The sequence below is a fragment of the Sciurus vulgaris genome (assembly GCF_902686455.1).
Source record: "Sciurus vulgaris genome assembly, chromosome: 3".
In the NCBI taxonomy this organism is placed as follows: Eukaryota; Metazoa; Chordata; class Mammalia; order Rodentia; family Sciuridae; genus Sciurus; species Sciurus vulgaris.
In genome coordinates, this window is record NC_136463.1 from 78,643,573 (window position 1) to 78,931,930 (window position 288,358).

The following is a 288,358-nucleotide window of genomic DNA, read 5'->3' on the forward strand; positions in this document are numbered from 1 at the left end:
CTGATATTCTTATTGGTTTCCCCGTGAATGTAATTTGATTCTTTTCTCTCACGGCCTTTAAAATTCTGTCTTTATTTTGTATATTAGGTATTTTCATAATAATGTGCCTTGGTGCGGGTCTGTTGTAATTTTGTATATTTGGAGTCTTATAAGCCTCTTGTACCTGGTTTTCCATTTCATTCTTCAGATTTGGGAAATTTTCAGATATTTTTTCATTGAATAGTTTGTTCATTCTTTTGGTTTGTTTCTCTGTGCCTTCCTCAATCCCAATTATTCTTAATTTGGTCTTTTTATGATATCCCATAATTCTTGTAGATTCTGTTCATGATTTCTTAACCATCTTCTCTGTTGGTCAACTTTGTTTTCAAGATTAAATACTTTGTCTTCAATGTCTCAGGTTCTGTCTTCCAGGTGTTCTATCCTATTGGTTATGCTTTCTATGGAGTTTTTAACTTGGTTTATTATTTCCTTCATTTCAAGGATTTCTGAGTTTTTTTTGTTTTTTTGTTTTTCAGAATCTCTAACTCTTTATTGAAATGATCTTTTGCTTCCCGTATTTGTTCTTTTAACTGTTGATTGGTGTGATCATTTAATGCCTGCATTTGCTCTTTCATCTCCTCCTTCAATGCCTACATTTGCTCTTCCATCTTCTTGTTTGCTTCCCTGATTGTTTTACTTATGTGCATTCTGAACTTCCTTTCTGACATTTCTTTTGCTGTGCTGTTACTGGGTTTTATTGATATAGTATCTAGGTTTGTTTGGGACATTTTCTTCCCTTGTTTTTTCATATTGGTCAGCTATCATTTGGACTCTGAGATATTGCAGATTTCTTCTTTGGCTTATAGTGTCCCTGTAGATTTCCAGTATATCACCTCCCAGCCTTCAATAGCCTGACGTCTTGGAGCAAGTTGATAATGCATTGCTTTCAATCAAAGCTGCCTCTAGCCCACTACTGGTTCCAGGGCTTGGAATTGGCTCTGTGTGGAAAGGCTCTCACTGGGCGGCCTGCTCCAAGAAGCTGGCTGTGGAAGGAGTCCTGCCTCTGGAGGGAGCAGACTGCTTATGGAAGTCTCTGCCTGCCCTGCCCTGGTCCCAGAAGCCACCTGTGTGCCAGGGCCTGCTGCTGGGTCTGGGGATTGGAGCTGGCTCTGTGTGGAAAGACTCTCACTGGGTGGTCTGCTCCAAGAAGCTGGCTGTGGAAGGAGCCTCCCACTGGAGGGAGCAGGGCTGCTTGTAGAAGACTCTCGCTGCCCTGCCCTGCTCCAAGAAGCTGGCCCTGTTGGGCCTGCAGCCCAGGCCAAGCTTCACCTGGTGGGAGAGACTCACCCCGCAGCTCTATGTTAGTCCAAGTCTCTCATTGCCTCCCCTTCTTGATCCTGGGTTCTGGAGCGATGGGAGATGCAGTCACCCTCTAGTCTGCCACCTAAAAAATGTTTATTTTTTATTTATGCTCAGTTTTAAAGAATTTGCTATGTTTTCAACATATTCTATTGTTTATGCCTTGTATAAAAATGGCAATAAGATCTCATTTCCATAATCCATTCTAGTTATAGTCCATTTGAATAGCCTCTAAACCTAGACTTCTAAGGGCAGTTTTTTGAATGCTGGAAGTTATTTCTGTTTATCCCACCTTTACCACTAAACATCCTGTTAAAGGTACTCAGTAGTTCAGCATTTGCTTTAGAGTCTAGCGGGGTCACTAATCTGACAAAAACACCCTATTATCTTGGTACTGCCACACCTTAAAGAAAAGTGAACAACCTGGTTCCATGAGATCTGATCTTGCTCTCTAGATAAATTTTCTTACCAAAATTTGAAAAACCCTATTTATACTATGACTCCTACCAATGTTTTTAGTATCATATTGTGCTACTTTATGACTGTAGTAGATCTAATTTCCAAATATTTTAGCGAAGTGTTCCATAACAAATCTGACTATTGACCCTAATCCTGAAGAAAGAAAAGAAATCACAAACACCATAATCCTCTTGAATGTTGAAATTTGAATGACTAAAATCTCTAAATATAAACCTTAGACAATCAGAGTCACAGAAACCATATTCTGGGGAAAGAATCTCAAAAATTATTTAAGAACTTTTACCTTATATTTTAAAGGGTATTCACTTTAAAAAACCTAAAAATATGACAAAATACTTCATAATCCACTTATATAATAATAGGTAATATTATACATATTTTTGTAATAAAGCACTCAGGTATACGACTTCTAGTATTGGCCAATGATGCCAAGATGAAATATATATTACACTTAATTGTAAAAGCTAATGATGACAAGTTTAGAAATGTGGTACATTGAATATTTATAAAAATAATTCAAAATTATTTGTAAAATATTTATTCAAGGATTTATTCAAATTCTTGCTAGGAAATCAAGTATTGTTATTAGAAATACAATGAAAAAAAGTGAAGAAAACAACCATTCATTCTTCATGGAGATTGCAATTCAGAGAGAAGAAAATGAGTTTCAGGCTCAAACAGTCATAATAAATAAATTCACTGTTATATCATGTGAGGAACACTATAAAGAAGAAATTCAGGTTATGAAACTATTGTAAAATAAAAGAACTGACCTGAAGATTAATATTGTATTGGTAAAATGTTTTCATAAATTATTATCTTCATTTACTTAGTTTTTTATTCCAGTAAGTTGATATCACTATGCATAAGAGATACAAAAGTAGCTATTTAAGTCTCTAATGTCAGTTGGATAATATATTTGAACTGACTTCTTTTGCTAAGGTTTTATCTTTGTGAAAATATACAAAATAAATATTTGTTCAGATAAATTATGTGGGACCAATCATGAGCCCAAAAAGACACTATCTAGAATAAGGTCTTTTTTCCCAATGGAAATGCAGTTTTAAGGATTTCAGTTTTGAGGATTTCAAACATTTGAGATTTTAATCTATTGTAGTTGTGGTTTTGGGATTCTGAACTTTCGAGATTTTGAACCTTGGGGATTTCAACATGGAACTATAACATTTGGGATTGTGGCAATTCTCATATGGTACATTTCATTTAGAATTTCCTGGTTTTTTTTTTTTTTTTTTTTTTTTTTTTGTCTACCAGCATCGATTTCTCCAGGTAAAATGCACTTGCCCACAGAATTTCAGTTTTAAACTTCACGACTGAGTAGTCTTTATGGCGTTGCTCCACTACTACTAATCAGGTTGAGACAAAATTGACAATGAAATTTTATAATTTATATTACAATTGTGTATTTTTCTTTCTCTTCTATTAATAAGTGCACTATTTGAAGGGAGCAATGATCTAATCCCAGCAGGTAGGATTTGCAGTGCCTAAAATGGCAGATGCTCAGTAAGTGTCAGATAAATGGAAAACACATCCAAACATCCGTAGCTGAAGATGGTGACTGAGAGAGGTCCTCTTACAGTGGTTTGAGTATACTTAAATTGTGGGATTGGACTGGTGAAAATAGTGCGGAGGCTGCCAAGTGACCAGGAGTGAGGCTGCCGGTTATCACAGGATATCTGCTTGAGCTACTTCATTCTGATTATGTACCCGTTACGATGCCTAATCTTCTCTGGGATGAGCGCACTAACATATTCTCAGACATGTTGAAATTAAACCTTAGTGAAAGGCAAACATCCAGAAATCTTCTTTGGTTGACCTGTAGCTGGCAGATCATCCCAGAAGAAGAACCCAACCTGGCATAGAAATGAGAGGGCATCACCGTTTTCCCCTGCAAGTTAAAACAAAAAAATTTCAATTTCTCTTCCTCTTTAGATTTGGTCCTTTCTCTCTCTTTATAATGGAAAGTGGGTTAATATAAGCTCTTCCTGTTCTTTCCAGAAGGGACTGAAATCATCTCTTTTCCTTACCTTGTTAAGTTATTCAGTTCTGGTCAGAAATTCAAGCATGGTCCACTGGGGTGCACAATCTTTGTATGACTCTTCAGTCTAGCAGAAGCGATGATTTACCCCCTGTGAGTCTTCTGAGCTGGCCATGTTAGCCTGACTGTGCTCCCAACCCTGGGGTCATCAGCTTTCCATTAGCATCACCAGCCAACAAGAAGGGTCGTCCCCAGACATAAAATGCAGCCTCTACAGAGGCCTGACAATTCAAGCTGGGCACTTTTATTTTTATTTTATTTTTTTTTTTGTATGCTGGTTTTTCCACCCATTTAAAAAAGCTTTAAAAGATTAATTGCAAGGCATGCAATGCAGTCAGAATGAATGGCCAATCAGGGAACATTTTAATGGATTGTCACTAAGATGCCCAAAGTGATCTTTAGTAACAGGCCAGAGAAGCCAAATTGTTAATTTTGTCTTTGCAAATCAACAACTTTCTATAAAGTTCTAAAAATCATCAGGATATAAAACTAATAATCCTAACTTCTTCACTCTGTAGAATCACACCTGACATTGATTGAACACCAGGTGTCTGAATCTCACAATAAAGTAAAAAGGTAATCATATTATTCTTACTTTTAAAAAAAATTGCTGCCATAATTCTAGCCCTAGGACCTGTCTGACCTGTGTCTGACCTGCATACACACTACATAGAACATGCTGAATAAATGTTAGTTGAATTATTTCACAGATAAGAAATCTAAAACTCATTTCTCATGCTACTTCCTCATTTCCATCAAAAATGCCACCTCGGTTTTGTAATCCATCAAACTAAAGTAATGTACTTACCAACACAAATCAATCATGCATGTTCAGAACCTAGAAAAGAACCCTGGTCATATTTCTGATCAATAGATATCAGTTGCATTTCTCTTTTTCTTGACCTTTCCTTTGCTCTCACCAATTCCATGGATACTAAAAACCCTCAAAAACACTTTTTACTAAAAGATTATCAGATTGTTATTATTATAATCCACACATCACAATTATAGGCATTCACAGTTAAACCAACCTGAAACAGACATTATATATTGCCAAAGTAAACTATTATGTTTTGTAATTTTTTCTTTTTAATTCACACAAAATAAAATTAACTCATGGTTGAAAGGAACAAGGTTGTAACCATTTCTCCCCTGATTCTGCCCCCTCCCCACACACTATTTTTCAATCTACATTTTTAACTTCCTCGTTAGTCATTGGTCCAATTAGCCCGTGGGCTTCCACTACTTAAGGGTGGTTCCCCTGCTACTAGCGCTCTTTCTCTTTCTCTCGCCCTTAAGGATAGACACTGTTCATCTGCTTGCCACTTAGGTAAGTGGAATCCATCTGACACCCAGACACCTAGACTCTGGTCTCACCTTCCATTTGCCCATATGCTCTCCTCTACATCCAAACACCGGCCTCATTGGGTAAGTGACTCCTCCCCCAGCTTTTGGTTAAACGAACTGTAAGACCTTGGGAGGTGACTGTTGAGTGTCTGGCACCACTGGGGTTCTCTGCAGGGTCAGGGGAATGCCCAGCCACAGTTCTTGCAAATACAGTTGACTCCTTATACTGATTGCTGGGGGAGAGCTCCCAGCTGACAGGTGACTCTTTCCTGAGAGGCAGGCAATCTCCAGACTGATGGAGGATTCTTTCCTAAGAAGACTGCCTCTTGCGAGACCTAACTCCGGTCCTGAGTTTTCTCCATGACATTTTTGTCTGTATGAAAGCCCCAGTGCTGGGCACCCAGGCACCCTACAGGCTTAGCCTCAACACTTACCTAGCAGTGGTGATGACCCCCTTGGTAACCTGTTCTTCATTCAGGAGATTCCTTAGGGGCCAAGGGGCACCTCACCTCTATATTCACCAATTCCTCTCGCAATGGGCAGCTCATACTCAATCCCTACCCATAATCCCCTCAGTTGCCTCTTAGCTAATTTAGAGTCCCTTTGCCTCATCCCAGACCTCAAACCAAACAGCACTCTAGATCCCAACATTCTTAGGGATCTTTCTAACTTCTGAGAGCACTTGGGAAAATGGAAAAAGATTTCCCTACATTACAAGTTTTCTCTTTCTTGCTTACTAAACCTGATCTTTGCTCTTCCTGCAAACCCCAACACCTCCTGTTGGCTTGCTCTCCCACTGCTAATCCCTCCTCCTCCTCCGACTTGACCTGGATAATGAACGACCCCCATGTTGGTCTCCTGCTCCTCCATCTTCTTTGCCCTGCACTGTTTCTGCTTACCACCTCCCCCAACCAACCTACCTAGTCCTTCCATCACATGGTCTCAAGCACCTGTTCTAGTCCCCCTACAGGAGGTGACTGGTGTGGAGGGAGTGATCAGAGTCCGTGTTCCTTTTTCGCCTTCTGATCTTCCCCAGATAGAGAAGCAGCTATGCTCCTTCACTTCCAACTCCATGAAATTTATCTTACTCAGTCTTATGATTTTACTTGGCATGATATTTATATGATCATGTTCAACACCTTGGCCCCTGAGGAGTCTAGGAGAGTCTGGAAACAGGCATGCAGTTATGCAGATGAGGTTCATCAATCAACCCCAACCCATCCCATTGAGACTGAAGCAGTACCAGATAGGGAGCCTCAATGGGACTATAACACAGGTATCGGGCATCTGTAGAGGGATAAGTTCCAAACCTGCATGCTTGCAGTTCTCTGAAAGGCTGCCATTAAACCCATTAATTGTGATAAACTTCAGGAAGTAATACAGGATAAAACTGAAAACATATCCACCTTTCTGAGTTGCCTCACAGAGGACATGCTCAAATATACTAACCAGGACCCTGAAACTCCAGAGGGATGACAGTTATTCATGACTTTTGTTTCATTTTTTTCCTAAAGCTACAGGGGGCCCTTTACTTCACAGCCAGAGGTTCTAGTGGTGGCATTCAGGGAGTATAACAGAAGGGAAGAGAAAAAAAAAAAAAACCTAAAATACCTAATGCTAGCCAAAGCCTTTCACCCAGGTAGACCTACCTACCCAACCAGCCACTACTAGGAGCACCCTAGCTCCCAGAAGACCCAGGCCCATGCTTTAAGTGCAGAAAAGAGGGCCACTGGGCACGAGCTTGTCCCAACCCCCAGTAGCCCCTAGGTCTTTGTCCAAAATGCCATCAAGCATCAACCAGGACATTGGGCAATTGATTGTCCTGGTGCCCAGAGAAGTGCCAGATCACCGTATCCCCCTTCCCCCAGTGACTTACTGGGATTGGCAATGGATGACTGAAGGGGCCTGGGACTTCTACACCTGAAGACCATCACTGTTCAAGAGCCCCAGGTGACCCCTATGGTGGCAGGCAGTTCCCTTTCCTTATAGATACTGGCATAGCCTTTTCAGTGTCACAGGAGTTTTGGGGAGCCCCTTCCCCTGCCAAATCTTCTATTGTTAGGGTAGAGGAAAAACTATACTACCCCCTAAAAACCCCTTCAATATGTTGCAATATCAGACAAATCTGCTTCACTCATTCCCTTTTGGTAATTCCTATGTGTCCCATTTCCCTCCTGGGAAAGGACATCCTAACCAAATTGGGTGCCTCTATTTCCTTCTCACCCACCATGGCTCTCCACTAAGACTCCTCTGCTATTCCTCTCCTCATGAACTTGTAGGAACATACAACCTGAGTCTTCATATCCCCTTTCTCCCTCCTTTGTTGACCCAAGGTCTAGGACACTCACATACCCTCTGTAGCCACATGCTCTTCTGTACTCATTCACCTGAAAGACCCAATATCCTACCCAGTCCAGGCCCAATATCTCCTTCCCCAAGTAGCCTCTTAGGGCTTCAACCAATCATCCAGGATTTAATGCACAAAAGGCTTCCTGCACCACACCAATTCACTTTAAAACACTCCCATCCTGGCTGTTAAAAAGCCTAATGAATCTTACCATTTGGTACAAGACATTAACAACTTAGCAGCTGTTCCCATCTTCCCTATTGTGCCCATTCCCTACACCTTACTTTCCTCTATCCCCTCCCCCACCACATACTTTTTCTGTGTTGCATGTAAGGATGCCACTTTCATTGTCACTCTTCATCCTGACTTGTAGGATCTCTTTGCTTTCACCTGGACTGAACTTCTCACTCAAGTTTCTTCTCAGCTGACCTGGATGGTTCTCCTACAGGGATTTAGGGACAGCCTTCACCCCTTTGGGCAAACACTGTCTCATCATCTTGCCTCTCTTACTTTCATTTTCTCCCCTCTCTTAAAGTATGTTGATGATCTTCTATGTAGTCCCTCTCGAGGACTCCCAAGGGAACACTATTAAGCTTCTAAATTTTCTGGCTGACAGAGGTATAGGGTCTTTCCAGCAAAGGTACAGCTTTCCCAACCTCAGGTTATTTACTTAGGAGTCAGCCTCTCACCAGGATTTAAGGCCATCACTGTAGAGAGAAAAGCATTGCTGCAGAACATTCCCACTCCATCCACCAAGGAAGAAATCCTTTGTTTTCTAGGACTAGCAGAATATTTATGATCCTGGATCCCAAATTTTTCCATCCTGGCAGCTCCCTTATATGAGGCTTCAAAGGACATTCCCACGGAACCTCTCCTCAACCCAATGGAAGCCCCTTTCCAGACTCTAGGAAAGCCCTTCTTCAAGCCCCAGCCCTATACCTCCCTGACATCACCAGACCATTCTACCTGTTTGTCTCTGAGAAAAGTGGGTTCACTCTGGGGGTCTTAGGACACATGTTCAGTTCTACCTTTAGCCCAATGGCATATGTATCACAAAGGCTAGACCCCACCATAAGAGGCTGGGCACCATGTCTTCAGGTATTGGCCACAGCATTTGTTTAACCTAAGAATCAAAAAAACTTTCCTTTGGGACGCCCAAAGAAGTGTTCCCACCTCACAATCTGTCCAAGTTCTTTACGTATAAGAAGTAAACTCTACTTTTATGAAGCAAACTCTACTGCCCTGTTAGGTATTAGCTTTGCAAACTGCTCTTATTGAAAACTCTTCCATTTCCTTTAAGACAAGCCCTCCTTTAAATACAGCCACCCTCTTACACCCACCTTCCAACATACATGCTTCAGCAACACATAGCTACCTCGAGATTCTGGGATAGTTACTTCCCTGCCCCTCCAATGTTCGGGAGGGAACCTTACACAACTACTTTCATATGGTTCACTGATGAGACCCTTTTCTCCATGAAGGGATCCGACAGACTGGATATGCCATTGTCTCCCTGGAAAAGGTTGTAATCAGGACCATTACCTAACCACACCACCAACCAACAAGCAGAACTAATCACCCTCACTCATTCATTCACCCTTGCAAAGAGAGAATCCCTGGAAATTTACACTGACTCTAAATATGCTTTTTACATTATCCTTTCCCATGCCACTATTTGGAAAGAGAGGGCCTTCTTACTACAAAAGGGAACTCCATCACCAACTCTAGCTACATCCTAAAACTCCTTAAGGCTCTTCACCTGTCCAGTAATCATAGGCCTTATACATTGCAAAGCTCATCAGATAGACCAATCATTCACCTCTTCAGACAAAAACAAGGCAGATGAGGAGGCTAGAAGAGTATCCCTATCATCCACACCAGCCCCCATCATGACTTTCCATGATCCCTTACCTCCATTGCGCCCTAAAAGGGAGATACTTTTCTAACTCCACCGTCTATTCCACCCCAACCTTTCTTTACTCTCAAAATTCACTAAGACTCAACTATCCTGCAACTATCCTGCTCTGATATCTCATTTCTGAAAGAACTCTCCTCCACATGTGCAATTTGCTTATGAACCAATCCTACAGTCATCAGACCCCTACTTTTCCAACTCGCCAGGGCTGTGGTGCCATTCCAGGGGTAGACTGGCAACTTGACTTTACTCACATGCCCACGGTAAGTAAACCTAAATACCTTTTTTGGTCATGATTGACACCTTCTTGGGATGGGTTGAAACCATCTCCACTTCCAACAAAAGGGTACTAACTGTCTGTACCTTCATCCTTCATGAAATCATTCCTTACTTTGGAGTGTCTACCTCCTTCCAGTAAGATACTGGGCCTGAATTGATCTCTCAAGTTTCTCAACATGCCAAGATTCTTGAAGTCCCTTGGCATTTCAATATTCCCTTTCACCCAAAGTCATTGGGTAAAGTAGAATGAAAAACCAAACTCTTAAAAATGTCTTAACCAAACTTTCTTTAGAACTGCACATTGACTGGGTTAAACTCCTTCCTCTTGCACTTCTGTGTCTTTGCTCTTTCCCAAAGATACCTGTTAATATCTCCCCTTTTGAGCTAATGTACAGTTTTCCCATCCTTCCTTCTGGGATAACGCTTCTTCCTTCTTCTCTTCCTTCTCATATATTCATTCCTCTCCTAAACCACATTCGGGCATTCCTATGGGGTTATGCTGACTCCTCCCTGCCTAGACCCTTTTCTGACCCCCTGGCTCAACCTCTTCAAATAGGAGACCAACTTCTTATTTAACCTCCTCAGGAGGCTACAGCTCCTCTATCTCCCAAATGGTAGGGACCCCATACAGTGATCCTGTATGCCAATGGTTGTCATGGTACAAAGTATACCAGGATGGCTATACATTTTTTGGGTTAAGCTCTACTCTCAATCTGCAAACTCCTCTCTAGCTTCTAACCCTCAGCTTCTTCCAACCAATACTCAGCCACCCCAGTGGGACCTCTTCGCCTCAGTCTGAAGGACATCAAGCCCTCTACCCTTCTTCCCATTCTGGAAGCCAAGGACCAGAACACTGAAGCACCAGAGAACTATACCCAGCCATGAGGACTGGATTGCCAGCTACATTCTTGCCTCTCCTGCCATTTATCCTGTCTGCCATTTTCCTATCTGTCCAGTATATTACAGGACTATCAGGACCTTATAATGTCTGAATCAGAGCCTGGTTACAAGTTCACTCCTTAGGGAACTACCCAGTCCCCAACCCCCACCTACTGCAATGACATCTCCCTCCCCTGAATCAGTTCTACACCCATGTCCAGCAGGAAGCAGTCATTGAAGATAGATCTTCACTCATACTCCCAAAAGGGATCTTCTTATAAAAACAAAAGTGTGGGAATGAAAGGAACAAGTCTATAGCCATTTCTCCCCTGATTCTTCCCCCTCCCCACACACTTTTTTCAGTCTAGGTTGTTAACTTCCTCATTAGTCATTGGTCCAATTAACCCACGAGCTTCCACTACCTAAGGGTAGTTCCCCTGCTATTAGTGCTCTTTTTCTTTCTCTCACCCTTAAGGGCAGACACTCTGTTCATCTGCTTATTAAAATCTCTTGTGTGAGTTCTCACATGCGGAGTGGTTTTCTAGGTGTTTTCACTGGTGAACAACTCTACATGTCTTGATAAATGCAAAGTCATGTATATACTTTCACACATAACATACAGTACAGTTTCATCATCCCAAATTGTGTCCTCATGTTGCCTCTCTGTGGGTTGATGATTCCCAACCCCAAATCCTGGCCCACACTGCTCTGTTCTGTGTCCCCAGAAATTTGCCTATTGCAGATTATCATGTAAGTGTCTCATGAATATAAATTTTCATTTATCTTGGGTAAATAATTGGAGAAGCGTTGCTAGCTTATATGACCACTATCTATTTAACTTCATTTTTAAAAACTAATTATTTATCCAAGTGGATGTACGATCTTGTGGTTTTACCAGAAACTTATAAGAATTCTATTTCTTCTGCATGCTCATCAATACTGTAAAAATGTCAGATAGAAATATGTATGTTTGTGTGTCATTTTAACCATCCCAACAGGTTTCTTGTACAGTGTCTTTGCAGTTAAATTTTCACTTGACTAATTGTGTTGAACACCCTTTCATGTGTCCATTAGTTATCCATATGTCATTTTTGGTAAGGTCTCTTTTAAGTCCCCCCCCCCCTTTTTCTAATTAGATAAAATCATTGGTTTTATTGAATGCCCTTTAATTCTGGATATAAATCCTTTGCAAAATATAATTTACATATATTTTCTCCTAGTCTGTAGGTTGTCTTTTTATTCTTTGAACACTATTTTCTACATATCAAATGTTTTAAATTTTGATAAAATCCAATTTAACATTTTTTAAAGCTTTGTGTATTACACTTTGGAGTAATAAAGAAAAAAATTTCTAAACCAAATCCACAAATATTTAATCCTTTTCTTTCCTCTGGTACTTTGTAATTTTATAGTTTACTTGTAAGTTTATAAAGGTATATGATTTATTTTAGTTTAATTTTTACATAAGGTATGAGTGGTAGTGTTGTCACAGGAAAGCAAGGAGCTGAAGCATCAAACCTTGGTTCTTGTGTTCTAAGGAAAGAAAATTTGATATCAGACACCAAAAGCCAAGCAAGAAAACTTTATTATAAGCAACAGTAGAGTGAAAGTAAAGTGAGGCTCAAGCAAAGAGCATTCTCAAGAGAAAGTGTGTCATCTCTGAGCAGAGATCAACGAAGGAAACAGAACTGCTTCCACATTTATTACAACTTGATGTTTTTCCTTGAGAACTGGGGACCACCTTCTATACTCTTTGCCTATCAGGTGTTCAACTTCTCCTTCACATCAGGCCTCAGGTGGTGGAGTTTTTGATGTTAGTTGGTCCTCTCAGGAACTGTCATGTTGGACATCCTGTTCAGAGGGGCCTTCATCTACAAGTCAGTCCTATGTTAATTTGCGTACTGATGTCAGCCCTGGTCAGAGGGTCTCCTACTGAGACTGTGCCACTAAAGAATCCCCCTCTGAAATAATAGGAGACACTGGGGACAGGACACCTAGTTTTATCTTGACTTTAATGGGCCTCTTCAGGAGTTAGTCACATAAATTCTTCTTTCTTGATTATTTGTCCCCAATTAGCTCCTTTTACTTTGTTTATCCTCAGAGTTTGTGAACCAATGTTTTTCTACATGTTATTTGCTACAAGTTATTTGCTCCTCTGCCTTAGCAGTAACTTAAACATGTGATCTTGTTATGCATTCCAACAGTCACTACTAACTACTACAGTTACCTAACAGTCTGAAGTTGATTACTTTTTGTATTCTTTTCTTTTTTTGCAAAAGGATGTCTATTTTTCCAGCACTATTTATGAAAAAAACTATCATTTCTTCATTGAATACTTTCTGCACCTTTGACCATAAAGATTAGATGATAAAAATGGAGACACATTTCTAAACTTTTTTCCTTCAAACTTTGTGTCTACTCTTTCACCAATTCTGTACTTTCTTATTATAATTTTATAATAAAATTTAAAGTGAGATAGTATTAGTTTTTCAGTTTTGTATTTTCAATATAAATGTCTTCTCACATAAAGTTTAAAATAAGATTATTGATAAATGTCAAAAAAAAAAAAAAAAAGAGAGCCCACTGAAATTTGGATTGGGTTTGGTTGCATTAAATCTATAGATTAGTCCAGCTATACTGACCATGAAGTTTTTTATCACCCTACAACATAAACCACCAACAATAGGCTCTCTTGGACCCCTCTCCACTGTTTTTTATTTGCATCTTCCTGTGTTAGTTATAAAAAAAAACTGATTGAAAGATTTATGTAGCAGAGGGACACTTTGAAAGACAAAAATGAAGTGAAGTGAAACTCATAATCCTTACAGATAGCTAATCACTGACCCAACCAAAATAATTTCTAATATGCCAGCCTAAATCTACACAAATTCCAGTTGACTCCAACAATGTTCAACAGTAATAAACATCCTCTAATAAACATCATCCAGGAGATAGTTCTTTAGGATTAGCTAGTAATGGATCCAGAAAGGGACCATGCTGTCAGAGATAGGATATCACGACAAATTGTTACAGATTTGATATTTAGAATAGAAATGCTTTTACGTAGCCCCAGTTCTCCCCCTTGGGTTCATATTACTTGATCCCATCCATGATGAAATAAAACATCTAAAAGCAACTGAAAAATAACTTGTTCCAACATTAAAAAGGACCCTTAGAGGGGAAAAGTTCAAGAAAATACTTTTCATAAAGCAAAACAATAAGATGCAAACCACAGCAATTATAACAGAAGAACAATGTTTCCATTGTTTTTAAATCAGACCCTTTAGTCACTTTGCTAACAAAGCCCTACACAATAGAAAATTAACGTGGTAATGGTGAACTTTTGCAACTGTGGGCTGGGGCCCCACCTGTTATACCTTTCTGAAATGACTGTCCTTTCAGAAACTTGAGAAGTCACGTGCACTGGAGATTTGTTTCTTCTCACTGCTTACTGCTTACCCTACAAACAAGCCTTTTGAATTTGACTTAAGGAGCACTCATTGCCTTTAACATCGTATGAAGCAAGGAAGAGATGATGGAAACTATGAGTGATTATCCTGGAAAGTTATGTACCATAAGCAGTGAGGTATAGGAGGCCCAGGTGAAAGACTGTTGAGTAGGATACCAACAGGCATCAGTAGACGGTTGTGTTACTGAACACATACCTTCCACACAATTAAGGTAGTACAGAGACACCCCCACAAACACCCCGATTCTTGCAATCATGTCAGAAGGATTTCAAATGTGTCACTCAGAGTAACAGTCATGAGTTTATTAGAAGGGATGGAAGAAGAGAAAAGGGTACATTCTCAAGGGAGAAGTGAGAGGGGCAATGTACTCCTCCTGTCCTGTTTTATTGGGAGTCCAGGGTAAGCTTCCAGAGTCCCACCCAAGTCTACTGTTTTTTGTTTTCTGGAGTTTTTTTTTTCCTCATTCTTTATTGGTTCATATAAGTTATCATAACATTAGGATTCATTTTGACATAATTATAAATGCATGGAATGGAATATAATTTGCTCTAATTCAGTCCCTAGTACTTCCCTTACCCTCTTCTCCTCCTTACCTCTCTTCCCGTTCCTTTACTCTACAAACCTTTCTGTTGTTTACTTGCAGTTTTTTAAATTGGAGTCTTGTGGATGTGGATATACAAAATGATGAGATTCACTGTAGTATATTCACATATGTACATAGGACAGTGTGTTCAGATTAATTCCACCATTTTTCCTAATGATCAAGAAATAAATGAAAAAAAAAAAATGTTCAACATCTTCAACAATTAAGGAAATGCCTACCAAAGCCTTATTGAACTTGGGCACAGTGGTGCATGCCTGTAATCCCAGAGGCCCCGGAGGCTGAGGCAGGAGGATCTCAAGTACAAAACCAGCCTCACCAACTTCGTGAGGCCCTAAGCAACTCAGTGAGAACCTGTCTCTAAATAAAATTTAAAAGTGCTGGGGATGTGGCCGAATGGTTAAGTGCCTCTGGCTTCAATCTCTGGTACAAAAACAAAAACTGAAATTTTATTTTAATCCAGTCAGAATGGCAAAAAATCAAGAATACAAATAATAATAAGGGTTGGTGAAGATGTGAGAAAAAGGTACACTTTTACATTGTGGGTGGAACTGTAAATTAGTGCTACCACTCTAGGGATTTCTCCAAAAACAGGAATGGAACCACCACTATGACCCAGCTATCCCACTTCACAGTATATATCCCAAAGAACTAAGATCAGGGATGCAGCCAAATCAATGTTTATAGTAGCACAATTCACAATAGCCAAGTTATGGAACCATCCTAGCCACCCTTCTACAGATGAGTGGATAAAGAAAATGTGATACACAGTGGAGTTTATGATGACCCAAAATTTGTTTGACAAGAGAGAACCATAAGAAATGTTTTTGATATACAATTGAAACCAGATTCTCAGTCCCTTCTGCTGTAGTCCCTGACAGGGTTGCAACACTCGGAGCAGCAGCTATTCTCTGCAGGGTGTGCCCTTAGTGACTGGTCTCAGCTACAGGACCATAAAACTCTGAGCAAGATCTAACTGTGTGGCAGGATCCCACTGAAGACACATATCTACTTAGCATTCCAGCAAACCCCAGCTGCCTGCCAGTGCTTTCCAGGTTCTTTCTTCATGAATTTAAAGAATAAAACCCACACACGCAATGGAGGGTGAGAGTAAAAGAAAAGGATCTATTTATAAGAGAAGAAAAGAAACAGATCTCCGCAAGAGAGGACCTAATAGCAGGTTGCCATCTAAGAGTACTGAGCTAGGAGTTAATATAGTTACTGGATAGGGGCATTGATAACTATCCCTTTTAATCAGGATTGGAAAAAATGCCAAGGTCAATATTCATGCTAATCAGCTATTGGAAAAGTGCCCAGGCTATTGGTTCAGCCTGTGCCCTTCTGATTGGCTTTGCCCTTTTAGTCCTTTAGTCTGCAGTTTTCACTCAGGTCCATACCACATCCCTATTCCTGCTGCTCAGTAACAAAAGAGTAGTCTGGAATGTTTGGAATGTTTCCACAGGTTCATTTCATGGAGTGGCCTGTACATTTAAAAAAAAAAAAAAAAAAAAACCTTTATGGGGCACATGGCCCTAACTGCCTGTCTCTTTTACTAGATGTCTTTCTTATCTATTTCATAATCCTAATTAAGTTTATAGAAAGATGGACTTCTGTGTAGAAAACAGTATATTCAGAAAAAAATGTTAACAGAATATTCCAAAAGTCAAGGAGTTAGTATTTAAAATAAGATACTATCAATCATAATGGAAAGCATATAGGTAACATTGAGACAAATGCTAAGTTTTCCTCACTGAAAAAATAATTAATAGTCATTTAGACATTAATCACACCTCTGTCATTTCCTTCTCCAAAGAGTTTACATTTGAATGATTGTGGAGAAGAAAGGAGACCAAGGATCAAAGGATGATTCCTATATATGGGTGACTGAGACCATGGTACCTGAGTTGCAATTTTCTCATCATTGCCTGCACTAGAGAAATGAGGCACCAAAGAAGAATAAGTGATTTTCACACCATATATGGAAATACTATAGAATTCACATAACCAAATTTGACATGAAATATAAAGTTATTTCTACTTCAATATGCTACTAGAAAAATACATAAGAACCAAAGAGAATATAAGAAATTAACTTGAAGATATTTTTGGTAAGCAAACACATTTTGTGTCCTTGATAATGAGAGGAAATATATAAATTAAAGAATGAGAAAAATTAATGACTTAAAATGATAAAGCAGTTAACATCCAACCCTGGAATGGCCTATTCTAACTAATCATAAACACATTTGCAGTGAATTCGATAAGCATTATATATTCTGAAATTTCTATCCAATTTATTAGTAGGAATCTTAGCTAGACATAAACCAAATTTAAAGTTTCCTTAACTTCTCTCTCTGAAAGTCTAGAGTCAGTATATATATGTTACTCCTTGCTTCCTTTGTCCTAGCCATTCCCAAGCCCCCTCGTTACGATCAACCCAAAGCTGATTAGAAATATAAATATCCCCATTCTATTCTCTCCTTCACTGCCAAATTTTCCCCCAGTGATGCTAACCTCACATCCCCTAAATGAATGAGTTCTTCTGATCCTCAGTATAAGAACTTGTGAGACACTTGGTACAGAATAATAGTGTAATGCAATTTTATTACAAGATATTTTTCTGTTTTCTATTAATCTTTTCATACATTCCTGGTAGAGAACTAACTTGAACCTAAAATATTCAGTAACAACTGCAAATGTCTTGCAAACTAACCCTCCTCCCCATCCTTCCAATTAGAGATAGGCATAATGAAGATGGCTTCTGATTATTGCTCAATGAAGTTTTTCTGGTACCTAGATAAATGTCTATCTTAAAGCTATGCTCAATAAATTACTTATTGAATAAGTGAACTGACACAGTAGATCTATCAAAATTTTATTTTTGTAAGGATCCAAGAAGATCCCACGTGTCACAAATTTGAGAAAATTGTGACCTCTATCAAGAAAGGTGCATTTGTAACTAAGCTACTAAGGCCTCTGTACCATGTCTCCTCACTCCTGCTGGGGTGAAAAAGCAGCCAGATTCTGGCATTCTCAGTAACCATGTCAGAGGGAAGAGAGTTGTGGGGGAGATCTTCTACTGTTTGGCTATCAATTAAATACTCATGGTTAGAAGTGACACACATCAATTCCACTCACAAATCCTTGGCCATAATATTCATATTGACATACTCTACTGTATAAAACCAAGAAATTTTTTGGTAGAGTCAACCCCTATATCTCCAGGTGTTGCATCCATGGATTTAATCAATCATGTATCCTATGCTATGTAGTTTCTATTCTTGCCACACATCCCATGTGTGTGACGAAAAGGGTTCCTGTAGGGGAGATGGGATGGCTGTGAAATAAAAGCTATGAAATTCTTTTATTGGGAATAATGACAGAAGACGGAATTATCTTAAGAGCTGGGGCATGACCCATTGAGCTGTCCAGAAGGGTCTGGCTCTAACAAAGGAAGGAGCCCGTGCTTACCTTATTCGTACTGGTACAGATCAAAAGGGACCTATAGGAACTGCTTCTGCGAAAACCAGGATATAGGGGTGGAGATAAGCAAGTCATTTGGCTCTAGCAGAGCGCTTCCCACATCCAGTTCTTGTATTTGAACTTCTGTCATGAACCAATGCAGGATAACCACATGACTCAGGGGATCTCTAACAGTTATTAATAACAGTGAGTTCCTAAGGTCAGATCCTCCTGGTTAATGATCCAGCTACGGGTTCTCATACAAGCCATGGATGGCTCCTGGCAGTCTAGGATGATTGTGTCTATACAGGCCATATAAAGGGTTTTCTTGTCATTTCTCTCTAAACAGTATATAAAAAACTACCGATGTAGCACTTGCATTGTATTCACTATTATTAGTAATTTAGAAATGATTTAAAGTATATGAAAGAACATGCCTAGGTTATATGCAACTATTATTCCACTTTATATGAGGGACTATGAGTAGCGAGGATTTTGATATCCATAGAGGTTTTGGAAACCATCCTCAGTGGATACTGAGGGACAACTCTAGCATTTTTTTTGGTCATATTTTTTGACCATCATTATTGATGGTAAAGTCCCAAATAGTAGGCGCAATCAGCTTCACGTAGGAAGTAACTCTACTCACAGCACAGATGAATCTATTCCTCATGCCTTTTCTGCCTTGCAGATTTGGCAGCTCCACTCAATCCTGATTGAACTCACATGTAGACCTAGGCCCATGGTGACAACAGCAGGGAATGAAAATAAAAACTAATGAAACCCTTTTCAAAAAAAAAAAATCTGTAAGGCATAAATAGTTCCTATTTTTATATTTCTCTTTCAAAATTTCTCCCAAGTTGGGGAGAGGTAATCTTTTTTATTCCTAACAGGACCCATCACAGTTTCATCACCTCTAAGGCTCTAGGAACCTAGTGTTATTTTGTTGTCTTATGTTCTTTTTTCATAAAAGGGTGCCACAAATTTTATAAGCTTCATGGCCCACTAAACATGCATCTGTTCCTGTCAGTGGCATGCTCCCTCACCAAAGGAAGCATGCAGTTTGATCTGGTGACTTCAATCACTCCCTAAGGCAAGGAACCCTCTGCCAAATTAATCTTACTAACCAAATGCAGTAAGTCTGCAAGACTAGTCCACTTCAGGGCCAATTTCTCTTCTTTCAGAATATGTAAACACAGACCATGCGGAGTGAGACATTTCTAGTTGAAAATTTTATTCCAATGGTTTAATAATGGTAAATGCATGTAAACTGAATCTCAAGGCAAAAATTGCAGTTTAACTTTGTGCTACTAAATTTTTTACAATTAATTTTGTGAACCAAAGCTTCTCATCTTTATATCAATCCCTTCTGCATATAAGGTGGGTTATGTTTGGATATGACTGTCCCCCAAAAGCTCATGTGTGAAACAATGAAAACATGCAAGAATGGTCAGAAGTAAAATGATTAGATTACTAGAGCTTATAGTCATTTGATGTATTAATAATTTCAGTAGATTAATGGGTGGTAACTATAGACAGGTAGGGAAAGGCTGAAGGAAGCAAGGTCACTAGGGATACAATTTAGGGGTTTATATTTTCTCCCCTGGTGAGTGGAAACTGCCTTTCTCTCTGCTTTCTGGTTGTTATAAATTTGAGCAGTTTTCCTATACCATGCCTTTCTGTCATGATGTTCTTCCCTCACCTGGGACTCATAGCTGACCATTGGTTTAACATTGACTGAACTCTGAAACCATGAGCCCAAATAACTTTTTCCTCCTCTAAGTTATTCTTGTCAGGTATTTTGATAACACAGATTCAAAAGTTAACTATACAAATTTAATACTGAGAGTGGGGTTGTTGCTGTGGCTAACCTAACCACGTGATTCAGAAGTATTTTGAACTGACCTAATGGGAGAAACTTGTATGTACAGGCTGAAGAAGACTTAGTTGTCCTAAGTTCATATATGAATACATGAAAAGTGAAATTCCATAATCATGTATAACCACAAAAATGAGATTCTAATTAGAATAATTAATACTCCGTTTAAGCATAAAGTGTCAAAATGCACTCTGCTGTCATGTATACCTAAAAATAAAACCAACAAAGAAAAACTTGTAAGCAGAGCTCAGGAGTCATTCTAGTGGGAGTACAGAAGACCAAAATGATTATAAAGTTGTGGGCAGGCAGTAAATAGTGGGCTCATCATTAGGCTTCAGAGAAAAGAAAGAAGACTTAATTGGAAATTGAACCAAAGGCTACTTGTGCTACATTCTGGCAAAGAAGTAGTCTACATTTTCATCATATCCTGAGACTTTTTGTGCAACTAAATTTAAAGGTAGTATATGAATCTGACAGGAGAAATTTCAAGACATCACAGCTTTCAGAAAAGGGCATGGATGTTGCTAGCAGCTTTTAGTGAAATGTACTGTGAAAATCAGGGGCAGAAAGCAGAGCAGAAAAAAATTAAAATCTTAATATTTGGTTAGGAAAGTGGTTGTAAAACTAGAGCAAAGGAAGGTATGGGTATTGAAGAGATTACAACCATTAAAGTGATGCAAAGTACTTTACCCCGAGACTATAGGAATGATACAGGAATGAGAACTTGAGGGTACCTCAGGAACTGGCAAGACTACACCCATTTCAGGCTCAAGAGTGTAAAAGTAAAAATTATTTTGAGAAAAGAACATGGGGCATACTTTTTGCAATGGGGTACCTAGGAAATTGTTTCACTGTGCTCAGACACCAAAGCACTCACAGATCACAGGGGCCATAGTCCAAGGAGGCCTGGCTACTGTTCAGATTGCAGCAGACCTTGGTGTCAAACAGATGGTGCTGGTTCTGCAGAAATAGAGGATGCTGGAGTTAGGGGATCAGGAGGCTTCCACTATGAGGAAATAAGTGGAATGCCCTTAGGTTTTATCTTGACCCTTAATCTCTCTTTTCCTATTTCTTAGATACCTTGAACTGAGCAGCTTCTCTCCTCCAAGTCCTTCCATAGCAATGTTTCTGCCTCACTTCAGGCCAAGAGCAGTGGAATATGGTCAACCATGGAGTAAATTCTAAACCCTGAGCCCAAAATAAACTTTTCCTCATCTAAGTTGTTCTTGTCAGGTGTTTTGGTGACAGTGATGAGAAACTGACTAACAAGCAGAATTGTTCTACAATAGTTGCAAATAAATGTGAATCAGGATAGCGATTCATAGCCCAAACCTTGTTATAGGCACTTTGACTAATGACTAGTAGAGAGATAGAGAGGGTGTCTATTAAGTAGGGATATTTATGATTAGCATCAGAATAATGGAGAACTAACAATGCTCTTTCTCTTGATTCCCTTGTTTTTTGGTCACATTAAAGCTGAGTACAGTCTATAATAACTTCAAATGCAATGAAGATCCCAACACAAAGTTATTTGACACTGTCATCAAAATAAAAGTCTAAAGTACATTTAATTCTATTTACAACCCACTATACAAATAGTATACAAATAGTATTCTATACAAATAGTATACAAATAGTATACAAATACTATACAAATAGTATTCTATTTACTAATCCTTTCTAAAGTTATCATCATCATCGACATTGATTGCATGCTTTGTATGGTGTAGCAAATGACATATAAAATGGAATAATACTGAGTAAGTACAGCATATATGAATCACAAGACAAGGGTTATTTATTATTTTATATCAACTGATCCTTATTACAATATTTGAAGGTAACTTTTATTGGTCCCATTTTAGTGATAAGACTACTAAACCTTTGAAAAGTAAAAAGACTTACCTATATCACATGCAAGATTACAAACACATGCTCTTATCCTTGAAAAAAATAACATTCTTGGAATCTTTAAAAATATGTGGCATCTTGAAAAGGATCAGGTACTAAGAATAATAGACTCAGTGGGCAATAAAACAAACCATCATAATCTGTTGTCCAGAAGTACAAATAAGCCAGAGCTTAACAATTCTCCATATCCCTACAATGACATACACCCATACACCATATCCTTGAAGCAAGAATTCATGGATCAGGAGAAAATTTCATTCTAATATCTATTCTTCTCAGAGAGGTGATGCCCTGGTCCTTCAGTCTTATTCCTAAGATCTCCACATATCATCACTTAACAGAACTCTCCTTTAATTTCTCTCATCCCTTCGGTGTTCTTGTTTAGTGAGTGATATTTACTTGCTAGACTGAAATTCTAACATTCTTCTTATAACTTTCTGATTATAATTGTGAAATCTATCCTCTTCACACCATCGCTTCTCAGCTGCCTAGCATGCAACTTCAACTCCTACCATCACTTTCTAATCCCTTCACTGTGGTGACACTGGGCAGACTTCCTGCTAACCCCAAGTTGTTTTTGTTTTTGTTTTTTTTATATTAGACCATCCATACTCTCCCTTTACTTGGGAGACACTCCCTATGTCATCTGGCCTTTACCTCTGCACATCCCTTACCAAAATCTTGGATCTGACATCACCTAGTCCAGCAAGTCCCCAGACCCAGTTCATGGGGGTGGATGCTCTTCTTTTGTGCCTATAAAATATCCTGGTTTATATTCATTGCAAAATGCTGGCATCAGATCATAATGATCTGTTAATGTGTTTTTTCCCTCTTACTATATTCTTAATGATAGAAATTATATCTATTTATTTTTGTGTCCCTGATACAAAGCACAATGTATGGGATTAAGTCCTATTGACTTTAACTTAACCCAGTGCTTGAGAGGTGACTACAATGTATTAATAAATGATGAAGGGAAGAAAAAGATGGGTTTCTTAAACCATCAAAAAGTTCCATGGCTGAGATTCCTGTAATAGAAGACAGATTCAAATAAGAGAGAACCACACAAACTGAGACATAAAGACCCAAATAAATAGGGAAATCTGTGTATTTGTATGTTTTGATGTGAAAAAAATAGACAGTTATATAGAGGTCTGAGTGAAGGACACAAGGGTATGGTATGATGGCAATGAATTAGGGAAAATATATCAATGTATGTTCAGATTCTTCTTTGACTACAGATACAATGCAAGATCACCTCTGGAGTGAGAGTTTGATGACATATCTTCAAGAGAAAGTCTGCTAGGTGTATGACAGTTCAGTGGACAAGGACTGGGAAATATTTCTATAGTTTCCACAACTTGCTTCTGTTGATTTCTCAAATGCCAGTATGCCATATTTTGAAATTGTATATCCTGAACCCTTAAAATGGATATGATTTGGTTTAGTTGTCCTATTTCTTTTATATTTACTTAGAATAACAATATCTCCTACTGATATCACATTATACTTTTTAAATTGTTTTATTCAGAAGTGATAAGAAATTTTCTTTTTACTAAATACATTTAATTTTATTTTTAAAATTATAAGGCAGACTGTGGCTGGGGATATGGCTCAGTTGGTAGAGTGCCTGCCTCACAAGCACAAGGCCCTGGGTTCAATCCCTAGCACCACAAAAAAAAAAAAAAAAAAAAAAAAAAAAAAATTACAAGGCATACAAAATGATTCCTACAGATTAGTACAAGGGTCAAACATTGCGAGTACCCTACAGGAATGTGGATAGGTGTTGCTCCATTCAGCTTTCTAATGCAGAACTCTTGGTAGAATCAATAGGGTATATTTTAGAGCAAAGAGTTATTTTTAGAAATCCTAACATCCTATTTCAAGAGCTCATCTTTGCTCAGAAACACTAGTTTTAGCAATGATTAGAGTACATATGTGCCCTAATTCAAGAATCAGAATTTTTCAAAAACAAATTATGACAAAAACCTTTGAATTAGATTTGACTTGAGGTCTCATTGGCTTGGAGTAGAAGTAATAGTGCTGATGTGGACATGGTTACCTGGCTAGATGAGTCCTGAATCTGTACAATTTGACAGAATTTGACTAATAATAGACTTTCATTTTCTCATGAAGGGAATCTAAGGTGTTAGAGTCATTTAAAAATGCAAAACCCTTCAGGAGCAAAAGTAAAATCAAACCTGAGCCTCACAAACATTAGAACTGCATGTCCTGTGTCTTACATGCACTGATGCCCAGATACATTATAAGTATTAGACGAAAGAGCAGAGAATGTCACCAGGTATATGAGAGTAATGTCATGGGAGCAGGTTCAAGTATAATGACCTTCCTTTGCAGAACTCCAAGAACCCAGAAAACTGACCATCGAGGAAGAAACTGTGTGGTTGGTATTCCTGGAGACTCTACAATCAGGAGTGGGCAGGACAATTCACTCTTGAAAAAAGTTCACCCTTGGGGGGGCACCTGGCTCTCCTTGCAGTGCTTGACAGAGTTCCACTCAAGGATGATTGCAGAGACTCATCCAAAAAGGATTGTAGCCAGATGTATGCCTCCCTAGCTTGGATGTTATTCTGTGGAGTTTTCCTAATAATATATTACTCACTTCAGTCTGAGGATCTTGCTAGAGGTGATGGGAATAATTCTACAAATTTCCAGGAAAACATCATGGAGACAAAACACATGTTGAAACCCTGTGATGATTAACCTCACAACAGCAGAATGTTTTTATTATGTTAAAAACCAAACACTGCATTTACTGGCACAGCCAGAACCTGTTGGGGCACAGAAACTTATAGATAACAATGTTTCTCCAAGTTCTAAGCACAAAGCACCTCCCACAGTAGCTACTAGATATGGACCAGCTTATTTTATCAATGGCAAGCCCTGGTGATTAAGTAAGGATAATCTGTAAGGTTACCGTTTTCTCATAATCTTTCGGTACAAACAATTTCTGCCTATGTTTTGGAAACTTCTTTGATTTTATTAGTCACAAGCCTGTCATCAAAGCCTGAAGAAAAATGTATATAAACCCAGCCTTCCCCAGAATAAAGTGGGAATGATTGCACCAGAACTGTGTCTTTCATTCTCCATCCATCACCGACGCTGTCTCCCCACACCCCCTTAACAGTGTGGAACCCATGGACTCCTGCTGGGGCTGGACCCTGGCACACCCTGGATATAAAGTGAACAGCACCCTCTCTGTAGGCAATCTTTTCACATTATTTTTTTCTTTGCTGAGAAGAAGCTTTTTAGTTTGAATACAACCCATTTATTGATTCTTGCTTTTATTTCGTGTGCTTTGGGAGTCTGGTTAAGGAAGACTAATTCTAAGTCAACATGATGAAGATTTGGACCATTTTGTTTTCTATTTGGGGCAGGGTCGCTGGTCTAATTCCTTGGTTCTTGATCCATTTTGAGTTGAGTTTTGTGCAGGGTAACAGGGGTTTAATTTCACTTTGCTGAATACGGATTTCCAGTTTTCTCAGCAGCATTTGTTGAAGAGGCTATCTTTTCTTCATTGAATGTTTTCAGCACCTTTGTCTAGTATGAGAAAATTGTATTTATGTGGGTTTGTCTCTATGTCTTCTATTCTGTATCGTTGGTCTACCTGTCTATTTGGTGCAAATACCATGTTGTTTTGTTACTATTTCTCTGTAGTATAATTTAAGGTCTGGTATTGTGTTGCCTCCTACATCACTCTTCCTGCTCAGAATTGCTCTTATTCTTCCAGATGTGTTTCATGATTGCTTTCTCTATTTCTATGAGACATGTCATTGGAATTTTAATTGGAATTGCATTGAATCTATATAGCATCTGGCAGTATGGCCATTTTGAGAAAATGAATTCTGCCTATCCAAAAACATGAAAGATCTTTTCAGCTTCTAAGGTTTTCTTTAATTTTTTTCTTTAGTGTTCTGTAGTTTCCATTGTACAAGTCTTTCACCTCTTTCGTTAGATTGATTCTCAAGTATTTCTTGTTTTGAGTCTTTTGTAAATGGAGTGGTTTTCCTAATTTCTCTTTCAGAGGATTCATCACTTATGAATAGAAATGCATTAGATTTATGAGTGTTGATTTTATATCCTGATACTTTGTTGAATTAATTTATTAGTTCTAGAGGTTTTCTTGTGGAGATTTTTGGATCCACTAAATATAGAATTATGTCATCAGCAAAGAGTGATAGCTTGAGTTCTTCTATCCATATCCCTTTAATTTCTTTGGCCTGTCTAATTGCTCTGGCTAGTGTTTCAAGGATGATGTTGAATAGAAGAGGTAAAAGAGGGCACCTTAGTCTTGTTCCAATTTATAGAGGGAAAGCTTTCAGTTTTTCTCCATGTAGAATGATGTTGGCCATGGGCTTAGCATTGATAGCCTTTACAATGTTGAGGTATGTTCCTACTATTCCTATTTTTTCTAGTGTTTTGAGCATGAAGGGGTGCTGTATTTTTCAAATGCTTTTTCTGCATCTATTGAAATGATTATATGATTCTTAACTATAAGTCTATTGATATGGTGAATTACATTTATTTATTTCCAGATGTTGAACCAACCTTGCATCCCTGGGATGAACCCCAGTTGATTGGTTGATCATGGAGCACAATCTTTGTTATATATTTTTGTATGCAATTTGCCAGAATATTGTTAAGGATTTTTGCATCTATGTTCATCAGGGATATTGGTCTGAAGTTTTCTTTCCTTGATGTGTCTTTGTCTGGTTTTAGTATTAGGGTGATTCTAGCTTCATAGAATAAATGTGGAAGGGTTCCCTTCTTTTCTGTTTCCTGGAATACTTTGAGGAGTATTGGTATTAGTTCTTCTTTGAAGGCCTTGTAGAACTCAGCTGAGAATCTGGTCCCAGGCTTTTCTTGGTTGGTAGGCTTTTGATGGCTTCTTCTATTTCATTGCTCGAACATGATATGTTTAAATTGTGTGTGTCCTCCTGATTAAGTGTGGGAGGATCATATGTCTCTAGAAACCTGTCAATGCCTTTGAGATTTTCTATTTTGTTGGAGTACAGATTTTCAAAAATAGCTTCTAATTATGTTTTGTATTTCAGTGGTGTCTGTTGTAATAATTCCATTTTTATCATGACTTTTAGTAATTTTATTCTCTTAGTGTGGCTAAAGGTTTATCAATTTTGTTTACTTTTTCAAAGAACTAACTTTTTTGTCAATTTTTTAATTGTTTCTTTTGCTTAAATTTCATTGATTTCAGCTCTAATTCTAATTATTCCCTGACTTCTCTTACTTTTGGTTTTGATCTGTTCTTCTTTTTCTAGGACTTTGAGATTTAATGTTAGGTCATTTATTTGTTGACTTTTTGTTCTTTTTCTGAATACATTCCATGCAATGAATTTTCCTCTTAGTACTGCTTTCATAATGTCCCAGAGATTTTGATATATCAGTATTTTCATTTACCTTTAAGAATTTTTTTTATCTCCTCCCTGATTTCTTCTGCTATTTATGCATCATTCAATAATGTATTATTTAGTCTCCATGTGTTGGAGTAGTTTCTGTTTTTTATTTTATTACTTATTTCTTTTTTGATCTGATAGAATGCAAGGTAGTATCTCTATTTTTTGTATTTATTAAGAGTTGCTTTGTGGTATAACATATGGTTCATTTTGGATAAGAATCCATGTGCTGCTGAGAAGAAAGTGTATTTGCTCCTTGATGGATGGAATACACCTCACATACAACCATAGAAATGATAATTTGTACCCCATTTGTGTACAATGAATCAAAATGTTGTCTGTAAAAATAAAAACATAGAGATTTTTTTTAAAAAATGTATAACATAGTAAATACAGAAAACAAAACAAAAACAAAAAGGAAAGCACCCTCCTATCAAGGGATCTTCAGGTGTTACAGACTTTACTAAGAATGTGAAAGCCATTTCAGGAAAGTAGTAGTCGCTTGCTCCTATCTCTCTGAAGTCTACAGCCCAAAAGTTTCCTCACAGCCCACAAAATTCATTTAAGACAATACAGGAAATATTTACCAACAGGTTTGCTTGCTCTATGCTTGTAAGAACTCTGATTCAAGAGCTAAATCTAGTCTTCAGATTTACAAATATCACAGAAACTGATATGATTTAATCACTTATGTCATAATAAGTTTATTATTTTTTCTTTTCTTTTTCTGTGGAGAACCACTGACCAGCAGGGAGGGTCCTAGGTGTAAATGCTACCCTCTTTCATCTTTGCATACTGCGTCTAAGACACACAGCGTAGGGGCCCCTCAGATTAATTCAAGAACCCAGCAGCCAGGTTCCCAGAGCAAGAGGCAGCTCAATAGCATGTCATTGTGTGTGTTGTCCCTCCTTTCCTGTTTTTCTGCCCAGTCCTTTACTCTTGCTCCCTGGAACACACTTGTCCATAAGTAGAGTGACCCTAAGTTTCCCCAGGGTAGTGTCTGTTAACTGTTGTTGTACCATACTTATTAATACCTTCTCCTCTTACTCCCCAAATTGTCCCTACCGGATATCAGTTATATGGTTTATGTAATCATCTGCTCTATATTTGAACTTCAGACAATTTTAGGAAAGTGCAATCTACACAGGTATAATGGATCCAGATTGTGACTAATTACAAACACACGCAATGGAGAGAAGGTATTGAATGGGAGCCAGACAGGCACTACAGCATGATGATACACACTTGAGATGAAGTAGTGAACAATGCAAAGATACCTACCAAATGTTTACGTGATAGCAGGTGGAAACATGAAATAAATAAGTAACTACATTATATAGAATGTTTAAAGGCATTGGGATGAGGAAAACAGAGAGGGAAAAGAAATGGAAAAATAAAGAAGTGATTGCAATTTCAAACAGGAAGGTCAGAGTACATGTCATTGAGAAGTTGACATTTAAGCAAAGACTAGAAAAGAGGTGAGAGAATTAGTATTAGAACAAGGCAGAGGAATCACTTTAGGCAGGGGGAACAGCCAATAATACAAAGACTATCAGGACATGTTCCAGAAATAAGTATGATGCCAGTGTGACTGGACTTGGATGTGTGAGGATGATGTAGTGCACAAGTGGATTAAGAAACAATGTGAAAGAGTGAATTGCTGAACAATAAATTCCTTCCTAACAGACTAAGGTCTTTTGCTTATTGACGTGAGTATGTATTTCTTCCTTTTTTTTTTTCTTTTATTGTAAACAAATGGGATACATTTTGATTCTCTGTACATGGAGTAAGGGCATGCCATTTGTGTAATCATAAATTTACACAAGGCAATGTTGTTTGATTCATTCTGCCATTTTTCCACTTCCTCCCCTCCCCTCCACCCCTCTTTTCCCTCTATACAATCCTTCCTTCCTCCATTCTTGCCCCGCTCCCTAACCCTAACCCAAAACCTAACCCTAACCCTAACGCTAACCACTCCCACCCCCCATTATATGTCATCATCCGCTTATCAGCGAGATCATTTGTCCATTGGTTTTTTGAGATTGGCTTATCTCACTTAGCATGATATTTTCGAATTTCATCCATTTGCCTGCAAATGCCATAATTTTATCATTGTTCATGGCGGAATAATATTCCATTGTATATATATGCCACAGTTTCTTTCTCCATTAATCAACTGAAGGACATCTAGGTTGGTTCCACAATCTGGTTATGGTGAATTGAGCAGCTATGAACATTGATGTGGCTGTATCTCTGTACTATGCTGATTTTATGTACTTTGGGTATAGGCCAAGGAGTGGAATACCTGGATCAAATGGTGGTTCCATTCCAAGCTTTCTGAGGAATCTCCATACTGCTTTCCAGAATGGTTGCACTAATTTGCAACCCCATCAGCAATGTATGAGTGTACCTTTCTCCCCACATCCTCGCCAACACCTATTGTTGCTTATGTTCTTGATAATCGCCATTCTAATTGGGGTGAGATGGAATCCTCGAGTACTTTTGATTTGCATTTCTCTTATTACTAGAAATGTTAAACAGTTTTTCATATATCTGTTGATTGCTTGTGCATCTTCTTCTGTGAAGTGTCTGTTCATTTCCTTAGCCCATTTGTTGATTGGATTATTTGTATTCTTAGTGTAGAGTTTTTTGAGTTCTTTATAGATTCTGGAAATTAGCACTCTATCTGTAGTATGAGTCGCAAAGATTTTCTCCCTCTCTGTAGGTTGTCTCTTCACATTACTGATAGTTTCCTTTGCTGAGAGAAAGCTTTTTAGTTTGAAACTATCCCAGTTGTTGATTCTTGCTTTTATTTCTGGTGCTATGGGAGTCCTGTTAAGGAAGTCTGATCCTAAGTGGACATTTTGAAGATTTGGACTTACTTTTTCTTCTACAAGATGCAGGGTCTCTGGTCTGATTCCGAGGTCCTTGATCCATTTTGAGTTGAGTTTTGTGCAGGGTGAGAGTTAGAGGTTTAATTTCATGCTGTTGCATATGGTTTTCCAGTTTTCCCAGCACCATTTGTTGAAGAGGCTATCTTTTCTCCATTGCATGTGTTTGGCCCCTTTGTCTAGTATGAGAAAATTGGATTTATTTGGGTTTATGTCCATGTCCTCTATTCTGTACCATTGATCTACCTGTCTATTTGGGTACCAATACCATGCCGTTTTTGTTACTATTGCTTTGTAGTAGAGTAGAAGATCTGGTATTGGGATTTCCCCTACTTTGCTCTTTCTGCTGAGGATTGCTTTAGCTATTCTGGGTTTCTTATTCTTCCAGATGAATTTCATAATTACTTGCTCTATTTCTGTAAGGTACATCATTGGGATTTTAATTGGAATTGCATTGAATCTGTATAGCACTTTTGGTAGTATGGTCATTTTGACAATACTAATTCTGCCAATCCAAGAACATGGAAGATCTTTCCATCTTCTAAGGTTTTCTTTAATTTCTTTCTTTAGTGTTCTGTAGTTCTCATTGTAGAGGTCTTTCACCTCTTTTGTGAGATTGAGTCCCAAGTATTTTATTTTTTTTAAGGCTATTGTGAATGGGGTAGTTTTCCTAACTTCTCTTTCTCAGGATTCATCACTTATGTATAAAAATGCATTGGATTTATGAGCATTGATCTTGAAACCTGCTACTTTACTGAATTCACTTATGAGTTCTAAAAGTTTCCTGGTGGAATTTCCAGGTTCTTCTAAATATATAATCATGTCATCAGCGAACAGGGATGGTTTGAGTTGTTCTTTTCCTACTCATATCCCTTTAATTTCTTTGGTTTGTCTAATTGCTCTGGCTAGGGTTTCAAGGACGATGTTGAACAGGAGTGGTGAAGGAGGGCATCCCTGCCTTGTTCCAGTTTATAGGGGGAATGCTTTCAGTTTCTCACCATGTAGAATGATATTGGCCGTGGGCTTAGCATAAATGGCTTTTACAATGTTAAGGAATGTCCCCACTATCCCGATTTTTTCTAGAGTTTTGAGCATGAAGGAATGCTGTATTTTATTGAATGCTTTTTCTGCATCTATTGAAATAATCATGTGATTCTTAACTTTAAGTCTGTTGATATGGTTAATGATATTTATTGATTTCCAGATGTTGAACCACCTTTGCATCCCTGGGATAAAACCTACTTGATTGTGGTGCATTATCTTTTTACTATATTTTTGTATGTGATTTGCTAAAATTTTGTTGAGAATTTTTGCGTCAATGTTCATTAAGGATATTGGTCTGAAATTTTCTTTCCTCAATATTTCTCTGTCTGGTTTGGTATCAGGGTGATATTGGCTTCATAGATATTGGGAGGGTTCCCTCCTCTTCTACTTCATGGAATACTTTGAGGAGTATTGTAATGAGCTCTTCTTTAAAGGTTTTGTAGAACTCGCCTGAAAACCCATCTGGTCCTGGACATCTCTGTGTTGGTAGGCTTTTGATGACCTTTTCTATTTCATTGCTTGAAACTGATTCATTTAAGTTGTGTATGTCGTCCCGGTTCAGTTTAGGTAATTCATATGTCTCTAGAAACTTGTTGATGTCTTCGAGGTTTTCTGTTTTGTTGGAGTATAGAGTTTCAAAATAGCTTCTAATTACGTTTTGTATTTCACACGTGTCTGTTGTGACACTCCTTGTTCATTCCGAATTTTAGTAATTTGAGTTTTCTCCCTCTCTCTCTCTGTTAGTGTGGCTAAGGGTTCATCAATTTTGTTTATTTATTCCAAGAATCAACTATTTATTTTGTCAATTTTTCTGATTGTTTCTTTTGTTTCAATTTTGTTGATTTCGGCTCTAATTTTAATTATTTCCTGTCTTCTACTACTTTTGGTGTTGATCTGCTCTTCTTTTTCTAGGGCTTTGAGCTGTAGTGTTAAGTCATTTATTTGTTGATTTCTACTTCTTTTGTTGCATGTGCCCCATGAAATAAATCTTCCTCTAAGTACTGCTTTCATAGTGTCCCAGAGATTTTGATATGATGTATCTTTGTGTTCTCATTTACTTTTAAGAATTTTTTAATTTCCCTCCTGATATCTTCTGTTATCCATTCATCATGTAATAGTGTATTATTTAATCCACATGTATTGGAGAAGTTTCTGTTTTTTATTGTCTTTTATTTGTAATTTCAATCCATTATGATCTGATGGAATAGAAGATAGTATCTCTATCTTCTTGTGTTTGCTAACAGTACATTTGTGGCATAAAATATGGTCTATTTTAGAGAAGGATCCATATGCTGCTGAGAAGAAAGTGTACTCATTCTTTGTTGGATGGTATATTCTATATATGTTCGTTAAGTCCGCATTGTTCATTGTGTTATTGAGATCTATGGTTTGTTGATTCAATTTTTGTTTGGAAGATTTATCCAGTGCTGAGAGAGGTTGTTAATATCACCTAGTATTATTGTGTTTTGGTCTATTTGATTTCTGGAATTGAGAAGGATTTGTTTGACATACATGGATGAGCCAATGTTTGGGGCATAGATGTTTATTATTGTTATGTCTTGCTGATTTATGCTTCCCTTAAGCAGTAAGTAATGTCCTTCTTTATCCCTTCTGACTAGTTTTGGCTTGAAGTCCACATTATCTGATATGAGGATGGATACTCCAGGTTTTGCTGTGTCCATGTGCATGGTATGTTTTTCCCCATCCTTTCACCTTTAATCTGGGGTATCTCTTTCTATGAGATGAGTCTCTTGCAGGCAGCATATTGTTGGATTTTTCTTTTTAATCCAATCTGCCAGTCTATGTCTTTTGATTGATGAGTTCAGGCCATTAACATTCAGGGTTATTATTGTGATATGATTTGTATTCCCAGTCATTTGACTCATTTTTGTTTTTTGACATGATTTGGTTTCTCCTTTATTTGGCTATTCCTTTAGGCTAGTTCCTCCCATTGCTGATTTGCATTGTTGTTTTTCATCTCTTCCTCATCGAATATTTTGCTGAGAATGTTCTGTAATGCATGCTTACTTTTTGTAAATTTGTTTAGTTTTTGCATATCATGGAAGGATCTTATTTTGTCTTCAAATCTGAAAGTAAGTTTTGCTGGGTATAAGATTCTTGGTTGGCATCTGTTTTCTCTCAGGGCTTGGTAAATGTTGTTCCAGGCCCTTCTAGCTTTTAGGGTCTAGATTGAAAAATCTGCTGATATTCTTATTGGTTTCCCCGTGAATGTAATTTGATTCTTTTCTCTCACGGCCTTTAAAATTCTGTCTTTATTTTGTATATTAGGTATTTTCATAATAATGTGCCTTGGTGCGGGTCTGTTGTAATTTTGTATATTTGGAGTCTTATAAGCCTCTTGTACCTGGTTTTCCATTTCATTCTTCAGATTTGGGAAATTTTCAGATATTTTTTCATTGAATAGTTTGTTCATTCTTTTGGTTTGTTTCTCTGTGCCTTCCTCAATCCCAATTATTCTTAAATTTGGTCTTTTTATGATATCCCATAATTCTTGTAGATTCTGTTCATGATTTCTTAACCATCTTCTCTGTTTGGTCAACTTTGTTTTCAAGATTAAATACTTTGTCTTCAATGTCTCAGGTTCTGTCTTCCAGGTGTTCTATCCTATTGGTTATGCTTTCTATGGAGTTTTTAACTTGGTTTATTATTTCCTTCATTTCAAGGATTTCTGAGTTTTTTTTGTTTTTTTGTTTTTCAGAATCTCTAACTCTTTATTGAAATGATCTTTTGCTTCCCGTATTTGTTCTTTTAACTGTTGATTGGTGTGATCATTTAATGCCTGCATTTGCTCTTTCATCTCCTCCTTCAATGCCTACATTTGCTCTTCCATCTTCTTGTTTGCTTCCCTGATTGTTTTACTTATGTGCATTCTGAACTTCCTTTCTGACATTTCTTTTGCTGTGCTGTTACTGGGTTTTATTGATATAGTATCTAGGTTTGTTTGGGACATTTTCTTCCCTTGTTTTTTCATATTGGTCAGCTAATCATTTGGACTCTGAGATATTGCAGATTTCTTCTTTGGCTTATAGTGTCCCTGTAGATTTCCAGTATATCACCTCCCAGCCTTCAATAGCCTGACGTCTTGGAGCAAGTTGATAATGCATTGCTTTCAATCAAAGCTGCCTCTAGCCCACTACTGGTTCCAGGGCTTGGAATTGGCTCTGTGTGGAAAGGCTCTCACTGGGCGGCCTGCTCCAAGAAGCTGGCTGTGGAAGGAGTCTGCCTCTGGAGGGAGCAGACTGCTTATGGAAGTCTCTGCCTGCCCTGCCCTGGTCCCAGAAGCCACCTGTGTGCCAGGGCCTGCTGCTGGGTCTGGGGATTGGAGCTGGCTCTGTGTGGAAAGACTCTCACTGGGTGGTCTGCTCCAAGAAGCTGGCTGTGGAAGGAGCCTCCCACTGGAGGGAGCAGGGCTGCTTGTAGAAGACTCTCGCTGCCCTGCCCTGCTCCAAGAAGCTGGCCCTGTTGGGCCTGCAGCCCAGGCCAAGCTTCACCTGGTGGGAGAGACTCACCCCGCAGCTCTATGTTAGTCCAAGTCTCTCATTGCCTCCCCTTCTTGATCCTGGGTTCTGGAGCGATGGGAGATGCAGTCACCCTCTAGTCTGCCACCTAAAAAATGTTTATTTTTTATTTATGCTCAGTTTTAAAGAATTTGCTATGTTTTCAACATATTCTATTGTTTATGCCTTGTATAAAAATGGCAATAAGATCTCATTTCCATAATCCATTCTAGTTATAGTCATTTGAATAGCCTCTAAACCTAGACTTCTAAGGGCAGTTTTTTGAATGCTGGAAGTTATTTCTGTTTATCCCACCTTTACCACTAAACATCCTGTTAAAGGTACTCAGTAGTTCAGCATTTGCTTTAGAGTCTAGCGGGGTCACTAATCTGACAAAAACACCCCTATTATCTTGGTACTGCCACACCTTAAAGAAAAGTGAACAACCTGGTTCCATGAGATCTGATCTTGCTCTCTAGATAAATTTTCTTACCAAAATTTTAAAAACCCTATTTATACTATGACTCCTACCAATGTTTTTAGTATCATATTGTGCTACTTTATGACTGTAGTAGATCTAATTTCCAAATATTTTAGCGAAGTGTTCCATAACAAATCTGACTATTGACCCTAATCCTGAAAGAAAGAAAAGAAATCACAAACACCATAATCCTCTTGAATGTTGAAATTTGAATGACTAAAATCTCTAAAATATAAACCTTAGACAATCAGAGTCACAGAAACCATATTTCTGGGGAAAAGAATCTCAAAAATTATTTAAGACTTTTACTTATATTTTTAAAGGGTATTCACTTTAAAAAACCTAAAAATATGACAAAATACTTCATAATCCACTTTATATAATAAATAGGTAATATTATACATATTTTTGTAATAAAAGCACTCAGGTATACTACTTCTAGTATTGGCAATGATGCCAAGATGAAATATATATTACACTTAATTGTAAAAGCTAATGATGACAAGTTAGAAATGTGGTACATTGAATATTTATAAAAATAATTCAAAATTATTTGTAAAATATTTATTCAAGGATTTATTCAAATTCTTGCTAGGAAATCAAGTATTGTTATTAGAAATACAATGAAAAAAAGTGAAGAAAACAACCATTCATTCTTCATGGAGATTGCAATTCAGAGAGAAGAAAAATGAGTTTCAGGCTCAAACAGTCATAATAATAAATTCACTGTTATATCATGTGAGGAACACTATAAAGAAGAAATTCAGGTTATGAAACTATTGTAAAATAAAAGAACTGACCTGAAGATTAATATTGTATTGGTAAAATGTTTTCATAAATTATTATCTTCATTTTACTTAGTTTTTTATTCCAGTAAGTTGATATCACTATGCATAAGAGATACAAAAGTAGCTATTTAAGTCTCTAATGTCAGTTGGATAATATATTTGAACTGACTTCTTTTGCTAAGGTTTTATCTTTGTGAAAATATACAAAATAAATATTTGTTCAGATAAATTATGTGGGACCAATCATGAGCCCAAAAAGACACTATCTAGAATAAGGTCTTTTTTCCCAATGGAAATGCAGTTTTAAGGATTTCAGTTTTGAGGATTTCAACATTTGAGATTTTAATCTATTGTAGTTGTGGTTTTGGGATTCTGAACTTTCGAGATTTTGAACCTTGGGGATTTCAACATTGGAACTATAACATTTGGGATTGTGGCAATTCTCATATGGTACATTTCATTTAGAATTTCCTGGGTTTTTTTTTTTTTTTTTTTTTTTTTTTTTTTTTGTCTACCAGCATGCGATTTCTCCAGGTAAAATGCACTTGCCCACAGAATTTCAGTTTTAAACTTCACGACTGAGTAGTCTTTATGGCGTTGCTCCACTACTACTAATCAGGTTGAGACAAAATTGACAATGAAATTTATAATTTATATTACAATTGTGTATTTTTCTTTCTCTTCTATTAATAAGTGCACTATTTGAAGGAGACAATGATCTAATCCCAGCAGGTAGGATTTGCAGTGCCTAAAATGGCAGATGCTCAGTAAGTGTCAGATAAATGGAAAACACATCCAAACATCCGTAGCTGAAGATGGTGACTGAGAGGTCCTCTTACAGTGGTTTGAGTATACTTAAATTGTGGGATTGGACTGGTGAAAATAGTGCGGAGGCTGCCAAGTGACCAGGAGTGAGGCTGCCGTTATCACAGGATATCTGCTTGAGCTACTTCATTCTGATTATGTACCCGTTACGATGCCTAATCTTCTCTGGGATGAGCGCACTAACATATTCTCAGACATGTTGAAATTAAACCTTAGTGAAAGGCAAACATCCAGAAATCTTCTTTGGTTGACCTGTAGCTGGCAGATCATCCCAGAAGAAGAACCCAACCTGGCATAGAAATGAGAGGGCATCACCGTTTTCCCCTGCAAGTTAAACAAAAAAATTTCAATTTCTCTTCCTCTTTAGATTTGGTCCTTTCTCTCTCTTTATAATGGAAAGTGGGTTAATATAAGCTCTTCCTGTTCTTTCCAGAAGGGACTGAAATCATCTCTTTTCCTTACCTTTGTTAAGTTATTCAGTTCTGGTCAGAAATTCAAGCATGGTCCACTGGGGTGCACAATCTTTGTATGACTCTTCAGTCTAGCAGAAGCGAATGATTATCCCCCTGTGAGTCTTCTGAGCTGGCCATGTTAGCCTGACTGTGCTCCCAACCCTGGGGTCATCAGCTTTCCATTAGCATCACCAGCCAACAAGAAGGGTCGTCCCCAAGACATAAAATGCAGCCTCTACAGAGGCCTGACAATTCAAGCTGGCACTTTTATTTTTATTTTTATTTTTTTTTTTGTATGCTGGTTTTTCCACCCATTTAAAAAAGCTTTAAAAGATTAAATTTGCAAGGCATGCAATGCAGTCAGAATGAATGGCCAATCAGGGAACATTTTAATGGATTGTCACTAAGATGCCCAAAGTGATCTTTAAGTAACAGGCCAGAGAAGCCAAATTGTTTAATTTTGTCTTTGCAAATCAACAACTTTCTATAAAGTTTCTAAAAATCATCAGGATATAAAACATAATAATCCTAACTTCTTCACTCTGTCAGAATCACACCTGACATTGATTGAACACCAGGTGTCTTGAATCTCACAATAAAGTAAAAAGGTACATCATATTATTCTTACTTTTAAAACAAAATTTGGCTGCCATAATTCTAGCCCTAGGACCTGTCGACCTGTGTCTGACCTGCATACACACTACATAGAACATGCTGAATAAATGTTAGTTGAATTATTTCACAGATAAGAAATCTAAAACTCATTTCTCAATGCTACTTCCTCATTTCCATCAAAAATGCCACCTCGGTTTTGTAATCCATCAAACTAAAGTAATCTATTACCAACACAATCAAATCATGCATGTTCAGAACCTAGAAAAAGAACCCTGGTCATATTTCTGATCAATAGATATCAGTTGCCATTTCTCTTTTCTTGACCTTTCCTTTGCCGCACCACCAATTCCATGGATACTAAAAACCCTCAAAAACACTTTTTACTAAAAGATTATCAGATTGTTATTATTATAATCCACACATCACAATTATAGTCATTCACAGTTAAACCAACCTGAAACAGACATTATATATTGCCAAGTAAACTATTATGTTTTGGTAATTTTTTCTTTTAATTCACACAAAATAAAATTAACTCATGGTTGAAAGGAACAAGGTTTGTAACCATTTCTCCCCTGATTCTGCCCCCTCCCCACACACTATTTTTCAATCTACATTTTTAACTTCCTCGTTAGTCATTGGTCCAATTAGCCCGTGGCTTCCACTACTTAAGGGTGGTTTCCCCTGCTACTAGCGCTCTTTCTCTTTCTCTCCGCCCTTAAGGATAGACACTGTTCATCTGCTTGCCACTTAGGTAAGTGGAATCCATCTGACACCCAGACACCTAGACTCTGGTCTCACCTTCCATTTGCCCATATGCTCTCCTCTACATCCAAACACCGGCCTCATTGGGTAAGTGACTCCTCCCCCAGCTTTTGGTTAAACGAACTGTAAGACCTTGGGAGGTGACTGTTGAGTGTCTGGCACCACTGGGGTTCTCTGCAGGGTCAGGGGAATGCCCAGCCACATTCTTGCAAATACAGTTGACTCCTTATACTGATTGCTGGGGGAGAGCTCCCAGCTGACAGGTGACTCTTTCCTGGAGGCAGGCAATCTCCAGACTGATGGAGGATTCTTTCCTAAGAAGACTGCCTCTTGCGAGACCTAACTCCGGTCCTGAGTTTTCTCCATGACATTTTTGTCTGTATAAAGCCCCAGTGCTGGGCACCCAGGCACCCTACAGGCTTAGCCTCAACACTTACCTAGCAGTGGGTGATGACCCCCTTGGTAACCTGTTCTTCATTCAGATGATTCCTTAGGGCCAAGGGGCACCTCACCTCTATATTCACCAATTCCTCTCGCAATGGGCAGCTCATACTCAATCCCTACCCATAATCCCCTCAGTTGCCTCTTAGCTAATTTAGAGTCCCTTTGCCTCATCCCAGACCTCAAACCAAACAGCACTCTAGATCCCAACATTCTTAGGGATCTTTCTAACTTCTGAGAGCACTTGGGAAAATGGAAAAAGATTTCCCTACATTACAAGTTTTCTCTTTCTTGCTTACTAAACCTGATCTTTGCTCTTCCTGCAAACCCCAACACCTCCTGTTGGCTTGCTCTCCCACTGCTAATCCCTCCTCCTCCTCCGACTTTGACCTGGATAATGAACGACCCCCATGTTGGTCTCCTGCTCCTCCATCTTCTTTGCCCTGCACTGTTTCTGCTTACCACCTCCCCCAACCAACCTACCTAGTCCTTCCATCACATGGTCTCAAGCACCTGTTCTAGTCCCCCTACAGGAGGTGACTGGTGTGGAGGGAGTGATCAGAGTCCGTGTTCCTTTTTCGCCTTCTGATCTTCCCCAGATAGAGAAGCAGCTATGCTCCTTCACTTCCAACTCCATGAAATTTATCTTAGCAGGTCTTATGATTTTACTTGGCATGAGATTATATGGGATCATGTTCACACCTTGGCCCCTGAGGAGTCTAGGAGAGTCTGGAAACAGGCATGCAGTTATGCAGATGAGGTTCATCATCAACCCCAACCCATCCCAGTGAGACTGAAGCAGTACCAGATAGGGAGCCTCAATGGGACTATAACACAGGTATCGGGCATCTGTTAGAGGGATAAGTTCCAAACCTGCATGCTTGCATTTCTCTGAAAAGGCTGCCATTAAAACCCATTAATTGTGATAAAACTTCAGGAAGTAATACAGGATAAAACTGAAAACATATCCACCTTTCTGAGTTGCCTCACAGAGGACATGCTCAAATATATCTAACCAGGACCCTGAAACTCCAGAGGGATGACAGTTATTCATGACTTTTGTTTCATTTTTTTCCTAAAGCTACAGGGGGCCCTTTACTTCACAGCCAGAGGTTCTAGTGGTGGCATTCAGGGAGTAGAACAGAGGGAAGAGAAAAAAAAAAAAAAAACCTAAAAATACCTAATGCTAGCCAAAGCCTTCACCCAGGTAGACCTACCTACCCAACCAGCCACTACTAGGAGCACACCCTAGCTCCCAGAAGACCCAGGCCCATGCTTTAAGTGCAGAAAAAGAGGGCCACTGGGCACGAGCTTGTCCAACCCCCAGTAGCCCTAGGTCCTTTGTCCAAATGCCATCAAGGCATCAACACAGGACATTGGCAATTGATTGTCCTGGTGCCCAGAGAGTGCCAGATCACCGTATCCCCGTCCCCCATGACTTACTGGGATTGGCAATGGATGACTGAAGTGGGCCTGGGACTTCTACACTGAAGACCATCACTGTTCAGAGCCCCAGGTGACCCTATGGTGGCAGGCAGTTCCCTTTCCTTATAGATACTGGCATAGCCTTTTTTCAGTGTCACAGGAGTTTTGGGGACCCCCTTCCCTGGCAAATCTTCTATTGTTAGGGTAGAGAAAAAACTATACTACCCCCTAAAAACCCCTCAATAGGTGCAATATCAGACAAATATGCTTCACCATTCCCTTTTGGTATTCCTATGTGTCCCATTTTCCTCCTGGGAAAGGACATCCTAAACCAAATTGGGTGCCTCTATTTCCTTCTCACCCCACCATGGCTCTCCACTAAGACTCCTCTCTGCTATTCCCTCTCCTCATGAACTTGTAGGAACATACAACCTGAGTCTTCATATCCCCTTTCTCCTCCTTTTGTTGACCCAAGGTCTAGACACTCACATACCCTCTGTAGCCACATGCTCTTCTGTACTCAGTTCACCTGAAAGACCCAATATCCTACCCAGTCCAGGCCCAATATCTCCTTCCCCAAGTAGCCTCTTAGGGCTTCAACCAATCATCCAGGATTTAATGCGACAAAGGCTTCCTGCACCACAGCCAATTCACTTTAAAACACTCCCATCCTGGCGGTTAAAAAGCCTAATGAATCTTACCATTTGGTAGCAAGACATTAACAACTTAGCACTGTTCCCATCTTCCCTATTGTGCCCATTCCCTACACCTTACTTTCCTCTATCCCCTCCCCCACCACATACTTTTTCTGTGTTGCATGTAAAGGATGCCACTTTCATTGTCACTCTTCATCCTGACTTGTAGGATCTCTTTGCTTTCACCTGGACTGAACTTCTCACTCAAGTTTCTTCTCAGCTGACCTGGATGGTTCTCCTACAGGGATTTAGGGACAGCCTTCACCCCCTTTGGGCAAACACTGTCTCATCATCTTGCCTCTCTTACTTTCATTTTCTCCCCTCTCTTAAAGTATGTTGATGATCTTCTATGTAGTCCCTCTCGAGGACTCCCAAGGGAACACTATTAAGCTTCTAAATTTTCTGGCTGACAGAGGTATAGGGTCTTTCCAGCAAAGGTACAGCTTTCCCAACCTCAGGTTATTTACTTAGGAGTCAGCCTCTCACCAGGATTTAAGGCCATCACTGTAGAGAGAAAAGCATTGCTGCAGAACATTCCCACTCCATCCACCAAGGAAGAAATCCTTTGTTTTCTAGGACTAGCAGAATATTTATGATCCTGGATCCCAAATTTTTCCATCCTGGCAGCTCCCTTATATGAGGCTTCAAAGGACATTCCCACGGAACCTCTCCTCAACCCAATGGAAGCCCCTTTCCAGACTCTAGGAAAGCCCTTCTTCAAGCCCCAGCCCTATACCTCCCTGACATCACCAGACCATTCTACCTGTTTGTCTCTGAGAAAAGTGGGTTCACTCTGGGGGTCTTAGGACACATGTTCAGTTCTACCTTTAGCCCAATGGCATATGTATCACAAAGGCTAGACCCCACCATAAGAGGCTGGGCACCATGTCTTCAGGTATTGGCCACAGCATTTGTTTAACCTAAGAATCAAAAAAACTTTCCTTTGGGACGCCCAAAGAAGTGTTCCCACCTCACAATCTGTCCAAGTTTCTTACTTATAAGAAGTAAACTCTACTTTTATGAAGCAAACTCTACTGCCCTGTTAGGTATTAGCTTTGCAAACTGCTCTTATTGAAAACTCTTCCATTTCCTTTAAGACAAGCCCTCCTTTAAATACAGCCACCCTCTTACACCCACCCTTCCAACCATACATGCTTCAGCAACACATAGCTACCCTCGAGATTCTGGGATAGTTACTTCCCTGCCCCTCCAATGTTCGGGAGGGAACCTTACACAACTACTTTCATATGGTTCACTGATGAGACCCTTTTCTCCATGAAGGGATCCGACAGACTGGATATGCCATTGTCTCCCTGGAAAAGGTTGTAATTCAGGACCATTACCTAACCACACCACAACCAACAAGCAGAACTAATCACCCTCACTCATTCATTCACCCTTGCAAAGAGAGAATCCCTGGAAATTTACACTGACTCTAAATATGCTTTTTACATTATCCTTTCCCATGCCACTATTTGGAAAGAGAGGGCCTTCTTACTACAAAAGGGAACTCCATCACCAACTCTAGCTACATCCTAAAACTCCTTAAGGCTCTTCACCTGTCAGTAATCATAGGCCTTATACATTGCAAAGCTCATCAGATAGACCAATCATTCACCTCTTCAGACAAAAACAAGGCAGATGAGGAGGCTAGAAGAGTATCCCTATCATCCACACCAGCCCCCATCATGACTTTCCATGATCCCTTACCTCCATTGCGCCCTAAAAGGGAGATACTTTTCTAACTCCACCGTCTATTCCACCCCAACCTTTCTTTACTCTCAAAATTCACTAAGACTCAACTATCCTGCAACTATCCTGCTCTGATATCTCATTTCTGAAAGAACTCTCCTCCACATGTGCAATTTGCTTATGAACCAATCCTACAGTCATCAGACCCCTACTTTTCCAACTCGCCAGGGCTGTGGTGCCATTCCAGGGGTAGACTGGCAACTTGACTTTACTCACATGCCCACGGTAAGTAAACCTAAATACCTTTTTTGGTCATGATTGACACCTTCTTGGGATGGGTTGAAACCATCTCCACTTCCAACAAAAGGGTACTAACTGTCTGTACCTTCATCCTTCATGAAATCATTCCTTACTTTGGAGTGTCTACCTCCTTCCAGTAAGATACTGGGCCTGAATTGATCTCTCAAGTTTCTCAACATGCCAAGATTCTTGAAGTCCCTTGGCATTTCAATATTCCCTTTCACCCAAAGTCATTGGGTAAAGTAGAATGAATAAACCAAACTCTTAAAAATGTCTTAACCAAACTTTCTTTAGAACTGCACATTGACTGGGTTAAACTCCTTCCTCTTGCACTTCTGTGTCTTTGCTCTTTCCCAAAGATACCTGTTAATATCTCCCCTTTTGAGCTAATGTACAGTTTTCCCATCCTTCCTTCTGGGATAACGCTTCTTCCTTCTTCTCTTCCTTCTCATATATTCATTCCTCTCCTAAACCACATTCGGGCATTCCTATGGGGTTATGCTGACTCCTCCCTGCCTAGACCCTTTTCTGACCCCCTGGCTCAACCTCTTCAAATAGGAGACCAACTTCTTATTTAACCTCCTCAGGAGGCTACAGCTCCTCTATCTCGCAAATGGTAGGGACCCCATACAGTGATCCTGTATGCCAATGGTTGTCATGGTACAAAGTATACCAGGATGGCTATACATTTTTTGGGTTAAGCTCTACTCTCAATCTGCAAACTCCTCTCTAGCTTCTAACCCTCAGCTTCTTCCAACCAATACTCAGCCACCCCAGTGGGACCTCTTCGCCTCAGTCTGAAGGACATCAAGCCCTCTACCCTTCTTCCCATTCTGGAAGCCAAGGACCAGAACACTGAAGCACCAGAGAACTATACCCAGCCATGAGGACTGGATTGCCAGCTACATTCTTGCCTCTCCTGCCATTTATCCTGTCTGCCATTTTCCTATCTGTCCAGCTTATATTACAGGACTATCAGGACCTTATAATGTCTGAATCAGAGCCTGGTTACAAGTTCACTCCTTAGGGAACTACCCAGTCCCCAACCCTCACCTACTGCAATGACATCTCCCTCCCCTGAATCAGTTCTACACCCATGTCCAGCAGGAAGCAGTCATTGAAGATAGATCTTCACTCATACTCCCAAAAGGGATCTTCTTATAAAAACAAAAGTGTGGGAATGAAAGGAACAAGTCTATAGCCATTTCTCCCCTGATTCTTCCCCCTCCCCACACACTATTTTTCAGTCTAGGTTGTTAACTTCCTCATTAGTCATTGGTCCAATTAACCCACGAGCTTCCACTACCTAAGGGTAGTTCCCCTGCTATTAGTGCTCTTTTTCTTTCTCTCACCCTTAAGGGCAGACACTCTGTTCATCTGCTTATTAAAATCTCTTGTGTGAGTTCTCACATGCGGAGTGGTTTTCTAGGTGTTTTCACTGGTGAACAACTCTACATGTCTTGATAAATGCAAAGTCATGTATATACTTTCACACATAACATACAGTACAGTTTCATCATCCCAAATTGTGTCCTCATGTTGCCTCTCTGTGGGTTGATGATTCCCAACCCCAAATCCTGGCCCACACTGCTCTGTTCTGTGTCCCAGAAATTTGCCTATTGCAGATTATCATGTAAGTGTCTCATGAATATAAATTTTCATTTATCTTGGGTAAATAATTGGAGAAGCGTTGCTAGCTTATATGACCACTATCTATTTAACTTCATTTTTAAAAACTAATTATTTATCCAAGTGGATGTACGATCTTGTGGTTTTACCAGAAACTTATAAGAATTCTATTTCTTCTGCATGCTCATCAATACTGTAAAAATGTCAGATAGAAATATGTATGTTTGTGTGTCATTTTAACCATCCCAACAGGTTTCTTGTACAGTGTCTTTGCAGTTAAATTTTCACTTGACTAATTGTGTTGAACACCCTTTCATGTGTCCATTAGTTATCCATATGTCATTTTTGGTAAGGTCTCTTTTAAGTCCCCCCCCCCTTTTTCTAATTAGATAAAATCATTGGTTTTATTGAATGCCCTTTAATTCTGGATATAAATCCTTTGCAAAATATAATTTACATATATTTTCTCCTAGTCTGTAGGTTGTCTTTTTATTCTTTGAACACTATTTTCTACATATCAAATGTTTTAAATTTTGATAAAATCCAATTTAACATTTTTAAAGCTTTGTGTATTACACTTTGGAGTAATAAAGAAAAAAATTTCTAAACCAAATCCACAAATATTTAATCCTTTTCTTTCCTCTGGTACTTTGTAATTTTATAGTTTACTTGTAAGTTTATAAAGGTATATGATTTATTTTAGTTTAATTTTTACATAAGGTATGAGTGGTAGTGTTGTCACAGGAAAGCAAGGAGCTGAAGCATCAAACCTTGGTTCTTGTGTTCTAAGGAAAGAAAATTTGATATCAGACACCAAAAGCCAAGCAAGAAAACTTTATTATAAGCAACAGTAGAGTGAAAGTAAAGTGAGGCTCAAGCAAAGAGCATTCTCAAGAGAAAGTGTGTCATCTCTGAGCAGAGATCAACGAAGGAAACAGAACTGCTTCCACATTTATTACAACTTGATGTTTTTCCTTGAGAACTGGGGACCACCTTCTATACTCTTTGCCTATCAGGTGTTCAACTTCTCCTTCACATCAGGCCTCAGGTGGTGGAGTTTTTGATGTTAGTTGGTCCTCTCAGGAACTGTCATGTTGGACATCCTGTTCAGAGGGGCCTTCATCTACAAGTCAGTCCTATGTTAATTTGCGTACTGATGTCAGCCCTGGTCAGAGGGTCTCCTACTGAGACTGTGCCACTAAAGAATCCCCCTCTGAAATAATAGGAGACACTGGGGACAGGACACCTAGTTTTATCTTGACTTTAATGGGCCTCTTCAGGAGTTAGTCACATAAATTCTTCTTTCTTGATTATTTGTCCCCAATTAGCTCCTTTTACTTTGTTTATCCTCAGAGTTTGTGAACCAATGTTTTTCTACATGTTATTTGCTACAAGTTATTTGCTCCTCTGCCTTAGCAGTAACTTAAACATGTGATCTTGTTATGCATTCCAACAGTCACTACTAACTACTACAGTTACCTAACAGTCTGAAGTTGATTACTTTTTGTATTCTTTTCTTTTTTTTGCAAAAGGATGTCTATTTTTCCAGCACTATTTATGAAAAAAACTATCATTTCTTCATTGAATACTTTCTGCACCTTTGACCATAAAGATTAGATGATAAAAATGGAGACACATTTCTAAACTTTTTTCCTTCAAACTTTGTGTCTACTCTTTCACCAATTCTGTACTTTCTTATTATAATTTTATAATAAAATTTAAAGTGAGATAGTATTAGTTTTTCAGTTTTGTATTTTCAATATAAATGTCTTCTCACATAAAGTTTAAAATAAGATTATTGATAAATGTCAAAAAAAAAAAAAAAAAGAGAGCCCACTGAAATTTGGATTGGGTTTGGTTGCATTAAATCTATAGATTAGTCCAGCTATACTGACCATGAAGTTTTTTATCACCCTACAACATAAACCACCAACAATAGGCTCTCTTGGACCCCTCTCCACTGTTTTTTATTTGCATCTTCCTGTGTTAGTTATAAATAAAAAACTGATTGAAAGATTTATGTAGCAGAGGGACACTTTGAAAGACAAAAATGAAGTGAAGTGAAACTCATAATCCTTACAGATAGCTAATCACTGACCCAACCAAAATAATTTCTAATATGCCAGCCTAAATCTACACAAATTCCAGTTGACTCCAACAATGTTCAACAGTAATAAACATCCTCTAATAAACATCATCCAGGAGATAGTTCTTTAGGATTAGCTAGTAATGGATCCAGAAAGGGACCATGCTGTCAGAGATAGGATATCACGACAAATTGTTACAGATTTGATATTTAGAATAGAAATGCTTTTACGTAGCCCCAGTTCTCCCCCTTGGGTTCATATTACTTGATCCCATCCATGATGAAATAAAACATCTAAAAGCAACTGAAAAATAACTTGTTCCAACATTAAAAAGGACCCTTAGAGGGGAAAAGTTCAAGAAAATACTTTTCATAAAGCAAAACAATAAGATGCAAACCACAGCAATTATAACAGAAGAACAATGTTTCCATTGTTTTTAAATCAGACCCTTTAGTCACTTTGCTAACAAAGCCCTACACAATAGAAAATTAACGTGGTAATGGTGAACTTTTGCAACTGTGGGCTGGGGCCCCACCTGTTATACCTTTCTGAAATGACTGTCCTTTCAGAAACTTGAGAAGTCACGTGCACTGGAGATTTGTTTCTTCTCACTGCTTACTGCTTACCCTACAAACAAGCCTTTTTGAATTTGACTTAAGGAGCACTCATTGCCTTTAACATCGTATGAAGCAAGGAAGAGATGATGGAAACTATGAGTGATTATCCTGGAAAGTTATGTACCATAAGCAGTGAGGTATAGGAGGCCCAGGTGAAAGACTGTTGAGTAGGATACCAACAGGCATCAGTAGACGGTTGTGTTACTGAACACATACCTTCCACACAATTAAGGTAGTACAGAGACACCCCCACAAACACCCCGATTCTTGCAATCATGTCAGAAGGATTTCAAATGTGTCACTCAGAGTAACAGTCATGAGTTTATTAGAAGGGATGGAAGAAGAGAAAAGGGTACATTCTCAAGGGAGAAGTGAGAGGGGCAATGTACTCCTCCTGTCCTGTTTTATTGGGAGTCCAGGGTAAGCTTCCAGAGTCCCACCCAAGTCTACTGTTTTTTGTTTTTCTGGAGTTTTTTTTTTCCTCATTCTTTATTGGTTCATATAAGTTATAAATAACATTAGGATTCATTTTGACATAATTATAAATGCATGGAATGGAATATAATTTGCTCTAATTCAGTCCCTAGTACTTCCCTTACCCTCTTCTCCTCCTTACCTCTCTTCCCGTTCCTTTACTCTACAAACCTTTCTGTTGTTTACTTGCAGTTTTTTAAATTGGAGTCTTGTGGATGTGGATATACAAAATGATGAGATTCACTGTAGTATATTCACATATGTACATAGGACAGTGTGTTCAGATTAATTCCACCATTTTTCCTAATGATCAAGAAATAAATGAAAAAAAAAAAATGTTCAACATCTTCAACAATTAAGGAAATGCCTACCAAAGCCTTATTGAACTTGGGCACAGTGGTGCATGCCTGTAATCCCAGAGGCCCCGGAGGCTGAGGCAGGAGGATCTCAAGTACAAAACCAGCCTCACCAACTTCGTGAGGCCCTAAGCAACTCAGTGAGAACCTGTCTCTAAATAAAATTTAAAAGTGCTGGGGATGTGGCCGAATGGTTAAGTGCCTCTGGCTTCAATCTCTGGTACAAAAACAAAAACTGAAATTTTATTTTAATCCAGTCAGAATGGCAAAAAATCAAGAATACAAATAATAATAAGGGTTGGTGAAGATGTGAGAAAAAGGTACACTTTTACATTGTGGGTGGAACTGTAAATTAGTGCTACCACTCTAGGGATTTCTCCAAAAACAGGAATGGAACCACCACTATGACCCAGCTATCCCACTTCACAGTATATATCCCAAAGAACTAAGATCAGGGATGCAGCCAAATCAATGTTTATAGTAGCACAATTCACAATAGCCAAGTTATGGAACCATCCTAGCCACCCTTCTACAGATGAGTGGATAAAGAAAATGTGATACACAGTGGAGTTTATGATGACCCAAAATTTGTTTGACAAGAGAGAACCATAAGAAATGTTTTTGATATACAATTGAAACCAGATTCTCAGTCCCTTCTGCTGTAGTCCCTGACAGGGTTGCAACACTCGGAGCAGCAGCTATTCTCTGCAGGGTGTGCCCTTAGTGACTGGTCTCAGCTACAGGACCATAAAACTCTGAGCAAGATCTAACTGTGTGGCAGGATCCCACTGAAGACACATATCTACTTAGCATTCCAGCAAACCCCAGCTGCCTGCCAGTGACTTCTTTCCAGGTTCTTTCTTCATGAATTTAAAGAATAAAACCCACACACGCAATGGAGGGTGAGAGTAAAAGAAAAGGATCTATTTATAAGAGAAGAAAAGAAACAGATCTCCGCAAGAGAGGACCTAATAGCAGGTTGCCATCTAAGAGTACTGGGCTAGGAGTTAATATAGTTACTGGATAGGGGCATTGATAACTATCCCTTTTAATCAGGATTGGAAAAAATGCCAAGGTCAATATTCATGCTAATCAGCTATTGGAAAAGTGCCCAGGCTATTGGTTCAGCCTGTGCCCTTCTGATTGGCTTTGCCCTTTTAGTCCTTTAGTCTGCAGTTTTCACTCAGGTCCATACCACATCCCTATTCCTGCTGCTCAGTAACAAAAGAGTAGTCTGGAATGTTTGGAATGTTTCCACAGGTTCATTTCATGGAGTGGCCTGTACATTTAAAAAAAAAAAAAAAAAAAAAACCTTTATGGGGCACATGGCCCTAACTGCCTGTCTCTATTTTACTAGATGTCTTTCTTATCTATTTCATAATCCTAATTAAGTTTATAGAAAGATGGACTTCTGTGTAGAAAACAGTATATTCAGAAAAAAATGTTAACAGAATATTCCAAAAGTCAAGGAGTTAGTATTTAAAATAAGATACTATCAATCATAATGGAAAGCATATAGGTAACATTGAGACAAATGCTAAGTATTTCCTCACTGAAAAAATAATTAATAGTCATTTAGACATTAATCACACCTCTGTCATTTCCTTCTCCAAAGAGTTTACATTTGAATGATTGTGGAGAAGAAAGGAGACCAAGGATCAAAGGATGATTCCTATATATGGGTGACTGAGACCATGGTACCTGAGTTGCAATTTTCTCATCATTGCCTGCACTAGAGAAATGAGGCACCAAAGAAGAATAAGTGATTTTCACACCATATATGGAAATACTATAGAATTCACATAACCAAATTTGACATGAAATATAAAGTTATTTCTACTTCAATATGCTACTAGAACAAATACATAAGAACCAAAGAGAATATAAGAAATTAACTTGAAGATATTTTTTGGTAAGCAAACACATTTTGTGTCCTTGATAATGAGAGGAAATACATATAAATTAAAGAATGAGAAAAATTAATGACTTAAAATGATTAAAGCAGTTAACATCCAACCCTGGAATTGGCCTATTCTAACTAATCATAAAACACATTTGCAGTGAATTCTAGTTAACGCCTAATTTCTCACACCATAGTTAGTGTGAGTCCTAAAAATGCAATTAACTGACTAATTTAATTTCTAAAATTGCTACTGCATTTTCTTTTTGTGTGGCTTGAATTTAAATTATTAATAACACTTGCAATTTGTTGTCTAAGACTTTTTAGAAACAAATGTGCTCTGTTTTTCTTAGACTAATGCAATTAGCATTTTAGATTTTTCATGAGTTTGTATCATTATATTTTGAACTCTTGAGGTCCCATGTCCTATTTTACCAGATATGTTTTCTCTTTCCCTGTGGATTTGCAAGCACAATCAAAACACATGTTGAATCTTACTACCTACTGTATGAAGGACTGTGGATGCTCCAGGACTTTTATATCTTTCTGTGTTTACAATTATTTTTTCTCCCCAATCAATAATTCCTAGGATACTAATTTATCCATGCACGATTTCATGAGTCTTAATACCTTGAGAATATTGGCTCAGTGAGTCCAGGGGCTAATGCTTAGTGCCCATTCCGATGAATGAGCAGAAATTTGGAAAGTTGATGCAACTGAAGAGGAAGAATTAACAGGACAGATGGGAATCTCTGGAATCCAGTAATAAGTACAAAGTTTATGGACAACGCCAAAATCAGAAGCCAGAAAGACTTCTCTCACATAGTACCAGTATCACAACTGATCTCAAAAAAGAAAGGACTAAAGACAAATGCTATGCTCACAGCATTCAGCTGAAGAGATTTTAACATTCCCAAGTGTTCTCCACATAGTATTAACAATCCATTTAAAAATTAATCTTCTAAGTGGATATTCCAAGTAACTTCATTATTAAAAAAAGAAAAAAAAGAATGTTTTCATTTTTTTTGTGCCATCCTCAGTTTAGTTAAAACACACACACACACACACACACACACACACACATACACTCATAGACACAGAGAAATTTTTGTATTTGTTTTCTGATTTTTTAATTCCCAGTCACAAACATTTTTCTTATTGATATACAAACTGCATGTATTGATAGCTAAGTCCTTGAAGCATATGAAGACATATATGGAAACATACACATATATGAAACACATACACATCCATGTACCAAAAACACATTAGAAAATGATTGGGTCTTTTTCTTGATTTGTAAAAATTTCCAGAGAGACCCCTTTTGTAGATGGAATAAAAAATTAAATCAAAGCAAAAGTGGTTTGTTCAAGCTAATCTGTGAAGCATAAATTTTAAACTGCTTCACACTGGACTTCCAGAGAAGCAAGGTGGTGTAACTAATAAGTTATCAATGGGAATTATGAAAAAATGACCTGTAGCAGTAAAAATTATGAGGTAGCTGCTAATCCACCCCTCAGCAACCTTGGAAGTAAATGTCATGTTTGACAAAGTAGTTCCTATTGAGAAACACCATCTGTGAGGAATATTAGAGACTAGGAGGAGATGTCATGCTTGATAAAGCTGGTAATGCCGATGCCCGTCAGAAGAGCCAGCTAATATTTCAATAGCTCAGGGAAAAGAAAGTCAAGATAAGAAAATGATGAGTGTGAAGAAAACACCTGAGACCATTGCTAATGAACACAAGCACACAAGAATCATTCTGTATAAAAATGTTTCACATCCAAATGAGTTATTTCTACATCTGTTAAGGGACCAAACTTCTAATGTTTAATATTTCTCTCTCTGCTCTCAGCTAACATCTTCATTTGCCCTTTGACACTCATTAAATGTTGTTTTCATGCATGTACTAATATATAGCAGTCTAGAAGATTAAAAAATAATAAGCTAACAAGTTTCATTCCTCCCTCCTGGATGTACCATTCAATTCAATAAATATGTTTTGAGGATATTTTCTGAGGCACATCTATTCTGGGCATTATAAGTTGCTACGGTTTGTTCCCTCCAAAGTTCATGTTGAAATTTAATTTCTGCTGAGACAGTAGTAAGAGGTGAGTCCTTTAAAAGGTGACTGAGCTGTGAGGGTACTACTTCCATGAATGGATTAATATCCTCATTGCCATGATCAATTTGCTATCAAGGAAATGTCTCTGTTCTCTCTTGTACACTCATTCTTTCTCTTTCCCCACCCTCTTTGGCCACATGATGTCTTCCACCATACTATGATGCAGCAAAAGGGCCCCTGACAGATGCTGGAACCGTGATATTGGACTTCACAGTCAATAAATTTCTGTTCATTATAAATTACCCTACTCTCTGGTATTCCATTTCAGTAGCACAAAACAGAGTAAAACACAAACACATACTTTCCTTACAATCTAATACTGGTGAAAAAGAAACTGACATCATGTCACAACCCAGTGCTGTAAATTTCCACACTAAGTAATGTCTGTACAGAAAGTTGTGATGGTTTGATTGCTGGCAAGACCTCATGGGAGCTCTGTTGTGAAGGATAAATGGTAGTGAAAATGAAGTTAGAGACACAACCAGATTCTTTGCTTCTGCTGGCTGGCTTCTGCTGTACATCCAAGAAAACCTGTCTTCGTGTTAGCAGTTAGTCACAGCAGGAGAATGCCTGCTAGCATCAGCTCAGAGGGTTGCAGCTGGTACAGTCGGGTTCCTCTCTACTACTATGGAGTGGGGTGTTGCAGCTTTCAATGGCAGGGTATAGCCCTCAGTGTTGCAACAGAGCCCAGATGCATGCCAGTGGAGTTCTTTTCAGGTTCTTGTCTAGCAAAATTTAAGAATTAAAACCATAGATAAAGAAGAGTAAATGCAAAAACCTAGGATGCATTCCAGTGAGAAGAAAAGTGACAGAGGTACCACAGGATGAGAGAGGACTAAATAGGGGTTGCCACATAAATGTACTAGTCTAAGGTTTACATAGCTACTAGGGAGGGGCATTGATGGGTATCTACACTAATCAAGTATTGGAAAAGTGCCAAGATTGTTGGTCAACATTTATGTTAAACAGGTATTGGAAAAGAGTTAAGCTGTAGGTCAGCCCTTGAGTCTGTAACTTTTTCTCAGGTCTGTCCTGCCTTCAATTTCCCACTTTGCCTGTAAAAAAGTTTGGCTAGAATGTTTGGAATGTTGCTGCAGGGTAACTTCATGAAGTGGGTTTTACATTAAAATCAAAACACTTTAATTGGGGTACATTGCCTGACCCATCTTATTCAGTAGCTCATTATGTACTGAGGATCTTGTTAAGGATATGTCAAACCTGCATCTCACTGAAACCCCAGAGTTGACAAATTATTTTAAAATTTTTCTTCAATGCATTTGCATACTTAAGCTATCTGCAAAACAAAAATGTTAATATTCAGCCATCTCCATTTAAAAGTTCCATGTTGATGGTGATAATGGATTTGTTCATCCTTTTATATCCAGTAATTACAACAAATTTACTGTATTCAAAATCTGTGAACAGACAGACTGATCCAGAAGTCTCTTGGTTCCATATCTCTCTACAGGTCTCTAGGTCCCTACTCAATAATCAATATTTCATTCGCTTAAAAAAATTAAAAATCAAAAAGCCAAATCATGTTTATTAAGAAAGTAGCACTAACATGTGCCTATTTCTTTTTTTGAAAGAGGAATTTCTCATATTGTAACACAAGAGGCTAGCAATTCCTACAGAAAACCTGGAAGCAAACTTGCTTCAGCATGTATTTGCTCACTGTTTACTGAAACAGAAAATTTGACAGGAATTCTCCCACTCAACTTCATGTAGTGATGAGTACTCAACAAAGCAAACGTCTTCTGTCCAAAGGCAGGTTACACATTGGGTTGAGATTACCTTTGAACTCTTCCCTTTGAAACATTTACCAGTATAAAGAAACTTTCTTCGTTTTCTTCTGAAATTGAACTTCAGTACCTATTCAGACATTTGGGAAACTAAATAAAAACCAATGCAAATCCAAAGGCTAAAATATGTCAATAAAGGGCTGGATTTAGTGTGGGTTTTATCCAATTGTTAAATTTCATTTGGTTAAAGTGCAAAGTGTGTTGAAAATGTCCCTTACCTCTGATTGACATCTCCTGTCATAAAATCCCTTGTTATATGTTATTTGTAAAGAAACAAAATTAAATTTGACCAGGATTTTGGTCACTTAAAGTTCTGAGGAAGTCCATAGGGATTAAGAAAGCACAACAAAATAGTCAATACTATTTGCTGGATGCTTTCTATAGACCACACAATGTGCTGCCCTTGCCAGGACAGCATTTACCTCTTGAAGCGCCGGTCAGGTGAGTGAGAAATTGTTAAGTGCCACACTGCACTGGGAAGTATTGTACATCAGGTCAAAAAACAGGACAAGTATTGATGATTTATACAAAATGTAACTGAATACATGACAAATGAGACAAATGGCATTATAATAACCCACCCTTGGTGCTTATGATGTGTTACAAAAGAATGTTCTAGAATTAGGAAGAAAGAAAATCATGTCTTACATCTGTGACTATCAAGGAAAGCTTTAATAAAACTATCTACTGTAATTGAGCATGAGGCTAATTTTACTCATTTGCAAGCAAACATTCTGATAACAATATTAAACTTCATCTGTAATAATTTATTTGAAAGGCAGGATCTATAAATGTTTTGCATTTATGTTTGCATTTGACAGAGAATACAGTTATATTTTCAGTAAATTGGAGAAAATTAGAAACTTCATACCCTAGTCATTCTGATATTAGAGCAATATGTCTCAGTGCAAATCTTCCTATGTTTGGATTTCAGCTCATCCACTTTCTAGTTATGTAAAGCAAAGAAAGATCACATCCAAATACTACTTGAGAGACCTTGTGAATATTAAACAGAACTCAGTACTCCAAAAATAGTCACTAAAATTTGCAATGGAACAGTCTCTATAAAATAGAGGTCACATTCCCTGCTTTTCATATTATAACCCTTTTCCTTTTATTGACTTCCTTTCTTTCCTACTCCTTTCCCACTTTTGAATCCTAGTCTAAAGCAAGTAGTGGTCAGACCATGATGATGGTAAGTATTGCTAATAAGGCAGGATGTGATGTTTTACCCAAGAAGGAGTCAACAAGAGAAAGTTGGAGGATCTATTTTTGGTTCAGAATTGAGTTCACAAGAGACCCATAAAGCTGAAATGGGTTTAAAGTGCCTCATGCTCACTGTATTTTACAGAGTTTATTGATCCACTGACAGATGCACTTCACAAGGAGAACATTGACACCCATGATGGAAGGGACAAAGAGGCTTGGAGCAAGAGGTGAGTGTAGTCATTCCTACCAAGCACAAGAACAGGACACAGACCGTCCAAAGTACACACAAATAAAAGAGGCACATAGTAAAATACTCATTGATGTTCGTTGTTCCTAGACCACATATAAGGAAAGCTAAAGCTGTTTATTTATGAGTAGTAAAGCCTAGAGGGAAAGAAATGGGCATCTAAAATGACCAATGCAACTTTTAAAAGGTATTTTAATATGTGTTTATCCAGTGTGGGTTGTTACACATTAAACATGCTCTCCAGATCCAGTATTCACATATTTTTCTCCTGCCTATTTATTCTATTCATTGCCTAACTTTAGGCAATGCTCAACCTGGCTCGTTTTCTCAGAACGCTATTAATTTTCAGGATTTGTCTGATGAAGTGTATTAATGTAAGGAACTCCTTTCTTTATGTATGATCATTATTTAATTATTATATAACTAGATTTTGAGGAGGAACCTTAAGAAAATCTTCAAAATGTGGGGGAAACCAAACATTTTAAACTCCATTCCATCACCTTTGGCTTTCCATCTTTTCCATTGAGAAATAAGCTGTCATCTCATTGTTACTTCTAGGACACTAGATCTCTTTTCCTCTGAGAAATTTTTAAGGTTTTTCACTTTCTCGTTGGCTTTCTTCAATTGATTCATTATTTTTTGTATTTATTCTGTTTGGTTTCATATTCCTTCTTGACATCTTTCATCAACATTCGAATATCTATAACTGGCATCTCTTCAAATATATTGATTCTGTCCTAATCTCCCTGTCTCAACTCTCTTCTTGAAAATGCAGTTGTATGCATTTAAGATCTTTTCACCTTCTTCCTTATGTGTATTCCATTTTCTCTCAGTATTTCACTCTTGATGAACCTATGTTACTTACTCACCCTCTATTCCTCTATTCCACAGTGCATTTTTAATATGCTTACATTTTCACCTATTTTTTAATCATATTATTTGGGGTTATTTTAAACTCCTGTGTGACAACCCCAATATCAATCCCTTTGAACCTGTTTCTATTGTCCATTTTCCTTTCAGTTTTGTTACTTACTGTGACTGCTTTTTGTTTGTCTTCTCATTTGTTTCATTAGATAATACTGGATAATCTGAATGAAAAATGAAATGCAGTGGTCCCAATAACTTTAGCTTTTGGCAAACATGTAGAATAGAATAACATCAAATTCACCTCCTGTTCTTGCTGTAAGTACACATAGCAACTTGGTCTCTCTTTTGGTTGAGGAACTTCTTGCTCCTCCTTACTCCTGGGAAAGATTCTAGGTCCCTGGGAGTTAAGCCTCAGTATTAACTCATGCCTCCTCCCTATCTTCTATTTTATCTTCTTAAGAATCAATTATAGTCCAAACTGGGGCATCCAAATGCTTCAAGTCCTGGTGATATGCTTTCAATCAATTGATTTACAGCTTGATAATTGTGCTGTCAAAACCTGGTCCTCACTTTTATCCAGAGGTGGAATCTGGAAACATGCTCTACAAAAGAAACTTTCCACTCTTTAATATATGTAAATGCTGAGAAGTCTATACTCTGGGACAGGACCTCCCAGGTCTTAGAGAAGGATTCTATCAAATGGAATAAGCAGAACATAGAGCACATACTACTGTTGCTAAACCAGAAAGTTTTTCTCATTTTTTCCATGAGATCATTTGTGTGTGTACATTGAAAATAAACTGAAAAATCCAATACAAAATCAGTTCTCCATATGGATTGTATCTTCAAGTATATCTCTTCCCCTCCAAACACTAGCATAGTAAATTATACCAAGTAGAAGTAAGACTAGATTTCTTGTTTTCTTACATTGTAAATGTTTTACTATACCATGACTAGAACTTCCAGAATAATATAAATCATATTGGAATGATCACATGTCTTGCTGTGTTCCTAAATTTAATGGTGATTCCTCTAATTTTTTTAAATTTTCAATTATGAGGTTCATAATTCAACAGTTCTATTGGTTCAAGATAGATAATTTTTATCACATAAAGAACATATCTTTGTGACACTAGATTTTTACTTTTGCCCAAAATAGTTGTACTTGTTCACATGACTACAATTGTCTACAATACAAATGCACATGTTTTTCTCCTTTAAAAACATGGTCTAAGTATAGAAATGTATTTCCTAAGGTTAATTAGCCTATAAATTTTGTTTTTACAAATTATAATTTTAATCTATGATTGTCTTACATGTGTTATACTTTATCTAGGATTATTATATCTATAATTGTGCGATCATATTGTAGTTATTCTCTTCTGAAAAAATAGTTTTGAAAAATAAATTATAAAAATTTTAAAATTCTGTTTTCCCTGGGGAAATAAAAATGTAGTATGAGAAAGTATCATCATTAAAAGTCTAACACAATTTACCAAAGAATAATTAGGACTTGATTTTCATATTTTAATTCTTCAACATTTTTATACACATAGTACATGATTATCTATATATTTGCATTTTGTAATTCTTATGATAATTTTCCCAATTTATTTTGTGATCTAAATACATCTTATATCTCAGAAGTCTATAGCTGCTAATGAAATCTGTGTAAGCTTCTGTAGGTTGAATTTTGGGGCCTATCACATACTTAATTTTGTCATCAGGGCCTATTGATTGACCCCTGTAAGCCTCTGTTTTGCTATTGTTAAAAGGGAAGTAAATGATTCAATGCATCATGTGCTCAAGAATTTTTTAATATAATGAATGTAAATCATTTACCAATACCTGGTATCTGCTAAGCATTGAAGAGCTATTATTGCCCAATATTGAATTAGTATTTTTCCATAAAATATTTATTTCTAAGCTATTTACTCAATAACCACCAGTGAACAAATAACAATCCCTGGGCCCATACCCTTATTTGGTCAAATAATCCAAATCAATATCTGTGTCTTTGCCTTTGACATTCATTTAAAAATTTTACTGAGGGCAAAGGCACTCCAGGCATTGTGGATATAGACATGATAGACAAACAACAAAAGCAAGTTATTTTTCTGTAGCTTTTTTCCTAGTCCTCTTCTCTCTGTACTGCCTACTATCTTTTTTTTTTTTTTCCATTATCTGCTGTCACCTGCTCTTTATATCATGCCTTAAATATTTTTGACAAGGATTATACTAATTTCCAGGAGTAATCCAAAATTTGCTATTGATTTTTTTTTATGCCTTTCATGAAAGTCAGGCCAACCTTTTTTTCTTGAAAGTCTGAAGGTTGAGACATGGTATGGTCAGAGATGTAGTTTCAGAATTTCTACTCATCAGCAGTGAACACATAGACGAGGACAGTCACAAGGTATAAAGGCAGCCTGATTCAGGAGTTGGCATGATGATTTGAAAATGGAAGGAAGAACAGAAAAGTGAGGATCTGTAGATAGAGACCAAACAGACAAAACTTTGCAGGACTTGATGGGGAAAGGAAATTTGGTAAGGCGGCTTTATGAATTATAATCTGAATAAATGAGAATGTTACAAGTGCCACTTACCAGAATCAGAGATCTAAAATAAATGACTAATATGGGATGATGAAATTTTTTTTAATATGGGTTGATCTTCAGTGTTAAAACATTACTCAAAGGGATACAAAATACCAGTTATTTGTTCATGGATCTATTGTCAATGCCCAAAATTATATCTGATATATAGTAAGCATACTTTAATGGACTGAATGACAGGTGGAAATAATATAAGAACAGAAATACAGATTGAAGTACTGTTTGCCTTCCAATACTCACATGTTTACCGTCAAAGTGATTTATCAAAAGAATTTGAAAATCAATCCTTAAATTCAGTTAATACATAAATCTCCCCAAAGAGTCAATACTTTTTGAATAAAGAGCAGTGAATGTAGTTTTGCTTCACCAGATAACAAATTTTATAACAAATAAAACAGTAGTTCAGGAACAAAACTGATTATTGAAGAACTCAGAAAGAGATCCATGATTATGGAAAAAGAATGAAATAAGTTGAATATGTTGTGTGTGTGTGTGTGTGTGTGTTTAATATTATTTATAAGTCATCATTTCAAGTTGATCAGGAAAGCAGGTACATTTTTCCAGGATGTATGAGGCTATCTTTTTATAATGAGGGTGAGGACGGAGGGCAGAAAGCTTCTCTGAATTTCACATTACAAATTCCAACAGCATTACAAAGGGAAGCACAAAAACAGGACAAGAATGCTAATAAGGAACAAGATGGTAGAATAGGAAATGCAAACCTTCTTTTCCCAACAAGAAACAGCATATAGATAACTACCCATGAATGATAATAACCTTAGGAGGGCTCAAAGGTCCATTTTAAAAACTGTGGCAACACAGAGAAGAGAAAAAAGATGTTACGATGTGAGTATCAGGTGTCCAAAGCTCCTGTGTTAAGGCAGGAATATTCAAAGATGAAACAATTAGATTATGAGAGCTGTAACCCAATTGTGTCATCCTAGATGAGTAGGCAGACTTAGTGGCAACTGTTGGCAGGTGGGCCATGGATGGAGGAGATGGGCCACTGGGGTGTGCCCTGGAAGGGTTGATCTTCTTTGGGGACTCTGACCCCTTCTCTCTCTCTCTCTCTCTCTCTCTGCTTCCTAATTTCTACAAATGAAGCAGCACACCACCAAACACTTCCATGCTGATGTCATTCCTCATCTTGTGTCTGAAGCAATGAATTTGGTCAACCATGGACTGAGACCTCTGAAACCATGAGCCCCAAATACTTTTCCTCCTTTAAGATGTTCTTGTCAGGTATTTTGGACACAATGCTGCAAAACTGACTAAAACATAGAAATGATCAGTGTGAAGATGGGCATGGCTGAGATGACTGAAGATGGCTAGCAGGAAAGAAAAAGGGCAATGGTTATATCAGTATTAGCTCGGAATATGTGAAGAAAAGGCCACCTTTGCATATTGATCCAGGATATTTAACTTTTTATGGCCATATGAAAACTATATGGACATTCTTCAAAAGCTAAAAATAGAGCTAGCATATTACCCAATAGTATACATTCAGACTGTCTAGTCAAAAATATAAAATCAGTATGTTAAAAAGATATGTGCACTTCAAATATTCTGTCCTTCCAAAAAGTTACAAAAATAGGATGTTATTTATAGCATTGTTTATGATATGAAAATGGAAAGAACCTTAAAATCATCAATATGTAAGTAGTTTAAAGTTGGGGAATAAATATATAATATTATACAATATTATTATACAATATAATAAAATGATGAATAAAAAATAGGTAACTTGACATATTAGCATAAATCATCTCCAATGTCTCTTACATCAGTGATGCAAGTTCCTAAGTGCTATGGGTATAATCTATGGAAATATGGGGGCACACTTGCATCTGGCCTGAAAGTATTTGTGCAGGTGTGTCAATTGTGTATGTGTATACACCTATAGAGAAAGAAGTATCTGGAATGATTTCCATGGAACTGGGAACAGTGGTCATTTAAGGTAAATAGATGGAAAGATGAGGAACAGAAGAAAAATAGTGGATTTTATGCTTTATGTTTACACTTACCTTCCTTTAAGTGGATTATATATTATTATTGGAATAAAAAACAAGGGTCTTAAAATGAACAAATATAATAGTTAAAAATTTGAGAGGAGATGACTGAGATAAGAAGACATAGGTAGTCCAGAGATTAGATTTTTGTTTCTGATAATATACTTACTGGTAAATATATCATCGACCATCATAATGAATATATTTATACATATCAGTGAACAGAATTTCATGTTCTAACAATATCTGAATAATTCCTTATAAGATGCAATTCTTCAAAATTATGGGAACTTTGGTTATCCCTTCCCTATCTTATTGGGAATAATTGTTGTTTCTTCAGAAAACCAGCAGTTGCTCTTAGAGGACTCAGTGAATTAAAAATGAGTGTTCAATGAGCAGACTAATGCAACAAACTAGAAGATAGCTTATATCTGTCATTCATGTTTACCCCCGCCATGAATTGCAGCTTATTTACATTGGAAGTATGAAGAAAGAAACTGATTACGTTAGATACACTTTTCAGAATTGCTAGATTTGAAGAGTTCTGGACTCTCATTCAACTATATATTTCAGGAATTTTCTATCTCTGGATTTAACTAGTTTATCATCCTATTTCTGGTTATATTCCTTTTCAGTGTGGCTTTTAAAATATGATACACACAGGAAAATTCTTACTTATTTGAATATTTTCAAATAATAGTATTTTTTATTTATTTATTTTTTTTTATTGTAAACAAATGGGATACATGTTGTTTCTCTGTTTGAACATGGCATAAAGGCATACCATTTGTGTAATCATAAATTTACATAGGGTAATATTGTTTGATTCATTCTATTTTTCCCCTTCCCCCCACCCCTCTCACCCCTCTTTTCCCTGTATACAGTCCTTCCTTCCTTCATTCTTGCCCCCCTCTCTAACCCTAACTCTAACCTTAACACTAACCCCTCCCTCCACCCATTATGTGTCGTCATCATCCACTTATTAGCCATATCATTCGTCCTTTGGTTTTTTTGAGATTGACTTATCTCACTTAGCATGATATTCTCCAATTTCATCCATTTGCCTGCAAATGCCATAATTTTATCATTCTTTATGGCTGAATAATATTCCATTGTATATATATATATATACCACAGTTTCTTTATCCATTCATCAATTGAAGGACATCTAGGTTGGTTCCACAATCTGACTATGGTGAATTAAGCACCTATGAACATTGATGTGGCTGTATCTCTGTAGTATGCTGATTTTAAGTTCTTTGGGTATAGGCCAAGGGGTGGGATAGCTGGGTCAAATGGTGAGTCCATTCCAAGTTTTCTAAGGAATCTCCACACTGCTTTCCAGAGTGGCTGCACTAATTTGCAGCCCCACCAGCAATGTATGAGTGTACCTTTCTCCCCACATCCTCGCCAACACCTGTTGGTGCTTGTATTCTTGATAATCGCCATTCTAATAGGAGTGAGATGGAATCTTAGGGTGGTTTTGATTTGCATTTTTCTTATTACTGAGATGTTGAACATTTTTGCATATGTTTGTTGATTGCTTGTAGATCTTCTTCTGTGAAGTGTCTATTCATTTCCTTAGCCCATTTGTTGATTGGATTATTTGTATTCTTGGTGTAGATTATAGAAGAAAAAGTAGGTCCAGATCTTCAACATGTCGGCTTAGGACCAGACTTCCTCAACAGGATTCCCATAGCACAAGAAATAAAAGCAAGAATCAATATCTGGGATAGATTCAAACTAAATAGCTTTCTCTCAGCAAAGGAAACTATCAGCAATTCGAAGAAAGAGCCTACAGAGTGGGAGAAAATCTTTGCCAATCATACTTCAGATAGAGCACTAATCTCCAGAATCTATAAAGAACTCAAAAAACTCTACACCAAGAATAATATTTTTTAAATGCATGATGTGGTCATATAAGGACATTGGTTTAAAGAAGGAAAACATTTTTCCTCTGGGTCATGTTGGAGAATTTGTTTAAGATCTCTACTTCATGACTTTGTGAAATCTTTTTGTTAAGAATAAGGGTCATAGGTACTGTAACTGAATATCATTGATTTTTAGCAAGGTGCTCAAAATTTTTTCTCATTCACTTATTAATTTATCCAGTAAGTAAGACATTTATAAATAAAATAAATATCTGTTAGATGTGTGAACACTATTATGTTTCCCAAAGAGTATTCAATAAATCTTCATTTTACTTTGACATAATATTGATTCATCTGGACTATTCCAGATATGGCATTTAAGAAAGCACCCTTTATTTCAATAATGAACTTACTTCAAGTCAAATTTCAGTTCAGAATAAGGAAATAAATCTGCCTACTTTCAACATCTAGTCTTTCTTCAAGATTACAAATATTATATAGGCTAATCCTGCACATTTCCAATTTTACCCTGTCCAGTAAGATGTACAGTTTAAAAAAAACTATAAATTTTCACAGAGTTAGAATATATTGTTTGTAAAACAATTTCCACAGCCCTCTTTCTTTCTCCTGATTCTCTGGGAAATCAGATACTGATTAGTCTCGTGTTCTTGAAGCTATCTTGACTTCACCAGGGACAATCCCTTTCTCTTCTCTTTAGTTTTCAGAAGGTAGATATATTGCTTTTTAAAGCGTTGATCATGTAATTCCAATCATTGCTTTCTTGCCTGTCTCTTCTACCCAATAAAGCACAAAAGTGTCTATTTCATCTTTATAAAGCCTGTCCTATCACAGAGTAGGTATCAATAAAGTATCTCAAAAGAATGATGGAATGAAAGATACATAATGTACAGCAGAACTCCACTTAAGTGTGAGAAAGCAGGAAGAATTCATGAATTTGTCTGTGTCAGGATGGCAGGCATGATCTAAGTCTGTTCTGTATAGCTAGGGTTGAAAGGCATCTATCCTGATGCCTTGTTTGTTGGAATGAATTAAGGAAGACTTTTGGCTTCTCTTTCTGTCTGATGTACCACAAATTATCTCTTAACTACAGCTAAGCAGTATATAAGTGTTTTCCATAAGAATTTCTAATGGATAAATTGAAAGAAGACGTAAATTTCCTCCATAACATGTCTATCTTCTTTTCATAAGAGGGCCTCCAAGTCTGGTAAAACCATCTAAATTCTTCTTAGAAAATTTCTGGAATCCCAAACAAACTTATTAAATTAAGTTTTAGGATGCAAGGGAATACAGTTTAAACATAAGACCAAGTATTTCTCATTGACAAGTTTGCGGATATAAGGAATATTAAACACTGCACAGAGGCAGAACTTCCCATTTGTAGATGTGGACCCTGGACGTAAGATAGAACTCAGATTACACAAATTTTTGTATTCACAAGATCATTCATATATTATGCATATTAATTGTAGCTTAATTAATGTGGTATTTTTAAAACCTCCAGATTTTGTTTTTTCTCCAAAATAAAAAGGATAAATTCACGATGTTCAGAAAGAGTAGGAATTGGCACACACACACAGACACAGACACACACGTAACAAAACAGAAATTGATGTAACACATCCTTCCAAGTTTACCAAGACTTGTAAAAATGCATATCTGGTGAAATGCAATCATCTCACAAGGTTTTCTGTTATCTTCATAGGAGAGGGAGAGTTATAAGTAAAGACCTCTAATCAAAGGGTTAATAACTTCTTCATATTAAAAGAAATATATTTAGAAATTCCTTTCCTCTTTTTCTGAAATCCTGACTCTACAAACTGTCCTATGATGAAGTCTGACTCTAGAGTTGGTGTAGCGATGCTCCTTTCTCAGGCTGATATTTGTGTGGATTTCCTCAGGTCTTTTGAGAAGTGGTACCAAAATCTCAGATAACCAAGAAGTATATTGGGAGAAGGCATGGCAGAAAAAGGTGAGTATCTATAATTTGATGTAGTCTTGACACCTTGGGAGGAAAAGAAAAAGATGGGGATTGGCAAGATAGGTATCAGATTCCAGCACATTTTACAGAAAAGGAAGCTAGGCTTTTAGGGAATCCTAAAACCAATGCTATTTTAAGGGAGTCCTGCAACTCTTCAACACTGGCCCACCTTACTAACCCCACTGTGTTTAGTCACTGTCTTAGACTCTAGTAGCAAATTTTGTTGTAAAAGTTGGTAGGTATATTGGATTCTTATTGCTACCATAGCAAGTGACAACACATTTAATCACTTAAGCAACACAAATTGATTGCCTTCGAGTTCTTTGGGGCAGAAGGACTCAAGACTCCCAAAACTAGTCAAGATGTTGTCAGAGCTGTAGTTCTGTCTGGATGCCATATGGAAAAATCAGTTTTCTTGTTAATACAATTTGTTACAGAATTCTGTTCCTGCAGCTAGAAGGCCAAAGTCTCCTCTTTGTAATGACTATAACCTGAGAGTTGTTCTCAGCTTTCAGAAGGAGCAATATTTCTTGGCTCCTGGTCATATCCTTGACTCTTCCAGCTTGAAAGCCAGTTGCAGAGGCTTAAGTCTGCTCACAAGCATCTTTCTGATCTTCCATCTTTGCAGTACTCTCTCACCCAGCCATCAATGTTTCTCCACTTCTCTGGAATGATTACCTCAGGCTCACCCAGATCATTCAAAAAATCTCCCTATCTGAAGATTCCTGCACTTATTTAATGTAACAGACAGTATAGTAACAAAATAATTAAGACACTTTATTAATAGTATAATGAACTCCTTATAATTTCTACCTCGTATCTGGATAATTCAAAAGAATTAAGAGGTTGAAATAGATACAAATACATACGGCTCCTGAGTTTTAAAAATTGAATAAGTTTGAACTATTGGAGATGGAGAAGTTACAATAATAATGAAGGTAGTCTTTACCAAAATTAGTGATCAATAAAGATTTGAAACTACAAAGGATCACAATAACAAAAGAAGAAAGTATATAATAACATAATAAAAATAATAAAATAAAAATCCTTGGGAAAACATATCAGGTCACAAACCTCATGACTATGAAAAAAAAAAAACAAAACACACAAACAATACAAAATGAGAAAATTAAAACAAGAGCAAAACCATCCCAGCCTGGTTGCACACTCCTGTATTCCCAGTGGCTCACAAGGCTGAGGCAGGAAGATGGCAAATTCAAAGCCAACTTCAGCAAAAGCAAGGGGCTAAGCAACTCAGTGAGACCCCATCTCTAAATAAAATACAATATAGGGCTGGGGATGTGGCTTAGTGGCCAAGTGCCCCTGAGTTCATTCCCCAGAAAGCCCCCCACAAAGAAAAACAAGAGTAAAACCAAATAGTTTGTCAATGAATAGAGGTGCATTGAATTAATTAAGATTCATCTATACAATGAAGAAAATAAAACTGTGTGTTTCAATGTGAAATGATTGCTAACATACTTGGAGTGAAAGACATGATAAAGTACAGTGTATATATAAAATTATAATTAAATTTTTAAATATTTCATATGAAACCATGTATATGTATGTACATATACATAAGATCATTTGCTTGAAGAACCACATGAACCTGCTAGGAATTTCAATCATACCTTAAAAAAATCAAAAGTAAGGGCTAATGAATGTGCAATTCACTTCACTAAGCTCGGAGTAGATAAAACCAAAGAAAGATGTATTGTATTAGTCAAACTATATTCATTCAACAAATAATCAATAATAAATTCTATAAATGACCTTTTTGCTTATCATTAGTCATAATTTGATAATTTATATAGAGATTTTTTGCTTTTTTTTTTTTTGTTTTCAGTAATGGTACCATGAATTGAACACGGATGGTTAACCACTGGGCAACATTCCCAGTTCTTTTTTATTTTTTATTTTGACACGGGGTCTCCCTCAGTTCTTAGGACCTTGCTAAGTGGCTAAGGCTGGCTTCGAAATTACAATCCTCCTCCCATAGCCTCCTGGGTCACTAGATTTACAGACATGTGCCACCATGTATATAGTGATTCTTTAATGACAAACATTCAAATTTTGTAGAATTGGTGGCAAATCTTACTCAGTATTTGAATAATACAAAAATAATCAATGTATGTTGATTCTTATATGTGTGTTCACATGAGAGAGAGAGAGAGAGAGAGAGAGAGAGAGAGAGAGAGAGATTTGAGTGATCATGACTGGATTGATAGAAAAACAAGATACAAAGTTCAATTCTGGGATTTTCAGTATATCTTATTGGTTTAAGTGCTTGAAGTCCTTGGACATTTAGAGATAAAACCTTTGGAGATAAAACCTAACTGATCATCTTATGAAACTTTGTTAGTGAGCTTTCTGTTACATAATGAATACTAAGAATGATCAACTCATAAGAAGAAAAGGATTATTGTTTTCATCAATTTTTTCCTCTACTGTGACAAAAAGACCTGACAAGAACAATTTTAAAAGTGAAAAATTGTGGAGAGCAGCCTCTTTCTTTCTTGTGGCTACATTTGCAGTAAGAACTGCCTGTGCAAAGATGCAAGTCAAGATGCCCCAGTTTCTACGGTGAAGCTGTCCTAAAAAGTCTCCAAACCAAACTGCAGAACTGTTACCATTCAAGGCCTTGAGTTCAGCATCAACTCCCAGGGATAGGGGATTCTGAGCAAAACAAGATGACCCTATTGTCTCACCAGTCCTGGATTCTTTAGACTGCCTACTTGCTGAAATTTTCCCACAAATAACATTTTTTTTTTTTATACTAGACATTGAACTCAGCAGCTCTTGACCATTAAGCCACATCCCCAGCCCTATTTTGTATTTTATTTAGAGACAATGTCTTACTGAGTTGCTCAGTGCCTTGCTGTTGCTGAGGTTGGCTTTGAACTAGCAATCCTCCTGCCTCAGCCTCTTGAGCCACTGGGATTATAGGAGTGTGCCACCGGGACCAGCTCACAAACAACCTTTAATGAAACCTGTATAATAAACGTGCTGACCTAGCTCTGGTGTCAGTCAAGCCTCACCAGAGCTTGGCTGAACCTCCTGGCCCCACTTTTTACTCTCTCTGTGTGTCTGTCTTTTCTTCATCCCCCATCACCCCTCATCTGATATCTCCTTGAATTAACAGTCATGGCTCAGAGCAAAGATGAGGTTTTGACAGAAAAGTTTATTTGGGGCTCACAGTTTCAGAGGTCTCGGTCCATCCACAGCTGGCTCTATTACTCTAAGCCTGAGATGAGGCAGAACATTATGGCAGAAGAGTGTGTTGGAGAAAGTGGCTCAGGACTTGGCAACAGGAAGCAGAGAGACAACTCCTTTCTTCAGGGACAAAACGTGTACTCCCAAAGCACACCCCAATTACCCACCTCTTCCAACCCCATTCCACCTGCCTCTAGTTATCATCCAGCTGATTCCTATAAAGGGATTAATAAAACTCTCATAACCCAATCATTTCACCTCTAATCTTTGTTTGCATTGTTTCACCAATAAACTTTTGTGGGACACCTCATATCTAAACCATAATAGTATGTTGGGACTAATGACACATTAACTAACTCAGGCTGACTCCTTACTTCCTGGCGGGTGAGCAAGATCAAGGCCTCAAAGGGGGTTTCAAAGGTTAATGATGATAAATCGGACCACCGACAGGGATTAACAACAGTTCCACAAACGTGATCAGCTCGTGCTTGCCATATAGTCCTATGGGACTCTCACCTGCGTGAACCCCCCTTGCTGACCTTTAAGCTGATTGGTTCCCGCCTAGCCTCCACCCTACATAAAAGCTGTGTGACTTCCTCAATAAACGAGTTCCTGCTGTGACAGGTCTCCCTGACACATCTGATTGTCCTCTGCCCAGAGGGCTGAGGGCGGACGGTCAGTTGGCCCTACCTTTCCTGGTCTGACCTTGTTGGGGAGTGTTCCTTTCCCTTGTCGCTAACGACCCCAACAATAGTAATTTTAGCCTGCAGTTTTAGAGGTTCCAGTCTATGATAAGGTGTACCCATTGCTTTTAGGTCTCTTGTGAGTTTGCTGGATAGCAATGGCAGAAAGTGAATGATGGAGCTAAATTGCTCACCTCATGGCCAGGAAGCAAAAGAACAGAAGAAGAAGGGCCTGGTATACCACCATTCCCTTCAAGGGGACACCTTCAGTGACCTAAAGATCTTCCACTAGGTCCCAGCTGTTAATTGTTCCACCACCTCCTCTCAAAAACATCTCCTTGAAGACCAAATACCCAACACATTTGCTTTGGGGGACATTCAATATCCACGTAGCAGAGGTAGACCTTGTGATTCTGTGTTACAAGGCAGTGCATTTTCCAAGTGGCACTACTCACTGTTCTTCTTCCTATTTGAAGAATATTGTAAGTGACAAGGATGCTTCTCATTTTTCATTGTTCCCTGGCTGAACAGACATCCTGTGGCATACAATCATTCTCCTATAGACATGTCTATTACATTTGTAACTGATACTACACAAAGTGTCCATGAGTGGGATTAAAAATACAAAAAAAATCCTTATTTTCAGGACTGCTAAACTATAAATGGACCACTATTGTAAATTTACCTTGAGAAAATGGCTTTTATTTAAACTTCATGTTCTTTTGTTACCTGTCAGTATCATAAAGAGTAAATGAAAACATGGCAATGTTTAGTACCATCCTAGCACAGAACCATACAATATGTATTTGCCTGTATAATGACAGATGAGCTAGGTGACCTGCCACAAAACTAAAAGAAGTGAATTAATTGGTCGTAGTGGAGTCTTTGACTTTTTTCACATCAAAAATGCCAAGTGAGTCTGACAAATGTGTCAATTTCTTTATTTCATAGAAAGTAGCACTTGACTTTTTAATCTTCCAGAAATAAGCCTTGGTATATTCAGCAATGCCAATCAAAGTTGTTTTTATGTATTTTTAAAATCTTCGATAGAATAATAATCCACAATTCTCTTTCATTTGCCAGATCTTCTAGATCTTCTAATGCTTGGACTTCTAAACTTGGAGGTTATATCATCAAGGAAAGAAATTGGCATTCAAAGGGAGTGTATTTTAAAAATCACTGTGATCACAGAGGACTCAAAATGACATGATGTCCCTCCACTTCCCCCTTGTGGATGTGGGCAGCACAAGGCCATGAGACGGGGATCAGTAAAATGTTGCCCAAAGGCGAAATCCAGCCCAATGTCTGCTTTCTTATGATTCCTGATCCAAAACACGTTCCTTATGTTTTAATGGTTAGGGGGCTGGGAGAAGATTTTGTGACATTTCGAAAGTTAATTGTAATTCCAATTTTAGTCTCCATAAGTAAAATATTGTTGAAAGAAAACCAGGCTCACATGTTGATATATAATCTATGACAGTTTCTTGCGCTATAGGTAGAAATGAGTCATTGCTAAACCTAAGATATTTACTATCTGGTCCTTGACAGAAAATGTTGACCAACCCTTCCCCAAAGTCACAAACCTCTTGGGAAGACCATAGTCTGCTTCTTCTTTGGCTCCTATTTCCTTATTTTCAGAATCACCTTCCTTTTAATTCAACCATATATCATACTGCCTTGATATCTCTCTGTATCATTTTTATTATTTTTTAAGCAATTAAATTATGTACCTGAAGTGTGGGGCAAACAAGGGCACTCCAGATGTGTGGGTACTGTGCTTACGAGGTTCCCTTGCTTCCTCTATTGTTCTTACTACAAAATGCACTGTGCTACTCCCTTTAGATACATTCTCTGGGTATTTCTAGCCAGAAGTCTTGCTCCTTTTCTTACTATCTTAAAAGAATTAAAGACCCATTTGAACAAATAATAAAACCTGTCAATTCCTCCAGCCTCCAGGCAACAATTTACTAAATGTTATCTGATCTTTTCTTCCTGGGGAGATAAGTTGTACCATTTACACTCTGATAAGACTCAGTCACAGACATGGGTTGCTGCAAGGCAGTCTCTCCCCAGGCACAGATCTCTGCTTCCAGGCGCCTAACACCTAGAATATAAGATACAAAGTGGTGGGGAAAAAGCTGTGCTTCTGATAGACTTTTAGGAAAAAAAGATTGATTTTTCTTCTACCTTAGACACTCAAATATCAAAATTTCAATCAAGGTTTTGTTTTGTTTTGTATTATCCACATGACATATCTTAAAATTGGTAGAAAATTCTATTAACCCACATTCTCAACAAGATAAATGGATTTGTATTTAGATTTACACAGTGCATCTTTCAAAATTATGAATTTATAACTTTTTCTTTTAAAGAACACATTTGCTTTTTAGGATACAGATATTCACTAATTGTGATGTTTTGTCTCTGTGGAGGAGGGGATTCTTTTCAAAAGCAAGAGAGAACATGTGCTAATTTCATTACTATAAATTTTCAAGCACAGGCCAGGCTGCATCTGTAAGAACCAAAGACCAATTAACAATACATGACTTCGCTTATAACCCTGTTTTGCTTTTAAAGGGATGCTAATTTTCAAAATCCATGCAGATTGATATCCAGCACAGATGTGCACAGCAGTAAGTGCACAATATGTAGGTATGCACCTTATCTTCCAAAGTATCAGTTGAAAATGGCACCCAACCTAATTAGCTCTCAAAAATGATTTAGAAGGACAGGAATTGGGAGGAGAGTCAGAACCAGGCAATATGTTACTAAATTTTTAAATAGAAACATGTCTTTTGTAGAGAGTCTTAAAAAAGATTCATAGGAGGGGATAGAATGATAAAACATCCCTCCATCAACCTCTACCTTCCTAAGACCTGATGATTGGTTCAGATTTTGAAGAGAGGGCCTCTCTCTGAACCATCCCCTCACAGAGTTTGCACAGAGGTATATTCTCACAGCCACATCCCTTGACTTCACCCTGGTTTTACAATTGCTTTACTACCTCTAGTTTTCATCCCTGGTGTTTTACTGATAGATCCTAAATTCTGACCCTGACCCCTATTCTTAGTCTCTGTCTTTACTCTATTCTATGAATTTTCATTTAAAGTTCTGCATTGGGCTTCCTTATTAGAGTTTGCTCTCTAAGATAATTTCCAAATGCTATAACCCTATCTCCTTAGAAATGTCTGAGCAAAGAATTATAAATGGCAGTGTTATTGATAGTTTGCTTTTATGAAACCCTAAAAATGCACGGTTTTCTCTGGATATGCAGGACTTTTTTGCTTTTGTTCATTGTCATTGTCTTTAATATTAGGACTTTTTAGAAAACCTGGTTTTGTTAGGTACTAGTTAGAAATGAGCATTGGAATGTGAACCAATAATATAGCAGGGTCACAGAATTTCTTTGAATTGCCTTTAATGAACAATCAAGTAGCCTGTAGAACAACAACAGTCATAATAATCCTAAGAATGAATAGGTGGAAATAAAGGAAGCCAATTAAGAAATACCTGAAGAAGAAAAGATCAATGGCTCTAACTCCTGATGGGTCTACTGGGGTCATTGTAGAATTAGGATTTATGGCCATAGATTTCTCAATATATTTCAGAAGGGAAATTTCATCAATATTACAGGTACCCTAAGATGAAGTTTGCAGAGTCATTAACTACAGCAGATGAATGGGATAGTTACCGGCACAGTGCAGGAAAGGACCAACTACGGTCAAAAACTTCCCCACCCAATGTGAAGAAGGAGTTAAACATCTGATTGGAGAAGAATGGAGAATCCAGTTCTCCTGGTAAACATCAAACAGGAGAGAATTTGGAAGGAGCATTACATTCCCTTTGTTGTGGGCTGGGGAGATAGCTCAGTTGGTAGAGTACCTGCCTCCCAAGCACAAGGCCCTGGGTTCAATCTTCAGCACCAGAAAAAAAAAAATAAAAAAAAAAAAATTCTTTTGTTGTTCTCTGCTCAGTGTTGACCTGCTCTCTCTTGACGTTTTCTTTGTTTGAACCTTACTTTATTTTCACTTACAGTAAAATTCTTTTGCTTGCTTTTTCATGTCTAACTTCAAGTGTTTTGGGTTTTTGTTATTGTTGTTCCCCACCACCACCACTGGGACACAAGAACGAAGGCTTTGAGCTGTAGCTCCCCACTCTCCTATGACTGTTGGAAAGTGTCTGAAGTTGTTTCCATAAGATCAATTTCAGGCAGTTTTGTGATAAAAAAATAGGAGGAAAATCATTGGATTGCCGCCTCGTTCCTACTACTGCATTTGGTGAAAATATACTACCTCATATGTGCATAGATACACAAATACCATTGTTACTTAAATATGTATTCATAAAAGCAAAATGTATATTTTGAACTCCTAAGAAGTTCTAGTGAGGTTTGGGGTGTAGTTCAGTTTTAAAGCTTGGGCTTAGCATGCACAAGGCTCTGGGTCTACCTCAACATTGGGTGAAAAATGTTTTAGCCCATGATAATTTCTTCAAAAACTACTTAAAAGAAGCACAGAGTCCTTTACCCACTTGAAAAGTCCCTGACATTGGATGGCAACTTAAGTGTGAGTTCTGGCCCCACACTTTACTGTGTGTCCATGGAAATCCCAGTAATTAATACAAAGATGATAACAAGTGTTGCTCTCGACATCCACTAGAGACTGGGTACAGGACCAAAATCCTCAGAGGCTCAAATCAGTTCTATAAAATGGCATAGTATTTACATGTAACCTACACATTCTTCAGATCATTTATATAGCCTAATACAATACAAATATTATTTAAGTAGTTGGCAAGGAAGAAATTCTGTGTTTGTTCAACAGAGATGCATTTTTTCCCAAATATTTTCTATCTGTGGTTGATTGAGACCTCAGGTGTGGAACCCATAGGCATGGAAAAAGCATACAGTGAGGGTTAAAGTTATACAATGCTAGTTAAATGTAGAAAATATATTAAAATATCTTAATAAAAATCATTCCCTCCATCTCCCCCCAGAAAAAGTCTTTATCTATCTCTTTAGACCTAGTTCTGATACTTAGATGATCTCTGAGTGAGTTTTTACCCAGTCCTTTTCACATATATACTGTTTTTTTCTTCTCGTCCAGATTAACCATAAATTTGTATTTCAAGATGACTTATGTTTTGTAATAAGACACAGATTTATTTTCATTATCAAAAAGAAGCCCCATTCCCTCCCCTCTTGCTATTCTTTTTCTTCTGTAAAAAGATGCCCTTAACTAAAAAATACACATGCTGGGATGACTTTCACAGAATCTTCTGTTTCACACAGAGGCATTTACTTTACCAGAATTATATTATCTAGCCATGAGAAAATACATCCCCATATTTCTAATACTCTGAAATATGAGAATATATTTCTCCCCCTTCATAGATTTTAAGACATAAAGCTTTATGCAAAAGAATTTGTTTTGTTAAACTCTGCTATGATTAATCATTGAATTAATTTTGTGACGAAGAAAGGATTTTTTTTTCTCTCACCACTCATTGCTCGATCTTTTTATTCTGTGATGCCTCTATCAGTCTCATAAGCACATGCACACCCAGTGAGATGGAAAGAGAGAAGAGATGGCTTAGTTAATAAAATAACACTTTATAATAATTATTTTCATAATTAAAACCTAATAAAATAACCTTTCTAAACTGGTCTTGAAGCATTTGGATGTTCAGATACATGCATCTTTTAATATTTTTGAGTTCTTCTTCCTGATTGGCACAAATAAGATAGATGCAGTGTTTGTCCTCTGGTTGATGGCTTAGGAATCTCTGCTTTGGACTTTCAACCAGAAACCCAGGGTTATGTTGGCTGCGGTTCAAACAGGGAAGCCAAAAAGCAGTTTGTTTCCATCTGGGTGAGTAGAACTTCAGTCTGTCACTACTGAGAGCAGAAATATATTAATAACCAAAAAGAGATGTCTGAAAACTTCTAGAGAAACACAGTGAGAAAGTTCTAACACAAAGCAGCGAACGCTTGTTAAACTTTGTAGTCTTCCATAAGGCAAGGGGGATGCTGAGCCTTGTAGGGTATTTATACACCAGTCAGCCCTTAAGAACTCTCTTGACAGAGACCCCTCCATCCTGGGAATCGTCAGTGAATCAAAGTCACATTTGCTTTTTGTTGTTTAAAACAGGTTGCAGCACTTTGTTAATGAAAAAGCTGAGGTTTGCAAGGTCTATTAACTTGGATCAAAGAGAGTTTTATACAGTTTCATCTTGAATATAAATAGTGTTGCTTTCCCAAACGATGGGATCATATGGTGAACTAAGGACCTAAAAATTACATTCCCACTGCCCATCTATTATTAAAGATAACTGTTTATTTCAAATTAGGGATTCTGATTTGATTGGACATGTTTGAGTGTTGCACTTCCTATCTTTTATACCAGACTCAGTAGGAGAAAACATTTTTGCTTGTAAACTAATTACTTCTGATGGCCATGCCTGTGATTTTTTTCGTACTCTGAGTTTAGCTTCTACCATCTTGACTTAAAATGTTCCTTCCTGAGATCCTCAAGCCTTGCCTCATCATAATTGTGTAATGTGTTTGTTCTAGCAAATCACAGATCCTGAATATTCGGAGTGGGGACCTAGTTAATACATAACTAAGCCTTAGAGAAATATGATAATGAAATGGAAAAAGAAAACTGATATTAGTTTACTGAAGATTATTTCAAGAAGGAAGAAATGTGATGATTTCCTGAATGTTCCACTTTCTCCTTATTTGATAATGTATCAATAATATTGTAGCTATCCAGTAAGATCCACATTTTTAACTTATTATATAGTCCAACTCCCTCAGTAACCCATCTATGGTTTATTTAATATGTTTACTAGGCTTGTGTCAGGTTCTGCAGCTATGGCAGTAAACAAGGTAGTTACAGTCTTAGATTCCTCACAGTTTTCCCAGTCTCTGCTGTAACCTGCTTCCTCATTCTCCATTTCCTGTTGATTCCAGTTATTTTCTGGTTATGACCTCTTTTTTATTGTCCATCTATGTCCACATACCTGCGCCTTCCTCTGATGGAAATTTTCAAGGATTGACTTGATTGTCTTTTGATATCATCTGCACTAGACTGCAGACCCCCATAGATAGGCCCAGCTCAACTTCCTGCTCAGTTCTTCCAGGCCCTTGGGCCCTCTCAGCAGTAACAACCAGCCCAAATATCAAAGTGGCATCAAAAAGAAGGTTGGTGGCAGAGTTGAGCATTATTGGTGAAGCCTGGTGTCTATTGGCAACCTGATCTTCTTCTGCTGCAGGACTCTGTCCCTGGAGTCCCTGTGAGAAAGAATCCCTTGATGTCTACATTGTTTTCAGGTCCCAGAAAAGATTGAAAAGGGGGTCATGGTAGCCCCATGTGGGATCTCAGAGGTAATAATCGTCCTTTTTCAGCTTCCTTCACTGTTTTTATTTCAATAAACTTGGAACCGGTACTCAAATCCAAATGTTTTATCTCATAAAACTCACTTTGAAAATTCAAAAAATTCCACAGAAGTAGCAAAATGAAAAGTCATGAAAACTACAACTTCATTATTCAACAAAATGCCATAACCTCCAAGAAACAGGCTAGCACACTCATGCTAAACATGTCTGAAAGTAGTCCTAATAAGAATGCCAGCCTACCATCATCATGACCAACACCATGAGACACACATACACTGGATCAGAATTCAGAAAATGATTATTTAAAACAGAGTGCCAGAGTACAATAGCTGTATAGCAATTATTACATACTGGTCACTCTTCTAAGTAACACTTTATTGCATTCTCACTCTATTCTTAAGGAATGAGTACTATCTGTTTTATACATGAGGAAACTGAGGTACTGTAAGTTTAAACAATTTGTCCCAACTCCCACAGAAAGTAAATGTTGAATCCAGATCTAAATACAGAAAGTCTGACTTCAGAGCCTCCTATCAAAACTGCTTCACCTTATTGCTTCTCATGTGGTTATTAAGAAAATATGATTCATTAACTCCTGCTTCATATCATTCTAAATAAAGATATATGGAACAGCCACTATGGCCAGTCACAAAGCTGATTGCTAATAATATATTCTAAACATAGTGTAATGGGTAATGAATGAATGAATATATCAATAGATATTTGCATTTTAATAAGGACTGTGATTGATCACAAAGGCTGTACAGTGACAGTGATTACTAAGTGCATGTCCACAACATGATGCTTTGAGAGATGAAAAAGAAATATTATAGCCTCTGTCTTCCAGAAAGTTGAAGCATGAGGTTTGTGATAGATGAAACCATATGAAATTGTTATTTTGTAGATACAGAACAAAAATTTTTAGTGTTGGCAACTTCATTTGGTTTATCTTAATATTTATGCAAAATAACTCCCATAAATTTCGTATACTGCTCATCAGCAAAGTCTTCACCTCCTGAGTTTAAATTGTATTACCCATTATGGGAAAACAGTTTAACATGAGTTTAACATTTCAATGGACCAGAAAATAATGAGAAAAAAAAATGTTCATGCAAGAGCCACATAGGATCATATGTGATAAGTTTTGTAGGAGTTTAAATAGGGCACAAGTGCTCTGGGCTTGTCAGTGTTTTCTTACTAGAAAATTATTGGAAATAGATTTGATTAGTTGAAGAGGAACACAAAGAGAAGTGTTGCATTTACTTTTCCATTCTTCACAGTCATATTCTCTTAAATAGTAAGTATTAGTATTATTTATGATTAATCACAAATTCCTCAGTAAGGAACTTCTATGTCATGCATAGGTCTAAGTAGGCTTGAAATCTGTTAGCACAATTTCATCAGGCATTTCAGTAAGAAAATTAATTGCAAGATTTTCTTTTAAAAGATGTGTGTGTGTGTGTGTGTGTGTGTGTGTGTGTGTTTATAGACTTGGTTTTTTTCTATTATGGGCTCATATGGGGGCAAGCCACTTGGCTACAATGGAATTTACTTTCTTTCTTTGTAAGAGTGATAGTTAGAACTGTGGTGGATTAGTCATTTTTTCATTGTTGTTACCAAAATACCTGACACAGACAACTGAAAGGAGGAAATATTTATTTTGGCTCATGGTTTCAGTTCATGGTTGGCTGGTTATATTGCTATGAGCCTGAGGTGTGGCAGAACATCATGGAAGAAAGGCTTGACGCAAGAAGCGATTCAGTTCATGGGGACAAGGAAAGAGAATACAAGAGAGAGGAAGAAGTTAGGGACAGATAAAATCCTCAGGGGCAGGCTTCCAGTGACCTATTTTCTCCAGCCATGCCCCACCTGCCTACACTTTCTACCTTTTCCTAGTAGTTCACTCATATTGCTAATCCACCAAATGGATGAATCCACTGATAAGGTTAGAGTCTTTCTGATCGCTTGCCACAAGTTTCACCTCTGAACACTTATACATTGGGAAACCAAATCTTCACCACATGAGGTTTTGGGAGACATTCCATTTCCAGACCATAACATGTAGTTTCTAAGGTCCCCATGAACTCAGAGATACTCTGACTCACCTCTATTATTGAAATTTCCTCTATAAATCTCCTGCCACTTTTGTCTTTCTATCCGTTCTCTTCAGAACAATCAGAATCATCCTCTTAACATATAGATCAGATCATATTACACTGCCACTGAGAATGCTCCAGAAAGGTACCATATCTCTTAATAAGCACAAATCCCCAGTGACCAGAATAAAGCCTCAAAAGACCTGGCTCCCACTCCCTCACAGGTGGTTGTTATCAAATGTTATTAGAGAAAAAAATAGAAATACAGATTGTTAATTATTGGATTCTTTCTTCATGAAATATTAATGCATGAATGACAACCTCTTAAAATATATTTCCTTAGAATTTTTGAGGTTTAACCACAGTCAAATAGTCAAATCTGTTATAAAATGATAATGCTAATAGTAAGGAAGATAAATCATCAGAAAACAAGGAAAACAAGAGGGGGAAGAGTTTCTAAGTTTTCCTACCTCCTGATGATGTGAGTTACCAACATCCACTTCTTGCTATACTTCAGGCCAATCTTGGGCATCTGCTTGGTTTGAAAACTTTCAGTATTGGAAGGAATGAAGCTAAGGAATGTCCTTAGGCTAAGGACATCTTTAATTAGGAACTGCATCTTTGAATGAGGTGGCCTTAATTAAATTGTGGACTCCTCATTGACAGGCAAGACATGCTATCTGCATATAGATGAATTTAAATACTCCCTGTGGTTTCAATATGGTAGGGTTCTTGGGGTTGGATATAGGGCAAATGTGATGACTCCAGTTTTTTTAAAAAAAAACTAAAGTAAAAAAACAGGGGAACAAGAAATTATTAGATATTTGGTGACATATCAATCAAATGCAATGTGTCAACGTTCATGTTGAACTGATAAAATTGATGTGATAGTGTAGTGGAAGACTTAACAAAAGGCAGAGAGGATGGGATATGGGAATTCTGGAAGTTGAACACTTCGATATTGTATCATGCCTTTTAACAGTGAAATTATTTTTAAAATAATAAGCTTGTTTTAGTCAGAATTTTTTGTTGTTGTTGCAGTGACAAAAAACCGGACCAGAAAAAATTAGAGGAGGAAATATGTATGTTGGGGATCATGGTTTCAGAGGTCTCAGTTTATAGATGGCTGACTCCATTTCCTCAAGGTGAGCAAGAATATCATGGTGGAAAGGTGTGGTAAAGAAAAGTGTCTCAGGACATCACCAGGAAGCAGAGAACAAGACTAAGCTCAGCAACCAGATATATACTCAAAGCCATGCCCCCAATGCCCACCTCCTTCAGTCATACCATACCTACCCATATGTTAATCCCATATCAAGGGATTAATCAATGATTGGGTTAAGACTCTCAGAACCCAATCATTTTACCTGTAAACCTTCTTGCATTATCTCACACGTGAGCTTTTGGGGGACATTCAACGTCTCAACCATAACAAAACTGTTTTAAAAATACCAATACAATGCCTGAGATTGGACTTAAAAATAGTCCATTGGAGACAGAGACAAAATAAGTAGTGTCATGTATTAGGAAGTTTTGATGCTAAGTGATAAGTACATGAAGTTTACTTATATCCACTCTTTTCTATATGTGTTTATGTTTGGACTTGGCATTACTTAAAGAAGAGGGAGTGTGCCTAGGATAATTCAGGCAAATAAATAAGTGTAAAATAAACACATAATATAGTTGAGAAGGATAAGATCTATGGAAATTGACACTGTATTTGAGCCAAACTACAAATAATTCAAATTGAAGTGGGCTTCATTTTTATGTGAAGAATATGTGATGATGTGTTGGGCCATTGTAAATGCCCACATGTTCCTGATCTCCAGAATATGGAAAAAAATATTCCAAAGCTCATTAGAGTCAAAGAAATTTGTTTCTCTGAGAGTTGTTCAAATGTACCTGAGCAAAAGATGGGAGGATCATCAAGATAGGATATTGGGACAGGGCAGGGAAAGTGTATGAAGGACTGAGGAAGGGCAGATGTGTAACCATATGCTATGGTTTTATATGGCACATCCCTGAAAAGCTCATGTGTAAAACAATGCATGAGAATTTAGAGGAAAAATGATTGGGTTATGAGAGCTTAACCCAATCAGTGAATTAATCCCCTGATAGGAATTAATTGAGTAGTGGTTGTAGGTAGGTAGGGAGTGACTCAAGGAGGTAGGTCACAGGGATCATGACTTTGTGGTTTGTATTTTGTCCCTGATAAATGAAGCTCTCTCTCCCTGCTTCTGATTCTCATGTCCTCAGCTGCTGTCCTCCTCCACACCCTTCTGCCATGATGTCCTGCTCATCCTGGGCACAGAGCAATGGAGTTGTCCATCTTTGTATTGAGACCTCTGAAACCATGAGCACCAAGTAAATTTTCACTACAATAAAATAGTTCTCGTCAGGTCTTTGGGTCACAGCATTGAAAAGCTGACTAAAACACTATGTTAACAGCTACAGAGAATGATAGCTGAACTGAAGAGCAAGGTAGTAGGGACGAAGCAAAACCATCCAGTAAATAAATGCAAAGTCTCTGAACTCTCCTAGAACCTGGAGCCTTCTATGGGCTGAGCGCCATCCTATTGGCATGGTAGCTGGGTCAATGCTTAGCCACCATGCCATTTGTACACATACCCTAATTAGACTATTCCAATGAGATTACTTCCTTGTTTGCAAATGAACAATGGATTTTATAACCCATTTTGAAACTGAGTACCAATCTGGAAATGTTGATTTTCTGCATTGCTAATCAGGGTACTTCAGGTAAATAAGACCTAGGGAGTCATTAGGAGATGGAACTTCAATACACAGTTCCTTTGAGGAAGATGGAGAAATAAAATTTGATGATGAGTTGTCTTGGGATCCAGTTTCTGATCATTTATTTATCTTAATTGTGGCTCATTAAAAGTCATTTTTCTTTTGGTTCATTCAGTGGGGTAACTGAAGCAGGATTTAGGAGGTCACTGAGCAGTTTCTTGACAATGGCTTTTTTGGCAGCAGGACAGAGTATCATGCTAATAATGAGGAGTGGAATATATAATTTGAGTCTTAAGACAACACAGAACAATCCAGAAAACATTTCATTTTGTGAAGACTAAAAATTATGCATTTGCATTCTTTTCCTGTCTATACTAATCTAAAATAAATTCTAATACTAAAATCAATTTTTCATGTTTTGCATTCATGGGAAAAAGAAATGCAAAGCTTCTCTCACTCATAACTTTTCCCAAGCAAATAAGTATATATGCATAATGCAGAGGTTGAGTTACTAAAACATAAGATACTTTCTCAGAAATAAAGATATGATCAGAAAAGAGATATTTATCCATAGATAAATATCATGATGACTGATACTGAAAAAAGATGGAAGAGTTTCAGAATGAAAACATAAATACTGTTAAGTCTGTGACTCTAAATGTTGGTAAGTTCAGAAAAGTTGGTTTAGGTCACATGCTAACCTCTGATGAAATAATTTATTTTCCCCTTCTCATGTATTAAAGTGTGGGAGCCAGGTCAACACTGAAGAAGGGTGAGGCAGGGGTGATGGAGGTAAGTGATGAAGGGAGAGGGGTTGGCAACAGAGATTGAGGAATTGTGCAGTGTTTGACTGAAAAGTTCCTGAGGAAGCATGACAAAACTCATGAGCACACTATCCAAACAACAATGACCGCCAGGTCCCTAGGGGTTGGGGACAGCACAGCCCCTTCTTTCATACTGTGTCCATAGAGACTGAATCGTAGTAGGCTGACCATACTTGCTGCTTTATCAGTAAGAAGTCATTTAAGGCCTCTTGCCATGGCATAATTTTAAGGAATACCTTCTTTTTCAATCTCCAAATTCCCCAGAGTAAACAAAATTACATTTCTTTGACTTTTCTCTCTCCTTTAAAGTTTTACTTGATATTCATTGGAACAATTTTGGGATGGGGAATGAGAAAAGAATGGAGGAACTTTAGATTACATAGAGTAAATGAGAGGGAGAAGGGGACAGGTGTATGAAAAATGGTGGAATGAAACAGATGTCATTACCCTATGTACATATATGATTGCACGAATAATATGAATCTACATTGTGCACAAAGAAAAAAAGATGTACCCCATTTTTGTACAATGAATAAAAAGGCAGTCAGTAAAAATAAAAAATAATAATAATAAAAAAAATGAGATGGAGAGGCACTAAGAAGTTTACAGTAGAGTCAGACATGCCGCTGCTCTGACTCGGCACACCTTCTCTGGGGATCCCCAGCCTCTTTGGAGGTTGGTGCAGGCATTTTGAATTATTCTTGAGGGCATGGCCACCATTACTGGAAGGGCAGCTCCCTTCCTGAGACACATACAGGAGATTGGAGGCCCTTTGACAGCTCATGGATCCTTCTCTAAAATAGACCATATGATATGCCACAAAGAAGTTATTAGTAAATATAAAAAAATAGAGATACTACCTTGTATCCTATCAGACCATAATGGAGTGCAATTAGAAATCAACAATAAAATAACAAACAAAAACTACTCCTACACCTGGAGACTAAATGATATGATATCGAATAATGCAATGATAACAAAAGACATAAGGGAAGAAATTAAGAAGTTTGTAGAGGTAAATGAGAACAATGACACAACATATCAAAAATCTCTGGGACATTCTGAAAGTAGTACTAAGAGGAAAGTTCATTGTACGGAGCTTATACATTAAAAAAATAAAAAATCAACAACTAAATGACCTAACATTACAAAGACCTAGAAAAAGAAAAACAGATTAACACCAAAAATAGTAGAAGACAGAAAATAATTAAAATCAGAGCTAAAATCAATGAAATTGAAACAAGAGAAATAATTCAAAAAATTGACAAAACAGAAAGTTGGTTTCTTGAAAAAGTAACAAAATTAATAAACCCTTAGCCACACTAATGAAGAGAAGGAGAGAGAAAACTCAAATTACTAGAATTCATGATAAAAAAGGAAAGATTCCGACAGACACCATTGAAATACATAACATAATTAGAAGCTACATTGAAAATCTATACTCCAACAAAATAGAAATATTGACAAATTTTTAGAGACATGATCCTCCCAAACTGAATCAGGAAGACATACACAATTTAAACAGATCAATTTCAAGTGCCAAAATAGAAGAAGTCATCAAAAGCCTACCAACCAAGAAAAGCCCAGGACCAGATGGATTCTCAGCCAAATTCTTTAAGAGTTTTAAAGAAGAACTAATACCAATACTCCTCAAAGTATTCCTGGAAATAGAAGAGGAGGGAACCCTTCCAAACTCATTCTATGAGGCTAGTATCACTCTGATACCAAAACCAGACAAAGACTCATCAAGGAAAGAAAACATTAGACCAATATACCTGATGAACATAGATGCAAAAATGTTTAACAAAATACTGGCAAATTGCATACTAAAATATATTGAAAAGATAGTGCACCATGATAAAGTGGGGTTTATCCCAGGAATGCAAGGTTGGTTCAACATCTGGAAATCAATAAATGTAATTCATCACATCAATAGACTTAAAATTAAGACTCATATGATTATTTTAATAGACACTGAGAAATCATAAAATACAGCACCCCTTCATGCTAACACACTAGAAAAAATAGGAATTGTAGGAGCATACCCCAACATTGTAAAGGCTATCTATGCTAGGCCCACAGCTGACATCATTCTTAATGGAGAAAAACTTAAATCATTCCCTCTAAAAACTGGAACAAGACAGGGATGCCCTCTTTTATCGCTTCTATTCAAATCATCCTTAAAAAACTAGCCAGAGCAATTAGACAGACCAAAGAAATAAAAGGGATATAAATAGGAAAAGAAGAACTCAAACTATCACTATTTGCTGACAACATTAATCTATATTTAGAGGATTCAAAAAATTCTACCAGAAAATTTCTAGAACTAATAAATGAATTCAGTAAAGTAGCAGAATATAAAATCAATATGCATGAATCTAATGCATTTCTATTCAAAGTGAGGAATCCTCTGAAAGAGAAATCAGGAAAACTATTCCATTCACAATTGACTCAAAATAAAATAAAATACTTGGGAATCAATCTAACAAAAGAGGTGAAAGACCTTTACAATGAAAACTGCAGAACATTAAAGAAAGAAATTGAATAAAACCTTAGAAGATGGAAAGATCTCCCATGTTCTTCGATAGGCAGAATTTATATTGTCAAAATGGTCATTTTACCAAAGGCACTATACAGATTCAGTGCAATTCAAATTAAAATCCAAAGGACATACCTCATGGAAATAGAGAAATCAATCATAAAATTCATTTAGAAGAATAAGAGACTCAGAATAGCCAAAGCAATCCTTAGCAGGAAGAGTGAAGCAGGAGGTACAACAATAGCAGTCCTTCAACTACACTACAGAGCAATAGTAACAAAACAGCATGGTATTGGCACCAAAATAAACAGGTAGACCAAAGGGACAGAATAGAGGACACAAAGACAAACCCACATAAATACAGTTATCTCATACTAGACAAAGGAGCCAAAATATACAATGGAGAAAAGATAGCCTCTTCAACAAATGGTACTGGGAAAACTGGAAATTCATTTGCAGCAAAATCAAACTAAATTCCTATCTCTCACCCTGCACAAAACTCAATTCAAAATGGATGAAGAACCTAGGAATTAGGCCAGTGACCCTGCACCAAATATAAGAAAAAGTAGGCCCAAAACTTTATCATGTTGACTTAGGATCAGACTTTCTTAACAAGACTCAAAAGAATAAGAAATCAAACATTCGGTCTTTGGTATTTTGGGATTGTTTTATCTTGTTTAGCATGATATTCTCCAACTTCATCCATTTACCTCAAATGCCGTAATTTTATTCTTCAAAATGGCTGAATAATATTCAATTGTGTATATACACCACAGTTTCCTTATTGGTTCATCTATTGAAGGATATCTAGGTTGATTCTCAATCTAGTTAGTGTGAATTGAGTTGCTATAAACATTGATGTGGCTGTATCACTATAGTATGCTGATATTAAGTCCTTTGGGTATAAGCCAAGGAGTGGAATACTGGGGTCAAATGGTGGTTCCATTCCAAGTTTTCTAAGGAATCTCCATACTGCTTTCCAGAGTGGCTGCACAAATTTGCAATCCCGCCAGCAACATATGAGTGTACCTTCTTCCCCACATCCTTTCCAACACCTTTTGTTGCTTCTGTTCTTGACAATAGCCATTCTAATAGGAGTGAGATGAAATATTAGGATAGTTTTGATTTGAATTTCTCCTATTACTAGAGATGTTCAAAAAAATTTTTATATGTCTGTTGATTGCTTGTAAATCTTCTATGAAGTGGCTACTTAATTCCCTAGTCCATCTATTGATTGGGTTATTTGTATTCTTGTTGTAAGGATTTTTGAGTTCTTTATAAATTCTGGAGATTAGTGCTCTATCTGAAGTATGTGTGGAAAAGATTTTCTCCACTCTGTATGCTCTCTCTCCACCTTGTTGATAGTTTCCTCTGCTGAGAAAAAGCTTTTTAGTTTGAATCTATCCCATTTATTGATTCCTGTTTTCATTTCTTGTGCTTTTGGAGTCTCGTTAAGGAAGTCTGATCCTAAGTCAACATTGATGAAGATTTGTACCTACTTTTTCTTTTAGTTGGTGCAGGGTCACTGGCCTAATTCCTAGGTTCTTCATCCATTTTGAATTGAGTTTTGTGCAGGGTGAGAGATAGGAATTTAGTTTGATTTTGCTGCAAATGAATTTCCAGTTTTCCCAGTACCATTTGTTGAAGAGGCTATCTTTTCTCCATTGTATATTTTGGCTCCTTTGTCTAGTATGAGATAACTGTATTATGTGGGTTTGTCTTTGTGTCCTCTATTCTGTCCCTTTGGTCTATCTGTTTATTTTGGGCCAATACCATGCTGTTTGTTAGTATTGCTCTGTAGTGTAAGTTGAAGGACTGCTATTGTTGTACCTCCTGCGTCATTCTTCCTGCTAAGGATTGCTTTGGCTATTCCTGAGTCTCTTATTCTTCTAAATGAATTTATATGATTGATTTCTCTATTTCTATGAGATAGTCCTTTGGGTTTTAATTGAAATTGCATTGAATCTGTATAGCACTTTGGTCGTATGGCCATTTTGACAATATAAATTCTGCCTATCAAAGAACATGGGAGATCTTTCCATCTTCTAAGGTTTTCTCCAATTTCTTTCTTTAGTTTTTGTAGTTCTCATTGTAGAGGTCTTTCACTTTTTTTGTTAGATTGATTCCCAAGTATTTTATTTTTGGAGGCTATTGTGAAAGGAGTAATTTTCCTAATTTCTCTCTCTGAGGATTCATCACTTATTAATAGAAATGTATTAGATTTATGACTGTTGATTTTATGTTCCTGCTACTTTGCTGAATTCATTTATTAGTTCTAGAAATTTTCTGGTGGAATTTTTTGAATCCTCTAAATATAGAATCATGTTGGCAGCAAATAGTGATAGTTTAAGTTCTTCTTTTCCTATTTTTATCCCTTTAACTTCTTTGCTCTGGTTAGAGTTTCAAGGGCGATGTTGAATAGAAGTGGTGAACCAGGGCATCCTTGTCTTGTTCTAGATTTTAGAAGGAATGCTTTCAGTTTTTCTCTGTTTATAATGATGCTGGCTATGGACTTAGCATTGATATCCTTTAGAATGTTGAGGTCTGTTCCTACTATCCCTATTTTTTCTAGTGTATTTTGCATGAAAGGGTGCTATATTTTATCAAATACATTTTCTGCATCTATTAAAATAATCATTTGATTCATAACTTTAAGTCTGTTGATGTGGTGCATTACATTTATTGGTTTCCAGCTGTTGAACCAACCTTGCATCCTTGGATGAAACTCAGCTGATCATGGTGCACGCTCTTCTTAATATGTTTTTTGTAAGCAATTTTCCAGAATTTTATTAAGAATTTTTGCATCTATGTTCATTAGGGACATTGATTTGAGGTTTTCTTTGCTTGATGTTCTAGATGAGGTTTTCTTTGCTTGATGTCTGGTTTTGGTATCAGCGTGTTACTAGCTTCGTAGAATAAGTTTGGAAGGGTTCCCTCCTTTTCTATTTAATGGAATACTTTGAAGAGTATTTGAATTAGTTCTTCTTTGAAGATCTTCTAGAACTTTGCTGAGAATCTGTCTGGTCCTGGGCTTTTCTTGGTAGGTAGGCTTTTGATGACTTCTTCTATTTCATTGCTTGAAATTGATCTGTTTAAGTTGCATATGTCCTCCTGATTCAGTTTGGGTTGATCATATGTCTCTAGACACCTGTTGATGCCTTTGAGATTTTCTATTTTGTTGGGGTATAGATTTTCAAAATAGCTTCTAATTGTGTTTTGTATTTCAATAGTGTCTGTCATGATATTTCCTTTTCATCATGAATTTTAGTAATTTAAGTTTTCTCTCTCCTTTTCATTAGTGTGGCTAAGGGTTTATTAATTTTGTTTATTTTTTCAAAGAACCAACTTTCTGTTTTGACAACTTTTTGAATTTCTTTGTTTCAATTTTATTGATTTCAGCTGTACTTTTAATTATTTCCTGTCTTCTACTACTTTCGGTGTTGATCTGTTCTTCTTTCTGTAGGGCTTTGAGATGTAACATTAGGCCATTTATTTGTTGACTTTTTCTTCTTTTATTGAATGAGTTCCATGCAATGAATTTTCCTCTTAGTACTGCTTTCACAGTGTCCCACAATTTTGATATGTTGTATCAGTGTTCTCCTTTACCTCTAAGAATTTTTCATCTCTCTCATGTCTTCTGTTATCCATGCTCCACTCAATAGCATATTATGTAGCCTTCAGGTGTTGGAGTAGTTTCTATTTTTTATCTATTCATTGATTTATAATTTCATTCCATTATGATTTGATAGAATACAAGATAGTATCTCTATTTTTTTGTATTTGCTAAGAGTAGCTTTGTGACATAATATATGGCCTAATTTAGAAAAGGATCCATGAACTGCTGAGAAGAAATTGTATTCACTCACTGATGGATGGAATATTCTATATATGTCTGTTAAGTCTAAATTATTGATTGTGTTATTGAGTTCTATGGTTTCTTTGTTCAGATTTTGTTTGGAAGGTCTATCCAGAGGTGAGAGAGGTATATTAAAGTCACCTATTATCATTGTGTTGCAGTCTACATGGTTCCTGGAATTGAGAAGGATTTGTTTGATGTACATGGATGTGCCATGTTTGGGGCATAAATATTCACAATTTTACATCTTGCTCATTTATGTTTCCCTTAAACATTATGATATGTCCTTCTTTATCCCTCCTAACTTTGGCTTAAAATCCACTTTATCTGATATCAGGATGGAAACCCCCACTTTTTTTTTACTGATTCCATGTGTGTGGTATGTTTTTTACCATCCTCTCACATTTAGTCTGTGGGTGTCTTTTCTATGAGATGAGTCTCTTGAAGGCAGTATATTTTGGGGTCTTTCTTTTTAATCCAATCTGCCAGTCTATGTCTTTTGATTGGTGAGTTTAGGCCATTAATATTCAGGGTTATTGTTGAGATATGATTTGTATTCCCGGTCATTTTGGCTTATTTTTGGTTTTTAACTTGATTTGATTTCTCTTTTGATTGGCTTTCCTTTAGATTAGTTCCTCCCTTTGCTGACTTACCTTGTTGTTTTTCATTTTTTCCTTATGGAATATATGGAATATTTTGCTGAGAATGTTCTGTAGTGCAGGTTTTCTATTTGCAAATTCTTTTAACTTTTTTTTTATCATGGAAGGAAATTTTTTTTGTCATCAAATCTGAAAGTAAGTTTTGCTGGGTATAAGATTCTTGGTTAACATTTATATTCTTTCAGAGATTTAAATAATTTGTTCCAGGTCCTTCTAGCTTTTAGGATCTGGACTGAGAAATCTGCTGATATCCATATTGGTGTCCCCCTATATGTTATCTGATGCTTTTCTCTCACAGTCTTTAGAATTCTATCTTTACTTTGTATGCTAGACATCTTCATTATAATGTGCCTTGATGTGGATCTGTTGTAATTTTGTACATTTGGTGTCCTGTAAACCTCTTGTATTTGATTTTCCATTTCATTCTTCAGATTTGGGAAATTTTCTGATATTATTTCACTGAATAGATTGTTCATTCATTCTTCTTTGGATCACATCTCTGTGCCTTCCTCAATCCCAATAATTACTAAATTTGGCCTTTTCATGATATCCCACAATTCCTGGAGTTTCTGCTCTTGATCTCTTACCCTCTTCTCTGTTGTATCAACTTCATTTTCAAGATTAAATATTTTGTCTTCATTGTTTGAGGTCTGTCTTCCAAGTGATCTATTCTGTTGCTGATGCTTTCTATTGAGTTTTTTTTTTGTTTGTTTGTTTTATTGTTTCCTTCATTTCAAGAATTTCTGTTTGTTTTTCTTTTTTCCAGAATCTCTATGTCTTTATCGAAATGATCTTTTGTTTCCTGCATTTGCTCTTTTAATTGTTTATTGGAGTGATCATTCATTGCCTGCATTTACTCTCTTATCTAATTCTTGGTTTTGCAGATCATTTTAATTATGTACATTCTGAACTCCTTTTCTGATATTTCTTCTGCCAAACTGTCATTGGATTCTATTAATATACCACCTTGGTTTGTTTGGGAAACTATATTCCCTTGCTTTTTCATGTTGTTCCTGTATCTTCCCCTCTATTGGTGCAGATCTGAGGTATTACATTTCCTCCCCTATAGGCTTAGAGTGTCCCTTCAGGTTTCCAATACCTCACCTTAAAGGGAGAGTTGAATGTTAGCAGCACACAATACAAACAATATGCAACCTTAACCCAGATAGCCACATTAAGATATTAACAATATTGTTCTAATAAACAGAGATGATGAGATCAATCAATTATTATCTACAGAATAAACAATAGGTTTGCAATAGGGTTCACAATTTCTAATGGTGTACAAAGAGGATGGAGAGGGGTGTAGGATGTAATATTAATGAGATAGGAAGTGAGTATATAGAGGTACTAGGTCTTAGGAAGAGTGAAAACAGAATCAAAAGAAGTTGGTTATTTGCATGAGAAAAGGGAGAAAGAGACTCCAAGGAAACAGGTACATAAGAGGAAACAGAGAAAGAAAAATAACTAAAAAATGGAAAGGTAGGAATAATAGTAATAATACTAATAAAATCTACAACAAAACTGTAATGGACTATTCAAACCTCCAAGTCTTCAGTAGCCTGATGCATGAAAAATACTTGATAATGCTGTGTGTCCCAGTTTGGGAGCTACTCCAACTAAGGATGGTGGCCTCCAGGTCGGTAATAAACCATGATGAGGGGCAGAAGTGCCCTTCAGTGTTGGTAGATGGGGAGCTGAAGCACGGTGCTGGAGATCCTCCTGGGCGTGATCAGTGCATGTGCCTGCGTGGCATGGGGATGGAGATCCCCCTTTACATGATTAATAAAAAGAAAATTTATTTAATCTCCTTCAAAACTTTGTCCAAATCAGTATTTTTAATGATCTCGTTAGATAATGTCTTCTGGTAGGTATTTCCTTGGTCTTGTAATGATGCATCTGACAGTTGGAGGAAGGAGGGCTCTTGTGACCTGTGGTATGGTGTGACAGAGTCCTTGAATTCTTTCTACAGTCCTTTCTAGTTCTGACCTAAGTGAGACTCTGGAGTATTCGTGTGACTGTGGTGGGCCTCATGTCATTAAATGGCATTCTGCAAATGTCTGTTTCTGAAATTGTGACAGAATATCCAGAACCATCCATGCCTTGCTTATCTGTGGCCAGTTCCCCTACCTGCAGAAATATGATTTAACCTCTTGCTCACTGTGTCACCCAGTCTCTGTCCCTTTCCCTTTCTTCCCATGCTCAGTTTTCCTTTCTCCAGCCTGAATGCCATCGTCCTCTCTACGTGCCGCCCACAGTGGGCCAGGGGCACCTATTCCTGTAGAGATGGAACTAACTTTATCTAGATTGCTGGTAGACCAACTGTAACTACAGAATTTTGCTTGTTAGCAGCACTGAAATTAGTAGAAATTACTCCAAAATACCACAGTAAATAGGCATATGAGTTGTCTAAGAGTAAACTGTTTCTAAGTTACAACTTTCTAATTCTCAAATTTTCTTCTCATTACTTCCCAATATACATTGTAAGCTAACAGTACCCTGAGTTCAATCCCAGATACCCCCCCAAAAAAAACTCCATTGTGAGTCTGTCACACACACACACCCACACACCACACAAGCTTTTCTCAACTAAATATTTGCAACATACGAAAGTGCCTTGTATTGAGAGATTCACACAGTGGCAAAATTCTGCATAGCAATCATTGGGTCCCTGGCATTCTTGTCCTTTATATGTACATTATCCAAAGCCCTTGGATGCTTCTTATATTTTGATGTCTATTTAAGATGCTAACCAAAGTCATAACAACAATAGGAACATCTATCTTTATACTTTACCACCAGTAGCCAGACTTTCTCTACCTTTATTAGTAACTGCTCAAACCATTGCAAAACTTTCCCAACCAGCCAATTAGACAAATAAGTTTGAAGGGATAGGAAAAAAGTAATGTGACTATGTTGAATAGCAGCCCTGAGATCTGCAGAGCTATAAACTTGAACTATACATAGAAACTAATAAAGTTGTCAAATGGAGGAGTAGAGCCATATGCCACCTCGTAGCTCAGCACCAGCTCATGATACCACTCCCTGGGTGCAGACATGCTGGGATTCAACTTCAAGGCCCTGACATCTGTGCAGCAGTGAGGAAAGATTGGGAATGTCCAAATATCCAACCAGGCAGCTGAGCCTTGCCTGAAGCTAACATGTTTAGCTGTCCTTGTTAAGCAAGTGTCCCTTTTTGGTTAAACATAATTACCTTCTTTCAAGTGTCAAGAGTAGTATGGCTGTGTGCACTCTTAGGCAAGAACATAAAGAGAACAATTATTCTATCTAGTTCAATAGAGAGTAGCTATAATTGCTCAGAAATCAGATGGAATAAGAAGGGGAGGGAAGTCCTTTTTGAATAGAGACCATCTATAAACATGAAACAGATGCAAAGACATCTCATGCACACAGTATTTTGCTTAAAAAGAACTGAAAATTTCCAAGAGTAGTGTCTATTAGCAATAGAGAATTACAATCTTTTTTAAAAAAGACAAACTATCTGACCATAGTAAATGCAAGAAGGTAACTTATTAGTATTTTAATCTTTAATTAATCTACAAAAGTAAAAGATTTTCCCCTAAATGGACTATTTCATTGAATTTTTAGAGTTAAAGTTAATTTAGAAATAATCTATTTAGAGCTCCAAACCTATTTTACTGGTAAGACATCCAAGGTACAGAAAGTTACATGTCTGGTTAACTAACCAAAATAGGTTAGCATGGAGAATCCAAGTATTTTGAAACTTAGTTGTATATAACTTCCATTAAGAAAAATTGAACAGAATCTGGTTGAAAAGGCATTGGAAGTGAACCAGGGGTCATTTTGAAGAGAAGACTTTTTACACAACAGTCTTTTCATGATACTGACTGAGTAAGAAGGCCATTACAGGTCCCAAGGGGGATGACAATAGAAGAGAAAGGGGCTTACACTTTAATCCAGAGTGTTCAATGCTTTGCTCTTCAAAAATGCTGTCCCTGAAAGATTGTAAGATAGCTGATATTTTACAAAATAATCTTAACAGAAAAATTATCCCACTGGAAAATTGGCAGGAAGTCTGATCTTTAAAAATTCTAATAAACAAATTTTTATTACACAGAAAGCTTGCATCAATTGTCAACAGCATTTCATTTCTGTTCCTGCATTTCACTGGTACACAAGGGTGATTAGAACTCTAGCTGTGGGCTCAGACAGATGGGAAATCTGATTCTAGTTCTATTATCTACTTCTTCTGCAGTCCACAGCAGATACTTATTCTCCATAAATCCCCATTTCTCTATTAGCAAGATGAAGCAAATAATGCATTGAGTTGTAAAAGTTAAAAAAATAAAGCTTGAAAAGCCCTTAGCCTAATGTCTTGAACATAGAAAAGGAAGTTCTAAGTTAATATTTAGTTTTCCTCTCTAATAATATTGTCACTGTTATTTTCCACACGGTACATGGGGATCATAGTCATCAGATTTAATCAATTACTAGTGCCATTTATTTATAGTTTGTTTCACTTTTGGTCCTTTGATACCAATCCCCCTCCATCTGTGTATATAAAATTTAAATACCTTCAAACTAACCCCAGAGCAGTGGAGGACAATCCAGGGCCAGGTTAGCCAGAGAAGAAAGAAAATTGGACAGGGGAGGAACAGCATTACACCTGAGAAACAAATGCATGGATTTACTATACCAGTCTCTCCACATTTTTTATGTTAAAAGTGTTTGTAATAAAAGAACTTTGAAAATGCCTTTGTTAACAATGCTTTTATATTCAAACCAGCCTTAAGACCTTCATTTGTGGAGTCACCACCTTACTTATTATTGCCTGAGTAGTTAATGTTGATATTAAATAAATTAATCATATTCCAATCAATTGGTGAATTAGTAATCATACACACAAGAGTCTTTCTAAGTTGGCTGTTTAGAACTCAATGGAAAGAAGTGCCCAACCCCTGCTCAGTCAGAGCTTGGGTCAAGTGCTTCATCTCATGCCATTTCTCTGCTTTTTCTAGATCTAATAGATCTAAGCCCACCTGCCCTGCTCTCCTTGATCATCTAGCGCTGTACCTTCTCTTGCCCATTCAGTTGAATGCTTGGTGCATCCACATTGGTAAGAGCTCTTAGGGCAAAGCTGAGAACCAGAGCACCCTGGGTTATTTGTGTGTTGTTTGTGTGTGTGTTTGTGTGTTTGTGTGTGTGTGTGTGTGTGTGTGTGTGTGTGTGGGCTGGGGATTGAATCCTGGGCCTTGTGCATGTGAGGCAAGCATTCTAACAACTGAGCAATATCCCTGCCCACCTGGGTTTTGAAGGCGTACCACTCTCCAGATCTCACCCTCGGAGTGTGGTGTCTCTAAACACCACAGCTCACCTTCTTTCCTCTTAGCTGACTAAATGAGTTCAAACACAGCAGAGATTTTCTGGAATGGCATAGACTTCTCTTGTAATTCTTTAGTTTTTATTTGTAAAAACCTCCTTCCTTAAGTTAGTTGAACTAATAGTTGGACAAAATATGCAGTTCAGGATTAATGCCCATTCATTCACTCAAGAACAAATGGATAACTACAACATACCAGTCACTGTTCTAGATGATTGAGATACTCTAGGGGAAAAGAAATCAAAACAAAAAGGAAATGATCTTTATCCTCTTTGAATGCATATTCCACTAGGAGACATGAAATGAGCTTGTAAGTAAGCAAACTACGTAGTCTGAAGAGGTTATGTGGTAAAAAAATTATAAAGCAGAGTGAAAGGCACTGGACATGCTGGGTGGTGAAAGGCTGCAGTAGGAATCTGGTAAGCAGGATAACCTCATTGAGAAAGCACTATTTGAGTATGGACTGAAGGAGGTGAGAATGAGCTGTGTGGATGTTAGCAGCAAGAGTGATTTAGGCGCAGGAACAGGGTGGCCAGGTAGATGAGTGTGAATGGACATTTGAATGGCAGGGAGGTCAGTGAGGCACAACTATTGAATGAGCACAGTAAGGAAGGTCAGGAGGAAAAACGGAGGTGAGGCCAGGAGGAGTGACATGGCACATTGGAAATAAATAGTGAAGGAAATATGGCTTTTCCACATGGAGAAGACCACCAGTCTTTAGATCAGAAAAACAGGATGACCTGACTCAGATTTTCAAAGGACCATTTGACTTCCTGCATACTTAGGAAGTTAAAAAAAAAAAAAAAGATACAAAGTTGGCATGAGTTAATGAACTAGAGATTTAATTCACTGTGTTGGAGGAACCATAGGTTAACAACCAAAAGCAGTTCAAATTCAGTTGATTTAGTACAGGTACTTCAACTAAAATAAAAGTCAAGCTATACCAAAAGTTGGATTGAGATGCCTGCACTCATCGTCACCATCTGCCCTTGACATAGAGTTAGTTTTAAGGTTTCTGATAGCAACCTGTATATGTGATAGCAAGGCACAAAGGACTGTGGATAATTTAGAATCTCTTGCTTTATTCTACAAATCAAGCAAAGGCTAGTGTCAAAATATTTTCCAACAAATCTTTGGCTCAGGAATTTTGCATAGATTCTGGCAGATGAGACTGGTCATTTAAAAAAAAAAAAAAAACAATAGCCAATTTGCTGGTAGTAGAAGTAGGTAAAGTCAAAACCAGTTTGTTTCATATGAGTCTTTGCCTTTGAACAGATATATGAATGATGCCATGGAAAAAATTTTAAATGTGCTGGATATGTAGTAAGGATGCAGTAAATACTCATTTAATTGAATTGGATTTCAGCCAAAATCATGTATCATATTCATGGACAGGAAAACAAGCCACCACAGTGCTTGAAGCATCTGAAAAGTTGCCTTGGCAACTCTCATCTATTTACTGATCACATTTATCCTACATCATGTCGATTTCCTACAGAGTTAATTTTTCACTTCTCCAGATTGTAATATCAGCACAATTACACATCTTTCTGTTTCTTTCCCATCATCACAGATCAAGTCCAATAGCTCAAATGCAGAAAACCTACAATTGAATTAAAATTTCATCTGACAATTACAAAAAGGGTTAATGCATTGGATGCTGTTTTTGGAATATAGTTTCACTCAGGTCATTTTATTTCATATAAAATAAGTAAAATTATGTAACATAAAATACAATTGTGTAAAATAAAATAAAGTTTGATATTTAGGCTTTGGGGTGGTAAATATTATTTAAGAAGCTTAAGGTGGTGATATCAGATATTATACAACCAAACTGAGAACAAAGATTTGAAGATTCATAACTCTTAGGAATTCCAAAACAATGCATCCTCTATTCTATTCCAGTTCATCCTAGTGTAAGTTCAGAATTGCTAATGGCAAACTGGTTGATCTTAAGAAAGTGACAACTTTTCTGGACCTTAAAGTCATCTGCCAGAAAAACACAATCTTTTGAACATTCAGAGAATGGAATGAGATTCTTCAGTTAAGAAGCTAAGGGCTTTTCCAGCATGAGAGTTTGAGAATATAACTATGGTGACTGGTAAATAACCCCTGCCCTCTGTTGTCCTATTGTTCCTCACTTCTGGCCAAAACCCCTCTCCCTTGGGACCCTTCCTCCTGGTCAGTGTGCATTATGTATATCTATTCATACTGAGATTTTGTGCGTGTGTGTGTGTTTCTTTGTTGTGGGCTAGGGATGGAACCCAGAACTCAAATAGGCTAGGAAAATACTTTCCCACTGAGTTGCAACATCTCCAGACCCCAACTTTTTTTATCTTTACTTTACAATGACCTGTGGCAAATGCGCCTTCAGTGAATGGTAACCTACTGGTTCATAATTCATGTGGAAGTACTTCAAATAGTTGGAAATGACATATGATTATTAAATATGATTTTTGTGTTCACAAATACATGATACAGTTTGCAGATGTTGTTCCCTCAAGTGGATTATGTTTAACATATTTTCTATTCAAATGCGCACTGACACATCAATGAAAGAGAATAGGAGCAGGAGTCAAACCAGTCCAAACACAACTTCAGCCACAGGCCAGAGCACCCTGGAGATGCCAGCACAACTTTTAGGAAGCCAGATGCTGGGGAAACTGTTTCACTCCTTCTCATTTCATTCTTAAATTACTAATTCGCTTTAGCCCACACAGACTAAAATTATTCCCTGAGAAAAGATGCTATGACTCTTCAGGCTTTCTGCTCTCCAGTCTGTCGATATGTCCTGTATCCTGCGTCTGGAGTTACCTGAATGGCCTTATCACTCTTGGATGCCAGTAATCAACAAATTTAGCAAGTCCAAACCCCAGCTTTGGATCTGATCTGCATCCTAACCTCCTCCCTCTCTTAGTAAATGATAAACTTATAATTCCTGGTTTCCAGAGACAATATTCCTTTGAACTTCCTTTGCTATTTGCCTGCAAATGCCATAATTTTATCATTCTTTATGGCTGAATAATATTCCATTGTATATATATATATACCACAGTTTCTTTATCCATTCATCAATTGAAGGACATCTAGGTTGGTTCCACAATCTGACTATGGTGAATTAAGCACCTATGAACATTGATGTGGCTGTATCTCTGTAGTATGCTGATTTTAAGTTCTTTGGGTATAGGCCAAGGGGTGGGATAGCTGGGTCAAATGGTGAGTCCATTCCAAGTTTTCTAAGGAATCTCCACACTGCTTTCCAGAGTGGCTGCACTAATTTGCAGCCCCACCAGCAATGTATGAGTGTACCTTTCTCCCCACATCCTCGCCAACACCTGTTGGTGCTTGTATTCTTGATAATCGCCATTCTAATAGGAGTGAGATGGAATCTTAGGGTGGTTTTGATTTGCATTTTTCTTATTACTGAGATGTTGAACATTTTTGCATATGTTTGTTGATTGCTTGTAGATCTTCTTCTGTGAAGTGTCTATTCATTTCCTTAGCCCATTTGTTGATTGGATTATTTGTATTCTTGGTGTAGATTATAGAAGAAAAAGTAGGTCCAGATCTTCAACATGTCGGCTTAGGACCAGACTTCCTCAACAGGATTCCCATAGCACAAGAAATAAAAGCAAGAATCAATATCTGGGATAGATTCAAACTAAATAGCTTTCTCTCAGCAAAGGAAACTATCAGCAATTCGAAGAAAGAGCCTACAGAGTGGGAGAAAATCTTTGCCAATCATACTTCAGATAGAGCACTAATCTCCAGAATCTATAAAGAACTCAAAAAACTCTACACCAAGAATAATATTTTTTAAATGCATGATGTGGTCATATAAGGACATTGGTTTAAAGAAGGAAAACATTTTTCCTCTGGGTCATGTTGGAGAATTTGTTTAAGATCTCTACTTCATGACTTTGTGAAATCTTTTTGTTAAGAATAAGGGTCATAGGTACTGTAACTGAATATCATTGATTTTTAGCAAGGTGCTCAAAATTTTTTCTCATTCACTTATTAATTTATCCAGTAAGTAAGACATTTATAAATAAAATAAATATCTGTTAGATGTGTGAACACTATTATGTTTCCCAAAGAGTATTCAATAAATCTTCATTTTACTTTGACATAATATTGATTCATCTGGACTATTCCAGATATGGCATTTAAGAAAGCACCCTTTATTTCAATAATGAACTTACTTCAAGTCAAATTTCAGTTCAGAATAAGGAAATAAATCTGCCTACTTTCAACATCTAGTCTTTCTTCAAGATTACAAATATTATATAGGCTAATCCTGCACATTTCCAATTTTACCCTGTCCAGTAAGATGTACAGTTTAAAAAAAACTATAAATTTTCACAGAGTTAGAATATATTGTTTGTAAAACAATTTCCACAGCCCTCTTTCTTTCTCCTGATTCTCTGGGAAATCAGATACTGATTAGTCTCGTGTTCTTGAAGCTATCTTGACTTCACCAGGGACAATCCCTTTCTCTTCTCTTTAGTTTTCAGAAGGTAGATATATTGCTTTTTAAAGCGTTGATCATGTAATTCCAATCATTGCTTTCTTGCCTGTCTCTTCTACCCAATAAAGCACAAAAGTGTCTATTTCATCTTTATAAAGCCTGTCCTATCACAGAGTAGGTATCAATAAAAGTATCTCAAAAGAATGATGGAATGAAAGATACATAATGTACAGCAGAACTCCACTTAAGTGTGAGAAAGCAGGAAGAATTCATGAATTTGTCTGTGTCAGGATGGCAGGCATGATCTAAGTCTGTTCTGTATAGCTAGGGTTGAAAGGCATCTATCCTGATGCCTTGTTTGTTGGAATGAATTAAGGAAGACTTTTGGCTTCTCTTTCTGTCTGATGTACCACAAATTATCTCTTAACTACAGCTAAGCAGTATATAAGTGTTTTCCATAAGAATTTCTAATGGATAAATTGAAAGAAGACGTAAATTTCCTCCATAACATGTCTATCTTCTTTTCATAAGAGGGCCTCCAAGTCTGGTAAAACCATCTAAATTCTTCTTAGAAAATTTCTGGAATCCCAAACAAACTTATTAAATTAAGTTTTAGGATGCAAGGGAATACAGTTTAAACATAAGACCAAGTATTTCTCATTGACAAGTTTGCGGATATAAGGAATATTAAACACTGCACAGAGGCAGAACTTCCCATTTGTAGATGTGGACCCTGGACGTAAGATAGAACTCAGATTACACAAATTTTTGTATTCACAAGATCATTCATATATTATGCATATTAATTGTAGCTTAATTAATGTGGTATTTTTAAAACCTCCAGATTTTGTTTTTTCTCCAAAATAAAAAGGATAAATTCACGATGTTCAGAAAGAGTAGGAATTGGCACACACACACAGACACAGACACACACGTAACAAAACAGAAATTGATGTAACACATCCTTCCAAGTTTACCAAGACTTGTAAAAATGCATATCTGGTGAAATGCAATCATCTCACAAGGTTTTCTGTTATCTTCATAGGAGAGGGAGAGTTATAAGTAAAGACCTCTAATCAAAGGGTTAATAACTTCTTCATATTAAAAGAAATATATTTAGAAGTTCCTTTCCTCTTTTTCTGAAATCCTGACTCTACAAACTGTCCTGATGAAGTCTGACTCTAGAGTTGGTGTAGCGATGCTCCTTTCTCAGGCTGATATTTGTGTGGATTTCCTCAGGTCTTTTGAGAAGTGGTACCAAAATCTCAGATAACCAAGAAGTATATTGGGAGAAGGCATGGCAGAAAAAGGTGAGTATCTATAATTTGATGTAGTCTTGACACCTTGGGAGGAAAAGGAAAAGATGGGATTGGCAAGATAGGTATCAGATTCCAGCACATTTTACAGAAAAGGAAGCTAGGCTTTTAGGGAATCCTAAAACCAATGCTATTTTAAGGGAGTCCTGCAACTCTTCAACACTGGCCCACCTTACTAACCCCACTGTGTTTAGTCACTGTCTTAGACTCTAGTAGCAAAGTTTGTTGTAAAAGTTGGTAGGTATATTGGATTCTTATTGCTACCATAGCAAGTGACAACACATTTAATCACTTAAGCAACACAAATTGATTGCCTTCGAGTTCTTTGGGGCAGAAGGACTCAAGACTCCCAAAACTAGTCAAGATGTTGTCAGAGCTGTAGTTCTGTCTGGATGCCATATGGAAAAATCAGTTTTCTTGTTAATACAATTTGTTACAGAATTCTGTTCCTGCAGCTAGAAGGCCAAAGTCTCCTCTTTGTAATGGCTATAACCTGAGAGTTGTTCTCAGCTTTCAGAAGGAGCAATATTTCTTGGCTCCTGGTCATATCCTTGACTCTTCCAGCTTGAAAGCCAGTTGCAGAGGCTTAAGTCTGCTCACAAGCATCTTTCTGATCTTCCATCTTTGCAGTACTCTCTCACCCAGCCATCAATGTTTCTCCACTTCTCTGGAATGATTACCTCAGGCTCACCCGATCATTCAAAAAATCTCCCTATCTGAAGATTCCTGCACTTATTTAATGTAACAGACAGTATAGTAACAAAATAATTAAGACACTTTATTAATAGTATAATGAACTCCTTATAATTTCTACCTCGTATCTGGATAATTCAAAAGAATTAAGAGGTTGAAATAGATACAAATACATACGGCTCCTGAGTTTTAAAAATTGAATAAGTTTGAACTATTGGAGATGGAGAAGTTACTAATAATGAAGGTAGTCTTTACCAAAATTAGTGATCAATAAAGATTTGAAACTACAAAGGATCACAATAACAAAAGAAGAAAGTATATAATAACATAATAAAAATAATAAAATAAAAATCCTTGGGAAAACATATCAGGTCACAAACCTCATGACTATGAAAAAAAAAAACAAAACACACAAACAATACAAAATGAGAAAATTAAAACAAGAGCAAAACCATCCCAGCCTGGTTGCACACTCCTGTATTCCCAGTGGCTCACAAGGCTGAGGCAGGAAGATGGCAAATTCAAAGCCAACTTCAGCAAAAGCAAGGGGCTAAGCAACTCAGTGAGACCCCATCTCTAAATAAAATACAATATAGGGCTGGGGATGTGGCTTAGTGGCCAAGTGCCCCTGAGTTCATTCCCCAGAAAGCCCCCCACAAAGAAAAACAAGAGTAAAACCAAATAGTTTGTCAATGAATAGAGGTGCATTGAATTAATTAAGATTCATCTATACAATGAAGAAAATAAAGCTGTGTGTTTCAATGTGAAATGATTGCTAACATACTTGGAGTGAAAGACATGATAAAGTACAGTGTATATATAAAATTATAATTAAATTTTTAAATATTTCATATGAAACCATGTATATGTATGTACATATACATAAGATCATTTGCTTGAAGAACACATGAACCTGCTAGGAATTTCAATCATACCTTAAAAAAATCAAAAGTAAGGGCTAATGAATGTGCAATTCACTTCACTAAGCTCGGAGTAGATAAAACCAAAGAAAGATGTATTGTATTAGTCAAACTATATTCATTCAACAAATAATCAATAATAAATTCTATAAATGACCTTTTTGCTTATCATTAGTCATAATTTGATAATTTATATAGAGATTTTTGCTTTTTTTTTTTTTTTTTCAGTAATGGTACCATGAATTGAACACGGATGGTTAACCACTGGGCAACATTCCCAGTCCTTTTTTATTTTTTATTTTGACACGGGGTCTCCCTCAGTTCTTAGGACCTTGCTAAGTGGCTAAGGCTGGCTTCGAAATTACAATCCTCCTCCCATAGCCTCCTGGGTCACTAGATTTACAGACATGTGCCACCATGTATATAGTGATTCTTTAATGACAAACATTCAAATTTTGTAGAATTGGTGGCAAATCTTACTCAGTATTTGAATAATACAAAAATAATCAATGTAGTTGATTCTTATATGTGTGTTCACATGAGAGAGAGAGAGAGAAGAGAGAGAGAGAGAGAGAGATTTGAGTGATCATGACTGGATTGATAGAAAACAAGATACAAAGTTCAATTCTGGGATTTTCAGTATATCTTATTGGTTAAGTTGCTTGAAGTCCTTGGACATTAGAGATAAAACCTTTGGAGATAAAACCTAACTGATCATCTTATGAAACTTTGTTAGTGAGCCTTTCTGTTACATAATGAATACTAAGAATGATCAACTCATAAGAAGAAAAGGATTATTGTTTTCATCAATTTTTTTCCTCTACTGTGACAAAAAGACCTGACAAGAACAATTTTAAAAGTGAAAAATTTGTGGAGAGCAGCCTCTTTCTTTCTTGTGGCTACATTTGCAGTAAGAACTGCCTGTGCAAAGATGCAAGTCAAGATGCCCCAGTTTCTACGGTGAAGCGTCCTAAAAGTCTCCAAACCAAACTGCAGAACTGTTACCATTCAAGGCCTTGAGTTCAGCATCAACTCCCAGGGATAGGGGATTCTGAGCAAAACAAGATGACCCTATTGTCTCACCAGTCCTGGATTCTTTAGACTGCCTACTTGCTGAAATTTTCCCACAAATAACATTTTTTTTTTTTATACTAGACATTGAACTCAGCAGCTCTTGACCATTAAGCACATCCCCAGCCCTATTTTGTATTTTATTTAGAGACAATGTCTTACTGAGTTGCTCAGTGCCTTGCTGTTGCTGAGGTTGGCTTTGAACTAGCAATCCTCCTGCCTCAGCCTCTTGAGCCACTGGGATTATAGGAGTGTGCCACCGGGACCAGCTCACAAACAACCTTTAATGAAACCTGTATAATAAACGTGCTGACCTAGCTCTGGTGTCAGTCAAGCCTCACCAGAGCTTGGCTGAACCTCCTGGCCCCACTTTTTACTCTCTCTGTGTGTCTGTCTTTTCTTCATCCCCCATCACCCCTCATCTGATATCTCCTTGAATTAACAGTCATGGCTCAGAGCAAAGATGAGGTTTTGACAGAAAAGTTTATTTGGGGCTCACAGTTTCAGAGGTCTCGGTCCATCACAGCTGGCTCTATTACTCTAAGCCTGAGATGAGCAGCAGAACATTATGGCAGAAGAGTGTGTTGGAGAAAGTGGCTCAGGACTTGGCAACAGGAAGCAGAGAGACAACTCCTTTCTTCAGGGACAAACGTGTACTCCCAAAGCACACCCAATTACCCCACCTCTTCCAACCCCATTCCACCTGCCTCTAGTTATCATCCAGCTGATTCCTATAAGGGATTAATAAAACTCTCATAACCCAATCATTTCACCTCTAATCTTTGTTTGCATTGTTTCACCAATAAACTTTTGTGGGACACCTCATATCTAAACCATAATAGTATGTTGGGACTAATGACACATTAACTAACTCAGGCTGACTCCTTACTTCCTGGCGGGTGAGCAAGATCAAGGCCTCAAAGGGGGTTTCAAAGGTTAATGATGATAAATCGGACCACCGACAGGGATTAACAACAGTTCCACAAACGTGATCGCTCGTGCTTGCCATATAGTCCTATGGGACTCTCACCTGCGTGAACCCCCCTTGCTGACCTTTAAGCTGATTGGTTCCCGCCTAGCCTCCACCCTACATAAAGCTGTGTGACTTCCTCAATAAACGAGTTCCTGCTGTGACAGGTCTCCCTGACACATCTGATTGTCCTCTGCCCAGAGGGCTGAGGGCGGACGGTCAGTTGGCCCTACCTTTCCTGGTCTGACCTTGTTGGGGAGTGTTCCTTTCCCTTGTCGCTAACGACCCCAACAATAGTAATTTTAGCCTGCAGTTTTAGAGGTTCCAGTCTATGATAAGGTGTACCCATTGCTTTTTAGGTCTCTTGTGAGTTTGCTGGATAGCAATGGCAGAAAGTGAATGATGGAGCTAAATTGCTCACCTCATGGCCAGGAAGCAAAAGAACAGAAGAAGAAGGGCCTGGTATACCACCATTCCCTTCAAGGGGACACCTTCAGTGACCTAAGATCTTCCACTAGGTCCCAGCTGTTAATTGTTCCACCCACCTCCTCTCAAAAACATCTCCTTGAAGACCAAATACCCAACACATTTGCTTTGGGGGACATTCAATATCCACGTAGCAGAGGTAGACCTTGTGATTCTGTGTTACAAGGCAGTGCATTTTCCAAGTGGCACTACTCACTGTTCTTCTTCCTATTTGAAGAATATTGTAAGTGACAAGGATGCTTCTCATTTTTCATTGTTCCCTGGCTGAACAGACATCCTGTGGCATACAATCATTCTCCTATAGACATGTCTATTACATTTGTAACTGATACTACACAAAGTGTCCATGAGTGGGATTAAAAATACAAAAAAATCCTTATTTTCAGGACTGCTAAACTATAAATGGACCACTATTGTAAATTTACCTTGAGAAAATGGCTTTATTTAAACTTCATGTTCTTTTGTTACCTGTCAGTATCTAAGAGTAAATGAAAACATGGCAATGTTTAGTACCATCCTAGCACAGAACCATACAATATGTATTTTGCCTGTATAATGACAGATGAGCTAGGTGACCTGCCACAAAACTAAAAGAAGTGAATTAATTGGTCGTAGTGGAGTCTTTGACTTTTTTCACATCAAAAATGCCAAGTGAGTCTGACAAATGTGTCAATTTCTTTATTTCATAGAAAGTAGCACTTGACTTTTTAATCTTCCAGAAATAAGCCTTGGTATATTCAGCAATGCCAATCAAAGTTGTTTTTATGTATTTTTAAATCTTCGATAGAATAATAATCCACAATTCTCTTTCATTTGCCAGATCTCTCTAGATCTTCTAATGCTTGGACTTCTAAACTTGGAGGTTATATCATCAAGGAAAGAAATTGGCATTCAAGGGAGTGTATTTTAAAAATCACTGTGATCACAGAGGACTCAAAATGACATGATGTCCCTCCACTTCCCCCTTGTGGATGTGGGCAGCACAAGGCCATGAGACGGGGATCAGTAAAATGTTGCCCAAAGGCGAAATCCAGCCCAATGTCTGCTTTCTTATGATTCCTGATCCAAAACACGTTCCCTTATGTTTTAATGGTTAGGGGGCTGGGAGAAGATTTTGTGACATTTCGAAAGTTAATTGTAATTCCAATTTTAGTCTCCATAAGTAAAATATTGTTGAAAGAAAACCCAGGCTCACATGTTGATATATAATCTATGACAGTTTCTGCGCTATAGGTAGAAATGAGTCATTGCTAAACCTAAGATATTTACTATCTGGTCCTTGACAGAAAATGTTGACCAACCCTTCCCCAAAGTCACAAACCTCTTGGGAAGACCATAGTCTGCTTCTTCTTGGCTCCTATTTCCTTATTTTCAGAATCACCTTCCTTTAATTCAACCATATATCATACTGCCTTGATATCTCTCTGTATCATTTTTATTATTTTTTAAGCAATTAAATTATGTACCTGAAGTGTGGGGCAAACAAGGGCACTCCAGATGTGTGGGTACTGTGCTTACGAGGTTCCCTTGCTTCCTCTATTGTTCTTACTACAAATGCACTGTGCTACTCCCTTTAGATACATTCTCTGGGTATTTCTAGCCAGAAGTCTTGCTCCTTTTCTTACTATCTTAAAAGAATTAAAGACCCATTTGAACAAATAATAAAACCTGTCAATTCCTCCAGCCTCCAGGCAACAATTTACTAAATGTTATCTGATCTTTTCTTCCTGGGGAGATAAGTTGTACCATTTACACTCTGATAAGACCTCAGTCACAGACATGGGTTGCTGCAAGGCAGTCTCTCCCCAGGCACAGATCTCTGCTTCCAGGCGCCTAACACCTAGAATATAAGATACAAAGTGGTGGGGAAAAAGCTGTGCTTCTGATAGACTTTTAGGAAAAAAAGATTGATTTTTCTTCTACCTTAGACACTCAAATATCAAAATTTCAATCAAGGTTTTGTTTTGTTTTGTATTATCCACATGACATATCTTAAAATTGGTAGAAAATTCTATTAACCCACATTCTCAACAAGATAAATGGATTTGTATTTAGATTTACACAGTGCATCTTTCAAAATTATGAATTTATAACTTTTTCTTTTAAAGAACACATTTGCTTTTTAGGATACAGATATTCACTAATTGTGATGTTTTGTCTCTGTGGAGGAGGGGATTCTTTTCAAAAGCAAGAGAGAACATGTGCTAATTTCATTACTATAAATTTTCAAGCACAGGCCAGGCTGCATCTGTAAGAACCAAAGACCAATTAACAATACATGACTTCGCTTATAACCCTGTTTTGCTTTTAAAGGGATGCTAATTTTCAAAATCCATGCAGATTGATATCCAGCACAGATGTGCACAGCAGTAAGTGCACAATATGTAGGTATGCACCTTATCTTCCAAAGTATCAGTTGAAAATGGCACCCAACCTAATTAGCTCTCAAAAATGATTTTAGAAGGACAGGAATTGGGAGGAGAGTCAGAACCAGGCAATATGTTACTAAATTTTTAAATAGAAACATGTCTTTTGTAGAGAGTCTTAAAAAAGATTCATAGGAGGGGATAGAATGATAAAACATCCCTCCATCAACCTCTACCTTCCTAAGACCTGATGATTGGTTCAGATTTTGAAGAGAGGGCCTCTCTCTGAACCATCCCCTCACAGAGTTTGCACAGAGGTATATTCTCACAGCCACATCCCTTGACTTCACCCTGGTTTTACAATTGCTTTACTACCTCTAGTTTTCATCCCTGGTGTTTTACTGATAGATCCTAAATTCTGACCCTGACCCCTATTCTTAGTCTCTGTCTTTACTCTATTCTATGAATTTTCATTTAAAGTTCTGCATTGGGCTTCCTTATTAGAGTTTGCTCTCTAAGATAATTTCCAAATGCTATAACCCTATCTCCTTAGAAATGTCTGAGCAAAGAATTATAAATGGCAGTGTTATTGATAGTTTGCTTTTATGAAACCCTAAAAATGCACGGTTTTTCTCTGGATATGCAGGACTTTTTTGCTTTTGTTCATTGTCATTGTCTTTAATATTAGGACTTTTTAGAAAACCTGGTTTTGTTAGGTACTAGTTAGAAATGAGCATTGGAATGTGAACCAATAATATAGCAGGGTCACAGAATTTCTTTGAATTGCCTTTAATGAACAATCAAGTAGCCTGTAGAACAACAACAGTCATAATAATCCTAAGAATGAATAGGTGGAAATAAAGGAAGCCAATTAAGAAATACCTGAAGAAGAAAAGATCAATGGCTCTAACTCCTGATGGGTCTACTGGGGTCATTGTAGAATTAGGATTTATGGCCATAGATTTCTCAATATATTTCAGAAGGGAAATTTCATCAATATTACAGGTACCCTAAGATGAAGTTTGCAGAGTCATTAACTACAGCAGATGAATGGGATAGTTACCGGCACAGTGCAGGAAAGGACCAACTACGGTCAAAAACTTCCCCACCCAATGTGAAGAAGGAGTTAAACATCTGATTGGAGAAGAATGGAGAATCCAGTTCTCCTGGTAAACATCAAACAGGAGAGAATTTGGAAGGAGCATTACATTCCCTTTGTTGTGGGCTGGGGAGATAGCTCAGTTGGTAGAGTACCTGCCTCCCAAGCACAAGGCCCTGGGTTCAATCTTCAGCACCAGAAAAAAAAAAAATAAAAAAAAAAAAATTCTTTTGTTGTTCTCTGCTCAGTGTTGACCTGCTCTCTCTTGACGTTTTCTTTGTTTTGAACCTTACTTTATTTTCACTTACAGTAAAATTCTTTTGCTTGCTTTTTCATGTCTAACTTCAAGTGTTTTGGGTTTTTTGTTATTGTTGTTCCCCACCACCACCACTGGGACACAAGAACGAAGGCTTTGAGCTGTAGCTCCCCACTCTCCTATGACTGTTGGAAAGTGTCTGAAGTTGTTCCATAAGATCAATTTCAGGCAGTTTTGTGATAAAAAAATAGGAGGAAAATCATTGGATTGCCGCCCTCGTTCCTACTACTGCATTTGGTTGAAAATATACTACCTCATATGTGCATAGATACACAAATTACCATTGTTACTTAAATATGTATTCATAAAAGCAAAATGTATATTTGAACTCCTAAGAAGTTCTAGATGAGGTTTGGGGTGTAGTTCAGTTTTAAAGCTTGGGCTTAGCATGCACAAGGCTCTGGGTCTACCTCAACATTGGGTGAAAAATGTTTAGCCCATGATAATTTCTTCAAAAACTACTTAAAAGAAGCACAGAGTCCTTTACCCACTTGAAAAGTCCCTGACATTGGATGGCAACTTAAGTGTGAGTTCTGGCCCCACACTTACTGTGTGTCCATGGAAATCCCAGTAATTAATACAAAGATGATAACAAGTGTTGCTCTCGACATCCACTAGAGACTGGGTACAGGACCAAAATCCTCAGAGGCTCAAATCAGTTCTATAAAATGGCATAGTATTTACATGTACCTACACATTCTTCAGATCATTTATATAGCCTAATACAATACAAATATTATTTAAGTAGTTGGCAAGGAAGAAATCTGTGTTTGTTCAACAGAGATGCATTTTTTCCCAAATATTTTCTATCTGTGGTTGATTGAGACCTCAGGTGTGGAACCCATAGGCATGGAAAAAGCATACAGTGAGGGTATTAAAGTTATACAATGCTAGTTAAATGTAGAAAATATATTAAAATATCTTAATAAAATCATTCCCTCCATCTCCCCCAGAAAAAGTCTTTATCTATCTCTTTAGACCTAGTTCTGATACTTAGATGATCTCTGAGTGAGTTTTTACCCAGTCCTTTTCACATATATACTGTTTTTTTTCTTCTCGTCCAGATTAACCATAAATTTGTATTTCAAGATGACTTATGTTTTGTAATAAGACACAGATTTATTTTCATTATCAAAAAGAAGCCCCATTCCCTCCCCTCTTGCTATTCTTTTTCTTCTGTAAAAAGATGCCCTTAACTAAAAAATACACATGCTGGGATGACTTTCACAGAATCTTCTGTTTCACACAGAGGCATTTACTTTACCAGAATTATATTATCTAGCCATGAGAAAATACATCCCCATATTTCTAATTACTCTGAATATGAGAATATATTTCTCCCCCTTCATAGATTTTAAGACATAAAGCTTTATGCAAAAGAATTTGTTTTGTTAAACTCTGCTATGATTAATCATTGAATTAATTTTGTGACGAAGAAAGGATTTTTTTTTTCTCTCCACCACTCATTGCTCGATCTTTTTTATTCTGTGATGCCTCTATCAGTCTCATAAGCACATGCACACCCAGTGAGATGGAAAGAGAGAAGAGATGGCTTAGTTAATAAAATAACACTTTATAATAATTATTTTCATAATTAAAAACCTAATAAAATAACCTTTCTAAACTGGTCTTGAAGCATTTGGATGTTCAGATACATGCATCTTTTAATATTTTTGAGTTCTTCTTCCTGATTGGCACAAATAAGATAGATGCAGTGTTTGTCCTCTGGTTGATGGCTTAGGAATCTCTGCTTTGGACTTTCAACCAGAAACCCAGGGTTATGTTGGCTGCGGTTCAAACAGGGAAGCCAAAAAGCAGTTTGTTTCCATCTGGGTGAGTAGAACTTCAGTCTGTCACTACTGAGAGCAGAATATATTAATAACCAAAAAGAGATGTCTGAAAACTTCTAGAGAAACACAGTGAGAAGTTCTAACACAAAGCAGCGAACGCTTGTTAAACTTTGTAGTCTTCCATAAGGCAAGGGGGATGCTGAGCCTTGTAGGGTATTTATACACCAGTCAGCCCTTAAGAACTCTCTTGACAGAGACCCCTCCATCCTGGGAATCGTCAGTGAATCAAAGTCACATTTGCTTTTTGTTGTTTTAAAACAGGTTGCAGCACTTGTTAATGAAAAAGCTGAGGTTTGCAAGGTCTATTAACTTGGATCAAAGAGAGTTTTATACAGTTTCATCTTGAATATAAATAGTGTTGCTTTCCCAAACGATGGGATCATATGGTGAACTAAGGACCTAAAAATTACATTCCCACTGCCCATCTATTATTAAAGATAACTGTTTATTTCAAATTAGGGATTCTGATTTGATTGGACATGTTTGAGTGTTGCACTTCCTATCTTTTATACCAGACTCAGTAGGAGAAAACATTTTGCTTGTAAACTAATTACTTCTGATGGCCATGCCTGTGATTTTTTTCGTACTCTGAGTTTAGCTTCTACCATCTTGACTTAAAATGTTCCTTCCTGAGATCCTCAAGCCTTGCCTCATCATAATTGTGTAATGTGTTTGTTCTAGCAAATCACAGATCCTGAATATTCGGAGTGGGGACCTAGTTAATACATAACTAAGCCTTAGAGAAATATGATAATGAAATGGAAAAAGAAAACTGATATTTAGTTTACTGAAGATTATTTCAAGAAGGAAGAAATGTGATGATTTCCTGAATGTTCCACTTTCTCCTTATTTGATAATGTATCAATAATATTGTAGCTATCCAGTAAGATCCCATTTTTAACTTATTATATAGTCCAACTCCCTCAGTAACCCATCTATGGTTTATTTAATATGTTTACTAGGCTTGTGTCAGGTTCTGCAGCTATGGCAGTAAACAAGGTAGTTACAGTCTTAGATTCCTCACAGTTTTCCCAGTCTCTGCTGTAACCTGCTTCCTCATTCTCCATTTCTGTTGATTCAGTTATTTCTGGTTATGACCTCTTTTTTATTGTCCATCTATGTCCACATACCTGCGCCTTCCTCTGATGGAAATTTTCAAGGATTGACTTGATTGTCTTTTGATATCATCTGCACTAGACTGCAGACCCCCATAGATAGGCCCAGCTCAACTTCCTGCTCAGTTCTTCCAGGCCCTTGGCCCTCTCAGCAAGTAACAACCAGCCCAAATATCAAAGTGGCATCAAAAAGAAGGTTGGTGGCAGAGTTGAGCATTATTGGTGAAGCCTGGTGTCTATTGGCAACCTGATCTTCTTCTGCTGCAGGACTCTGTCCCTGGAGTCCCTGTGAGAAAGAATCCCTTGATGTCTACATTGTTTTCAGGTCCCAGAAAAGATTGAAAAAGGGGGTCATGGTAGCCCCATGTGGGATCTCAGAGGTAATAATCGTCCTTTTTCAGCTTCCTTCACTGTTTTTATTTCAATAAACTTGGAACCGGTACTCAAATCCAAATGTTTTATCTCATAAAACTCACTTTGAAAATTCAAAAAATTCCACAGAAGTAGCAAAATGAAAAGTCATGAAAACTACAACTTCATTATTCAACAAAATGCCATAACCTCCAAGAAACAGGCTAGCACACTCATGCTAAACATGTCTGAAAGTAGTCCTAATAAGAATGCCAGCCTACCATCATCATGACCAACACCATGAGACACACATACACTGGATCAGAATTCAGAAAATGATTATTTAAAACAGAGTGCCAGAGTACAATAGCTGTATAGCAATTATTACATACTGGTCACTCTTCTAAGTAACACTTTATTGCATTCTCACTCTATTCTTAAGGAATGAGTACTATCTGTTTTATACATGAGGAAACTGAGGTACTGTAAGTTTAAACAATTTGTCCCAACTCCCACAGAAAGTAAATGTTGAATCCAGATCTAAATACAGAAAGTCTGACTTCAGAGCCTCCTATCAAAACTGCTTCACCTTATTGCTTCTCATGTGGTTATTAAGAAAATATGATTCATTAACTCCTGCTTCATATCATTCTAAATAAAGATATATGGAACAGCCACTATGGCCAGTCACAAAGCTGATTGCTAATAATATATTCTAAACATAGTGTAATGGGTAATGAATGAATGAATATATCAATAGATATTTGCATTTTAATAAGGACTGTGATTGATCACAAAGGCTGTACAGTGACAGTGATTACTAAGTGCATGTCCACAACATGATGCTTTGAGAGATGAAAAAGAAATATTATAGCCTCTGTCTTCCAGAAAGTTGAAGCATGAGGTTTGTGATAGATGAAACCATATGAAATTGTTATTTTGTAGATACAGAACAAAAATTTTTAGTGTTGGCAACTTCATTTGGTTTATCTTAATATTTATGCAAAATAACTCCCATAAATTTCGTATACTGCTCATCAGCAAAGTCTTCACCTCCTGAGTTTAAATTGTATTACCCATTATGGGAAAACAGTTTAACATGAGTTTAACATTTCAATGGACCAGAAAATAATGAGAAAAAAAATGTTCATGCAAGAGCCACATAGGATCATATGTGATAAGTTTTGTAGGAGTTTAAATAGGGCACAAGTGCTCTGGGCTTGTCAGTGTTTTCTTACTAGAAAATTATTGGAAATAGATTTGATTAGTTGAAGAGGAACACAAAGAGAAGTGTTGCATTTACTTTTCCATTCTTCACAGTCATATTCTCTTAAATAGTAAGTATTAGTATTATTTATGATTAATCACAAATTCCTCAGTAAGGAACTTCTATGTCATGCATAGGTCTAAGTAGGCTTGAAATCTGTTAGCACAATTTCATCAGGCATTTCAGTAAGAAAATTAATTGCAAGATTTTCTTTTAAAAGATGTGTGTGTGTGTGTGTGTGTGTGTGTGTGTGTGTGTTTATAGACTTGGTTTTTTTTCTATTATGGGCTCATATGGGGGCAAGCCACTTGGCTACAATGGAATTTACTTTCTTTCTTTGTAAGAGTGATAGTTAGAACTGTGGTGGATTAGTCATTTTTTCATTGTTGTTACCAAAATACCTGACACAGACAACTGAAAGGAGGAAATATTTATTTTGGCTCATGGTTTCAGTTCATGGTTGGCTGGTTATATTGCTATGAGCCTGAGGTGTGGCAGAACATCATGGAAGAAAGGCTTGACGCAAGAAGCGATTCAGTTCATGGGGACAAGGAAGAGAATACAAGAGAGAGGAAGAAGTTAGGGACAGATAAAATCCTCAGGGGCAGGCTTCCAGTGACCTATTTTCTCCAGCCATGCCCCACCTGCCTACACTTTCTACCTTTTCCTAGTAGTTCACTCATATTGCTAATCCACCAAATGGATGAATCCACTGATAAGGTTAGAGTCTTTCTGATCGCTTGCCACAAGTTTCACCTCTGAACACTTATACATTGGGAAACCAAATCTTCACCACATGAGGTTTTGGGAGACATTCCATTTCCAGACCATAACATGTAGTTTCTAAGGTCCCCATGAACTCAGAGATACTCTGACTCACCTCTATTATTGAAATTTCCTCTATAAATCTCCTGCCACTTTTGTCTTTCTATCCGTTCTCTTCAGAACAATCAGAATCATCCTCTTAACATATAGATCAGATCATATTACACTGCCACTGAGAATGCTCCAGAAAGGTACCATATCTCTTAATAAGCACAAATCCCCAGTGACCAGAATAAAGCCTCAAAAGACCTGGCTCCCACTCCCTCACAGGTGGTTGTTATCAAAATGTTATTAGAGAAAAAAATAGAAATACAGATTGTTAATTATTGGATTCTTTCTTCATGAAATATTAATGCATGAATGACAACCTCTTAAAATATATTTCCTTAGAATTTTTGAGGTTTAACCACAGTCAAATAGTCAAATCTTGTTATAAAATGATAATGCTAATAGTAAGGAAGATAAATCATCAGAAAACAAGAAAACAAGAGGGGAAGAGTTTCTAAGTTTTCCTACCTCCTGATGATGTGAGTTACCAACATCCACTTCTTGCTATACTTCAGGCCATCTTGGGCATCTGCTTGGTTTGAAAACTTTCAGTATTGGAAGGAATGAAGCTAAGGAATGTCCTTAGGCTAAGGACATCTTTAATTAGGAACTGCATCTTTGAATGAGGTGGCCTTAATTAAATTGTGGACTCCTCATTGACAGGCAAGACATGCTATCTGCATATAAGATGAATTTAAATACTCCCTGTGGTTTCAATATGGTAGGGTTCTTGGGGTTGGATATAGGGCAAATGTGATGAATCCAGTTTTTTTAAAAAAAAACTAAAGTAAAAAAACAGGGAACAAGAAATTATTAGAGATTTTGGTGACATATCAATCAAATGCAATGTGTCAAGTTCATTTGAACTGATAAAATTGAGTGATAGTGTAGTGGAAGATTAACAAAAGGCAGAGAGGATGGGAATATGGGAATTCTGGAAGTTGAACATTCGATATTGTATTCATGCCTTTTAAAGTGAAATTATTTTTAAAATAATAAGCTTGTTTTAGTCAGAATTTTTTGTTGTTGTTGCAGTGACCAAAAAACCGGACCAGAAAAATTAGAGGAGGAAATATTTATGTTGGGGATCATGGTTTCAGAGGTCTCAGTTTATAGATGGCTGACTCCATTCCTCAAGGTGAGGCAGAATATCATGGTGGAAGAGTGTGGTAAAGAAAAGTGTCTCAGGACATCACCAGGAAGCAGAGAAAGACTAAGCTCAGCAACCAGATATATACTCAAAGCCATGCCCCCAATGCCCACCTCCTTCAGTCATACCATACCTACCCATATGTTAATCCCATATCAAGGGATTAATTCACTGATTGGGTTAAGACTCTCAGAACCCAATCATTTTACCTGTAAACCTTCTTGCATTATCTCACACGTGAGCTTTTGGGGGACATTCAACGTCTCAACCATAACAAAACTGTTTAAAAATACCAATACAATGCCTGAGATTGGACTTAAAATAGTCCATTGGAGACAGAGACAAAATAAGTAGTGTCATGTATTAGGAATTTTTGATGCTAAGTGATAAGTACATGAAGTTTACTTATATCCACTCTTTTCTATATGTGTTTATGTTTGGACTTGCATTACTTAAAGAAGAGGGAGTGTGCCTAGGATAATTCAGGCAAATAAATAAGTGTAAAATAAACACATAATATAGTTGAGAAGGATAAGATCTATGGAAATTGAACTGTATTTGAGCCAAACTACAAATAATTCAAATTGAAGTGGGCTTCATTTTTATGTGAAGAATATGTGATGATGTGTTGGGCCATGTAAATGCCCACATGTTCCTGATCTCCAGAATATGGAAAAAATATTCCAAAGCTCATTAGAGTCAAAGAAATTTGTTTCTCTGAGAGTTGTTCAAATGTACCTGAGCAAAAGATGGGAGGATCATCAAGATAGGATATTGGGACAGGGCAGGGAAAGTGTATGAAGGACTGAGGAAGGGCAGATGTGTAACCATATGCTATGGTTTTATATGGCACATCCCTGAAAAGCTCATGTGTAAAACAATGCATGAGAATTTAGAGGAAAAATGATTGGGTTATGAGAGCTTAACCCAATCAGTGAATTAATCCCCTGATAGGAATTAATTGAGTAGTGGTTTGTAGGTAGGTAGGGAGTGACTCAAGGAGGTAGGTCACAGGGATCATGACTTTGTGGTTTGTATTTTGTCCCTGATAAATGAAGCTCTCTCTCCCTGCTTCTGATTCTCATGTCCTCAGCTGCTGTCCTCCTCCACACCCTTCTGCCATGATGTCCTGCCTCATCCTGGGCACAGAGCAATGGAGTTGTCCATCTTTGTATTGAGACCTCTGAAACCATGAGCACCAAGTAAATTTTCACTACAATAAAATAGTTCTCGTCAGGTCTTTGGGTCACAGCATTGAAAAGCTGACTAAAACACTATGTTAACAGCTACAGAGAATGATAGCTGAACTGAAGAGCAAGGTAGTAGGGACGAAGCAAAACCATCCAGTAAATAAATGCAAAGTCTCTGAACTCTCCTAGAACCTGGAGCCTTCTATGGGCTGAGCGCCATCCTATTGGCATGGTAGCTGGGTCAATGCTTAGCCACCATGCCATTTGTACACATACCCTAATTAGACTATTCCAATGAGATTACTTCCTTGTTTGCAAATGAACAATGGATTTTATAACCCATTTTGAAACTGAGTACCAATCTGGAAATGTTGATTTTCTGCATTGCTAATCAGGGTACTTCAGGTAAATAAGACCTAGGGAGTCATTAGGAGATGGAACTTCAATACACAGTTCCTTTGAGGAAGATGGAGAAATAAAATTTGATGATGAGTTGTCTTGGGATCCAGTTTCTGATCATTTATTTATCTTAATTGTGGCTCATTAAAAGTCATTTTTCTTTTGGTTCATTCAGTGGGGTAACTGAAGCAGGATTTAGGAGGTCACTGAGCAGTTTCTTGACAATGGCTTTTTTGGCAGCAGGACAGAGTATCATGCTAATAATGAGGAGTGGAATATATAATTTGAGTCTTAAGACAACACAGAACAATCCAGAAACATTTCATTTTGTGAAGACTAAAAATTATGCATTTGCATTCTTTTCCTGTCTATACTAATCTAAAATAAATTCTAATACTAAAATCAATTTTTCATGTTTTGCATTCATGGGAAAAAGAAATGCAAAGCTTCTCTCACTCATAACTTTTCCCAAGCAAATAAGTATATATGCATAATGCAGAGGTTGAGTTACTAAAACATAAGATACTTTCTCAGAAATAAAGATATGATCAGAAAAGAGATATTTATCCATAGATAAATATCATGATGACTGATACTGAAAAAAGATGGAAGAGTTTCAGAATGAAAACATAAATACTGTTAAGTCTGTGACTCTAAATGTTGGTAAGTTCAGAAAAGTTGGTTTAGGTCACATGCTAACCTCTGATGAAATAATTTATTTTCCCCTTCTCATGTATAAAGTGTGGGAGCCAGGTCAACACTGAAGAAGGGTGAGGCAGGGGTGATGGAGGTAAGTGATGAAGGGAGAGGGGTTGGCAACAGAGATTGAGGAATTGTGCAGTGTTTGACTGAAAAGTTCCTGAGGAAGCATGACAAACTCATGAGCACACTATCCAAACAACAATGACCGCCAGGTCCCTAGGGGTTGGGGACAGCACAGCCCCTTCTTTCATACTGTGTCCATAGAGACTGAATCGTAGTAGGCTGACCATACTTGCTGCTTTATCAGTAAGAAGTCATTTAAGGCCTCTTGCCATGGCATAATTTTAAGGAATACCTTCTTTTTCAATCTCCAATTCCCCAGAGTAAACAAAATTACATTTCTTTGACTTTTCTCTCTCCTTTAAAGTTTTACTTGATATTCATTGGAACAATTTTGGGATGGGGAATGAGAAAAGAATGGAGGAACTTTAGATTACATAGAGTAAATGAGAGGGAGAAGGGGACAGGTGTATGAAAAATGGTGGAATGAAACAGATGTCATTACCCTATGTACATATATGATTGCACGAATAATATGAATCTACATTGTGCACAAAGAAAAAAAGATGTACCCCCATTTTTGTACAATGAATAAAAAGGCAGTCAGTAAAAATAAAAAATAATAATAATAAAAAAAATGAGATGGAGAGGCACTAAGAAGTTTACAGTAGAGTCAGACATGCCGCTGCTCTGACTCGGCACACCTTCTCTGGGGATCCCCAGCCTCTTTGGAGGTTGGTGCAGGCATTTTGAATTATTCTTGAGGGCATGGCCACCATTACTGGAAGGGCAGCTCCCTTCCTGAGACACATACAGGAGATTGGAGGCCCTTTGACAGCTCATGGATCCTTCTCTAAAATAGACCATATGATATGCCACAAAGAAGTTATTAGTAATATAAAAAATAGAGATACTACCTTGTATCCTATCAGACCATAATGGAGTGCAATTAGAAATCAACAATAAAATAACAAACAAAAACTACTCCTACACCTGGAGACTAAATGATATGATATCGAATAATGCAATGATAACAAAAGACATAAGGGAAGAAATTAAGAAGTTTGTAGAGGTAAATGAGAACAATGACACAACATATCAAAAATCTCTGGGACATTCTGAAAGTAGTACTAAGAGGAAAGTTCATTGTACGGAGCTTATACATTAAAAAATAAAAAATCAACAACTAAATGACCTAACATTACAAAGACCTAGAAAAAGAAAAACAGATTAACACCAAAAATAGTAGAAGACAGAAAATAATTAAAATCAGAGCTAAAATCAATGAAATTGAAACAAGAGAAATAATTCAAAAAATTGACAAAACAGAAAGTTGGTTTCTTGAAAAAGTAACAAAATTAATAACCCTTAGCCACACTAATGAAGAGAAGGAGAGAGAAAACTCAAATTACTAGAATTCATGATAAAAAAGGAAAGATTCCGACAGACACCATTGAAATACATAACATAATTAGAAGCTACATTGAAAAATCTATACTCCAACAAAATAGAAAATATTGACAAATTTTTAGAGACATGATCCTCCCAAACTGAATCAGGAAGACATACACAATTTAAACAGATCAATTTCAAGTGCCAAAATAGAAGAAGTCATCAAAAGCCTACCAACCAAGAAAAGCCCAGGACCAGATGGATTCTCAGCCAAATTCTTTAAGAGTTTAAAGAAGAACTAATACCAATACTCCTCAAAGTATTCCTGGAAATAGAAGAGGAGGGAACCCTTCCAAACTCATTCTATGAGGCTAGTATCACTCTGATACCAAAACCAGACAAAGACTCATCAAGGAAAGAAAACATTAGACCAATATACCTGATGAACATAGATGCAAAAATGTTTAACAAAATACTGGCAAATTGCATACTAAAATATATTGAAAAGATAGTGCACCATGATAAAGTGGGGTTTATCCCAGGAATGCAAGGTTGGTTCAACATCTGGAAATCAATAAATGTAATTCATCACATCAATAGACTTAAAATTAAGACTCATATGATTATTTTAATAGACACTGAGAAATCATAAAATACAGCACCCCTTCATGCTAACACACTAGAAAAAATAGGAATTGTAGGAGCATACCCCAACATTGTAAAGGCTATCTATGCTAGGCCCACAGCTGACATCATTCTTAATGGAGAAAAACTTAAATCATTCCCTCTAAAAACTGGAACAAGACAGGGATGCCCTCTTTTATCGCTTCTATTCAAAATCATCCTTAAAAAACTAGCCAGAGCAATTAGACAGACCAAAGAAATAAAAGGGATATAAATAGGAAAAGAAGAACTCAAACTATCACTATTTGCTGACAACATTAATCTATATTTAGAGGATTCAAAAAATTCTACCAGAAAATTTCTAGAACTAATAAATGAATTCAGTAAAGTAGCAGAATATAAAATCAATATGCATGAATCTAATGCATTTCTATTCAAAGTGAGGAATCCTCTGAAAGAGAAATCAGGAAAACTATTCCATTCACAATTGACTCAAATAAAATAAAATACTTGGGAATCAATCTAACAAAAGAGGTGAAAGACCTTTACAATGAAAACTGCAGAACATTAAAGAAAGAAATTGAATAAAACCTTAGAAGATGGAAAGATCTCCCATGTTCTTCGATAGGCAGAATTTATATTGTCAAAATGGTCATTTTACCAAAGGCACTATACAGATTCAGTGCAATTCAAATTAAAATCCAAAGGACATACCTCATGGAAATAGAGAAATCAATCATAAAATTCATTTAGAAGAATAAGAGACTCAGAATAGCCAAAGCAATCCTTAGCAGGAAGAGTGAAGCAGGAGGTACAACAATAGCAGTCCTTCAACTACACTACAGAGCAATAGTAACAAAACAGCATGGTATTGGCACCAAAATAAACAGGTAGACCAAAGGGACAGAATAGAGGACACAAAGACAAACCCACATAAATACAGTTATCTCATACTAGACAAAGGAGCCAAAATATACAATGGAGAAAAGATAGCCTCTTCAACAAATGGTACTGGGAAAACTGGAAATTCATTTGCAGCAAAATCAAACTAAATTCCTATCTCTCACCCTGCACAAAACTCAATTCAAAATGGATGAAGAACCTAGGAATTAGGCCAGTGACCCTGCACCAAATATAAGAAAAAGTAGGCCCAAAACTTTATCATGTTGACTTAGGATCAGACTTTCTTAACAAGACTCAAAAGAATAAGAAATCAAACATTCGGTCTTTGGTATTTTGGGATTGTTTTATCTTGTTTAGCATGATATTCTCCAACTTCATCCATTTACCTCAAATGCCGTAATTTTATTCTTCAAAATGGCTGAATAATATTCAATTGTGTATATACACCACAGTTTCCTTATTGGTTCATCTATTGAAGGATATCTAGGTTGATTCTCAATCTAGTTAGTGTGAATTGAGTTGCTATAAACATTGATGTGGCTGTATCACTATAGTATGCTGATATTAAGTCCTTTGGGTATAAGCCAAGGAGTGGAATACTGGGGTCAAATGGTGGTTCCATTCCAAGTTTTCTAAGGAATCTCCATACTGCTTTCCAGAGTGGCTGCACAAATTTGCAATCCCGCCAGCAACATATGAGTGTACCTTCTTCCCCACATCCTTTCCAACACCTTTTGTTGCTTCTGTTCTTGACAATAGCCATTCTAATAGGAGTGAGATGAAATATTAGGATAGTTTTGATTTGAATTTCTCCTATTACTAGAGATGTTCAAAAAAATTTTATATGTCTGTTGATTGCTTGTAAATCTTCTATGAAGTGGCTACTTAATTCCCTAGTCCATCTATTGATTGGGTTATTTGTATTCTTGTTGTAAGGATTTTTGAGTTCTTTATAAATTCTGGAGATTAGTGCTCTATCTGAAGTATGTGTGGAAAAGATTTTCTCCCACTCTGTATGCTCTCTCTCCACCTTGTTGATAGTTTCCTCTGCTGAGAAAAAGCTTTTTAGTTTGAATCTATCCCATTTATTGATTCCTGTTTTCATTTCTTGTGCTTTTGGAGTCTCGTTAAGGAAGTCTGATCCTAAGTCAACATTGATGAAGATTTGTACCTACTTTTTCTTTTATTTGGTGCAGGGTCACTGGCCTAATTCCTAGGTTCTTCATCCATTTTGAATTGAGTTTTGTGCAGGGTGAGAGATAGGAATTTAGTTTGATTTTGCTGCAAATGAATTTCCAGTTTTCCCAGTACCATTTGTTGAAGAGGCTATCTTTTCTCCATTGTATATTTTGGCTCCTTTGTCTAGTATGAGATAACTGTATTTATGTGGGTTTGTCTTTGTGTCCTCTATTCTGTCCCTTTGGTCTATCTGTTTATTTTGGTGCCAATACCATGCTGTTTGTTAGTATTGCTCTGTAGTGTAGTTGAAGGACTGCTATTGTTGTACCTCCTGCTTCATTCTTCCTGCTAAGGATTGCTTTGGCTATTCTGAGTCTCTTATTCTTCTAAATGAATTTTATGATTGATTTCTCTATTTCTATGAGATATGTCCTTTGGGTTTTAATTGAAATTGCATTGAATCTGTATAGCACTTTTGGTCGTATGGCCATTTTGACAATATAAATTCTGCCTATCAAAGAACATGGGAGATCTTTCCATCTTCTAAGGTTTTCTCCAATTTCTTTCTTTAGTTTTTTGTAGTTCTCATTGTAGAGGTCTTTCACTTTTTTTGTTAGATTGATTCCCAAGTATTTTATTTTTGGAGGCTATTGTGAAAGGAGTAATTTTCCTAATTTCTCTCTCTGAGGATTCATCACTTATTAATAGAAATGTATTAGATTTATGACTGTTGATTTTATGTTCTGCTACTTTGCTGAATTCATTTATTAGTTCTAGAAATTTTCTGGTGGAATTTTTGAATCCTCTAAATATAGAATCATGTTGGCAGCAAATAGTGATAGTTTAAGTTCTTCTTTTCCTATTTTTATCCCTTTAACTTCTTTGCTCTGGTTAGAGTTTCAAGGGCGATGTTGAATAGAAGTGGTGAACCAGGGCATCCTTGTCTTGTTCTAGATTTTAGAAGGAATGCTTTCAGTTTTTCTCTGTTTATAATGATGCTGGCTATGGACTTAGCATTGATATCCTTTAGAATGTTGAGGTCTGTTCCTACTATCCCTATTTTTTCTAGTGTATTTTGCATGAAAGGGTGCTATATTTTATCAAATACATTTTCTGCATCTATTAAAATAATCATTTGATTCATAACTTTAAGTCTGTTGATGTGGTGCATTACATTTATTGGTTTCCAGCTGTTGAACCAACCTTGCATCCTTGGATGAAACTCAGCTGATCATGGTGCACGCTCTTCTTAATATGTTTTTTGTAAGCAATTTTCCAGAATTTTATTAAGAATTTTTGCATCTATGTTCATTAGGGACATTGATTTGAGGTTTTCTTTGCTTGATGTTCTAGATGAGGTTTTCTTTGCTTGATGTCTGGTTTTGGTATCAGCGTGTTACTAGCTTCGTAGAATAAGTTTGGAAGGGTTCCCTCCTTTTCTATTTAATGGAATACTTTGAAGAGTATTTGAATTAGTTCTTCTTTGAAGATCTTCTAGAACTTTGCTGAGAATCTGTCTGGTCCTGGGCTTTTCTTGGTAGGTAGGCTTTTGATGACTTCTTCTATTTCATTGCTTGAAATTGATCTGTTTAAGTTGCATATGTCCTCCTGATTCAGTTTGGGTTGATCATATGTCTCTAGACACCTGTTGATGCCTTTGAGATTTTCTATTTTGTTGGGGTATAGATTTTCAAAATAGCTTCTAATTGTGTTTTGTATTTCAATAGTGTCTGTCATGATATTTCCTTTTTCATCATGAATTTTAGTAATTTAAGTTTTCTCTCTCCTTTTCATTAGTGTGGCTAAGGGTTTATTAATTTTGTTTATTTTTTCAAAGAACCAACTTTCTGTTTTGACAACTTTTTGAATTTCTTTGTTTCAATTTTATTGATTTCAGCTGTACTTTTAATTATTTCCTGTCTTCTACTACTTTCGGTGTTGATCTGTTCTTCTTTCTGTAGGGCTTTGAGATGTAACATTAGGCCATTTATTTGTTGACTTTTTCTTCTTTTATTGAATGAGTTCCATGCAATGAATTTTCCTCTTAGTACTGCTTTCACAGTGTCCCACAAATTTTGATATGTTGTATCAGTGTTCTCCTTTACCTCTAAGAATTTTTCATCTCTCTCATGTCTTCTGTTATCCATGCTCCACTCAATAGCATATTATGTAGCCTTCAGGTGTTGGAGTAGTTTCTATTTTTTATCTATTCATTGATTTATAATTTCATTCCATTATGATTTGATAGAATACAAGATAGTATCTCTATTTTTTTGTATTTGCTAAGAGTAGCTTTGTGACATAATATATGGCCTAATTTAGAAAAGGATCCATGAACTGCTGAGAAGAAATTGTATTCACTCACTGATGGATGGAATATTCTATATATGTCTGTTAAGTCTAAATTATTGATTGTGTTATTGAGTTCTATGGTTTCTTTGTTCAGATTTTGTTTGGAAGGTCTATCCAGAGGTGAGAGAGGTATATTAAAGTCACCTATTATCATTGTGTTGCAGTCTACATGGTTCCTGGAATTGAGAAGGATTTGTTTGATGTACATGGATGTGCCATGTTTGGGGCATAAATATTCACAATTTTACATCTTGCTCATTTATGTTTCCCTTAAACATTATGATATGTCCTTCTTTATCCCTCCTAACTTTGGCTTAAAATCCACTTTATCTGATATCAGGATGGAAACCCCCACTTTTTTTTTACTGATTCCATGTGTGTGGTATGTTTTTTACCATCCTCTCACATTTAGTCTGTGGGTGTCTTTTCTATGAGATGAGTCTCTTGAAGGCAGTATATTTTGGGGTCTTTCTTTTTAATCCAATCTGCCAGTCTATGTCTTTTGATTGGTGAGTTTAGGCCATTAATATTCAGGGTTATTGTTGAGATATGATTTGTATTCCCGGTCATTTTGGCTTATTTTTGGTTTTTAACTTGATTTGATTTCTCTTTTGATTGGCTTTCCTTTAGATTAGTTCCTCCCTTTGCTGACTTACCTTGTTGTTTTTCATTTTTTCCTTATGGAATATATGGAATATTTTGCTGAGAATGTTCTGTAGTGCAGGTTTTCTATTTGCAAATTCTTTTAACTTTTTTTTTTATCATGGAAGGAAATTTTTTTTGTCATCAAATCTGAAAGTAAGTTTTGCTGGGTATAAGATTCTTGGTTAACATTTATATTCTTTCAGAGATTTAAATAATTTGTTCCAGGTCCTTCTAGCTTTTAGGATCTGGACTGAGAAATCTGCTGATATCCATATTGGTGTCCCCCTATATGTTATCTGATGCTTTTCTCTCACAGTCTTTAGAATTCTATCTTTACTTTGTATGCTAGACATCTTCATTATAATGTGCCTTGATGTGGATCTGTTGTAATTTTGTACATTTGGTGTCCTGTAAACCTCTTGTATTTGATTTTCCATTTCATTCTTCAGATTTGGGAAATTTTCTGATATTATTTCACTGAATAGATTGTTCATTCCTTTGGATCACATCTCTGTGCCTTCCTCAATCCCAATAATTACTAAATTTGGCCTTTTCATGATATCCCACAATTCCTGGAGTTTCTGCTCTTGATCTCTTACCCTCTTCTCTGTTGTATCAACTTCATTTTCAAGATTAAATATTTTGTCTTCATTGTTTGAGGTCTGTCTTCCAAGTGATCTATTCTGTTGCTGATGCTTTCTATTGAGTTTTTTTTTTGTTTGTTTGTTTTATTGTTTCCTTCATTTCAAGAATTTCTGTTTGTTTTTCTTTTTTCCAGAATCTCTATGTCTTTATTGAAATGATCTTTTGTTTCCTGCATTTGCTCTTTTAATTGTTTATTGGAGTGATCATTCATTGCCTGCATTTACTCTCTTATCTAATTCTTGGTTTTGCAGATCATTTTAATTATGTACATTCTGAACTCCTTTTCTGATATTTCTTCTGCCAAACTGTCATTGGATTCTATTAATATACCACCTTGGTTTGTTTGGGAAACTATATTCCCTTGCTTTTTCATGTTGTTCCTGTATCTTCCCCTCTATTGGTGCAGATCTGAGGTATTACATTTCCTCCCCTATAGGCTTAGAGTGTCCCTTCAGGTTTCCAATACCTCACCTTAAAGGGAGAGTTGAATGTTAGCAGCACACAATACAAACAATATGCAACCTTAACCCAGATAGCCACATTAAGATATTAACAATATTGTTCTAATAAACAGAGATGATGAGATCAATCAATTATTATCTACAGAATAAACAATAGGTTTGCAATAGGGTTCACAATTTCTAATGGTGTACAAAGAGGATGGAGAGGGGTGTAGGATGTAATATTAATGAGATAGGAAGTGAGTATATAGAGGTACTAGGTCTTAGGAAGAGTGAAAACAGAATCAAAAGAAGTTGGTTATTTGCATGAGAAAAGGGAGAAAGAGACTCCAAGGAAACAGGTACATAAGAGGAAAACAGAGAAAGAAAAATAACTAAAAAATGGAAAGGTAGGAATAATAGTAATAATACTAATAAAATCTACAACAAAACTGTAATGGACTATTCAAACCTCCAAGTCTTCAGTAGCCTGATGGATGAAAAATACTTGATAATGCTGTGTCCCAGTTTGGGAGCTACTCCAACTAAGGATGGTGGCCTCCAGGTCGGTAATAAACCATGATGAGGGGCAGAAGTGCCCTTCAGTGTTGGTAGATGGGGAGCTGAAGCACGGTGCTGGAGATCCTCCTGGGCGTGATCAGTGCATGTGCCTGCGTGGCATGGGGATGGAGATCCCCCTTTACATGATTAATAAAAAGAAAATTTATTTAATCTCCTTCAAAACTTTGCCCAAATCAGTATTTTTAATGATCTCTTTAGATAATGTCTTCTGGTAGGTATTTCCTTGGTCTTGTAATGATGCATCTGACAGCTTGGAGGAAGGAGGGCTCTTGTGACCTGTGGTATGGTGTGACAGAGTCCTTGAATTCTTTCTACAGTCCTTTCTAGTTCTGACCTAAGTGAGACTCTGGAGTATTCGTGTGACTGTGGTGGGCCTCATGTCATTAAATGGCATTCTGCAAATGTCTGTTTCTGAAATTGTGACAGAATATCCAGAACCATCCATGCCTTGCTTATCTGTGGCCAGTTCCCCTACCTGCAGAAATATGATTTAACCTCTTGCTCACTGTGTCACCCAGTCTCTGTCCCTTTCCCTTTCTTCCCATGCTCAGTTTTCCTTCCTCCAGCCTGAATGCCATCGTCCTCTCTACGTGCCGCCCACAGTGGGCCAGGGGCACCTATTCCTGTAGAGATGGAACTAACTTTATCTAGATTGCTGGTAGACCAACTGTAACTACAGAATTTTGCTTGTTAGCAGCACTGAAATTAGTAGAAATTACTCCAAAATACCACAGTAAATAGGCATATGAGTTGTCTAAGAGTAAACTGTTTCTAAGTTACAACTTTCTAATTCTCAAATTTTCTTCTCATTACTTCCCAATATACATTGTAAGCTAACAGTACCCCTGAGTTCAATCCCAGATACCCCCCCAAAAAAAACTCCATTGTGAGTCTGTCACACACACACACACGCACACACACACAAGCTTTTCTCAACTAAATATTTGCAACATACGAAAGTGCCTTGTATTGAGAGATTCACACAGTGGCAAAATTCTGCATAGCAATCATTGGGTCCCTGGCATTCTTGTCCTTTATATGTACATTATCCAAAGCCCGTGGATGCTTCTTATATTTTGATGTCTATTTAAGATGCTAACCAAAGTCATAACAACAATAGGAACATCTATCTTTATACTTTACCACCAGTAGCCAGACTTTCTCTACCTTTATTAGTAACTGCTCAAACCATTGCAAAACTTTCCCAACCAGCCAATTAGACAAATAAGTTTGAAGGGATAGGAAAAAAGTAATGTGACTATGTTGAATAGCAGCCCTGAGATCTGCAGAGCTATAAACTTGAACTATACATAGAAACTAATAAAGTTGTCAAATGGAGGAGTAGAGCCATATGCCACCTCGATAGCTCAGCACCAGCTCATGATACCACTCCCTGGGTGCAGACATGCTGGGATTCAACTTCAAGGCCCCTGACATCTGTGCAGCAGTGAGGAAAGATTGGGAATGTCCAAATATCCAACCAGGCAGCTGAGCCTTGCCTGAAGCTAACATGTTTAGCTGTCCTTGTTAAGCAAGTGTCCCTTTTTGGTTAAACATAATTACCTTCTTTCAAGTGTCAAGAGTAGTATGGCTGTGTGCACTCTTAGGCAAGAACATAAAGAGAACAATTATTCTATCTAGTTCAATAGAGAGTAGCTATAATTGCTCAGAAATCAGATGGGAATAAGAAGGGGAGGGAAGTCCTTTTTGAATAGAGACCATCTATAAACATGAAACAGATGCAAAGACATCTCATGCACATAGTATTTTACTTAAAAAGAACTGGAAAATTTCCAAGAGTAGTGTCTATTAGCAATAGAGAATTACAATCTTTTTTAAAAAAGACAAACTATCTGACCATAGTAAATGCAAGAAGGTAACTTATTAGTATTTTAATCTTTAATTAATCTACAAAAGTAAAAGATTTTCCCCTAAATGGACTATTTCATTGAATTTTTAGAGTTAAAGTTAATTTAGAAATAATCTATTTAGAGCTCCAAACCTATTTTACTGGTAAGACATCCAAGGTACAGAAAGTTACATGTCTGGTTAACTAACCAAAATAGGTTAGCATGGAGAATCCAAGTATTTTGAAACTTAGTTGTATATAACTTCCATTAAGAAAAATTGAACAGAATCTGGTTGAAAAGGCATTGGAAGTGAACCAGGGGTCATTTTGAAGAGAAGACTTTTTACACAACAGTCTTTTCATGATACTGACTGAGTAAGAAGGCCATTACAGGTCCCAAGGGGGATGACAATAAGAAGAGAAAGGGGCTTACACTTTAATCCAGAGTGTTCAATGCTTTGCTCTTCAAAAATGCTGTCCCTGAAAGATTGTAAGATAGCTGATATTTTACAAAATAATCTTAACAGAAAAATTATCCCACTGGAAAATTGGCAGGAAGTCTGATCTTTAAAAATTCTAATAAACAAATTTTTATTACACAGAAAGCTTGCATCAATTGTCAACAGCATTTCATTTCTGTTCCTGCATTTCACTGGTACACAAGGGTGATTAGAACTCTAGCTGTGGGCTCAGACAGATGGGAAATCTGATTCCAGTTCTATTATCTACTTCTTCTGCAGTCCACAGCAGAGTACTTATTCTCCATAAATCCCCATTTCTCTATTAGCAAGATGAAGCAAATAATGCATTGAGTTGTAAAAGTTAAAAAAATAAAGCTTGAAAAGCCCTTAGCCTAATGTCTTGAACATAGAAAAGGAAGTTCTAAGTTAATATTTAGTTTTCCTCTCTAATAATATTGTCACTGTTATTTTCCACACGGTACATGGGGATCATAGTCATCAGATTTAATCAATTACTAGTGCCATTTATTTATAGTTTGTTTCACTTTTGGCCTTTGATACCAATCCCCCTCCACCTGTGTATATAAAATTTAAATACCTTCAAACTAACCCCAGAGAGCAGTGGAGGACAATCCAGGGCCAGGTTAGCCAGAGAAGAAAGAAAATTGGACAGGGGAGGAACAGCATTACACCTGAGAAACAAATGCATGGATTTACTATACCAGTCTCTCCACATTTTTTATGTTAAAAGTGTTCGTAATAAAAGAACTTTGAAAATGCCTTTGTTAACAATGCTTTTATATTCAAACCAGCCTTAAGACCCTTCATTTGTGGAGTCACCACCTTACTTATTATTGCCTGAGTAGTTAATGTTGATATTAAATAAATTAATCATATTCCAATCAATTGGTGAATTAGTAATCATACACACAAGCGTCTTTCTAAGTTGGCTGTTTAGAACTCAATGGAAAGAAGTGCCCAACCCCTGCTCAGTCAGAGCTTGGGTCAAGTGCTTCATCTCATGCCATTTCTCTGCTTTTTCTAGATCTAATAGATCTAAGCCCACCTGCCCTCTTCCTTGATCATCTAGCGCTGTACCTTCTCTTGCCCATTCAGTTGAATGCTTGGTGCATCCACATTGGTAAGAGCTCTTAGGGCAAAGCTGAGAACCAGAGCACCCTGGGTTATTTGTGTGTGTGTTTGTGTGTGTGTTTGTGTGTGTGTGTGTGTGTTTGTGTGTGTGTGTGTGTGTGGTGCTGGGGATTGAATCCTGGGCCTTGTGCATGTGAGGCAAGCATTCTAACAACTGAGCAATATCCCTGCCCACCCTGGGTTTTGAAGGCGTACCACTCTCCAGATCTCACCCTCGGAGTGTGGTGTCTCTAAACACCACAGCTCACCTTCTTTCCTCTTAGCTGACTAAATGAGTTCAAAAAGCACAGCAGAGATTTTCTGGAATGGCATAGACTTCTCTTGTAATTCTTTAGTTTTTATTTGTAAAAACCTCCTTCCTTAAGTTAGTTGAACTAATAGTTGGACAAAATATGCAGTTCAGGATTAATGCCCATTCATTCACTCAAGAACAAAATGGATAACTACAACATACCAGTCACTGTTCTAGATGATTGAGATACTCTAGGGGAAAAGAAATCAAAACAAAAAGGAAATGATCTTTATCCTCTTTGAATGCATATTCCACTAGGAGACATGAAATGAGCTTGTAAGTAAGCAAACTACGTAGTCTGAAGAGGTTATGTGATAAAAAAATTATAAAGCAGAGTGAAAGGCACTGGACATGCTGGGTGGTGAAAGGCTGCAGTAGGAATCTGGTAAGCAGGATAACCTCATTGAGAAAGCACTATTTGAGTATGGACTGAAGGAGGTGAGAATGAGCTGTGTGGATGTTAGCAGCAAGAGTGATTTAGGCGCAGGAACAGGGTGGCCAGGTAGATGAGTGTGAATGGACATTTGAATGGCAGGGAGGTCAGTGAGGCACAACTATTGAATGAGCACAGTAAGGAAGGTCAGGAGGAAAAACGGAGGTGAGGCCAGGAGGCAGGTGACATGGCACATTGGAAATAAATAGTGAAGGAAATATGGCTTTTTCCACATGGAGAAGACCACCAGTCTTTAGATCAGAAAAACAGGATGACCTGACTCAGATTTTCAAAGGACCATTGTGACTTCCTGCATACTTAGGAAGTTAAAAAAAAAAAAAAAGATACAAAGTTGGCATGAGTTAATGAACTAGAGATTTAATTCACTGTGTTGGAGGAACCATAGGTAGTAACAACCAAAAGCAGTTCAAATTCAGTTGATTTAGTACAGGTACTTCAACTAAAATAAAAGTCAAGCTATACCAAAAGTTGGATTGAGATGCCTGCACTCATCGTCACCATCTGCCCTTGTCATAGAGTTAGTTTTAAGGTTTCTGATAGCAACCTGTATATGTGATAGCAAAGGCACAAAGGACTGTGGATAATTTAGAATCTCTTGCTTTATTCTACAAATCAAGCAAAGGCTAGTGTCAAAATATTTTCCAACAAATCTTTGGCTCAGGAATTTTGCATAGATTCTGCCAGATGAGACTGGTCATTTAAAAAAAAAAAAAAAAACAACAGCCAATTTGCTGGTAGTAGAAGTAGGTAAAGTCAAAACCAGTTTGTTTCATATGAGTCTTTGCCTTTGAACAGATATATGAATGATGCCATGGAAAAAATTTTAAATGTGCTGGATATGTAGTAAGGATGCAGTAAATACTCATTTAATTGAATTGGATTTCAGCCAAAATCATGTATCATATTCATGGACAGGAAAACAAGCCACCACAGTGCTTGAAGCATCTGAAAAGTTGCCTTGGCAACTCTCATCTATTTACTGATCACATTTATCCTACATCATGTCGATTTCCTACAGAGTTAATTTTTCACTTCTCCAGATTGTAATATCAGCACAATTACACATCTTTCTGTTTCTTTCCCATCATCACAGATCAAGTCCAATAGCTCAAATGCAGAAAACCTACAATTGAATTAAAATTTCATCCTGACAATTACAAAAAGGGTTAATGCATTGGATGCTGTTTTTGGAATATAGTTTCACTCAGGTCATTTTATTTCATATAAAATAAGTAAAATTATGTAACATAAAATACAATTGTGTAAAATAAAATAAAGTTTGATATTTAGGCTTTGGGGTGGTAAATATTATTTAAGAAGCTTAAGGTGGTGATATCAGATATTATACAACCAAACTGAGAACAAAGATTTGAAGATTCATAACTCTTAGGAATTCCAAAACAATGCATCCTCTATTCTATTCCAGTTCATCCTAGTGTAAGTTCAGAATTGCTAATGGCAAACTGGTTGATCTTAAGAAAGTGACAACTTTTCTGGACCTTAAAGTCATCTGCCAGAAAAACACAAATCTTTTGAACATTCAGAGAATGGAATGAGATTCTTCAGTTAAGAAGCTAAGGGCTTTTCCAGCATGAGAGTTTGAGAATATAACTATGGTGACTGGTAAATAACCCCTGCCCTCTGTTGTCCTATTGTTCCTCACTTCTGGCCAAAACCCCTCTCCCTTGGGACCCTTCCTCCCTGGTCAGTGTGCATTATGTATATCTATTCATACTGAGATTTTGTGTGCGTGTGTGTGTGTTTCTTTGTTGTGGGCTAGGGATGGAACCCAGAACTCAAATAGGCTAGGAAAATACTTTCCCACTGAGTTGCAACATCTCCAGACCCCAACTTTTTTTATCTTTACTTTACAATGACCTGTGGCAAATGCGCCTTCAGTGAATGGTAACCTACTGGTTCATAATTCATGTGGAAGTACTTCAAATAGTTGGAAATGACATATGATTATTAAATATGATTTTTGTGTTCACAAATACATGATACAGTTTGCAGATGTTGTTCCCTCAAGTGGATTATGTTTAACATATTTTCTATTCAAATGCGCACTGACACATCAATGAAAGAGAATAGGAGCAGGAGTCAAACCAGTCCAAACACAACTTCAGCCACAGGCCAGAGCACCCTGGAGATGCCAGCACAACTTTTAGGAAGCCAGATGCTGGGGAAACTCGTTTCACTCCTTCTCATTTCATTCTTAAATTACTAATTCGCTTTAGCCCACACAGACTAAAATTATTCCCTGAGAAAAGATGCTATGACTCTTCAGGCTTTCTGCTCTCCAGTCTGTCGATATGTCCTGTATCCTGCGTCTGGAGTTACCTGAATGGCCTTATCACTCTTTGGATGCCAGTAATCAACTGAAATTTAGCAAGTCCAAACCCCAGCTTTGGATCTGATCTGCATCCTAACCTCCTCCCTCTCTTAGTAAATGATAAACTTATAATTCCTGGTTTCCAGAGACAATATTCCTTTGAACTTCCTTGCTTTCTCTCAGTTTCTCCCAGTCCATCATCAACACAGTCAAGTATTTAGCCCTACAAAATATCCCAGAAATTGAAAAATCTGTCTGACACTCTCTCTAGTTTGGTTCTGTTGGGGGCTGTGCCATGTTGGCGGCGCCACGATGGCGCCTGATCACATCGGCAGCGAGGAGGTTAATAGACATAAGCACACTCAGGTGATTTTCTCGTCCACGCACCCAATGTATGCGCATGTGTTCTCGAGCACTAATTGCCTGCTCGGAGCCTCTCGCCTAATCTTTGCGTAAGAGGCGTGGCCCTGCTCTCTGCTTCCTGGAGGTGATATAAGCCTAGGCAGAGTGAGACAGAGACACAGCAGCCATTAGAAGCAGCCAGAGGGAAAAACACACGGCAGTAGCTAGTAGGGACATACGCAACAGCAGCCATTAGCAGAGAAGCAGTAGCAGAAGACAGGCGGCGTGGCATTAGCCAGAGAAGACACGCCACAGCAGCCATTAGCAAAAAAGCCAGAAGAACAAATACAGCAGGGAGTAGGGGCAGCGGCGGAAGGCAGATTGGGGAAGGGAGAACTGAGACGCATCACTAGGGCACCTTATGCAGGACTTTAAGGCGTGGCAGGCCTCTCTCCTTCTAAGCTCTAAGAAAAGCCTGTCTTTCAAAGTTTCTCTCTTAAGTAAAGTTTCTTTCTCTCTGATAAGCGGGGTCTCTCTCTCTCTCCTCTCAAAGCAAGTAAACCTCATTTCCTCTATCCTCCATGAACAAGTAAGAAAGCAGTGCACTAAAGAGAAAGATAGAAGTGCCTCAGTTTCCACTCCACCACCCATAAGACCCGTGCAAGTTGTTGCTGCAGGCGGTGACAAACCGCAAAGAGCCAGCGACAGGTTCACCATAGGAGACCATTGAGTGCAGTACTTCTGTGTCCTGAGAATGAGAACACGTGGCATCTTTCCTTATCATCTTCCCTTGGCTCCCCTTCTCACTGAGAAGTACAGTCAAATCCCTGTCATGGTCTAGGAGGTCCTCGGTCCTCCAGGTCATTCTTGTGTTTTCCCTTTCTGCCCTGATCTCTTTTTCTCTCAACCATGCAGGCACAATCTTTTGTGTTCATTATTCTTTTAAAAAAAAAAAAATACTTTTTTAGTTGTAGATGGACATAATAGCCTTATTTTATTTATTTTTTATATGTGGTGCCAAGGATTGAACCCAGTGCCTCACACATGCTAGGCAAGCGCTCTACCTCTGAGCTACAACCCCAGTCCTTCCCTTGTTATTCTTTCTACACTATATTTTCTTCTCTCACATAGTCTTGCTTACCTCTGGTCAAATGCCACCAAAGAAATAAGGTCTTTCTTTACTACTCTGTATTAAACCAAACCACAACCACCCAGAGTTCAAGACATTTCCCACCCTGGACTTATTTTTTCCACAATTATCACTATCTGAAACATTACACATGTACTTGTTAATCTGTTTTACTTTTCTATTTCTCAACTAGAATAAATAACAGGAAAGGAGGCAATTTCTTAGAACAAAGCCTTTTTCATAGTTGTTAATCAATAAATGTTGCTAAGTGATTAGATCAAACGTTTGCAGATCACATCTTACCCTGTCCTAGGGATGCAGAGATATTAGAAAATGGTCTTTTCCTTAGAGGTCTCACAGGTTTCTCTCCATGGGTCAGGTCTTGGTACAGAAGGGATTGTGTTATCCCATGTATCCTGCATACACTATATATTGGGTTATTTTCTCAAGGTTAATTTTTCTTTCAAAGACAATTTACCTACATGAGCACTCCCTCAAGTTAATGGTACTGAAACTAGATACGGTTCTATCCCAAAGGCAACTGTGTTCCTTAGATAATTTTGAAATTAAAAGTGGAAAAAATGATTAAATTTGTTCCTTTTTACAAATGTGTTCAGAAAAACTGATTAATTCTAAATCAGCTTGATAATAATCATGAGCTAATTAGAAGAATAATTGAGAAAACAGGAGTGAATGAAAACTGAATATTTATGCAAGACATGTTTACTTACAAAGTTTGATTAAAAGAAAAGGGAATTAAATTGTTGGGTGATAATGCTGGCTATGCTTCCTTCAAAAGTTGTTTACTGCAGCTACTGATGTTGACTATGGAGAATCCTGGCTCAAAATGAAATCCCAGCTCTTTATTCATGGGCTCTGCATTCATGGCCTCAGACAATCACAGATCAAAAATATTTGAAATATTATTGCATGACCTCACTTATACATGGATTCTGGAAAAGCTTATCTCCTAAAAGTTGAGATTAGAGTAGTGATTACCAAAGGCTATGAGAAACAGGGAGGAGAGCGAAGGGGAAATGTTGATCAAAGGGTATCAAATTATAATTTAAAAACATAAATTCAGGTATAATACTTGGTAGTTAAGAATAATGTAATTTACATTTCAAAAATAATAGAAAATATTTTGAATGTTCTCACCACAAAGAAATTTTTAATGTTTGAGGAGATAGATATGCTTACTCATATTTGAACATTATATAATGCATACCTTTATTAAAATATGCCATGGCACCCCATAATTATGCACCATTTTAAGCATCAATTCAATATTTTTTCAAGTTTAAAAAAGAAGATATTTTAGAAAAGGCCAATCTCAAAAAACTAAAGGACAAATGATCTCACTGATAAGTGGATGATGACACATAATGGGGGGTGGGAGGGATTAGTGTTAGGGTTAGAGTTAGGGTTAGGGAGGGGGGCAAGAATGGAGGAAGGAAGGACTGTGTAGAAGGAAAAGAGGAGTGGGAGGGGTGGGGGGAAGGGAAAAAATAACAGAATGAATCAAACAACATTACCCTATGTAAATTTATGATTACACAAATGGTATGCCTTTACGCCATGTACAAACAGAGAAACAACATGTATCCCATTTATTTACAAAAAAAAAAGAAAATATATTTTTATTGTACATGCATAAGATTGCCTTATCCTTATTCCCTAAACTATACAGTAAAATAACTATTGACATAATATTTATGTAGTATCAGGTATTATAAGTAATCTGGAGATGACAAAGTACACAAGACTCAAACACTATGCCAATTTACATAAGGGGCTTCTATAAGGGACTTGAACATCTGTGGATGTACAGGATTCCTGGAACCATTCCCATGGATGCCACAGGAGAAGAGGGTTTGTGGAGTAAAGTTCAAAGAACTTTGGTCAACATGAAGAATAGGTTACGCCAATAGCTCTTAATTCACCACCCAGTGTTTGACTCTAGAGTTTCAATTAGAAAGGACGTCTTAAACCATTCATGTGATGAATAGACCATTATTTTTTGTTAGAATGCTTGGTCTTTTCCTAAACTATACCATCAGATGCTCAGTGTCAAAAATGAGTCTCTACAACATAAACTTTATTAATTTGCAAAAGATATTCTCTTCGCCATTTTTTCCTGTGAATTTGTAAAATGGCTATTTTACATTGCCAATAAATTCTGCAAATCAAAATAAAATTATTTAAAATGCTAATGTTATTCTGTATTCCTGATTAAGTCAACCAGATTAATTTTGTGCTTATTTGCAATTTACAACAAAATCTGTATTCATTTTTGCCACTCAGTCTACTTGGTACAGTTGCTAAACATTCCCATCAATATTGCAGACAAGATGGAGCACCCGATTAATCCAAATACCTAAACATAGTTTGCTGATCTTGACTAATTTATCTTGTATTGACAAAATCAAAAGTACTTAAGAAATAAGCATACAAAATGTTACTCGCCATCTTGTAAATGTCAACCTTATTGGGAGGCAGTATTATGTGCGGAATGCTTGCTTAATTTAAATGTTCAGCATAATTGAAATATGTTTTAATAAATCTTACATATTAAAATAATCTGGTTGCAATAGTACAAGAAAAATTAGACTCATTTGATAGCATTCTCATTTAAATACTTAGCACTCTGCTTGTACTCAATGATTATATCAAGTAAATCCTCCAAATTTGCAGTAAAAATGTAATTGAGAAATAATATAATAAAAATGTGAACAAGAAGTACATGCAGTCTGCATTACAACTATAGAGCTAGTCAATAACAAAATAATTGATAGTAGTTGTTGTTTGATAGTTTAGAGTTACAATCTGAAACTGTTTACATTGCAGTTATGTAAATTTATGGTTTGGTTTCAAAACCACAATGTTACAGAATTCAGTCCTGTTAGCTCTTAAAGGCACACAATAAAATTATAATATCAAATTCTTTTTTCCTACATTTTTATTGGTACATTACATTGTACATAATGATGGAATTTGTTGTTTCATATTTGCAAATGTATATAATATAGCAATATCTTTTGGCCAATATCACTCCCCAGCATTAAATTCTTTATTGTTGATTCATTAAGGAAAAGACATTCTCCATGGAAAAACGTAGATTCTGTATAATTCCCTGTATTTTCCCCAGTTCTGGCCATATATTTGTTCCTGATCATTGCTTTTCATGACAAGAGAGACTCAATTCTTGTTAGCACCTCAAAAGTATATCCACACCCAGCTTTCACGACCTGGTTACTTTTACTTCCCAAATGGAGTTTGGTCAATAGCACATTCCTGAGTTTTTATCTGAACCTTCCAGAGAGAATTGCACCTTTCTTGGCTCTGCACATGTACCATTACTAAAGTACCAACTACACTGTCACTTTAAAATTAGATGACCTGTTTCTTCTATTGCTAATGAAATCTTGAAAAGTATGGTTCAAGTGTTCCTCACCACTGAAATCGCAGAACACCACACAGCACCTAATACTGGCAGGCAGTTCAACACATGCTTGTTAGACAATTAAGGAAACAGAATTGAATTGAGTTTGCCAAACAGAAACATGTTTCAATATGCTCTAGAAGGCTTTTTAGTATCTACTGATTCATCCCACTGGCACTATGCCAACGTTTGTGGGGTTGGAAAAATAAAGAGACATCTCATGAACTCCATTGATGGAAAGCAAGGAAGCCACCATTTCCCACCCATTTCCCAGTTACCTGACACATGGAGGATGCTCAGTTCATTTCTGGCAACATAAATACAGGCTTTCTTTCCAGGGTCTTTGAATCTTGTGGATGGTTTGACATTATGTTACAGTATGCAGTCCATCCAGGAATACTGGATTTCTTCTACCAATCAGTTGTTTTTCCTGGCACATCACTTCTTACATATATTCTAGAACAAAGTTTTACCAAAAAGTTAAATTTATGGGAAAAACATATCAAAAAAATTCATGTTACATATAAATGAGTAGCCAGGATATTGAGACAAGTAATTCCTGGTAAGTCCTAGACTTTGAGTCACCATGGACTTCCTTATCAACATGGTTTGTCTCATGTAAGCCCAGCAAGAACATGGTGCCTCTTATGCTCCAGGAAGATTCCTCTAGTCCTTCAGTGACTAGGACCTGGAACCTAAACAGCTCCATCTCCACAGAAAGCTCCAGTTGGCTCTCTGTAAGCAGGTAAGAACTGCACTCTCAGAAGAGTGGGCCCCAGCCTGCCAGTCTCTCTCCAATGACTCCTTGCCTTCTTGCTGGACACATGGACTCCGATGGTCTGAGACTCTGAGCAAACAGTGCTGTCGCCATTAGGGAAGAGTTTCGCTACACAATTCCTCAGTGTGCATTGCTATACATGCACCACTCTGTCCTCACTCTGAATCCATGTGTTCAGTGACTTTCTTTTCTCTTTTCCAAAGAATAGTCACTGAGTTCCTACAGAGAAGTGAACAGAAGAAGGTGTTAACCCTGCTTTTATGAATTATATTTCCTAGACATCGAATACATGCTAAGGCAATGTTTCTTGGCTCACTTATTTTCTCTCTTCCTTTTATGGCTTTGAAAAGACTTAGCATGAATTCTCATCATTTGTGGAAGTGTGCATGTGTGTGTGTGTGTGTGTGTGTACCTGTGTGAGTTTGATACCATGACTATTTTCTAAACACATACACCCACAAGCACACACCCAGAGAGGCATTCTTCTAATACAGTAAGCTGTTTTTTTTTTTTTTTTTTTTTTCTGTTTCTCCCTATCAAATATTTTGTAGCTTACATATAGATTGCATTTTCTTTATTTCTATCACCTGCAATATGTAACACAACATGTTGAATACAGAAGTTCTTCAAGGTACACCTGGCAACTAATATATAGATAAATAAACACATAAATATGGAATTAAAGTTTGTCATTATTCACTTAGAGTGAAACAACTAAAATATTTTTAGAAATCCCATAGCTTATAGTTGATTACTAAATCTAAATATTGAGTATCTCTGCCTTTATGGCAATTATACTTCCCAGCATCTTGACAGAAGTCTGGACCATCTGACTTGTTCAACCAATTAAATGGATTGCAAGTGGTCTTACCTGTTTCTGAGCAGAACTGCTAAAAACAGCTGTGGTAATTCCATCATCTGTGTTTCTCCTCTGTGGTCTGAGACCAGTATGTCCTACATGGGGTCTTCTTTACCACCACATTCTAGGATTCAGGAGATATGGAATCTCAGCTAAATTCACAGATGACATGAACCAAGGGCAAGAAATAAACCTTTACTGTTTAAAGCCATTGAAATGTAGGTGTTTTTTGTTTGTATTTTTTTAATAACTAAAGCACAATGTGATTAAATAACTAAGCCAACCGATTAATGGTGTATCAGCGACTTGTCAATCTGATGGAAGAGTTAATCAGAGTTGCTAACAATCCAAGAGTCAGAACTGCTTAAAGGAAGAAAACTCCCATTACCTAAGAAGCCACTAGGCATCAAATCTTAGATACTCTGATATTTATAGTTCTTACAACCATATCCAGGTAGGATCCATCATAGCCTACCTGAGAAACCTCAAGTAACAATTGTGATTACATCTGAGTTTTTACTGTGTTTCTGCTCTCTGTTATATTTTAGTCTTCACAATGATCTTACAACATCTTATGACAGGCCTAGAGACCTCACTGCTGGGCATTTCTGTCCTTAGGTACTTGTGAGTTGTGTGTGTCTGTAAGCACGGGTGATGGGAAAGACAAAATGAGAAGTATGTACTTGGTTTCTGTCACCCAGTTCCTGATAAGGAGCTCCTAAAACACTTGAGATGTCTTGAATGAAAGGAGTGAGAAGAACATGTGTTGTTATTCATAATAAATGCTTTTCAACCACACTTGAGTTTATGCTAATAAATTAACCCTTTAAAGATGGGACTGGGACGATGGAGCTGGTTGCCAGGGATGGGATTAGAGGATTGGAAATTTGAACCCCACACCCTCACCTCCTGGGAGGGGAGAAGGGCTGGAGAGTGAACTAATAAGCAAAAGCCAATGATTTAGTCAATCATACTGCATAATAGAACATCTATAAAAAATCTTAAACAAAAATATTTCAAAAGTTTCCAGGTTGCTGAACACCTGGAGGTCCTGAATGAGTGGCACACCCCCGAGGGCCTGGAAGCTCTGCTTCATACCGCACACCCTATCCTATACCTCTTTTCCTTTTGCCTGTTCTTTGGTATCCTTTGTAATGACCCTTATAATGAACTAGTAAAAAAAAACATACCCCAGGGTTTTGTAAGCCTTATAGGAATTATCAAGTAGGAGGAGAAGATTATAAGGACCCCAGATTTAGAGCCTAATTTTCTGTACAGGTGACAACATAGGACTTGGAGTTGGCATCTGCAGTGGACAGTCTTATGGGTCTGAGCCCTTGAACTGTGAATTTGCTCTAACTCCAGGGAACTTCTACAAGAATTTAGTTAAATTGCTAGGAACACAATTGGTGTCCAGAGATACATGGAAAATTACTCGGCATGAAGAGGATTCACACTTACTATCTTAGGTGTTATGAGTGTGCAGGAAATCAACAGATTTTCTTTTTAGAGGGTGACTGTGGGAAAGACTTACAACTCATGGCACCAATGCATTTTATAGAGTAGTTCAAGTTCCAGTGCTGCAATGGATTCGTTCAGGTGTGAAATGGGCAGTGATGCTTCCTACATCATGATACAATTTCAAAAATAAACATCAAGTACTGCACATGAGAATCCTTTGAAGATACAGTCTCCTCTATATAAGTTATTTCCTCCATTACTAACAGAGGGAAAGCAGCAGATCACTTCTGATAGTCCCAAGGAGTCACCAGAACAGAGATGGAAGAAGAAAAATGTTTCACAAGTGCACATGCCTGGTGGAGAAAAAAAGAAGAAAAAGGACAAATGAATATGATTTAAATTCTAAACTTCCAACCACCCATAGTTTTCCAATATCAAAGAAATAGAGAAAAAATGATTCATGGACTCTTTCTAGTAACTAAAAAGAGGGAAACCACAAAACAAATAAAAGTGTAGCTCTTAGTGGCCTACTAGCTGAAGCAAACCTCACTTGGAATCACCAGTGCAAGGAATCAAAACGGCCCTTAAAAATTTGAACTTTCATTTTACAGAAGGAAAACTGAGGCGTGATGAAAGTAACTTACTCAGACTCATTCTGGTAATTAGTTCACTTCAGACACTTAGTAAACTTTAGGACATCAGGGCTTTCTTGAGCTCAATTTTACACCCTAAAAAAATAATGCAAAAGTAAATTCCATGTTTTGTGTTTTTAGTTATAATGCAGGCTGCAGTTCAAACTTATCTGAGTTCTCTGCTACCTGAAATCCATGCCTCGAAATCCACGTTTATTTACTCCGTTATTTGTCCTCGTAATTCTAATGAATTAGAATGTAATTCTAATTCATTCCATCATGCAGGGAACTACATTTAGACTGCAAATGGCATATCAGGAAACAAAGTATTCCTTAGAAGAACAATGTCTTTGTGTTTACCTTTGATAAGCCTGTCTTTCAAATCTTGATTACATTAGATTAATGGTCTAACTTGAGAGCTTAGAGAATCAAATTGTTACACGGCAACACAGCTAATAGGCCACCTAAACAGAGGCTGAAGTTTTAATGAACATTAAGATGCTTCTTCTGAGTTAGGATCTAGGAAAAGGATTAGTGAGTATTTTAAGTGAACAAGGTGTACAAGGATTTAAGGCATCAAATACCTGATTCCCTTTGAACTTTACAAGGCACTTCAAGTATCAAGCAGGGCCACTGACTCTAGTTAAAATTGTAATTATTTGCAAAAGTCCAAGTACTGTTAATAGATATATCTTTATGATAATTTTAATAATCATCATCATAATAGAAGAAAAAGTCGGCACTCATTAACACTTTAACATGAGTATAAATTTTTCTGTGAGAATATTAATAAAAACTTAAAAGTGGGCTTCTCAAAGGGAACTCAGCATAGGGCTTGGCTTCCCTCACCTCATTGTTTGGTGGACAGTCATGGTTCCTACACCTGGAAAGGGTGAATCAATTCTCCTATGCAGTGAGCACTTGTTAAATGACACCAAGAAACACACAGGCATGATTTTATACAAAGCTAAATCTTAGTCCTGGTCTCTATCAAGCTTCTGTCATGTATTTCCACTGTTTTTATCTTCAATTTTAATCTTCCCTATTCTGTTCTTCCTGCTCATTCACCTTGGCCCATTCTATTCCTTGACTTCTTCCAGGTCAATTCTTGTGTGTGAATACTCTTTCTTACTAAATTATGAACCTGCCCTCAGGGCTTAAGTGAAACATTTTCTCCAGCAGTCTTCTCTTACAACTGGTTTTCATGATCATCTTTCCTCAGTCACATCTCTCTAGGATCAAATATTTATGTTACACAACCACATGCAGATGGATCTTCCCATGTTAGTTTTTGTAACTCACCTGATTCAGGGAGCATGATTGTCCTTCTTGAATTGTTATGTCTAAACTTTGTTTCAGGGGCTTCCTATTACACTGTTATGACAACTTGGTTCAAGGAGATGAATGGGACCAAATATCTAATTACCTTTATCTGTGGGAACACTTCTGAACACTGTGTACATAGCCCAAGAGTACCCTTGTAGGATCTAATTTCAAATTTCAACAGTAGTTCAATATATATGATCTAAAAGAGGAAAGTGACTTATAACCTCTATGGTCATCAGATGAGATCAACACCCATAAGCATATACCATAAGCACATATCACAGCTTTCAGAGGATGCATTTTGCTTTCAAAAACATAGTTCCTGCCCTTTAACCATAACCACAGAGGTATATTGCACTGTGCTAGAAACCCAGGAAGCTCCAGTTGAGCATAGTTATTTTTTGGAAGATCAAACAGTTATAGGAAACTTTTTAAAATTAAAACTAAAACAGACTTCTTATAGTACATAACACAAAATGCATATAATTTTAAAATTTAACTTGGGTCTTGATTAAGACCTTTGATTCCAGTTTCAGGCAGCCACCACATTTACTCTGGAATAATTTGTTCTTCAGTGAGAGAGAGAGAAAGAGAGAGTGAGAGAAAGAGAGAGAGAGAAAGAACTCCATGGTGACATCTCTATCATATGAGGATGCATTGAGCCTCCAGTTAAACAACTTGCCTTTGTTCATGGCATACCACCAGAATCTGCCCTGAGAGTTCACAGAAGAAAACTTTGATGTGCTCTTACCCAGAAGAGTATGTCTGCAAAAGCACGTTAAAGACAGTATTCACTGTGTCCTGCCTCACCATTGTAATTAACCAAACAGTTTTGTTTAATTAGAGGAAACGTGTCTGGAATGCTATAATTACTTGTTAGTAAGAAAAACATTTGCTCTAATTAGGCATTCACTGGAAATTTTTTAAACCACTTATATTAGCCATTAAAACTGAAATGGTACTTCCAGATTGGATTTCCCATGTCAGCAAACTAAGCAGTTCAGCAGACTCCTGACCCAAACCGGACTAATGTCAGCTCTGGATGGCACAAAAGGAAAAGAATGGAGCACAGGTAAATAGGTGGGGAGATCAAGGTGCTGAACAGTCACTCCCAGCAGAAGTCACCAATGTAGAGGGGCAGGCTGAGATCTGATGACGCATTTGTGTAAAACAAAGCATGGAAAAAGAAGGGTGGGAAGGAAGAGAGACAGGGAGGAGAGGAAGAATGCAACATTTATTTATCCAACAAATAAGTAGATCTATCCAATGGACAGAATAGCTTGTGCTCACTCAGGTTTGGAAGAAATTAAACATCAATGCAAAACAACAGCAAAACAACATCACAAAGCAAGGCACAAACCATGGTGCAATATTAAAAATCTCATTAGTCAAAATAAGATAAACTGTCACAAAATGATAGAGGCCTGAGGCTTACTTGTTATTTCTGAAGGGTAACTGTCCATCAAATAGGAAGTTGTCTGGCAGTCTTGCCCAATAGGTAGGGTGTTGTTATTACTGTGCATTTGTTTTGAATGAGAGAAGGGAAGAGCACACATTCTTAAGTAAGCACACAGGGTCAAGTATATATATTAGATTTTTTAAATATGTATTTTGATTGCATTGAAAATACAATTATGTCCAATTTCAACCAGATGGCTTTTTCCCAACATACTTTTTTTTAAGATTCTTTTTTTCCTTGGAAATGCCATTGAAGAAATTTTCCTGGATCAAAACATCACAAATTGTAAAAATTATAATTGTGGTTGATAGGGCTGACTCACACATTACCCCATTTAGGACTTCAACTGCTGTCTTCGTTTTTCCTCCTTCTTTCCATGAAAGCTTCCAAAATTGTACATTTCAATCACTGGAATGCAGTTAGCATATTTTCGTTTTCTTTTAAAGCTATTCCAAGCTTCGGTGACAATAAATACTATGTGTTTTCTCTTTAGACAGATGCCACATCTGTCACATACAGGCAGCTATTGTTCTATTTTCTAATTCATCCCTTTCCATGTCATAAATCTTAGTGAAGGAAAGTCACATCTACATGTACAACTAATTTGACTGTTTTGACTGAACTGAGGGGCTATTACCTGCTTGCTGATAACTTAGTTAAATAACTGGCTGTCAGAAGGATGGTGCCGGCGGATGTTAAAGCACAGTGAGAGGGACCGACTGAGACTGTGTTCTGCCACTGGGCAAGGACTGCGATGGAACCAGAGGTAGCACACCAAGGCCAGTCCAGTCCTGAAAGTGCCAGCGTAAGCAACATTTATTTTATGATTCAGTTTTCTCTGATTAAATAAGCATAATAGTTTTCAATAATGTGTCTTGGTTTTTGAAAATTGCTCTTCCCACGCGTCCATTTATGTGCATATTTAATTAATGCTCTCCCAGTGATGTCCCCTGATTCAGATTCTGGGTCCTCCTCAAGGCACTCACAGTTCAGTGGAACAAGGGCTGGATTCTTTTTCTCAGCCTTCACCATGTGGTACTGTTCCTCTGCCTGGCCCATCATGCCTGAAGCACTGAAGATTCCTCCCTTCCCCACTCCTTTCTTTCTTATTATTTTGAAGTTCTACTCTCAGCCATTTCCATATATCCAATTACTAACTCATTCTAATATTAAACTAGTGACACTTTTTGAATACCCAACTATCTTGTGAACATCACTCTGGTGTTCCTCTCAGGTACCTAGAATCCAATCGCCACATCTCTTCTTGTCTTTCTCTCCAAGCCTGCTCTTCATCCATCAGTTACTGCCTCAGTGAATGGCTCTGCCTTCCATACAGTTGCTCAAGACTTAGCCCTGGTCAGTAGCCTTAACTCTTCTCAGCCTCAAGCAGTACTTTTAATGAATCACTGGGAAATTTAATCACACTCCATTTACGTATCTCAAATCCATCTCCTTGTTTCACGTACTACATTCAGGACCGCTCAAAGGCAGGCAACCTGTAATTTATCTTTGAATAGTAGCACTCTTCAAATATAGAGATACTCTACAGTTTGTTCCCTTATCACCCACTCTCTGCTGTGCTAGGTAAGCGTTCTTATGTGACTAAAATTCTCATGTGTTTAGATGACACATGCTTTTAATCCAAATTTGAGAGACTGAGGCACTACAATCACAAGTTTGAGGTCAACCTCAGCAACTTAGCAAAACAGTCTCAAAATAAAAAGTAAAAGGGGACGGGAATGTGGTTCAGTGTCAGAGGACCCCTGGGTTCAATTATCAGTAACACACACACACAAAATATCCTAACATTTATATTATACACATAAACCTAATGTTTGAGCATCATGAAAAATTTCAGTCTTTAATAAACAACTCTGAGGTTAAAAGATAAGAACAAATCCAAATTGCAAACATCTAGAAAATAATGATAATGAAAACAATACATTTAGAGTCAAGATGCTGCAAAAGATTTGCTCAGAAAAAAGCATCATTATAAATACTCATAAAATATAGAAGAAATAATGAGTATACACAAATTAAGCATCTTACTGAATGTTAGAACAAAAAGTTGAAAAATAACCACATTTACAGAAATAGAAAGAAGTAATTCTTAATGCTAAAACACAAATTTATGTTTTGGAAAATAAATCACCACCACTACCTCCAACAACAAAAATACCAATAAATGAGTGTTTTTAATTTGAAAAAAAAAAAAAAAAAACACTAATTTACCTGAGGAAAAAAAGAAAAAAAAATCTATAAAAGAAACACAATGTGTTTATAAGTGGAAAATAATCACTGAAACAAAAATAAGAAAATAAACTGCAAGATTTTTTCTTTCAAACTCAAAACAACAACAAAAAATAACAGAAAATTGAATGAAATAGATAATATTATAACAAAATATTTTTTGCCAAAGCTGACTTCTTAAGCACAGAAATTGAATAGAGTGATTTCTACACAGTAGAAAACCTTGACAACAGTACATGGAACATCAGAAACAAAAGGCTTCATAGGAGAATTGCACCCAAGTTGCAAAATTGCATTACTATTTGAAATGTTTCCGAATGTAGGGGCAAAGGGCCTTTTAAAATTATTTTAATGCAGAAAACATAATATTGATCCAAAAATAAAAATTCACAAAGCAAAAAATGTTGGACTTTTTTTTTTAAACAAACCCTTATGCTAGGAATTCAAGGATGGTTCACTCTTAAGAAATAGATTTATACAAGTATGTTATTTCATTTAATTATAGACCTTATATGTGCTACTCCACAAAAATAAGATTTAATAATATTAATCTGCATTCTTGGTAAAACAACAACAAATACAATATAATAGAAGTTGGTGGTTACTTATTTATACATGGTCATGTGAATACACACAAACACATACACACACCCCAGATCTAGATTAGAGGGTAGGCAGATCCTGGTAAACACTGCCTCTTCTTTCAGACAGTAGCAAGACAAAGATTTTCACTTTCCCCAAACTTCTATGTTTTTTAACTTTCTTATTGGAGGCATTAATATATCAAAACTGAAGATCTCAGATTAAAAGTTGCAAAAGGGTTTAAAACACACTATTTTGTGAATGATATAATTGTGTAAAAGGAAGATTCGAAGTTTCTGGAAGAAGGACAAAACACCATAAAATGAGATGGGGTTTTCATATAAGAACCAACCACCAGATGATGGGGCAATTTCACTAGTGAATATATATTCAAAGGAAGTGAAGTCAGTGTGTTGAAGAGACATCTGTGAGTTTATGTTCACTGCAGCAGTAGTCACATAGCCAAGAAGTGGAAACAATCTAAGTGTCCATAAACTGATACATGGATAAACAAAATGTGCTATATTTACAAAATGGAATACTCTTCAGCCACAAAAACATAATTTTGTCACATATGGCAATAGGGATGGAACTAAATATCTTTACAGTAAATGAAATTATCTAGGCATAGAAAGAAAAGCACTGCATGTATAACTCAAATGTGGAAACTAAAAAAATTCTCTGATAGAAGTTGAGAGGAGAATGGTGGTTAAGTTGGGGTGGGAAAGGGGAAAGGTTGATTAGGATACTAAGTTACAGTTAGATAAAAGTAAGAAGTTTGGGTATACTGTTACACAATAGGATGACCACAGATAACAATTATGTGTTGGGTATTTCAAAAAGCTAAAAGAAAGGATCTTCAAAAATTTTAACCTAAGAAATAATACATTTTTGAGGAAATAAATATGGTAAATTGTTATAAACTTTACACAATGTATTTTTGACTCAAAACATCATGTTATCTCCTGGATATGTATAATGTTATATTTTATGCATCAGTTAAAAGCAAATTTAAGAAAATTAATAATAAAGGAAACTGAAAACAAACAAGTGAAAAACAACTAAAAGGAACAAAAGAGATATAATGGAAAGGAAGACTTCGCTTTTCTAACAGGAAAAAACAAGGCTGGCATACATATAACAAGATATATACATAAAACAACTGCATGCAGAAACTTAGGAAAATCCTTAAGAACTCAAAAGCAGATTTGACCCAATAGAAATATGTTTATATATAGCATGATTTTAATAGAATGACAAATCTCCTAAAGATGTCCATTGTAAGTTATTTATAAATTAACATCAAGACATCAGGGTTTATTTCAGAATTAGATAAGCTAAAATTCTAAACCTTACATAAACAATGAATTATATGCTCTAATGACACTGAAAGTAAAAAGGTAATAAGGAGCCTTGAGAGACATTAAATGTATTGTCAAGATGCAACAATCCTCGCATACAGTACTGGAAAAATGAATAGAAAGTCAAAACAAAGAAATGGAAAGGTCTAACATAAACCCAAATATGAGAAATTTTGTGTAGAAGGTGAGGAATTTCAAGCCACAAAAGAAAGTGTTTTAGACTACATCTAAATAAGAGGCTTTAAGTATAGTTCCAAAAACACATGGAAAGACAAATGAGGAACTGAGAAAATATTTCAATTTTGTTCAGAGCATGGTTTTTACAATAGCATCAAATCACCCAGGAGGTCATCAACCAGGGCTTGTTAAATTCTGCTGTACTCATTCATTGAAATCCTAAGTAGGTGGAAATTAATATACCTATATGGGAAGATCTGCAGAAGATCGCTAATTGAAGACACAAGGCTGAGAAGTGTGAGTATTTTTACCTTTGGAATAAGCAAGGGAGTAGAAGTGTATCTTTATATTTGCCTAAGGAAACACCAGAAGTCAGCAACATGCTCTCACTTTCTGCCAAGTTTTGCATAAGCTAATCCTGTCTCGGTGGGCTTTCCTCCTTCGCCTTCTGACCATTTTTATTGATCCTTTGGGTCTCCCTTACTATTTATATTTCTCTGGGAAATTTTATAGGTTCTGTGCAGGATAATTTGTTAGCACTCTGACCACATTCTCATCTTAAGTTTAATTTCTCTTTATCAAACAATTCTCCAATTGTCTGTTTGTTTCCCCTTATGTGCCCTGAATGAACAATCATAGTTTGACCCCACCGATTATATTTATTTTGATCATCAAAGTACAAGAACAACAAATTGAACAAATTCAATTAACATATTGTCACCCTATTAGTGATACAATATAAATTAAGTGTGACCACAGTAAAAGCAGCATGTTAGCATTCTTGTGGGAAAAGGGAAGGAATCTGAAGAGGGTTTGGCTTTACACGTCTATTCCATTTTCTCCCTCCCTCATCTTCCCAAATGATTAACCACACACATGCCTTTTGGCTGTTCGTCTTCTTTTAAGAGATCTATTCATATTACAGACTGAGCAACTGAGTGGACTTTTGGGAAAAGTTGTTAATTCTGTCAAGATACGCATAGAACATGAGTCTTTCCTAAATAATGACTACCGCATGGTATACCCATTCAAGATGAAAAAGTAAAAATCTTTGATTGGAACATGCTGTATTCCAGGAACTTTCCACGTCTTTAATGTAAGTTGTCTCTCAAAAAATAAAAGGAAAAAAAAAAAAAACCTTACAAACAAAAAGAACTTACTGCCATGGTAGAAGAGAAAGAGTTTTCTAGTCAGAAATAAACTGGGTGATAAGACAAGAGTTTGCTTTTCCATCCACCATTCTAGTTTATTTCTAATCAAGTATTTGTTGCAGATACCTAATGTGATTCATCTACAATTTCTGTCTCCTACTGATAAAACCCCAACAGCCACCAGACCAAGGAAAGTTAAAAATTACTTCATCCTTAATACATTCTGATTTTGCTTCCTTGACTTGTTAGGGAATCAGAGTAGTTTGGGGGCTTCCATACTAGTCCCCAAGACCTCTCTAGAAATTTACAGAACAGGGACCTGGGGAGATGACCAGACCTGTGCTACCAAGTGCGTGATAGCAGTACAGGAAGGCACATCAGTGTGCAGTCAGGTCCCGTCACATCTCAGCCCCCCAAAGACAGAGGGCTTGGGATGCAGCTCTGTGGCAGAATGCACACTTAGTACTCTGGGGGCCTTGGGTTTGATCCTCAGCACCACAAACAATAATCATAATAAAATTAATTAATAGAGTAAAAGTTATTACTCTTACGTCACATCCTTTTCAAATACCACAAATAATGCCCTTGGTTAATGTTCTCACCTGAATTTTTCTAGGAGGATCCTCATTTATTTTCAGGTTTTTAAAAGTGATTTTTAAAAAGCTTTTTATTCGGTCATTCATGGGGGAAGTTTTCTGTTAATAAAATAAACTGTCATTTGGAAGATGCCTGGACTAGTGTGGGTTAGAATTAGTCCTTTAGTCCCTTCTCATGTCCCCAGGGAGCCTGGTATGAACCATATCTGCTCTTTGATGAACAGATTGGGTCTTCCTTCAGAAGAAGAAAAAAAGATTTTATCATTTTATGCCTTTGAAATCAGCTTTGCTCCATTATTAAAAATGTCAGTTCAGGGAGACTAGTCACACCTATTTTGTCCTTCATATTACCAGGTCTCTTTCAATGTTTCCATCTCGCTGATTTTGCTTGTTTCATTTTCCATTCTGATGACAACAGCTGTTTCAAGGACCCCCGGTATGCTTCCTCAGCTTTTCATTCCTTCTTCACTCTCTGGTTTTGCTCCTTTGTTATTGTTTTCTGTTTTATTTGCCAAGGTTCCTTTTTAAGTTCTTCTGAACCAGGGTTCTCCCTTTGGCACTGTTGGCATTACTGTCAGGGAGACCCTTTGGTGTGTGTGGTTGGTGGGAGTTCGTCCTGTCTGTTATAGGGTCTTTAGCAACATCACTTGCCTCTGGCCACTAGATACCAGGACACATACCCCCACCCCAGTGTGGCAACCAAAAATACTTCCAGACATAGACAAATATTCTGTGGAGCCAAAACCATCTTGAAAAAATTATTTATCACTGAACTGTTTCTTGGTGATCATTCCCACATTGTGTGTGTGTGTTCCCTCCCTCCTGAACCCCAGGATGGTGCCGTTTCAGAGTTTCCATGTTTGCCATTGTTTTTGCTTTGTTGTTTGATTCTACAGATGTGCTCATATTTAATATGACTTGAGTCCTTTACAGCTCGTGTGTGTTCTTTTACAGCTTTTAACTTTCATTGCGGATTTCATTGTATCATATCTGTACGTGCATGTAACATATTTTGGTCATTTCCATCCCCTCAACAACCATTCATAACCTCTCCTATCTCCTCCTTTTTCACTAATAATCTACCTCCTACATTCATTTTTTTTTTTTTTTTCTAAATTCCACATGAGAGAAAACCTGTAATACTTGTCTTTCCAATTCTGGTTCATTTCTCTTAACATAATGATCTCCAGTTTCTTTCAAATGACATGATTTCATCCTTCTTTGTCACTAAATAAAATTCCATTTGTGTGTGTGTATGTGTGTGTGTGTGTGTGTGTGAGTCACATTTTCTTTATTCATTCATCTCTTGATGGACAATTGAGAATTGTGCAAGTATCTGTACGTATGCTGTCTTTAATTCTTTTGGATATGTACCAAGGAGCTGTATAACTGAATCATATGGAAGTTCTATTTTTAGTTTTTTGAGGAACCACCATACTGATTTCCACAGTGACTATAGTAACATACATTACCATCAACAGTGTATGAGTGATCCTTTTTTCCCACATCCTAACCAGCATTTATTGTTGTTTGTATTTTTAATGATTGTCATTCTGGTTGAATGATGTGCATTTCCCTGAAGGTTAAAGAAGTTGAACCTTTTTCACATAATTACTGGCTAATTTGTACTTCTTCTTTTGTAAATTGTCTGTTCAGTTCATTTGACAATTTATTGATTGGGCCTTTCTTTTTTTTTTTTTTTTTTTTTTTTTTTGGAGGGTGTTAAGTTTTTTGAATTCTTTGTATATTCTCTATATTAATCCTCTGATGGAAAAGTAGCTGATAAAGATTTTCTCAAATTCTGTAGGTTGTCCCTTCACTCTGTCATTTCCTTTTCTGTGAAGAAATTTTTAACTTGAAGCCATCCTATTCATCAATCTTTGCTACTACTTCCTGAGCTGTAGGAGTCTGATCCAGGAAGGAGTTGCCTGTGCCTTTATTTTAAAGTATTTCCTTTATATTTTCTGCTAGCAATTTCAATGTTTCAGGTCTTATGCTTAAATCTTTGATCCATTTTGAATTCAGTTTTTGTATAGGGCAATATCTTCTTTTCTTATCCAGTGAGCTGGATAAGAAATCCCAAGCACCATAGCACCATAAATTCTGACAGTAGATGGCAAGACAGAGAGACAACATCCAAATTTACTTTACCATAGAGAACAGTTAAAAGGATGAACCAGATGTGTGGTGTGTGGCCAAGATCCAACCTGGATGCACCCTAGATGGAATTTCTTGTTGGGACCACCTGCTAGGTGAGGGAGCACATTGGGACCACTTCAGAAAATAAGGTAAGAACTGGGATCCAAAATCATTTTATGACCCTCTAGGGACAGATTTCAAATCACAGTACCACCACTCAATTTCCCAGTGTTAGGTCACTGAGGAAGTCAGAATGTTTGAGGAGGGCCAAACCTGCTCCAGATAGCCACACACTGGAGAATACCAGCAACCAGTCACAAAGGTTGTCTTCTTCCCTTAGTTGCTTCTCATCTCCCAGTGAAGTTAGACACAAGCTGTACACCAGTGACATGGAGTGGAAGCATTAGGATTTATAGCTCCTTCCTATGAAGATGAATGAATGATGAAATGTACAGGGGACTCCTGAGTACTCAAGTGTGTGGAGCCTCACCTATTGCACACAGGAGTGGTTGCACTTTTTTTTCTCCAGGATGATGATAAGCCTTGTGAGGGCAGGGCCAGCATCCTATTTATCTTTTTTTTTTTTCTTGGTAGGGTGGGGATGATACCTGGTATTGAACTCAGGGGCATTCAATCACTGAGTCACATCCCCAGTCTTGTTTTGTATTTCATTTAGAGACAGGATCTCACTGAGTTACTTAGCACCTTGATTTTTCTGAGTCGGCTTTGAACTCGTGATCCTCCTGTTTCAGCCTCCCGAGCTGCTGGGATTACAGGTATGCACAATCCTACCCAGCTTCATCTTTGAATTCCAGATATGGCATATGGTAAATATTCAATTCATAATGAATTAAATTTTTTAAAGTAAGGTTCCTGCCTAAACTGAGACATGCAGTGTCTCTCTCCTGCAAAATTACCAAAAATGTTCAGTATTTGGAAGGAAAGAAAAATACCACATTTGAATAGAAACCTCTGTACCACCAGCATTAATTTACCAAAATAGAAAAAGCAAGAATGAGATCATAGCACATGGGTAGCTGGCAATAGTTTTCCTGGCCTGCATCTAAGATATTTGATCTTTTTGAGGGAAGTATCAAATTTTATCTTACATTAAATCTGACTCCAATTGGAAGAAGAAATCCCAATTCCAAAAATGAGCTGGGTCGGAGTTCAATCCCCAAAGAGTAAAGGAAAAGAAGATAAAAAAAATTATTTGAAGCACTCTGCAGGAGACAATTTTTCTTCTTGGACTTCTCAATTCATTTCTCATAGTACAATTTCAAAGAGTGAAATAGGGATTTGTCTAGCTTCTCCTTCCCCTTGAATTATCAGGGAATTACCCTTTGCAATCTCTACTCTGGGCCTTGAACTCATCAGGGTTCCAAAGCTGCTACAAGTCATTCACTCTGTTATCTCCTGGCAAAAGTGAAACAGCTCAGGTGTCCAGCAGCTGTTATCAATTCTGACTGCCGAGGCTCCACAGTTATGGGAAAAGAGAGCCTGCTCTCTGATAGAGATAAATAAATGGCTTCACCCTTGAGGCCTCCTGCATAGTTTGCAGAGAGGATTACCAATCAGGAGTGATTTGCAAAGGCCAAAAATGTACTTTTTGCCCCAATTCTCTGGGCCTCAAGTCTGTGGGTGGCAGGCACAGAGGGATCCCAAGCTGACTAACGATTAATGAACAGACCTGTGTTCTTTTGTTGGACTCTACCATTTACTAGCTGAATAATTTGGATAAAGCCCTTAAACCTTTGAACATGTGTTTCTGTAACTATAAAATAGAAGCAATCGATATCTACTTTGTATGGGTTGTTGTGAAAATTGAAGCAAACATTGTTTGGAAGAACATGCCTCCAAGAAGCTCTCCAGTGGGCTAGAGTGCCTACCCTTGACAATGTACCTATACTTCTTTGAGGGTGGTGTGCATAGGTCTTCATCAATTTTAGAACATGCCCTTATAATTCAGATCTTCTAGAGGGAAGAGTGTTTGAGGTTGGGACATCCATAAGTTTTCAGTGGAAGTTCAAACTCACACAACTGTGTGTGAAGCAATCATTTTAATAGTTACCTGGTGAATCAAGAGACTGTATATTTTCATGCACATCATTAAAATGCTGAATGTCAATCAAAGATATCATATTTTATTGTAAGCATTTTTCTTTAATTCAAAAATCCTTCACAGTATATTTGAAACCCGAGCCTTTAATGCTGGCCTCCAAAACTTGACTCCATCTGGATCCTGCTGCTCTGTTCTCCCTTCCCATCTACCTCTTCACCATTATATCTGTCACACTTTCCAGTGATAAAATTAAGCACTTTCTATCCACTATTTCTGAAAAGTCCTGTCCCCAGAACTTAGCATAATTGCTTGTTTCTCAGCATTTAATGTCCATCTTCACTATCCACTCTTTGATGACACCCCAAACACAGAACAACACATCCAACATACAATAACCCCATCTCTCTATTAAGACTTATTTGCAACACAACATGGATGGCTATTTGACAGCTTCTTGGCATTTTATTTCCTTCCTTAAAGTCTACTCTTGGTTCCACTCATAAAATTTTCTAGGAGTGCAACGCACAACGTAAGTTCTTAAATTATTAGTTTTTTATCACTACTCCAAACTTCCAGCAACTTTTAACATCATAAAACTTATGAAACTATGTTTGCTTAATTTGCATTTGGGGGATGTCAAATTTTGGATGAATGATTGTATCAAAATGAAAATAAAATAATACCAAATCAGCTTTCTCGAATTCTCTTCACAGATATGAGGGAGAAGAAAAGCAATAGTAGAAAGTTGCATTTTTTTTTCAAACACAAGATATGGAGTCCAGTTCAGGGCACAATGAAGAGGGCAGTGCTGGCTACCCAGGTGTTATAAGTCTGGAGAAGACCTGTCTATGATGATGATGGGTCACACTAGGAAGTCACACAGAAGCCCATGCTGAGAAATGGGAATGAAGATGAAAGCATTCACAGAAGCTATTTGGCACCAAGAATAAATGCAAGTGGCAGAGACACTTGGGGTGGATGTGCCTGAGCTGTACTAACAGGAGGCAGCCTTTGCCTCAGGGGTGGGGGAATGAGAAGCAAGTGGATGAGAAGAGCCCTTCAGTTGTTCTGAGTTAGACCAGGACTCACCCACATGCAGACAGCTAACATCTGTTAGGCTGGACCATGGCCTTGGAGTTTCTTTCACAGGTACCTCCTGTAACATGGTGAAGTCTTTCTTAGCCAATTCAACATAAGCACTGGGTCTGTAAAAACTGATGTTGCAATTTACACCACACACACACACACACACACACACACACACACACTTCCCAGAGGAAAAATGCAGTCATCAAGTAGATAAAAAAAGAGGAAAAATTCTTACAATTACCATAAAAGAAAAAAGAAAAAGAAAAAGCTGCTGTGAAGGAATCACCTAGCGGAAAAAAAGAGCTCAAAACCAACCAGATGCATGGAAGGAGCAAAAGAGCAAATTACAACAAGGATATAAAGCACAAGTAGAAGAACTAAAAATAAAAAGGAGAATAAAAAAATAAAGGCAGGGCAAAAAAGATAATTTTGAAAACAGTGTGAGAGAGAATGATATAGAAAAATGGAGGACACTATGGAACAAAGTGTTAAGAGAAAGGGAAACAGTTTAAAATAACTGAAAAGAAGATAGTATCAGTTACTGAAATTATAACAATAACTGTGGGAGACACATTCTTGGAGGAGTTGTTTCTGAAGAAAAATCATTGCTTCTGAAGAGAATAAAAGAAGCAAGAAAATTAAAGTGCAATTCAATATTTTTCCCAGATAGAAAACTTGATTTTTGATATTAAAGAGCACATTGAGTCCTGGGAAGAACTGACATATAACCACTAACCCTGAAACATATCCTAACAAAGTTACTGACATCAAATTAAATAAAGAATCTTTTAAGCTAGCATTTGTAGCACAGCTGAAAAACAGTAGAGCAGTGCCTAAATCCCTAAATAAACAAAACTGTGCCAAGAACTTTATACCAGGCATAAGAGGGTTTAAAAATGAAGGCGACACACATACATCACAGAATAAATAAATACATTTCCAATGATGCAGTCTTAAATAAAGCATGAAGGAAGTAAGCCAAAAAAGAGATGGGTTGAGAAACCATTAAGAAGGGTTAGCACTAAGCATTAACTACATTTAACTCCAGAGCAAAGCTTAAACAAGTGTGGTACTGTGACTTTAATATAAAATGTGAAAATTAAAAATATTGATATAAAAATTGCATAACAGGAGTTACACAAGGAAAAGAAGGTATGAGATGGTCTCATATTTTGCTGCCAGAGTGAAAAAAAACAATGCTTACTTATAGGATATAAAATAATTGAGAGTAAAGTCATTGACCTAAACATAAACAAAATATAATCATCTAAACTTTAGAGATGAAAAAGTTGAATGGTATTGAAGTCATTGTGAAAATATGTTTTTCCACTCTACAGGGAAAGAAAATATTGAACAATGTTTAGGGAAAGAGAGAAAACTGTGATAAGTATAAACTCATTGTTATAAAGTTAGCAATTAGTTCAAAAATATAAGAAGAAACATAAGCATACAACTCCAGCAAAGTCATCACAAACAGCACAGAGAAAGATAAAACAAAATGAAATAAAAGATATATAAGGTAAGAAAAAGAAAATGATACAAAACTAGCCTCACTATAATCTGGAGATCAAACTAGCCAAGTCTTTCCTAAGCAACACATGCTTCAAGAGAAAATCAAAACCAAAACAATGAGTATAAAATAGAATGCATCTATGCCAATAGGCCAACTGAAAGAATATTCAGATGGTGCAAGTCCTAAATATTCGTTCAATGGATAAGAGTGTGAATAACGTTAGGAAAATCAACACAAAATGTATCATTTATGATGGAGATAATGGAGAAAAATAAGAAATTAATGAAAAAGGAAGAAACAAAGAATAGAGAAATATATAAAATCTGGGGAAAAGAACCATTATTTAATTGGACCAAAAGTAAAGGAAAATATTTATTAAAAGAAAAGAAATAAAATTTACTTCTATTTTGCCCTTACTCCCCTCTGTATATCCTGTACAAACCCAATAATGGGATCCTAATTAGAATGTTATACTCCATGTATGTATAATATGTCAAATACACTCTACTGTCATATCTACAAAGAACCAATAAAAAAGAATTAAAATGACACAAATTTATGAATGACACAAATTTTGAGTATAGAGGAAAATATAGGATTCACAAAATAGCACTCCAAAAGAATCAGGGGACCTAAAGAGAAAGAAAACCAAAACCTGTCCATCAAAATAATTAAAGTAACCAAAAGCAATTAAGATATAGAGAAGGCAGTCAAGATAGTCTTAACAGAAAGCAAACTAAGAGAAACAAAAAAATAAGTCAGAGTGTTTTGCAGGAAATCTTTACTGAACTTTAAGAAAGATTTAGATTTCCTAAATCCTCAAGAACTCTCCTCAAATAAAAAACAATTAAAACCCTCCAATTTATATACTCTTGCATAACATCTAGATGTTCTTTTTTAGGAAAAGAGTCTAATTATTTTTGTGAAGTTGACAAAATATTCCTACCAAAACTCAGCTAAGAAGACATTAAAAGGAAACCCAAGGTTAATTTCTTACCTAATATCTGCTTTAAAAACCCTTAGAGAAAATAATTACATGCTCTGGAAGCCCACTTAATGAAAGTGAACTGTTTCCATGAAAGTGATGAGTTAATACTAGAAAGTATGCCATCCTAATTTGATTTATGAATCAAAAGTGAAAACAGTCTCCAAAACTCCTTTGTTTATTGCAACATTATTTATAATAGCCAATAACTAGAAAAATGGAATTGGAAATATCTATCAAGTGATAAATAGTAAAAGGTGCTACATGCATGTGTGCACACATACACACACACAATGAAATACTATTCAGTCATAAAAAGAAGAAATTCTGTCACTTGTTTTAAAAAATCATCATGTTAAGTGAAAAAATCCAGGCACAGAAAGACAAATATCATATGATGCCATGCACATATGAAATCTTAAAAATCCCATAGTAGTTGAGAGCAGAACAGTATTTCCTAGAAGCTGAGGAGCCAAGGTAAGAAGGAGGGGTGGAGAAAGGTGGGTCTAGGGATAAGTTACAATTAAATAGGAGAAACAAGTTCTGATATTCTATTGTTCAGTAGAACAACTACAGATAACTGTAAAGTACTAAGTATTAAAAAAAGAAAAAGGTAGAAGAAAGAATTTTGAATGTTCTCAACATAAACAAATTATCAATATTTGAGGAGATAGATATATTTAATGTGATTTGAGCATTATGCAATGTAAATTTCTGTGTCAATTTTTTAAAAACTCAGCAAACGCTTTGACAAAAATCAGCAGCTCTTCTTGGAAAAAAATGTCTTAATAATGCTCTATATTAATGGCTTACACTTATTGAACTCTAATTATATTCCAAGCACCATTCCAAGTGCTTTGTGTATATAACTCAACCATTTATGACTGCAATTTTACAGAGGAGTAAACAGCTGGATACCTCCTGCATGTGAAAATATAAATTTTTCATTGCAAAGAATTTATTATAAACCAGGCATGGTTCTGAGTACTTTTCATACATTATGCCTTTTAACTCTCACAACACCCCATGAGGTAGGTATCACTGCCCATGCTTTATCCACATGTGCACATGAGTATATAAACACACTTAATATGTCAAATCAATAGCCCTCCTCAGACTTTAATAAGGAGGAATTAAAAGTCTTCCCATTTTAATCAGGAAGAAGACATGGCTTTCCATTATCATGCCTATTATTTCACCTGGTTCTGCTGTTACAAGCAAATGTATGGAAAAAGAATATGAAGATTAGAAAAATAAATATTTGCAGAATGTGGCTTTATATATGAAACACTTAGCAAATTCAACTGAGCAAATTCATTCAAATGATAAAGAAAACAGGATAATTGCTATGAATTTAATGTAACAAATGAATAACTTTGTTCTTACCTGGTTAGAAGAAATAATGAAGACAAAAACTACATTTGCCATGACCAATAGTGAGGAACTGGACACAAACACTCTATATAATCTATATTGAAATGAATTATGTATTGAAATGAGGTCTATATAAAAAATGGTACTGAGGATTCATAGGCACATGATGACTTGAACAAATAATGTTACAGTGCTTAAAGAAAAAAAACTTTAATTTGCTGTAACATACAAATTCCACACTTCTACAACAAAATTGCCAACTTGGTTTTGAAGTAACATTTGTTTTCAATATCCTTTCAGCATCCTTAAAGGTCCTTAAAAGAATGGCTTGAAAAATTCTGAAAAATAAGGATAATGAAATAAGGATATTCGTGCACAGATTAATGAGAAATACTGGAAAGATGAAAACATTGCTATAAGTATCCAGGTAGCAAAGGAGAGCTCATCTATCCTCTGTACCTTACAATTCTTATTTGGAGAATGAAGTTAATAATGGTAACCACCAGGTTGCTGTGAACATGCACTGAAAGCAAGAAAGGGAAATTTATAGGCACAGAAAGTATTCCATTAAAAACACAAAACTGCCCTTTCCATTTGTGGAGATGACCCAGTCTAATCATACAGCCACAAGGTAGCTGGCTGGTCACCCCAGGAAATGGTGCCATATTAGGTAAGTAGTGTTAGTTTTGCTGCTGGCAGATTGTGCACTAAGCAGGAGCTGTAGTAGCAGTCAGCCATGGTAAGTGAGAGTCCATGTTGCTGAGCCCATGCATGACCTCCATCCTTGCCACAGTGACCACTAGATTTATGAACCACTGAGTGATGAAAGGACTGGGTGGGGAAAGATGACTGGTAGTCACCCTATCCACGTATTTATTAAAATCCTCCTCTGCTGAGGCTATCCTTTGGTGAACATTCACATGAGACACAAATATATTCAGGTTTATCACCAAAGAGGTCCATCCACATACCTCTTCCACAGATTTCCTAGCTCCAAATTTCCAATCATATTTGTTCCAACTTCCTGACCACGTAGCCAAAGGATTAGCCACAGTTCATGAGTTGATATTTAATCATATATCTGGCATTTCTCCTTCTAAGCAAAATGAGCAACCAGGAAGTTCTATTCACTAGAAGGATTTTCCTTCACCACTGTATTTTAGGAATGTCTTAGAAAAAAACAGTAGTGCTGTGATTGCCCAATTTTGGAGGGTGCCTGTGTATTATGCAAAAGCATCTGTAAAGGAGGTCTGAGTTTTCACTTCCTCTGTCACCTAATTGTACTACATACCCCATCATGCCACAGCTGCAAACTGAGAGAGAGCAGGCTGTACAGCAGTTGTGGGACCATGGGCATTTGGACCATGTAACTTACTTGTACCTTCAAGGTCTGTCTTAGCTTTATCTGGTATATACCATCATCTTCTATTAGAAGATGGAGTTCATGCCCAACTTCAAGGCTCACTGGGTCCTCTAATTCCCATTTCATGTGCTTCATGATGGGAAACTCTAATTCCATAGTAAGTTGGCAGCCCATAGTAAAGAATCCACTTTCCACTCAAGACTAGCAGACCAAAACCTTTTACTTAAATGGAAAATAGTTGATCTCATGGGCTGGGAGGACAAAATTCAGCTATTGAGGGCCTGAAAAATGCATTAAAATGTGACCCTACCTAATACTGACACTTCAGACAGCATTGGATCTGTCTGATAGATGTCCCAGGTGCAGAGCAGCTTTCATGGTAGCCTGGGTCTATTGTATAGCCTTCTCTTGTTGTGGACCCCATTCAAAACTAGCAGATTTTCAGGTCACTCTGCAAATGATCTGGAGTAATGTACCCACATGATATATCAGTTCAAAAATACAAAGTATTTTTGTTGTAGAAGAGACCAAATATAACATCTTACCCTTTACATTAGAAAGAGTATCATGACATGCCCCACATCTCTGGAATTCTAGAAAATTTACTGAGTTAGAAAACCTGTAATTTTTTCTCAGATTTATTTCCAATCCTCTGACATTCAAATATCTTATCAATAAGTCTAGAATACAACTAGACTTACAACTTCTTGCTCACTAGTTCCCATCAATATGCCATTGTTTTAGTCAGCTTTCTGTTCTACATCAAAATACCTGAAATAATCAGCTTAATAAGGGTAAAAAATATTTTGGAGCATAATTTCAGAAGCTTTAGTCCATGGTCATTTTTTTCATTTGCTTTGGACCTGTGGCAGCACAGTATATCATGATGGGAGGACATGACAGAGGAAGCCTGCTCATTTCATGGCAACTGAGAAGCAAAGATAGAGATGGGAAGGGGTTAAAGTTCCAATATCCCCTCCAAGGACAAATTCTCAAAGACTTAACCTTCTCCCATTAGGTCCTACATTCTAAATACTCCACTACATTCAAACAAAGACATGGACTGTGAACCAAGTCTCTAACAATATCCTTTGTGGAACATTCCAGATATAAACTGCAACAATCATCCATGTAATGATGTAATCATCACTGTGCTGTCTTGGGGAAGACAGAGGTGATCAAAATCCCACCTAACTAAATTATGACTTAGGGCTGGAAAATTTCTCCCTGTTATCCATTACAGTAACTGTGCCCACCTTGCTTTTGTTGATTGAATGCTGTCACTTGACCCCTGCCACCCCTTGATTCAATTACTCTCATCACATTTAGGTTTCCCAGTTTAGTGGTATCAATTACCACTATCAAATCTTTCCCACAGAGAAGAGCTACCACAGAGCTCTTTAAGGATACCATGGCTCTACAAACAAACACATTTCTCAGAATGTTGATGAAAGGTATGTCCTAGTGTGGATAAGCAGGTCTTAAGCAATAAATCCACTCTACCATGTCAGTTTTCCCAGGTCTTTGAGTTCCTTCCTCTACAGCATACCAAGGCGGGCCCAGAATTTCATGTTTATTTACTATGGACCACCTCTTGACCCATGATTTGGCCCATGAGCTGAACCAACTGTTAGAGCCCTTTCTAACTCACCAAATAAACCACTGAAGCCAGAATTTCCATTCAGTGAGAACAAGCACAGAAATTCAGCTTGATTCAAATTTATGTTCCATCTGCCATTGCTCCACATTTTTTAATATCCATTCCTACACATGTAACTAAAATCTATCTGTATAACTTAGAAAAATCAAGCACTTGTTTTGTAGTATAGCATACCTACACACATTATATTTTTTGTCTCATCTTTGGAGACCTGCTAACACTTGAGTCTAGTGATAAGTCTAGAAGCAAAGACTCATGGTCTATAGGGGTCCTCCTCAGTATCCACAGCATCTTGCTCAGCCATTGCCTCAAGGGGGCTATTGACATTTCCTTCACAAAGCTGGGGTCATCTCTGAAGCTGGGAGTGTGATGGCTGCTTTCACTGGCAAAGACGACTCATCAGAAGTTAGGAACTAGTGTGCCCAACATTATAGCCTTCCCACACATTCCCTTTCCAGGTTCAGTACCCCCATTCCTTCTCTATCAGTGCCTTCACTGAAATAATTAACATGCAGTGTGGTTGGCAATTTAATTTGCATTGAAATTCAGTCACACAAAGGGTGAAATCCTGGATTTTTTTTTTTTTTTTTTTTTTAACAATCTCAGCTTAGCAGCTATAGGAGATAGAGGTCTACTCATTGGAAGTCACTGAAATTTTCAGGGCATTTATATAGCACTTTCGTAGGGAATTTAAACTATGAAACTCATTTTCTTTTCCTTTCTCTACTTAGTCTAACAAAATTAGAAGCAATCAACCAATATCATTATACTTGTTAGCTTGACAAAAATATTTTAAAATATCAAATCTATGGTCATCCAGAGCCTTGCTCTGATAAACATTTGATTATGAGCATTCAATGGTGACATTTTACGTATCTCCGTGGTCAAATCACACTTTGAAGTATCAGTTGTCTTTACTACTGAAAATAGTCGTTAGTGCCTTTAAATCTAATTAGGTTAGATCTCAGAACTAATTCGGAACACTCTGTGTTGATATTCTCTTCCTCTAGAATCATTCTCTGAACCAAAATCTGTAACAGTCAGGATTCTTCAAAGGCAAAAGTGCCAGCACAGGCACACAACCCAACTGTCCATGTCTCCACTTACAAAGCACGAAAGCAACCATTCTCTTTAGTATAGTTTTCAATAAATTGCATGAAATATTCAACACTTTGTTATAAAATAGTTTGGGGGTTAGCTGATATTGCACAATTATAAGCTACCCTAAGTATTCTGAGCATGTTTACGGTAGGCTAGTCTGAACTATGATATTCACTACAACAGGTATATCAAATGGATATTCAGCTCATGATATTTTCAAGTTGTAATGGGTTTATGAGGGTATAATTCCAATGTACGTTGAGGAACATGTATGTATATATGAAAAGAGACAAGGAGAGAGAGAGAAAGAGAGAGAGAAAGGGAGAGAGAGTGAGAGATTTCTTTTTAAGGAATTAGATCATACCGTGGTGGAAGTCAACATGGGCAAACTCTGCAGGACCAGACTGCAGGACCAGGGAAGGGCTGCAGTTTTAGTTCAAAGGCAGTCTGTTGGCATAATCCTCTCTTCTTCCTGAAGTGTGAGTCCTTTTTTTTCTTATACATAAAGGTCTTCAATGTATTGTATGAGATCCATCAACATTATGAAGAGAAATTGGCTTTACTCAATGTCTAATGATTTAAATGTCAATCTCTCCCCAAAAATTACTCCACAGAAAAATCTAGAAGAGTGTTGTCAAAGAATCTATGTACCATGATCCAGGCAACCTGAAGTAAAATTAACCATCATGAGCATAAAAATAAATAGCTAATTTTAAACAACTGGGCTTTATCATTGTAACATTAAAGCAATAATACTTATTTAAAAGTTTTCAGGTTTAAATGAGATGGTGTATGTAAGATAGTTCAAGGCATAAGGCTTATATTTAGTAAACTGGTAATTTGCCATAACGGATTTTTTTCAGATATATTTTAAAGATAATTTTATTCAAAGAGTAAAGAAATTTTATCTACTGCTTTTTTTGCTTTCTATGGTATTGTGAGACTTTTATACACTTTTATAAAGATGTAATAAGTATAATGTTATGGATATATAATGTTCTATTAGTGAATTTACCACAGATTTCCTTTCTTCTGTTTGGCATTCCCATTGTGTCTAATTTTTCCTCATCATAAAGTATGTTATGGATTTTGAATGAGAATCTGCATTGTTCTTTATTTTTTTATTATTATTTTTATATATTTATATTCCCCTCCCCTCAAAATTTGGCATTTTGTAAGTGTACATTTCAACTTTAAGTTTAAAGCTTTAATTCAATACATACCTTGACCTGTGCCTCTATTTCTTGTCTTCCCCAAAATAACAGGGAAGACATTTATTTCCTGGGGAACTGGCATGGATTGAAGCATACCGCCTCTACAAGAAAACAGCTGAATGACATTTCAGAAGAACTTTTGCTTTGAGGAAAAAGAAAAGGTTTTACAGGTGCCTTGAGAGTATTTCAGAATTTCATCCAGCACTTCTGAGTCTCCAAATATAACTTTTGAGTTCAGGGAAGTATCGCCGGCACCTGGCACAGATGATAGCCAGCCAGAAAGGATCTGGTGCACAAATGTGTGATGGATCATCCTAAATATCCACAGGGTGACTTGGTAAAGTGAACGTTAATTTGATAAAAATGAGTATGGTAAAAGTCTCATTTGTCCATGTTTTCTTTCATCCTCTTCCTTAGAGCTTGAAATGTTCTTAAGTAACTTAATCTAGATATTATGAATCTTGTGGATGATCTTTTTCCAGGGGACAGGGGTGTAAATTAGAATCCCTTAGAGACTGGTTTAAAAATGTGCATGTCAGCTACCACAGCACCGACTGTGACATTCTGTCATTGCTGGGGGTTAATGAAGATGTAATATTCTGGAAAAGCATCCCCTGGTGATTCTCATTCCTGTGCCCAATTCTGCTTCCAGGAACACTCAAATGAGACCACAGAGCATTCCAGATCCTGGTACTGTACAACAATACCTTTGTGTCACTAGTGATCTGAGATAGTAAGAAGGCTGAGAGGGGAAAGTAAGTCACTCAACTCCCATCCTTGTGTTCTTTCCACTCCATTCTTTTAAAAGGAATTATATTCAACTCATTTGTAACTACAAATATGTGTTGAATCATCTGCAGTAAGCAAAATGTTGATGAAAACTAGGTTCCTGTATTTAAAAAGATGGACTTGCATTCTATGAAATAAGAAGGAGAATGGTGGAGAAGAGAAAGACCTGAATTGAGGTTATTTCAGATGCTCACTGTGGGAAAATAATTAGCTCTGGAAATAAGTATCTTGGGAATCAAACTCCAACATCATGATAGCCAGCTCTTCACTTACCAACTCCAACAAATCATTTAAGCTTTGTTTCTTGGCTTGCTTTGGGGGTTACTGGGTAAAACAATACTGATCTTGGAGAGTTGTTGAGAGAATTAAATGATGTAGTTTATAGAAAGAACTTTTCACTAGCCACAGTGGAAATGATGGTCATAATAATAGTATGTGTAACACAATAATTCTCAACTCCCTGGATCCTCCTTTAACTTGATAATAGTGTTGAAGCAGGGGAAGTGGTATTTATTCAGTGTTACTAATAGAAGCCAGAAAAACAATGAAAGAAACCATCTTGTGCATTGTATTTAACCAAGAACAGTCCTGATGGTTTTTGCAAAGTTTTACAGAAAAAATGACCCTAATATGTGGGGGGCAGGGGTGGATCATTATCTATGGGAGTTAAATTTTATCTTGTTTGACTTCAAGATTTTCTGGGGATTTTGAGACAACAGCCAGGCCCCGTAGGACCCCTGGCCAGACTGACTGAGCCCCATCTCCAGGATCCCTCAGCCCAACCAACCACTCCCTGCCTCTGGGGCCCTCACATCAACTGACTGCTTCCTGCTGCCAGGACCCCCAGACCAACTGACTGAGCCCTATCACTGGGAACCCAGACCAACTGATTGCACCCAGCCTCCAGGATCCCACAACTACACCAAACACACTGGACCCCCAGGACCCCTGCCGGACCAACTGCATACCGACTCCAGGACCTCCAGCTGACCACGTCCATCCCTGAGCTGCAGCTCCCCATTTGCCAACACATTTCGAAGCCAGAGCGGCCATCTTGGATAATCCTGGAAGCCGTAGCTCCGATCTTCGGGTGGGGCAAATCCCATCCTGAGACGCCTGCTGGAGGCTTGAAGCTCATTGTCAGGTACCTCTCATGCATCAGGCTACTGAACACTGGGAAGTTTCATTAGTATATGACTGCTATACAGTAGATTTTCTTTTTTCTCCTTTTTAAAAAAATTTAAGTTTTTATTTCTTTACTTTTCTTGCTCTCTTTTCCTTTTGTTTACCTGTTCCATCAGAGTCTCTTTCTCCCCTTTTTGCATGCTAACATTCGATTTCTTTTGATTACACTCTCACCCTTTCTATTTTCTAGAACTTCTGTATATTCTTTTCTTATTCCATTAACAGCCATATTCTTCATCCCTCTGCATCCTCTTTGTCCTCCATTAGAAACTGCAGACCTTACTGCAAACCTGTTTGTTTTACCGAAGAAAATATTTGAACTCATTTTGTTTATTATGACAATTTTGTTATTGTCCCCATAGGGGCTATTTGGTCTAGGATTGCATAGTGTCTGATTTGGGCACTGCTAATATTGATCTCCCCTTAAAGAAAGGGTTTTGGAAACCTATAGGGCCACTATACGCCTATAGGGGGAAAGCTGCAATAGACCAGATCTGCACTGCTAGAGGGGAAGATACATGAACAACATGAAAAAACAAGGGAAGAAAATGCTCCGAACAAATCTAGATTCTATAGTAATAGAATCCAATGAAAATATGTTAGAAGAAATGTCAGAAAAGGACTTCAGATTATACATGATTAAGATGATTTGCGAAGCAAAGGATGAGATAAGAGAGCAAATGCAGGCAATGAATGATAATACCAATAAGCTGAAAGAGCACCTGCAGGAAGAAAAGGTGATTTCAAAAAAGAGATAGAGATTCTCAAAAAAAAAAAAAAAAAAAAAAAAAAAAAAAAAAAAAAAAACGGAAATCCTTGAAATGAAGGAGACAATAAACTGAATAAAAAATTCAATGGAAAGCATCACCAACACACTAGACCACTTGGAAGACAGAACCTCAGACAATGAAGACAAAATATTTAATCTTGAATATAAAGTTGCCCAAACAGAGAAGATGGTAAGAAATCATGAACAGAATCTCCAAGAACTATGGGACATCATGAAAAGACCACATTTAAGAATTATTGGGATTAAGGAAGGCACAGAGATACAAACCAAAGGAATGAAGAACCTATTCAATGAAATAATATCAGAAAATTTCCCAAACCTGAAGAATGAAATGGAAAATCAAATACAAGAGGCTTACAGAACACCAAATGCACAGAATCACAACAGATCCACACCAAGGCACATTATAATGAAAATGCCTAACATTCAAAATAAAGATAGGATTTTGAAGGCCGCGAGAGAAAAGCATGAGATTACATGTAGGGGGAGACCAATATGGATAGCAGCCGACTTCTCAACCCAGACTCCAAAAGCTACAAGGGCCTGGACCAACATATTTCAAGCTCTGAAAGAACATATTTGTCAACCAAGAATCCTATACCCAGCAAAACTAACCTTCAGATTTGAAGAGGAAATAAAATCCTTCCATGATAAACAAAAGTTAAAAGAATTTACAAATAGAAAGCCTGCACTACAGAATGTTCTCAACAAAATATTCCATGAGGAGGAAATGAAAAACAACAATGGAGGTCAGCAAAGGGAGAAACTACCTTGGAGGAAAAACACTCAAAGGAGAAACCAAGCCGACTTAAAAACCAAAGATTAGCCCAATGACTGGGAATACAAATCATTTCTCAATAATAACCCTGAACATTAATGGCCTAAACTCCTCAATCAAAAGACATAGACTGGCAGAATGGATTAAAAAGAAAGACCGAACAATATGCTGCCTGCAAGAGACTCATCTCATAGAAAACGACCTCCACAGACTAAAGGTGAAAGGATGGGAAAAAACCTACCACGCACCTGGACTCAGTAAAAAAGCGGGAGTTTCCATCCTTATCTCAGATAAAGTGGACTTCAAGCCAAAGTTAGCCAGAAGGGATAAAGAAGGACATGTCATACTGCTTAAGGGAACCATAAATCAGGAAGACATAACAATAATAAATATTTATGCCCCAAACAATGGTGCATCCCTGTACATCAAACAAATCCTTCTCAATTTCAAGAATCACATAGACCACAACACAATAATTCTGGGTGACTTTAATGCACCACTGTCACCACTAGATAGATCTTCCAAACAAAATCCAACCAAAGAAACCATAGAACTCAATAACCTAGACTTCATAGACATATATAGAATATTCCTTCCATCAACGAGCAGAAACACTTTCTTTTCAGCAGCACATGGAACCTTCTCGAAAATAGACCATGTATTATGCCACAAAGCAGCCCTTAGGAAATGCAAAAAAATAGACATACTGCCTTGTGTTCTATCAGATCATAATGGACTGAGAGTAGAAATCAATGACAAAATAAGAAAAGGAAACTATTCCAAGAATTGGAGACTAAATAATATGCTATTGAATGAAACATGGATAACAGAAAACATCAGGGAGGAGATTAACAAATTCTTAGAGGTCAATGAGAATGATGATACAACATATCAAAATCTCTGGGACACTATGAAAGCGGTACTAAGAGGAAAATTCATTGCATGGAGCGCATTCCAGAAAAGAATGAAGAGTCAACAATTAAATGACCTAACATTACAGCTCAAAGCCCTAGAAAAAGAAGAACAGAATAACAGCAAAAGTAGTAGAAGACAGGAAATAATTAAAATCAGAGCTGAAATCAATGAAATTGAAACAAAAGAAACTATTCAAAAAATTGACATAACAAAAGGTTGGTTCTTTTTGAGAAAGTAAACAAAATAGACAAACCCTTAGCCACACTAACAAAGAGAAGAGAGAAGACTCAAATTACTAAAATACATGATGCAAAAGGAAATATCACGACAGACAACAATGAGATACAGAACATAATGAGAAGCTACTTTGAAAATCTGTATTCCAACAAAATAGAAAGTACCGAAGAAATTGACAAATTTCTAGAGACATATGCTCTGCCCAAACTGAACCAGGAGGACATACAAGATTTAAACAGATCAACATCAAGCAATGAAATAGAAGAAGCCATTAAAAATCTACCATCCAAGAAAAGCCCAGGACCAGATGGATTCTCAGCTGAGTTCTACAAGACCTTCAAAGAAGAACTCATTCCAATACTTCTCAAAGCATTCCAGGAAATAGAAAAGGAGGGTACCCTACTGAACTCATTCTATGAAGCTAACATCACCCTCTTACCCAAACCAGGAAAAGACACATCAAGGAAAGAAAATTTTAGACCAATATCCTTGATGAATATAGATGCAAAGATCCTTAACAAAATATTGGCAAACCATATCCAAAAACATATTAAGAAAATTGTGCACCACCATCAAGTGGAGTTCATTTCTGGAATGCAAGGATGGTTCAACATTCGTAAATCAATAAACGTAATCCATCATGTCAATAGACTTAAGGATAAGAATCATATGGTTATTTCAATTGATGCAGAAAAAGCATTTGACAGAATACAACACCCCTTCATCCTCAAAACACTAGAAAAAAATAGGATAGTAGGAACATACCTGAACATTGTAAAGGCTATTTATGCTAAGCCCATGGCCAACATCATTCTTAATGGAGAAAAACTGAAACCATTCCCTTTAAAAACAGGAACAAGACAGGGATGTCCTCTTTCACCACTTCTATTCAACATTGTCCTCGAAACTCTAGCCAGAGCAATTAGGCAGACCAAAGAAATTAAATGGATACAAATAGGAAAAGAGGAACTTAAGCTGTCACTATTTGCTGATGACATGATTCTATATTTAGAGGATCCAAAAACCTCCTCCAGAAAACTTCTAGACCTCATCAATGAATTCAGCAAAATAGCAGGCTATAAAGCCAACACACATAAATCTACAGCATTTTTATACGCAAGCAATGAAAGAGCTGAAAGGGAAATGAGGAAAACAACTCCATTTGCAATAGCCTCAAAAAAAAAAAAAAAAAAAAAATACTTGGGCATCCATCTAACCAAAGAGGTAAAAGATCTCTACAATGAGTACTACAAAACACTGAAGAAAGAAATTAAAGAAGACCTTAGAAGATGGAAAGATCTCCCATGTTCTTGGATAGGCAGAATTAATATTGTCAAAATGGCCATACTACCTAAAGTGCTATACAGATTCAATGCAATTCCAATCAAAATCCCAAAGATGTACCTCGCAGAAATAGAGCAAGCAATCATGAAATTCATCTGGAAGAATAAGAAACCCAGAATAACTAAAGCAATTCTTAGCAGGAAGAATGAAACAGGGGGTATCACAATACCAGAACTTCAACTATACTACAAAGCAATAGTAACAAAAATGGCATGGTATTGGCTCCAAAATAGACAGGTAGATCAATGGTACAGAATAGAGGACATGGACACAAACCCAAATAAATACAATTTTCTCATACTAGACAAAGGGGCCAAAAATATGCAATGGAGAAAAGATAGCCTCTTCAACAAATAGTGCTGGGAAAACTGGAAAACAATATGCAACAGAATGAAACTAAACCCCTATCTCTCACCCTGCACAAAACTCAACTCACAATGGATCAAGGACCTTGAAATCAGACCAGAGACCCTGTATCTTATAGAAGAAAAAGTAGGTCCTAATCTTCACCTTGTTGGCTTAGGATCAGACTTCCTTAACAAAACTCCCATAGCACAAGAAATAAAAGCAAGAATCAACGAGTGGGATAGATTCAAACTAAAAAGCTTTCTCTCAGCAAAGGAAACTATCAGCAATGCGAAGAGAGAGCCTACAGAGTGGAAGAATATCTTTGCCACTCATACTTCAGATAGAGTGCTAATTTCCAAAATATATAAAGAACTCAAAAAACTCTACACCAAGAATATAAATAATCCAATCAACAAATGGTCTAAGGAAATGAACAGACACTTCACGGAAGAAGATCTACAAGCAATCAACAGATACATGAAAAAATGTTCACCATCTTTAGTAATAAGAGAAATGCAAATCAAAACCGCACTAAGATTCCATCTCATTCCAATTAGAATGGCGATTATCAAGAATACAAACAACAATAGGTGTTGGAGAGGATGTGGGGGAAAAGGTACACTCATACATTGCTGGTTGGACTGCAGTTTAGTGCAGCCACTCTGGAAAGCAGTGTAGAGATTCCTTAGAAAACTTGGAATGGACCTACCATTTGACCCAGCTATCCCACTCTTTCGCCTATACCCAAAGGTCTTAAAATCAGCATACTACAGAGATACAACCACATCAATGTTCATAGCTGCTCAATTCACAATAGCCAGACTATGGAACCAACCTAGATGCCCTTCAATTGATGAATGGATAAAGAAATTGTGGTATATATATACAACGGAATATTACTCAGCTATAAAGAATAATAAAATTATGGCATTTGCAGGCTAATGGATGAAATTGGAGAATTTCATGCTAAGTGAGATAAGCCAATCTCAAAAATCCAAAAGAGGAATGATCTCACTGATAAGCGGATGATGACAATGGCGGGTGGGATGGGGACAAGAATGGAGGAAGGAGGGACTGTATAGAGGGATAAGAGAGGTTGGGAGGGGGAGGAAAAAATAACGGAATGAATCAAACATCATTACTCTATGTAAATATATGAATATGCAAATGGTATGCTGTTACTCCATGTACAAACTGAAACAACATGTATCCCATTTGTTTACAATAAAAATAAATTTAAAAATAAAATAGATTTTCTGGGGCACAGATAACTTGAATACATGCTCTGGAGAAATCACTCATTATCATCTCTCTGAATTACCTTGGATGCCTGGGATGCAAATTTCCTTCTCTTTTTGACCTGCTTCCTCACTTCCCCAGTTGTAAAGTAAGTGATGCAACACAGTCATCCCAAAGGTCCCTTTTCCTCCACCATGATATACGTCTCTTAAGATTATGGCTTATACATGTAAAGGCTGCTCGTATAACTGCAATTGGTCAAATAATTTTTATTCTTATGGGTCTTGTCTAACTGGCAACACTTCAGTGATGTGCAGCAAAATTAGCAGGAACAACCGTTTCACCCAGCTATCCCACTCCTTTGTATATATCCAAAGTACTTAAAATCAGTATGCTACAGCAACACAGTCACATCAATGTTTATAGCAGCTCAATTCACAATAGCTAAGATATGGAACCTAGGTGCCTTTCAACAGATGAATGGATAAAGAAAATGTGGTACATATGGACAGTGGAATGTTACTCAACCATAAAGAAGAATGAAATTATGGCATTTGCAGGTAAATGGATGGAACTGGAGAATATCATGATAAGAGAAATAGGCCAATTCCAAAATAACAAAAGACTAATGTTCTCTCTGATATGTGGATGCTAACCCACAACAAGGAAGGATGAGAAGAGGAAGTATAGAAGTTCATAGACAAAGGGGAATGAAGGAAAAAGGGAATGAAAATAGGAAAGACAATAGAATGAATCGGACGTAACTTTACTATATTCATGTATGAATACATGCCCAGTGAATCTCCATATCATATAGAGCCACAAAATGGGATCCTAATTAGAAAAAGGTATACTCCATGTATGTATAATATTTCAAAATCCACTCTAATGTCATGTATATCTAAAAAGAACAAAATTTTAAAAAGTAGCAAGAGGCAGGAAGGCAGGTTTCTCATAGGCAATGATGATCACATCGCATCCTTCTCTTCTCCATAACTCAGGTAGTATGCCCAGCTGGAAAGGATGTGCATGGACAGGCATACACAAGGAAAGTTCAGGAGTATTTGAGTTCATGTTGAACTCCATGAAATTATAAAATAGGAGAAAAATGAATGAAAGTTAACTGCTTCTCCTCTCTACCTTCTCCCATCTTGAAAAGTAAGTTGATCCAAAGAGATATGAGGCTCTGCCTTAACATCTTCCCCAATCCAGTGAGTAACTTAATAAAACTAAAGCAAATATTTGTTTGGACTAATGCTTCATCCAACTTTTTAGATTTATGTTTAAATTAGGTATTTAGGCCCACCAAGGAATTAAATTGGAGTTGGGATAGTAATCGGACAAGTGAGATGGAATTGCACAGAGCACAATGTGTCCCAGTGTTGGGTCTATGCCATGTGGACTAAGCCAAGATGGCACCTGGAAGCCAGCCAGAAGTTGTTTTGCTCACATCAGTGGTGAGGAAGTCGGTTAGCATAGACACTCAGGTGCTTTATCATTGGTTGTGTTCAAGTGAGTCCACGCACACAAAACGGTGCACATGTGTTCCCAAATGCTCTTGCTTGTGCCTGCTTGTTTTGACCTTTGCTATGATAGGGCAGCTGGCTCCTCGCCTGATCTCAACTGGCGTGGCCCCGCCCTCCACTTCCTGTAGGGAATATAAGCGGGCAGTAGGTAGAAGGTAAAAAGAAGCCGCTAGCAGAGAGAAGAAGCAGCAAGCAGCAGCAAGCAGCAGCAGTAAGCAGTAGGCAGAAGGCAGATGGCAGATCGCAGAGCAGAGGACTAAGAACACACAACTAGGTTGCAGATCATAGATTGCAGTACGCGGGACGCATCACTAAGAAGCACCTCAGGCAGCACCTTTAGCACGTACCTCTAGTATGCACCTTTAGTTCATAGGATGCAGGATGCACCTCTAAGAAGAAGCAGCAGAACTCTAAGAAGAAACAGATCTCTGATAAGCCTAGAAGCCGATCTTTCTCTCAAAGCTTTTCTTTCTCTAAAATCAAGCAAGCTTTTCTTCCTCTATAAGCTAGAGAATAAGCAAGCAAGCAAGGAAGCAGCACAGGAATAGAAGTAGTTAGTTTCCAGTCCACCTCCGATAAATACCCGCGCAATTGTTGCTGCAGGCAGTAACAAATATCTGCGGGATTGTTGCCGCTGGTGGCGACATCCCGGGACTTTTGAAATCCTGTGTTTCCCTCTTTCTCTATCACCCTAAGGGAATGTGGGGATGGCAGGAACTTTAATGCAGTGTGTGTATGGGTGAAGCAGAGGAGTGGGTGCAAAGAACTTGACCTGGGGACCTAGGACAATAACCTACACATCACCTGCAGCAGAATCTTCATTAAAAGCACCCAAGACAAGGGATATAACTCTCAAAATCATTTGACTATAGTCTTCTTTGAAATAGAGCATTTTACTATTACTCATCCATGACTCAGTTTTTTTTTTCAAAATGTTGCTCTGTAGAACACAGAATATTTTATCTAGAGATGTTCGTATCCCTAGTGGATTCAAATCTGGGTTGCACCCACGATAGGTCCAAAAGACTAGCAACTCCTCCAGATGGAAGGAATTGCAATAGTCTCTCTCAACCACCTGGTGATGGAAGGGAAAACAAGGAAGTTGTGATCAAGGGCACAAGCCAATCAAAGACAACTTTTACCCTGTAAACAATAGTTGTATTATTTTCAGTGCATAACTAGAATGTTTCACTCATCATAGGCCTAATGGAATTTGGCATATGGGAGAAAGAATGTTAGACTCTTCAGAAAAGGACAATTCTTTTCTTTTACATCAATTCTTTTCATTTTGCCCCAGGTCCATGTTTCTCTTGCAAGAGCTGAGAATTGACACCTGAAAGAAATCACTGCTCACCTCAAGGCAGATCAAGTTAATGTTTAGCTTCAAGCTTCACAGTTTTATATTCTGTTAAACAAACTTTCAGAAGGAGAGAAAAGAGCACCTATAGCATCATACAGCCAATTTATAATCTTAACTTAGGACACTTAAGAAAACACTAATATTTACTCCAAGAAATGCAGTTTGTTTACTGATGCCATTGGTTTCCAAAGGCTTTGGAGCCAGGCTGTACACGCCACCTGCATTTCCCCCTCATTCTCCTGAACTACTTTCTAGCATCATCTTACAATGTTGCCCTGTAACAGCTTACCCTATCAAAAATGAATTGCCCTAGAGAAGATGAATTGGTTTCCTGTAACAAACGACCACAAACTTGGTCACTTAAAGCAATACAAATGTATTCTCTTACCATTCTGGAGGTCAGAGGTTCTAACATTAAGTTCTCAGCAGAGTTGCACCTTTCTGGAGACTCTAGGGGAAATTCATACCCTTCACTTCTCAATCTATCATAGGACTACCCATATTTCTTGACTTAGGGAATCCTTCCTCCAATTGCAAAGCCAGTAGCCAGTGTACCATCTTAAAATCTCTCTCTGACTCTGATTTCTGTTTTTGTCATCATATCTTCTTCCCTCAGAGTTGGACCCTTAAGACTCCCCTTCATGAACACCCTGATAATTACATTGAGCCTGCCCAAATAATCCAGAATTACCTCCTGTCTCAGAATCCTTAACCTAATCACACCCCAAAGCCTCTTGCCATGTTAGGTGACATATTTAACAGGTTCCTTGTATTCAGACATGTAGGTGCCATTATTTAACCTTCCAAAGCTGCTTTGAGCCTGGAGCTCAGGTTTTGTTCCTTTGTTCCTTTGTTCTCACTGGTCTTCCTAGAGGCATTCTAGATTCATAGCTATTTAATATTACTGTCATTGGGTCCAGAAAGTAGTGCCCAATCAAAGGCCTTTTAAATTTATTTCAGTCATAGATCTTATGGAGCATCTTTTTAGAATGTTAAAACAAATATGGTGACTTGAGACTTAAGACTTTAATGAATAACATCAAAGGAAACAATGACAAAGGGAGGACCAATTTTTATGTCCCATAAACCATTCACCATTGACTTCAGAACCGGTTATACCTCAGTTTGGATCTTTTATTAAAAAATCTGCATTGCATTTGTAACACATAAAATATATAATCACAGTTGGCTTGCCCTTTGAATTGCAAAACAGGGGCATGTTTTCATGCATATAATCACTTGGATCTTTTTTCCAGCTTGTAGAAGGGAGATTTCACAACCACTAGAAGTGGGTGAGAGTTCCACAGAGTGAGAGAGAGGACAAGCAAGGAGAAGTTTTGGGAGCAGGGTGGATTTCACAGCTTTGCCTAAGGCCATCCCTGAAGGACATTATGTGAGGGACCAAAGTGATTTAGTGGGAGCGACATGACCTGGAAAAAGAAACAAAAGTTTTGCCATAGTCAGTGGAAAATGGTAAACCTCTTCCAGTGCTTGAGATTTGCACCAAAAAACAGTAAATGAAACAAAGTAGAATAGGTGGCTGCTTGGTCTCTCCTGCTCCTGCACTACTCACCTAAAGAGAGCTCAGTGTATACTAGTTATCTACCTCCACATAAGAACTCTTGGGGCATTGACTCTGAGGATTAGTATCTGAAGACCTGGAATAAAGTTATAGATAAAAACACAGGAGACCTTTGTACAGGATGGGTTCTGTCACTGAAATATCATAAGATGACAGGCAACACAGTTCAGTCCTCAAAGGACGAGTAATGTGGAAATAACATGGGACTCAATATTTGTGCGCTTAATTTTGAAAATAGCATCACTTTAGAGGAAATTACTAAGGCCTTTCAGCTTCTATTCCTTTACCTATAAAGAGCAGGTTTGATATGAAAAATGAATGAAATAATGCATGCAAATCCCTGATAAGAAGTGTTGAATCTTAGTTTCTTTTTCAATTGTGCATGAGGCAAAATCTTTTGAATTTTCAGGACTTCTACAGTCTTTTCCTCCCTCCTTCCATCACATCTCAATGACTGGCCTGCCTATTAATAAGATAATACCTATGGGAGATCTCAAGTTTAACAGGAATTTAATGGAGAGGAGCTAAACCTACAGCTCATCTGCTTTAATCATGGGAAATGTGGTTCATTCCCTCCATGGCCTCCCTGATGCTGATATAATTCCAACTGCTGCTCCATAATTTCCTCTCTAGTGAGGCTTGGGGCCCAAGGGCACTTTGAAGCTGGATGAATTGTGGAGACCCCCTCAGGCCCACACTCCAGCATCCCATCCTGATGTAAGCTGCCTGTAATCACATGGTTGCACATGGATTGACTTCCAAGTCCAAGCATGCCTTATATCTCCCTGCCATAGTGGGAAGTTGATGGAATCTGCTCTCTCCAGTGTTTTATGTGCCTTCTATGTATTTTTCCAGTCATACCTATTGTAGCATATAACTTATCTGTACAATATCCTCTCAAACATAATGTGTGCATAATGGCTAAGACTAAATAGAAAATAAATACACATTAATAGTTCCTTGTATGCAGTGAAACTGCCCTCTCTAAGTCACATTACTCAAGGTCAGATTCTGTTCTGTGATACAGATAAGAAAACCAGTGAAGTTAAGGAATTACCAAGCATGTCATCTGAGCACAGGAAATCCTCCAGGATCCACTTTCTTGGAACAAGAATTCCACCCTGCCTGTGCTCCTATACCTATACCAGCTTCTCAGGAATCCACTAAATACCTTCACAAACAGGAATTCCAAAAGCATTCATCAAAAATGATCTTAGCGACGTCTGCTGGAGGCTTGAAGCTCATTCTCAGGTACCTCTTATACATCGGGCTACTGAACACTGGGAGGTTTCATTACAATATGACTATTATACAGTAGATTTTCTTTTTTCTCCTTTTTTAAAAAAAATTTAAGTTTTTATTTCTTTACATTTCTTGCTTTCTTTTCCTTCTGTTTACCGGTTCCCAAGTCACTTTCTCCCTTATTTACATGATGTTATTGTCCCCATAGGGGCTATTTGGTCTAGGATTGCATAGTGTCTGATTTGGGCACTGCTAATATTGATCTCCCCTTAAAGAAAGGGTTTTGGAAACCTATAGGGCCACTATAAGCCTATAGGGGGAAATCTGCAATATCCCAGATCTGCAGCATAGAGGGGAAGATACAAGAACAACATGAAAAAACAAAGGAAGAAAATGATCCAAACAAATCTAGATTCTATAGTAATAGAATCCAATGACAGTATGTTAGAAGAAATGTCAGAAAAGGACTTCAGATTATACATGATGAAGATGATTCGCAAAGCAAAGGATGAGATTAGAGAGCAAATGCAGGAAATGAATGATAATACCAATAAGCTGAAAGAGCACCTGCAGGAAACAAAAGATCATTTCAACAAAGAGATAGAGAATCTAAAAAAAAAACCAAACGGAAATCCTTGAAATGAAGGAGACAATAAACCAAATAAAAAACTCAATGGAAAGCATCACCAACACACTAGACCACTTGGAAGACAGAACCTCAGACAATGAAGACAAAATATTTAATCTTGAATATAAAGTTGCCCAAACAGAGAAGATGGTAAGAAATCATGAACAGAATCTCCAAGAACTATGGGACATCATGAAAAGACCACATTTAAGAATTATTGGGATTGAGGAAGGCACAGAGATACAAACCAAAGGAATGAAGAACCTGTTCAATGAAATAATATCAGAAAATTTCCCAAACCTGAAGAATGAAATGGAAAATCAAATACAAGAGGCTTACAGAACACCAAATGCACAGAATCACAACAGATCCACACCAAGGCACATTATAATGAAAATGCCTAACATTCAAAATAAAGATAGGATTTTGAAGGCCGCGAGAGAAAAGCATGAGATTACATATAGGGGGAGACCAATACGGATAGCAGCCGACTTCTCAACCCAGACTCTAAAAGCTACAAGGGCCTGGACCAACATATTTCAAGCTCTGAAAGAACATGGTTGCCAACCAAGAATCCTATACCCAGCAAAACTAACCTTCAGATGTGAAGATGAATAAAATCCTTCCATGATAAACAAAATTTAAAAGAATTTACAAATAGAAAGCCTGCACTTCAGAATGTTCCCAACAAAATATTCCATGAGGAGGAAATGAAAAACAACAATGGAGGTAAGCAAAGGGAGGAACTACCTTACAGAAAAACCACTCAAAGGAGAAACCAAGCCGACTTAAAAACCAAAAATAAGCCAAATGACTGGGAATACAAATCATTTCTCAGTAATAACCCTGAACATTAATGGCCTAAACTCCTCAATCAAAAGACATAGACTGGCAGAATGGATTAAAAAGAAAGACCGAACAATATGCTGCCTGCAAGAGACTCATCTCATAGAAAAAGACATCCACAGACTAAAGGTGAAAGGATGGGAACAAATCTACCACGCACATGGACCCAGTAAAAAAGCAGGGGTTTCCATCCTTATATCAGATATAGTGGACTTCAAGCCAAAGGTAGTCAGAAGGGATAAAGAAGGACATTTCATACTGCTTAAGGGAACCATAAATCAGGAGGACATAACGATAGTAAATATTTATGCCCCAAACAATGGTGCATCCCTGTACATCAAACAAATCCTTCTCAATTTCAAGAATCACATAGACCACAACACAATAATTCTGGGCCACTTTAATGCATTGCTGTCACCACTAGATAGATCTTCCAAACAAAATCCAACCAAAGAAACCATAGAACTCAATAACACAATCAGTAACCTAGACTTAATAGACATATATAGAATATTCCATCCATCAACGAGCGGATATACTTTCTTTTCAGCAGCACATGGAACCTTCTCAAAAAAGACCATATATTATGCCACAAAGCAGTCCTTAGGAAATGCAAAAAAATAGATATACTGCCTTGTGTTCTATCAGATCATAATGGACTGAGAGTAGAAATCAATGACAAAGTAAAAAAAGGAAATTACTCCAACACTTGGAGACTAAATAATATGCTATTGAATGAAACATGGATAACAGAAAACATCAGGGAGGAGATTAACAAATTCTTAGAGGTCAATGAGAATGATGACACAACATATCAAAATCTCTGGGACACTATGAAAGCGGTACTAAGAGGAAAATTCATTGCATGGAGCACATTCCAGAAAAGAATGAAAAGACAACAATTAAAAGACCAAACATTAAAGCTCAAAGCCCTAGAAAAAGAAGAACAGAATAACAGCAAAAGTAGAGTAGAAGACAGGAAATAATTAAAATCAGAGCTGAAATCAATTAAATTGAAACAAAAGAAACTATTCAAAAAATTGACATAACAAAAAGTTGGTTCTTTGAGAAAGTAAACAAAATAGATAAACCCTTAGCCATACAAACAAAGAGAAGAAGAGAGAAGACTCAAATTACTAAAATACATGATACAGAAGGAAATATCACAACAGACACCAATGAGATACAGAACATAATGAGAAGCTACTTTGAAAATCTGTATTCCAACAAAATAGAAAGTATCGAAGACATTGACAAATTTCTAGAGACATATGCTCCTCCCAAACTGAACCAGGAGGACATACAAGATTTAAACAGATCAATATCAAGCAATTAAATAGAAGAGGCCATTAAAAATATACCATCCAAGAAAAACCCAAGACCAGATGGATTCTCAGCCGAGTTCTACAAGACCTTCAAAGAAGAACTCATTCCAATACTTCTCAAAGTATTCCAGGAAATAGAAAAGGAGGGTACCCTACCTAACTCATTCTATGAAGCTAACATCACCCTCTTACCCAAACCAGGAAAAGACACATCAAGGAAAGAAAATTTTAGACCAATATCCTTGATGAATATAGATGCAAAGATCCTTAACAAAATATTGGCAAACCGTATCCACAAACATATTAAGAAAATTGTGCACCACCATCAAGTGGAGTTCATTTCTGGAATGCAAGGATGGTTCAACATTCGTAAATCAATAAACGTAATCCATCATGTCAATAGACTTAAGGATAAGAATCATATGGTTATTTCAATTGATGCAGAAAAAGCATTTGACAATATACAACACCCCTTCATGCTGAAAACAGTAGAAAAAATAGGATAGTAAGAACATACCTGAACATTGTAAAGGCTATCTATGCTAAGCCCATGGCCAACATCATTCTAAATGGAGAAAAACTGAAACCATTCCCTTTAAAAACAGGAACAAGACAGGGATGTCCTCTTTCACCACTTCTATTCAACACTGTACTTGAAACTCTAGCCAGAGCAATTAGGCAGACTAAATTAATTAAAGGGATACGAATAGGAAAAGAGGAACTTAAGCTGTCACTATTTGCGGATGACATGATTCTATATTTAGAGGATCCAAAAACCTCCTCCAGAACACTTCTAGACCTCATCAATGAATTCAGCAAAATAGCAGGCTATAAAATCAACACACATAAATCTACAGCATTTTTATACGCAAGCAATGAAACAGCTGAAAGGGAAATGAGGAAAACAACTCCATTTGCAATAGCCTCAAAAAAAAATAAAATACTTGCGTATCAATCTAACCAAAGAGGTAAAAGATCTCTACAATGAAAACTACAAAACACTGAAGAAAGAAATTAAAGAAGGCCTTAGAAGATGGAAAGATCTACCATGTTCTTGGATAGGCAGAAATAATATTGTCAAAATGGCCATACTACCAAAAGTCCTATACAGATTTAATGCAATTCCAATTAAAATCCCAATGATGTACCCCACAGAAATAGAGCAAGCAATCATGAAATTCATCTGGAAGAATAAGAAACCCAGAATAGCTAAAGCAATCCTTAGCAGGTAGAATGAATCAGGGGGTATCCCAATACCAGAACTTCAACTATACTACAAAGCAATAGTAACAAAAACGGCATGGTATTGGTACCAAAATAGACAGCTAGATCAATGGTACAGAATAGAGGACACAGACACAAACCCAAATAAATACAATTTTCTCATACTAGACAAAGGAGCCCAAAATATGCAATGGAGAAAAGATAGCCACTTCAACAAATGGAGCTGGGAAAACTGGAAAACCATATGCAACAGAATGAAACTAAACCCCTATCTCTCACCCTGCACAAAACTCAACTCACAATGGATCAAGGACCTTGAAATCAGACCAGAGACTCTGCATCCTATAGAAGAAAAATTAGGTCCAAAATCTTCACCTTGTTGGCTTAGGATCAGACTTCCTTAACAGGACTCCCATAGCACAAGAAATAAAAGCAAGAATCAACGAGTGGGATAGATTCAAACTAAAAAGCTTTCTCTCAGCAAAGGAAACTATCAGCAATGCGAAGAGAGAGCCCACAGAGTGGGAGAATATCTTTGCCACTCCTACTTCAGATAGAGCGCTAATTTCCAGAATATATAAAGAATTCAAAAAACTCAACACCAAGAATACAAATAACCCAATCAACAAATGGGCTAAGGAAATGAACAGACACTTCACAGAAGAAGATCTACAAGCAATCAACAGATATATGAAAAAATGTTCAACATCTCTAGTAATAAGAGAAATGCAAATCAAAACTATACTAAGATTCCATCTCACCCCAATTAGAATGGCAATTATCAAGAACACAAGCAACAACAGGTGTTGGCTAGGATGTGGGGAAAAAGGTACACTCATACATTGCTGGTGGGACTGCAAATTAGTGCGACCACTCTGGAAAGCATTGTGGAGATTCCTTAGAAAACTTGGAATGGACCTACCATTTGACCCAGCTATCCCACTCCTTGGCCTATACCCAAAGGACTTAAAATCAGCACACTACAGAGATACAGCCACATCAATGTTCATAGCGGCTCAATTCACAATAGCCAGACTATGGAACCAACCTAGATGCCCTTCAATTGATGAATGGATAAAGAAATTGTGGTATATATATATATATATATATATATATATATATATATATATACAATGGAATATTACTCAGCTATAAAGAATAATAAAATTATGGCATTTGCAGGCAAATGGATGAAATTGGAGAATATCATGTTAAGTGAGATAAGCCAATCTCAAAAATCCAAAAGAGGAATGTACTCACTGATAAGCAGACGATGACACTTAATGGGGGGTGGGTGTGGGACAAGAATGGAGGAAGGAGGGACTGTATAGAGGGAAAAGAGAGGTGGGGGGGGTGGGAGGGAAGGAAAAAAATAATGGAATGAATCAAACATCATTACTCTATGTAAATTTATGAATATGCAAATGGTATGCTGTTACTCCATGTACAAATTGAAACAACATGTATTCCATTTGTTTACAATAAAAATAAATTTAAAAAAAATAAATGATCTTAGTGAATGAACTCTACCATAGTCTGTGTTTCTGTGTAACCTTTCAAGATATTTATCAATAATTTCCCTGCTTCTTACTCTCCCTTACCTCCCTTGTGATACCACCATGCTCCAACCTAGCAATACCATGAGACAGAAATCACATCATGCCAGATTTCTGTTCCAAACAGTCCTATGATTTGTGGTTCTCTAATACCAAAGTCCTTCAACTTGCCAAGATCACCCCAATGTGTCCAGCCCTCACCCTCAGTGACAGGTCCCTCTCAGACCCTTTCTCTTCTAGCTGGTTTCCAACTTGCCTCCCTTGGCCTCCTTGCAGTTCTTCAAACCCACAGAATCTACTCCACTCTCACCAGCAACCTGCTCACTCACTCTCTTGTCTGCTTGATGACTTGTCCCAGATACCATCTTCTTATGGAAGCCTGGCCTGTCCACCCTGTGAGTGGGAACTCCCACCCACTCACAGCATCCTTTCTCTGTCATTTTGCTTTGTTATTTTGAACAGGTAATTTAACACAAAATAACATGTTTTACACACACACACAAATACACATACATACAGGTTACTGATTCCAGCACCTCTCAAGAATACCAAAATCCAAGGATGCTCTCAAGTTCCTCATATCAAATGGTGCAGCCTTCGCTTCAACCTACACACATCCTCTTGTTTACTTTAAATCATCCCTAGATTACTTATAATACCTAGTGCACTGATGCTGTGTAAATAATTGTTACACTGCATTATTTAGGAAAACAATTTCAAGAAAAAATCTACAGGTTCAGTACAGATGCAATTTTTTTCTAGATATTTTTTATTGCAGTTCTTTGAATCTGTGTGTGCAAAATCTATAGTTATGGAGGCCTGACTGTATAAATATTTTTTAACATTTATGTTTTCACATTCAAAAGAAAGCCCATGGGGGCAGCAGTATTTGAAATCTTTGCTGCCATTCTGTCTTGAGCATGGTGGCTGGAACAGAATAGTCAGTCTTTGCATATTTATTTAGAAAATGGATCCATAGGAGATATGTTTGAACTTTTAAAAATATTTTGAGCAAACACTTCTTCAAAAATCCCTTAAGTGAAAGCTGAATTTATCAAACAAGATGAAGAGGAATACTTTGGTTAAAGCCTGATCTTTGTATCAATTTAGTTAACACTTAGATGGCATTTGCTATGCCAGGCTGTGTTCCAAGGATGTTACATATATTTACATAATTTATTCCACAAGAACCTATTGATATTCTTACTATTATTTCCCTAATTATACACATGTGGAAACTGAGACACAGTGAGATTTGGATATGTGTCTGATGTCACCCATTGAGCACAATGGGAGGCCTGGATTTTGACTGTTCACCACCTCCCTCCACTAGTACTGCAAGTGCCAGGCCTCTCAGGATGGTGCCTGTGCCAGTCACAGAAGCTCTGAGTTCCCAGGCTCCCAGGTCAACATCCCCACCTCTACTGGCTTCAGTGCAGACACTGAGAGAGGCCCAATACCCATATGGTCTGCCCAGCCCAGTCTTCTCACATGAGCACCTGTGCATTTATATACACTTTTTCTCCTTTTGGAATGTCTGTCTCATCTTCATTTGTCTGACAAACTGCTGGTCATTTTAGATGTGTTCATTATTCCAAGGTTTTTTCTATGAAACCCTGCAGAGTTAATCTTCTCAATAAATTGTGCACATTTATTAACATAGTTTCCATATTGATTTACTATTACTTGTCTGGGAATTCTAATCCCCCTACTACACCATGAGCTTCTTGACAGGAAGGACTATGTCTGTGTTGCTGCTGCACCCTATAACCAGGTATCCTGCCACAAAATCCCCACAGATTCATGGCGAATACTCATTAATACGCACTGCAACTACTTGTCAAAGGTCACAAGACTGGAGAAGAAAAATATGGGATTTGAAATTATTTTATTCTGTTACAGAATGGGTTTAGTTCCATAAAGCAATCTTGCTTCTCCCTGCATCTTTCACTTTACATATTCAACAAACCATTACACTCCATTTTCTGTCCTCATTCCTGCAGCATCTTTTTAACAAATCCAAAAACAAGACCATGTCTTCTGAATTCCCCTCATCTAATTACTGTAAACATAGCTCATCTAGCCCCAACCCCTTCAGTGCAGTTACTAGTGAGGGTGGTTTCCTTTGCTAGGAACAAAGTGTCAGCCCTATTTGGCTTAAGCCCTAAGAAGGTCATTACCTAACATAAGCAATTAGTCCAGAAGAAATTCATTTCCTGGGTTTCTTCATGTGTGGAGATAGCCAAAACCATTCTAGGTTTCCCCTGAAGAAGGATAACATCCAGTTAAAAACAAGAGAGGCATTTCCCTTAATTCACCTTTTTTTTTTTTTAAAGGAGTTGTCAAATAAAAAAAATCATTACCTAGATAAGCAAAGGCTTTATTAGAAATGTTTATAGCACTAATCACTGAGAAATCATTACAGGGGGGAAGATGCTCATATCCTGAGAGCTGCAAGCATCTTTAAAAAAATAGGCAGAAAAGGGTCTTTTCTTTATGGGGAAGAGTAAATAGATGGAAGGAGTCTGACCAGGTGTGGGGAAGTGGGATGCAGGGTGGTGAAGTAGCAGACAGGAATGCTTCACCCTGAGGCACCCTGTTTCCAGAGGTGTTCTGTGCAGGCTTAGGCTGGAACTGGACCAAAGTTCAGGGCTCTGGTGGAAAGAGACAAGCTTAACTACAGTTAATCCAAATCTAGGCAGCAAGTATTATGTCCAAGATTAGTCAGTGGGTACCAGCAGTTCAGCTAAGCTTTCAATGAAGCAGAGAACCAGAATTAAATAAATCTGGTATGACCTGGTTATAGGTCAAAAAAGGCATCATGAGTCATCTAAGTATTATGGGCAGGTCTGTGCAGTAAGCCTTTTTTCCAAGGCACATAGGGTGGGGAATTCTTTACCCATCATTTGTTCAGGATCACAAGGTACAGCTGAACTTCAATATTTTTTCTCAGTACCTCAATAAGAAGTCTACCCTGGAGACTCAATGGATTGAATTGGGTTATGTGCCAGGGTCTAACAGCAAAAAGGCTGTGGAAGGGATTAATAAGCATTTTTAGCAGTTATAGTGGAACACAGGCTATCCCAACAGGGAAGAGGTTAAAAGGACTGGAATGGTTCCAAAGGAGTGACCATAAGAGCCCACCGATGCTATAAAATGGCCTATCTCTTTACCAAAAGCAACTTTCCCATGTAGGATGGAACAGAGAGCAACACATGAGCCCTATCACAGTTAGGGACTAATCAACAATAGCTGAAAGAGCCATTGCTTCATGTTTTGCCTTTTGTACTGTATGTAAGCACTTAGCCAGAGCCTGACACAGAGGGAACATCAAATATATATTTAGAGCTGATTATGTGCTAATGAAGGTATATTGTAGAAATCATAAAATAGATACCTGAGGTTCATTCATACATGTGATCAATAAAAGGAAGACAATTTGTCACTGAATTCTCCATATTTGCATTTTCTTCTCAGGGTCTTAAAACATTAGCAATTCATTATACGTGAAAACGGGTCTTCTTAAAATTATGTAACCCGGAACAGTTTCAAATGGCATGGTCCTTCTTAGGGCCCCTTAAAGCAACCAAAGTTTCCACTAAATCTTAAAGAGGGCCATAAGCAATGCAAACTTCTTCTGGTAAAATTTTAATCACTCCCTGGTGTGCACAAAATAAAGTATATAGCCACTCATCTCAAATTTGCAGGCTTTCTTGTGGTTGACTCCAGGCTCCTTTTCTGGCTGAATTTGTCCACAACTGTTCCTTATTTGTGGGCCAAATGAAACCAAGTGTCACCCATTCATTTATCCATTCAACACATAATGCTGGAAGACCTACTATGTGCCAGGTACCATCACAGACATTTGCAACAGCAGCTACTAGACAGTCATCCCTGGACTCATGGAGCTGATATTTTAGCAATGGATGGTAGGTAGTCACCAATAAACATAGAAAATAAGCAAGCACGCAGTGTCTTATTAAGAGGTTCTTTGTGTGCAAAGCAAAAAAATGAAGAAGTTGTGGAGCAGGACTATGGATATTAGGTGACAGGGGGAAGCTGATAGAATTACCAATTAACTAGTGCCTCCTTGAGAAGATGCAGTTGGAACAAAGACATTAGTGGTAAGGGGCCTCCAAGCAGGTTTTGATGGTTCCAGGTTGAGAAAAGAGCCGAATCATAGGTCTCAGGTGGATGCATCCCTGATGTATGTGAGATATGGCAGGGCCATTGTGGAGGAGCAGAGTGCAGCAGAGAGAGGACGGGCAAGGAAGACAGAGAGATGGCTGCAGTTGGGACAAGAAGGGCTTATGGATGTGGTTTCTATTCTGAGCACATGGAGTAGAAACCAGAGGTGGATGTGGGCCATGGAAGAAGTGACATAATTTTCATTTTAGAAGGTTCAATCCTGCTGTCCTGCTGAAACTAGATTGTAATCAGGGAATGAGAAAGGGCAGAAGACTTGTGATAAGGAAACTGTTTAATCTAAGCGTGGAAGGTGACTGGGTTGGCTGCAGGAAATGTGGTTAGGAACCGTTAGTGTCTGAAGAACTTTGAGGTAGAGTCAACTGGCCTTCCTGATGGAGTGGATGTGGGCTGTAGGCAAAAGGGAACAGTTTAGGGTGACTATGGACTTCCGCCTGAGAATAAGGGCATGGGTCTGGTGAGAAAGGAATGGTTGAAGGGGTGCAGTTTGGGGTACATTTATATTGTGAAATCTATTAGACAGTCATGTGGGGAAGGCCCCTGTCCTCAACAGCTTCCATTTCTATATCTCAGTCCATACTCTTCTCCCCATCCCCAAGCCCCTGTCTTCTACCTTTTCACATTCAATTTTCTATCTATTCATTTAAATCAATATCAAACACTATTGCTTATGGAAGTCATCATTTAATTATTTCTGTAGGGGAAAAATTTGTTCCTTTATTTAAACCAGAGTAATTTTCACTCATTCATCCATTCATTATATAACTCTCATCCATCTAACACTAATTGAGCATTATCAGGCCACGCATCCTTTCTAGAAATTGCAGATACAGTGGAAATGAAGACAAGCAAGATCACTGCCTTTGTGCAACTTTAATACTAGACGGAAGGAAGAAAAGAAAATCAAGAAACACATGAAAAAGGATCTCAAATATGGACGAGTGCTACAGAGTAAAAAGATCATGACACTGTGGAACCGAATGCCTTATTTTATGGATGCATGGAATTGAGACTTGGATGGGCTGGATGACTCCCATCTCCAGATTACAGTGAAGATAGAATTGCACCCTTGCTAGTCCCCATGCTGGAGTCACCCAGCTAAAAATATATAATGACAACATTAATTATAATTAATGATAATAATAATGACAGGATCATTCCTGAACCTGGGTCTGCTAGCTTGGGACCAAAGCTGCTTCCCTTGCACCGGACTCTCGCCTCTGTGTGCAGTGCTTAGTGTAATTAGGCATATAATGAATACTTATGTTGAGTAAGATAATGCTATTTTCTAAAAGAAACATGAATATATGGAGTAAGTTGTTGAACAAAGAGAATCTACTGGGGCATATGAAATTAAAATGTTGCCAGAAGGTCAAAATTAATTTTGGAAATATTGGTGGAACCGAGAGTTTTACAAAAAGAAAATTGAGAAAATAAAAACTGCATGAGCTCAATGAATAAAAAGGCCAAAACATCTATCCAGAGGTCTTTTGCCTTGGCTAGAATTCATTAACTTTTGTTTTGGCTTCAACTATTTGAAAAAGTTCTGCCTAGAGGAATTCTTTAATTTGAACTTAATGTGGCCAGTGGAGGCAAAGTGGGGTTTGGAAGGGCTCAAGGGCTGAGCAGATGCTGGGAAGAGTCCAAGACCACCCAGGGATGTCCAGAATCGATGGATGCTGGGGGCAGAGCGGGGAGGAAGTGCTTTTTGATGTTAGACAGTGTGATAATGACTACCTGTGAGCCAGAATCAATCTTTCCTGTAAAGACAGATGCCCTCAAAGAGCACAGCACACAGAGTTTAATAGCTCTCTTGTCTTCTTTGTCTTCTGGCAATTGACAAAGTCTCACCAATGGGACAGTTTCTCAACTGAAGCATCAGGATTTAGTTCTCAGATTTTCAAAGCTTATTTTCACTTTTTCCCATCACCATTTAATAGTGTTTGAGGTAAAGGATATGGTAATTAGCTTGATACAATCATTCTACTATAAATGAATAGAATCTATATATATGTGTGTGCATATATATATGCCTGTGTGTATATATATAACTATATAACCTCTCTCTATGTATATATCATATCATCTATTACATATCTGCCATTACATCACTTTGTACCTCATAGTTATAATTTGTCATTATTTAATAAAAAGTTTTTCTACTATCTATATACATATATATATTTTAACATAAAATGTAAAATATTTTTCATATACAAACATGTGATCTTCAAATTAAATGTATCCAAAAAAGAGGGGAAGCAACATCTCTATGACCCTACTACACAAGCACAATCTTCTGTGGCACATTATATTCCTTTACTATTTCATTATATATGCAGTTCCTTGATACTACCATTGCTTTTTTATTTTTGTAATTTGTAGAAATTCTCATTACCACTTTATAATAGGATTCTATAGCACAACTTAGTAGTTAAAAGTACCTTTTCTAAAACCAGTTTGCCTAACTTTGAATGGCACTCCTCTATATCTTAGCAGTACCACACTGGGCAGAGATAATAATAGTTATTATCTGATAGTAAGGGCTTCATGAATAACCTTTCTCACAGCAATGATCACCATTGTTATGATTACTTATAAAATACATCCATATATAAATGTGCTTATATTTAAGGTTGCTGAAACAAGAAAGATCATGTTCTTTTAAGCCTTACCAAAGAATATCAGAATTTGGCAGTGCTGGGAATCCAACCCAGGACTTGTACATGCTATGCAATCTCTCTATCAGTGAGCTACATTGCCAACCTCCTTTTATCAGAATTTGAAAGGCAACACTTGTTTTGAAATGATGTAGAATATGTTGCCAGTCTTCAACATTCTGTGCATGCCAATTGAAGGGATCCCCACTAAAACATCACAACTCTTCACCTAGGTCTTTTTCTAGTCCGTGTGGAGGGGGATGTTAGAATTTAATGTTTGATGTTAAAAATATGACCAGAATGAATGAATATGTTTGTGTAAAAGAATTTAAAAATGAAATACGATTTCCAGAGTTAGATCCTCAAATAAGGAATTTCCAGGTCAAAGTGTACGCCTCTCTATATACCTCTTGAGTTCATATTGTCACACATATTTCAAACAAGTAGTCATATTCACTCTTGTCATTAACAGGATAAAATTCTCTAATTTGTCATATCATTTTTTCATAAAATTCTTATTTTACTTAACCTGTGCTCATTTCAAAGAATAAATTAGTTTTCCATTACCACTTTTAATTTGAGAGGCAGAACAGCAAAATAGCTTACAGCTCTAACTTGGGAGCCAATTAGTTATATCCTAGTTCTGCCTCTTGGTTCAGTTTGCCATTTATTACTTAAACATGACTATTTCTTGCAAACACTTACTGGGAAGTTGCCAGTCACATCCTTCCAGAAGTTACCATTCCTTCTTTGTAATTCCATAGCACAATGCCGACGCTTCTGGGCATCATTTATAACAACAGCCTACTACATAGGATAGCAATCATGCCCATTTGTATATTGCAAGCTACTTACATAATCAATGCCTAAGAATAGAGTAAGAATTGAACCTATAGTTCAATATCCAGACCCATTTTGGTAAAGAATAGAGATAATTATAGCAGTATCACTAAAAACAAAGAATTTATTGATCACCTACAATGTATCACTTTATGTGGCAGGTTTTCAATCATGGCAATGATCTTACAAGTTAAGAATTGCCAACTCAATTTATGGGTGCAGTGGGTTGAATCATGCCCCTCAAAACTTCCTGTCCAGGCAGGACCTGAAAATGTGGCCTTATTCAGAAATAGGGTCTTTGCAAACATAATTAATCAAATTTCTTGAAATGAAACCATTCTGGACTTAGGGGGCCCCTTACTCCAATGAATGTTGCCCTTATGAGAAGAAGAGAGGATACACAGACACAGAAGAGGAGATAGAGACTGTTGTTACACTGCCACAAGCTGAGGAAAGCCAGCATCCACTGGAAGTGGAAAGGGGAAAGTGGGGAGTCTCCCTACAACTTTCAGAGGAAGTGTGGCCCCACCGGCACCTTGAGTTTAGACTTCAAGTGTCAAAAAACAAGAAGGAATAAATTCCTGATTTTTAGCTATGAATTTTGTTGCAGTAAGTTATGACAGAAAATAAAGACAGTGGTTAGGGAATTTGATGCTCTGAGCTTCCCAGTCCTCTTCTCTGGCTTCAGTTTATATGCTGGTATGTGGAGGAACTTGGATTTTCCTGGATTCCAGGACAAATACCACATCTTGTACAAACGTCCCCAGGTTGTTGGTAATGGACTGCCAGAGTACGTTGGCTAATGCAGAGAATAGGGTCTAATAACAAGTAAATGATGATTTCCAAATATATTCCAAATCAGTTTGATTTAGATGTATTTCCTTCATTTAACTGTTTGTGTGAAATCTTCTCAGCTCGACTTCCTTTTACAGAGATGTTAAACATAATAGGTTGGCCTTATGACTCTTGTTTTCATGTTAACAGTACTTCACCAGACAAACCCTCACCTGCCTCTCCTCATGGGTTTCACTTTATAAGAGAAGCACATGCTCCTGCTACATGAACACCCCCAATCTCCCCCATCCGAAGATAAAGCAACACCTGTTTTCCTCAATGTCAGGCACAAAATAATAGGGTACTACTTTTCGATCTTTGAGAAAGATATGGCTAAATATGTAAAGGATTAATAATTTTAAAGTATTTTTAAAAGGAATTTTTAGATTGCCATCTCAGGTCATGGGTTAATAGCTTCCCCCTAGTATAGCCTGCAGCACGAAGGGTGAGAACAATTTAAGATTTCTACTTACTGGCTTTCATGATGTAAATGTTTGGTTTGGTACAATTTGAGTTTTCAAATGACATTTGGCATAGGTTGTCATGAAACATTTGACTCCTGGTCCATCTATTGTATTTTGCTCTGAGCACACATCTTACGGTTTCAATTTCTCAGAATTACCCAGAAATTACTAAATTATCTTATTGTATTACTTCATCTCCTTCTCTGCCTTCAAAAGAGTATGAAGTAATCAGAAAACTCAAGGAGATATTCTGGGCTTCCATGTGAATTCTCCAATACGACTCAGCTTCTGAAGCAAGACTCAAGAAGAGGTGAGGATGAAAAGAAAAGCAGACCTCAATTAAACCTGAGAAAAACAATACATCTGTGAAACTTAAAGAACACCATACTTATTTTATTAACTCTTTTACTTTTAATTGACACAATGTTTGAACATATTTATGGAATATGTAAACAATGATGATTAAATCAGGGTGATTAGCATTTCTATGTTCTTAGATGTTTATTGTTTCTATTTGTCAGGAACTTTTGGACTCTTTCTGGTTATTTTGAAATATGTTATAAGTTGTTGTTAATTATTATAGTCACCCTAATATGTTATAGAATACTAAAACTAATTCCTCTGATTGAATTGCTTTTGGTACCTGTTGTCCAACTTATTCTAGCCTCCCATACCCCTACCCATCCTTGTCTCCAGTTACCACTATTCTATTCTCTATTTCTTCAATAAATGGGTGCTAAGAAGACTGGAAATCCATGTTCATAATAAAGAAACTAGACCCCTACCTCTCACTATATCCGAAATCAACTGAAAATGAATCAAAAACCTAAATGTAGGAGCTGAAATTGCAAAACTACTAAACATTATAATTTTAAGACTAATTCCAGCAGCTCCTTATCACCTGGAAGGTGGAATAGCTTATTTAAAATATGTAATCTGTGAGTGACTATGAGATGTTGGATATATCATTAACCTCTCAGAGCCATAAACAAACAAATTAGAGCAGTAAATAGTTCTTGCAGTTGTAGTGAGTTTTAATTGTGGAATTATAACTAAAAATACCTACTACCATCAATAATATAATGAAATACAGTGGGAACTCAATAAATAATAATGAAACTCACCGTCTGGCATGCCACAATTCCCGAGTTTTACCAAATCCAATAATAATTAAATAGTAGGGAGGATTTTAGTTTTCACCATTCCAAGATGATAGATTTCAGTTACAAAACATTTTCCTTTGGTTGAGAGTTCTTCAGGGTGCTCAGTTAGCTAGGACTGAGCATTAATTACTAATAAATATTAATTGCTATTGTTTATTGCACATTTTCTGTGAGACAGACACTGTGCTAGGATCTGTGCTAGAATCACTTACTGAAGGACTGCTTGAATGGAATTTCCTCTATTGGACTCAGAATTGTTCTTATCATCAACAAAGCCTTGGAGTCCAACCCAGGAATGTCACTTGCCATGAGAGCTTCTGTGTTTTCAAACAAGCTTCTTCAGGCTTATCTAGATGAACCTAATTTTTTCTTTAAATTTGTGCATATTGATTATATAGAATAATGGGTTTCATTGTTGCATATTTGTATATGCTGATAACATATCTTAATTTTCAAGTTCTGCACAACTCATTCTCAAGTTGGAATCAAGATACAGATATTTTATGTAGATACAGAATAGGGCAATGAGGTTGGTATTTTCTCATTGTGAAATAATTATGATATGCTCAGAAATTCATCTGCAAATACAAACAATTAGAGCAGTAAAGGAATAGTGGTTTAACATTTAACCAGGGAAAGAAAACGTTAATACCCCAATTAAAATAATTCTTTACATAGAGTCCCTAAGAGTGTGATAATGACAAATCCATTGGCTATTTTCTAGCCTTATCATAATCATATTGCTTAAATCAACACAATTAACATTTACTCCCTTCGTAAAGCACTTTGTTCTTTTGTCTTCCTTCATGACCACACACATGCATGTTTCCTCCTATCTCACCAGGTCTCCTTCCTGAGAGGCTCCTTCTTTGCAGAATATCTACAAACTTTGTGCCTCAGAATTCAGTTCTGTTGTGCTTTTACTTTCTCCCCACAAACTCTCCCTAAGTGATTGTATTACTCAACTTCACATTACTATAACGGACTACTTGGAGCAATTAACTTATAAAGAGAAAAATATTAATTTAGATCACAGTTCTGGAGAATCCCATCCAAGATTGGGTGGTCTCAATACTTTTGGATTCTGTGAGAGCACCATATGGCAATGGTAGTTTTCAATGGTTTCAGAGCAAACCACTCACATGATGACCCACGAATTAGAGAAAAACAAAAAACAAAATCAAAAAAACTTTGGAATTTCCACAATTCTTTTTTAGGACATGCCTCCAATGACAATTTCTCATAGGGCTACACCACCTAAAGGTCCATAGCATCTCCCAATGGTACCACCCTGGGGACAAAGCCTTTAACATTCGACTTTGGGGGACACTATCCATATTTGAAGCATAACAGTGATCACAATTATTCCATTATATATAAGTTATCAATGGAAGAATCACTTTATACTATCAGAATGATATAATACTGCGCTCTTGAATCACACATGCTGCATCTGTGACATGTTTCGATACTTCAAGGCCATATCAAAGTTCTCATGGCTCTTCCTGTAAGCAGCCTCAGGTGATCTGTGAAAATGGTATGCTACTCTCTTGACCTGGAAAAACCCACAAAATCATGCAAATCAAGAGATTCGAATATTCGTGTTCACTTTAAAAACACCTGTGAAACTGCACAGGCCATCAAGGGTATGCATATCTGAAAAGCTACCAAGTACCTGGAGGATGTCATTTTAAAGAAGCAATGTGTGCCATTCCAGCGTTACAATGATGGAGTTGGTAGATGTGCCCAGGCCAAACAGTGGGGCTAGACACAGGGACGGTGGCCCAAAAAGAGGGCTGAATTTTTGCTGCACATGCTTAAAAATTCAGAGAGTAATGCTGAACTTAAGAGTTTGGATGTAGATTCTCTGGTCACTGAACACATCCAGGTGAATAAAGCACCCAAGATGTGCCACGGTACTTACAGAAATCATGGTCAGATTAACCCATACATGAGTTCCCCCTGCCACATTGAGATGATCCTCACTGAAAAGGAACAGGTGGTTCCTAAACCAGAAAAGGAGATTGCACAGAAGGAAAAGATATCCCTGAAGAAACTAAAGAAACAAAAACTTATGGCATAGGAATCAATTCAGCATAAAATAAATGCAAATAAAAGGAAAGAAAAGATGTTCTCATGATAATTTTATGCAAAGTATTTTTTAATGATTTATAGAATTTTCAAACATGCAAAAAATTGGACACTAATGAGTCCATCATTTAGTTTCTATAGTTGTATACAGAAATGAAATCTCAACCAAATATAGTTTAACCTTCACCCACTATAGTAGTAAGCCTAACTAAAAACACCATTTCTTAAGCAAAAGAAGTATTAACTATTTTTGACTTATTCCTTATCTTGATTCTTCACATCCACATTACAGATGCTCCTCCATTTATGATGGGATTTTATTCTGATAAACACATTGTAAACCAAAAACGCATTTGGTACACCTAACCTATAAAGTATCATAGCCTAGTAACGTAGAATATGCACTGTAGCTTAGCAACATACACTGTAGAGTATTAGTTGTTTTTCCTCATTATTGTAGGATTGACTGGAAGTTGGGCTCACTGCCACCATCCAGCATCACAAGAGCGTATCCTACTACTACCGATCATTAGGTCAGGAAAAGATCCAAATTCAAAGCCTAAAGTATTGCTTCTACTGAATGTTGTGTTGCTTTTACACCATCATAAAGTCGAAAATCCCACAAATATAATCATCCTAAATTGAGGCCATTTGTATTACTAAGTACCTTGAGCATAATTCCTAAACACAACTTGAAAACATGAACTTTGCTCTAATGCCTCCATCGCAGTCTAGGATCTGAACTGCCATCCTTCAGTCTTGGTGGAATAAGCATGTCATTATCTGATATATAGCTTCTCATCTTCATCCTAGGCATGAAATCCAAGCCATGAACAAGAGTCAGCTGGCCTATAGTGACCTGGTGCTTACTTTCCATACCCAGCCTCTGTCCATCCCTCATTTATTCATCACACTCCAGGTTTTCCTTCAGTTCCAGGAAGATTAAACTTTTCCCTGCTTCAGGTCTCAATATATACTCATCTCCCCTAACTGGGATACTTTTCTCTGAACTCTTGACTACGTCCTCTTTATTATGATGATGTTAAGTTAATATTTCCTGTTGTGTGAAGTGTCCATTCCTACCTTCCACAAAGACCTGGAATTGAATCCAGGTATTTCGCATCTCCGTGCAATTGAGGACCCATGAACTTTTCCCACAGTCTCTTCTGATTTAGCCCCATGAGCCTGAATCATTACCCAAATTAATTAATTTTTTTAAGTTCCTGGAAGTATCTTCTATAACCAGTGTGATCACTTTGTTTTATCCTATTTAATACTGACCTATGTAAGTGCCATGAAGAAAGAATCAGTGTCCCTCTGACTATTGAAGCCCTAAAGCCTAGCATAGATTGGGTCTGTAACTTCATTGCATTGATCAACAAAAGGGATGATGTGGAAAAGAGATTACTGGAGTAGATTAAGAAGGAAGTAGAGAGCATGGAGCTAAATATCTTTTGAAACTATTTCTTTGCATTTAAAGAAGAGGAATATGGCAGCTGCCAAATAGAAATAAAGGAAAAATATTTGTTTCTTTTTTTTCATTTTACATATAGATGGTATTAGAGCATGCATTTATGTTAATGGAAACTAACCAACAGAAATATGGATGCCTACTGGTTCAGGAGAAAGAGAATAAACAGGTAGAATAAGAAGGGATGAGACACAGAGTCTCTGGGATTACTGAACTTTAATAGGATAGGAGACATTTCTAACTTTGTAATAGGAATTAAGAAAGTAAGGCTAAGGAGAGCTGGGCACAGTTGTGCACACCTGTTATCCCAGCAGCTGGGGAGGCTGAGGCAGGAGGATCCCAATTTCTAAGTCAGCCTCAGCAACTTAGCAAGGCCTGAACAATTTAACAAGACCCTGTCTCAAAAAAAAAAAAAAAAAAAAAGAGAGAGAGAAGGGAGTGTTGCCCAGGGTTAAGGACCCCTGGGTTCACTCTCTGGTATGGAAAAAAAGTAAAATAAAGCTAAGGAGGAGTGAAGCAATTGGTTGGCAACAGCATAATGAGAGTAGGTATTGATTTCTTTGGCTCTCTATTTCACATGAGCAAAGTCACACTTGAGAGTGGAGCTAAAAGGAATGATACAACAGTTTTGTGAACTCAGTCATTGTACAACATTTACCCTTTGGAGTGAAAAATGATCCTTATATAAAACATAAGATGGGAGATCCAAGATGGTGGACAAGAGGGTGACTGTATCTCCCGTTGCTCCAGAACTCAGGATTCAAAAAGGGAGGTATTGAGAGACTCGGACCAACATAGAGTCGTGGGGTGAGTCTCTCCAACCAGGTGAAGCTCAGCCAGGGTGGAACGCCTGGACAGGGGCAGCTTCTCGGAGCAGGGCAGGGCAGCGAGAGTCTTCCCCAAGCAGCCCAGCTCCCTCCGGTGGCAGGCCTGGTCCACAGCCAAGTTCTCAGAGCAGGCCCACTCAGTGAGAGCTTTTCCGCACACAGCCAACCCCAACCCCCGGACCCAGCAGAGGGCCCCGGCCCGCAGGCGGCTTCTGGGACCCAGGCAGGACAGGGAGAGGCTTTCCATGAGCAGCCTGGCCCCCTCAGGTGGGGGCAGGCCCTGTCTATAACCACTTCTAAGAGCAGGACCACCCAGTGAGAGGATTTCCACACAGAAGCAGCCCCCAGCCCTGGACCCAGTAGCGGGCTAGGGACAGCTTTCTTCAGAAGCACTGCATTATCAAGTTCCTCAAAGATTCAGGCTACTGAAGGTTGAAAGGTGATATACTGGAAATCTACAGGGACGCTATAAGCCAAAGAGGAAATCTGCAATATCTCAGAGTCCCACTGACACCTGACCAATATGAGAAAGCAAGGGAAGAAAATGTCCCAAACAAACCTAGATACTACACCAATAAAACTCAATGACGGCACGGCACAAGAAATGTCAGAAAGGGAGTTCAGAATGTACATAATTAAAAATATCAGGGAAGAAAATGAGGAGATGAAAGAGCAAGTGCAGGCATTGAAGGAAGAGATGAAAGAGCAAATGCAGGCATTAAATGATCGCACCAGGGGTTTTTTCAAGATGGCGGCCTAGAGGGTGGCTGCATTACGTGTTGCTCCAGAACTCAGGATTCAAGAGAGGAGATATTGAGACGCTTGGGACCAACTCAAAGTAGCCGGGTGACTCTCACCCCCTGGGGGGGCATCCCGGATGGGACGGGGGTCCCGGAACGCAGGAAACTTTGTGAAGTAGAACTGCCGGCGAGACGCCCCTCCCCCCGCTGGAGCGCCATAGAGGAGGCCGCTGGGCACAGCGCTGGGACTCGGAGCAGCCACTGGGGCTCCGGCGGCTGCCCGGGGGAGGAGTGGCGGGGAGAACTGTGTGGACTCAGGACACCGGGGCCTGCCCTGAGGAGGAGGAGAGGAGCGTGGCCACTTGGATTCGGAGAGACTGCGCCAGAGCTGCAGGCGGTTGCCAGAGGAGAAGCCGCGCGGCGAGCTGTTTGGAATCAGAACGACGCTTCTGAACCCCGGGGCCTGCCCTGAGGACAAGGAGGAAGAGGAGCGGCCGCTTGGATTCGGGTGACTATACGGGAACTACAGGCGGTTGCCAGAGAAGGGGCTGCGTGGCGAGCTGTTTGGACCCTGACCACTTCTGAACCCCGGGGCCTGCCCGGAGGAGTAGGAGAAGGAGGAGAAGGAGCGCGGCGGGTCCTTTGGACTCGCAGTGACTGCATTAGCGCTCCAGGCGGCTGCTCAGAGAAGGCGAGTGGTGAGTTGTTTGGTCTTAAAGTGACAGCTCCTGAACACAGGGGGCTGCCTGGAGGAGAAGCGTGGTGGGACGCTTGGTCTTGAGGGACCACACCAGAGCTCCGGGCGGTTGCCCAGAGGACCCGTGCAGCGGGTCACGTGGATTCAGAGCCACTCAGAGGGACTGCTCCTGAACACCCGGGGGGTTATCTGGAGAAGGAGGAGGAACGGGCAGGGTCACTTCGACTCGGAGTGATTGATTGCCCCGGGCTACGGGTGGTTGGTGGGAGGAGGAGGCACGAAGTGAGTTTCTTGGACTCCTAGTGACCGCACCGGCATACTGGGCGGCTGTCTGGAGGAAGAGGCCTGTGGCGGGTCTCTGGGACTCAGAGCGATTGTTCGGGGCCACAGGTGGCTGCTCAGAGGAGGGGCCACGCAGCCAGGCGATTAGGTGCAGAACAGGGTCCCAGGATCTAGGAGGCTTCTGGGTGGAAGAGCCGCACAGAGACAGGCTTAGGGTGGAGCGAAGGTTCCAGGCCTATGGGCAAATTCTCTGAGGAAGGGCAGCCTAAGGAGATTCATCTGCGAAGGGTAAGGCTCCCAGGCCCAGGAGGTAGGGCCGGGCCCCTGGAAACTTTGCAGAGGAAGGCAGCCCAGCCCAGGCAGTAGCTGTAAATTGAGGGGAACCTCTAGGAGGAAACTGACCAGCGAGACCTCCCCACCGGGTGAGTCTTCCCTGCTGGGTGAGGTTTCCCGCAAGGACGGTAAAAGCAGAGACTCAGGCCCAAACAGGCCTTGCCTCAGCCCACAGCCTAGGTCCCCTTTGGATGACCATTGGTCAACAAGTGGAGGCACCTCTGCCCACTAGCAGGGAATATACCCCACCTGAAGGCCACCACTCCTAGAGAGGCAGCTTCCTTGTGGAGCACCGCATTATCAACCTCCTCCAAGACTTCAGCCTACTGAAGGCTAAGAGGGGATATATATAGAAATCTTCAGGGTCATTGTAAATCAACAGAGGAAATCTGCAATATCTCAGCGGTCCACTGATATCTGAACAACATGAGAAAACAAGGAAAGAAAATGCTGCAAACAAATCTAGATGTTACATCAATAAAACCCAATGACAGCATGGCAGAAGAAATGACAGAAAAGGAGTTCAGAATGTACATAATTAAAATGATCAGAGAAGCAAACGAGGAGATGAAAGAGCAAATGCAAGCATTGAATGATGAGATGAAAGAGCAAATGCAAGCATTGATTGATCGCACCAATCGACAGTTAAAAGAGCAAATACAGGAAGCAAAAGATCATTTCAATAAAGAGTTAGAGATATTGAAAAAAAACCAAACAGAAATCCTTGACATGAAGGAAACAATAAACCAAATTAAGAACTCCATAGAAAGCATATCCAATAGGATAGAACACCTGGAAGACAGAACCTCAGACATTGAAGACAAAATATTTAACCTTGAAAACAAAGCTGAACAAACAGAGAAGATGGTAAGAAATCATGAACAGAATCTACAAGAACTATGGGATATCATGAAAAGGCCAAATTTAAGAATTATTGGGATTGAGGAAGGCCTAGAGAAACAAGCCAAAGGAATGAACAACCTATTCAATGAAATAATATCAGAAAATTTCCCAAATCTGAAGAATGAAATGGAAAATCAAGTTCAAGAGGCTTACAGGACTCCAAATACACAAAATTACAACAGACCCACACCAAGGCACATTATAATGAAAATACCTAACATACAAAATAAAGACAGAATTTTAAAGGCTGTGAGAGAAAAGAACCAAATTACATTCAGGGGGAAACCAATACGCATATCAGCAGATTTTTCAATCCAGACCCTAAAAGCTAGAAGGGCCTGGAACAACATTTTTCAAGCCCTGAAAGAAAATGGATGCCAACCAAGAATCTTATACCCAGCAAAACTTACCTTCAAATTTGACGATGAAATAAAATCCTTCCATGATAAACAAAAGCTAAAAGAATTTACAAAAAGAAAGCCAGCATTACAGAACATTCTCAACAAAATATTCCATGAGGAAGAGAAGAAAAACAAAGAAGCAAATCAGCAAAGGGAGGAATTATCCTAAAGGAATTGTCAAATAAAGGAGGAAACAAGTTGTGTCAAACAAATAAATAAACAAAATTTTAAAAATGAACCAAATGACCGGGAAACCAAATCATTTCTCTATAATAACCCTGAATGTTAATGGCCTGAATTCATCAATCAAAAGACATACACTGGCAGACTGGATTAAAAAGAAAGATCCAACAATATGTTGCCTGCAAGAGACTCACCTCATAGAAAAAGATACCCATAGATTAAAGGTGAAAGGATGGGGAAAAACATACCATGCACATGGACTCAGCAAAAAAGCTGGAGTATCCATCCTCATTTCCGATAATGTGGACTTCAAGCCAAAGTTAGTCAGAAGGGATAAAGAAGGTCATTTTATACTGCTTAAGGGAAGCATAAATCAGCAAGATATAACAATCATAAACATCTATGCCCCAAACAGTGGCTCATCTATGTATGTCAAACAAATCCTTCTCAATTTCAGAAACCAAATAGACCACAACACAATAATACTAGGTGATTTTAACACGCCGCTCTCACCACTGGACAGATCTTCCAGACAAAAATTGAGCAAAGAAACCATAGATCTCAACAACACAATCAATAATTTAGACTTAACGGACATTTATAGAATATTCCATCCAACCAAGAGTGAATACACTTTCTTCTCAGCAGCACATGGATCCTTCTCTAAAATAGACCATATATTATGCCACAAAGCTAATGTTAGCAAATACAAGAAGATAGAGACACTAGCATGTATTCTATCAGATCATAATGGATTGAAGTTAGAAATAAATGAAAGAGTAAAACACAGAAACTATTCCAACATCTGGAGATTAAACAATATGCTATTATATGATGAATGGATAACAGAAGATATTAGGAAGGAAATTAAAAAATTCTTAGAGGTAAATGAGAACAAAGAAACATCATATCAAAACCTCTGGGACACTATGAAAGCAGTACTTAGAGGGAAATTTATTTCATGGAGCGCATTTAATAAAAGAAGTAAAACTCAACAAATAAACAACCTAACACTACAGCTCAAAGCCTTAGAAAAAGAAGAACAGAACAGCACCAAAAGTAGTAGAAGACAGGAAATTGTTAAACTCAGAGCTGAAATCAATGAAATTGAAACAAAAGAAACAATACAAAAAATTGACAAAATAAATAGTTGGTTCTTCGAAAAAATAAACAAAATTGATAAACCTTTAGCCACACTAACAAAGAGAAGACGAGAGAAAACCCAAATCACTAAAATTCGGAATGAACAAGGAAATATCACTACAGACAGGATGGAAATACAAAACATAATTAGAAGCTATTCTGAAAATCTATACTCCAACAAAATAGAAAATTTCGAAGACATCAACAGGTTTCTAGAGACATATGAATTGCCTAAACTGAATGAGGAGGACATAAACAATTTAAATAGACCAATTTCAAGTACTGAAATAGAAGAAGTCATCAAAAGCCTACCAACAAAGAAAAGTCCGGGACCAGATGGGTTCTCAGCCGAGTTCTACAAAACCTTTAAGGAAGAGCTCATTCCAATACTTCTCAAAGTATTCCATAAAATAGAAGAGGAGGGAACCCTCCCAAACTCATTCTATGAAGCCAATATCACACTGATACCTAAACCAGACAGAGACTCATCAAGGAAAGAAAATTTCAGACCAATATCCTTAATGAACATCGACGCAAAAATTCTCAACAAAATTTTAGCAAATCGCATACAAAAACATATTAAAAAGATAGTGCACCATGATCAAGTGGGTTTCATCCCAGGGATGCAAGGTTGGTTCAACATCAGGAAATCAATAAACGTAATTCACCATATTAATAGACTTAAAGTCAAGAATCACATGATTATTTCAATAGATGCAGAAAAAGCATTTGATAAAATACAGCACCCCTTCATGCTCAAAACACTAGAAAAAATAGGGATAGTGGGAACATTCCTTAATATTGTAAAGGCCATTTATGCTAAGCCCATGGCTAATATCATTCTAAATGGTGAAAAACTGAAAGCATTCCCCCTAAAAACTGGAACAAGGCAGGGATGCCCTCTTTCACCACTTCTATTCAACATCGTTCTTGAGACTCTGGCCAGAGCAATTAGACAAACCAAAGAAATTAAAGGGATACGAATTGGAAAAGAAGAACTCAAACTATCCCTGTTCGCTGATGACATGATTATATATTTAGAGGAACCTGGAAATTCCACCAGAAAACTCTTAGAACTCATAAGTGATTTCAGTAAAGTAGCAGGTTACAAGATCAATGCCCATAAATCCAACGCATTTTTATACATAAGTGATGAATCTTCAGAAAGAGAAATTAGGAAAACTACCCCATTCACAATAGCCTCGAAAAAAATAAAATACTTGGGAATCAATCTCACAAAAGAGGTGAAAGACCTCTACAATGAGAACTATACAACACTAAAGAAAGAAATTAAAGAACACCTTAGAAGATGGAAAGATCTTCCATGTTCTTGGATAGGAAGAATTAATATTGTCAAAATGGCCATACTACCTAAAGTGCTATACAAATTCAATGCAATTCCAATTAAAATCCCAATGACGTACCTTACAGAAATAGAGCAGGCAATTATGAAATTCATCTGGAAGAATAAGAAACCCAGAATACCTAAGCAATCCTTAGCAGGAAGAGTGAAACAGGGGGTATTGCAATACCAGATCTTCAACTCTACTACAAAGCAATAGTAACAAAAACGGCATGGTATTGGTACCAAAATAGAAAGGTAGATCAATGGTACAGAATAGAGGACACGGACACAAACCCAAATAAATACAATTTTCTCATACTAGACAAAGGGGCCAAAAATATGCAATGGAGAAAAGATAGCCTCTTCAACAAATGGTGCTGGGAGAATTGGAAATCCATATGCAACAGAATGAAACTAAACCCATATCTCTCACCATGCACGAAACTAAACTCAAAATGGATTAAGGACCTCGGAATCAGACCAGAGACCCTGCAGATTATAGAAGAAAAAGTAGGTCCAAATCTTCACCTTGTTGGTCTAGGACCAGACTTCCTTAACAGGACTCCCATAGCACAAGAAATAAAAGCTAGAATCAACCACTGGGATAGATTCAAACTAAAAAGCTTTCTCTCAGCAAAGAAAACTATCAGCAATGCGAAGAAAGAGCCTACAGAGTGGGAGAATATCTTTGCCAATCATACTTCAGATAGAGCACTAATCTCCAGAATCTATAAAGAACTCAAAAAACTCTACTCCAAGAATTCAAACAGTCCAGTCAACAAATGGGCTAAGGAAATGAATAGACACTTCACAGAAGAAGATCTACAAGCAATCAACAAACATATGGAAAAATGTTCAACATCTCTAGTAATAAGAGAAATGCAAATCAAAACCACCCTAAGGTTCCATCTCACCCCAATTAGAATGGCGATTATCAAGAATACGAGCAACAACAGGTGTTGGCGAGGATGTGGGGAGAAAGGTACACTCATACACTGCTGGTGGGGCTGCAAATTAGTGCAGCCACTATGGAAAGCAGTGTGGAGATTCCTTAGAAAACTTGGAATGGAACCACCATTTGACCCAGCTATCCCACTCCTTGGCCTATACCCAAAGGACTTAAAATCTGCATACTACAGAAATACAGCCACATCAATGTTCATAGCTGCTCAATTCACAATAGCCAGACTGTGGAACCAACCTAGATGCCCTTCAATTGATGAGTGGATAAAGAAACTGTGGTATATATATACTATGGAATATTACTCAGCCATAAAGAATGATAAAATTATGACATTTGCAGGCAAATGGATGAAATTGGAGAATATCATGCTAAGTGAGATAAGCCAATCTCAAAAAGCCAAAGGACGAATGATATCGCTAATAAGTGGAGGTTGACACATAATGGGGGGGAGGGAAGGGTTAGAGTTAGGGTTAGGGAGGGGGGCAAGTATGGAGGAAGGAACTACTCTATAGAGGGTAAAGAGGGGTGGGAGGGGTGGGGGGAAGGGAAAAAAATAACAGAATGAATCAAACAACATTGCTCTATGTAAATTTATGATTACACAAATGGTATGCCTTTACGCCATGTACAAACAGAGAAACAACATGTATCCCATTTGTTTACAATAAAAAAAAAAAAAAAATTTCACTACGGCAAAAAAAAAAAAAAAAAAAAAAAAAAAAATGATCGCACCAATCAACAGTTAAAAGAGCAAATACGGGAAGCAAAAGATCATTTCAAAAAAGACTTAGAGATACTGAAAAAAAAAAAAAAAACAGAAATCCTTGATATGAAGGAAACAATAAACCAAGTTAAAAACTCCATAGAAAGCATAACCAATAGGATAGAACACCTGGAAGACAGAACCTCAGACACAGAGGACAAAACATTTAATCTTGAAAACAAAGTTGAACAAACAGAAAAGATGGAAAGAAATCATGAACAGAATCTACAAGAATTATGGGATATCATGAAAAGGCCAAATTTAAGAATTATTGGGATTGAGGAAGGCTTAGAGAAACAAACCAAAGGAATGAACAATCTGTTCAATGAAATAATATCAGAAAATTTCCCAAATCTGAAGAATTAAATGGAAAACCAAGTACAAGAGGCTTATAGGACTCCAAATATACAAAATTACAATAGACCCACACCAAGGCACATTATTATGAAAATACCGAACATACAAAATAAAGACAGAATTTTAAAGGCCGCAAGAGAAAAGAATCAAATTACATTCAGGGGGAAACCACTAAGAATATCAGCAAATCTTTCAATCCAGACCCTAAAAGTTAGAAGGGCCTGGAACACCATTTACCAAGCCCTGAAAGAAAATGGATGCCAACCAAGAATCTTATACCCAGCAAAACTTACTTTCAGATTTGACGATGAAATAAGATCCTTCCATGATAAACAAAGGCTAAAGGAATTTACAAAAAGAAAGCCAGCATTACAGAACATTCTCAGCATAAATCAGCAAGACATAACAATAATAAACAAACATTGGCTCATCCATGTACATCAAACAAATCCTTCTCAATTCCAGAAATCAAATAGACCACAACACAATAATACTAGGTGATTCTAACACACCTCGCTCACAACTGGATAGATCTTCCAAACGAAAATTTAATAAAGAAACCACAGATTTTAATAATACAATCAACAATTTAGACTTAACAGACATATATAGAATACACCATCCAACAAAGAACGAATATACATTCTTCTCAGCAGCACATGGATCCATCTTTAAAATAGACCATATTTTATGCCACAAAGCTACTGTTAGCAAACACAAGAAGATAGAGTTACTACCTTGTATTCTATCAGATCATAATGGATTAATTAATGAAATTAGAAATAAATGACAGAATAAAAAAGAGAAACTTCTTCAGTACCTGGAGATTAAATAATACGGTATTATATGATGAATGGATAACAGAAATGTCAGGAGGGAAATAAAAAAATTCTTAGAAATAAATGAGAACAAAAACATATCATATCAAAATCTCTGGGACACTATGAAATCAGGACTTAGAGGAAGATTTATTTCATGGAGCGCATTCAACAAAGAAGTAAAAATCAACAAATAAACATGTTAACACTACAGCTCAAAGCCCTAGAAAAAGAAGAATAGAATAACACCGAAAGTAGTAGAAGACAGGAAATAGTTAAAATCTGAGCCGAAATCAATGAAATCGAAACAAAAGAAACAATCAAAAAAATCAACAAAATAAATAGTTGGTTCTTTGAAAAAATAAACAAAATTGATAAACCCTTAGGCACACTAACAAAGAGAGAGAGAAAACTCAAATTACTAAAATTCGGAGTGAACAAAGATATCACACTACAGACACGAGTGCAATACAAAACATAATTAGAAGCTATTTTGAAAATCTATACTACAACAAAACAGAAAACCTCAAAGACATCAACAAGTTTCTAGAGACATATGAATTACCTAAACTGAACGAGGAGGACATACAGAACGTAAATAAATCAATTTCAAGCAATTAAATAGAAGAGGTAATCAAAACCTTACCAACAAAGAAATGTCCGGGATCAGATGGGTTTTCAGGCGAGTTCTACAAAACCTTTAAAGAAGAGCACATTCCAATACTCCTCAAAGTATTCCATGAAGTAGAAGAGGAGGGAACCCTCCCAAACTCATTCTCTGAAGCCAATATCACCCTGATACCTAAACCAGACAGAGACACATCAAGGAAAGAAAATTTCAGACCAATATCCTTAATGAACATTGACGCAAAAATTCTCAACAAAAGTTAGCAAATCGCATCCAAAAATATATTAAAAAGATAGTGCACCACGATCAAGTGGGTTTTATCCCAGGGATGCAAGGTTGGTTCAACATCCGAAAATCAATAAATGTCATTAACCATATCAACAGACTTAAAGTTAAGAATCACATGATTATTTCGATAGATGCAAATAAAGCATTCGATAAAATACAGCATCCCCTCATGCTCAAAACAGTAGAAAAAATTGGGATAGTGGGAACATTCCTTAACATTGTAAAGGCCATCTACGCTATACCCATGGCCCATATCATTCTAAATGGTGAAAAATTGAAAGCATTCCCCCTAAAAACTGGAACAAGGCAGGGATGCCCTCTTTCACCACTTCTATTCAACATCATCCTTGAAACTCTAGCCAGAGCAATTAGACAAACCAAAGAAATTAAAGGGATATGAATAGGAAAAGAAAAACTCAAACTATCCCTGTTCGCTGATGACATGATTATATATTCAGAGGAACCAGGAAATTCCACCAGAAAATTTTTAGAACTCATAAGCAAATTCAGTAAAGTAGCAGGTTACAAGATCAATGCTCATAAATCTAATGCATTCTCATACATAATTAATGAATCTTTGGAAAGAGAAGTTAGGAAGACTACCCCATTCACCTTAGCCTTGAAAAAAATAAAATACTTGGGATCATTTTCACAAAAGAGGCGAAAGACCTCTACAATGAGAAGTAGAAAACACTAAGGAAAGAAATTAAAGAAAACCTTAGAAGATGGAAAGATCTCCCAATGTTCATGGATTTGAAGAATTAATATTGTCAAAATGGCCATACTACCAAAAGTGCTATACAGATTCAATGCAATTCCAATTAAAATCCCAATGACGTACCTTATAGAAATAGAGCAAGCTATTATAAAATTCATCTGGAAGAATAAGAAACCCAGAATAGCTAAAGCAATCCTCAATAGAAAGAGCAAAGCAGGGGGTATCACAATACCAGATCTTCAACTATACTACAAAGCAATAGTAACAAAAATGGCATGGTATTGGTACCAAAATAGAAAGGTAGATCAATGGTACAGAATAGAGGACACAGACACAAACCCAAATAAATACAATTTTCTCATACTAGACAAATGGGCCAAAAATATGCAATGGAGAAAAAATATCCTCTTCAACAAATGGTGCTGGGAAAATTGGAAATCCATATGTAACAGAATGAAATTAAACCCCTACCTGTCACCCTGCACAAAACTCAACTCACAATGGATCAAGGACCTCGGAATCAGCCCAGAGACCCTGCATCTTATAGAAGAAAAGTAGGTCCAAATCTTCAACACGTTGGCTTAGGATCAAACTTCCTTAACAGGACTCCCATAGCACAAGAAAATAAAAGCCAGAATCAACAACTGGGATAGATTCAAACTAAAAAGCTTTCTCTCAGCAAAGGAAACTATCAGTAATGTGAAGAGAGAGCCTACAGAGAGGGAGAAAATCTTTGCTACTCATACTTCAGATAGAGCACTAATTTCCAGAGTATATAAAGAACTCAAAAAACTCTACACCAAGAATACAAATAATCCAATCAACAAACAGGCTAAGGAAATGAACAGACACTTCACAGAAGAAGATCTACAAGCAATCAACAGATATATGAAAAAATCTTCAACATTTCTATTAATAAGAGAAATGCAAATCAAAACTACACTAAGATTCCATCTCACCCCAATTAGAATGTCTATTATCAAGAACACAAGCAACAGTAGGAGTTGGTGAGGATGTGGGGAAAAAGGTACACTCATACATTGCTGGTGGGGCTGCAAATTAGTGCAGCCACTCTGGAAAGCAGTATGGAGATTCCTCAGGAACCTTGGAATGGAACGACCATTTGACCCAGCTATCCCACTCCTTGGCCTATACCCAAAGTACTTAAACTCAGCATACTACAGAGATACAGCCACATCAATGTTCATAGCTGCTCAATTCACTATAGCCAGATTGTGGAACCAACCTAGATGCCCTTCAATTGATGAATGGATAAAGAAACTGTGATATATATATATATATATATATATATATATATATATATATATATATATATAATGGAATATTAGTCTGCCATAAAAAATGATAAAATTATGGCATTTGCAGGCAAATGGATGAAATTGGAGGATATCATGCTAAGTGAGATAAGCCAATCTCAAAAAACCAAAGGACGAATGATCTCACTGATAAGCGGATAATGACACATAATGGGGGGAGGGAGGGGTTAGTGTTAGGGTTAGGGTTAGGGTTAGGTTTAGGGTTAGGGTTAGGGTTAGGGAGGGCAGCAAGAATGGAGGAAGGAAGGACTGTATAGAGGGAAAAGAGGAGTGGAAGGGGTAGGGGTAAGTGAAAAAATAACAGAATGAATCAAACAGCATTACCCTATGTAAATTTATGATTACACAAATGGTACGCCTTTACTCCATGTACAGAGAAACAACATGTATCACATTTGTTTACAATAAAAAAAAACATATAAGATGCCTTAATAATATCAAGTACCACCTTAGGCTTGTATTATAGTTTTAAAATAAATCTCTTCAAGACGACTCATGACTCTCCCCCAGCAGCACAGCACCCAACTGAGAGCTTCATCTTGGATTTGACTGAAGCAAGTATTGTGTTGTCATCAGAAATTCCTCTAATTAGACAATTTCAATGAGTGAAGCACACAAGTATTTTCATACTCTAAGTCAATTAATACCATGAGTTGGTTAATATTCTTGTGCCCACCTTAAGGATGTAAAAATTAAAGCTTAGAAGTATAAGGGTCTTACCAAGGTTCATACAGCATGGATTTGCCACAGTCAAGAGTTTGCAGCAGCACACTGGCCCTAATGTCATTATTTTCACAACTACATGTAAAACTCAGAAACACAAAGGCTAGAACTCAAGAGAAAAGGTGGTAGAGGACAGAGGTGAGAAAGCAGTGTTCTAAACCAGAAAGGAGGTTGTTTCCCAAATGCACATAAGCAGAGAGAGCATAAGGGCACTTACTTTCTTCCTATCCTGAAGTACTCCGGAAGCTTGAGATTTAGAGCATACCTCACCTTATGACATCCTATTTGTTTATTTGGTTTCTTGCTTGTTTTTCAAACAGATGGGAGACACACTGCTTAAACTGAGCTGCAGGTTCTTTCTCTATAATGGCCTCATGTGGATGTGGCACTGTCTCCCCTGGTCATCCCTCCACTGCCAAATACCAGCTACTTCAACACCTTTCTCTCCTTGACAGTGGCCTGCTTCATTCTCTTTATTTAGACCAAGCACAAATCATTTATGTAACCAATAACAAAAGGTCTAAATGCTTCTCAGAAATTAGATCCAAGTACTCAAGGAGAGAGCCACATATTTATATCGTTATCAGAATTTTAAAAAGGGCCATTTTCTTTCCAAACACATCTCTTCTCACAAACACGTGCTCCAGAGTACATTGCTTGTGAAAACTATACCTGTAGCTATTTGTTGTTAATAGGCTTGATTTGGGCATGGGTTGTTAATAAAAAATCAAATCATTTCTCCTATCTGAGGACACTGAAGACAATTCTTTCAAACATTGTGTCACTTTGTTACAGTAAAAACTGTGCTAAATGGAAATTCAGATCTATAAACAATAGACATCAGATTGATTTGAGTTTAATTAGGAGGAGACTGTTGTCAGGGGTCCACCAGAGTTCAGCTGTGCAGGTGCTTAGGTAGTTTACTAAGATGTGCTCTGAAATTGTATCACTTCAATTATTTATTAACTGGGTTAAAAAAAATCTACCAAATTCTGTAGTCAGATTCAGAATACAGCACCTAAGTGTACTATATAACACAAGGAGAGTGAGATGGGTTTTGGTTGTGGATTTTGATCCTATCTATTTCACTTTTTTAGTTATATGGCTATGGTAAATTGATTTGTCCTATTTGGTGTTCAGTTTTCACTGTGAAACCTGAGGACAAACGACATTTAATATGCATGGTTGTTGTAATGAATAAATAAGATAATATATGTGAAAAGAACATGCCAAGTGACCAAGTAGGTTGGCAATACATTGCAAATATGTCATACTTGCTGAAAAAAAAATCTTGAAAATAATTTGTAAACAGAGGGAATTAAGAATTAAACAGCATAATTTCCAAATATTGAATGAAAGTAAAGAACTACATCAAGTCGACCCTCGAAGCTACTTTGTCTTTGAGGGTTGCCAGATGGAGAGATGGTTGAGTGAGTGGTTCAGAGCCAGCCTTCTCCAGGCACACCATCAAGTTGACCTCATATGTGGGTTGACTCCAAAAGGGACTGAACCTAACTACCTAGCTGTCCTAAGGCTGCCTGAAATTCCACCCACACTCCTAAAGTGATCAGTCTAACATGGACCTGATGTATATAGCAGGAGGCAGGGATGGGTATGTGAATCAGGGGACACTGCCTGATATTTTTCTTATTCTATGTATATATGTGCTAGGGTCCACACTACCAGTCACAGACAAATGCATCAAAATTTTCTTTAGTTGCAATTTTGCCCAAACTAGACAGGTATTTATCTCTACATATTCTTCCATAATCTTTATACCCATTCATATCTATTGGTCATGTCTCCCATACTCTCAGGTTTTTGGGGTATTCATAATAACATTCACTCCTTTGGTATTGTGTGCCATATACACCACCAGGTACTGTCAAATTAGAGATAAAGTTACTTATGAATAAGTAAGAATCATGACCCTAAGGAAATTTTGTCTAGCAGAATACAATGTGATGATGAATGTATGTGTGTATGACATAAATAAAATACAAATGAAATATATGTGGTATATATGAATAATATATCATATATATGAAGTAAATAAAGAACACCTGTATGGGTTGAATCGTGTCTCCCCAAATCAATATCTTGAAGTCCTAACCCCAAGTCGTATCACAGAAGTAGCTTATCTGGAAACAAAGTTGTTGCAGATATAATTACTTAAGATCCAGTCAGGGATCATCCTACTCCAGTATGACCTGTGCCCTTACACAACACAAATCTGGACACATACATGCACACAGGGAAAATACCCATGATATATTAAGGTAAAGATTAGGGTTAAGGATCTGTAAACCAAGGAATACCAAAGACTGCCAGCAAATAGAAGCCAGGATAAAGACCTGGAACAGATCCTTCTATGGTCCTCAAAGTGAATAGGTTCAGCTCTGCTAACACCTTGATTTCAGAGGTATGCCTGCAGAATTGTGAGGCAGTGATTCTTCTTAAGTCACCTAGTCTATGGTACCCCAACTCCTATCAAAGACATTTGCCCAACTGAGAACAAGCAAAGGCTGTTTATTTAGAAATTGCATCTATACCTGTGTGTATATATAAATGTAGTTGATTGCACATCCTCTTAAGAACTTCTCCATTTTCTATAGAGGGATATGAGGTTTAGTCACTTTATCTAAGGGGCCCTGACTACTCCCCAGGGTCCTTTAGAGCAGGATACTGCAGCCTCTGCCCCACACCTGTAGCACACATCCCCATTTGTTATACCTCTAATTAACATAAAATTCCATGTCTATGTAGGTATAAGAAGCAGATCTCAATACTAAGTCCATAACCTATAGATATGTTAGTTAATGTTCTTGAAATTTATTTATTGATTATTATACCTGATACATACTAAGAAACCTTTGCATTAAGTAGTCTCCATGTATTAATAAAATGTATTCTAACATGTAGTAAGATCACAAAGACTTTAATATGAAATATAAAATGACATTAGACAAAATCTCTCTAGCAGGCAAACTCTAATTGATAGCTCTCAAGGAATAACTTTCTGGGAGGTGATGGCCCAAAGTTTGTATCACCACATTGAAAGTGAGTCTTTCCAAGAGATTCAGGATAGCTAACACCTAGGAAAGAGCTCAGTGAGGAGAAATGGCAGGAAGCTACTAGAAGTGGCAATAATAAGATATTATAATTATAATAATAAAACTGATGAAATTATAATTGTAAATAATGAATATTGAAAGTTGCCATGTTTCTCATAGTATGCCACAGTTATTTAACTGGCTTTCTAATTTAATCCTCATAACAAACCTTCTGAAGCTAGCCCAATTTCATTAACAAGAAGACTGAGACTCTGAAATGCCAGATGACTCTCCCAAGATCACAAGCCAGCAAGTGGCTGAGTGAGTCCAGTCCCAGATTTCTGCTCTGGTGAACTTAAGTATTATTCTACACTGAATGTCTTGGGCAGCTCCTGAGGCCCAAAGCAAAAGGCTAAACTATTTCATGAAATCTGAGGAGCAAACTCAGGACCGAAGTCATATATAACAAAGGTTAGGAACAAAAAGCAAGGACCTTGCTCTTTTGTGTAAAACAGCAAGGTTCAGAGCAAAAATTATGCCTCTGAATTGGTCAAAAATGTCTGTAGTGCTCAAATCTCACTTCCATTTTCTCTGAGTACTGTGTATCTGGCTGACCTGACTTTATAGAGTTCAGTCTTGGCAGAGAGGGGTTAGGATGGTCCAGACACACAGTAATGGGCTGGTCATGTGGGTATCTTCTTGAGGCATCAGTGTACAAGGGGCACTGAAATAGCAAGGGGATGAGTTAGAAAAAATGGTACCAGTTAACATAGGTTTCTGCACACAACTGAAATGACTGTTAAATCATAAAACAATTTTCTCTCACAATGAGTAGAAACAATAGATCCTTATTTTGAACATTAGAATGCAACAGAAAGAAATTGGTTGTCATTTGTTTTAACCCACTGCCTTCAGAGGAAGGAGAATCCTAGCAACCTGATCATCTTTCCTCTAGTGAGCACAAACCAAAATCTTCATCCTCAAAAGCAAACACATTTATCACTTCTAAAAACCATTTTAAGGAATAAATATGGAAGCAAATTAAAGAAGCAGAGACAGAGTGCAGTGATCTCCAAGAGAATAAGAGACACCTATGGGAAGGAGTAGAGGAAAAAAATTTGGTCACCAATTTGGAGACCCTTACGTATGTCGGCAAAACGTAGTCAAGAAAAAGAACACCTGAGCATAATGAAGGAAAGAGAAAATGGAGACTGAGAAATTCAGATGCTGAGGGGAATGGCCTACCACTAGTTCAAAGCAGGGTGTTGTTCCAGCAAACTCTCTTCCTCACCTACAGAGTTTTCAACAAGTTATGTGGGAGCATCCACATGAAAGAGAAGACAACCTTAGATGAATAATAAGGATGCAAAGAGGTATCCAATTTGGATTAATTGAAACTCTAGTTGGTTCCATTTTCCTGTTCTGTATTGGGTTGAAAGGAAGGGCAGATTATGAACTCTGCCAGGGACATTCTAATATTGTTTGACCACAAGCAAGGATTTGCTTACCTCTGGCCTGTCCAAAGGACTTCTCTGTCTGCAATGCCAGGGCACCAATTTGGAGACCCTTACGTATTATATTCAAGTAAGCCAGAATAGCATGAGCAGCATTTATCAGTGCTACATGATATTGCACACCATAAAATGAAGTTGTGCCAGCTGGCACAGGATTTTCTTGGCCCTGTATTTCCCTGTAGGATAATCAATTGCAGTGGAAAGTGGACAGAAAGTTTTGGGTGGTGAAGTCTAACAGGACCTGAGGTCTGGATGTTGCAGCAAAGCACATGGCCCTGCTCAAATGCCGTGCTTAGCCTCCCCCGCCGTAACCCTGTGGAAAGCCAGCCCTGGGGAACAAGCTGTATTCTGCACTTTGAATGCTATTTTTTCTCAGCATGAGGAAGACCAATAACTCTTTCTGAAACAGAAAACAAGATCTCGAAGAAGGTATAGAGCTATTTTTAAAACTATGAAATGATTGTAAAGGAGCCCCTATTGGAAATCCATGTGGGAGGAAGTTACAGTATTTATGCCCCAATATGTCGCCATCCAGAAACTACACATTATATGATGGTCATAAAGGAGGAAAACAGAAGGCTACCAGTTTGATGTGAACAAAGGAGCTACTGCTCCTGCTGATAATAATAATAGTTACTGTAATAGGATGTTGAGTGAAAATTTTCCAGTTGCCCTGTAATTGGCAATTAAGGTCTATATTCAAAAGAGAGCCATCAACAAATGGGGTCATATATAGCCTCCCAGGGCTTACAGAGAGGGTGGGAAATATTTCTAGAACGATCTCTTACTGCTAAATACCTGTCAACCAGGACATATAATGGATGACCAAGGAGAGAGGGGCAGAGGGGAAAAGAAAGTCAGTCCTTCAACATCTTCAGTCTTTTAGGGAAGAATATACTCATGGTACAAGAGAAACTGTGCTCTGCTTGTCCTACGATCCCACCACCATCACCCTAAAGACAAGGGATGGTGGGCAGTGGAGTTTTAAGCAAATCAGTCACAACCTGGTATACGCCTGCAGGAGAGATTGGCACTTGACTCCCCCGATGATGTTCCCAGCATTAGAGCTCTACAAGGCTATGTTGATGCTTCCCCAGGAGCACTTGGGGAGCTTGGTGCCTATGCCCGGGAGTGTAAATGACACAGAATGCTGGTTTCTTGCCACAAAATATCTGAAGATGGGAGTTTTCCAAGAGTAGCATTTTTCAGGAGGAAAACTGTACCTCCCCATCCCAGAACCTCAAGGCTTCCAGACAGTGTGGAAGGAAGATCTCTCTAGCCCCAGGGTCTCCCTCTGAAGAGATGGTGGAGGTGTGGGATTTGATAGTGACAGTCAATGGAGGGCCATGTGCCTCTTCATTGAAAATCATGCTGAGGAAACCAGGAACATCTCCAAGGAAACCATATACATACTGATAAATCTGCAGGTGCCTACACACTGAGGGAGGCAGGGGCAGGGCAGAAGCAGTTCTGCATCATGGCAGCAACCCCAAGATGCATGTAACCCTTACTAACTCCTTGAAGAAGTACAAACTCTAGAACAGCAAAAGTGAGGAGAATTGAAGGAGAAAACCCTGCCCAGTTCTAACACCAAGCCTTCCAACTTCAGTTATAGGCAATAATGAAAGAGGCAGAAGCTTTAAATTTGAGGTAGAACTGGATTTGCAAACTACCATGGACTGGAACAATACTGTAAATACCCAGACAGTAATAGAATTTTGTAATGTCATTCTCAGATGGGAGAATGTGCTTCTAAATAGCAAATAGAGAAAAAAATAAACTGACTATAAAAGAAATCAATCATCCTTGAAAATATTGCATGTGTTTCTCATACGCCCCAAACCCCAAGAAGTGATATTATTAAATCCATTTTGCCGATAAGAAAACTAAATATAAGGGTAGCTCACCCAAGTGACTCAGAAGACATAACTTAGCCAGGCCTGGCGGCACACACCTGTAATCCCAGCAGCTGCTGGCTGAGGCAGGAGGATCATGAGTTCAAAGTCAACCTTACAAAAGCAAGGCACTAAGCAACTCAGTGAGACTGTCTCTAAATAAAATACAAAATAGGTCTGGGGATGTGGCTGGGTGGTCAAGTGCCCCTGAGTTCAATCCCCAGTACCCAAAAATAAAGACATAACTTAGATTCAGGCTTAGGGTTGAAATACTCAAATTCCAAATGCTTTTCCCTACACAACACTATTTTCTCTGATTTCCTTGATGAAAATCATCAATATCATTAAGGTGAAATAATACTACATATATTAAAATGATTTATAGACCTATCTAGACCAACTGGAAGAGGTTTCAAGCTCAATTTATATGTTTGAAAATGTTCATCTTTCCATTTTCCTCACTCCCTTCAGCTCTGCAATTCAAGTACTGACAAAGAAAATTGTGTCAACCCCCTTACTGAGTGTGGGTAGCATATTTATCCATGAGATAGACATCTGTGATGCTTAAATGTGTGCGTCAACTTGCTAAGCTACAGTGTGCAGTTGTAAGGTCAACTAGATGTTGCTATGGTTATTTATAGATATGATCAAGATGAACAATCAGTGAGTTTAAGTAAATCATATTACTCTACAATATTTGCTTCAAGGTGGACCTCATTCATCAGGTGAAGGTTGTTAGTGTTGAAGATGGAGGTTTCTCAAGGAAGCAGCAATTCTGCCTCAATTCTATAACACAGACATCTGGCCTGAGTTTCTAGTCTTCCGACTTTTCCTACAAATTTCAGAGTTAGAACTGTGATGTTAAATCTTACCTGAATTTCCAGCCTGCCACCTTGCCCTATGGATTTAGATTTATCAATCTCCATAGCCTTGCGAGTCTCTCTCTCTTTCTCTCTCTCTCTCTCTCTCTCTCTCTCTCACACACACACACACACACAGAGTCATCCTTAAGTATCTGCAGAGTTGTTCCAGCACCCTTAACAGATACCAAATCTATGGATACCCTTATATAGATAGCATGGTATTTTCATATAACCTATCCACACCCTTCTGTGTATTTTATATCATCTCTAAGTTGCTTACAATACCTAATACAATGTAAATGCTATGTAAATAGTTGTTTTAACATGTTTTAGTGAATAATGCAAAAGAACAAAGTCTATACATGTTCAATACATAAACAATTAATTTTTCCAAATATTTTAAATCCAAGGTAAGAGAATGTGCAGATTCAGAACACACGGATTACAGAGGGCCATCTGTATATATGTTGTGTGAATCAAACACATGCACACACACACACACACACACACACACACAATCAAAAAACATATCACAAAACATATACACATAGAGTTTCTCTGAATAATCCTGGCCAATAGAGTATCCATATTTTCCTTTTAGGTATGAAGTTTATAAAATTTAAGTTATTTTCCCAACACAGCTGGTAAATGATAGGTCCAATAGTTGACACTGTTTTACTCTTTGGTATTCCTTCCATAGGATACCAACTAGTACTTCAAAACAGAGAGGTAAAGACCTTATTTTCTTCCTTGGTTATATCCTCCCTAAATTTTCCTTCTGAAAGCCAAAAGATGCTTGGCTGTGGGTCAAAGGGAGGAAACTCCCGGCACATTCTTCTTCTCTCAGGTACCCTGCATAAGTGTCAAGCTTGGGTGTGTGGGGAAAGCGCTGTTGCTGAGAGGGAGGCACAAGGAAATCAGTCCATGACAGGCCCTTTAGAGCTCCAGCCCTCAAAGGGGAATGAAACTGACCAAATTATGTCATGTGCGTGTACAAAAATGTCACAATGAATCCCAATATTATGTATATTTATAATGCACCAACAAAAAAACTTTTTAAGCCCCCACACCCCAGGGAGCATAAAAACCAGTTATAGTCAGTGGTGTTTATTTTTTTAGACACTTAAGAATCTCTCTGCTTATTTTCTTACAATATTCTTATTCGGTTGCTTTCATCTTTTTGTGACTCTAGATCAGGTTATTCTCCATTTTAGAGTTCCCAAATAGTTCTTCTGTTCAATGGATTGTTTTTGGCCCTTCACCATAAACTGCAGGCTGAGGCAGCACAAAGCAGAGCTGTGGGTGGCAGCAAGTTCTGTTAAGAAATTCTGCTACATCGCACTGATGGCTTTTTTTACAGCATATTTTCACCCTTGTGCCAGGTAACCTTCACAATAGCTCTGCGCGTCAGGGAAGTCAGTGTCATTATCTGCATTTGACAACTGAGCATAGTGAGATCTAAAACAAATTTAATATTTTTTTTTTTTTTTCCTTTTGCTATGTCCAGTTAAACCTAAACTTGGGTCTAGGTCTACTGAGTCCTTGCCTGATAACTGACTTCACCCGATTTGTCTTCCACCCCTTTGTCTTAATAGAAAATTTGCTACCCAATCTGGGTTTCTATGTATAGTCTCTAAAAAAGAAGCTAAAACTGACTTTTGATTTGATAAAAATCATTATGATAAAGTCCTGTACTGTAACTGATTTCCTAATCCTTTATTTAGTGTTTAATAAAATAAAGCTCAAATATAGCATTGTAGTGAGTATATATAATGCAGCTAAAACCATTACTAATTATTTATTTCAGAAAACATTGTTAAGCAACCATGCAATTGTCAAAACAGACTTGCCCTAGGGAGGACCGCCCTCTTTTTGCTATTCAAAAGGGTCATAGACGGAAACAAGAAGAACACACTGGAACACTAAGAATTTCTTTTCGAATTATTTCAAGGAGAAAAAATTACCATAAAAAACAGAAGTAGGCATTATATTTATTAGTTCACTTATGGAATGGAAAATCTAAAATTGTTTATCTAATGTTGTTGCATTTTTAATGAGTAAATACAATAGGAAAGGCATTTTTCTAGACATGATATATGCATGATTTCACAAAAACCCTCTGTGCATTTTAATGAGGAGGAAATAGAAATCCAGAGGAGTCAGACAAAGTGCCACAGAGACTTTTAATCCAGGCTGAGAGTCTCCAAACCCTACAAAGTTTGCATTCTACCTGCTATGCAAACAATAGATTTTCTCATAAATTGAAATCGCTTTTATGATTTTCCCTGTATCTTTGTTGCTTCCTTTCCCTTTATTATTGCATGGAAATATTAGAAAAGAGAGAGTATGTTTTTTACTCCTAAAATGTTTGTCCCAGGTGTATGTTACTCTAGGCTTTGTAGAATATGTGGATCCTATTATGAGCTATGGTTTAGAAGGTGAATGTTGATGGGAATGATAATATTCCTGCTAATAATAACATGAAAGTGCAAATGACTATACAATTGTGCCCTTTACTAGGGTGAAGAAAAATGGACAAACTGGACACAACAATTGAGAAACAGTCTCATACATGCTGCTCAGTGTTCAGCTGGAGGAACTGCCAGGAGCTTAATTCCTTATGCTGCCCTGCCCTGCCCTGCATGCCCTGCCTTTCTTGAGGGGACAACCTGGAGGATAGATGTAAAATACAAGGACAAGAAAGGAATCTGTGAAAGGATACTGAGGGGAATGTGAGGATCGGAAATTGGAGCTATATTTGAACATAATCTGATGCTGGAGTGTAAGAAGTTTAACCGTAGAACATGAAATTAAAATTAACTTTAAAAACTTGGAATGGACCCACCTTTTGACCCAGTTATTCCACTCCTCAGTTTATACCCAAGGAACTTACTTAACATATTACAGTAACCCAGACACATAAACAACTTATAGCAGCTCGATTCACAATAGCTAGATTGTGGAACCAACCTAAATGCCCTTCAACAGATGAATAGATAAAGAAACTGTGATATATATACACAATGGAATATTATTCAGCCATAAAGAAAAATAATATTATGGCATTTGCAGATACATGGATAGAATTGGAGAATATCATGCTAAGTGAAATAAACCAATCCCAAAAAACCAAAGGCTGAATGTTTTCCCTGATAAGATGATGACGATATATAATGGGGGATGGGGGGTGAGAAGAATGAGCACAACTATAGAAACAAAAAGATGTACCCCATTTGTGTTCAATGAATCAAAATGCAGTCTGTAAAAATAAAAAATAATTTTAAAAGAATTATAAGGAATAAAACTCAATAGCATCATATCTTTTCACGTCCAGAAAACAAATTAAAACTTTGCATCAAAGACACTGCCCTTACTTTCCAAGAAAATTATTTATTTTCACAATAAATTTGTTTTGTTTCTGGTACCCCAGAAAGGAGAATAAAAATGCTTTAAGTAATTTCCATTATAATTAGTAATCTAATTAAGACTTATACATGAACTTCCAGGATATATCTATATCACATACACATGTATCACATACACATGTATTCATCCACATATTTAAAAGGTTATATGGTTATATGGTTTGTAATCTTTAGTTCCACTGCGTGAAGGACTCAGCAAACCACCACTCTCTGGGGGTTGTCTCTGCTCTAGCACAGCCAGAACCTCTGTGCTCCTGGGCCTGACCAACATCATAAGCTCATCACTCAGTGAAAATACACTCCAACCTACATGTTCTGCTGGTTGACCCCTTGCTCTTTCACTGATGTCTCTCACTGCTCTGATAGTTGGCATGTATCCTTATCATAGAATTTGAAATTTGATTCCAATTTGAGTTCTGGAGACCTCTCACTTTCCATTTTCTTATATGGTTACTCTCCTTTCTGAGAATACTGAGAATACTTGTCCAGACCTTACAGTGGAGTTTGTTTTCTCTTGTGGTCTATTTGTTCTGGATATTGACAAAGCTCTAGCTAGCTAGCTGGATATAAAGGACTTAGTTAAAAAATTAACATCCGAGGCTGCAAGTACATCTGCAGGCTCCCTTATAAAGTAGTGTGGTGTACTGGAAAGAAAAGGTGCCTTTGGGATTAGAAGTATTATAATTCAACTTTTATCAGTGTAGGAAAACTTTGGCTTCTAAATTACAACAGTACCATTCAAAATTCAATTTTGAACCCTATGCTACAAATGCAAATAATCACAAACAAAAAGATGAACATATGGATGATATGAAAATTTGAAAAATTTTCCATGGAAAGAGTAAAACAAATATAAACTTGCAAACAAATATCTATAGTAAATACTGACAATTCTGGGGTCTTTATATTTAATATGTAAGAATTTCATTTAGATTAGTAAGAAAAATACTCATTATCTGGTAGATAAGTAAATTAATAAAATGTATGACAAGGCAGTCCCAAGGAAAACTATACACATTATCAGTAAGTATTTTAAGATGAAGACTTTCCAAAATAATAAAAGGATAAAATTAAACATAATAATGGGAAGCCACTTCCACTCATAAAATCAGATATTTTTAAATGAGTGTTTTTTAGGAGCACGATGAATCAATAAATAATTATTTCCTTGCAGGTTGACTCGCAGTTGTCATTCAGGACTTTCAAAATCACTTCCTCTGAGTCCTCTGATCTTCCACCAATGTTTGTTCTCCATTTCACTGCCCCCTGCATTTTCTTTATAGAATTGATCGCTATCTAATGTTACCTAATTTCTGCTACTAGTTATTGCTCTTTTCCTACTAGAACATGTACATGAGAAAGGAACCTTCACAGTAACATTCCAACTGTCTTTATTTGCCCAACATCTAAAAAGAATTCCCATTATATTTCTCAATAAATATACACTGATTGAAAGACTAGAAGGAATGCATAATACACAATTGGAAATCATGGTTCTGCAATGTGTATCAAAAACTTCAAATCAGTCTTCGTTTCAATTCAGTGAACCTACTTCTACCGGTACATTACAGAAAATATAATCTGAAAATCACTTTAAGATGTATATGTATAATAGTCATCTCAGTACTATTTATAATATGAAAAAAAAAAGAAAAGAATACAAATGTTCAAAAGTAGAGAAGTAGTAGTTAAATAAATTATGGTGTGTATCTTGTATGGAAATTTATACGTTCATCAAAGCCAAGCTTTGATCAACCTAGATGCCCTTCAACAGATGAGTGAATAAAGAAAGTGTGGTACATATACAATGGGATATTACTCAGCTTTAAAGAAAAGTGGAATTATGGCATTTGTTGGTAAATGGATGGAATTAGAGAATATCATGCTAAGTGAAATAAGTCAAACCCAAAAAACCAAAGATTGAATGTTTTCTCTGATATGCAAATGCTAATTCACAATGGGAGGGCAGGGATAGGAAAGCATAGAGTTACCTTTTATTAGGAAGAGGGGAGTGAAGTGAGGGGAAGGGGTATGTGGGTAGGAAGGATATTAGAGTGAAACAGACATTATTACCTCAAGTACATATATGACCACATGACTGATGTGATCCTACAATATGTATAATTAGAAAAATGACAGCTTACACTCCACTTATGTATGATTTATCAAAATGCATAAATGTGTTCTACTGTCACGTACAACAAATTAGAACAAATAAAAAATTAATTTAAAAAAAGCCAAGCTTTTGGGAACTATTTTATAATCTAAAATATTTCTTAAAACAGAAACAGTGCATAAAGTTTCATGTAAAGAATTATCCTAATTTTACAAATATGTGTATATAAACAAAGACATCCCCTATGTGTCATAATTCATTGGCTTTTAAGTTCATAATTTCTCTTATGCCAAATTGCAGGTGCCCAAGTACTCCTCCACAATTGCTGAAAGAATCCTTGTATCTTATCTTGTTAACTTGCCAGTCATGCCTGGACAGCCTTGTGACAGGATCCTATCTTATAAATCCATCCCAGCTTTCATTTCCCACTTAGTTCTTTCTGAGACACCAGTTTTGCAAGTCTCAAGTGTTTTCTGTGTTTTCCTTTATATCACTGCTAGCTAAACATCAGACAGCCCTTGGACATCCCTCAGCTGCCTACAATATTTAATATACAACAGGAATATTGGAATACAAGTACAACATAGGAAGTGGCTCATGAACTCAGCCTTTGCCCAGGTTCCATGGAAACAGATTCTAAAGCAGAAAAGTAAATGTAGAAAATGTATTGGGAAATGTTCTTATGAGATAAACCTGTAGGAAAGTGAAGAAGGCAAGATTCAGTAGCGGGAGAGGCTAACCTGGTGGGTACATTAGAAAATGCAAGTTTTTCTGAGTCTAGAGGCTGTTCTATTCCTGGGATGACAATTCAGAGTTCTCCCAAACAGAGGTAAATGCAGGGCCTTTGACTCTCCCTGTCAGTGAGTCACTGGCTATGAGCCAATCCCTGGGGGAAGACACAGAGTATCCATTGAGAGGCCTTGAACATTCAGAAGTATTGTTCTCCAGAGCTGTGTTTATGTTAGAGATGAAGAAGGGACCCGCTTCGGTCCCCATTACATTAATCTGTGCAGACTGCTGTAATAGACTTTGTGACTTAAACAACAAAAATGTATTTCCTCATAGTCTGGAGTTTAGAACTCAAAGATAAGCTTTCTGGGCAATTTGGTTTCTAGTGAGGGTTATCTTTCTGGTTTGCACATGGCCACCTTCTTTTTGTCTGTACATGGCCTTTCTTCAGTGTGTTTTTGTGAACAGAAAGTAAACTCTGATGTTCCCTCCTCTGGAGATGCTAATTCTATTGGATTCAGGCCCTACCCTAGTGAATTCATTTAAGCTTATTTAATTATATAGAGGCTGCATGTAAAAACACACTTACACTGGGGGTTATAACTTCTACATACAGGCTGAGGGACACAAAAATTCTAATCATAACACTGACATCCACTACACACTGACAGGGTTAGCAGTCTTCTTGCGGTTCCTTTTCCATCACCCCAGTCTACTTGGCTCCTATCAGATGCCAGTTTTTTCTTTCTACCTCCTCCGCTAAGAGGCAACTTTTTGTCTATACATTTTTCCCCCTAACCCTTAAGGATGTATCATACCTTCTTCTAAACCAACAATACATTTAAAACCACAGTGATGGCACTTCATCCACCATGTGTAGATTTTTCTCAGTGGTAGAAGACCATTCAGAATCTGTAGTTGGTCATATCGCTGAAAGAGAAATCTCTTTGTTCCCCTTTTTGAATTTTTTTTTAAGTTTTTAAAGTTTTGATTGGCACAATCATACATTGTTATGGGTACAATGTTCTATTTTAATATGTATGTGTACATACATACACATACATGTATGTACACATTTTGTAATGATCAAATCATGGTAATTAGCATACCATCTTAAATATTTAGCATTTCTTTATAGTAAGACCTCTCAAAATCCTCTTCTAGTTTTTTTTAAATATATACTGCATCATCATTAACTATAGTCACCCGACTGTGCAGTAGAATAAAATATATAGTTATATATATAGTTAATATATAAAATCATACCCATGGACCACCTTTCCCCTCCCCTACTCTACTCTGAATTTCAGTGAGATCAACTCTCTAAGATTTCGCATGTAAGTAATATCAGACAGTCTTTGTCTTTCTGTGCTTGTTATGGGGCACAACTTAAGAACAGACCGATCACCACTGAATAGTCCAAATTTGAGAGTCTTTATTAAGCCGGCCGGCTGACTGTCTCACACAATGCCCCAAAAAATGGCTACTGAGAGAACAGCCCCCGACCATAGGGTTGTAGGGGTTCTTATACCAAAAATTACATCAATCATAAGTGTCTGTTGCTATGATTCAAAATTACAAACTAACATCATGAGATCATCAACAGAGGGGGAAGTGGCTCAAAATGACCCTTACCTAAGAACAAACTAAAGAATGGTTACTAATATTTACACAGTCACTGTTCACATGGTACATTGTTTAGGAGCAATAGGAATCAAAAGAGAGCAATTTTTCATTACATAAGAATTGTCATTTTGTATTGCCAAACATGTCACGCTAAGTAACTGATGATGGGCACAGAGGCGAGGTGCTCCCATGGGAGCAGCTTATTTCCTACATAACATTGAGTCTCAGAGCAAAATGGAGTCTGTTTAGTCATTTCCCTTAGAGTCTGGCCTATAACATTCTCAAGGAGCCAGATCTGTCAGCCCATCACATGCTTAGGGATATCATGGAACAAACAAAGCACAATGACCAAGTCTTGACCTCCATTTCTTGCTGTCTCACCCCAGGAACAGGAGCAGATACATGATTGTGCTGATGTACTACATGTGGAGAGCCGTGGAACACACCACCGAGCTCCAGGACAGAGTGCCGGGATGTGGGCTGGGGTGTCTGCCGGCTACCTGCCCTCAGTGTACTCAGGGTGCACGCTAGATCCTTCCCACTGATGATCCTGGACGAGGGTGCCAGCCTCATGCTTTCGGTGCTGTGACCCGGAAACTGCAAGACCCACTTCCATCAGCTGCTGTTTGTGGGAGACCAGAGACCATTCCCTCGCTGGAGCCCTTTCTGCTGGATCCTCTTTTGTCTCTTTCATTTATGTTTAATATATCTAATAAAGTGATTTAAATTTGCTATTTTAATCTCTTTACTCTTTACTATACTTTATTTTTCTTTTCTTTCTGTATTCCAACGGACATAATGAATTTTCTTCTACTGCTTTTGAAAACGTGTGCTTCATTTTCATTTTACTGTTCTACTAATTGAAGTCAACATTTTTTCCTTTCATAATTTCATTAATTTCTGTGTTATTTACGTCTCCCTTATTCCGATAATCTTATCTCCTTCTTGAATTCTCCACCCAAACCTAGTGTTACGTGGTCTCCATCTATGATTTTAGCTTAGATTACTAAAGTCATACCTTTTTCACACATTTATTGAGGTGCACTTAACATACACAAAGTACATACGCTTAAAGTGTACAATCCGATATTTTAATATGCACATCTTAAAACAATTTTTATTTTACAGACTATACACAGGAAATTGAACAGATTATTTACCTCTTGTATTTTGTTTTCTTCTAGGTTGTTTTATCTCTTGTTCAAGGATGATTTTCATGAGAACTATCAAAGTAAATCTTTTTGTGATAAACTTTCTGAAGTAAGTGATTTAATTCCAATTCACTTTTAAATAATAATTTGTCATGACCCCAAATTCCAGATTTGAAGTTCTCGTGCTCCCTCTTTAAAATATCTTACACCCCAGTGATCTTCAACACTATGTCCAGGGAATCTGGAGCTGCAGAGAATATGTAAAAGAACCTAAAGGAGATCTAAAAGCTCCCATAGCTGGAAGACAATGCCAGTTGAAACACACAAGCAACAGAAACGGAAGTCTTTGAAAACCACTCAATTAGGAAGTTGTAACAGCATAATTGAGCAATAGTTGATGAGTCCACCAAGTATGCCACAATGATTGCTTCTAATTGTTGCTCGTTGATGTTTGATGTCAGTAATACTCTACCTTATTTTCTAAGCAGTTATTTTATATCATTGTGCTGACTGTGCTCATACCTCTTAAGGTATTTTCTGGTGCCTCCACCACAGGGGCTGCCCCTTTCCCAAAGCTACTTTTCTTAGTTGTATGTACTTAGCTCCCAGGCCTGCAAGAGGAAACGTTGCCCAGAGAACAACATTCTTCCTAGACATCATCACCCTATGACCTTACAGGGTGGAGTCTGCCTGACATTATCTCCCTGCCTCCATAAAAGCAGGGTAGTACTGTAGATTCTCTAGGCACAAAGTCAAGCAAGCCAGTGTTGATCTGCTCAAAGAGGGATCAAGAAGCAAATTTAGAAAGTTCTCTAGAATGTGAGTCCCCTACAGAATTTTCCTCTCTGAACTGCCCACACATGCTAGCATATAACTGTGCTTGGCATTTTTCTCAGTGAAAATACTTCTCCCTATTCATTTTCTCTTGTGTCTGGGAAGTTTACATTATAAGGTAAAACATGTGTTTTCCATTTTGATCCTTTGTGTGCTTGTCTTTATGTAGCAAAAGCTTAATTTGAAAGCCAGAAAATGTTCTCCAAACATCCTGAAATATCAATAATGTCTGAACAGTTACAAAATGTACAGAAGTTACAAATATTAGCTTCAACTAGTTCTCTTTTAGTTTCCTGCATTTTTATTTATGGGTAGGGTGTAACTAGGAGTTCAAATTTTTTCCCAGAAATATTAATTATTTCATTTACTCACCAAAGTGCCCTGTAAACAGTTCCTGAACAATTTGCAATGAAGAGTTCAATATTATTATTTTGTTCCCATGTTGATAACCTTTAAGTAAACTATTAACTCCTTCTGTTGCAAAGCTGCTTTATTTTGAGTTTTACTGTATGACCAATAAACACATTAATTTGGCCACTTTTTTTGTATATTTGGAATTCCAACTTTCTGATAAAATATACAATACAAAACAAACATGAATCCGGTCTACTGGAAATGCAAAGAAGATTCTTATAATGAAAGTAGAGCATAAAATATAATAACTGTAGTGTGGGTCAGTGATTGTCTTTGAAAATCTCTTGTTCTGGTTCTATTAATTTTTTTTGATTCATTGTACACAAATGGGGTACAATTTTTCATTTCTGGTTGTACATGAAGTAGAGTCACATTGTGAACCCATGCATGTACATAGGGTAAAGTTTGCCTCATACCATTATCTTTCCTTCCCCCTGCCTCTTCTCAATCCCTCATTTCTCTCAACACAATCCAACGTTCCTCCATTCTTCCCTTACCCACCCCTGTTTTGTATCATCATCCACTTATCAGAGAAAACATTCAACCTTTGGTGTTTTAGGGATTGGCTTGTTTCAAGTAGCATCATATTCTCCAACTTCATCCATTTACCTACTAATGCTATAATAATGTTATTCTTCTTAGTGACAGAATAATATTCCATTTTGTATACATACTGGTTTCTTTATGCATTCATTTATTTATTGAAGGACATCTAGGTTGGTTCCTCAATCTGTGAGCTGCTGTACACATTGATGTGGCTATGTCACTGTAATATGATGATTTTAAGTCCTTTGGATATAGTCCAAGGAGTGAAATAGCTATGTCAAATGGTGGTTCCATTCCAAGTTTTCTACATAATCCCCATACTGCTTTCCAGAATGGCTGCACCAATTTGTAATCCCACCAGCAATGTATGAGTGTATGTTTTTCCCCATTCTAATGGAGGTGAGATGCAATCTTAGGATAGTTTTTATTTGTATTTCTCTTATTACTAGAGATGTTCAACATTTTTTCATATATCTGTTGATTGCTGTAGATCTTCTGTGAAGTGTCTGCTCATTTTCTTAGCCCATTGGGTTATTTGTATTCTTGGTGTATAGATTTTTAAGTTCTTTATAATTCTGGAGATTAATGCTCTAACTGAAGTATGAGTGGCAAAGATTTTCTCCCACTCTGTAGGCTCTCTCTTCACATTGTTGATTGTTTCCTTTGCTGAGAAACACTTTTTAGTTTGAATTTATCCCATTTATTGATTCCTGTTTTCATTTCTTGTGCTTTGAGAGTCTTGTTAAGGAAGTCTGGTCCTAAGCTGACATGATGAAGATTTGGGCCTACATTTTTTTCTATTTGGTGTCTCTGTTAATTTTAAGAAAAATAATCTCATGTAGAAGTTCATGAAGGCATTTGGGGATACCTTCTCACCCTGAACACAAGAGTTCTTTGCAAAGTCATTTTTCCTTATGCTCCTTCAATCCAAGGTAGTAACAACATTATGAAATTTCTGATTTCAGATTTCCTAGCATGGGCTAACTTCTTATATTTTGTGTGCAAGTCACTGTATTGAAATTCCTTTATTGTAAATATCTAGATGAATTTCTAGATACTGAATTGAGTAACCTACATCTGCCAACATCTAGTTAGGATGGATGTTGTCCAGATTTCCAGTTACAATAGGTAACATTTTTCTTTCTTTCTTTCTTTCTTTTGGATAACATTTTTTATTCTTTTTAGATATACATGACATAGTCTACATACATGGAGTATAACTTATTCTAATTAGGATCTGTGCATGATGTGGAGTTTCACTGGTGGTATATACATATATGAACATAGGAAAGTTATAGCTGATTCATTTCACTGTCCTTCCTATTCCTATCCCCCTTCCCTTCCCTTCATTTCCCTTTGTCTAATCCACTGAACCTCTGTTCTTCTCTTCTGCTCCCCTTTGTTGTGTATTAGCATCTACATATGAGAGAACATTCAACCTTTGTTCTTTGAGGGTTTATTGGTCTATTTCACATAGCATGATAGTCTCCAGGTTTATCCATCTATTAGCAGAAGTCATAAAGTCATTCTTTTTAATTGCTAAGTAATATTCAATTGTGTGAATATATCACTTTTTATTTATCCATTCATCTGTTGAAGGGCACCTAGATTGTTCCATAGCTTAGCTATTGTTAATTGAGCTGCTATAAACATTGATGTGGCTGCATCACTGAAGTATCCTTTGGATATATACAAAGGTGTGTTATAACCAGGTCAAATGATAGTTTCATTCCAAGTTTTTTGAGGAATCTCCATACTTCTCTCCAGAGTGGTTGAACCAATTTGCAGTCCCACCAGCAATATATGAGTATACCCTTTTCTCAACATTCTGGCCAACATTTATTGTTTTTTATATTCTTGATAATTGCCATTCTTACTGGAGTGAGATGGAATCTCAGTGTATTTTTAATTTGCATTTCTCTGATTTCCAGAGACTTTGAGCATTTTTTCATGTGTTTGTTGACCATTCGTATTTCCTCTGTGAAGTGTCTGTTCAGTTCCTTTGCCCATTTATTAATTGGGTTATTTGGTTTTGGTGTTAAGTTTTTTTGAGTTCTTTATGTATCTTGGAGATTAATGCTATATCTGACATGCAGGTGATAAAAGATTTTCTACCATTCTGTGGGCTCTCTCTTTGCACTCTTGATTATTTCCTTTCCTGTGAAGATGATTTTTAGTTTAATATTGTTGCATTGATTTATTCTTGGTTTTACTTCTTGCACTTTAGAAGTCTTGTTGAGGAAGTCAGTTTCTAAGCTAACATGATGCTGAGTTGGGCCTACCCTTTCTTCCATTAGGCACAGGGCCTCTAGTCTAATGCCTAAATCCTTGATCCACTTTGAGTTAAGTTTTGTTCGTGGTGAGAGATAGGGATTTAATTTTATTTTGCTGCATATGGATTTCCAATTTTCCTGGAACCATTTGTTAAAGAGGCTATCTTTTCTCCAACATATGTTTATGGAGACTTTGTCTAGTATGAGATAATTGTATTTATGTGGGTTTGTCTCTGTGTCTTCTGTTCTACACCATTGCTCTTCATGTCTATTTTGGTGCCAACACTGTGCCATTTTTGTTACTATAGCTCTGAGGTATAATCTTAGATCTGGTATTGTGATGCCTTCTGCTTCACGTTTCTTGGTAAGGAATGCTTTGGCTATTCCTGCCTCTTGTTTATCCAAATAAATATCATGACTCCTTTTCCTGTTTCTATGAATAACATCATTGTGATTTTAATAGAAATTGCATTAAATCTGTATAGTAATTTTGGTCAATGTTTTTCTTCATGAAATTTTATTCATTTTCCAAAAGTTGGTTGAAGTATTACCTTCCCAGCTATATGACAGACAAATGGTTTATATTCTTTCATCTTGATATTCCTTATTTTCATGAAGAAAGGTAAATAATGATGAAGAGGAATAACTGTATGTATATTATCTCCTATCTCAAGTCTATAAAATAAATACAAATATTATTATGATACACAAAATATTTCATCCACAACAATTTTTGACATGGTCGCAACACACACACACACACACACAGAGTTAAATAATTTATAGAATCCAAATGAAATGTTAATTGATGGAGAAAGCAAACTCAAAGCAGCAGGAAAGAAAGACTACAGAATAGAAATTCATTTAGCAGGAAAAGGCAAGAGGTTCAAGAAAGGATGTGGTTCCCTAAAAAATCCAGGATGTTTGAGATTGTGAGTGCATATCCATCCCCATCTCCTGAGCCAGTTGTCTTCTGTGAGCAGAATAGAGCAGAATAGAACAGAAGAAACATTAATATACATATTATATTATATATATATATATATATATATATGAACAGGGCATTTGGTTTTCTTCAATAATAAGGGAACAAACATGAAAAAAAGGTAAAAATCAACAAGGAAAATATGGTCCAAAGAGAACAGTGAAGACTACTCTAAAATAATTATAAAAAATATTATCAGAAAGAATATGGTAACCAAAAGCAAAAGCAAAATAGGCTTTAATACCATAAGAAAAATTTTAAAAATTTGCACATTTAAAACATGAACCTAAAAAAAAAAGTTAAAGAGTCAAGATAAATCAAGAAAAAAGATTTAACAAGACTAAATTTGTGGGCTAAGGAATGTAGAATGGGCTTCTCTCATTGGAGGACATGACTCTTACAGGTCAAGGTCATGAAGAGCAGAACAACACATGATGTAAAATGTCCAAAATACATTGAAGAGAGTGTAAAGGAGACCAACAGACAAAAACTAACATTGACAAAAATTTGTCAGATAAAAACAGTGATATTAAAATTCAAGGCAATGAAAAATCATTGAAAAAAGAACTCAGGATAATATGATAATAATTTAGAATTGAAAAAGGTAAAGTCACCAAAAATTGCAGAATAAGAAATAGGACAAAAAGAAGTTTTGTAAAACAATATAGAGTAAAAGAGGCATCTATCAATTATCATTAAATGGTGAGCATTGGTTTCAAATGAATAATTGAATTTTTTTTAAATTATAAGCAGCAAAAAACAACAAAATAATATTTTCAGGCATACACAGATTCAGAAATGAGTGATCACAGAAATCCTTCCTAAAAAAAATACAGAAATTAAGTAATATACTCAGGAAAAAGGGAGCTGTAGAACTAAGGCAGAATAGGGTAAAATCACTAAGTAATTGTACTATATCACAGTAATTGTTGACACATGTTATAAAAGATGCAAAATGCAGCAATTTGGAATTTAAAATCATAGGCAATCTCTGCCTTGCAAATGATAGAAGGGAGTAAGAAATATCATTCTAAAGGCTTGTTTTTCTGGGTGTAGTTATTTAAATATTGTTTGCTTAAAAGGAATGAAACTGCTTAAACATAACTTATGATCAAAAAGAAGATAAATGTGTGTAATGGATAATTGGAATTGTCAACTTGATTGGATTAAGAGATCCCCATGATTAAGAGCCTTCTGGGTGTGTCAATGGGGGCAAGTCTAGGAATGCTTGGAATATGGGATAGTGAACTGAAGTGGAGCCCCTCCCTAAGTGTGGGCAGCACCAACCAACAGGATGGTATAAAAGCAAGGAGGCAGAGAAGATGCAAGCTTGCTCTTCTTCAAGGAGTTCTTGATTGCTGCTTCGAACATCTGAGGATATAGGACTCTCACTTCTTCACTCTTCCACAGCAGACTCTGCCAGTGATTCTCCAGGTAGTTTCAGAAGACTTGGTCTTGGACAAGGGTAGCACTGTTGATCTTTCTCCTTCTGGGGCTTCTGCATCTTGAACTGCTCAGCTTCTGGTCGTGTAAACCAATCTAATAAATCCCCTTTTATAATCATAATTTCAGTTGATTCTGTTCCTCTAGAGAACCCTGACTAATACAATGTGATGTATAATTTTAGAATAATTGTAAGAAAATTTCTAAACCTAAAAGAGCATGCAACTTAATTTTGTCAAAAGAATATATATGAAGAAAGAAGGCAAAAGCACCAAAAAGAAAAAAAAAATTAAAGTCTGTTTTATATGCATCATAAGATAATTTGTTTAGAATATATTCAAACATAGTATAATCAGAATGAAACTGACTGGACCAAACCATCATCCTCTTCCCCCAAAGAAACTCAGATTATGTAGCAGAAAATAGAATCAGAAATATGTAATTTAGTTTTTTTCAACAGGGCGATCCAAGATGGCAGACTAGAGGATGACCGCATCTCCAGTTGCTCCAGAACCCAGGATTCAAGAAGGGGAGGCATTGAGAGGCTCAGACTAAAATAGAACCACGGGGTGAGTCTCACCCACCTGGTGAAGCTCAGCCCGGGTGGCAGACCCAGATTCAGGCGGCTTATTAGAGTAGGGCAGGGCAGCTAGAGTCTCCCCCAGGCAGCCCTGAGCACTCCGGTGGTGGGCTCCTCCCACAGGGCCAGATACTCCAGCTTCTCGGAGCAGACCCCCCAATGAGAGCCTTTCTGCACAGAACCAGCTCCAAGTCCCTGAGCCAGTGCACGGAGAGCTCCGGCCCGCCCAAATGTTGCTTCAGAGACCAGGACAGGGCAGCCAGGGACTTCCCCAAGCAGCCTGGCTCCCTCTGGAGGGAAATGCCTTTCCAGGCTAGCTTCTCGGAGCAGACCGCCCACTGAGAGCCTTTCTACACAGAGCCACCACAAGCCCCCAAGCCAGCGGAGACCTCCAACCCATCAGCAGCCTCTGGGACCAAGGCAGGGCAGCCAGAGACTTCTCCAGGAGGCCCTGCCTGCCTCCGGCTGCAGGCTTTTTCAACGGGGTGATCAAAGATGGTGGACTAGAGGGTGACTGCATCTCCAGTCACTCCAGAACCCAGGATTCAAGAAGGGGAAGCATTGAGAAACTCGGACTAAAATAGAACCACGAGGTGAGTCTCCCCCACCTGTTGAAGCTTGGCCTGGCCAGAAGGCCCGGATTCGAGGGCATTATTAGAGTAGGGCAGGGCAGCTAGAATCTTCCCCAGGCAGTCCTAGGCACTTCAGCGGTGGGCTCCTTCCACACGGCCAGCTCCTATGAGCATGCCCCGCAGTGAGAGCCTTTCCACACAGAGCCAACTCCAAGCCCTGGAACCAGTAGCGGGCTAGGGACAACTTTCTTCGGAAGTACTGCATTATCAAGTTCCTCAAAGACTTCAGGCTACAGAAGGGTGGGAGGTGATACACTGGAAATCTACAGGGGCATTATATGCAAACAGAAGAAATCTGCAATATCTCAGAGTCCGACTGACATCTGACCAATATGAGAAAACAAGGGAAGAAAATGTCCCAAACCAACCTAGATACTATATCAATAAAACTCAATGACAGCACAGCAAAAGATATGTCAGAAAGGGAGTTCAGAATGTACATAATTAAAACAATCAGGGAAGCAAACAAGGAGATGAAAGAGCAAATGCAGGCATTGAAGGAGAAGATGAGAGAGTAAATGCAGGCATTAAATGATCACACCAATCAACAGTTAAAAGAACAAATACAGGAAGCAAGAGATCATTTCAATAAAGAGTTACAGATACTGAAAAAAAACAAACAGAAATCCTTGAAATGAAGGAAAAAATAAACCAAGTTAAAAACTCCATAGAAAGCATAACCAATAGGATAGAACACCTGGAAGACAGAACCTCAGATATTGAAGACAAAATATTTAATCTTGAAAACAAAGTTGAACAAACAGAAAAGATGGTAAGAAATCATGAACAGAATCTACAAAAATTATGGGATATCATGAAAAGGCCAAATTTAAGAATTACTGGGGTTGAGGAAGGCTTAGAGAAACAAACCAAAGAAATGAACAATCTATTCAATGAAATAATATCAGAAAATTTCCCAAATCTGAAGAATGAAATGGAAAATCAAGTTCAAGAGGCTTATAGGACTCCAAATACACAAAATTACAACAGACCCACACCAAGGCACATTATTATAAAAATACCTAACATACAAAATAAAGACAGAATTTTAAAGGCCATGAGAGAAAAGAATCAAATTACATTCAGGGGGAAAGAAATAAGAATATCAGCAGATTTTTCAATCCAGACCCTAAAGACTAGAAGGGCCTGGAACGACATTCACCAAGCCCTGAAAGAAAACGGATGCCAACCAAGAATCTTATACCCAGCAAAACTTACTTTCACATTTGATGATGAAATAAGATCCTTCCATGATAAACAAAAGCTAAAGGAATTTACAAAAAGAAAGCCAGCATTACACAACATTCTCAGAAAAATATTCCATGAGGAAGAGATGAAAAACAATGATGCAAATCAGCAATGGGAGGAACAAGCCTAAAGGAATAGCCAAATAAAGGAGAAACCTAATCATGTCAAAAAAACAAAAATGAGTCAAATCACTGGGAATACAAATGATATCACAATAATAACCCTGAATGTTAATGGCCTGAACTAATCAATCAAAAGTCATAGACTGGCAGATTGGATTAAAAAGAAAAATCCATCAATATACTGCCTGCAAGAGACCCATCTCATAGAAAGAGATACCCATAGACTAAAGGTGAAAGGATGGGAAAAAACATACCATACACACAGACACAGCAAAAAAGGTGTAGTATCCATCCTCATTTCAGATAATGTGGACTTCAAGCCAAAACTAGTCAGGGATAAAGAAGGACATTACATACTGCTTAAGGGAAGCATAAATCAGCAAGACATAACAATCATAAATATCTATGCCCCGAATATTGGCTCATCCATGTATGTCAAACAAATCCTTCTCAATTCCAGAAATCAAACAGACCAGAACACAATAATACTAGGCGATTTTAACACACCTCTCTCACTGCTGGATAGATCGTCCAAACAAAAATTTAATAAAGAAACCATAGATCTCAATAACACAATCAACAATTTAGACTTAACTAACTTATATAGAATATACCATCCAACAAAGAACAAATACACTTTCTTCTCAGCAGCACATGGATCGTTCTCTAAAATAGACCATGTTTTATGCCACAAAGCTACTGTTAGCAAATACAAGAAGATAGAGATACTACCTTGTACTCTATCAGATCATAATGGATTGAAATTAGAAATAAATGACAGAATAAAAAACAGAAACTTCTCCAATACTTGGAGATTAAATAATACACTATTATATGATGAATGGATAACAGAAGACATCAGGAGGGAAATTAAAAAATTCTTAGAAGTAAACAAGAACAAATACACATCATATCAAAACCTCTGGGACACTATGAAAGCAGTACTTAGAGGGAAATTTATTTCATGGGGCACATGCAAAAAAAGAAGTAGATCAACAAATAAATGACTTAACACTACAGCTCAAAGCCCTAGGAAAAAAAGAGCAGACCAACACCAAAAGTAGTAGAAGACAGGAAATACTTAAAATCAGAGCCGAAATCAACAAAATTGAAACAAAAGAAACATCAGAAAAATTAACAAAATAAAAGTTGGTTCTTTGAAAAAATAAACAAAATTGATAAACCCTTAGCCAGGCTAACAAAGAGAAAGAGGGAGAAAATTCAAATTACTAAAATTCGTAATGAACAAGGAAATAGCACAACAGACATGAGTGAAATACAAAACATAATTAGAAGCTATTTTGAAAATCTCTACTCCAACAAAACAGAAAACCTCGAAGACATCAACAAATTTCTAGAGACATATGAATTACCTAAACTGAAGGAGGAGGACATACACAACTTAAATAAATCAATTTCAAGCAATGGAATAGAAGAGGTCATCAAAAGCCTACCAACAAAGAAAAGTCCGGGACCAACTGGGTTCTCACCCGAGTTCTACAAAACCTTTAAAGAGGAGCTCATTCCAATATTTCTCAAAGTATTCCATAAAATAGAAGAGGAGGGAACCCTCCCAAACTGATTCTCTGAAGTGAATATCACCCTGATACCTAAACCAGACAGAGACATATTGAGGAAAGAAAATTTCAGACTAATATCCTTAATGAACATTGACACAAAAATTCTCAACAAAATTTTAGCAAATCACATACAAAAATATATTAAAAAGATAGTACACCACGATCAAGTGGGTTTTATCCCAGGGATGCAAGGTTGGTTCAACATCCGAAAATCAATAAATGTCGTTCACAATATCAACAGACTTAACGTTAAGAATCACATGATTATTTCAATAGATGCAGAAAAAGCATTTGATAAAATACAGCACCCCTTCATGCTCAAAACACTAGAAAAAACTGGGTTAGTGGGAATATTCCTCAACATTGTGAAGGCCATCTACGCTAAGCCCATGGCCAATATCATTCTAAATGGTGAAAAATTGAAAGCATTCCCCCTAAAAACTGGAACAAGGCAGGGATGCCCTCTTTCACCACTTCTATTCAACATCATTCCTGAGACTCTAGCCAGAGCAATTAGACAAACCAAAGAAATTAAAGGGATACGCATTGGAAAAGAAAAACTCAAACTATCCCTGATAGCTGATGACATGATTATATATTCAGAGGAACTGGAAATTACACCAGAAAACTCTTAGAACTCATAAGTGAATTCAGTAAAGTAGCAGGTTACAAGATCAATGCTCATAAATCCAATGCATTTTTATACATAAGTGATGAATCTTCAGAAAGAGAAATTAGGAAAACTACCCCATTCACAATAGCCTCGAAAAAAATAAAATACTTGGGAATCAATCTCACAAAAGAGGTGAAAGACCTCTACAATGAGAACTACAGAACACTAAAGAAAGAAATTAAGAAAACCTTAGAAGATGGAAAGATCTTCCATATTCTTGGATAGGCAGAATTAATATTGTCAAAATGGCCTTACTACCAAAAGTACTATACAAATTCAATGCAATTCCAATTAAAATCGCAATGATGTACCTTACAAAAATAGAGCAAGCAATTATGAAATTCATCTAGAAGAATAAGAAACCCAGAATAGCTAAAGTAATCCTCAGTAGAAAGAGCGAAACAGGGGGTATCGGAATACCAGATCTTCAACTCTATTACAAAGCAATAGTAACAAACACGGCATGGTATTGGTACCAAAATAGACAGGTAGATCAGTGGTACAGAATAGAGGACATGGACACAAACAGATCAATATCAAGCAATGAAATAGAAGAAGCCATTAAAAATCTATCATCCAAGAAAAGCCCAGGACCAGACGGATTCTCAGCCGAGTTCTACAGGACCTTCAAAGAAGAACTCATTCCAATACTTCTCAAAGCATTCCAGGAAATAGAAAAGGAGGGTACCCTACCAAACTCATTCTATGAAGCTAATATCACCCTCATACCCAAACCAGGCAAAGACACATCAAGGAAAGAAAATTTTAGACCAATATCCTTGATGAATATAGATGCAAAGATCCTTAACAAAATATTGGCAAACCATATCCAAAAACATATTAAGAAAATTGTGCACCACGATCAAGTGGGGTTCATCCCTGGAATGCAAGAATGGTTCAACATTCGTAAATCAATAAACGTAATCCATCATGTCAATAGACTTAAGGATAAGACTCATATGGTTATTTCAATTGATGCAGAAAAAGCATTCGACAAATACAACACCTTTTCATGCTCAAAACACTAGAAAAAATAGGGGTAGTAGAAATATACCTGAACATTGTAAAGGCTATTTATGCTAAGCCCATGGCCAACATCATTCTTAATGGAGAAAAACTGAAACCATTCCCTTTAAAAATGGGAACAAGACAGGGATGTCCTCTTTCACCACTTCTGTTCAACATTGTCCTTTAAACTCTAGCCAGAGCAATTAGACAGACTAAAGAAATTAAAGGGATACGAAAAGGAAAAGAGGAACTTAAGCTGTCACTATTTGCTGATGACATGATTCTATATTTAGAGGATCCAAAAACCTCCTCCAGAAAACTTCTAGACCTCATCAATGAATTCAGCAAAATAGCAGGCTATAAAATCAACATGCATAAATCTAAAGCATTTTTATATGCAAGCAATGAAAGAGCTGAAAGGGAAATGAGGAAAACAACTCCATTTGCTATAGCCTCAAAAAAAAAATAAAATAAAATAATTGGGCATCCATCTAACCAAAGAGGTAAAAAATCTCTACGATGAAAACTACAAAACATTGAAGAAAGAAATTAAGGAAGACCTTAGAAGATGGAAAGATCTCCATGTTCTCAGATAGGCAGAATTGATATTGTCAAAATGGCCATACTACCAAAAGTGCTATACAGATTCAATGCAATTCCAATTAAAATCCCAATGACGTACCTTACAGAAATAGAGCAAGCAGTCATGAAATTCATCTAGAAGAATAAGAAACCCAGAATAGCTAAAGCAATCCTTAGCAGGAAGAATGAAACAGGGGATATCGCAATACCAGATCTTCAACTCTATTACAAAGAAATAGTAACAAAAACAGCATGGTATTGGCACCAAAATAGACAGGTAGATCAATGGTACAGAATAGAGGACACGGACACAAACCCAAATAAATACAATTTTCTAATACTAGACAAAGGTGGCAGAAATATGCAATGGAGAAAAGATAGCCTCTTCAACAAATAGTGCTGGGTAAACTGGAAATCCATATGCAACAGAATGAAACTAAACCCCTATCTCTCACCCTGCACAAAACTCAACTCACAATGGATCAAGGACTTCGGAATCAGACCAGAGACCCTGCATCTTATAGAAGAAAAAGTAGGTCCAAATCTTCACCTTGTTGGCTTAGGATCAGACTTCCTTAACAGAACTCCCATAGCACAAGAAATAAAAGCAAGAATCAATAACTGGGATAGATTCAAACTAAATAGCTTTCTCTCAGCAAAGGAAACTATCAGCAATGCAAAGAAAGAGCCTACAGAGTGGGAGAATATCTTTGCCAATCATACTTCAGATAGAGCGCCTATTTCCAGAATCTATAAAGAACTCAAAAAACTCTACACCAAGAATACAAATAACCCAATCAACAAATGGGCTAAGGAAATGAACAGACACTTCACTGAGGAAGATCTATAAGCAATCAACAAACATATGAAAAAATGTTCACCATCTTTGGTAATAAGAGAAATGCAAATCAAAACTACACTAAGATTCCATCTCACTCCAATTAGAATGGCGATTATCAAGAATACAAGCAACAACAGGTGTTGGAGAGGATGTGGGGAGAAAGGTACACTCATATATTGCTGATGGGGCTGCAAATTAGTGCAGCCACTCTGGAAAGCAGTGTGGAGATTCCTTAGAAAACTTGGAATGGACCTACCATTTGACCCAGCTATCCCACTCCTCAGCCTATACCCAAAGGTCTTAAAATCAGCATACTACAGAGATACAGCCACATCAATGTTCATAGCGGCTCAATTCACAATAGCCAGACTATGGAACCAACCTAGATGCCCTTCAATTGATGAATGGATAAAGAAACTCTGGTATATATATATATATATATATATATATAATGGAATACTACTCAGCCATAAAGAATAATGAAATTATGGCATTTGCAGGCAAATGGATGAAATTGGGGAATATCATGCTAAGTGAGATAAGCCAATCTCAAAAATCCAAAAGATAAATGATCTCACTGATAAATGGATGATGACACGTAATCGGGGGTGGGAGGGGGGCAAGAATGGAGGCAGGAGGGATTTTATAGAGGGAAAAGAGAGGTGGGAGGGGTGGGGGAATGAAAAAATAATAGAATGAATCAAACATCATTACTCTATGTAAATGTATGAATATGCAAATGGTATGCTGTTATTCCATGTACAAACAGAAACAACATGTATCCCATTTTTTTACAATAAAAAAATAAATAATAAAAAAAGGAAGAAAACAAGAATAAAGATTGGAAAAGAGAGGGCTGGAGGTTGTGGCTCAGTGGTAGAGCACTCACATAGCACAATGAGGCTCTGGGTTCTATCCCCAGCACCACAGAAAAATAAAATAAAAGTATTGTGTTCACCTACAACTAAAAATATATATACTTTTAAAAAAGATTGGAAAAGAGGGAAGTAAAATAACAGAAAAGGATATAAAGGAAATCAATAAAACTAAAATAGCTCCTTAGAAAAGAATAACAAAATTGACAAACTTTTACCTAGATTAACTAAAGGAAAAAGATGAACAATTCCAATTATTGAAATCAGGAAAATGAGAGTGATAATTTTTTTTATTGTGCAGAAATAAAAATAACTAAAATAAAACAGGGATAATTGCATACTCAAACATTTGATTTATTCAGATAAAAGAGATCAATCACTAGATAGGAAAAACTTCTAGAAAGACAGAATAGTGAAGTAATAAAAGATTTGAATAGACTAAATAGTAGGGCAATTGAATCAATAATCAAAGACCTCCCAAAGAAGAAATTTTTTAGCCCCAGTGGTTTTAGTGGTGAATTATATTACACACTCAGAAGAGCTAATAGTGGTCCTTTCAAATTCTTCCAGAAAACTGGAAAAGAGTGAACACTTGCAAACTGGTGTTTTGCAGCCAACATCACACTCACACCAACAGCACTACAAAGAGAGAGAGAGAGAGAGAGAAGAAAGAGAGGAAGACCAGTATCTCGGTGAATATTGATGGAAAAATTCTCAACACAATACTCCCAAGCTGACTTCAATAGCATTAATACATCAATACCACGACCAAGTTAGACATATTCCCAGAGTGTAAGAATAGTTCAACTGGTAATAATAAATCAGTGTCATATTCTATATTGACAAAATGAAGAATAAAATGTGATCATCTCAATTGATCAGGAAAAAGCATTGACAAATGCAACCACCTTTTACAATAAAAAGTATTTAAAAGTAAGAATAAAAGGAAACTACCTCAACATAGTAATACCTATGTAGGAAAAAATTCACATACATTATACTAAATGGTGAAAGACTGAAAGCTCTCTCTAAAATCAGAAACAAGTCAAGGATACCACTTTCACCACCTCTATGCAGCATAGTATTGAACTTTCTAGATGGAGGAATTAGACAAGGAAAAATAGTTCCATACGTATTCTGATTGTCAGCTGAAGAAATAAAGGTAAGATTGTATGTGGAAAGGTGCTGTTGCCTGTTATAGCAAAAACAACTTGTTATTTAGTTATGACATTAATAGTAGTTAGTGTTTGTCTGTGCCTGTGTATGTGTGTATGTATGTGTGCTCTGAGGAACACATTTTAATTTGATGCTATTTTCTCGTACTGCATAGAGTAATCTCAAACTCTGGCATGGCATAGAAGATCCTCTTCCTGAAATTCATTTATCATTTTTTCAACTCCTATTACCCTACTCCAGGTACTTTATTTTCCACAGACACATGTTGTTTTCCATATATACTACATGATTTGTGTATTACACCCAAAAGTCCTCTAAGCCTTTGCACATGCTTTTATCTCTGCCTAGAATGTCTCAAGCCCTGTATCATGGCATTCTCTTGTTGAGCTAGTAAGAATCCATTTCAGTGATGCCTTTATTGAATGACTTCACGTTACTTCGGTTGAACTTCTCCTATTTCACTTTAGAAGACATTCCCTGACCTGCCCATCACCACTAATGTGCTTCATTATTTGTTCATTGTTTGTATTTTTATTGCCTTACTGAATTTAAGCACCATATTGTTTTATATAAAGATATGAATCAATAAAATTCAAGTGTAAAACACCAAGTCTTAAGAATCATTGGTGACTGGTTGATTGATCTGTTCATGTTTTCTTTCAAACTGAGCCTCCAGAAGTGGCTAAGTCAAGGCACAATGATAGAAAGATCTATGAAATCTTTCTTTCTTTCTTTCTTTTCTTGGTTCTGAAGTACCATTCCAGCCTGGTGCAAAACAAAGAATTTCCAGTAATATGAATTTTTGTATTAAAAGTTTCTCATAAGCCAATTGTAATGTTGGTGAAACACTCTACTGGTTTTCCTTGTATTTTTTTCACATCTATGAAATAGGGAAATCTATTTCTTTATATCTCAAGATCATCATAAATATAAACAGTTATGCTTCCATAAATCACTTATAAATAGAAAGCATCATGAAAAAACAATGAATTACAATGGAAAACAGCATGAGCTATAAATTACTTAGAATTTTGGAACCCAGTTACTGTTCTTATGAGCCTGATGCATTTTCTTAACTACCCTCAGCTTCAGTTTCAACATCCATAAAATGAAAACATAACTATCTTAAGAAAGTTGGAATCATAATTCTAATGCATGTTAAGTGCCTGACACATAGTTAAGCCATCAAAAAATTAGCTATGACTTTTATAGTGGTCTTATTTCAGGACACTCGACTCAGAAGTATATTAATCCCTTTTTTCTTAATGTGTGATATAATCCTTGATATGTGATAGCTGATGAATAAATACTCCTTAAATTTAAATGGGCCTGACATTTACTACCTAATACATTATAGAAACTTAATGGAAAAGTTATGCTTATTTAATTACAAACAGATAGATGCTTAAAACAGGGGTCTAATCCATTTACATTTTCATGTTTCCTGCTTTATTTTGATGTACTTTGCATAGGATAAAACATTTTTCTTCTCTATTTACTATGCTTTTACTTTGCTTATTTTTTTTTTTTTTAGCCATTCTGTTCTATTTTCTATTGTACCAACTAAATTTAATTTATTGCTGTAGGATAAATTGGTTCAGAAATCAAATACTTTGTCTGTTTTTTTAATACTTATCTTTCAATTTTATGGAGAAATCCATGAAATTAGCAAAATTTAAATTTAATCAAAGCTTGATCTTCCCCACCACTCCTGCAGTGAGCTTACAGTACCTCATAAGTAATATACCTGCTCATCTTTGTTATTTAATTTTAGTATTTTAGTTCTATCTTGTTTCTGTACTTCCCATAACTGTCACCATCATTATTAGAATGATGATTATAATATACAATAGAAACTAAGTTAATAACAGTTTTCATAATCTTTTTTCTTGCATCCCATTCCTTCCTTGATAGTTGCATTTACTTCTGGCAGAAACCTCTCCTTTAATAGTTATTCTAAGAAGGTTCTGATTAACAAACTTTCTTTGATTGTATTTCTGAAAGCATCTTTTTACTATGTACATTATTTAATATAGTTTCAATAGATGTAGAATGGTTCTTGGGTAATTTTTTCCTCACAACTTTGAGGACAGTATTTCAATGTCTTCTGTTATGTTTGCTGCTGATAAAAATGTCAGTCACGTTCTTCTTCCTTTTATGTGTGATATTTTCTCTCGTGAAGCTTTTAAGAGGGCTTTCATTTCTTTTGAAGTTCTGTTCCAGCATTTGATAGCTGAGGTGTGGAATCACCTTCATTATGCTGCTCAAGACACAGAAGCTTCTTCTATATGGCTGCAATTGCAGAAAATATAAAGGCATTTTGTTTTCAAATATTGTTTCCTCATTATTGATAATGCCTTATCTTCCCAAAAGGGCTATTTTTTGCATGTTGGATATTTCCATGTATCCTCCAGTATCTTCAATTCTCATTCATATTTTTCATCTCTGCATATATCTCTGTTTTAATTCAGGGTAATTTCTTCAAATTGTTCTCAAAATTTACTAATTTTTCTCTTTGCAATATAACCCATCTTCTAAAGTGCTTTTTTTCTTATTTGAATTATTATATTTTTTAATGTCTGTAATTTTATTTGCATTTTTCTGGCTGAATATTTTTCATACTGTTCTTTACCTGCTTTATAATTCCTCTTCCTTTTATTGTATTATTGAGTACTTTACAATGTTTATTTTAAAATTCCTTTTATTGATTTCAGTTACAAAGTATATTTTTTTAAATTTAATCTTTTGAAAAAGTCCTGGCAGTATATGTGTATATTTTCCTTTGATTTGTAGTTTTGTTCATGTGAATTCCCCCTGGTCAAGTTTTCCTGGGAGCCTGGTTTGTAGGGATTCCCCTGTTATAGCATGTTTGAGTTTTTCTTCAAATATTTCATTTTTCCTGTTTCACATTTGCAGGTCAATATTTAGTTTTAGGAGTAAAGAGTAAGATTTAAGAAGCAATGGTGAGCAAACAAATGTGAAAACTAATTCTCTTGATATTTGTGTACCACGTTGGTAGTATAAACTTGAACTTGGTAAGTGTGGTGAGATGTAGGCTTGGGCCTCTGCTATTTGGTGTGTGGTGCGTTTCCTACCAGTTCACTGGAAGTTAGAAAGTATTCCTAGGACTTCCTGGTGCTGTGGGGTAGAGTTTTTCGAGAACTTATTTCATAGATGAGGTAGTACTTTGTGACTCCTATTGATACGAAGATAACTCACATTTAGCTGCTCAAGGTATGGAACTCACAATCAGATACCTCTCGCGCATAGGTGTCAAAGCCATTATCAGCTTCCAATTTCTCTTAGATTCATCTTTAGTTCATCATTCTGACTTTTAACTCCCTTCCATCCTTTATCATTTCCTGACCTTGCTGTGTATTCTCAGACCTGTGTTGGGAAAGGGGATTAGTACATATTCTGATTAACCATATTAAACAGAGTGGTCTCTCATTTCATTAATAGAAAGTATAAATAAAAAAGTAGTCCATCATATGACTTTAAGGAAAGGGAACACTTTCAACAACCTTCGATCACATGATAGTAACTAATTCCTGGAGGGGTAATTTGTACTCAGGGTGTTTGTTTGTTTAGTTTGTTTTCAGAATCACACAGTAGCTAGTTTCATTTTGACAAAATCATACATCCAAGTAATTTGATTTCAAGCCCATTTTCCCACTTTCCTTCCTCTCCCTACTCCTATTTCCTTCCTCTCCTCTACTGGTTTTCCTTTCACTCATTTACTTATTTCCAATTGGTTGTTTCTACGTATACATAAAGGTGAGATCTCTTGTGGTACATTTATATACTTTTATAACATGATTCTGCGAATGCATCCCTTACTTCCTTCCCTTTCCCTTCTTTGCTCCCTCCCTCTCAATCTCCTTCTTCTGTTCTGCTGATCTTCCCTATATATTTATGATAATCGATCCCCACCAGCTCCACCTGCTGTCCCTTATTTTGCTTTAGCTTCCATGTATGAGAGAAAACATTAAATCATTTTCTGAGTCTACCTTATTTCACTTATCCCGAGGGTCTCCATTTCCATCCATTAACAAGCAAATACCATTATTTCATTTTTCTTTTTGAACAACTAAAACTCTATTGGGTATATATACCACATTTTCTTGATCCATTCAACTATTGATGTGCATCTGGTATGATTCCATAATTTGGCTATTGTGAGTTGTGCTGCTTTAAAAATTGAAATGACCATATTGCTATAGTATGCTGATTTTAGTTCTTTGGGAGCAACACCAAGGAGAGGGATAGTTAGGTCATAGGGTGATTCCAGTCCTACTTTTCTGAGGAATCTCCACATAGCTTTCCAGTGTGGTTGTACTAACTTGCAGTCCCATCAACAATATAGGAGCATACCTTTTTCCCAACATCCTTGCCAGTATTTATTATTATTGAGTTCCTGATAATTGCCATCCTGAATGGATGAGATGAAATTTTAATGTAGTTTTGATTTGCATTTTCTGTTGCTAGAGTTGTTGAATTTTTTTTTTCATGTAATTATTGGCCTTTTGTGTTTGCTTTTTGAGAAATGTCTGCTTCATTCTTTTGTCCACTTATTGATTGGGTTATTTTTTGACTTTGAGTTTTTCAGATCATTTATATATTCTGGTTATTAATCCCCATCAGAGGATCAACTGGTAAAGATTTTCTCCCATTCTGTAGGCTCTCTCTTCAGGCTCTTAATCGTTTTTTCATTTTTTGGTTTCTGTTTGTGTGTGTGTGTGTTCATGTGTGTGTGTGTGTGTGTGTGTGCAGAAGCAGAAACTCTTTAATTTGATGCCATTCTATTTATTGTGTCTTGATTTTATTTCTTGAGCTTTATGAGTCTTGTTGAAGGAGTCATTGCCTCCAGCTACATGATAGAGGGGTGACCTTATGTTTTCTTCTAGCAGTTACAAGTTTTCTGGTTTATTTCCTAAGTCTTTGGTGCATTTTGATTTGACCTTTCCGCAGGGTAAAAAGTAGAGATCTAATTACATTCTTCTACATATGACCATCCAGTTTTCCAAGCACCATTTGTTGCAAAGGATATCTTTTGTCCAACGTATATTTTGTCCCCTTTGTCAAGTATCATATAGCTGTAATTATGTGGATTTTTCTCTGTGCTTTCTTTCTATTCTATTGGTCTTGATGTCTACTTTGATCCCAGTATCATACTATTTTTATTACTACAGCTCTGTAGTATAATTTTTGATTGGATATAATTGTAATGTGTCCAGCATCACTCTTCTTGCTTTGGCTATTCTGGGGCTCTTATTCTTCAAAATAAAATTAAGGACTATTTTTCTCCAGTTCTCTAAAGAAAGCCATTGTTGTTTCAATGGACATTGCATTGAGTCTGTATATTGCTTTTGATGGTATGACCATTTTGGCAATATTAATTCTACCTATACAATAACGTTGGAGGGGTCTTTCCATCTTCTAAGATCTTCTTCAGTGTCCTATAGCTTTCATCATACAGATCTTTCACCTCTTTAGTTGGATTAATTCCCAAGTTCATTTCTTTTTTTTTTTTCTTTTCTCCTTTTTTTTTTTTTCACTTTTTTCTTTGTTTGTTTAAGGTTATTGTGAAAGGTGTGGTTTCCCGATTTCTTTCTCAACAGAATTACTCTTAAGAGTATTGACTAACAATACTAACAGAGAAAGCTATTGACTTAGGAGTGCTGATCTTGCATCCTGATACTTTGCTCAATTCATTTATCAGTTCTAGAATTCTCTGGTGGAATATTTTGGGTTTTATATACTAGAATCATGTCAATAAGAGATAGTTTGACGTCTTTTGCTATTTCTATTTGTATCCCTTTAATTTCCTGTTCTCGCCTGATTGCTCTGCCTAGAGTTTTGAAAACTATATTGAATAGAAGTGGAGAGAGCAGAAATTCTTTTCTTATTTCTGGTATTAGAGGAATAGCTTTTAGTTTTTCTCTATTCAGCATGATGTCAGCTTTGGGTTTGTCATATATAGCCTTCATAATGTTGAGGAAAGTTTCTTCTACATAGGTTCTCTAGTTTTATATTTGTTCACATTACAGAGTGCTGGATTTTATCAAAGGCATTTACTGCATGTATTTAGTTGATCATATGATTCTTGATCCTAATTCTACCTAAGTAGTGAATTACATTTATTGATCTGCATATGTTGAAAAAACCTTGAATTCCTGGGAAGAAGTCCACTTGATCATGGTGTATTATCTTCTCAATGTGTTTTCAATGTGGTTTGCTAATATATTATTAAGGATTCTTGTATCTATGTTCATCAGTGATATCGGTCTGTAGTTTTATTTCTTTGATGTATATTTGTCTGGTTTTGCTATCACTAATATACTGGCTTTATACAGTACATCTTGCCATGTTCCTTTCTGTTCAAGTTTATGGAATAATTTGAAAAATACTTATGTTCTTCAAAAATCTGGTAAAACTCAACTGAGAATCCATCTGGTTCTGGACTCCTTTTGTTGGTCGGAATTAAATCGCTGTTTCAATTTTATCATTTCACATTGATCTTTTTAAGTTTTCTATATTTCTTGGTTTGAGTAGCATACACACACACACACACACACATACACACACACACACACACACACACACTTATATATATAAATTCTAGATTTTCCATTTTATTGCAGTATAAATTTTCAAATTACTTTCTAATGACCTTGGTTTCAGAAGTATCCATGAGGATATCTCCTTTTTCATGTCTAATTTCATTTATTTGGGTCTTTTCTCTCTTTTGGTTAGTGTGGCTAAGGGTTTTTCAATCTTATTTATCTTTGCAAAGAATCAACACTTTGCTGCATTGATCCTATGTATTTTTTTGTTGTTGTTCTTAATTTCACTAATTTAAATTTTAACATTTATTATTTCCTGTCTTCTACTGGTTTTGGAATGAGTTTGTTCTAACTTTTCTAAAGCTTTCAGGTAGAACATAAGCTTGTTCATTTGGTATCTCTCTATTATTTTTAATGTAGGCACATTCTCTTCAATCCCAATGACCCTTAGTTTTGTTCTCTTGATGCTTTCCAGAATTCTTGCATACTTTGTTTGTGGTCTTTTATTTTTTCCTTTATTACATACTGAGTATCCAAATCTGCATACTCTGTCTTTAAGGCCTGAAGTTCTGTGTTCAAGGCCTCAAGTTCTATTTTCTATGCAATATAATATACATAGAAATTTTCAATTTAATTCATTGTGTCTTTCATTTCCAGTTTTGGTTGGTTTCCTTTCAGTATCTTTACTAAGACTGATAATATTTCAGTATCTCTACTGACACTGATAGTATTTTTATTGAAATTTTTATTTCCTGCATTTGCTCTCTTAATTAATTTCTTAGATTTTTTTATTTTATCCAACATTTTAATAATCAGGTTGTTATAATATTTCCTGTAATTTCATCTATTCTATATCTGTGGAATACTTTGTTGGGGGATTGTGAATTTTGGGGGCAAATTTGTCTGCCTGTTTCCTTATGTCTTCAGAGGTCTTGGACATGTGCATCAGTTGAGATGGAGTCCCCTTCCTCTTTTACATGTGTGTCATTTTGTGTGTAGTTTTGTTTATTTGTCTTAGTTTTGGGTTTTATTTTGGGGGAGTTCTCTCATATTGTTTGTTTGGTTGGTTGGTTGGTTTAATTTGAGTAGATGCCTGGACTGTGATCTGAGTATGTCCTCTGGTTTTACCTCCTTGAGGCCTGGTTGTTGATGTGGGGATTTTTGTCTCCCCAATTCTATGTAATAAAGTATAGTTGAAGCTCAAGCAGGACAAGATCTTGCGAATGGTGAGACTTTCTATTACTTGGATGAGTTGTGGATATCGCTCCGCAGCAGGATTTTTATTCAGTGAATTTGAAGTGTCCAATCACTTTCCAGTTCCCCTTACAGGAAGGTTAGCAACAAATGTACAACCTTTTTTTTTTTTTAATTGTAAACAAATGGAATACATGTTGTTTCTCTGTTTGTACAAGGCATAAAGGCATACCATATTTGTAATCATAAATTTACATACAGTAATGTTGTCTGGTTCATTCTGTTATTTTTTTCCTTCCTCCCACCCCTCCCACCCCTCTTTTCCCTCTATACAGTCCTTCCTTCCTCCATTTTTGCTCCCCTCCCTAAACCTAACTCTAACCCTAACACTAACCCCTCCATCCCTCCATTATGTGTCATCATCCACTTATTAGCGATATCATTCGTCCTTTGGCTTTTTGAGATTGGCTTATCTCACGTAGCATGATATTCTCCAATTTCATCCATTTGCCTGCAAATGCCATAATTTTATTCTTTATGGCTGAGTAATATTCCATTGTATATATATATACCACAGCTTCTTTATCCACTCATCAATTGAAGGGCATCTAGGTTGGTTCCACAGTCTGGCTATTGTGAATTGAGCAGCTATGAACATTGATGTGGCTGTATCTCTGTAGTATGCTGATTTTAAGTCCTTTGGGTATAGGCCAAGGAGTGGGATAGCTGGGTCAAATGGTGGTTCCATTCCAAGTTTTCTAAGGAATCTCCACACTGCTTTCCAGAGTGGCTACACTAATTTGCAGTCCCACCAGCAATGTATGAGTGTACCTTTCTCCCCACATCCTCACCAACACCTGTTGCTTGTATTCTTGATAATCACCATTCTAATTGGGGTGAGATGGAATCGTAGGGTGGTTTTGATTTGCATTTCTCTTATTACTAGAGATGTTGAGCATTTTTCCATATGTTTGTTGATTGCTTGTAGATCTTCTTCTATGAAGTGTCTATTCATTTCCTTAGCCCATTTGTCGATTGGATTATTTGTATTCTTGGTGTAAAGATTTTTGAGTTAATTATAGATTCTGGAGATTCGTGCTCTATCTGAAGTATGATTGGCAAAGATTTTCTCCCACTCTGTAGGCTCTTTCTTCGCATTGTTGATAGTTTCCTTTGCTGAGAGAAAGCTTTTTAGTTTGAATCTATCCCCTTATTGATTCTTGCTTTTATTTCTTGTGCTATGGGAGTTCTGTTGAGGAAATCTGGTCCGAAGCCGACATGTTGAAGATCTGGACCTACTTTTTCTTCTATAATCTGCTGGGTCTCTGGTCTGATTCTGAGGTCCTTAATCCATTTTGAGTTTAGTTTCATGCATGGTGAGAGATATGGGTTTAGTTTCATTCTGTTGCATATGGATTTCCAATTCTCCCAGCACCATTTGTTGAAAAGGCTATCTTTTCTCCATTGCATATTTTTGGCCCCTTTGTCTAGTATGAGAAAATTGTATTTATTTGGGTTTGTGTCCATGTCCTCTATTCTGTACCATTGATCTACCTTTCTATTTTGGTACCAGTACCATGCCATTTTTGTTACTGTTGCTTTGTAGTAGAGTTGAAGATCTGGTATTGTGATACCCCCTGTTTCACTCTTCCTGCTAAGGATTGCTTTAGCTATTCTGGGTTTCTTATTCTTCCAGATGAACTTCATAATTGCTTGCTCTATTTCTGTAAGGTACGTCATTGGGATTTTAATTGGAATTGCATTGAATCTATATAGCGCTTTAGGTAGTATGGCCATTTTGACAATATTAATTCTGCCTATCCAAGAACATGGGAGATCTTTCCATCTTCTAAGGTTTTCTTTAACTTCTTTCTTTAGTGTTCTATAGTTCTCATTGTAGAGGTCTTTCACCTCTTTTGTGAGATTGATTCCCAAGTATTTTATTTTTTTCGAGGCTATTGTGAATGGAGTAGTTTTCCTAATTATTCTTTCCAAAGATTCATCACTTATGTATAATTATGCATTAGATTTATGTGCATTGATCTTATATCCTGATATTTTACTGAATTCACTTATGAGTTCTAAAAGTTTTCTGGTGGAATTTCCTGGTTCCTCTAAGTATATAATCATATCATCAGCAACTAGGGATACTTTGAGTTCTTCTTTTCCTATTCGTATCCCTTTAATTTCTTTGGTTTGTCTAATTGCTCTGGCTAGAGTTTCAAGGACGATATTGAATAGAAGTGGTGAAAGAGGGCATCCCTGCCTTGTTCCAGTTTTTAGGGGGAATGCTTTCAGTTTTTCACCATTTAGAATGATATTAGCCATGGGATTAGCATAAATGGCCTTTATAATGTTAAGGAAGGTTCCCACTATCCCTATTTTTTCTAGTGTTTTGAGCATGAAGGGGTTCTGTATTTTATCAAATGCTTTTTCTGCATCTATTGTAATAATCATGTGATTCTTGACTTTAAGTCTATTGATATGGTGAATTACATTTATTGTTTTCCTGATGTTGAACCAACCTTGCATCCCTGGGATGAAACCCACTTGATCATGGTGCACTATCTTTTTAATATATTTTTGTATGCGATTTGCTAAAATTTTGTTGAGAATTTTTGCGTCAATGTTCATTAAGGATATTGGTCTGAAATGTTCTTTCCTCGATATGTCTCTGTCTGGTTTAGGTATCAGTGTGATATTGGCTTCATAGAATGAGTTTGGGAGGGTTCCCTCCTCTTCTATTTTATGGAATACTTTGAGGAGTATTGGAATGAGCTCTTCTTTAAAGGTTTTGTAGAACATGGCTGAGAACCTATCTGGTCCTGGACTTTTCTTTGTTGGTAGGCTTGTGATGACTTCTTCTCTTTCATTACTTGAAATTGGTCTATTTAAATTGTGTATGTCCTCCTTGTTCAGTTTAGGTAATTCATGTGTCTCTAGAAACCTGTTGATGTCTTCGAAATTTTCTATTTTGTTGGAGTATAGATTTTCAAAATAGCTTCTATTTATGTTTTGCATTTTAATTGTGTCTGTTGTAATATTTCCTTTTTCATTCTGATTTTTAGTGATTTGGGTTTTCTCTCGTCTCCTCTTTGTTAGTGTGGCTAAAGGTTTATCAATTTTATTTATTTTTTCGAAGAACCAACTATTTATTTTGTCAATTTTTTGTATTGTTTCTTTTGTTTCAATTTCATTGATTTCAGCTGAGTTTAACTATTTCCTGTCTTCCACTACTTTTGGTGCTGGTTTGCTCTTCTTTTTCTCGGGCTTTGAGCTGTAGTGTTAAGTTGCTTATTTGTTGATATTTACTTCTTTTATTAAATTTCCCTCTAAGTACTGTTTCATAGTGTCCCAGAGATTTTGATATGTTTCTTTGTTCTCATTTACCTCTAAGAATTTTTTAATTTCCTTCTTAATATCTTCTGTTATCCATTCATCATATAATAGCATATTGTTTTATCTCCAGGTTTTGGAGTAGTTTCTGTTTTTTACTCTTTCATTTATTTCTAACTTCAATCCTTTGTGATCTGATAGAATACAAGGTAGTGTGTCTATCTTCTTGTATTTGCTAACATTAGCTTTGTGGTATAATATATGGTCTACTTTAGAGAAGGATCCATGTGCTGCTGAGAAGAACGTGTATTCGCTCTTGGTTGGATGGTACACTCAATAAATGTCTGTTAAGTCTAAATTATTGATTGTGTTATTGAGATCTATGGTTTCTTTGTTCAATTTTTGTTTGGAAGATCTTTCCAGTGGTGAGAGAGGCATGTTAAAATCACCTAGTATTATTGTGTTATGGTCTATTTGGTTTCTGAAATTGAGAAGGATTTGTTTGACATACATGGGTGACACACTGTTTGGGGCATAGATGTTTATGATTGTTATATCTTGCTGATTTATGCTTCCTTAAGCAGTATGAAATGTCCTTCTTTATCCCTTCTGACTAACTTTGGCTTGCAGTCCACATTATCTGAAATGAGGTGGATATTCCAGCTTTTTTGCTGAGTCCATGTGCATGGTATGTTTTTCCCCATCCTTTCACCTTTAGTCTATGGGTATCTTTTTCTATGAGGTGAGTGTCTTGTAGGCAACATATTGTTGGATCTTTCTTTTTAATTCAATCTGTCAGTCTATGTCTTTTGATTGATAAATTTAGGCCATTAACATTCAAGATTATTATTGAGATATGACTTGTATTCCCGGTCATTTGGTTCATTTTTTAAAAAATTTTATTTATATATTTGTCACGACTTGATTGCTCCTTTATTTGACAATTCCTTTAGGATAATTCCTCCCTTTGCTGATTTGCTTCTTTGTTTTTCATCTCTTCCTCATGGAATATTTTGCTGAGAACATTCTGTAATGCTGGCTTTCTTTTCATAAATTATTTTAGCTTTTGTTTATCATGAAAGGATTTTATTTTATTGTCAAATTTGAAGGTAAGTTTTGCTGGGTATAATATTCTTGGCTGGCATCCGTTTTCTTTCAGGGTTTGAAAAATGTTGTTCCAGGCCCTTCTAGCTTTTAGGGTTTAGATTGAAAAATCTGCTGATATCCGTATTGGTCTCCCCCTGAATGTAATTTGGTTCTTTTCTCTCACAGCCTTTAAAATTCTGTCTTTATTTTGTATGTTCGGTATTTTCATTATAATGTGCCTTGGTGTGGGTCTGTTGTAATTTTGTGTATTTGGAGTCCTATAAGCCTCTTGAACTTGATTTTCCATTTCATTCTTCAGATTTGGGAAATTTTCTTATATTATTTCATTGAATAGATTGTTCATTCCTTTGGTTTGTTTCTCTAAGCCTTCCTCAATCCCAATAATTCTTAAATTTGGCCTTTTCATGATATCCCATAGTTCTTGTAGATTCTGTTCATGATTTCTTACCATCTTCTCTGTTTGTTCAACTTTGTTTTCAAGGTTAAATATTTTGTCTTCAATGTCTGAGGTTCTGTCTTCCAGGTGTTCTATCCTACTGGATATGCTTTCTATGGAGTTCTTAATTTGGTTTATTGTTTCCTTCATTTTAAGGATTTCTGTTTGGCTTTTTTTTAATATCTCTAACTCTTTATTGAAATGATCTTTTTCTTCCTGTATTTGCTCTTTTAACTGTCGATCGGTGCGATCATTCAATGCCTGCATTTGCTCTTTCATCTCATCATTCAGTGCCTGCATTTGCTCTTTCATCTCCTCATTTGCTTCCCTGATCATTTTAATTATGTACATTCTGAATTCCTTTACTGTCATTTCTTCTACCATGCTGTCATTTGTTTTTTTGATGTAACATCTAGATTTGTTTGGGGCATTTTCTTACCTTGTTTTCTCATATTGTTCAGGTATCAGTGGACCGCTGAGATATTGCAGATTTCCTCTATTGACTTATAATGTCCCTGAAGATTTCTAGTATATCCCCTCTTAGCCTTCAGTGGGCTGAAGTCTTGGAGGAAATTGATAGTGCAGTGCTCCACAAGGAAGCTGCCTCTCTAGGGGTGGTGGCCTTCAGGTGGGGTATATTCACTGCTAGTGGGCAGAGGTGCCTCCACTTGTTAACCAATGGTCATCCAAAGGGGAACAAGGCTGCGGGCTGAGGCAAGGCCTGTTTGGGCCTGTGTCTCTGATTTTACTGTCCTTCTGGGAAAACCTCACCTGGCAGGGAAGATTCACCCGTTGGGGAGGTCTCGCTGGTCAGTTCCCCCCTAGAGGTTCCCGTCAATCTACAACTACCGCCTGGGCTGGGCTACCTTACTCTGCAATGTTCCCAGGGGCCCAGACCTATCTCCTTGGCCTGGGAGCCTCACCCTTCACAGACGAGTCTCCTCAGGCTGCCTCTCCTCAGAGAATCTGCCCACAGTCCTGGAACCTTTGCTCCACCCTAAGCGTGTCTCTGTGCGGCTCTTCCACCAAGAAGCCTCCTAGGTCCTGGGACCCTGCTCTGCACCTAATCGCCTGGCTATGCGGCCCCTCCTCTGAGCAGCCACCTGGAGCCCCATACAATCGCTCCAAGTCCCAGCGACCCACTGCACGCCTCTTCCTCTGGACAGCCGCCCGGTGTTCCGGTGTGGTCACTAGGAGTCCAAGCAACTCACTGCGCGCCTCCTCCTCCCGCCAACCGCCGTAGCCCTGGGCAGTCACTCCTAGTCCAAGTGACCTGCCCCGTTCCTCCTCCTCCTCTGGGCAGCCCCCCCCCCCGCCCCGTGTTCAGGAGCAGTCGCTTTGAATCCAAACAACTCACCACTCGCCTCCTTCTCTGAGCAGCCGTCTGGAGCTCTGATGCAGTCACTGTGAGTCCAAGCAACCTGCCATGCTCCTCCCCCTCCCCCGTGCAGCCCCCCCAGTGTTCAGAAGCGGTCTCTCTGAGTCCAAACAGCCTGCCCCGCAGCTTCTCCTCTGGCAACCGCCTGTAGCTCTGGTGCAGTCACTCCGAGTCCAAGCGACCCACTGTGCTCCTCCTCCTCCTCCTCCTCCTCAGGGCAGGCCCCAGTATTCAGGAGTGTTAGCTTTGAGTCCAAACAGCTCTCCGCACAGCCCCTCCTCTGGCAACCGCCTGTAGTTCTGGTGCAGTTGCTCCGAGTCCAAGCGACCTGCGGCACTCCTCCTCCTCCTCCAGGCAGCCCCCCCAGTGTTCAGGAGTGGTCCCTCTGAGTCCAAACAGCTCTCCTCACAGCTCTCCTCTGGGCAGCTGCCTGGAGCCCCAGTGGTTGCTCCGAGTCCCAGCGCTGTGCTGAGCGGCCTCCTCTACGATGCTCCCAGTTGTCCGAGGTCATTGCTCCAGCGGGGGGAGGGTTGTCTCGCCGGGCAGCTCTACTTCACAAAGTTCCCTGCGTTCCGGGACTACCACCCCATTCAGATGCCTCCCCAATGGGAGAGACTCACCCGGCTGCTTTGAGTTGGTCCCAAGTCTCTCAATATCTCCTCTTTTGAATCCTGAGTTCTGGAGCAACATGAAATGCAGCCACCCTCTAGTCCGCCATCTTGAAAACCCCCAAATGTATAATCTTAAGATCTATTTTGACCACTATAACAATAGTTCTCATCTACAAATGATTGGTGGAGTCAGAATTTAACAAAAGTGTCAATAACAAAATGCCAATGAAAAGCTGTGATCTAGATCAGGCATTATACAGCAAGTGTCTATTATATCATTCACTCTGTTAATAATCACAATGACGTGAATGAAGTAGGATTCACATAAACTGTATAATTCTATTTAGTTGGATTACATTTCCTTATGTGAAGAAAAAAATGGGATGAAATACAAGAGAAAATTTGAATTAGTTTAAAAAAGTGAACACAGGAGAGGCATAAGATAGGTAGCAGATGTTACCTGCACAGAGGGAAGAAAAATTAACTAAAAGTATTTGAAAAAAATGAAAGAAAGGAAGAGGGAACAGGAACATTTGCCTGTGGGGGAAGAGATTGAGAAGTAGCAATGAAAGGGATCAAAACCAAGGTGTGAACAAATGAGCAAGTGCAAAATCAAAACAACTCAAACCCACATATTATTATATCCCACATGTATCAAACCAAGACAAAATAATAAACAGGTGCAGAGGAAAGCAGTTAAAGTGTGTGTGTGTGTGTGTGTGTGTGCAGATATATAGATAGAACTATTTGGACAGTAAGAAAACAACATACCCACACCCTCGCATGTGAACCCACTCCTGCAAACACACATACATGCACACAAAATTTTGTGCAAAAAAGTAAAAAATAACAAAATACAACAAAATGGTATTTTAAAAAATTTAAAGTTAAAATTTAAAAAAGAAAGATTAAATATGTATAATATATATAATATATACATACTCTACACATATACATTTAAAATAAGTTAATACAGAGGAAAGAATAAAAATGGATTAGGGAAAAAAAAATCTTACTGAGAAATAGAGGGTTTATTTCCACTAAGGATGTCAGAACTATTGGCAGGGATGAATTTTCATCTTTAATATTTATTTTTGGCTTTGTAGCCCTTGGGTTGAAGGTTGGGAGTTACTGAATCCAATGTTCTTGTGTTGTTCCTCACTTAGCTGCCAGCTTTTATGGCTAGGAGGCAGTACAGCTCAGCTTCCAGTCCCTCAGTAGAGCGTGGGATAGACTGGAGGATGATGCAAATTTGGGTATTTCTTTAGTGGGGGGCAGGACAGAGTTGTAACTTGAAAGTTCCAGTACTTGGGACTTAGTCTTGGCTAAACTTTGGAACTCTTTCTAGGTGGGTATTTGAGATTTGATCCAAATACTCTATTGCTAGGGCGATGCTGGTTCATGTAGGATGTCTCAATCTCTAGGGCCTCCAATAGAATTTACTTTTAGGGTGCAGGGACAAAACCTCCACAGGTTTCACCTTCACTGATAGGATTATAAAATACTAGGCATCTGCTCTAGAGTGCAGGCACTCCTGTGTTGCCACAATATGTCTCTTCTCAATGATTCTTGTGGAGTTCCAGCAATAAAGGAAGATGTCTCCTTTCATATTTGGAGTCTGAATAGCTCCAGGTCTAATTTTCTTTGTGCCTATTTTGGTCTTTGGTCCAGGTACCCTCTGAGAATTTTAATAGGTGACTGCTGGTCATTTCCTTCATAAGTTCCCAATCTCTTGTCTCTGTTTATTGTGGTGCAGTGTTTATACTTGCTTCTTGCACTTTCTACCCCTGGGGTGAGCTATTTTGGGGTTTGCTTTTATTGAACCACTTCACCTACCAGCTCTGTGCCCCTTAAAATCAAACTTCCTCTCTAATGTACAGGTTTCCCAAAGCAAGTTTTTCTTTATTTTTAAAATGTCTTTATTGGCTGGCCACAATGTTTCCTTTGTCTTCCTGTGCTCCTCCCTCCTCCCCCTTAGCTGCCACTGCTAGTCCCAAACTGGCTTGTCTCTAACATATTATTTCCTTTGTTATGTTCAAGTTTCTGACTTTCTTTTTCTGTATGATTTCTTTGACAAGCTAATATCAAATTTCAGTGAGTTCCCTTAGTTACCCATTTTACTGAGACGCAGTCTTCTTTCTTTTGTACGCCGGGTGCTAAGAAATGCTAAGAAGTACATCCTTCCTCTAATTTGCCATCTTCCACCCTCCCTATACTCAGAGTTTTGAATGGAATTTTATATTCATATTCATTGATAATTCCATCATCTATCTATTTCTTCTGTTGATTGAGTAATTTCCTTAATTCTCTCTTAAAATCCACTATTTTTTCTCTTAGCTATTTAACCCATTCTAACTTTTGTTTTTTGTTTTCTTTTTAGTGCACTGTCATTTGGCTTTGGATTGCTAAGTGTTAACATGAACATTTTGATAGAAATTTAAGAATCCATCAAAGTGAAATAATTACCTCTACAGGTTTATTCAGGAGTCTTTGTGAAATTAATTGGATTCAGTTCTCAATCAACTGGAATATGTCTTAAATCATTTTCTACAAGTTGAGAAAATGTAAGGCTTAGTCTATGATCTATATTTCTGAAGAGGTCATTAAGTTTCTTTTGGTAACAATTAAGGAACATTTTAAAATTTTGAGTGAAAAAAAAATTTTGTTTCCAAAATCTTTGTGTTTCCAAAATCTTTGAAAATAATTTTCCCAACTGGTAGCATTTGTTTTTTTCTGGCCATGTTTTATTTGTCCTTTTTCTTCAAAGAGGATAGCCAAAGATACAGATAGTATTCAGTAAAATAAAATAGATGAAACGAATTCTAAGAGAAGTGATGCCACATGCTACATTTAACCTAAGTTTATTCATGCTTGCTTTGGGATGGGGACTAGATCATTCGGTAAAAACATATAGTAAAAACAAAAAATGTCTTATCATGTACAATTTTTAAACAACAATAATGATGTACCTTAATTACTTCCATGCACATTCTGGTACCATTTTGGTTATGTTTTAGAAGGAAATTCAAGCTAAATGTATTTTTGTTCTTTTAAAGAACAGTGTGATTTTTAAAAGAAATTTTTCTATTTTTTTCTGCATATCAATCCATTCATCTCTACATTTGTCTCACATATCTATATTTCCTAAATGTTTAATGGCTTCTGCTTTTTTGGAAATGACCCATTCCATTACAAATTGGTAATCCTTGGGGCCTTTAATTATCTGTTATCTTCTGTATTTTTATTTTTACATTTTGGCTTCTTTGCTTAAACTGCTTGTTAACTTTAAGAACATGAATTTCTTCTGAAATTGTTTGAATCTGCATATATCATTTATATCATCTGCATATAATGCCATTTCCCATATTTTCTTCCCAATCGTTTTCTTTTTTGTCCTTTTATTATTATTATTATTATTATTAATATTGATTCATTGTACACAAATGGGGTACAACTTTCATTTTTCTGGTTGTACATGAAGTAGAGTCACATTTTCCTATTCCTAACTTTAAATTGAATGCTTCTCTTATTAAACCACTAAAAATGAGAACTAGATAAATAACCCCTTAAGTTAGAGGTTGTTAAATGTTTCTAGTACTACTTTTTAAAAACAAGAGTTTTATTCTTTGAGTTTTAAATTTTACTGAGAATTCCTGAACAATATTTAGATGTGTCTTTATGTGATCATTTAATGCCTTCATTCTAATTTTTTTTATTTAGCTAAACAACTTTACAGTTTTATTTTGTGTACTACAATTGCTCATTGTTTTGTATAAAATATTACTTTGTAAACCGAGCTTGAAAAATATGATACGTGGAAAAAATGCTTTTACCTTACATAAACATTTTCTGTTAAAAGAACATATTTGTGTGCTGAAAAGACTTTTGTCAGTCTATTTGCTTTCCAGGCTTTAAATTTTTAATTTATTAGCAAACCTATCCAACTTTTTGCTTTATTTAGTGGTAAAATATTTACTATATATTCAATTTTCTTAATATTATGCAATACATAGTTTCCATAGATTCTAGTGAGTGTTAATTTTCCTGAAGTCTATTTCATCTAGATATTCAAATGTGATAAATTGTTTTCTATAACAATCTGTTTTTAAGTTTCTCTCAATTTAATTCACATCCTTTTTCTCACAACTAGTATCATTTATTTGGACCTTCTTATCCTCCTCCTCTTTTTCCTGATTAGAAATGACAAAACCCTGTACACTGTAGTAGTCCTGTTTTTAAATTTAATTTATATTTTATCTAGTCATGGAAAAATATGTCATAAAATTTACTATTTAAACCAATTTAAAGAATACAAGTCAGAGACTTTAAGAACATTCACTTTTGGGCAAACATCATCACCCTTCCTTCACAGAAATTTCTCACAAAACTAAAATTCTGTAACTATCAATCATTAACTCCACATTCTTCCATGCTCCCAGCAACAACCACATTTTGTCTCTGAATAGGACAACAGTCATATGGTATTTAATCTTTTGTGATTGGCATGTTTTGCTTAGTATATGTCTTCAAAGTTCTTCCACACTGAAGCAGATATCAGAATCCCCTTCCTTTTTTAAGATTGAAAAATAGTCCATTGTTTTCATGTACCATATTTTATTAATTAATTCATTGATTGACATTTGCTTTTACCTTTTGCTATTGTAAATAATGCTTCCATTAACATACATGTACGAATTTATCTGTTCAGTTCTTTCTTACAGATACATACTCAGGAACAGAATTACAGAAAATATTATTATGCTTTAAATATTTTTTGAGAAATTTTAGTTCTCCATTTGACTGTTCTGTGTACTTTCATATTCCCAAAAGCAATGTACCAGAGTCCCATTTCATTTAATTCTTATTTTTTTTTTGGTTTGGTTTTTAATAATAGCCATCTTGATGGGTCTTGAAGTAGTACCTGATTGTGGTTTTTGACTTGCATTTTACTAATGATTACTCACCTCATACCAGAATATTCCATTATTGAAAGTGAGGCATTGAAGTCTCTACTTACTATTATAGATCAATTTCTACCTCGGATTTTCTTCATGTTTGCTTTGTATATTTTGAAGCTCTGATGGTTGACACATATATGTCTATAATTAATATATCTTCTTGGTGAATTAACCCTTTTAATGTGTGTTTTGTTCAACTCTTTTGTCATTGTACCTAAAAGACCTGACAAGAACAAACTTTAGAGAAAGAAAAGTCTGAACCCATAGCCAGTCAACTCCATTACTCTTGACCTGAGATGAGGCATAACATCATAGCACAAGGGTGTGGCAAGAAAATCAGCTCAGGCATGAACACCAGGAAGCATAAAGAAAGCTATTGCTCACCAGGGACAAAATATAAACCCCAAAGTCATGCCCCCAGTGACCCACCTCAACCACAACCTACCTGCCTACAGTTACCACCCAGCTGATTCATTTAAGTGGTTTAATGCACTGATTAGGTTAATGTTCCCCTAACCCAATCATTTCATCTCTAACATTTCTTGCATTGTCTCACACATGAGCTTCTGAGAGATACCTCATATTTAAACTATAACATTATATAATGTCCTTCTTTGTCTCTTGAAACAGTCTTTGACATAAAGTCTATTATGTATGATATTAGTTTGCAACTCCAGCTTACTCTTCATTACTATAGGCATAAAATATCTTTTCCCATCCTTTCATTTATAATTTATGTGTGTACTGAGATCTAACATAAATCTCTTAGAAAATAGAAAGTAGGAATTTGTTTAAAAATCCTATTCTGCAGATCTAGGGCTTTCCATTGGGAAGTTTAATCCATTTATATTTAACTAACAATTAGTAGGGAAAACCTTATATTTTCCATTTTTTTGTTTCTATATATTATATTTGTTTTGGTAGAAGGGTCTCTCATTTTCTTCATTTCTACCTTCCTTTGCATTACTAAAATTTTTAGTATCATGTTTTCTTTTTTAATCATTTTGTATTTTATAGACTATTCCTTTATAGTTACCATGGGAATTACATATCACAAGTTAAAATTATAACTATTTGGGCTAGGATGTAGTTCAATGGCAAAGTGTCTGCCTTGCATTCACAAAGCCCTGGGTTCAATCTCCAGCTCAAAAAAAAAAATTATAACTATTTAAATTGCATGTAAAACATAGGCTGGGGATATAGCTCAGTGGTAGAGTGCTTGTCTTGCAAGCACAAGGCCCTGGGTTCAATCCCCAACATCACAAAAAAATAAAATAAAAAAATAAATAAATTGCATGTAAAACTCTACTTATATTTTCCTCTGTTTTACCACTTTCTATTATTAAAATTTATAAATATATCATTATATTTTGGGTAAAAATTAACACAGATTTTTCTAATCTTTTTATTTGTTTTAATTAGTCATAAATGACAGTAGAATGCATTTATACTTTTTGATATATCATACATAAATGAACTGAAATTTCTCCTTTTTCTGATTGTACATATTGCAGGATATAGACTTTTAAATTACTTTTAATCACTGGTATTTTAAACCCTGTACAAAATGAAAATCAAAAATGAAATTGTTACAATATACTATTTATTTGTTCATCTATTTTCTTTCCCAGACATCTTTATATATCTCTACATTACTCTCTAACATCTGTCATTTCAACTGAAAGGACTCCTTTCAGAATTTCATATAGGAAATATTTAGTGGTAATAAAATCCCTTAACTTTTTAAAATCTGGGCATGATTTAGTCTCTTTCTCTCTCTCTCTCTCTCTCTCTCTCTCTCTCTCTCTTTTGGTACTGGGGATTTAGCACAGTTTTGCTTTACCACTGATCTATATCTCCTATTTTTTTGAGACAGGATCCCACTAAGTTGCTTATGGCCTTGCAAAATTGCTGAGGATGGATATGAACTTGCAGTCCTCCTGCCTCAGATTCCCAATATGCTGGGATTACATTGTCCAGTTCTTTCTTAATTTTGAAGGATACTCTTGAATGTATAATTATTAAATAACAGGTGTTACTGTTGCTATTTTCCTTCAGCTTATTAAATTTATATTCACACATATCTGTCTAGCTTCTGTCAAGTTTCTGCTGAAAATACATTGATAATCTTTTTGAAGTTTCATTATATGTGACTTGTTTTCTTTTTCTGTTTTCAAGGTTCTATCTTTATTTTTGCCTTCTGAAGTTTGACTACCATAAGTCAGTATTGATTTCTTTGGGTTTAACCTATTTGGAGTTTGCTAAGATTCATGGATTTTGTAGATCCATGTCTTTTCTCAAGTTGGAGAAATTTGGGGCCACTGGTATTCAAATAATCTCTTTTTCCTTTTTTTTTCTCTCTGCTCTCTTTCCAGAATATCCTCAGATTTAATTATTTCAATTTTCCATCTGTAAGTTTATTGATTCTTTCTTCTGTCCAAGTTTGTTCTTAATCCCTCTAGTGAATGTTTTCAATTTAATTATTATATTTTTAGCTTCAGAATTTCTTGTTCAGTCCCTTTTTAAATAATTCCTATCACTCTTTTTATTTTATTTATTTATTTTTTGTTCACGTGTCTTTTTCCAGATTCCCTTTGGCTCATTTTTCATGTTTTCTTTACTTATTTTCTGTACACTCTTGATTAATTTAAGACAGTTGTTTTAAAGTCTGTGTCTGCCAATTCTGATGTATATATTTATTCAGGCATGGTTTCTAGAGATTTATTTTGCTACTTTGCATTGGCCATGTTTTTCTGTAACCTTTGTTTTCTGTGTATCTGTTCTTGTTGTTGTTGTTGTTGAAAATTGGCCATTTGAACAAAAATCCCCACCTCCCAGTTTTTGCAGACTGGATCTGTACTGGGGCAATCTCTCACTTAAGGCATGCTCTGAGCCTAGGGATTAGACAAATGTGGAGACTTAAAATCTTCCTAGGTCTTGTGAGCATCATCTTGTCTGAGACTATCTGTGCTTTACTCAATTCCCCAGCTTCTTTTTGAGCATGGAATTACATAATCAACTTAATATCTCTACCCATAATCTTTACCTCAGTGATCTACATTTCTATAGTCCCCCTGAGCTTTTATAAGTAGTACCTGCCACTGATACTACTTTTCCCAGATTAAAATCTGAATTATGACCTGTTTCCACCACTGAGTTCATAGGTGAATCAGAAATCAATTTTATAGGCAGGCCTCAGAAGAATAGAACATTGCCAATAAAGTTTCCTTTACTCTTTCTGGTTCAGAATAGGTAACAGAATCAGGGTATCACCTCCAGATAAGAATAAGGTATGCAGGAATTTGGCGAGAAAAGACATAGTTTTGCCCTTCTCCATGTTTTATTGGCCAAGGAAGTAGAAAGTCTAATGAGTGAATAGCCTGGTCAAAAACATCCTGGTTAAATTTGAACTGTGATCTGTTATAAAAAATGCAAAATTACCAAAAATGAGAAATCAGAATAATTGTCAAGCCCAATTACAGACCAAAAAAAAAAAAAAAAAAAAAAAACTCCATAATAAATAACAGCAAAGTGAGAGTTGCAGATGAAAATGTTTAAAAAAGGGAAAAAAAATGAAACAAAAGGAAAAAAATAAAAAACCTAGCAATGTAAAAGGGCAAGAGAGCTTAGAAATGGAACCAAGTCAGAAGCAAGACCCAGGGTAGGAAATATTTCAAGATTAATACCAGTAAAAAAAGATATTGCAGAACCAATTTTCTTATACAGAATGAATGCATATTGGGTCATGGGCTGGAAAAAAGCTGCCCAAAACTAGGATGGGCAAGAAGAAGTAGAAAAAGAAGGCATAAATTTTGGGTCTTGTTTTAAAGAACAGCTGAAAGAAATTCACTTATGTAAAAGCAGCATTCTATTTCATCTCTTTCAGTTTTTGACAGGATCAAGTTTTAAAAGAACCTTCCAAATAAGGAATCTATAATGATTTTTCATATTGTATGATAACCTACCTTAATTTAACTTTTCATTATGGTATGTAATACATTGCACTACATCTACTTAGATATGCTTATGCCAATTGCAGAACATTTTTTTCCTTGTGGGTTTCTGGGTTAGAATTGAGGAAAGGAGAAATTTACAAGAGATTTAGAAAATGGATACAAAGGTCTTTCTCATTGTGTGGGGAGTTACCAGAGGGTTACAATTTGTCTTTCCTCTCCACCAACAATGTGTTAGCTTTTCTTCTAGACTGTCAACCCTGTTGACCAAGAGCTCCTTGAACCCTGTTGACCAAGATTTCCTTGAAGAGAGCCTTTAAGCTTCATCAGATACTTGCCAACAGACTTACAGAATAAATAATCATGCAGGGAGAACAACTTTCCCTGGAGTTTTCATTGACTTTCTTTTGTGTTCTAATGCAGGAAGCTTCATGTGCCCAGCATCCAAATCAACTTTCTTAGGCTCTAGTGTACATCCATGCCAGTGCCTCTAAAGGATTTGTTAGTGACCCGAATACTGTTTTCCTTTGCTTTAATTGCAATTAAATTATAAAATTGTATTCCTAGAATTAATTTGTTATTTCATGATAGCCATAGTTATTCTGCAAAATAATATTATTTTATGTACATTACTTCCTAACAATATCCTAGTATACTTCACTGGGACAGAAAAAAATGAAGAATGGGACAAGGCTTGATATTACAAATAAACTGATTATTATATGAGAAAATATCAAGTTAGAAAGGTTTCAATTATAAACAAGAATATTTTCTCTACTTTGATCCTATCCTTACTCTCCCTTGTTCACATTTCTCAAATATCATAGACAATCATTTTTATAGTTTATCTTTGACTCTATTATAAAAAAAAAATAAAAGAAAAAGTAAATTTACTCTCAGCAAAAAGCCCAGTTGGGGTGCTTAATGTTTATATGGGAAGTGATTCATGTTCTTCACACTCCAAAGTGCATGGTCTTGCCATTTTTCCAAACAGGAGTTTAGTAATAAATGTTCCTATTTGAGTTACTGTGATTGAGAAAAATGAAAAAATATTGTCCTGGCACCACTCAAAACTTGTCAGTTGACTATTGCTGACTCAAGTAAAATGAAAATTAAAAAATGCTTTAGATTTTTGACCTTCAGTACACAGCATACTAAGAACCCTAGAAAAACAAGAAAATGGTTTTCTAGAGGACAAATATTTATAAAGTACCCACTCCATTCTGAGTTTGATTTAGTAAAATGTCAATTAAGAAAACTAAAGTTAATAAAAGCACAGCTTTAAAAATGCTCAATAATTCAACCTATAAAGTAAACCAAACATTCAGTAGTAGCACTAGCAACCAATCTTTACCGAGCACTCACAACTTAAAGCAATGTTCCAATTCTTTATGTATATAAATTCATTTATTCCTCACAACAACCTTATGAATTGAATTCTCTGTTACCTGATTTTATAGGTGAGAGCCAGACACAGGACATAAAGAAAAATGTCCAAGGCCACACAACTGCTTAATCACAGATTTTAAACAAACCCCACATTTTCAGTCACTAGATTAGATCATTTCTCAGTTCAACTGAAGATACATAATCAAAGATGTTCACTGCTCATTCATTGACACTAGTGAAAAAGGAAATATTAAAATGGTTTAACATTAGGAAATGTTCAAATAAATTATGAAATATTCATGTAGTTGAATATCATGAAAATTCAAATAATTCTATGAATAGTTTATCATTTATGGAGAACACATTAGATATAATGTTAAGTAAGGCTTGTTTACACAGGATGATAGTAACTTTATGAAATTCGGAGAAAAATTATTGAAAGAAAAAACACTAAGGCAGAAAGTAATTATGAGTTATTCTCTACAGAGTTCTTATGCATTAGAAAATGACTTCATTGAAGCTATGCTATTTTCAAACAATAAAACAGTGTTTCAAAAGTCTAAAGTTTTAACAAGTTACATCAGGAACATTGAATAAGCAGCGCCAGACTTCATTCTTCCACAAAAATACAAAATCAATTTGATCTGAAAAGCCTTTATAGGCACTCCATAAATGAATTAAGAAGTCACAGTACCCAGAAACTAATAATGACTGCATTGAAATGAGTAAAATATGTGTTGACTTTACCTATAGCAACCTTCTCTCAAGCCAGCAGATTGGTGCCATCAGGAGAAAATGCCCAACTTGCAGCTTGTCTCTCAGGAAGAAAAGAAAACAGCAAAATACTAGTTTTTCTGGTTTTTCAGAGGACACGACAAAGGGACTAGTTTCTGTTTCACCTATCTCAGAGCATTTAAGAAACATCATCTTACCTTGAATGCCTGTGAGTCACTGAAAACTAAGGAGACATCAGTGAATTGTTGTATCATCAAATAACCAGCAGTACTACCTACAGAAAGATACCAAAAGGAAGAAGAGATTACATTCAGATAAAGAAAACCTATAAACCTTTCTTCTTCTCCTCCTCCTCCTCCTTCTTTTTCAGCACAGTAGATTGAACTCAGGGATCATCACTGAGCTACATCTCAGCCCTCTTTATTTTTTATTTTAACATAGGGTCTTGCTTAGTTGCTACTGCTGACCTCAAACTTATAATCTTGATGCCTCAGTGTTCTGAGTCACTGGGATTATAGGCACGCACCACTATGCCCAGCAAAACTTATTAACCTTTCTAATTAGGAAATTATGTACAGGAGCTCAGAAAAGATGTGTTTCCAAAAAAGGCTTGAGAGGCACACAGAAGCCCTGGCTTGGATGACTAAATAAGTCTTTCCCTGTATAATGACAATTCTTATATCTTTAGGGAAGTGACTTTTTTTCTATTGACCAAAATCCAAGAAAAGAACAATATGACATAGAAAATAACTGTGAAATATGATTCAATCAAAAGAATAGAATATATCCCTTAGATCATCCCTTAAAGAACCAGAGATTCATGAATTTCTTGCCAAAGAATGCAAAATAATCATCTTCAATGCTCTACAGGATACACAAATAAATAGCACAGGAACAAAATGAGAATATCAACAAAGAGGTAGAAACTACTAGAAAAATCTAAATAGAAATTCTAGACTGAAGAGTAGAATTACTGAATTAAAAAATTGAAAACTTCACTAGAGAATTTCACTAGTAGTATTTATTTAGCAGAATAATCAGTAAATTTAAAACCAATTTACTTGAAATCATTGACACAAAAGGACAGGAAAAAAGAAAGAATGAAGAAAAGTGAAGAAAGCCTAAAGGAATAATAGAACGTCACTAAATAAACCACTGAGGAAGCTCTAGAAGATAAGAGAGAGAACAGATAACAGAGATTGTTTGAAGAAATAATAGCAAAACATTTCCAAATCTGAAGCTGAGGGAAATGGATATCAAACTCTAAGAACTCAAGAGAGTTCAACTAGGGTGAATTCAAAGACAAAATTGATACAGTTTGTCTGCAAACTGTCAAATGTTAAAGTCAAAGAAAGAGTCTTGAAAGCAACAGACAATAAGAGAAAAAGTAACTGGTAACGTACAAGATAACTCACACAAGATTGTTAGCAAATTTCTCAGCAGGTACATTAAAGTGCCAGAATAGAAAAGCACAATACATTCTAAGTAATGAAAAAAAAATTGCCAAACAAGTAAACTATATCACTATATCTAGCAAATAACTCTTTCACAAATGAAGGAGAAATACATAATTTTCCATATAAACTAAAGTGACCACTAGACTCACCTTATAGGAAATTCTAGAGAAAAGTCTTTCACAGTGGAAATGAAAGGATTCTAGACAGCAAAAGGAAAGCATAAAAAGGAAGTAAACCTCTCTCTGGTAATGGCTAAAAAATAAAGAATCCTGAAATTCTGTCATGGTAGAACATAAATCACTTTTAATATTGGTATAGAATTTAGAAGTTAAAAACATAAAAACTAACAATAATTATAAAACTGTTAATAGAAAAATAAAAGAATATCTAATTTTTGCAATACATAAAATAAATGAGGGTTATGAAGAAGTGGAGATTATTAACAAAGACATAGATTGTACTATACTCAAAGTTAAGTTGCTATGAATTTTAAATTAATTGTTGTAACTATAAGATAAATTTCACCTGCCTGCTTCTCCCTGTGGAAGAAAACAGTGGGTAGAAGACCCCAAAACCTCTGACTGAACTAGTTGATCAGGATGTTCTATATAAGTTCAATCCATGACAACTGGAAGAAGTACCTTCTTTGTTTAATATGGAGATTCCATCACAAAAAGTCGAGAACAATCAGGTAAAGGTGTTACAAAGAAAGGAACAACTTAAGTCTCCAGAAAACAAGCTTAATGAAGCAGTTATTTGGTTTACTTGGCAGAATTAAAAATAACTTTCATAAGATGCTTACCAAAGGCAAGAAAGCAAGGTGAGAAGTTGAAGAGAGAGTACTTTTAAATTACAAAACAGAAATCATGGAGCTAAAGAACATGCACTGAAAAATTTACTAGAAGGATTCAACCATAGACTAAGTAAAGCAGAAGAAATGAAAAGCAAATTCAAAGACATATCACCAAACATAATTCAAAGGAGCATAAAGATAAGAATATTGAGATAAGGTTAACAAAGCTTAAGAGAATTGTGAAATCAATCTGACCAATATACATAGACTGAATTTCCAGAAGGAAAAGACAAAAAGAATCAGAAATATTTTCAAAAAAATAATGAATAAAAGTTAACGGTTGGTAGAAATAAATGAACATCTGGATCCCAAAGGATACCAAATAAGTTGAATTCAAATAAATTCACACTGAAACATATTATAATCAAGTTATCAAAAGACAATGACAAGGAGTATGTTGAAGGGATCAAGAAAAAAAATGAGGTTTTTCAAGATGGCGGCCTAGAGGGTGGCTGCATTACGTGTTGCTCCAGAACTCAGGATTCAAGAGAGGAGATATTGAGACGCTTGGGACCAACTCAAAGTAGCCGGGTGACTCTCACCCCCTGGGGGGGCATCCCGGATGGGACGGGGGTCCCGGAACGCAGGAAACTTTGTGAAGTAGAACTGCCGGCGAGACGCCCCTCCCCCCGCTGGAGCGCCATAGAGGAGGCCGCTCGGCACAGCGCTGGGACTCGGAGCAGCCACTGGGGCTCCGGCGGCTGCCCGGGGGAGGAGTGGCGGGGAGAACTGTGTGGACTCAGGACACCGGGGCCTGCCCTGAGGAGGAGGAGAGGACCGTGGCCACTTGGATTCGGAGAGACTGCACCAGAGCTGCAGGCGGTTGCCAGAGGAGAAGCCGCGCGGCGAGCTGTTTGGAATCAGAACGACGCTTCTGAACACCGGGGCCTGCCCTGAGGACAAGGAGGAAGAGGAGCGGCTGCTTGGATTCGGGTGACTACACGGGAACTACAGGCGGTTGCCAGAGAAGGGGCTGCGTGGCGAGCTGTTTGGACTCTGACCACTTCTGAACCCCGGGGCCTGCCCGGAGGAGTAGGAGAAGGAGGAGAAGGAGCGCGGCGGGTCCTTTGGACTCGCAGTGACTGCATTAGCGCTCCAGGCGGCTGCTCAGAGGAGAAGGCAAGTGGTGAGTTGTTTGGTCTTAAAGTGACAGCTCCTGAACACAGGGGGGCTGCCTGGAGGAGAAGCGTGGTAGGACGCTTGGTCTTGAGGGGCCACACCAGAGCTCCGGGTGGTGCCCAGAGGACCCGTGCAGCGGGTCACGTGGATTCAGAGCCACTCAGAGGGACTGCTCCTGAACACCCGGGGGGTTATCTGGAGAAGGAGGAGGAACAGGGAGGGTCACTTCGACTCGGAGTGATTGATTGCCCCGGGCTACGGGTTGTTGGTGGGAGGAGGAGGCACGAAGGGAGTTTCTTGGATTCCTAGTGACCGCACCAGAATACTGGGCGGCTGTCTGGAGGAAGAGGCCTGTGGCGGGTCTCTGGGACTCAGAGCGATTGTTCGGGGCCACAGGTGGCTGCTCAGAGGAGGGGCCACGCAGCCAGGCGATTAGGTGCAGAACAGGGTCCCAGGATCTAGGAGGCTTCTGGGTGGAAGAGCCGCACAGAGACAGGCTTAGGGCGGAGCGAAGGTTCCAGGCCTATGGACAAATTCTCAGAGGAGGGGCAGCCTAAGGAGATTCATCTGCGAAGGGTGAGGCTCCCAGGCCCAGGAGGTAGGGCCGGGCCCCTGGAAACTTTGCAGAGGAAGGCAGCCCAGCCCAGGCAGTAGCTGTAAATTGAGGGGAACCTCTAGGAGGAAACTGACCAGCGAGACCTCCCCACTGGGTGAGTCTTCCCTGCCTGGTGAGGTTTCCCCACAAGGACGGTAAAAACCAGAGACACAGGCCCAAACAGGCCTTGCCTCAGCCCACAGCCTAGGTCCCCTTTGGATGACCATTGGTCAACAAGTGGAGGCACCTCTGCCACTAGCAGGGAATATACCCCACCTGAAGGCCACCACTCCTAGAGAGGCAGCTTCCTTGTGGAGCACCGCATTATCAACCTCCTCCAAGACTTCAGCCTACTGAAGGCTAAGAGGGGATATATATAGAAATCTTCAGGGTCATAGTAAATCAACAGAGGAAATCTGCAATATCTCAGCGGTCCACTGATATCTGAACAACATGAGAAAACAAGGAAAGAAAATGCTGCAAACAAATCTAGATGTTACATCAATAAAAAACCCAATGACAGCATGGCAGAAGAATGACAGAAAAGGAGTTCAGAATGTACATAATTAAAATGATCAGAGAAGCAAACGAGGAGATGAAAGAGCAAATGCAAGCATTGAATGATGAGATGAAAGAGCAAATGCAAGCATTGATTGATCGCACCAATCGACAGTTAAAAGAGCAAATACAGGAAGCAAAAGATCATTTCAATAAAGAGTTAGAGATATTGAAAAAAAACCAAACAGAAATCCTTGACATGAAGGAAACAATAACCAAATTAAGAACTCCATAGAAAGCATATCCAATAGGATAGAACACCTGGAAGACAGAACTCAGACATTGAAGACAAAATATTTAACCTTGAAAACAAAGCTGAACAAACAGAGAAGATGGTAAGAAATCATGAACAGAATCTACAAGAACTATGGAAATATCATGAAAAGGCCAAATTTAAGAATTATTGGGATGAGGAAGGCCTAGAGAACAAGCCAAAGGAATGAACAACCTATTCAATGAAATAATATCAGAAAATTCCCAAATCTGAAGAATGAAATGGTAAAATCAAGTTCAAGAGGCTTACAGGACTCCAAATACACAAAATTACAACAGACCCACACCAAGGCACATTATAATGAAAATACCTAACATACAAAATAAAGACAGAATTTAAAGGCTGTGAGAGAAAAGAACCAAATTACATTCAGGGGGAAACCAATACGCATATCAGCAGATTTTTCAATCCAGACCCTAAAAGCTAGAAGTCCTGGAACAAACATTTTTTCAAGCCCTGAAAGAAAATGGATGCCAACCAAGAATCTTATACCCAGCAAAACTTACCTTCAAATTTGACAATGAAATAAAATCCCTTCCATGATAAACAAAGCTAAAAGAATTTACAAAAAGAAAGCCAGCATTACAGAACATTCTCAACAAAATATCCCATGAGGAAGAGATGAAAAACAAAGAAGCAAATCAGCAAAGGGAGGAATTATCCTAAAGGAATTGTCAAATAAAGGAGGAAACAAGTTGTGTCAAACAAATAACTAAACAAAATTTTAAAAATGAACCAAATGACCGGGAAACCAAATCATTTCTCTATAATAACCCTGAATGTTAATGGCCTGAATTCATCAATCAAAAGACATAGACTGGCAGACTGGATTAAAAAGAAAGATCCAACAATATGTTGCCTGCAAGAGACTCACCTCATAGAAAAAGATACCCATAGATTAAAGGTGAAAGGATGGGGAAAAACATACCATGCACATGGACTCAGCAAAAAAGCTGGAGTATCCATCCTCATTTCCGATAATGTGGACTTCAAGCCAAAGTTAGTCAGAAGGGATAAAGAAGTCAATTTCATAATGCTTAAGGGAAGCATAAATTCAGCAAGATATAACAATCATAAACATCTATGCCCCAAACAGTGGCTCATCTATGTATGTCAAACAAATCCTTCTCAATTTCAGAAACCAATAGACCACAAACCACAATAATACTAGTGATTTTACCACGCCGCTCTCACCACTGGAAAGATCTTCCAGACAAAAATGAGCAAAGAAACCATGATCTCAACAACACAATCAATAATTTAGACTTAACGGACATTTATAGAATATTCCATCCAACCAAGAGTGAATACACTTTCTTCTCAGCAGGCACATGGATCCTTCTCTAAAATAGACCTATATTATGCCACAAGCTAATGTTAGCAAATACAAGAAGATAGAGACACTAGCATGTATTCTATCAGATCATAATGGATGAAGTTAGAAATAAATGAAAGAGTAAAACACAGAAACTATTCCAACATCTGGAGATTAAACAATATGCTATTATATGATGAAGGATAACAGAAGATATTAGGAAGGAAATTAAAAAATTCTTAGAGGTAATGAGAACAAAGAACATCATATCAAAATCTCTGGGACACTATGAAAGCAGGTACTTAGAGGGAAATTTATTTCATGGAGCGCATTAATAAAAGAGTAAAACTCAACAAAATAAACAACCTAACACTACAGCTCAAAGCCTTAGAAAAAGAAGAACAGAACAGCACCAAAAAGTAGTAGAAGACAGGAAATAGTTAAACTCAGAGCTGAAATCAATGAAATTGAAACAAAAGAAACAATACAAAAATGACAAATAAATAGTTGGTTCTTCGAAAAAATAAACAAATTGATAAACCTTTAAGCCACACTAACAAGAGAAGACGAGAGAAAACCCAAATCACTAAAATTCGGAATGAACAAGGAAATATCACAACAGACAGGATGGAAATACAAAACATAATTAGAAGCTATTTTGAAATCTATACTCCAACAAAATAGAAAATTTCGAAGACATCAACAGGTTCTAGAGACATATGAATTGCCTAAACTGAACCTGAGGAGGAGAGACATAATTTAAATAGACCAATTCAAGTACTGAATAGAAGAAGTCATCAAAAGCCTACCAACAAAGAAAAGTCCGGGACCAGATGGGTTTCTCAGCCGAGTTCTACAAAACCTTTAAAGGAAGAGCTCATTCCAATACTTCTCAAAGTATTCCATAAAATAGAAGAGGAGGGAACCCTCCCAAACTCATTCTATGAAGCCATATCACACTGATACCTAAACCAGACAGAGACTCATCAGGAAAGAAAATTTCAGACCAATATCCTTAATGAACATCGACGCAAAAATTCTCAACAAAATTTTAGCAAATCGCATACAAAAACATATTAAAAAGATAGTGCACCATGATCAAGTGGGTTTCATCCCAGGGATGCAAGGTTGGTTCAACATCAGGAAATCAATAAACGTAATTCACCATATTAATAGACTTAAAGTCAAGAATCACATGATTATTTCAATAGATGCAGAAAAAGCATTTGATAAAATACAGCACCCCTTCATGCTCAAAACACTAGAAAAAATAGGGATAGTGGGAACATTCCTTAATATTGTAAAGGCCATTTATGCTAAGCCCATGGCTAATATCATTCTAAATGGTGAAAAACTGAAAGCATTCCCCCTAAAAACTGGAACAAGGCAGGGATGCCCTCTTTCACCACTTCTATTCAACATCATTCTTGAGACTCTGGCCAGAGCAATTAGACAAACCAAAGAAATTAAAGGGATACGAATTGGAAAAGAAGAACTCAAACTATCCCTGTTCGCTGATGACATGATTATATATTTAGAGGAACCTGGAAATTCCACCAGAAAACTCTTAGAACTCATAAGTGATTTCAGTAAAGTAGCAGGTTACAAGATCAATGCCCATAAATCCAACGCATTTTTATACATAAGTGATGAATCTTCAGAAAAGAGAATTAGGAAAACTACCCCATTCACAATAGCCTCGAAAAAAATAAAATTACTTGGGAATCAATCTCACAAAAGAGGTGAAAGACCTCTACAATGAGAACTATACAACACTAAAGAAAGAAATTAAAGAACACCTTAGAAGATGGAAAGATCTTCCATGTTCTTGGATAGGAAGAATTAATATTGTCAAAATGGCCATACTACCTAAAGTGCTATACAAATTCAATGCAATTCCAATTAAAATCCCAATGACGTACCTTACAGGAAAAAAGCAGGCAATTATGAAATTCATCTGGAAGAATAAGAAACCCAGAATAGCTAAAGCAATCCTTAGCAGGAAGAGTGCAACAGGGGGTATTGCAATACCAGATCTTCAACTCTACTACAAAGCAATAGTAACAAAAAACGGCATGGTATTGGTACCAAAATAGAAAGGTTAGATCAATGGTCAGAATAGAGGACACGGACACAAACCCAAATAAATACAATTTTCTCCTACTAGACAAAGGGGCCAAAAATATGCAATGGAGAAAAGATAGCCTCTTCAACAAATGGTGCTGGGAGAATTGGAAATCCATATGCAACAGAATGAAACTAAACCCATATCTCTCACCATGCACGAAACTAAACTCAAAATGGATTAAGGACCTCGGAATCAGACCAGAGACCCTGCAGATTATAGAAGAAAAAGTGGGTCCAAATCTTCACCTTGTTGGTCTAGGATCAGACTTCCTTAACAGGACTCCCATAGCACAAGAAATAAAAGCTGAATCAACCACTGGGATAGATTCAAACTAAAAAGCTTTCTCTCAGCAAAGGAAACTATCAGCAATGCGAAGAAAGAGCCTACAGAGTGGGAGAATATCTTTGCCAATCATACTTCAGATAGAGCACTAATCTCCAGAATCTATAAAGAAATCAAAAAACTCTACTCCAAGAATTCAAACAGTCCAGTCAACAAATGGGCTAAGGAATGAATAGACACTTCACAGAAGAGATCTACAACAATCAACAAACATATGGAAAAATGTTCAACATCTCTAGTAATAAGAGAAATGCAAATCAAAACCACCCTAAAGATTCCATCTCACCCCAATTAGAATGGCGATTAATCAAGAATACGAGCAACAACAGGTGTTGGCGAGGATGTGGGGGAGAAAGGTACACTCATACACTGCTGGTGGGGCTGCAAATTAGTGCAGCCACTATGGAAAAGCAGTGTGGAGATTCCTTAGAAACTTGGAATGGAACCACCATTTGACCCAGCTATCTCCACTCCTTGGCCTATACCCAAAGGACTTAAAATCTGCATACTACAGAAATACAGCCACATCAATGTTCATAGCTGCTCAATTCACAATAGCCAGACTGTGGAACCAACCTAGATGCCCTTCAATCGATGAGTGGATAAAGAAACTGTGGTATATATATACTATGGAATATTACTCAGCCATAAAGAATGATAAAATTATGACATTTGCAGGCAAATGGATGAAATTGGAGAATATCATGCTAAGTGAGATAAGCCAATCTCAAAAAGCCAAAGGACGAATGATATCGCTAATAAGTGGAGGTTGACACATAATGGGGGGGAGGGAAGGGTTAGAGTTAGGGTTAGGGAGGGGGGCAAGTATGGAGGAAGGAACTACTGTATAGAGGGTAAAGAGCGGTGGGAGGGGTGGGGGGAAGGGAAAAAATAACAGAATGAATCAAACAACATTGCTCTATGTAAATTTATGATTATACAAATGGTATGCCTTTACGCCATGTACAAACAGAGAAACAACATGTATCCCATTTGTTTACAATAAAAAAAAAAAGAAAAAAAATGATTTGTCACATACAATCAAACCCTCATAAGAATCTAAGTGGATATTTCAACAAAAACATTGCAGATCAAAAAAGAGTGAGATGTGTCTTTAAAATGCAGTCTTAAAAAGGAAAGAAAGAAAAATTGTTTGGTGTTTTATATATATATGTGTGTATTATATATATAGTATAAGGTTATATATTATGTATAGATAGATACAGTTCATAGAAAGATATTAATATATAAAGGTATATTTTGAAACAATATCCCTTATGAATAGAGATGAAAATTACTCTACAAAATGCTAGTGAAGCAAATCCAATAACACATTAACAAGATTACACATCATGGAAGTGATATTTATCACTGGAATACAATGATGGTTCAACATGTGAAAAATCAATGAATGTGATATACCACAATAATAGAATGAAAATGAAAAATTATACAACCTTTCAACTGATGAATAAAAAGCACATGAAAATAATGTCATACCCTTTCTTGATATGACTTTCAACAAACCAGGAATAGAAAGATGTTACCAAAACACAGTAAAAGTCAAATTCAAAAACCCCAAAAGTAATGTCATATTTGATAATCAAAAACTGAAATCTTTATCTCATTCTTGCCATTTCTACTGAAATTCCTAGCCAGGGAATTTAGGGGGGAAAAAAAAGTACCCAAATAGGAAAAGAAGAAGTAAAATTTTTCATACTAGTAGATGACATTATCTTCTGTATAAACCATCCAAAACTCCATGCACAAAAAAAAAACTATCTAAAAAAGGAAATTAGAAAAATAATGCTATTTACAATATCATCAAAATAAACAAAATACCTAGAAATGAACTTTACTAAGGAGATGAAAGGTTTCAATACTGGGAAATACAAAATACTAAAGAAATTACAAGAAACACAAACAAATGAAAAGCATTCTATGTTCATTGATGGAAATTTCATATTGTTAAAATCTCCATACTACACAATGTGAAGTATTGATTGACTACTCCATCCCTGTTAAAATTTCAATAGCATCATTTATAGCAAAAGAAAAAATTCTAAAATTATATGGACCACAAAAGACTACAAATAGCCAAATCCACCTTAAGGAATAAGAACTACATTGAATGCACCACCTTCCTAAATTCTAAATATATTGAAAGCTACAGTGATCAAGCAGCATGTTGCTGGCATATTGAAAGACATATAGAACAACAAAACAGAATGCAAAACCTAGAAATAAATCCACACAACTGTTTTTACAAGGGTGAATATAACTAACATTACTGTACCATTTAGATACAAAATAATGTTAAAAAATAACGTGTTTTTTTTTTCTTAAATAGACCATAACAAATATTCATAAAATGAATGATCTTGCCATGGTTCCTACTGGGTTCATTGTTGTCCACTCAAGTCAATAGTGACAGAAGTTTTGAAGTCCCATTATCATTTGACTTCATGTTTTCCTTTCATAACCTTCTGCCTGGCTGCTAGGACCTTAGGTATAACTGAAAATGCCAAGATCAAAGGGGAGATGTTTCACCTGTTCATGCTAAAATTAGTAAAACTTTTTTTTCTTTGATTCCACATGACATTCTCATTGAGTTCAAAGTGGGCACCAAAACCTGTAACAGACATAAATATGGAGAAGACATGCTAAGACATGAATTTTAGTCACAGTTTTAAATTTCATGCTTCCATGATTTGGAACCAACACGAAGCTCCCTAAATTTCAGCATTTTCACTGACAAATGATTATATGAATCTTTGTCATTCCTTCCTTATTGTTCTGAGAATCCCAGGTGACATCAGATTATTATAGATTGAATATTTGTGTTCCCCCTTTATCAAAAGGTTTTATGATAAAGCCCTAAATTCTCATGTGACTGTATTTGGAGGCAGAGCATGTAGGAGTGTAATTAATGTTAAATGAGGTCATAAGAATGGGATCCTGATACAATAGATTTTGTGCCTAAGAAGAAACACCAAAAAACAATTTCTCTCCAGTCATTCTCTTCTTCTTCCTCTTCCTGTCCCTTCTCTCTCTCTCTCTCTCTCTCTCTCTCTCTCCTTTCTCCCACCCCTACTTCTTCTCCTGTATACAAACAGAAGAAAAGCCATGCAAGGGTACTCTGAGAAGATGACCATCTACAAACCAGGAAAAGAGTCCTCACCAGAACCCGATAATTCTGGCACCTTCGTCTTAGGCTTCCAGCCCCCAGAACTGTGAGAAAACAAATTTCTGTTGTTTGAGCCATTGGTCCATGGTATTTTGTTGTGGCAGCCTAAGCTGAATAACAGTTTAACTGGTAGTGTTAAGTGGAATAGTACACAGATGATAATGAATTTTATAACATGTGAAGTCCTCTTGAAACAAAAGATATTATTTGACTAAGACTTTCCTTCTTTGTCATTAAGCAGTGTCAGCAGATCAAAGGCTGTATCTTTAGTCCAAGTCCAGATACCTATGCAGAGAAGCAAAATGAAGCAGTTGTGTTCACTTGAACAAATTATGAAGCTGATTATTCAATGGCATGCTTCCCCTTCTTAAATGGTTTTGAGAATTTGATCTGACCTTCACATCATTTTCTAGTGCTTTAGAGGAAGAGCACTTTGGTTGATATCATTCATTTTCTTCCCTGGCATCAAAGATATTTTTTTTTCTGTGTGATTGCTGAAAATGAATGGCCATTAAGTCTCCAGTTTTCAGAAAATATTAAAACTTAGAAAAGTGAAAAATCAATTTGTAAATCATTATCAAAAAGTAATGTTGTGATAGGAACTTTGCAGGACACTCTACCAAATGGAGAAAATGAGTCTCATTAGAAAGACAAAGTACACAAAGGAAAATGTACTTCCAATCAAGAGACCTTTTAGATCACCAACCACAGTAATCATAGGAACATAAGAAAGCATCATTGCACATATGATTTGTTTTTCAATGCTGAGATAGAATCTTGGGCTTCCTTCTTATTAGGCAAATGCTCTACCACTGACCTATGTACTCCTAGACTGGTGTTTAAATTCTTCCTGAACTTCACCTTTCCACCTCCTAATTACCCATTCTATAAAATAACTAATCATTCCTCTGCATCTTTCCCATCCCCTCCAGATATTTCAATTTTTAACATATATGACTATATTGTCTATTTTGAAAATTTGTCTCCCCTATTAGAGTGCTATATATTTCTTGAAAATAGAAATTAACAGTTTTTAGTCTTAAAATCTTTGCACCCTGAACAGTGTGTATTGAAAAGTTCAAGTTTTGTGTAGACAGGATTGGAAAGGATTGAGGGGAAGGTACACTCAGGCAAGCAGGGGGGAGGTCACTTTAGTGTTGAGGGAATGAGCACACTTGGCAATGAGAATGGAAAATGAGATCTCTTCAACATAAAGCATGTATGTCTTCAATAATTTATGGATAATTTAAGCAAAATCAAATCAAGGAGGGTCATCTAAATGTCACAAAATAGTTTATCTAGTGTGGTTTGTCCAGTAAAGTGGAGTGAAATAAGGATATTTTCTCCCTTTTCCTTTTCCTTTTTATTCCCTAAACCTAAGGCAAATCAAGGATATAACATTTTGTTTGTTTGCTTAACATCTGTTCAATGAACCAAAAGGGAAAATAGTATAATCTGATTTAAATTATTCAATATGTCCTATTAGACCATTTGAGAATTTCTGATAATTTCATAAACTGCTAACTACCTCACTCTATAATTAAGGAGAAAAGAATTCCTCAGTGGCGGAGCATCTCAATTTTTTGATAATATTTAATAAGATCTTATAATCAGTTCAAGTTGCTATACCATAGAATGGGTGGCTTAAACAAAAATTTATTTCTGAGAGTATTAGAGGTTGGAACCCCAAGATCAGAGCATCAGCATGGTTAGGATCTGATGAGAGCTTTCTTCCTGGGTTATAGACAGCCATCCTCTTCCTGTGCTCTCACATGGCAGAGAGCAGGGAAAGAAACAAACTCACTCAGGTCTCTGCTTACAAGAGCACTAACTCCATCATGAGGGTTCTACCCCTCATGACCTCATCGTCTCTCGAAGGTCTTATCTCCAAATCTCATCACACGAGGAATCTGGGCAACATGAATTTTGATGGAATCACAAATATTCCATCAATAATAAGTGCCCTTCATAGGAATTAGACATGGCGACTGAAAGTTATTCTGCCTGATGGTGGGAATAGCAAAACATAAGCTCAAGAATAGTTATAGGACAAGAATAGTTAGTTACAAGACAAGCTTTACCTCACACACCCATGAATCAGAAGAAAATAAAAGGAGACATAAGAGATAATGAAGCAGAGCTTTAGAATCATGGAAACATGAGTCAAGTCAAAAGAAACTGGTTATTATCCAATTTTTGCCCCAGGCTTATTTCTGAGGTTTGGTAACATCACGACCTTTGGCCAGAGATGATTCTATATCTTAATGTAAACTCCCTTCTTTTTTTTTTTTTTTTTGGTAGGCTAGCTGATATTGCAAATGTATTATTTGCAACTAAGTAATCATGCACAAACTGCAGAGATTATAATAGTATGGTTTTAAGTTGAAACACAAAAAAATCAATAAACATGGACACATAATTTTGACCAAATAATATTAGAAATAAAGCATTAGACTGGGAACTGAAAATGTACCATATTATGATACACCATTACACAAGAGCAAGGTTGAAGGGGAGTAAGCACATGCTATCACTTTTACATTTGTTTATTTGGTATAGTAGAATTTGTAATAGAATATGAACCATTAATATTGGATCACTTTTTTTCCTCCAAGTTTCCTGTTTTATTCCATTTGTTAAGGCTATAAGAGTAAATACTCTCAGTTAATAACATGCCCATGGACATATGCCTATAAGGATTTGGAGATTAGGTTAAGGCCAATGCATTTGGGAAGTAATAGTGCTGCCACAAATTAATAATAAGCAGCTTTGAGGCACAGAGTGTCAAATAAAACATTGATTCTCTTAATAGTAAGCCATAGGGTAAGTCTCATAACTAATGTTTGACAGTAAAACACAATAGATAGTGTTAGCTGAGTAAAGATTGATTATAAAAACAGAAACTCATATTACAACCAATTTTAGGCAGAAAATAAGAAGGAATAATATTTGAAATTCTAAATGATCATCCACTGTGTATGTGTGTTTGGATATATGTAAAATATATACTAATGGTAATATTTTCAAAATTTGCTGCTACAGTGTGTGAGAAGCACCTATTAGATATTGAAGTGGGTATACTGGAGAGTTGTTGAGTTTAGAATTAAGTATGGAAATGCATGGTGAAGATGTAGATTGTAGTCATCAAATATAGAATCAATTCATGGCTCCGAGACTTTATGAGACTTCCAAAGAGTGTGAGACAGGAGCAGAAAGAAAATTCTGGAGTTGGATGAACTTCAAAATTAGAAAGGGAGGAAATTATAAATAAAAATTGAATTCTAAAAAAATAAAGTGAAAATTATTATAAAAAGCTCATGAATATGTTTTCTCTCCATTCCAAAGTTTCACAATGATGTTTCTTTCCTGAATTGTTAAAACTCAATCTTTAAATTTTTGGAAAACATTCACTAACATAGAATATTTATATTTGATGGGGTATGATGTAATGTTTTGATATATGCATACACTATGCAAAAATAAATCAAAATAATTAACATTCATCGCCTCACGTATTTATCACTTTTATGGTGGTAACATTTAAAATGCATTTCCTTTGCCGTTTCGGAATGTACATTATTACTAACTGTAGTCACCCAATTTTGATGTAGAATGAAAAAGAAACAAAGATGGTCACTTGATGACTAAGCATTACATAAATTTTACTTAAGCTGTATAACAGTTGTTTTAGTGAGTATTTTAATCACTGTGACCAAATGATCTGACAAGAACGTAGAGGAAGAAAAGTTTATTTTGGTTCATGGTTTCTGAAGTTCACTCCTTGCTCAGTCAATTCCCTAGCTCTGGGCCCAGGGTGAGGCAGATCATTAGGGCAGAAGGGAGTGGCAGAGGGAAGTAGCTCAGGAAGCAGAAAGCTCCACTCACCAGAGACAAAATAAAAACTCCAGAGGCACACCACAGTAACCTACTTCCTCCAGCCACACTGTCACTGCTCAGTTAATCCATGTCAGTGGATTAATCCACTAACCAGGCTACAACTCTCATCTAATCATTTCACCTCTGAAAATTCTTGCATTGTCTCACACATGAACTTTTAAGGGACATCTCATACCTAAACCAAAACAATCATCTTCTAATTTTCTCCATCTTTGAGCTACCAGAATCTCTTTTCTAAAATGAAACTGTCTGTGTACTTAAAATGCTTCAGGTTCCCCCTCTCAACAGGAGGGAAAGTCAAATTCCTCATAATGGCACACAAGATTCCTCTCCCTCCCACTCACCTCTCCTGGCAATATTTTCCACTTCCCTGCTGGTCCTCTGAAGTACTTAGTATTTCCCCAGATGTTCCATTCTAATATATCAATAGGCTTTAATATTTGGTGTATCCCAAACTGGAAAACTCTTCTCACCTCTTGTGTGCTGACATTTCTGACATTCTTCAGCAAGCCTTGTCTGAGCTCTCTGTTCTGAGCTAGATGCTTTCTCATTACTCTTCCAAACATCTTTTAGTAATCTGTATCACAATTGCCAGGGTGATGAGGTGGAGAATGTACCCAGAAGGGTGGTTCTCAAATATTTGTCCCCCAGAGGACATTTGGCAATGTCTGCAGATGTCTCTGATTGTCACAGCTAGGAAGGTGCTACTGGCATCTAGTGGGTAGAGTCCTAACAGCATCCTACAATGCACAAGGCAGCCCCTACACCCAAGCATCATGCAGATTGAACTGACAGTCATGCCAAGGTTGAGAGAACTTGCACTCAAATGAAGAAAGAATCCCAGGGGAAAGGCAGAAAACTGTCTGAGGAGATGATGTGACAGGGGCTGCCTGTGGCAGGAGGAAACCCAGTACCTGAAAGCAGTGGAACAGAGGATGAGCAAAAAGAAGGCTGACAACAAAGAAGCAGAGATGGACCAGAATATAGAGAGAATTTATCTGATGCCTTGGGGAAAGGAAGTGGTATTTAAAGAAGACATATAAAGAAGTTCTCTGAACAAACTACCAAAGCCCCCATCCAACTCTAACATATTGTAGAGTTCTATGCTGCATTTCAACACTTTTTAGACAGAAGCTATTCCATCCTAATTTTTTTGCATGTGTCTCATAGACCACAGAGCCTGGGGTCAACTCTACTAAAGTTAGTCACCTATCTATCGTTTCCATAACATTGTGACCTCCTGGGGAGTAAGCCCTATCTTGCTGCCTTTGGAATCCCAGCAACTACTGCCACTAGACAGTATAAATTACAAACATACTCAATTGCTTACATTCTAAGGCCAGACCAGGGGAAATTTTAAAGTAGTCAGTGGCATTCATCTGCATTTTTTTTTTTTTCTTTTTTTTTGGTACTGTGTGTAGAGTTCAGGGGCACTGTGCCACGGAGCTACATGCTATGAGCTACATCCACAACCATTTTTATTTTGAGACATGGTTTCCAGGTTGACCTCAAAATTATGATCCTCCTGCATCAGCCTCCTGTGTCATTGGAATTTCAGGCATGTGCCACCATGCCTAGTTTCTTTTGCCTTTCTTTCTGGAGACACTGTCCCTGTTTTGAACTGTGTACTCGCCTATTGTGCCCTTCCAGACTGTGCTTTATGCCACACTCCCTACCTGCTCCTATACTTCTTATCTGCTACCTGTTGGAACACATTCACTGTAGGACCTGTTATAACATCAGCGGTTATAGGGAAGTGCTTATAGGTGCTTTAGAAATACTTGATCTATTCATTCATTCTAAACTCAGTGGCCTAAGATTTTGAAGACAGAATCTTTAGAGATTCTAATGCCTGGAAACAAATGAAGTGTCAATGCTAAAACCTCAGACACTGTGGAAATATGTGAAGGAACTATTTTGTTTGAAGATATTGCAACTATATCCCTCAGATTGATCCTTCTTGGGGATTTCCTTCATAACTACCTGAAAGACCGCTTTAGTCAACGTTTTCAAAAAGACCAAAAGACCTGACAAGAACAATTTTAGAAGGCCTCTGGGCCTAAAGTGAGGCAGAACATCATGGCAGAATGGTGTGGTGGATGAAAGCAGCTGCGGACATGGCAACAAAAAAGCAGAGACAGAGTTTCACTCACCAGGGACAAAATATAAGCCCCACAGTCAAGGCCTTGATGACCTATATCCTCCAGTCATACCCTACCTGCCTTCAGTTACTACCTAGTTAATCCCAATCAGTGGATTAATCTACTCACCCTGTTACAAGTCGTATCATCTAATCATTTCCCCTTTGAATCTTCTTACATGGTCTTGCATATGAGCTTTTGGGGGACACCTCATATCTAAATCATAACAAAGACTCTGTTATTAAAGGCAGTAATTTGTAATAAATATTGTAGGTAGTCAGGAAATTATTCTATTCTAAATGTATCTTTTCCTATGTGTTTTTGTGTATCTGTACCTGTATGTGCACACACATATAGAGGGTGGAATACTGATCCACTTGTGTTGTAGTCTACACACACGTAGACATAAACATAGAGACATATTTATATATTCTCTAACAGCTTGTTTATAAATTCATCTTTTATTTATAAAAGTGAGTTTATAAAAAAGTAACCCAAGGTTTTGAGTTCCAAAACTAGATATTTTGTTTGTTTGCTGAGATCTAAGAAATGTGTTTTGTCTGTCTTAATTTCATCTCCTTTCTCTAAAATGAGACTGTCTTTACAGTCTATGTAGTGCTTGGAAGGATTTTCATGTTTCAAAATATCACACAGTGCCAGGCAAGTACTAACAAAACCTATCACCATTTTAGTGACTGTCGATAAGTATAAATAGGGCCAGAATGAGAAATTGAAAGATAAAGAAACAGGATGAAACTTTGTAATGTTGGCATATACTGTGACTCAGAATTGCAACTCTTGAATATCAAGTTTAATGGACAATTTTGATACCTATGCATGAAGAGGTAAAGATACTGATATTATAACATTTTATAATACAGAAAATTAGGGATAATTATAAATGTCCATTAATAGGAGTAATGACTTAGATCTAAATGCCAAATGCTCAGTAAAATAACATCTTTTACAGATAAAAGAAAAGTCAGAAGAGATGGTAATTCAAAAGAGACTTCTACTATAACCCTGCTATGCCTTGAAAAATGCAAAGCAAATTGTACAAAACATTCAAGTTTCTTACGTCTGGATAGCATAATTATTGACCTGGGTATTTCCACTGTGTTTTGAATTTTCTGGTGTATGCATATGAGATGGAGAAAGACTGCAATTGAGTTCTGCTAAGAATTTTCAGAGAATATGTTGTGCCATTTTCTGTACGTTTTGCTAACTTGGAGAGGGAATCAGGGTAATTAAATCAAGAAACCCGATACTTCTAATCAGCCATTAACTAAACTTAAATCGACTTGATTCTTCCTCTTTGTCTAAATCTCAACATCCTTCACTAAGTTACTGGTAAAACCAAATCTCAGCTTCTTCCTCCAAGTTACTGGTAAACCCAAGTTTTATTTTTCAGAAAAGTAAGTTGTAGTTGCCCAGTGAGCTTCATAAATATGTTATCTTCTTTCGTTTCATTTTAAATACTACCTTAGTTTCCTAAACATATGTATATAAATGAAAGTTTGATTTCATTACTTACAAAAGTTGATGATGACCTACTTTACCTTATGAATTGGAATTCCACTGGTCCCTCCAGTCTCTATATAAGATTGTCATTAGTTAAAACTTATTTCGTCTCTTTAAATGTCTTTCCATTCAGTAGACAAGGGAAAGGTGCCACACATTGGAGTTTTTTAAACCCCCGGAAATATTAATTAATTAATTAATTTAGGTCAGCCTTAAAAAAAACACTGACCAACTTAGGACAATTTCCTTTAATGTATCTTTTATTTTACTTGCTTTAATTAATTACTTATTTTTTCAGACACTCAAAATTGGAACCAAGGGCCTCGTTCATGCTAGGCAGGCACATATTCTACCTTGATCTACAGCCCAGTTTCCACACTGCATTTACTATGTGAAAAGAAAGCACACTTTTCCATAAGGAATGGAATTCTTAAATTGATAAAAGGAGTTTCATGTTTACACCCACATGTTCCAAAATAACACTAATAATAATTATTATGCATGATGA

At 37.1% G+C, this 288,358-nt stretch overlaps 1 long non-coding RNA gene and 1 pseudogene across 4 annotated transcripts; one reads left to right on the forward strand and one right to left on the reverse strand.

The window, feature by feature from the left end:
• Positions 1–37,146: 37,146 nt before the first annotated feature.
• LOC306658095 lies at positions 37,147–211,020 on the reverse strand. 3 transcript variants are annotated; one of them, XR_013762955.1, is made up of 5 exons: positions 210,830–211,020; positions 210,614–210,725; positions 139,041–140,842; positions 137,670–137,847; positions 37,147–37,267 (listed from the first exon to the last, which is right to left on the reverse strand). It is a non-coding gene; the product is annotated as an uncharacterized lncRNA (long non-coding RNA). The 3 variants fall into 3 exon arrangements; XR_013762956.1 differs by lacking the exon at positions 37,147–37,267 and having other exon boundaries at positions 135,624–137,847; positions 139,041–139,152; positions 140,754–140,842; XR_013762957.1 differs by lacking the exon at positions 37,147–37,267 and having other exon boundaries at positions 135,624–137,847.
• On the forward strand, positions 194,109–196,558 carry LOC306658094 (large ribosomal subunit protein uL22-like; annotated as a pseudogene). Its single transcript has one exon. The product of its transcript is annotated as a large ribosomal subunit protein uL22-like (transcript).
• Positions 211,021–288,358: the final 77,338 nt, after the last annotated feature.